Source organism: Saccopteryx bilineata, chromosome 1, assembly GCF_036850765.1.
Source record: "Saccopteryx bilineata isolate mSacBil1 chromosome 1, mSacBil1_pri_phased_curated, whole genome shotgun sequence".
In the NCBI taxonomy this organism is placed as follows: Eukaryota; Metazoa; Chordata; class Mammalia; order Chiroptera; family Emballonuridae; genus Saccopteryx; species Saccopteryx bilineata.
The window spans coordinates 128,871,597-129,159,954 of NC_089490.1; the positions used below are offsets into that span (position 1 = coordinate 128,871,597).

At 41.5% G+C, this 288,358-nt stretch overlaps 4 protein-coding genes and 1 pseudogene across 11 annotated transcripts in view; 1 reads left to right on the plus strand and 4 right to left on the minus strand.

Moving 5' to 3' along the window:
* KRT4 (keratin 4) overlaps nt 1-5,790 on the minus strand; it is a 6,736-nt gene extending 946 nt beyond the window's left edge. The window contains exons 1-7 of the mRNA XM_066265810.1: nt 5,236-5,790; nt 3,200-3,414; nt 2,315-2,375; nt 1,864-1,959; nt 1,142-1,306; nt 764-889; nt 121-341 (exon numbers count right to left, since the gene is read on the minus strand). Coding sequence (XP_066121907.1) covers nt 121-341; nt 764-889; nt 1,142-1,306; nt 1,864-1,959; nt 2,315-2,375; nt 3,200-3,414; nt 5,236-5,718 — 1,367 coding nt within the window. The 5' untranslated portion in view covers nt 5,719-5,790. The remainder of the gene's footprint in view (nt 1-120; nt 342-763; nt 890-1,141; nt 1,307-1,863; nt 1,960-2,314; nt 2,376-3,199; nt 3,415-5,235) is intronic.
* A 6,376-nt stretch (nt 5,791-12,166) lies between these two features.
* Nucleotides 12,167-24,390, minus strand: KRT79 (keratin 79). Its single transcript, XM_066253232.1, has 9 exons — nt 23,914-24,390; nt 21,897-22,117; nt 20,632-20,692; nt 20,422-20,517; nt 14,904-15,068; nt 14,574-14,699; nt 13,706-13,926; nt 13,015-13,049; nt 12,167-12,754 (listed from the first exon to the last, which is right to left on the minus strand). The coding sequence occupies exons 1-9, from the start codon at nt 24,388-24,390 to the stop codon at nt 12,549-12,551; spliced, it is 1,608 nt and encodes a 535-aa protein (XP_066109329.1). The 3' UTR covers nt 12,167-12,548.
* A 4,721-nt stretch (nt 24,391-29,111) lies between these two features.
* Nucleotides 29,112-37,131, minus strand: KRT78 (keratin 78). 2 transcript variants are annotated; one of them, XM_066265823.1, is made up of 9 exons: nt 36,608-37,131; nt 35,799-36,013; nt 34,702-34,762; nt 34,154-34,249; nt 33,149-33,325; nt 32,678-32,803; nt 29,917-30,137; nt 29,591-29,625; nt 29,112-29,508 (listed from the first exon to the last, which is right to left on the minus strand). In XM_066265823.1, the coding sequence occupies exons 1-9, from the start codon at nt 36,965-36,967 to the stop codon at nt 29,258-29,260; spliced, it is 1,542 nt and encodes a 513-aa protein (XP_066121920.1). In that variant the 5' UTR covers nt 36,968-37,131; the 3' UTR covers nt 29,112-29,257. The 2 variants fall into 2 exon arrangements, with proteins under 2 accessions (XP_066121920.1, XP_066121931.1); XM_066265834.1 differs by having other exon boundaries at nt 33,149-33,313; nt 36,608-37,118.
* An 86,423-nt stretch (nt 37,132-123,554) lies between these two features.
* Nucleotides 123,555-236,673, minus strand: STK38L (serine/threonine kinase 38 like). 7 transcript variants are annotated; one of them, XM_066265846.1, is made up of 18 exons: nt 236,581-236,673; nt 231,008-231,082; nt 179,802-179,872; nt 178,782-178,922; nt 178,269-178,423; nt 158,544-158,688; nt 154,585-154,636; nt 148,958-149,080; nt 148,647-148,730; nt 142,061-142,184; nt 140,316-140,470; nt 139,930-140,032; nt 139,702-139,763; nt 136,250-136,367; nt 135,693-135,816; nt 134,610-134,705; nt 125,225-125,316; nt 123,555-125,122 (listed from the first exon to the last, which is right to left on the minus strand). In XM_066265846.1, the coding sequence occupies exons 3-18, from the start codon at nt 179,816-179,818 to the stop codon at nt 124,995-124,997; spliced, it is 1,719 nt and encodes a 572-aa protein (XP_066121943.1). In that variant the 5' UTR covers nt 179,819-179,872; nt 231,008-231,082; nt 236,581-236,673; the 3' UTR covers nt 123,555-124,994. The 7 variants fall into 7 exon arrangements, with proteins under 7 accessions (XP_066121943.1, XP_066121954.1, XP_066121965.1 ...); XM_066265857.1 differs by lacking the exon at nt 179,802-179,872 and having other exon boundaries at nt 178,782-178,956; XM_066265868.1 differs by lacking the exons at nt 178,782-178,922; nt 179,802-179,872.
* On the plus strand, nt 167,234-167,314 carry LOC136321509 (small nucleolar RNA U3; annotated as a pseudogene).
* Nucleotides 236,674-288,358: the final 51,685 nt, after the last annotated feature.

Sequence of the window (288,358 nt, forward strand, 5' to 3'; positions counted from 1 at the left end):
TGCCTGTCTGTAATGCACCAGAGCAGCATTGAAGCAAGTGGGCCCGCAGCAGTGCCCTGGACTGGCTTGGCCCCGGACCTCTACATTCCTCATGTTCCCTCCTTGCTTCCCCCTCCTCACCGGCACTCCTCGCCCTCCAGCAGCTTGCGGTAGGTGGCGATCTCGATGTCCAGGGCCAGCTTCACGCTCATGAGCTCCTGGTAGTCCTTCAGCATCCGGGTGAGCTCCTCTTTGGCCTTCTTCAGAGCAGCCTCCATTTCTGTGCGCTTGCTATAGGCATCTTTCAGGGCCACCTCCCCACGCTGCTCAGCATCAGTCACGGAGGCCTCTAGAGTCTGGCACTGTAGACAAAGGCAGGAGACAGACAGTCTTCAGTATGCTGCTGTCAGCAACTCTACAGCTGTCCCTTAGCCTGTTTGCTTGGGCTGAGATGTAAAGGTTCTGTCTGTCCTTCTCCCCACCTTCCCTGTTTCTTCTGCATTTCACCCATTCCAGCCAGGGAGGGCTCACCAATGCCCCCACCAGAATGATTAGAAGAAGAGCAAACACCAATGAAAAAGAGCCAAGAAATTTTATTTACTGGGGTGGCACGTCATGTTAACTAGGGTATTGCTGAAAAGATCTGGGTGTGGCTTATGTAAAGAGCTACAAATCCTCCGCAGACGGCTCCAGATCTGCCAGCCTGATGCCTTTTCTGTTCATCTACTGTGGAGATGTCTGCCTTAAGCCCCTAGCCACTGAGGCTGGAAGGAGTGACATTTACCTGCTTCTTGACGTTCTCGATCTCAGCTCGCAGCCTCTGGATCATCCTGTTGAGCTCTGCAATCTCACTCTTGGTGTTCTTCAGGTTGTCACCATATTGGTCAGCTGAGGTCTGGAGCTGCTGGAACTGAGACCCAAGAGACACAGGGAACTAGGGGTCAGGGGTGTATGGGTAGAGGGTCTATTCTCAAAACAAATCAGCAAGAATAGATACAGGTGGCAGGGATAACGCAAAATGTCATATAATCTCAAATCAGACCTCAAAGAATCAGTTCATCTCTAACTTCTCTTGGGCTTGAGCTGACAATTGCCTGCTCACAGACATCAAAAACAGAGGCGCAGAAGCCACTCCCAACTCCTGAGAAATCCCAGAACCCACCTTGATCTGGTACAGGGCCTCGGCCTCAGCCTTGCTCTTCAGGGCGATCTCCTCGTACTGGGTTCGGACCTCAGCAATGATGCTGTCCAGGTCCAGGCAGCGGTTGTTGTCCATGGACAGGATGACAGATGTGTCACTGACGTGGCTCTGCATCTGGGACAGCTCCTATGGGAAAATGTCTCACATCAGGCCTCCTGGAGAGTTTTCTCTAATCTCTGACACCAAACATCTCCTATTATCGTGAAAATTGCCAAGCCACAGGCTCAGATAGAAGCAGAGTTGGCATTCCCAACTCTGTGGAGAGTGGGGGAAAGGGGAAAATTTCTATGTAGAAACCAAGTAGTTGGTGACATCTCAAGACAGGAAAGTAATGTTTGTCATCTTTACTGCTCCCTGGGAATTGTCAGCCATTCCATGTCAGTAGGCATCCAGTTCATTGGATGAGAGGAAATGGAATAGATCCATTTCACTAGAGAAATGCTAAATGGCAATAAATTCTATCCCATGCAATCTTTTGGACCAAATCACCCCTTGTAAGACACCATCTGGTTTTCAGAACCTCTCACATCAACCCTTTCTATCCATGACCTTGCTGAGAGCCCACTGCCCTGAAGTAAAGGAGTTGGAGACCTTTCAAAGAACTGTGAACTCCAACCAGCAACCCCATAGATGGAGGATTCCCTTCCCTGAATGGCAGGGTGGGAGGACAATGGAATCCTCACCGCAGCATAGAGGACTCTCAGGAAGTTGATCTCGTCATTAAGGGCTTCCACCTTGGCCTCCAACTCCACCTTGTTCATGTAGGCAGCGTCCACATCCTACAGAGGAAGAGAGGGTACAAGAGACAAGCTACAGTAATTACAATAAGAGGAAGCTGTGTGAAGTGACACACAAAGATATTCTCAGCAGCATTTAGAAAAGGCTTCTCAGGTGAGGTGATGAGGGACTAATCATTTGATATATTCTGCTCCTAAAGCCACCTGCAGACAGGGGCATTAATTATACAAATAGAATTTTTTTCCCCAGCCTTAATTCCTTCAGATCTGGTTCAGCTAGATCTGGATAGTATCAAATGGGATGGAGATGATGGACCAACCCCATGATTCCAGGCAAAGGCCACTCCCAAGGGAAAGGTGTCCCGACTGCACTTCCTCAGCCTCTCGTGTCTTTTACCTTCTTGAGCACCACAAAGTCATTCTCAGCAGCTGTGCGTTTGTTGATCTCATCTTCATACCTGGGAGTGGAGACAGAAAAGACAAAAGCCCCGCAGTGAGCTAGTGTCTCTCAAACATCTATTTGGAAGTATCCATCTAATTGACTACATTTTCCCATGTTCACATAAATATTTGTTCAACCTACATCTCTTGAGTAATGACCGTGTATGAGGCACCAGTCTAGATCCTGGTTTATTCAGAGAAATAAATACCAAACTTTAAAAAGACAATTTTCAAGAAGTAAATATGAGAAAAGAAACCAGCACTGATTTGGTTGATTTCATTTCCATAGAAAGTTTCTCCTTTCCTTTTGATGGATTAAATTCTCTTTGTTTCACATGAGAGTGAATTGAGAGAGAGGTATCCTCTCAGCTCTACTCCATAATGAGTGAGCATAATAGTAAGAGCTACTATGGATTGACTGTTCATTATATGGCCAGCATTTAAATATGAGGAAAACTGAGGTTCAGAGAGGTTGAGCAGCTTATCCAAGATCAGACGGCAAGTAAGTGGAAGAATCAGTATTCAACCCAGGTTCGTTCTACAACCTGTGTTCTTCTGACCATAGTCTAGTACTTTTCACCTGATTGACTTTTAACCTTGTTTGCATATGGTAAGCACAGCTCCCTGAATGTTTGATTCATTTTATGTTTGGGGAAATTTAGGATTACTAGACCTCATCCCATTAAATCATAATCATGGCGATACAGGAAAACAGACTAGAGGACCCTCCTGACCCCTTTGGGATATCTTCAGAGCCTGGGATTCTAAATGCCTGGAGAGGAGCCCAGGGCATGGCCTGGCAGATCCATGAGATGATATCCGCTCTTTCTTCCCCACATACTTGGTCTTGAAGTCTTCTACACTGTCCTGCATGGCCTTCAGCTCAGACTGCAGGCGTCCCTTGTCATTGCCCAAGGTATCCAGCTGCTTCCTCAGGGCACTGAGGTAGGCCTCAAAGAATGGCTCCAGGTTTTTGCTAGATGTGGTGGTTGTCTGCTGCTGGAGGAGGTTCCACTTGGTCTCCAGAACCTTATTCTGTTGCTCTAAGAACCGCACCTGTGTTTTTAAAAGATACAGGCCAACTGATGAACTGCTTCATACATGTAAGTGGAGTAAGACTTCAATACCCATAAAGTCTTGAGCCTTGACCGAACGTGCTATACTTATCCGTTCAGTCATTAAGCATGGAGTGCCACAGCTCTCTGAGGCTAATCTGCTTGCTATCATTCATCATACTAGGCTATAACTGAGTTTGAGAACTGAAGCTTTAAGAGGAGAGTTGGCCAACACCAACCCCATCAATGCAAGTCAAACAGGGGCCAAGAGCCGTCCAAGTAGAAACATAATGTTGCAACCCCAAGAACCATCCACCAAAGTCAACATGGCGGCCCCACTTGTGAGCTCGTCACAGCAAAGGGGCAATGTGGGTTGTCAAGGACAGAGCTCAGTCATAGCAGCAGGTCCTGACCATGCAGCAGGGTCAACTTCCCCTACAGGGTTCAAAGGCCCTGGGAGGGGTTACTAAAACACTGAACTTCTGTGAAATAATAAATAGAACAAGATTAAAGGATATAACCATAGTCTGAGTGCTTGCATTTGGAGTGATTTAGACCCATGGCAAAGGAATAATAAGTTCACTGCAGAGTTTGCAGAGTTTTTAAATCACATTTACTCATAAATGGATGTGGTATGTTCCTTTAAACCTGTTCACAACTGAGTATAATTAATTAAGATCAAGGCCCTAGACATATTCTGAGTCTCAGCTAGACTAAGTTCTGCAAGAGGACTTCCCAGAACTTTCCCTTTTTCTTTGAAAAGATCTAGCCAGATAAGTCAAGGTAGCAGTTTAGCATAACATTTCCATTTCAGTGACTTAGAATTGAAACAAAAGCAGTTAAAAGCAACTGATCACAATTGAACACAAAAGGTGAAATGAAACAAGAAAGCACCAAACTTCTGGTCTAGTTTTTATGTGTGTGTGTGTGTGTGTGTGTGTGTGTGTGTGTGTCCTAGAATTGCAATAGAACTTCTGCAAGCTACCGTCAGTCTATTCAAACTAGCAAGAAGAGCAAACAATCCCACTCAGTCTACTCCAACATTATTCATTCTTGCTTCATACATGTAAGTGGAGTAAGACTTCAATACCCACAAAGTCTTGAGCCTTGACCAAGTGTGCTACACTTTCCTGTTCAGTCATTAAGCATGAGTGCCACAGCTCTCTGCTTGCTACTATCCATCATACTAGGCTATTATAATTGAGCTTGAGCACTTGAATCTCTAACTTTGCATGGAAAAGGAAGTTGGATTACAAAAATAAAGGGAAGGACCCATGCTCTTATCTCTTCAAATAGACCCAGATAAACAATTTTTCCCAGAGTCGGGAGGATGAAAGCAATGACTTTCCTAGTGCTGTTGAGACCGAGATTCTGCCACTGGAGTCAGTCCCATTCTCATTGGAGAAACCAGCCTGGTTTTCTTCTGCTCCAACACCAGAAGTGTGAATAGTTAAATTATTATATTAACTACAATTAATTAATAGTTAATTATTAAGTTATTAACTGTATTATTTTAAAATCAAAATCTGAGAAAAGGCAGGGAAACAATGAACCTGCTTTCTAGCTAAGATGATTGAACTTAGAAAAGTTGAGTGATGTGCTGAGTATCACACAGCACATCTAGAAAACTCCAAATACCGAACTACTTTGACAGCCTACCACTGATGGACAAAAGAGACTCAGAACACTGACTCCCCCGGAATAGTTGCAAACGGGAGGCCAGAGCAGTTAAGTGGCTTTCCCATGGCAGGCTCAGGTCTGAGACGCCGGGACTCAGGAGCCCTGGCTTCTGCCACCTGGCCTGGCCAAGGAGACGGCTCACCTTGTCGATGAAGGAGGCGAACTTGTTGTTGAGGGTCTTGATCTGCTCCCGCTCCTCAGTCCTGACCTTCTGGATTTCAGGGTCGATCTCCACATGGAGTGGGGTCAGCAGGCTCTGGTTGATGGTGACCTCCTGAATCCCCCCAGCAGGGCAGACAGGGAAACCACCCTGTCCACCGAAGGAGCCTCCAAATCCACCACCAAAGCTGCCAGCACCAAATCCACCACCAAAGCCTCCAACCCCAAAACCTCCAGCAGCCCCAAAGCCGGCACCTTGCCGGCATCCGGCCATGCTGATGGAGATGCTCTTGTTCCCTCCGAGGTTGTAGAGGCTCCTACTGCCAAAGCCCCCAGAGGAGCTGCGGCCTGCACTCCCAGACATGGAGACCGAGCTGAAAGCAACCTTCTTGCCCCCACCTACAACAGCTGAGCTACCACTAAAGCCTTGGGACTTGCCCCGGACACTCTGCTGTCTGGCAATCATGGCTGGAGAGAGGAGAGTGAGCTCAAAGCTGTCAGAGAGAAGCAAGAGGGGACAGGCCAGTGAATGCCACAGCCCTAGTCTGGGTCTCTTATATGTACTGGAGCAGCAGGGCTTGGTTGCAGGGGTATAAAGAGAAAAATCTGAAACATCTGTGGGCTTGGCCTTTGGCACCAGCCCATCCTTCTCACACTTGCTGAGCATGTCACTAAACACACCTACAGAAGTCATTTGGAGGGCACAGGTAACTGGATCCCAACACACTCCCCTCTGGGAGAACCTGAACTGGTGCCCAGGGCTTCCTACCTCAGAGGCCCCACCTGGCCCCACCTCCCGGCCCGCACCCACCATCCTTCCATCTCACCAGCCTGCTAGTAGCCTCCATGCTCCGGACAAGACAGCCCATCACCTGTTCCTCACTCCACAGAATTTCGAACCTGAGGGCCTGTGTTCAAGTGCACAACCTGTCCTTACCAGCTTGGCAAACCTGGAGCAAGTCACGCTCTGAAGCTCAGTTGCTTCACCCACAACTTGGAAACATTGCTTTGTAAGTTGTCAGAAGCTGCACATGTGTTCGTTTTTGTCATTATTATTCCTCCATGTGCACTTGGCCCTATGTACACATACCAAAGGGGAAATCCACATTGCGGCCCACAGCCTTCAACCCCTGGATCAGGACTCACCTCTGCTCCATTTGCTGCCCAGTCATGTGCTTGACTCCACCAGGACATAGCTGTCCTGTTTTCTCATAATTGGTCCTAGCATTCAACAAAGTTTGTACTTTTTGGGTGCTGGGGACCTCTTTGACAGAATGGTAAAATCTATGAGGCCCTTCTTAGAGCAATGTTTGCAAATACAAAACCCTAGTTTTAAGTTCCTAACTTACATTTTTCTCCACTAAGTAAAACAGATCTGTGTTCATGTCCCACCTCTTGTCACTAACTAGCTGTGCAGTATTAGGTGGATCAACTAAGCCTTCTGAACTCATTCAACCTGTCCTCTCATCCATAAAATGGGATGCCTGCCTCATAACGAGAAAGTGGACCTCCAGTGCCTGGCACTTAGTAGATCAGTAAGCGTTCATTTTTCCCAGCCCAGGCTTTGTCATTGCCACTCAGGAGGAGACATTAGATAACTCGGTACCCCTCTTCCCCATTCCTCATGGGACTGTTGGTCCAAACCTGGAGAACAGCATTGACCAGGGCCTGGATAATCCCCACAGGCTTGAGCTGACCCCGACTGAATGAAAGGTGGCCACAGCAAAAATGAATAGCTCCCACCATGCAAAAAGAGAAGGCAAGGCCCAAGGGGAGAGAAGAGGGTGGTCAGTGGATCTGGGCCTTGAGGACATGGCTGCAAGGAAGGTCTGCCCTCCACTTGCCTCAACCTCTGACCTGAACCCTCTCTGTCCCATCTACCTTGGCTTTTGCTGAGCTCCCCCTGCCTTGCCCAGGTGGCCTCTAAGTAAATAGATAGTGGGTGGAAGAGCTGTGGCAGTAAGGACAGGAGGCGCTGGGCTCCATCTGAGGTCTATGGGAGAAAGCCCAAAGTATGAACTGTCCACCTGTAGTAAGTGAGTATTCGAGAGGCAGGACCATTTCCTTTAAGGGATGAGGTTAGACAGAGCCTGGCTTGTGGTGGCGCAGTGGGTAAAGCATCGACTGGAATGCTGAGGTCACCAGTTCGAAACCCTGGGCTTCCCTGGTCAAGGCACATATGGGAGTTGATGCTTCTTGCTCCTCCTTCCTTCTCTCTGTCTTTCTCTCTCCCTCTCTCTCTTCTCTCTAAAATAAACAAATAAAATCTTTTTTAAAAAGGAGATGAGGTTAAACATTTACTTATCCTTTCGATGAGTATTTAGAGAGTATCAACTTTGTGTCAGGTACTGTGTGGGATGCTTTATATACACATGTGATTATTTCATCTTCCTCAAGCTCTATGTAATCGATATGGTCAGCCCTATCTTCAAATGATGACCTGCAAGCCAGAGGTATTAAAGGAGCCCAGGGTCACACAAGAGCAGGAGGTTGAGCCAGAACTTGGACCCACATCATTCTGATTCCAAAGGCTCTACATTCCCTGACTTTTCACCCATAACATCCTGTCTAGTATGAAGTCAATTTTTCTAGTTTGTGCAGTGGCTAATCCAAAATTAGGAACCTGAACAAACCTGATTGCACCTATGGATCAGGGCAAGGACCCACTGGGGGCCTCAGAATCAAAGGGTCTACCAATTTCCACCCTGACTCCAAGGGTGGGCCTGCTGGTAAGGAGGGTGGAGCTACTTCAAGTCTTGGGGGCTGCTGCAGCACGAACAGAGGAGACCAGGAGCTTCCCCTTGAGGAACTGAGAACTGATTGTCTAGTTTCCTGCCCCAAAAGGAGGTAGGAAATCTGCCAGGATTATAGCTTGGGTGAGGGCCCAGGAGCTCAGACCCCTGGCTACCTCACCTGGACCTCTGCCCCTCCCACTCATGGCCCCATTCTCCTGGCTGGCCTTGGGGGATTGATGAGGACATTCACAGGCTAGGAGGAGAGACTGCATCTGCAGAGGTAAAACCCCAAGACATGTCCTTGTGTCTTGTAGTCTGTGGCTTTGACACTCCACTCCTAGAAGAAAATGATGTGATATGTTGTACCTAGAGTTGTGCCCAAAACGAAAAGCAGTCTGGAAGGAGTTTTGGGGGAAATATTGAATAATACACAATATACAATCAATCTTATTTTGTGCATGTGGTGCACCCAAACCATGGAGCAAAAATTGAGGTACTTCCCATGAAGGTAACTCCAAATTGAGGTATACACCATCACTGAGACAAAAAGTGAGATGAGGGAAAAGCCACCATGGTTTTCAGGTAAAAGGGACTCTGATTTAGAACTACCATTATGTGCTGGACACTGGGTGCTTTTCTTATAACATGTCCATTCCTCACAACCCTGCTAAAGAGATGTCATTATGCTCAGTTTAGAGCTGCAGGTATGGAGGCTCAGAGAGGTTATATAACCTGCCTGAGATCACACAGCTAGGAAGTGGTGGAGGTGGGAGGCCAGTCCTGTCTGACTTTAAGTTTGTGACCTTAACCTCCACACCACAGTGCTCTATATCGGTGATTCTGTCTCACACAGAACCTGCAGGAAAAAATGTATATGGCAATTAATACAGACTGTGGTTTATGGTCCAGCAGAACAGCAGCGGCGTCTTGGGCAGCACAGTGTCTCTGTTCCTTCTGTCCTTGCTCTCGTCACATGGTTGCTTGTTTGGTTTGTGTGGCCTTGACCTCACAAGTACCCAGTAAGGTATGACACTGTCTCAAAGGGCCAGTTTTGTGTCCTCCAATTAACTAAATCCAAATTAACTTAATGACAAATCCTATAATTAACCAAAACCAAAATAAGAAGGAAGTTCTAGTCTAGAGCCATGTTCTGTGGCCTTATTAAGTCAGAATTGCCAGAAGTTCCTCAAATCCTCACACTATAGTGTGAGAAACTGAAGAGAGATATAAGGAAGAGCTTCTTAGGCAAGAGAGCTTTTACCCTAGGGTGAAAGAGGTAAAGAGCTTCTCTCTCTGAAAAGGGGAAAGATGCTTCCTGCCTCCCTGGGCCAAAGGTGAGGGATTGGGCAAACAGTAGCTAAAAGCTGGTCTCCCCTCCCCCGTCACACACACACACACACACACACACACACACACACACACACACACACACACACACAGCTTCTTCTATTGTTCTCCATGACCCTTCCTCATCTGGCAACTGCTCCTTGTCACCTTGTCAAGGGGATGAGCAGCTGACACGGTGTGGAGCAGGGCCAAGTGGGTATGTTTGCTCAGGACTTTCTGGGTGAGGAGGCAAACCTCGCATTCAGCCCTGGGATTACTGGAATCCCTCTCTCTTTCACCCGCAGCCCCAAATTTGGTGTGTGGTGTGGCAAAGCACCCTGCCCTCCCTGGCCAGGCCTGGGACCTCACTGGTTCTGTCTCAGTCATTTGGGTTTGGCAGCCCCACTGTACCTGAGTCACTCTGTGGGGAGCCAGGGCCAACTTAGGGATTAGAGGCTGCAGAGAAGACCTAGTCAGCATTTGGGGAAGGAACCAGTGAGGGCAATGAGAGGTTAGGGACTCCTCAGAACCAGGGAATGGGAGTATGGGGGTCTGTGCACAGGGCAGGGTCCCCTACCCCTTCCCAGAAATAGAGAGCAGCCTCTCCTGGTCATCCACCCTGGGCATGTGCAAGCAGTAGTTACCCGACAGGTTTTGCAGCAAAACCATTCTTGTCCTCAAAAACACATGTCCAACTCCATTTGTAAAACAGAGTAGTAGACAGATACTCTGACTGGTACACAGGAGGGATCCATGAGCCTTCTCACCAGCTGGCCTCACCACAACCCCTAAAAGCACCTTCTGGGTTTTTTTTTATTATGTTGAGATATAGTTCCTTCTATATCTAGTTTGTTGATAGCTTTTATCATAATTGGATGTTGAATTTCATCAAATGCTTTTCTGCATCTACTGAGATGATCATGTGACTTTTATCTTTCATTTTATTAATGTGATGTATCACATTTATTGTTTCATGCTTGTTAAATTAACTGTGCATCCCAGGGGTAAGTCTCACTTGATCATGATGTATGATCCGTTTAGTGTGTTGCCATATTTGGTTTGCTAGTATTTGGTTGAGAATTTTCACATCTATATTCATCAGGAATTCTGGCCTATAGTTTTGTGTATTTTTTCTTATATTGTCCTTATCTGGATTTGATATCAGGGTAATGCTAGCCTCATAAAATAAGTTTGAGAGTTCCACTCCCCCTCTGATTTTTCTGAAAGATTATCAGAAGACTTAGTGTTAATTCTTCTTTGAATGTTCAGTAAAATTTACCAGTGAAACCATCTGGGTCTGGGCTTTTCTTTGTTGGAGGTTTTGATTATTGATTCAAACTTCTTCTTAGTAATAGTTCTGTCCAGATTTTCAAGTTATTCCTGATTCAGTCATTGTAGGTTGTGTGTTTATACAATTATTAGGTGTCCAGTTGTTGACACATACACGTAATTGTTCAGAGTAGCCTCTTATGATCCTTTGTATTTCTGTGGTATCAATGGTAAGGTCTTCTCTTTTCCTCATAATATTGTTGATTTGAGTCTTCTTTATTTTGTTTTTCTTGGTTAGTCTAGCTAAAGATTGTCAATTTTGTTTATCTTTTCAAAGAACCAACTCTTAGTTTGTTAAACTTTTCTATTGTTTTTCTATTCTATATTCATTTCAGCTCTACTCTTCATTATCTCTTTCCTTCTGCTAAGTTTGGGCTTAGTTTGTTCTTCTTTTCATTGTTCCCTGAGATATAAAGTTAGGTTGTTTATTTGAGATCTTTCTATTTTCTTGATGTATGTATTTATAGCTATAAACTTCCCTCTTAGAATTGCCTTTTCTGTACCTCATAATTTTTGGTGTGTGTGTTTATTTTTGTTTGTCTCAAGAAACTCATTTATTTTCCTTTTAATTTTTTTTTCTGATACATTTGTTGTTCAAGAGAGTGCTGATTAGTTTCCATATGTCCATAAATTTTTTAGTTTATTTCTAGTATTAATTTCTAATTTTGTACTATTGTGGTCAGCAAAAATAGATGGTATGATTTCAATCTTCTTAAATTTGCTAACGCTTGTCTTGTGGCTCAACATATGATCTATCCTAGAAAATGTTTTGTATACCCTTAAGAAGAATGTGTATTTTGCTGTTGATGGGAAAATGTGAATTTCTATGAATGACTGGATGAGAAGGTTGAGAGAGAAATCATCTTACTCCAGGATAACAAGCTGAAAAACCAGAATCCAGGGAGAATAAAAGCAAAGGGAAGCAATTCTTGTTAAGGTCATCATAAGCCAAATGCTTTACACATGTTCTCATCACATCCTGCTTTTACAAAAGGAGAAAAATGGCATCCAAAGAGGTTAAGTAACTTGCCCAAGGTCACACTGCAAGCAAGTGTCAGAGCTGAGATTTAAACTCAAGTCTGCTTAGTTCTGAAGCCCAAGATTTCTCCACTGAATAATTATGGTGCCTGCCCCACAGAGTTAGCAGAGGGTTCAATAGCAGCAGGGATGGGCTGGGTGATAGACAACTGCTCGGTACCTGGGTCCTGCTTTGAGCAACTTACGTATTCCCTCCAGCCTTCTATGAGCTCTGCAAGGGAGAGAGTATGAGCCAAGGCCAAGAGTAGTGATAATACTGAGCTAATGTGCATTTAGCATGGTGACTGGGGCATAGCAAGCTTGTGGTTATTGCCGCCTTAACCATCAGGAAGTTAATCAGTCGACAATTTCCATTCCCTAGGCAGGACAGACTAGAGCCACAGACAGATGGCTAGCTGCAGTTGCCATTTATTGAGACACATCACAGGTACAGACAGCAGAGGGGGCTGTGGGTAGATTCAAGAAGTGGGTGGGTGCGGTGGGGACTGGGGAAGTTGAAGGACATTTGTGGACCACTCCTAGCTTCTCTTCCTTCTCCCCTCCCCTACCCTGAGGTCAGACCAGATGAGCAGAGGTGTAAGAAGCCAAGATGAAATGAGAAATCCATTCTCCTCTCAGTAGTTAAATGATCACCCCAAATCACATCACTCAAACTGGGGGCCTTACTTCTTCTCCCATCCCATTGCAGAACCAAGGAGAAACTTGGGTAGACTTGAGCCCTTCCCAAACTACAGATCCTATGAAAATACACTGGATCTGTGGTCCTGGGGCTGTTCCTACTCCTAAGGAGGTTGGTAGGGAGGGCAACAGAGGTGGCTGAGTGGGTGGAGAGAGGACAACAGGGGCCCCAGTTGGCGAGGATCAGCAGCTAATACCTCCGGCTGGACGTCTTGACTGTGGTGGTCTTCCGTAGGATGGAGGTTCCCCCAGAAACAGGTCCTCCCTTGACAGTGCTATAGCCCACATTGGTGCTGAAGCCCCCCTTGGCAGCACCCCCACTCCCGCCCAGGGAGATTCCACCCCCAAAACCAGCTGCACTGCCTCCGCTCACAGTGGTCGAGTTTCCAGTCACCGCTGCAAAACAAAGGGTCTGGTTGTGGCAGGGAAGCCATGATGAGAGAGGGCTGGGCACTTACAGAAATCAAGGAGAGGCAGGAGCAAAATCAGGCAGTGGAGCCATGGGAAACATGGAGAGGCCGGGGCAGGCAACTCATTCTCTGGGGACCCCCTGAACCTATCTCCAGGGGCTCAAATGGAGATTGGGCCAAGGACAGATTGAGTGGACTGAGCAGAAGACAGGGGCCCGGCCTGGGGTGGGGCAGCAAAATACTCACAAATGCTGACAGCACTGGGACACTCTCCAGACATCCTGGGGAAAAGAGAAAGGCCAAGAGAAGGGTCAGCAGTTCCAGGAGTCTGGGGAAAGCCCTCTCCCTCCCTCTCTCTGCCTTTACAGTGAATCAGTTCAGTCAGTCAGCTCTCAGAGAACCAAGACCAGGAGACATGAGAAGAATGTGTACGTGATCACACTGTGTCTCAGGCCCTTCCAGCCGGTCTTAAAGCCAGTGCAGCAGAGAAGCAGGGCCTCAGCAGGCCAGGCCTGCCCTCCCTTCCCTCCCCATGTGGGTCATGGACAGCACCACTGCTCTGAGGGATGGGAAACAAATCCCATGCCGAAACAGAGCTGCCCAGTTTCTGGCTAAGGTGATTTTCTCTATGTCTCATGACTTCTCCAAAGACAGAGATGATGAATCTTTTTCAAAGTTTCCACTGGTAGTAGAATCTGGTGCTAGAAGAAAAAGCCTCGCTCCTCTTGGCCTGCCAACCACCATAGGGATTACTGAGGGTTGTGCCAACCAATAAGGGGCAGTAAACACAAGTGAGAGTCTCCCTCAGGTGATGAGTTAGGAGCCCAGTCCCATGGTTCCTTCCTTACCCCTCTAGCCCCAGACACCAGAGCTAACTACAGGGTCTCCCACAGGGCAGGGCTGGGAAGGCCTCAGAATCAAGCAGGAGGGTAACCACCTGCTCTCCTCGCTTTCCAGCAGCTTGCGGTAGGTGGCGATCTCCACGTCCAGGGCCAGCTTGACATTCATGAGGGCCTGGTAGTCACGCAGCAGCCGGGCCAGCTCCTCTTTGGCTTGGAGAAGGGCTGTGTCCAGGTCCCCAAACTTCTTCTGAGCATCCTTTAACGCCAAATTCCCACGCTGCTCTGCGTCTGCGATGGCAGTCTGTAGCTGCTGACACTGTCCAGGGGGATGAGAGGTGTTGAGAATACCCTCTAAGGTCATTGCACCCATCTCTCTGCCATTAAGCCAGGCATCACCATCCCCCATCTGCCCCAACCACAACGAACTGGGAAAGAAGGAAATCAGAAATATTTATCTGAAAGAGAAGAGGCTATTACACAAACAGGATCATGTGCCATCATTAGGGAAGTCCTTACTGAAGTCTAATATTAGTCCCTCTTGCTGCAGCTCAGCCTAGTGCCTCGAAAGAGATAAAATAAATCATACAATCTCACCAATGACCAAATACTTCATTCAGATCTGGGGATGAGTTCACACTTTTCAGTGACACCCTAGATGTAGTCAGCAGCTATGACCTGGACCCTTGAACCCTTAGCCTCTGCTCTGATGTCCTAAAGATGAGATCAGTCTTGGTCATGCCATCTGCTCTACCACTAATATGTGATCCTAGACAATCCCTTCCTTTCTCTGGGCCTCAGTTTCCTCTCTTGTAAAAAGAGTATGTTGATGTTGATGGTCCAGCACTTGAGTGTGTCCTGTCCACCAGGAAGAGAGCAATCTCACCCCCAGAATAACAATAAATAGCACCCTCCAAATGCACCAACACCGGGGCCAGTCCCTCCGGCCCCCAGTCAGAGGCTCACCTGCTTCTTGGCTGCATCTGCTTCACCCTGCAGCCTCTGGACAGTGCGGGTGAGTTCAGCAATCTCATTCTTGGTGTCCCGCAGATTGTCCCCATGTTTCCCAGCTGTCACCTGTAGCTCCTCATACTAGAAGCCAAAGGGGTGTCAGATAGTTCCAGGCCCACATGAGTAACCACTGATCCCCACGCCCACCCTCACAGTCAGAGGTTCCCATGTAAGACGGCTGATGTGTCTGGGCCCGGGCCTACAAGGAACTCAGTGGCCCAGACCTCTCACAGTGGTGGACGGTCCAGTCCCAGCTCACATACCTAAGCCAGCCATCCTTCTCACCTGAGTCTGGTACCAGGACTCAGCTTCAGCCCTGCTCCTCTGAGCAATCAGTTCGTACTGGGCCTTGACCTCGGCAATGATGCTGTCCAGGTCAAGGTTGCGGTTATTGTCCATGGACAGGATGACATTGGTGTCAGAAACATGGGTCTGCACTTGGCTCAGCTCCTAAAGAAACAGAAACAGCTGCCACTAGATCCCCAGGAAGCAGCCAAAGGATGAAGGACAGGGGTCCAGGTGGCATCAAGAAGCCTGTGCTCTTCCCCAAACTACACCCTAGAAGGAGCTACAACTGCAAAAAAGGCCTAAGTCTCTCTAGCTGCGAAATGGGGCTCTCATTCTGATAAACGGCACATCTTTCTGTGAACTTGCAGACTCCCAAGAGATTAAAGCAGAGGAAAGGGAATGTGTACTTACTGCACTCAAACTGGTGCTGGCCTCAAGCCAACACACTCACTGGTCCCTTTAACGGCAGAACACCATGTGAGGCGAGCAGGGCCACAACTGGCTCATGGGGTGCATTTGTGCAAATTGGGAAAAGGTTCCTCTCTGGGCAACTTCTCCCAGACTAGGGCCTGGCAAGCCAAGCATAAGCCTGATTCAAAGCCCACTATCCACTCATCCAGTTAACAACCTGAACCACCATTCCTAGTGGTCCATGGTGGGCAGGTAAGGAAAAGACCTGGAGAAAAGAAGTGATACATCCAAGTTCACCATATCCAAGGGCGTCCAGTCTGACTAAAGCCCAGATGGAAACCAGTCAGTTGAATGACAAAGACCAAGTGGTTTTATAAACCAGAGTGATGTTCTTGGACCCTCCCTGTGTTTTTAGGACCAACAGCTTTCACACATAAACAGGCATTTAAAGATGACATGAAGCGCAGGTTGGGTTTCTGTGTTCCGACTTTGAGACCAACTCTATCACTTAGGTCATGACTGCACTGGCTCCCAGTTGGGCTGTGCCTCTATCTGTCCTGCAGTCCTCCCTGCCTAAACTCCAGTTCCAATTAAATCACTCACCCACTCAGTGTTCTTGAGTGGCTCCCAAAGGGGGGAGAATCTTCCCTCTAAAAGTCAACACCTTCCAAAATATTCTAGTCTTGTCTCCAGCTTTTCTCATATTGACGCTTCATTGCAGCCAATGGGATTATAGTAGATACAGATGGAATAACAGCAACAGCTCTTGTTTAGTAAGCATTAACTGCCATTGGGCCTCTGTTAGATACTTGACAGGCACTCACTCATTACCCACATTTTTCCAATAGCACAAAAAGCAACTTGCCCCAAATCACAAACTAATGAGTGAGGGGCCAGTCTCAAAACTAGGGAGTCTGTCACCAGAACTTGAGATGACATCTGCTAAAATAAAGATAGACGGAAATAAAGAGAGAACTACCCAAGCTAAAACTGATATCTATGTTGACTTAGATTTAGATTGTAAAAACTATCTTTTAGAAGGTGGAATGGGTTGAGGGGATGGGGACAGAAATCCAATCACTAAAATATTTATGGTTTGGTGAAAAGACATACATTCTGGAGATATCAAAGCCAAGTCAAGTCCCCAACTTAACATTCACTAGCTATGTGACCAGAGTCATCATTGAGCCTCATGTAGCCTCAGTCCCTACTTCTGTAAAATGAGCATGACATGACATCTTGTTTGTGCAGTTGCTGTGAAGATTCAGACCCATTCATGGCTCATGGTGGGTGCTCAGGAAAATGCATTATTTACCCAGACTTCTTTGAAAGTCAGTCAAGATGCCTGCAAGGCATCTGTTTATTACAGATGATATCAGTTCCTCCCCATGATGACAACACTGCTGGTGTCAACTTTCAGGATCACCCCCTCAGCCTCCCCATCTCAGTCCCATGACAGAATGTGGTCCTGAGGAAAATCACTTGGAATTTTTAAGACAACAGCCAAAACCTAGCTACTGGATACCACCAAGATTGAATAAGGGTAGTCTTGTTACAGTCAGGGAACAGAAAAGTCAGTTTTTCCAAAGAAACAGAGCCAATGCAGGTGAAAGAGCTTTGTGGATTAAAAGGTATGTGCCTCCTTTGACAGCAGGGACCCTGAAGGGAAGAGCGGGTAGAGAGCATCTGAGCAAGATGAGGCCGGAGCGATGGCACTGGAGCAGGGCCGGACCCCACAGGGACCTCCGCGTCAGAGGGAGGCCATAAGGCTCCTTTCTTTCCCTGTAAGACATGCCAGAAACTAGTGGTTGGACCTCCAGATTTCCTTAATATATGGCTTAACCGAAACTGGACTGTGAAATCCATTATCAAATGCCACAGTGGAAATCACAGTTGATTCGCCCACAAGGCAAAAAGGAAATGACTGCTCTGGCCTTCATTCTTAGCTCCCAAGGAGGTACAGATAGGCAAGGAGGAACTTTGACAGGAAGTGACCCTGGCTTGGTCCTTAGCTCACCTTCCCTGTCCACTTTTTTACTTTATTCTCCAATACACTCAATGCCCGGCCCACCTGCTGCTCCCCAAACAATACCCATGTGTCACTGTGCAGGCTGGGGCCCTGGTTGGCAGCTCTTCTTGCTCCTTTAGAAGTCCCACCCTTTCTTCAAAATCCAATTCAAATGCCACCCTCTGAAGCTCCCCTTGGCCCCCCAGGAAGGGTCAGCCACAGCTTATTCCATGCACCTTGTCCCTGTTGTTGTCATGGCTCTCATCACATGGTAACCCAGGCCCCTCAAAAGTAGGGACTTTGTCCTTCTGTTGTCCTACGAAAAGTAGTCAGTAAATATGTGTCAGGTGGACAAGGAATAGCAAAAGAAGGAACTCTGTGTATGCCAGACATGTGCCTTAGAGTAGGAAAGCCAATTGCTTTTTTACTTTGAGAAGAGAGGGCTCGGAACCATTGACCTGAAAGAGATAAGAACCTAAGAAAGGAAATGAGAAAGCCCCGAACAATGAATGACCATCAATGATCCCAGGAAGGAAGAAACTGGGAAGGCATCTGAGAAATCAGCATGAGGGCACAGGATACTCACCAACAAGCTCCATCCAGACTTGTTATGTAGAGATATTGAACAAAGAACAACACGGCCAAAGATGAGCCAGGGGAATGCTAAGCCTGTGGACAGGGGCTACTAGATAAGCTCTAGGTGAGAGCACGGGAGGCAAAAGACCCAGACAGAGCCAACAACTCGAAAACTATGTCATTTGCTCTTTTCCATCAAGGAAAACTGGAAAAGGCAGAATGCTTTAGAGGAAATGAAAACCCAGGACAGATACAGAGAATATGAAACACCTTGGCCTTGTTGGGGATCTCAGGGGTCCAGGCCAGAGGACCATATGCTAGGAGGCCATGAGGATTGCCAAGAAGATAAAGAACTGCGTGATCCTTGAGAACTACAGAGAGTAGGAGAGGCTCCAGCATCCAGAACCCCAGACTCAGCACATGTCCTCATTTTCAAAGGGGAGAAATTTTGACTTCTTCAAGTTAAACTTGATGTCCATCTCTTATGAACCTCTGGTATGAATTATAAAATGTGTGTGAGGTTTGGAGCCAGCAATACTTCCCTAAGGAAAAGTTCAGGCAAATGGATTTGTTTCCACGGTTGTATTACTGAGCTGCCGAAGGGTTGCCATGGACATTGTTTGACCAAGCTTTTTATTTTTTTAATGTTTTTTTGAGAAGGCAAATTTTTTTTCCTCTCTTTGGAAATGCTTTATTTCCCACTGGCTTTTTAAAAAAATAAGACAGAAAAATGTGGGCCAAATGATAACATGGTTAACTGGATTTACAAGTAGTTGTGTCATTTAAACCACAAATTACCGATCAGTGCTGTGAGGTCAGCCTGGTGGGAAGGCACTGGGGAAGACCTAGTCCTCGGATGGCAACCCTGTCCTCACTTTGTCGGCTTTAATGTGTTTATCAATAACTTACACTGAAATAATAGCAAATAACCAAACAGAAAAGTTATCAAGTCTGCAGATAACCCAAAGCCAATTCATCATTAATGTATCCAACTATCCAATCGGGCATCTCTAATACATGGAGAAGAGAGTCTGTTTCAAAGTGCGCACCACGACCTACAACGATGGGATGGAACCTCAAAAACATTGCACAAGGAAAAGGGGAATCATTAGTTATTGCATCCAATTTCAAAAATTCAACGTCCCAAACACAGGAAGTTGGAAGATTGTTGATGCTTATCTCACTTGAAAGCATTCATGTTAAAAAAAATTCCAGGGGGATTGTAAGGAACATGGTGAAATGGTTCCTAAAAATAACACATAAAGTAGAACAATATTAAGCTGCATAAATAAAAGTCCGTATCTGTAACTTGCCTCCCTGCCCCTCTGTTTGCTGAATTCTGGACTTAGAATTCTGTTTCCTAAACTCTTCAGATACCACAGATTTCAATCCCTTAATCATCCTGACCGCTAAAGCAGTGGTCCCCAACTTTTTTTGGGCCATGGACCTGTTTAATGTCAGAAAATATTTTCACGGACCGGCCTTTAGGGTGGGACGAATAAATGTATCATGTGACCGAGACAAGTGTCAAGAGTGAGTCTTAGACAGATGTAACAGAGGGAATCTGGTCATTTTTTAAAAATAAAACATCGTTCAGACTTAAATATAAATAAAACGGAAATAATGTAAGTTATTTATTCTTTCTCTGCGGACCGGTACCAAATGGCCCACAGACCAGTACCAGTCCGTGGCCCGGGGGTTGGGGACCACTGCTCTAAAGGGCTGTTCTACGAAAGACATGTCACATGGAAGATAACTGGATAATAGGTACAGCCCAGAGGGCAGAATCAGGGTCAATCAAAAGCAGAAGTCGTGGGAAAAAGATTCAAGTCAGCTTTCTAATAAAAGTGTTCAACAATGGAAATTTTTGCCCCCCCCCAAATAGAAGTATTCAAGAAGAGTCTACATGATTCCCATCGGGAGATTAGTGAAAGGTTTTTAAACTGAGTGGAAAGCTTACCCTAATGTCCATACCTACTCATAGAATCTATGATTCTAAGATTAACTCCTGTTAAGTTCAAACTTCTCACCCAAGTCTTCAAAGCCCCCCTTTTCCCCAGGACCCCTCCTGGATTCTTTGATCTGTTCACTACCCACATCTCACTTCCTGCTCCAACCTGGAATCTCAGTCCCCATCTCATCTCAGCTCTGCTCAGCTCTGCGCCTCCATCCCTTTCTCCATTACAAACTAAGCAAGAAGGGGAACATAGTGTAACACAGTAGCAAGAGTCAGGAGTTTCAAGTTTAAGAACTAGATTTTAACTCCAGCACTGTCTCTAACTAGCTATGTAACCATGAGCAAGTTGCTCTGAGTCTCAGTATTCCTGACTCTATATTATGGAGTTGTTGAGAGCTTAGCACAGTATCTGGCCCATTTAAACACTTAATAAATGGAAGCTAGTATTAATTAAAGGTCCAGGTTTACCTTTTCTTAACTAAATTTCACTGGTGAATTCAGATCAAACCTCTGTGGAAATCCCAATGTTGTATGTAATGATCCCTATCCATTAGCTGTCTCACCATTTCATAGAGATGATTCAGGAAGTCGAGCTCCTCTGTCAAGGTGCTCACTCTGCCATGCAGATCCATTCGGCCCATGTACGCAGCATCCACATCCTGGGGGTGAAGGAAACGGCTGGCTCAGCCCCCAAGGCTCTTGCCTCTCTGAGTCTGCCAAGGACTTCGGCAGCCAAAGGACCACTTGCCCCCCCTCCCTGTCACCCTGCTCACCTTCTTGAGAACCACAAACTCATTCTCAGCAGCCGTACGTTTGTTGATTTCATCCTCATATCTGTTATACAGAAAAAATTCAGGTCAGGCTTAGCCAAGTTCTGCTTTTTAAGGCATTCAACCCTCTGGGCTTTAAGGAAGCCCTGATGGGTTCTATCTTGGCTGAGAACACCTTTGGGAAACAGTTCTGTAATGCAGCCAAGCAGTGAAATCTTGAGGTGCAGTCTTTAAATATCCCTCCCTTTCCCCAGGCACTGAGGATGGTTCTGTGGCTTCCATCTCAGGTGCTAAAAAAAAAGCTCGGTTGTTGAGCAATGAAGGGGCTCAACAGGGTGGATCCCAGTCGGACAGTAGTGGGAGTCTGTCTCTGCCTCCCCATCTCTCACTTCATAAATATATATGTATTATATATTCCTGCCTTTTTTTAAGAAATGTGGACAGAATTTGTACAATATTATGGGAGTCGAAGTAGCCATCTCTTTGGATGGCTCTTAGGAGGCTTTATAGGAAAAGGTGGAGATGCGTCGATAGTGGTTGACCTTTGCCTTCACTTGCAACAAGATGGCATTTCAAACAATTAATTTCTCACAAGTACTTTTGTTGAGACTTTAAGGTTTAGAAATTGCTCATGTCAAGTTGTTGGAAAAGTTATGAAAAACTTGTGCCTTAAAATTATAAATATACATATCAACCAATCATAATATGTTAACCTTATTTGGATCTTGATTCAAACACACCGTATTTTTAAAATGTATTATATTAATGGGATAATTGGACACTCAAAATTGACTGGCTATTTGATAATATTGAGGAATTACTGTTTTAAAAAGTTTAAGCGTGACTATGGCATTATGTTTATGTTGACTAAGTCTAGTAATGTAGTTAACTATATGAACATAGACAGTAAAATTTTTGTGAATTAAATTATATGATGGCTGGGATTTGTTTCAAGACAATAAGGGAGGAAGGAAAGTGAGTAGGGATACAAATGAAACAAGATTGGCTACGTTGAAAATTATTACAGCTGGGTAATAGAACATATAAGTTCCTTACACTATTCTCCCCACCTTATAATAAAGAATTTTCAAAATGATTGACAAATGTGACAATTCTCCAGAGGCTACAGGTCCAGTGCCTGAGCACCGGAGGGATGCAGCCCTCTTTGGGTTCTAGGACCCTGCAAAGGAGATGGCCCTCTCTGGGCAGATTTCCACAATGCCCCCTCCCTGTCCCCACACAGCCCCAGCCTGCTCAGAGGTCCTCACTTGTTCTTGAAGTCCTCGACAAGATCCTGTACATTCCTCAGCTCGGAGTCCAGCCTCCCCTGCTCACCCTGAAGGTTGTCCAGCTGCCTGCGCAGGCTGCTTGTGTAGGTCTCGAACAGGGGCTCCACATTGTTCCTGGTGACGCCCGAGCTCTGACCTTGCTCCTGCAGCAGCATCCACTTGGTCTCCAGCACCTTATTCTGCTGCTCCAGGAAGCGCACCTGAGCCAGAGCAAGAAGGGTGGTGGGCTGGCACCATCCGCCCTCTCAGGAGGCCTGAGAACAGGGCTCATCGCCACCATCTGTACATGACCAGGACATCACAAGGCAGTACAGGCCTATGCCTTGATGAAGGGAAGAGTTCCTGAGGGAACAATCTTTGCTAGAAAAGAGAGTCCAATCTGATGACAAGGACTCTAAAGAATTAATAAACATAAAAGCTTCAGCTCAGTCATTTACTAGTTAGTGACAGTCAAGTCACTTCTTTCTGGATTTCTCTTTTTCATTTGTTCTGGGTAAACTGAACTAGATCAGTAAATCTGACTTTTTAAGACTCATGAGAGCTAGACCTGCTCCTCCCTCCCTGCTTCCTCTCTCTCTCTGAGTCTCTCTCTTTCTCCCCTCTCTAATAATAATAATAATAATAATAATAATAATAATTTTTTAAATCTTTTTTAAAAAGACTCATGGGAAGGCTCATGGCAAAGGTTGAACAGTCCCCTTGAGGTTCTTTGTCTAACTGGGTTTCCCAGACACGACAACTTTTCAGGCCCCAGCCCCAGGCCAGGATTCTGAGAGCCTGAGAGAGGTTTCTGCTTGTTTAACCTCTGGGACAGTCCTACAGAAGAACCAGAAGTCACTAGGGGAGAAGGTGAGGAGGGTGGGCGGAATGGCTTGCTTCAACCTTTGCCATCTGGTCTTTCCAGGTCCCACCCCCACAACACTCCAGGCCCACAGTCACGTGGCCCAGCAGCGCCACGCAGCAGATGCACCTGTTATGAGCAGCAATGAACCCTTGTAGCACCAATGACCATGAGGTCCATGACCTTGGATCTGGGCACACCTCTGCCTCCAAGTACCTGTATGATTCCGGGAAAGTCACACAACCTCTCTAAACCTCTATTTTCTTTTCTTAACAATGGATTCAATGTTACCTATTGTGATTCCTCATGGGACACTGTGGGTATCACAAGAGGAAGGGAGCATAAATGTTCTTTAGAAACCCACAAATCACTGAACCAAGGCAGAGTCATCCACCAGGATTTTTTCCCTATCACGGTCCTGGAGGCTCAGGGTAGAAATAGACAAACCAGCAAAACAGACCTAGAAATGTCAGAGAAAAGTTCAAGAGCTTCCCAGTCTGCCTAGATGCCAGGGAAGGAATCAGGACACTCCCAACCTGAGGCAGATCAAACTCCATACCCAAGCTCATGGTGACTGATGACCACCCTCCTCATTCTCCACCCCAAACTGAGCTTCTTGGCTAGAACGGCAAGGAGGAATGAGAGAAGCAAAAATGAGGCTTTCCCTAGGACACCCCCCCAATCATTGTATCTGATCATCTCTTTGTCCTTAGGCCTCCACCAAGACTGAAAGAATCGAAAACAGATGGGACTCGGTGGGTACTTTACCAGCTGTCAAATGACAAAAGGCAATAAGGGCCACTCTGATAAGATGAGCAAAGAGGACAATCCATTACCTAATTATGAGCTGAGGCTGCTGTGTGGTGATATTAATGATGACCACAGGAAAGGATGCAGCACGGTCATGTGGGCTTGACCAACAGGTCTCATGAGTAGACCTGAGATATACCCCAGCAATTACAGTAATAACCTGAAGATTGTGTCCAGCCACCCACATCTAAACATCCCAGGTTCAGGCCAGAAGAGCTTCAAAAGTCACCTCACCGACCTCCACCAGTGTACATGTGCTACAACAGCCTCCACCCAGCCCACCACCTCTGAGAGTCCTTGCTTCTTCTTCTCCACGCCTCCCTGCCTCCTTTCACCTCGGCCCACCTTGTCAATGAAGGAGGCAAACTTGTTGTTGAGGGTCTTGATCTGCTCCCGCTCCTGGGTGCGCACTCGCTGGATCTCAGGGTCGATCTCCACATGGAGGGGAGTCAGTAAGCTCTGGTTGACAGTAACCTCCTGGATGCTCCCAGGAGGACAGACAGCCCCAAATGTCTGCCTTCCAGCCCCCAGGCCCATGTAGGCCCCACTGACATGGCCAAAGCCTCCTACAACCCGCCCTGCGGAGGCCCCACCAGCCACACTGACGGAGATGCTCTTGCTGCCCCCCAAGTTATAGAGGCTCCGGCTGCCGAAGCCCCCCATGCTAGGGCCACAGCGGGCCCCTCCACCACTGCCACTGCTCCGGGACACCGTCACAGAGTTGAAGCTGGTGTGGGCCCTGGGCCCACCCCCTCCAAGGGCAGAGTTGGAGCTGAAGCCCCCTTTGGTGGAGTATGTCCGCCGCGACACAGAGGGTCTCATGGCTGTCAGAGGGGCGAGAGCACGGGTTGAGAGAGCTGGGAGGGAGCACAGGGAGCTTCTGGGCCACAGATGGGCTTTTTATCTTTTCCCAACTGGGCTGGCTCTTCACCGCCACAGACACTCCTGCCCCATTGCCTAAGGAGGAGTGGGAGGGGCCCTGTGGGCTGGGGGTGTGGAGAGTCCCTTCTCCCCCAGCAGGAGGGAGGGGCTGCTCCCGCATCACCCGTGCTCCGGAGTTGGTGCTCAGTGGAGACTGTTTGGGGCAGGATGCCGCCCTCTCCCCCCTTAGGCTCTCCTGACCTGGAACAGGATAATACGGGCTCCCACAGCCACCTCCACCACTCAGTGGCTGGTTTGGTCTCCTCCCACCCAGCCCTGGTGACCTCTGTCAATGGGGCTCTGTTCTGTGTGTTTGTCCCAGGCCCCTGTTGTAAGACAAGGCCCCAGGGCCCAGGCTGTGCAGGTGTTGAGGGAGGGAGCATTGGGCAATGGGTCACGGAGAGAGTGCCCAGGCCTGCTGCAGTCCCACCTGCCGACCCACAGCACACTCTCTGAGCGCTGAAAAGAAACAGGGGCTTTGCCCATTGCCTGAGACCCCCAACCATTTATCTCATAGCAGAGCCTCCCCAGATGGGCCCAGCCACTTTGGAGGGACCTCAGGTGGGTGGAGGACACATCCCATCCCAGCTGTTCACAGATACAGATCCAAGAAGTATGTATTCAACAAACCTTGCACGAGGCCCATGGGGCATCCCAGCATTTCCACCTTCCCAGTCCTAGGGAGCCAGCCAGGCTGGATTCAGAAGGAGCCAATAGGGTCCACAAATCACTACACACGGTTCCCTGCTTGCCCTACCCACCTGAGGTTCCTGGGACCGAACAGCCGCAGGGAAAACTTGGAGATGTTAACCAAATGTTATGACAGAGCAAGTGCTGAGGGGGTGACTTTAGAGCTTGTCTCCCCTCACCCACTTCAGCTTTCAGCAGAAAGAAAAGGGAGGGCAGAGAGGAAAGAGACTTGCCTGAGGGAAGGGAGAAGACAGCACTGGCTGTGCTCCTCACACAGGTGCCAGGGCCGGAGCGGGACTCTCTCCAGCCGGTGGCCCATGATCCCAAAGGAGAGGACACGGGACCACCCCCACCGTTCACGGGAGGCATGTGGAAGACAGGCCCACTTCAGGCCCAGAGGAGGCTGTGGGCCTCCTTCCTCAGGCCACTGGGAGGCTGTGAGTAGCTCTCAGTTTCAAAAACTTGAGCATACTCCCATGAGACATGGGGGAAGAACAGTCACAGGACTCATCCCTTCATGCTCAAGAGGAGATTCTCCTCCCTGTTTGGAGCTAAGATACCGGGCATTTGGGGAGGGCTGGGGGGTGCTGAATCCCCACTGAACTGTGTATCTTTTGGCAACGCTCAAGCTCTCTGGACCTCCCCGCCTGCTTCTGGCTGTAAGCAGGCTGTTTGTTGCAGAAGCCAGGGAAGTCCTTTCAAAGAGCACCTGCCTGTGATGCAGGACTGAGCTGTGGCTCCCCGAACCTTTGTCCCCTGCCCCCAGGCTGCCAGCACTTTCTCAGCCTCCCTTATCTCTCCCCAATGGGAGTGTAGGAGGGAAAGACAGTTGTGAGTGGGGCCCCCCTCCCTAGAGATAGGAGTGATGTCAGCCCTCTGAGTCAAAAGCAGCCAAGATGGTGGGAGTAGAGTGGGCTGCAAGCACGCATCTCGCCCCTCCCCAGAGTCTGACATCCACACATGTTTATTTACCTGATGCCAGTGTTTGTGCCGGGAGCGAATGACAGACATGCAGGCAACCCAGGGCCTGCTCTCACAGTTACTTCCTAGAGATGGCCTCCTCCTACTCAGGAAGGACATCTCACCAGTCCCAGCACAGACAATGTGGGAGCCACTGTGCCTCCTCCTGACCTGACTCTCCACTCAAATTTCATGCAAGACACGCAAACTCAGACCTCTCTCTGCAGCCCAAGAAGGAACGGCTTCCTCCCCCTGCTGCTGTTCTAGCCAAGGGCCTCCATCTCTGGAGACTGTCACCTACCCAGAGCCCCTCCCTTCAACAAAACAAGAAGCAATGAAATGATGAATGAAGTGAGACAATTGAGCACCCAGCATGGGCCAGATTGGGTGCCGAGCAGTAGAAAAGAAAGAGGGGTGAAGAAAAGACAGTTGCTGGCCTTGAGGAGCCCCCATACATGATTATTACAGCCAGCATTTACTTAGGGCAGACAGGAGCCTATACAGTTCCCATGCAATTACACCGTTAGCCTCCATTCTGCCATGCGCCCTTCGTCTCCTTCCATTCACCACCTTGACCCTAGCAGGCTGCTCCCTTGTTGTCTGGCTTCCAGCTGGGGTGGCCAGAAGGAGACCCCAGCAGGATATCCGGGAGGTACAATGGGCAGGTACTTCTTCCCACTCCCTCCCTGCTTTAGCGCTGGCTGCATCAATAGGCGATCCCCTCCATAGTTCCTCAACTCTGTCGCCTGGTCAGTCCACTTCCTCCTGTGTCTCCAGCTCTACACAGGGTGTCCACCTGATTCTGATTTTCCCAGGACTCTCCTGGCTTAGCACTGAAAATCCCATATCCCAGAAACCCCTTCACCGGGAACCAGATAGTAACCCCCCAACTCTGGTGGCAGGGGCTTAACCTCTGGCCTCTGCATCCTGTTTGTTCCTTTAGCCACATCTACACTTCTGTTCTGTTCATTTAAATGAACTGCCTTGGGTGGATTTTTTCCTTTGGGGATCCTGAATGATATCATCTGCACATGGTTCTTTTAGTATCATTATTAATGTCTTTTCAGAGATGAAGAAAATGAAGCAAAGAGAGAAGTTAAGTAACTTGGTCAAAGCCACACTGGTAGTAAATGACAGAGCTTGGATTCAAGCCCAGGAATTCTAGCTCTAGAGCCTTGTGCTCACCCCCTCATGCCTCCCTCACAGAGGGCTGGCAAGCCTCCTTCTGGGAAACTTTTGATGGAGAGATCCATGGACCTGAGGAAAGGTCATATCACTCCCTCCCCTAAAATGGGGAACGATTTGACCTTCTACAACCCAGACTATGGAGTCTGGAGATAGCCTAGCTGGAGAGGTAAAAGATGGGAGGAGCAGCACAAGAGCCAATGTAACTGCTAGGGTAGCACCTGGTCCTCATGCCCATTCTCCTCACTTCCTGCAAAAGAGGAAAGGAGGAGAAGCTTCCAGTCTCATGTTCAGATAGGCCTATGGATGGGATAGAGTCAAGGGGTAAGTGTGACTATAGTTCCAGTCCCAAGTGCCCGTCAGAGCCCCCAGCACAAGCTCAGCTGCTGATCCCTATCCTTGGAGCAGGAGAAGAACCTGCCCAGAGGTTCCAGGTTAATAGAAAAGCAGGCCGAGTCCTAGACTAGAACAGACAGCATCAGAGCCCAGGACAGCAATGGGTAGTGCCAGGCCATGCTAGGGACAGGAAGAGTCTGGCAGGTTCAGACATGGGGAATTGGGAAGGTTTCCAGGAGGAGGAAAATCTGGTCCAGACTTGGGAAGAAGGAGGAGCAAAGATGGAGAGGACTGTCCTGAGTCAGAAATAGAGCCTATTCTGGGGGATTAACCAGGGAACAAGCTACGAGAGATGCTAAAACATCAGTGGAAAGAAAGGAAATGAAGGGCACCCCAGGCTGCATTCTGGGGGGCTGGAAGGAAGCCCCTACTAAGCTGACTGGGGTGAGGAGTGAGATGTCCATAGGAGATGACACAAACAACCCTAAATATTTCACTGGTTGCTTTCTGTGGAGAATGGGTTAGGCAGTGATACACTTTCTGTTTTGCTGGGTGAAGTATGCAAGTCTGGGGGCTGAGCTGAATTGCTGGAAGGAATGGCAGCAATGCTGCATGTTGCCACAAAGAACCTTTGTCCCTTCAGCATCTCCTTGAAATGCCCTTAGAACACATATTTAAAGCTGTTGTTGCTCAGCATCAGTACTGAATGATTAACCTGACTGGGGCACCCAGGAGAAGGGCCAGGTTAAAGCTCAGAGATAAAGGTAGGGATGAGGTAACAAGATCCAGCTTTGCCCCCTTGGATAGATCCAGGATCAGGGCATCAGAAGAAGGGGACTAGAAGAAGGGAAAAATACAAAAGGACTTCAGCACACTTCCCTAACTCTCAACCCAGGGCACCTGAATTAGCCGTAAGAGGCTGCCCTCTGTCCCTGGAGGCAAAGGGCTCTGAGAAGGTTCTCATGGGTCTCATGGGTGAAAGTGGTTATTCTGGAGACACCAGAAGCAGAGACATTAAACCCATTAGGAGGGCAGGATGGGTTTGGTATTGTTTGCCAGAGTAGCCCCAATCCTGGAACCGTGCTTCAAGTGTGGTTTGCAATCAATACAATTTGTGGGAGGAGGTTGGGGGAGGAAAGGAGAGGAAGTAAGACATCCCCAGGAAGAAGTGAGGGCTGCTCCACTTCACAGGAGAGCTAGAAAAATAGAGGCCCAAACACAAGTTCATAAAACAAGGGCCAGTGCCCATTGGTGTCAGCCTCCAGGTTCTGGTCAGTGTGCCTCACCCCTCCCCTCAAAAGACAATCCTTGGGCCCAACCCAGAGTGTTCCTAGATCAGCCTGTAGGGCGTGGGGAAAGGAAGGATGAGGCCGGCTAGCTGGAGAACGGGCCACTGTGCAACCTGGCTTGGTGCAGGAAACAAGGTGGACAAATCACTGTGCAGCACTCAGAACAGCAGACAGGCCTGACTTTATTAATTTTGCAGCATGCTCTATGGGCAGAGGACAGAACTGGCCATGCAGGGAGGGGTGGGGAATGATAGGGGGGGCAGGGCCGAGAACGTCCAGGAAGGAGGGGAACAGTGGCTGCCACACATTCAGTATGTGATGGACGTCTTGAGACTTGACTCAACCGTTCTCTTCAGGATGGTGCGGCAGCTGGAGCCAGCGCCAGAGCCGGACACAGAGCAGGAACCCATAACTGGGCCCTGCTCAGAGCCCAGGATGACGTTGAAGCCTCCAGTCACAATGCTGGAGCAGCTGGGCCCAAATGTGCCTTTCCCGTCTGTGAGTCCACAAGTGCTATCACCAGCTCCTCCACACAGGATGGTGCTGCCTCCCCCCATGGCTGCCAAGAAATGCACGAGGGTCAGAGCCAGGTCCTTGGCTCCCCTGCAAGGACCCTTCTCCCAAAGTCCCCTGATACTCACAGGCAGTGACCTGGCTGGTGCATCCTCCAGACATCCTGGGGAGAAAGGACAAGAGGGGGCACTTCTGAGAAAGGCTGCAGGAATGCATCCAGGCTGCCTCTTGGAGCAGCTCACCTATCATCTCACCGGATAGAATCCATAGTCCACAGTTGAAAACCCCTCCCGGCAGAATGAGCTGCCCTCAGTGGCTTAGAATGTCAGGAAACCTCTCAGAATTCCCTCAGCAAGGAAAGCATTCTGTTCTCCACCCCCATCCCCACCTTCCGCCCGCTCCCCTCCCCCACCCCGCAATAGACGCATTTCCCGGGTCCTCTGACTGGCCTCACCAGCTCTCCTCGCCCTCCAGCAGCCTGCGGTAGGTGGCGATCTCCACGTCCAGGGCCAGCTTGGTGCCCATCAGCTCCTGGTACTCGCGCAGCATCCGGGCCATATCCTGCTTGGCAGTCCTCAGAGATGCCTCCAGCTCGGCCAGCTTGGTCTGCGCATTCTTGAGAGCCAGCTTCCCATGCTGTTCAGTGTCTGCGAGTGTGGCCTCCAAGTTGGCATTCTTGGAAGGGTATAAAAATTAGGGAGAAAGTGCCTATAAGCACCACATAGTCTCCCAAACCCCCTAGTTTGGATAAAACTTGAAGGCTGGGATGTGTCATAATTGCATGAGCTTAAAATTATCCTTGGCCACTCCTGTCAGCTCTCATACTTCCTTAAATCCCATAATGGATTGAGTAATGTCCCCAAGAATTTCATGTCTAACTAAAACTTCAGAATATGCTCTTATTTGAAAATAGGGTTTTCTTTGCAGATATAGTTAGCTAAAGATTGCAAGATGATATCATATTATATTTAAGGTGAGCCCTAAACCTAATGAGCAGTGTCCCTAGAAAAAGATGAGAGGACACAGAGACAGACACAGAGAAAAGATACCACTAAAGACAGAGGGTGAGACTGGGGAGATGCAGCCACAAAACAAGGAATGCCAAGGAATTATTAGAGCCACAGAAGCCAGGAAGAGGCTGGGAAGGATTCCCTGCTAGCTCTTTTGGAAGAAGTACAGCCCTGCTAACTCCTGATTTCAGACATCTAGCCTCCAGACTGAAATAATAAATTTTTTTTTAACTTTTATTTTTTTAACTTTTTTTTTTTTTTTGTATTTTTCTGAAGCTGGAAACGGGGAGAGACAGTCAGACAGACTCCCGCATGCGCCCGACCGGGATCCACCCTGCACGCCCACCAGGGGCGACGCTCTGCCCACCAGGGGGCGATGCTCTGCCCCTCCGGGGCATCGCTTTGCCGCGACCAGAGCCACTCTAGCGCCTGGGGCAGAGGCCAAGGAGCCATCCCCAGTGCTCGGGCCATCTTTGCTCCAATGGAGCCTTGGCTGCGAGAGGGGAGAAATAATAAATTTTTGTTGGTTCAGCCACCAAGTTGGTGGCACATTGTAACAGCAGCCTAAGAAACCAATCCATCCCTTTGCTAACTCAAGTAACTGCTGCTATTTCTCCCCACCCCGACACCAACCTCAGCGTTTCACCAGAGTCACTTAAAGCTCTTCCTGTCCTTTTCAGTTCATTATCTGCGAGGCTCATCCTGAGGACCACCATGGTCTTTGATATTTTTTAGAACCGCCCATTTTCAGAGTCTATCAAACCATGTGCCTCAAACCATTTTTGGTTTGAAAAATACACTCTCTGTAATTACCTATCCAATCCCACAGAAAACTCATAGATGAACGACAAGGTCCCCATCCATCCAGCTGGTTGACCCTCACATTTGGTTCAGGAAGAAAGGAATTCCCTAAGGGTTCTCCTTACTCTGCTCCCACGTGAGCACCCTGCAGATGGGGAACATCCTCTCCTCTCTGCACACGAGGGAACTGAAGCTCAGAAAGGAGGGCAGTGGCGGAGTTGGGACCCCACCTGATCCATGACAGCTGGTGCCAGTCCACCAGGCTCGCGCATGAGGAGGAGTGACGGGGCATCATATCCCCAAAGAGGGGTTCTCACAGGAAGCCTTTGGGGAGAAGCTGTGGCTTCCAGACATGAGGATGTGCAGCTCCTAAACTCTGACAGCTGGGCTTTGAGACTCCACATACTCACATCACCTGGTGAATTTAGTTTAGAAAGCAGGTTTCTGGGCTCCACCTTTAGAGATCCTGATTTCCTCGTTCTGGCAGGAGGCCCAGGAATCTATCTTAACAGACAACCCAGGGAATTCCAAAGCAAGGAGTCAAACTTATAGGCAAAACACAGTGGCAAATAATTAACAGGTCCTGCATCACACTCCATAGAAGGGCATGTAAGTATGGTTGGAATCTGAGTCTGGGCTTTGGACGGTTTGTGGTTAAGAACTTTCCCAGGAGGGTCCTGCTGGCAGTGGCTGGGTCATGTGTGACTTGCGAGTCAAGGTAAAGTGCTTGAGGAAACCACCGGACTCTGGTCTCAGCTCTCAATGCTCTGTTGACCCCAAAACGGATTCTTCAGATATGGGGGAAATGAGTACAAAGACACTTGAACACTTAAGAACTGGAAGGCCTTCACATCTAGAATTGAAGTCTCCAGGAGGGGCAGGAAACCACCTCCCTGCCCTTGCCATCCTCTCCCTCCGCCGTTCCCACTCATCCTCACACAAGGCCACCTGCAGCTTCACCTCCTAAGGAGGGCTCAGCCCCCCCACTCTACTGCCCAAGTCACCTGCTCCCTGTGGTCCTGGCCTTTATCCTCCCCAACAGGGAACCAGGACATTCAGTATGTGGTCTTAGAGTTCCTGCTGGGCTTGAGGAATCAAAGTCAAAAGAAGAAATTATAAAAGAGGCAAATTAACCCTCTCTCCAAGGAGCCAAAAGCGAAGTGTAGAGCTGACATGGAATGCAGCATGAGCAGAGCCCCCCCCCCCCACCGAGTTGTTCGCTAAGGAGCCCTTGCACCTAGAACTCACAGGACGAAGCCCAAAGTCCTCTTAAATGGGGCTTGAGGTTCTCTCTACCCCAAATTATCCAAAGTCCAGCCAGTTATCAAGGTTCACACAAACCCAGCAGTGACCCTGGCACCAAGGCATTAAGAGGCAGGGCTTGGGGAGTTCTGGGACCCTCACCTGCTTCTTAAGGGCCTCAGTCTGACTCTGCAGCCTCCCAATTGCCTGCTGCAGCTGAGACATCTGGGCTTTGGTTTCCTTCACGCTGTCCGCATGGAGCTGGACAGACGCTTGAAGCTCCTGGTACTGAGGGGGGACAGAAGTGACACCGTTAGTTGAGAGGACCCTCACATTTAATGCCAAGACCCATGTCCCCCATTCTTTTCCTCTTCACATCCTCATTTGGAATGTAGGTTACACACTGAGACCAGGATGTGGTGGGATGTGCTTGCAGAAGTCCAGGCTCGCCTCCACGGTTTTCCTGCGTTACCTCCCTCCCTCCTGGAGCAGGGAAATGGTAGTGCCCACCCAGCTGGAGCTTCAGGAAGGTCATCAGAACTGCCCAATGGAACTGAGGTGAACCACCACCTTGGAGTGTGGGCGTGAAGGCCCAGCCTTTTCCAGCAAGGCGCTTCCCCCTGACCCTGGCACCTTGGTCTGGTACAGCATCTCAGCCTCCACTTTGCTGCTCCGGGTGATCTCCTCATACTGGGCACGGACCTCAGCAACGATGTCACTGAAGTCCAGGCAGCGGTTGTTATCCATGGACAGCACCACAGACATGTCACTCGCCTGGGTCTGGAGCTGGCCCAGCTCCTGTGGAGAAGACTGACTCGGTGTCCACCCAACTCCCTTGGAGCCCAAGGCAGGCGGGTAGGAGTCCCGCTTCGCTGCCTGCACTCCATCAGGGGGCAGCCCTCACTCCCTCTGGGTGGCATTGAGCACTCCCTGCCTTCTAGGAGGCGGTCTCCTCATCTGCAATGAAGGCTGTAGGAAGCACTCTCCAATGACGCTTGCAGCTTGGAATTTAAAGGAAAATGCAAGGTCCCCTGCTCTCCATCACTCTTCCGACCCCTTATCGCCTTCCCTCCCTCTCGCTCCTGCTGCTCAAACCACACACCCTCCTTGCTCCTTGCACTTCCTCAGCCACCAGCACACAGAACTGTGGCCACTCTCTCGCCGGGGACCCTCAATTCCAGCCTACCTGACTAACCTTCACCTCCTTCAAATCTTTGCTCAAATTTTATCTTTTAAATAAGGCCACCCTGACCACCCTGTTTGAAATTGCCATCTGCTGTGCCCCCTCCATTTCTAATCCTCCTTTCTCTGTTCTAATTTTCCTTTTTTCATAGCATTTATCACCTTCTAACATACTATATAATTTACTTATTGACTAAGTCTCTCATTTATTGTTCATCTCCCAATAGAAAGCAAGCTTTGTGGTTGTTATTGGGCTATTCACTGGTGTGTCCTCAGAACCTAGCAATCCACACAGTAAATTCATAGTAATTGTTTGTCAAATGACTTAACAACCAGAATCTAAGTCACCCTAACCAGACTTCATCTCCTGGCCATCCCCACTGTAGCCACAGGGAACCTGCCCACCCTCACCACCACCTGCTCTTGGAGACACTTCTGCCCTTGGCAGATTCTCACTTCTTTATACAGATGATTCAAGAAGCAGATGTGCTCTCTCAGAGCCTCCAGCTTGCCTTCCAACTTCATCTTGCTCAGGAAAACCCCATCCACATCCTGGAGACAAGGAGACAGAAACCATGGATTCCCTACTTCCTCTCTGTGGTCCCCAGTCTGGCTCAGGAGTTCTGTTCACACACTGCCCAACACCCACCCATGGCCATCCTCAGAGACTCGCTTCTTCCTCCTCTAGCTTCATCCTGCCTGTTCTCTCTTCTGTCTAACATTGACCCACAATGCCTTCAGGAAGCCTTCCCTGATTAATCCCAACCAATTCTGCTTCTTCTACTTCCTCCCCACCTTCTTCCACAGTGACACCCAAAACTCATCACATGGTCCTCAGTCAAATCTTCTCCTGGGTTCCTGTGTCAAGGTAGATGTCACATTTCCCTGGGGGACCCCTGAAAGCAGCATGCGATCTCCTACCCCTTGCTCTCCCAGCCCAGGACTGGGCTCTGTGCACTGTGGATGCTCAGGATCTGAGTGAAGCAACTGACCTCCACCCTTACCTTTTTGAGAACTACAAAGTCATTCTCGACCGTGGCCCGTGTGTGAGCCTCCTGCTCATACCTGCCAAGTAAAAACGGAGACACTGTCTGCGGTGTTGACATCAGAGTCAACGTCCTTCCTCCAAGCACGACCTCCCTGAAAAGGCTGCTCTTACCTTCAGACACTCCAAAGCAGGACACACAACCAGCCTGTGTCTCTGCCTGTCCAATCAGGAAGTTTTGTCACATCTTAGCTCTGTCCCTCTCTACTCTTTCAGCCCATGTTCCCTTAATGACATAAGGCCACTTTGCTTCATATTTACAAAACACATTCAAACACTTTTCTCACTTATGATTCACAACCATCACCTGAAGCAGGCAGTTGAATCTTATCAAAAAGATTACACCCGAGTTGATGATTGGGTGGCCAAGCAGACTAAAAACGGGGGGCTTCCTGGTTCCAATCCTGGGCTCCTTCAGGCCACTGCACCTCACAACTCATCCTCCCACCAGACCTGGGAGGTCAGGAGGGTGGATGACAAATCTTCCCAGTTTTCAGATATAGACACTGAGGCTGGGTGAGGTAAAATGCCTTGCTTAAGGCCACACAGGTACCCTTTGCTCACAGTCACTGAACCCAAGCTCCTGTTAGGCCAAGGCTTTCTCCACACCAACAGGTGACTTAGGTGGAGAACCCAGAACCACAGCCCAGCTTTGAATCACATCATGGGCCTGGGGATGGTCCCACGAAATAAATTTCCTTTCACCCCTGAGACCAGAGAACATCTGAGTCATATTAGCTCAAAGCTTGTTCAACAGGAATTTCTCGAGAAAAACCCACTGAAGCATTGTTTAAATAAGCCCCTCCCAGCGCTGACCAGAAACATGGGCCTGGGAGCTGGGGCTTCGCTGGCTCTCCAGAAGCTAGGCATAAAGGCAGTGGGGCCTCCTTACCTGTAGCAGGTGGGGCACCCTGAGACTCAGACGGAATGAGATGCAGAGGGACTAGAGGGAAGCCCATTCGTGTTGTGGGTGAAGGGAAGAATCTCAGCTGACTTGCCTCAATCCGACCCTCCTGGACCCCACCCAGGCCCCATGGGGAACTCTGGTCTACCTACTTGACCTTATACTCCTCCTCCTGGTCACGGCAGGACTTCAGCTCAGCATCCAGAGCCCCCTGTTGTGTCTGGAGTCCCTCGAGCTGCTTCCTGAGCTGGGCCAGGTAGTCCTCGAAGAGAGACTCCAGGTCCCGAGGGCTGTCACTCACCCCCAGCTGCTGCAGCAAGTGCCACTTGGTTTCTAGGACCTTGTTCTGCTGCTCTAGGAACTGCACCTGCAGCAGAAGCAGAGCGTCCCTGAGGCCCCTGCGGGACTCCCTGGGTGTAGCCTCTGGAAAGGGAAGCCTCAGAGACACTCTCATCAGCCCACCTTCTGCCTTCCAACCCAGCCTGGGCAGGGACAGCCTCGTGCCCTTCCAAAAGACTCTGAGCACGTCAAAATGATCAGAAGGACCAACTGGGAAGGGTCCCCCTGCTGATGGCTGGCAGTTCCCTGCTGCCGAGCCCAACCATGGAACCACAGGGCCTTGGCATAACCAAGAGACTCCACTCAGACTAAAGAGGGACTTCTTTGCTGCAGAGTGAGTTAGAAAAGTAGTTGACCAGACTTCCTATTTCCAAGTCCATCTAGTGAATCATATCATCCCAATAAATTAAAAAAAAAAAGAAAAGAAAGAAAGAAAGAAAGAAAAAGGCCTAAGTTCTAAGCCACCATGGGGAGCTACTCATTTTTTCCCTGGTTATTTCCCATGTGTACATGAGGTATGCCTGCTAATAAACTTCTGTTTATTTAAAAAAAAAAGAAAAAAAAAGAACAGCTCCTCCAAGAGGATGCACTGAGACAGGGGCTTCGCTGAGTGGACCCTCACCTTGTCAATGAAAGAAGCAAACTGGTTGTTGAGGGTTCTGATCTCTTGGGTCTCCTGAGTCCTCACCACCTGGAACTGGGGGTCAATTTCAATCTTCAATGGCATCAGCAGATCCTGGTTGATGGTAATTTCCTGGATGCCCCCTGGAGGGCACAAGGAAAGCCCAGGCCCACCACTTCCAAACCTCACTCTTAGCCTTCCCTCTGACCCCCAGGCCATTCTACGAGAGCCTCCTCGACATCTCCCGAATGAATTGCAGCTCCTGCTACTGAAGCGCCCCCTTCCTTGGCCCCTGGAACTAGCAGAAGAGGCTGAGCAAACACTGAAGCCCCTCTGGGCCCGGCCAGGTGAGAGAGACATGGCAGAGATCACAGCCACAAACTGCAGACACAGGAGAACCAGGGTGTGTGAGTTCCTGCCCTGGGGCTCCGGCACAAGACTTTTATCCCCTCCTGTGCCTGGGCTGGGCCTTGGAGAGCAAGATGTTCTTGGCCTGACTGTGTCTGTCACTGGCTCCAGCTGACACACCTGGAGAATAAGTGCCCAGCACGTGCAGAGTTCAAGGGAGAAGGAGACCCAGACCCTGCCCTCAGAGCTCCCAGGCCATGTGAGAGCTGGGTATGTCCCCAAGACAAAGGAGTAGCCAGAGGCCTGGACTTCAGTGCTGGGGATGGAAAGCGATGGCCCTGAACAACATCACTAAGTGTCATTCAAGGAAGGCTTCCTGGAAGAGCAGATGGAGAAGAATGAAGGCACATTTAAGGGGAAAGAGGATACAGGGAGTTAAGACAGAGCCTCTGAGTGCCTTGGAGATGCTAAACAGAGGTGAATGAAGCTTCTCAAGGAAAAATCTACCTACAGGAGTTGGAGAAGAAGGCACTTTGCAGTACTGAGAAGCCAGGAGGTGATTACAGGTGTTACTGTCAGGGCTGGCTAAAAGAGACTCCAGAATTTGAAAATGAAACAGAAAAACAGGATGGCCAAGTCCCTCCTCTTGCCCAACCCAGCAGTCATTTATGAGACACCACTCCTACTAAAACCAGGCATCTTCATCCAGGGTTATGGCCAATAGAGTATTTCCCAGCCCAGCCTATGTCCCTTCCATAAACACCCAGTGCCAGGCCCATCCACCCAAGTCAAGCACTGCATTGTCAGGTTACAAACCAGCGGCACCTAGGCTATAAAATAAAATGTGCATTTAGAAACATACTCCCTTGGGGAACTGGAGCAGAAACCGGAGCTTTTGGGTTCCCCAGAACAGTGTTTTTCAACCAGTGTGCCACGGCATGGGGGAATTAAACATGGGTCCCCAAACTACAGCCCGCATGCCGGATACGGTCCGCAGTGGCTATTTATTCGGCCCGCCGCCATCCGCCTCCATCCGAACATAAACATTCCCCTCACAATCCCTCCAGCTATCAGTGACAGGAAGAGTGGAGGCACAGGGAATGCTCACTGACCAATCACTTTCTAGGATTCATCCTGACCACTAGTGATGAACCAATAGTAGGCCGCCTCTCATCCATACCCAGGAAGGTCCCGCTCAGACTGCCATGCACTTGTCATTGTGTGGCCACAGCGAGTAGTTGAAGCTGCTACTCCTCCCCATGGTCCCGATTTCTAATCCTGGTCAGGAAAATGTTGCCACCACTAGATGAGGCCTCAGCCTCAGCTGCTTATGTCTATTCTGATGGTTTATATAGATATTTGACCTTTTTCTTTTTAAAAGAGGCCCCCGCAGAGGGTGATATACAATGCATCACAATGTTATCTATATTGCATATGGCCTCCTGAAGGGTCATCTTCTTAAAGAGCTCAAATCTCTATATACACCATCAAAACAGACAGAACCAAGGCCCCTGCACCCAGCTGACCATGGGATTTGAACCCACAACCTCAGGGAGATCTCTTATATTTATCAGAATCCTTACCTAGAAAGCAAACTTCTCAATCTGACAGTAGAGATGCTCTGAGGACTTATGATGTTACACAAGTACCCAACATTTTCTAAAATTGATTTTGTCCAGTCTCTATATAGAGAGAGTATTTGCCAAATTGATTTGAACCCACAACCTTGATGAAAGCTCCAGTATCTATTAGTGGGACTGTATATATGAGGGGATACATGGGACTGTATATATGAGGGGTTACATGGGACTGTATATATGAGGTTACATGGGACTGTATATATGAGGGGTTACATGGGACTGTATATATGAGGTTACATGGAACTGTATATATGAGGGGTTACATGGGACTGTATATATGAGGTTACATGGGACTGTATTTATAAGGGGATGTTACGTGGGACTGTATATGAGGGGATGTTATGTGGGACTGTATTTATAAGGGGATGTTACGTGGGACTGTATATATGAGGTTACATGGGACTGTATATATGAGGGGATGTTACATGGGACTGTATTTATAAGGGGATGTTACATGGGACTGTATATGAGGGGATGTTATGTGGGACTGTATTTATAAGGGGATGTTACGTGGGACTGTATATATGAGGGATGTTACATGGGACTGTATATATGAGGGGGTTATCCTTTTTTATTTAACTTTTTTTAATAAATGTAATTTATTTAAACTTTAAATAAATTCAAACAGTTAGAGTGTCATTTTGTGTCATTTTGGTAGGTGGTGTGCCCCAGGATTTTGTAAATGTAAAAAATGTGCCGCGGCTCAAAAAAGGTTGAAAATCACTGCCCCAGAGGATAGATACTGTCTCTTCCCTGAGAATCTGCTGAGCGGAGGAGCCCCAGGTGCATATGGTATTGAGTGAGCCTCCCCTCCTCGTCCCCCCCCGCAGGCCCCCTGGAAGGAGGTATCCAGCCACCCCCACTGAGGCGCCTCCACTGCTGACGAGCAATATTGGGAAGCTCTGATTTTTAGAAATTTCTAAAATTTCTTCTTTACATGGCTAGAGAGTTATTTCTCTCGGCCCCTACCTTTCCTAGAGCCTGGTGCACCCTCAAGCTAGGACACTGGGGCCTATGATAATGCAACTCAAAACAAGAACAAACAAAAATTCAGTGTATTAACATCCAAGACATGAGGAAGTCAGTTCTAGCAGTGCAAACCACCCTAGCGATACTCCACCCCTCCCCGACCCAGACAAGGGAGCAAGTCTCCCCGCCCTGCAGAGGATTATAAGCCCCTTCCTCTTCCCCTAATGAAACTGAACAACAGATGATGTCAAGGGAAATAAGAGGCCAAGCCTTCAGGGGGGGAACAGAGGAGCTCAGGGGGCTGCGTGCTCAGCTGAAGAAGAAGAGAGGAGAGGAAAGACCCAAGCAGAGGACACAGATGCACCAAGGAGAGAGAAGCAGGGAGCACTGGGAGGCAGCCTAGAAAGAAACTCTGGGAAATGTGTGGAACTGTATTGAGGATCCACCTCCAAACCTAACCCCTGGGACCACTTTGCAGAGACAAAGACCAGGTGCCTTTCTTCTGGGTCGCATGAATACGCCTGAGAAAGATCTCTGTGGAAAGGACTCTCCCATCCCCCTCTCCCCTATTAAACTGTGGAAGACAGAGTTCACATGTGGGTTAGAGCCAGATCCACCTCTTGGGACTTCCTCATATTTGTAATATATTGAATATTAGAGCCCAAGCAAACTTCAAGGCCCAGTGCTCTCATTTTACACTTAAAGATTCTGGGTCCCACAAGGTGTAGGGTGGGGTGCAGAGACTTAGTACCCTTGAGTAACCTAAGAGATTGCACCAGATGACCTCTAAGCTGCCTTTGACCCAACATTCCATGGTCTGAGTAACTTGCTGAAGGCCACCCACACTGCTGATCAGGCTGGAGCCAGGACCCCCAGCCAGCTTAAACCACTGCTCCAGGGAGCAGCCAGCCCACTAAACCTTTGACCAGTACTCCACCCCATCTGTCTTGTCCGCCACTCTGTCCAGCTCAGGGTCTGGCATAAATTCGGCATCAATAAGCACCTGTTTTAAGAGATGAATTCTTATTCATGGCAGGGACCTTCTTGAATCTCCAGGTTTTCAAGTGCTGCTGTAACATATGCTTTCCTTTAGTAGGAAAAAACCATGCAGTGATGGAGAGAATGACAAAATTGTTTGGAGAGTTGAATGTTCAGCCCCTCGCAGATGTAGTAATTTGTTCCTGCATACCAAAATACACAAAGGGAGCCCAATTTATGCAGTAGCGAAGGTGCAAATGACTCAAACACTGGGCCTAACATTAAACCTGGCAATGCAAAGGCTCTAATGGGTTATATCTATTGGGTTATACTCTGTGGTGGGATTCAAATAATTTAACAACCGGTTCTCTGCCCTAATAACCATTTTAAGTATGAAAAAAGATACACCAAAAGGTAGTAGTTTATTATTTCATGCATTTAATACTTAAATAAAAATAAAAGAGGTACACAAAACTAGATTATTAGTGTTTTAAAATATTAATGAAAAAATATTAACTAATACCTGACAAAAAACAATAAAACTGTCATTTAAGATATTTCCATATTGCTTCTTGATTGGCATCCTCACTTGCAATTTTTTCACCTATCGACAGAATGAACATTACTACAGGCGCTTAGAATACAGTGTTGCTCAGATGAACATTAAAAAAGAGTAAGGAATATAAATTTGTGATTTCCACACTGGGCAGCTGCCCAGGCGCCCACCTTAGAGAGAACCCTGATTACAAGTGCCATTTTAACAACCAGTTCGCCAAACTCAACAAAAAATTAGATCTCAGTTCTGCTGAACCAGTGTGACCCAGCTGAATCCCACCGCTGGTTATACTCCTGCACCAGGTTAACCATTCTGACCCACACCTCGTGTTCTGCAGCCTCTACCCGCCTGGTCCTGCCTTTGAGAGAGCCCCTAACCAGCCCAGCCCTTCGGAGGTCCCCAGAGCCCCTTCTCCCACTGCGTCTCCCCAGCCCCCCCCCCGCCACAGCTGCAATCCCCAGTCTCTTTGCCTCTAATTGCTCCCAAGCCTGTTCTGTATGTACAATGGATTTTTAGACCCAAAAGGCATTTATTCATTTACTCAACAAAATATGGTTGAGCACCTACTATGTGCCTTGGCCTGTGTTGAAAGTTAGGAATTTAGGAAAGAACAAGGCCCAGCCCCAGCACCAAGAAAGCTTATAGTACAGAAACAGACACTGAAAAGGTAGTTAGACAAGTATTTAATTGCAATTATGATAAAAGGGAAAATAGTATAGGCCCTGCAGTGATCAGCAAATTCATTAGTCAACAGAGCCAAATATCAACAGTACAACGATTGAAATTTCTTTTGAGAGCCAAGTTTTTTAAACTTAAACTATATAGGTAGGTACATTCCTTATCGAGGTAGCGCCCGCACATGATATTTTGTGGAAGAGCCACACTCAAGGGGTCAAAGAGCTGCATGTGGCTCGTTTGCCAACCAGGAGTTTAGGGCATGAAATAGGCCTAACCTAGTTAATCCCCTAATTTATTCTCAAACATGCCAGGAGCACACTTGCCTCAAGGCCTTTGTACTGGTCGTTCTCTTTTCCAGGAATGCTCCTCCCTGGATAATAACATAGCTAATAATCACCCTCCGTGGCTGCCCTAAACCAAAATTGAAACACTGAGGCCGTCCACCCTCTGACACTTCTCCCCTTCCCTGCTTGCTTGCATTCCTCTTAGCACCTATCACTTCCTAGCATACCATGTGTTTTACTTCCACACTTCCTTTGTCAGTCTCCCTGCACTAGAACGTGAGCTCCATGACAGAGGGGTTTCTCTCTCTTTCCTCACTGCTGTGTCCTCTGCACCTAGAGCAGTGCCTGGCAAGTAGGTGCTCAGTAAGTATTCCTTAAATCAGTGGTTCTCAAACTTTTTGAAGTCGGGCGCATTTAAAATCCTACAAATAATTGTAGGCGCACTATATACAAATTTTTCTGAGAAATATGTTATAATAATTAAGTCAAATATTAAAGAAAAAATATAAAGTCCAAGCATGCTTTTATGGTAAACAAAATAAATATGACAAAATTAAATTTATTCTGACATTAAAAAACATTTTTATGTTACATTTTCTGAGTTATGCTTTTTAGAATTCATAAAAAAGAGGGTTAAAAATTAAAAAAGACAAAAAAGTCATATATATATATATACACATTCTTAGTAAGATTTAGTAAATTTGGCAGGTCTTGGTGCAAATGTGTTAAGTTTTTTTATTCTTGTGTTTTTGAGAAACATAAATAATATAATGATGTTAATAATAAATATAATAATGATGTGTTAATGAAAAGAGTGGTATTTTCATAATGAAATGGTATAATAGAGTAACTATATTTATTTTTATATCTGGGCACATGTCATGAACCAGTGCAGCTAGTAATTCCAGATCCCAAGTGGGAAAGGTGTGGAATTAAGAAAATACTGGGTCGGGGTCGGGAGGGCCCTATAATTGCTGCTGGCAAGAACAAAGTGCGCCCCAAAAACCTCATCTTGCTTTATTTACAGGGCAAAGTGAGGTCATTAGCAAATCAATGGTCTCTGATCACATTTCCAAAGCAACCCAAGTATTTCACCAAGTGCAGAAAACGCCCACCATATATATCATCTTAACTCGACACCAAACAAAGGATAGAAGAAACTTGCCTCCAGTCTTTCCGGGGAACATGAGGGTAGTGTAAACAATCCAGCACCACAGCTTAACAGCCTTTTGCAACCTAATCAGACAAGTGAGGTGGGGGGTTGGGCAGACTGTCAGCTTACAGCCAATTCCCACACCTCTTTCCCCAAAAAATCTAAACTCCAAAAACCCTGTTGGTTTTTTGGTCCCCAATAGCCACATATTTCTCTGGAATACCATAGGGCACACCTGGAAATCTTCTAGGGCACATCAGTGCGCCCTGGCACACACTTTGAGAACCACTGCCTTAAATGAATAAATTCCCATTCAATTTCATCTTGTTTTCCTCCCATCTTTCAACCTCTGGAGGTCTTTGTGACTCTTAATTTTGTTTTCCAAAGCAATAATTACTCCCCAGCTCCCCACCCACCATCCAAGGTTGAAAGACAAATACATTTAAGAAATATGATCATGTGTGCATCTGTATGTGCTGTCTGCCTGTAGCCAGCCTCCCCTTTCCAATCATAGATAGCCTGATGACAGTCCCTGATCTAGGCACCATGAAACCTTCCCTCAGTTTGGCTTTTTGCATCTGAGAACTACATGCCAAATTCTAACCCAAAATATTCCAAATATCCCAAACATCAGTGATTCTCATTCAACCTTCACCATCATGGCATATATTATTCCGTAAGAACTGCTATGTACTTAATATTTTTCTTTAAATTCAATCATATCCTGATCCTCAGCAATAATATTCTTGAAATCATAAAATTTGTGTGCTAGTTCTAATTCATATTTGAATAAAACATAACTATTAAAATGTAAACTGTTCATCCATGTGCCGATGGCTTACACAGCACCCTCTAGGAGACAGAGCAATCCAACCCTGTTTTTGCTGCACCAAAGCTGGAAGGCTCAAAGCTGTGCCAAAGCCAGTGGGGGCAAGAATAGAGCAGCATAGTTATACTTCTCTTGGCCTGTAGGAGCAGGAGAATTAGGGGAGGAGATAAAAGAACTGCCTTATTCTGCTCCAGGTCAGGAGAGCACATTCACGCCACCATCCTCTGCCTTGACACACCACTGCTGGCAGGCAGCCCCTTCCCTACTCACTGCACTGACAATGGAGTGTGGTGACACCATCCAGAGAATGGGCTTACTGCCACAGGAGAGGGATGTCCACAGGCGAGCCAAGCTGCTGCCTCCACAATCCCTCCACACCCAGATAATGAGAGCCCAAAACTCACAGGGAGCACATTCACAAGACAGAGGCCTTGGAGAAAAGGAAGTTTCAAAGTTTCACCTAGAAGGTTTGAAACCCTGAGGTCATCAGCTTGAGCGTGGGGTCGCTGGCTTGAGCGTGGGATCACAGACTTGACCCCATGATCGCTGGCTTGAGCCAGCGATCATTTACTCTGCTGCAGCCTCCCCCCACCCACCCCCAGTCAAGACACAAATAAGAAAGCAATCAATAAACAACTAAGGTGCTGCAATAAAGAATTGATACTTCTCATCTCTCTCCCTTCCTGTCTGTCTGTCCCTGTCTGTCTGTCTGTCTGTCTCTCTCTCTCTCTCACTGAAAAAGAAAAAGTTTCACCTGGGAGTTCAGAATTTAAATGTATGTCTCCAAGTTCCAGGCTGAGCGCAGAAGAGAGGGACAATGCCAAACTCTAACTTTGGAATATAGTTACACCTGCTTAACAATAGAGATTCGGGCCCTGGCCGGTTGGCTCAGCGGTAGAGCGTCGGCCTGGCATGCGGGGGACCCGGGTTCGATTCCCGGCCAGGGCGCATAGGAGAAGCGCCCATTTGCTTCTCCACCCCCACCCCCTCCTTCCTCTCTGTCTCTCTCTTCCCCTCCCGCAGCCAAAGCTCCATTGGAGCAAAGATGGCCCGGGCGCTGGGTATGGGTCCTTGGCCTCTGCCCCAGGCGCTAGAGTGGCTCTGGTCGCGACAGAGCGATGCCCCGGAGGAGCAGAGCCTCGCCCCTGGTGGGCGTGCCGGGTGGATCCCGGTCGGGCGCATGCGGGAGTCTGTCTGACTGTCTCTCCCCGTTTCCAGCTTCAGAAAAATACAAAAAAAAAAACCAATAGAGATTCGTTCCAAAAAATGCATCATTTGGTGATTTTGTCATTGTGCAAACATCAGAGTGTACTTACACAAACATCAGAGTGTACTTACACAAACCTAGAGGGCACTACACATCTAGTCTACTACACTCACAGGCTATATGATGTAACCTACTGCTCCTAGGCTACAAGCCCGGACAGCATGTTACTGTATTGAATACTGTAGACAACTGTGGCACAATGGTATTTGGTATCTACATATATCTAAACATAGAAAAGATACAATAAAAATATGGTATAAAAGATACAAATGGTACACCCATATAGGGCACTTACCACAAATGGAGCTTACAGGACTGGGAGTTGCTCTGGGTGAGTCTGTGAGCGAGTGTGAGTGACTGTGAAGGCCTAGGACACCAGTGTATTTAGACTTTATAAACACTGTACACTCAGGCCACACAACATTTATTTTTTAAATGGCAGAGCACTGCACTACAACATTATGAAAGCTACATCACAAGGCTATAGAACTTTTTTAGCTCCATTATCTTATGGTACTAACTGGTGTATGCAGTCTGTCTCTGACTAAAATAACATTATGTGGCACATGACTGTAATGACCCATTTACATGCATAACATGATTGTGTTTTACAATGCACTTTTGGAAATTCAGTATATTGAGGACTCTCTCAATGCCATCATTAAGCTAGGCTTCTGTAGATCTTTTATCATCTTTAATCCTAACCACAATCTGAAAAGTGGGTATTACTGCTCTCACTCCCCAGACACAGAAATCCAAGCAATTCCCCAAGATCTTGAATAGGGAAAGGATTCAAGTCAGGGTGAGACTCTGGATCTTCTAACTCATTCTGTCGTGTTGGGGGAACACCACAACATCCCCCGAGACTTTGTGCAATGTGTGTATGTCCGTGTGTCCTTATCCAACAGAGATCCGAAGCTTTCCCCATGCTGGGTGCTGGGGAAGGTTTTTATTTCTTCTTTTGTTGCAGAAAATAAATAATGGTTACATATTTCATATGCCTGTCTACAAAAGCATTTCTAAAGCTGTCAGTTACTGTACTCAACAGTATAGTGTTTTTGGCTTTTCAATTGCAGGTATCATACAGTAGACCTTTTTTCTTTTCTTTTCTTTTCTCTTCTTTTCTTTTCTTTTTTTAGGAAGAGGGCACTCACTGGGCTCCAGGCTGGGCAGGATATGGTGTTGTGTAATAACTGGCTCTCTGCAGGGGCTGATAGAACACATCTCTGTTTTATAGTGTTTGCCATTTTCCAGGATATAAACACTCCAATCAAGGCAAATTTCAAGTTACCAATGTGATATCACTAACTACAGTGACTATCATTGACTACAGCAATACCACTGACTGCAGAGTAGGGAAGAGGTGAACACAGCAATCCTGAGTTTGTCAGAGCTGGCTCCAGCCCACTGGAGCGGGGGTTTGCAGTGGAGGGAAGCCTGCCCCAGACTGGGAGTCAGGAACACACATCTGGGAGCAGACTAATGGTGTCTGGGAGAGGGGAGAGCGAAGTCTTCAGACCAGAAAACCTGAGTTGAGAGTCCAGGCTTGTCCATCCAGGTCTCAGCACACAGCCACTGCCACTGACCCAATCAGGTTCAGCGAGTTGGGTGCCCTGCTTCTAGCAACTGCTCTTGGTTTGGCAAATATTTATGAGGCATGTTACTAAGGGCAACCTCCCAACACCCCAGAGGGTGAAGGCCCATGGGGCAAGTCCCAAGGATCCCTACAACCCCAGATAAGTAAGGTCAAGGCCACAAATGGAACTCCTGGACTGGATGGTGGGGTAAGGGATTCCTGGGCCAGTTCCTCACTCCTCAGCATCCCTCCCATGGCCTTCTGAAGAGCTATTCCCTGGCGTGGGGGTGGGTTAGAGATTTGTCTTCCACCCCCACCCCAAGGAACTTTAGTAAAAGAGAACAGTATTTTCAAAATTGCAAGTTACAACCCAGTAGTAATAGGTTGTGAAGTCAATTTGATGAGTCATGACCAGCATATCCAACTGTATCACAGGCAGTAAGGGTAACATTGCACCATGAATTTTGTTTTATACGAGTGTGCATATCTGCTAAGTGTATATGGAACTGGATATAAAGTGAAATTCTTAGTAGAGATCATTGTCTGAAAAAATTTGACATACTCTCTGATAGAGGAGGTCGTCCCACACCTCAACACACACAAACTCAAGACAATAAGACCAGAATCAGGAACATTATTTCAGGGCTGGGGTGGAAAGCTTTTCCAGAAAAGAGAAGGTATGAAAGCAAGGTTGTGAAAGGGTAAAAGCAGAGAATGAGGACCTCTCCCAACCTATCCCGAGAGTTAGGAAATTCTCCAGGTATCTGCCCACTCTCCCGTCCTCCACATAACCACTGAGTCAGAGTCATGACAACGACAGGGTAGAAACCACTGGTTGGGTCCAGGCAGGGTGAAGGTCAGCTGGGCCAGGGAAAGCAGACAGCCTCAGGCTGAGCTCAGACAAGGCAGCAGGTCCTGGCTGAGGGCCTGCTGTGGGCCAGACTGTGGGTGCCATGGCAACACAGACCAGGTCAGACTGCGAGCCCGCCATTGGGCAGTGACTCTAGTTAGGAAGACCACAAAAACATAAATAGAGAGCAACTCAATAGCAGAAATACTCCATACATGCATAGCCTGGCAGTTGTTGTAGAATGAATGTCAGGGCAGAGAGACCTAAGAGGTCATCTTACCCAACACGCTTGTTTTACAGTACAAGGCACTGAGGCCCAGAGAGGGAAAGCAGCCTGCTCAGGGCACACAGCAAGGATGGGGTAAGAATCCTCCAAGTCAGAATTCTTTTCTTCCTGCACTACAGAAAGCCAAGAGACTAAGACAGACACCCATAGACAAGGACCCCAGACCCCCACCTACCCACTCCCACCACCTGTGCAAGTGCATGAATGCTATCCTCCACCCATAACATGTACTAGACACTTCTCAGAGCCAAGCACTGTGCTGGGTGCTTCAGAAACAACGAGTGACCCCCTCCAGGTAGGAATGGAGTACACAGGCACCTGCTGCCCCCAGGAGAGGAGACCGGCTCTGTAACCCTCCCTGACCTGCTCCAGACACAGGAAGTTCTTGGATCTAAGCTCACTCCTTCCTGCTGCATCATCAGCCCAATTCCTATTGGCCCCCAAAGCACCTACTTGTCGGCCTGGACTGGCAGGTGGAGAGGGTGCCCGGGCTGCCCAGGGTCCTCTCCTGGCTCCTGAGTCAGCCTGCCCATTGTTCTAACAACTCCCTGCTCAGGTGGCACGAAAGCCTGAGGCGCTGTGCCAGCAGAAGCTTGTGGCGGCAAAGGGCAGGGAGGGAAGAGGATCCCCAGGAAGGTGTTAGGTAGGCAGTGGAGTGGAACGGAAACCAAGATGTGGAGGAACTTCCTAAGGTTTATGACATTTCCTTTCCTTTATACAAATAATACAAATTCATTGTTGAAAATTTTAAAACAGGAAAGAAAAAAAAAAAAAACTCTTCCAAAATACTACCACCTAGAAATGGTCACTATCAACATTTTGGTGCATAATCTTCCAGACTATGTAAATATATTTCATTATTCAACCCTGGCTGGTTAGCTCAGTCGGTTAGAAGATCCTTCTGAAACACCAAGGTTGTGGGTTTGATTCCTGGTCAGGGTACATACAGTAAGCAACCAATGATGCATAAATAAGTGGAACAACAAATGAATACTTCTATCCCCCCTTTCTCTGTTTCTCTAAAATCAGTCAATAAATAAAAATATCTTTCATTATTCATTCAACTCATATTTATTGGACACTTTCAATGTGCCAGATACTGTTCTAACTCTAGGAACAAAGTACTAAACAAAACAGATAAAAATTGGTCCTGGCAGGTTGGTGCAGTGGTAGAACGTTGGCCTGGCATATGGATTCCAGGTTCGATTCCTGGTTAGAGCTCACAGGAAGAGCAACCATCTGCTTTTCCACTCCTCCTCCTCCTCCTTCTCTTTCTCCTCCTCTCTTTTTCTCCCACATCCATGGCTCAGTTGGTTGGAGCAAGTTGGCCCCAGGCACAGAGGATGGTTCTGTGGAGCCTCTGGCCTCAGGCACTAAAAATAGCTCCATTGCTGAGAAACAGCTCAAGATGGGGAGTACATCACCCTGTAGAAGGCTTGTTGGGTGGATCCTGGTGGGGGTGCATGCGGGAGTCTGTCTCTCTGTCTCCCTTCCTCTTACTTAAAAAATGAAAAGATAAAAATCCATGTCCTTGTGAAGTTTGCATTTCATGATTATATGTATGTGTAGTCAACCCTCCATACTCACAGTTCCACATTCATAAATTCATCCAACCTCTGGTTAAAAAAATTTGGGCAGGGATATTAAGTTGTTGCTGACATGTACTATGAAATTAGGCCTAGTATGGTTGTTTCTGTACTGAACATGTAAGACATTTTTTCTTGTCATTGTTCCCAAAACAATACAGTGTAACACTATTTACATACCATTTACATTGTAGTAGGTATTATAAGTAATCTAGAGATGATTTAAAGTGTATGGAAGGATGTGCATAGACTACATATAAATACTATGCTATTTTATACTAGGGGCTTGAGCACCCATGTATTTTGGTATCTGGGGATGGGGGTCCTGGAATCAATTCCCTACAGATACCAAGAGACAACCATATATTCATATGTCTAGTATATTCTATAGTAGTGTAAGCACCATTCATTGACATAATTAATATGTATTTCCCAGAAGTTGGATCGTATTACACACATGGATTTATAGCCAGTTTTTCCCAGTCTCTGTCAATAAATAAACCTTTATATTATTGTAAATGGTTCAGAATATTCCCTTGTGTGGATTCTCAGGGCTTTTCACCAACTCCAGTGTCTGATTTCTTTCCCAAAGGAGATATAAACTTTGCTCCACAAGCCCCCTCTGAACACACATGAACACACATGAACACACATGAACACACATGAACACACACACACACACACACACACACACACACACACACACGAGCATGCATGCACACACTGTAGCCCATGGGAGCCAGTCTAATCCAGTCCTGGTCCCAGATATCTTCCTGGGATTTTCCAGTGCCGGCTTCTCCCACTCTTGACTCCCCCTGCAGGCGACTGGGGCTCTCACAGCTGGAATGGGGCCTGTGAGCCACAGCACAGGAGCCAGCCCTGCAGCAATACATGCAACGGAAGCAGGGGCTGATCATGGTCTCCCTGCAGTCCCTTCTTTGCCACTACCTCCCTGGTGCCTGATAGGGGGATAAGACCACCAAATGGGAGCTTAAAGCACCAGTGATTCCTGGACATTTTTCTGGACTTTAAGAAGTCCCAGCTGGCCCTAGGCCTAGCTGGGAAATCCACAGACTCCCTGGAAACTAGCTCCCGGGATCCTGGAGGTGCCTTGGGCAGAGCTCAAGAGTGAGGCTGAAATCGAGCAGGTAGTTGAGAGTGTGGAGCAGACTGCCCAGCGTTCAGAGGCTGTCTCCACCACTGACTAGCTGTGCGGCCTCCAGTGCCACCAGCCTCTCTGTGCCTCCACATTCCTGTCTATAGGAAGAGAATAATAATTCCTACTTCATAGCATTGCTGTGAATGTCAAACAAAATGATAAATGTACAGGGCTCAGACAGTACTCAGCACAGGGCAGTGTCCACCAACTAATAGCTTCTATTATTATTATCTTCTGAAGCCACCCTCACCAACCAGCCCTGGCTGACAAAAGAGGACTTTCCTGGGACTCCTCTTGCTGTCACTGTCACCAGAGGACAGGTTCCCTTATGACCTTCTGGGACAAGAAAGTAGGGACAATAGAGAGTATGAATATATGTGTGAATACTCATGGGGAGTGTGCTGAATGAAACTGGGGAGTGTGCAAGGCAGGATAAACAGGTGCTCACGCAGGGCCTCATTGGGAGTGTGTATCAAAGAAGACACTGATATACGCAGTGTGGAAGGGCCTACATGAGAGAGAGGACATAGGATGAGTGTGTGTAAGGGTACAGGTGTCTGAAGGTTGTGTGTGAATGTCACATTCCCCAGCCCCACCTCAGGCACACATCTCTTAGAGAGGGAGATCATCAGAAACAAAAATTCCTCCCTTTGAGGGACAGTGCTCCTGACTTGATGGAAGAGCCCTGATGTTTTTCTCTTCAAAGCTTTCGAGTTTCCTGGAGAAAAGTCTCAACAGAGCCCAGCCACAAACCCGCCCCACTGGCTGTCGAAACTCAGGGAAGGAAACAAGGGCCAGACGTTCCCGCCCTGCACCTCCCCCTCCCAGGAATGCACCCACATCTCTCCCCCCACCGCCCACTCTCTGCTCTGCTGAAGCTCACACCCTCTCCCTGCTCTTCCCAGCCCCTCAGAGAGTACCTGGGGCAGCTTCCAGGCCCCAGAAGAAAGCTGAAGCCCCTCTTCAGGCCTTGAAAGCACTTTGTTTACCTGCTCAGGCAGGCCCTGCCAGAGGGGAGCTGGGGCAGAGAGGGGCAGCTCAGAGCCCACAGCCAGCCCCTCCCAGGGGACAGGCACTCCGCCCCACCCTGCATCTCCCGAGAAGACACAATCAGGAGAGGGACTGGGTGGGAACTATGTTTTGAAGAAAAGGGCCACTAGGAAGCAGGAATTGGACTGAAGAGGAGTCCCTCCTTTCATTTAGGGGTTCTAGAGAAGACCTATCTTCCAGGAACTTGACTCAATTAGTCAATACTATTACATGGAGTAAGAATAATTATCACTTAATGCGCAACTATTACATGACAGGTGTTTGACCATATTGTACCTCTAATTAACCCATTTATAGATGGGAAAACTGAGGCTCATTAAGGTTAAATAGCCTTTCTTAGATCACAGAATCAGTGATGGCAAAGCCAGGATTTAACCTCGGGTCTGTCTGTAGAGCCTGGACCGTTCCTCAGGTCTGTGCCTGCATCTGCCTGTCTGTTCTCAGTTGGAATGGGCACTATGCTCTTCCCCCTCCACCAGGCGACGGGGAAATCCAAAGAAAGGCAGAGACATGCTTAGGGCAACCAAGGACATCGTGGGTGGGGGTCAATCCAGAGGAGGGTAGCATGGAGAGGCCTCAGGAAAAAGGGGGAGAGATGGTTGAGGGGAAGGGACTGAAACTGACGAGGAAGGGGGCCCATGCCTCTGTGACACCTGGCTAGGACCGGTAGGCACCTGGTGCACACAGCGTGGCAGAGAGTGGGGAGCACTGATGGTAGAAATTGAGGTCTGGCGGCTGAGTTTCTGAAACATCTGTCACTACTCTAAGGAGGCCTGAACTATCTTCCTCACAGCCCTTGCCTTGCCGGGCGTCTCAGACCCCAGAGGAGCCCAGGTGCTGGGTAACTGAGCACCTCCAAATTCTGGAATGTGCCAGAACCTCATTCCTCCAGCCAATTCATTCCCAGCTCCAGAGAAGAGCACTTGAGTTTCTGGGCTTATAGGAAAGAGAAACTCGGCCCTGGTTGGGTAGCTCAGTTTAGAGAGTAGTCCCAATATGCCAAGGTTGCAAGTTCAATCCCCAATCAGGGCACATATAAAAGAATCAACCAATGAATGTAAAAATAAGTAAAATAACGATTGATCTCCCTCTCTCTCCATTCCCCTCTCTCTCTAAAATCAATACATTTTTAAAGAATTTTTAAAAAAAGAAAGCAATTCAGTGGGACTCCAGAGTGACCAGCCAAGGTTCCCCAAGGAAAGGCAGAGAGACGGCACCCAGCTGAGGACCCAGAAGAGAGGGACTGGGAAGAGGCAGGAAGAGTGGAAGGTGGGGGAGAGAGCAGGGCAGCGTGGGTGAGGGAGAACACAGGGGCAAGAATTAGGGTTCAGGGCACCATGCAGAGGACCCTTGCTGAAGCTGGGCAGAGCACTTGGAGGAGGGTATTGTGGCAACCGTAGCTGCCTCCCCCAGCCCTCCCAGCTGAGTGCCAAGGGGAACCTGTGCCGAAAGCCCAAGGGAAGCTGAGCGTCACTTCCACGAGGCCCCTCTCCCTGAGACTTGACTTCAGGAAAGTGACAGGTGTCACCTGCAGCCCCAAGGCCTCATAAAGCCTTTTGCAAGAGGAAAGTGCAGAAACTACATCAAAACCCCCTTAAAAGTTCCTTGGAGAGCCTGGCCCACCATCAGGGTGATGGGGTGCTGCTGTGCGAAGGGGACTGGGGGGTGATCCCGATCCTACCGAGGAGGAGCGAGGTGAACAAGCAGAGAGCCTGGGCGGAGGACAACCAGTCAGCAGAGAGGCACTGCCTGCACAGAGGCCAAGACGCCCCAGAGACCTATCTAAAGTCCTCCCCGACGCCTGACCCCCGGGAGAGCCAAAGGGAAGACCAGAGTCCCCACCTCCAGGTCCTCTCAAGAGGACTCGGTCCTCCAGGGGTGGAGTGGGAGGCCCTGTCCCATTCTGTTGAAGCCCATTTGTTACCTGATCTGTGAGGGGAAAGAGGGCACTAGGAAAATGAAGCAACCCCATGGGACTGTATGTAACGGAGGGGGTCCTGCCAGTGGGTCATGGGACAGTTAAGTGTGGTGTCCACCCAAAGCATTTGGCACATGCCTTGGAGGGAAGAAGCAGCAAAGATGGGATCCTAACACCCACAGATAGGTAGGAGACAGGCAGACAAGGACTCCCAGGGCCACCAAGAGGGGCCTGGGCCCAAACACCCTCTGGCTCTGGCCAGGGTGGGATAGCTGGGCTCTTTTGCATGTAATTTATATATGCTTTGTGTTGACACTTGTCACTCCTGTCACTTCAGAGCCTCTGGGCCCCTCATTGTCTCTGTCCCTTCCTTGTGGCCCCTCCTGGACTCCTGAGGGCTGGAGGACTCTGAGGGAGAAGAGAGTGTGGGTTGAGGCAAAGGTTCTAAGATAGGAGCCAGTATTACAGAGTCTGAACTGCAACTGTCGGCAGAAAACCTAGCTTAGGGCGACGCCTACAGGACATTCCCAGAATGGAATAGAGACAAGGAGAGACGGGACAGCCCGGCTCCTCCTCATCCACATGGGACACAACTGCCCAGCCCCTTTGTCTCCAATGCCCTATGCTGCTCCCAGCACAGAGGAGTCTGGGAGCAGCCCCCTACCAGATCCTGACAGAATCCAGAAACCCACACCCCTTCCCTAATTAGCCACTGCCAAAGAGGTCACCGTGGGTTGTAGCTGCACCAGAGCTGCGTGTCCGGGAGCTCCACGCTGTCAGCAACACCCCTGCAGGTACCGTGAGGTCTGCACCACATCTCCACCCTGCAGCCCCGCAACAGAAGAGGTCGGAGTTTTACTTTTGGAAGAATTTAGGGAACAGAATAGTGAAGAAGTGGGGAGAACCTCACACAATCTGTCGTGACAATGGGCCAATGAATGTCTCTCCAGCTGGGGCCTCACCCCACAGGGTTGGGTTGAGGTTAGGTTAGGGGAGGATTTCCCCATAGCAGTGGGGCTATTTGGGGCCCCCCGAGAAATACAAGCTCCCTTCCTATCCATTAGTTCTGCCTGTTCAGTTCCACTGGGGGGAAACAGCAGGTGAAACACAGCAATGGTGACATTTGACTGGTGGGGGGGGGGGGTGTCAAAAATGCTCTGACCCTGCAGCTTGCTTGTTGACATCCAGAGAAGCTCACAAGCCAATCTTTCTGGTTGGGCTCCCTCCCCCCGCTGCCCCTGCCTTGGCTGGGCATGTGAATGGGGGCAGAGGAGAGGGCAGGGCAGAAGGGTGTGTGTGTGAACAAGTGAAGTCATCCTCTCTGGGTGGCTCCTTTTAATTAACACCCTAAAAAACTCCCAGCCAGCAAGATTGGGTCTTGTCAACTGGGAGCCCCACCCTTCTGGCTCATGCAGGCCCTGGGGCTGACAGGGCAGGAAACAGAGAGCAACGAAGGAAGGGGTCTTTAGAAGGCCTGGGCATTGAAGGAGCTTCTCTAGTCCTCAGAGGACCCCTTGGCAGGGTCCGCTGACCTCTGGGGGGGCCTAGGTTTACTTTTTCTGGGGCAAGAGAGTGAAGGTGGGCAAGGCATTGGTGAAACCATCCTGCAGTTCCCCCAGTGAGACCAGCCCCTGAAAGTGTCCAGTGTCCCAGGACTGGAGGTTACCCTACTGGATATTACACCTAGATCCAGGCCAGGGTAAGACATTTAGGCCTCTCTCTGACCATTCCAGTTGTACCCAACATTCAAAGCAAAGAGTCAGCAGGTCCCTCATGGACTCTAGTCCCCACAGTGGGAAGCAATGAGCTTACTCCATGAAGGGGACAGAGCAAGCCTCATCCATCTCCCTGAAGACCTCTAAACCCCACAGTCCAGAGGTCACTTCTTGGACTTGTCTAATTCCTTCCTGTTCCTCAAAATCCTTCTCCAGACAACTTCCTGGTGAACCTCCCAGGAAGGCCCTTCCGGTCTGGTGTGTTCCGGTCCCATCTAAGGCATGTGCGTCTGTGTTCCATAGATCTGATCCTCCCCTCTCATATCAGGCTGGAGTTCCAGAGGATGGGGTCTGAGTCGCCTGCTTGCTCTAGCTTCCAACCCCAGCTCCTAGGACCAGAAAGCCATGGGAGGGGCACAGAACTGCTCGCTGTGAAAATAGCCATGGGGGCAGGGTGGATGGGAACACAGAGACTCGGGCCTTCCCTGATGAGGAAGCAGGAGCCCCAGGCTCCATTCCACTGCTGCTTCTACAAAATCACTATGTGACCGCAGAAGGGGCCTCCATCTCAGGTCTTGACTCAGTAACCTTGGTCCCTTCCAGTTCTGACAGCCTCCACTACTAGGATGATCCAGGACCCAAGGCAATGGGAGACTGTTAAGTGGAAGACGAGGCTGGCATGACCGTGGCTTCACAGGAAATGACTCTCATTCCCAGAGCTGGGGAATGGAATTTCTTCTAGCTTTCCTGAGTCTAGAGAGCTACTTTCAAATGTCCCAGCTCAGGGTAGGGGTGGGGATCAGGCAAGAACTAGAGATAGGGGCTGTGAAACATAAGGCAAAGTGGAGGGTGGCTTAGTTATGCCAGCCAAGTTCTGGAGAGCCACTTCACAACACCGCCTAGCTAAGTGTACACATAATCTGTTAGGAGGGTAGATCTCATATTAGGTGTTCTTACCACAACAAAAATAAAATTAAAACTAGAGAGAAGCTATCTGAAACCTGTCCGGAGCCCAGGAATTGGAGTCAAGTGTGGGGAGCTCTTCAGCTGCTCACGGCTCCCCAATAGCTGTTCCCAGCGCCCAGCAACCAAATCCCCACAATCTCTACCCTCCAGAATCCAACAGCCCAGAGAAGTGGGGACAACGTCACCCCTGCTGGCCCGCAAACCCTGCTCAGAAAGCCAGAACCTAATGCCCCTTGCCACCAGTCACAAGGGACCCAAATTTTCTGAGACTCGGTTTGTTGAGAGAGGTGGGGCCTGATTTCAGGGGACAGTAGAGAAAGGATGGGGTGACTGCTCTCGGGGAACAGAGTGGGGCGTGGTGGGAGAACGAAAGCGTCCTCTCCCTGGGGCCGAGTGGGAGCCGGAGCAGAGCGACACGCCCCGACGCGGAGGCCTCCGCCTCCCACCCAGCTGGGCCAGCTGTTCCCATCACACCCTGGGCAGTAAAACTTGCTTTTATGGTGTTGCGGGGGTTGCTGTTTTCCTTGGGGGTGTTGTTTGTGTCTGTGTATCTATATGCAAACATACCTGGTCCTTGCATATGTATTGATGTCTGAAGTTTGGGGTGTGTGTGTGTGTGTATCCATGAGTGTTTTTGTGTGGGTATAGCCATGTGGGTCTGGGAGCTAGATCATCATAGCCACTGTTTATTGAGTTATTACAATGTGCTAGGCACTTTCCAGTTGTTACTTCCTTTAATCCTCACAACAGCCCTATAAGGAAGGTAGTCTAGCTATCCCTGTTTATTTGAGACACAGAGAGATTTAATAATTCACCCAAAATCAGATAACTAGTAAGGGACAGAGCTGGGACACTTGCCTCTCCTGCTGAAAATGTGTGTGTGTGTCTTTTCCTAGACACATGAATTCGGACAGAATATCTGCACACCTGTCTGTGTGTCTGGGGTTGCGTGGTCTCCACCCGCTTGGTGAGTCTGTGCACATCTGCGTGTGTCTGGGTCCAGGTCCGGGCCCAGGCCAGTCTAGGCTCAGTAGCCGGGGTCACCAGAGCCTTAGAAACTCCCTAGAATAGTGACTATTTGCTAAAGCAGAAAACAGAGCATGAAGTGTGTGGCAAACTTGCAACAGAACTTTGCCATCCAGACTGGCAGGCAGTGCCTGAGTGAAGCCTGCACAGTCCCTTAGCCGGGGAACAAGAGTAGCCCGTCCCTTGGAGGAGGCGCCGAAGAAGAGAGGCCATCGAGGAAGAGCTCAGAGGGCAGCAAGAAGGAGGCAATGGCGTCCTGTCCCTGGCAGGGCCACCCCTGCTCCTAAACAGCTGGAGGGAGGGCAGGAATGGAAACCCTGGGAGAAGAGCTGATTGATTCCTTGGCTAGGAATTCTGTTCCCTGAGAGCCCTGTGTCCCGTCTGTCTCGGACAGCCTCCCTCCGGAGGCACTAACCATGGGATCCGGCTGGGCGCTGGGTCTGGGTCAGAAGTTGCCCCAGCTGCCAGGGGTCCTGGGAACTGGGAGCCTGGCAGCCGGAGGCAAGGGCGGGGCTGGATGGTGAGGGTGGCAGTCGCCGATTGGCTAGGCCCCCGCGCTCCCACGGAGGCCTCCAGGGCCCAGGGCGGGCAACCCAGCTGGGTGACTCACTTTCTTCCCCACCCTGGAGCTGGACGGGCGCCCAGCTGCTTCCACCTAAGACCCGCCCGCGAATACGGACGGCCTGACTCAGCAAGGGGAGCGGGCCTGCCTGCCGCCCTGTTCACGTCCTCGGGACTGGGTGGGGGTGCAGGGGGGCGGAACCGTGGAGAATGGGTTCATCCCTCTAAGAGCGTTGAGCGTTCTGTAGAGGGGGCCAGTCTGGTGTCTGTCCTTGGGGCGGTGGGGACATCTGTCCCTCTGAAATGGGAAGCTGTGTGTCTGTCCTTTAGGGGTGTCTCTAGGGCCCCCTCTTGGATCTCTGTGGGTCCAGCTGATAGACTCTGAGCTTTTGGAGTCTGCACGTTGGTCCATTTGGGGTGTCACTTTGTGACCACCATTTCAAGATCATTTCTGTACCCACAATCCACACACCCTAGAAGCCTTCTCCATGCCTCTGAGATGGATGCCAAGCCTATCAGGGGCTACATTTGAGGAGTTCTCCAGTCCGGCTCTGCGCACCTCCACGCTGCAGGGACCCAACAGTCAGAAACCAGATGCTGCTACTGCAGGAAGCTCAAGGCGCCCTGCCAACCCCTGTAGTCCGTTCCTGCAAGATCTCACGTGGTTTCAAAGTGATCCCTCAAAAAGAAAAAGACCCACATTTGTCCAGAGACTGCTGCGCACCAAGCCCTATGCCAGGAGCTTTATGTTCAATTCATCTATATTGCTTGTCAGAATAACTCAAAAAGAAAAGGAGAAACTGAGGCAAGGAGGGGTGACATAGAGGCAGTATGTGAGAGTCAGGATTTGAACTCAGGCCTGTTTGGTTCTAAAAAATATGCTTTTTCTGCTGGCTTTGGTTGCTCCCTGACCCCCTATCTGGCGTGGCTTCCACTTGGCCCCATTACTCTAAAGCCAGCTTGGGGAAACCAACTCCACAGGGAGGCCCCGTTCCCAGCTTCGCCCAGGGTTTCCCATGCCAGGAAGGGTCCCTGATGACTATGAGCAGGAGTGGGGTGGGGACCAGGGAGGGGAGCAGGAAAAAGCTGAGCATCAGCACATGTCAGCTTTAGAGGAGACAATTGAGATATGGGCCAGGTCCTCAGTGGGGAGAGAGCTGGGGAGGGCCACTGCCAGCTCAACACACACGTTATAGGACACACACACACACACACAAAGACATGCACAGTCATCATGAGACCCCCACTCCCAGATACACATACCCAGTAGTTGTGGGGTTGTTGCACACAGACACACACACAGAAGTGTGTGTCACACTTGTACACACATGTTTCACATGGCTTTTAAGATTGCTACAAGCATGTGCTTAAGGCATCAGTGTAGTGGTTACACACAGATTCACAATGGTTATGGGTCATTATATACACACACTGTCAACCACCAGAAAGGGGTCGTGGGAACAACATGTGAACAAATTGGTCCCAGTGCCTGACCAAGCCCCAGCCCAGGAAGCCCAGACCCCTCTCCCCCACACTCATTCACCCTAGACAGGCCATTGCCAACCATTGCCCCACAGCTCTCTGGGCCCAACATCTGAACTACTCACATACACACAGAGACATGTACACATACACATACAGGCCTTAAAGAAAGCTTGCACTGACTCAATAGATGCCTTCCACGAACATGATATACAGAAGCCACACAGGCCTTTCCAACGAGGGCACACACACAGCAGTCATGCGGGCACATAGCCTTCCCACAAGCACAGCCATGTAAGACCCTCACATGATCACACCTGGCTGACAGTCACCTACACACAAAACCACACGGGTCTCACACAGACCCATGTACACATGCACATGACAAGGGAAGAATAGAATGTATATGCCAATCAGCGCACGTACAATAATGGGAGTGAGTATGCACAAACGAACTCCCCCATCCCAAAGAAATCCCCCCAACACAGACCATGGCCCCTCAATCTTCCATCCTGGAAAAACAAGGCCCAGGCTTGCTCCATCAGCTCAATCCCTTGCCTGGCCCAAGACAGGCCCTGCCCTGCCTGCCCCAGCCTGCTTGGGTGGGGCCCCGCCTGCTCTCAGAGCCAGCTGCCAGCTCAGCACAGGGCACGGTGCCCCAGCTGCTCACTGCCGCTCCTGCACATTGCCAGCCCCACCCTCTCTTCCTAGGCCTGCCACCTCAGCATCTGGGACCCAGCCTGGGTTCCACCTAGCCCATTTCTGCAGGCGATGGCAAGGTGCCTGATCCTCAGAGCTGGGGTCTAGGAGAAGGGGCCTGCTGGCAAGACCCTAGAGGGAAGGGACAGCCCAGCAGAGCCTCCCACCCACCCCCCAGTCCCTTCTTCTTCAGACTGAGCTCTCCTCACCGATGCTGGGTCCCCACAGTAACAGGTAAACTTCCTGACTGCAGTAAACAAACAACACCGAGAGCTACAACTCCATCTACACTGTCTCCTAACCCTCAGACATCTGTCCGTGCACATGAGCCTTCAATTACACACACACACACACACTCTCTCTCTCTCTCACACATACACACAGCAAAACCAGCACTCCTCATGCTCCCATGACATACAGCCCTGCACACACGGCCACTCAGCTCTCACTCGCAGCTCACATCACGAGTCACACAACACCCCCTCACATATACATGGTTTCCTGCAGTCTCTGTTAAATAGACACAGTTGAAAACAGTGCCCCTGTGTGTGTCCAGTCACACAGACACACACAGCATCATTAGGAGTTTATAACTGACCCAGTCATGCCAGAGCTGGTCTCTGCACACCCCTTTGTGTCTGCAGTTCGGGACATTGGGGTGAGATTCATTTTATCTCTGCTCTGTCCTTACTTTGGAGCTATGGTCATTTTGGCTGGGGCACAGGGCTGGGAGATGTCACCCAGAAACCATGCCTCTCACAGACTAGTCCCCCACCCTGGGCATGGGGAAGAAAAGAAAACCTGGCCAATGTGAGCACAGAGCCCCAGGGGCCCCAGGGCATCTGAGGTGGACTGGAGAGGAGGAGGAAGCCCTGGCCTCTGCCCAGGAGGGGCTTGTGCAAGGCTGGTGCCGAGCTGGCACTGGAGGAGGCGGGCAATGACAAAATGGTGACAGAGGCATTAGGGATAGGGCCTCTGCTCAAAAAGCAGTATGGCTCTTAAAGCAAGCTGGGAGGGCCAGACTCTGGGGAAAGACAAGCAGAAGTCTGAAGACCCCCTAACTCTCTCCTGCTCTGCTCCCTCTTCTGGCTTGAGAGTCAAGCAACTGCCATTTAAAAGCACCCACTGACTAGTGGTGGTGCAGTAAATAGAGTGTCAGCCTGGAATGCTGAGGTCCCTAGTTTGAAATCCTGAGGTTACTTGTGTCAGTATGGGATCATCAACATGACCCCAAGATCACTGGCTTGAACCCCAAGGTCACTGGCTTGAGTAAGGGGTCACTGGATCAGCTTGAGCTCCCTGGTCAAGGCAAATATGAAAAGCAATCAATTAACAACTAAAGTAAATTCAAGTTGATGCTTCTCACTCTCTCCTCCCACTGTCTCTCCCTTCCTGTCTCCCTCTCTCTCTTTCTCATCAATTTAAAAATAAAAAAATAAAAGTACCCTTTCTGAGCTTTAGGAACTGGCCCTGCTCTTTGTTGATCTGGGCCCTGGCAGCATGATGTGTTCTGTTCGTGAAAACTTATCAAACTGTACACTTGTGACATGAGTACTTTTCTGTATGTATGTTATACTTCAAGGAAAGTATTTTTTATAGAGTAAATTCCCCTCTGCATAAGGAGCTCTGTGTCTTTGCTGATGTGAACAGTCTGTGCCTGTCTGTGCCTGTCTAGGCTGTGCATATACAACATCCCATGTGAATTATTCTTTGTCTCTAATGCCTGAGGCCCTCCATGTGTGTGGACTTACTGCACATAGATGTGCACACACACACAAACATGAACACACGTGCACACCTTCACCCAGCTCCCTGCCTGTCTTTCCTCTGTGACGGTGAGGCTGCATCTGGGGGGTGGGGAGATGTAGTCAGGGCTTTCTTTCATTTAAACAACAGAAATGTATGATTACCAGCTCTGTGCCAAGCACGGGGATACATGACGCGTGCCAGGCAGATTTGGCTTCACCAAGCTCACCATCTGATGGGGAGACTGCAACACAGTGACAAAAGGCTGTGTTGGGGAGAATAGGGAAGGGAGCCCTGCCTCTCAGATGTCAGGGATGACTTCCTGATGGGTCACACAGTAGACTCGCATTGCAGGGGGGGGGGGCGTTGGGGGGGCATACACAAAGAATCAGAGGTGTGAGCGTGTGTGGCTTCCTCAGGATCCTGCCAGGAGCTCAGCTGCTAGCGTATAGTCAAGGAGGTGCAGGGGTGGGGAGGGGGGGTTGTCACTGCAGAGGCCATTTTTAGCCAGGTCAGCCAAAGCCTCACGTGTCAAGCTCAGGGTGAAAGGAATTTGGGCCAGGTATGACATGATCTGAATCAAACCAAGAGTTCTATGGAGGCAGGAGCAACTGGGAGTTCTCACCCTGGTTCTACCCGGACGCTCAGTCACTTCCCTCTCTGAGCCTCCAAAACAACAGAGGACTGGGCCTCTGTGCAGTTGACTCATGGTGCCAACTGTGTCCCCTCCTGGGTTCTGCCCACCTCTATGCCCTTCCCCAGCTTCATCCGCCCGTCCTTTGTCAGCATTTCCCTCCAACCCGGGGCTCAGACATAAGAATGGAGCCAGCAACTGACACCTGGCAGAATGGCGCCCTCTAGTGGAGCACCTGCCGCGTCTTGCCTGGAATTCAAATCTCCAGTGCAGTATAGCCAAGGACACACACCTGCAGGAACAGGGCAGCCCCACTCTGCTCTTCAGCGCCCTCAGCCCCCAGTTCCTCACCACAACAGTGGCCTCTGGGTTACCAGTGATGAGCACTGGCGGATGGAGACTAAAATCCACCCTAAGCTCCACTCACGGAACCACGCTGGCCAAGGGCTGCCTTCCCCAGGAGGAAGGAACTTTCTCTGATTTGCGGAAAGGCACCTGTGGGCCCCTGCAACCTAGGGGCCTCCCAGTTCTCCTAGAAAGGGGCCAAACCAGTCAGCTCTGCTCCAAGGAGCATGTAGAGCCACTTCTTGCTGCGTCTCTGCTGCCCCCTAGTGGACACCTAAGTGTACCTCCTGTTTGCTCAAATCCACACTCCTTCCTTGGGGCTACCGCCGTCTCAGTGCCCACTGCTCAGAGATCTAGACTGCCTGAGCAGCAAGTCACAGGGAAAGATGGAAGCCTAGGTATCTCTGTGTCCCTCGAGACCCTACCACTGCCCGCCCCCTATTACCAATACCCGGCTCCTGAAGTCTGACTAATGGAGACGGGAGCTGCTGCTGCTGTAGATTCTGCAGCCCCTTTCATCCTATGCTGCCTCTCTGACCTCAGTCTCCCTAGTTTGAACCAGAGTCCAAAGATTTATTTTCTGTGGTTTGTGTGGTCTTGGCAAGTGTGTGTTTGTTTGTTTTTCTATCTTTTTTTTTTTAATCCAGATTTTCAATTTTTGTTGTTGCAAAGTTTAAGGTTCTGGACACTCTAGGACCACATCCCTGCAAGTCTACAGCGGGCGGAGGCTGAGCACAGAGGCTGCCCCGGGCCTGGTCCCCACGTGCGGGGAGCCAGGAACGGTGCAAAAAAAGGTCCCCAGCCACCTGCTCTTCTTCTAATCCAAGTCCCTTCAGCACCTCGTCCCATGCTTGGAGGGGCCTCATGGACCCCCCGACAACTCTCTTAGGGGTGTCTGTACCAGCCAAATAAAAATATAAGGTGAGCTACAAATACAAACCACATATGGAATTTTAAATTTTCTAGTAGCCACATTCATAAAGTAAAAAGAAATAGGTGGAACTATAATAGTATATCTACCACATTTCCCCATGTATAAGATGCACCCTTTTTCGAAAAATTTGGGGTCTAAAAACTGGATGCATCTTACACAGTGGTTGTGGCATTTCAAATGTCATAGATGGAACTGAGGACGAGGCAATATATGAAGATACAGATGAGGACAAGTTAATGGATGGCAGTTTTGACAGTGATGAGGAGTTGTATGAATTTTCAGATGAATAAAACTTGAACTCAATAACTTTATTTATGTAACACTTTTTTTCCAAATTTCAGGCCCCAAAATAAAGGTGCATCTTATACATGGGGAAATATGGTATTTAACTCAATGTATCCAAAATATTAGTTCAGCATATAATTAATATTTTACATTAATATTTCATATTTTTCATACTGTCTTAAAGATCTGATATGTATTTTGTACTTCCTAATTCAGACTACCCGAATGTCACATCCTCAATAACCACATGTGGCTAGCAGCTGCCTAGTTGGGACAGAGCAGCTCTAGACACCCCCCACCTCCAAATTGGTCAACCGTTTTTATAAGATTCCATTCTTAGGAGATTCCATTTTTATGACATAGTGGAAAGATCAAACTACTCTACAGGAACAGAAAGTTCCTCAGTGACTGCCTGGGGCTGGGTGGGGTGCGAATGAAGGAACAGCAGTAGGGAACACCTCCAAGAGGTGCAGTGAACTTGCTGGGTTGAAGGCCATGTTCTGTATCTTGGTCATGGTGGTGGTAGGGAGAATATGAGTGTTTACATCTGTCAAAGCTCATTGCAATTGCAGGCTTCAAATGGGTACATTTTATTAAATGTCAATTATCCTCAATAAAGTTGATTTTTAAAAGGGAGGGGCAAAGGGAAATCCTAGGGCAATAACTGTGAAGTAGGTCTAAGGAGCAACAAACATAAGGAAGACTTTAATGAAGTCGCCAGGATTAAATGGAATTGAGTATTGATATGGGCTGAACTGTGTGTTCCCCCCTTCCCAAATTCATATGGTGAAGCCCTAACCCCCTTATGACCATATTGGAGAAACAGCTTTTAAGGAGGTGATTAAGGATAAATGAGGTCATAAAGGCAGAGCCCTGACCTGAGACACCTGGTGGTGTCCACATAAATAGGGAAGAGACACCAAAGAGCTCTCTCTGCCATGTGAGGACACAGCGAGAAGGTGACAGTCTCAAAGCCAGGAAGAGAGTCCTCACCAGAAACCAAAGCTTGCTGCAACCATATTCTCAAATGTTCCAGTCTCCAGAACTGTGAGGAAATAAATTTCTGTCATTTTAAGCCACTCAGTCCATAGTAATTATTGTCTTAGCAGACTAAGACAATAATTTTATTTACGGAATACAGGTATTCTCTGCTTTCCCAAAGTTCACATTAAGCAAACTTAGGTCTTTTGTAAAAGCAAAGTGGTGTAACGTGAACTTGGATAAAGTGAATTTTTGGAAAGTGGAAGACCCTCTTCACTTTATACCGTTTTGGCTTACAAAAGGTTTCACAGGATTGCTCTACAGTGGTCCCTCAGTACCCATGGGCCATCAGGTCCAAGAACCCCAAGGATGCAGAAATCTTCAGATGTTCACGTTCCCATATAAAATTCCCAGTATTTCCATATAACCTATGTACTTCCTCCGTACACCCTAAATCATGTCTAGATTACTTATAATACTTACTATAATGTAAATGTAATATAAAAAGTTGCCATAACATATTGTTTAGGAAATAATAACAAGAAAAAAGTCTGTGCATGTTCAGCAACCATCACAGGCCGAACTTCACAGGACATGTGAGCAACAAGGTAGATTTCATTCCCCGTGCTTTTGATCCAAGTTTGGTTGCGTCTGTGGGTGCAGAACGCATGGATAACAGCCAACTGTTCTGGGGGATTGCACAGGAACTAGCATCATACTGAGAGACCACTGGATGATTTTTGAGGAATTGACGTTAGTATTTTGAAAACTAACTTTTAGAACAAACTTTTAAAACACAATGATTAAATCTAGAAAAATAAAATTACTCAAGGAAAAAACCAATCATAGTATAGTGACTTAGCAGAGACTAAAAACAGATAACTACATCAGGAGAGAGAGGGAGGGGGAAAAAGACTGTAAGAAAGCTATATCTTATCCACCACAAGAGGGCGGTACCAAATACTAAAATCAATAAATCAAGAAATAGTAGCATGTAGTTTATTTATTTATTTATTAAGTGAGAGGCAGGGAGGCCGAGAGATAGACTCCTGCATGCGCCCCGACCAGGATCCACTCAGCATGCTCCCTACCAGGTGATGCTCTGCCTGTCTGGGGCCGCTGCTTTGTTGCTCTGCAACTGAGCTATTTTAGCACCTAAAGCAAGGCCATGAAGATATCCTCAGCGCCCAGGGCCAACTTCCTCAAACCATTCAAGCCATGGCTGTAGGAAGGGAAGAGAGAGAGAGAGAGAGAAGGGGGAGAGGTGGAGAAGCAGATGGTCACTTCTCTTGGGTGCCCTGACCAGGAATCAAACCTGGGACATCCACACGCCAGGCAGACACTCTACCACTGAGCCAACTGGCCAGGACCTAGCAGCATGTAGTTTATAATTTCAAAATATGCTATGCAAATATGTTTCTTAAGAAACAGACAAAAGTATTAAAAGATCTGCCCAGGAACAAAATTTGATAAATTTGAATTTTTAAATAATATGTATTATTCTTTGATTAAAATGTTTATATTGCTTTAAACAAAGGAGGAGAATAGATTCAATGTGATCAAAAGTTGCGGAGTAGTCAAACCAATATACACGGGGAAATATGGTATTTAACTTGAGATATCCAGATCTATTAACCAGGAAGTCACTACTCATCCTAAAAAATATTCAGTGACAAACCAAAAAAGCAGCTAACCAAATGAGTCATTTTATATGGAGTTGATATTCACAAAAAATAGCTCTGACAAGGGATTAATATTCAAAATACATAAAGAACTCAGAAAGCTCACAACAACAAACAGAACAACCCAATTAAAAAATGAGGAAAAGACCTAAATAGACACTTTTCTCATGAAGACATTAAAAACAATAAATAGATATATAAAAAGATGTTCATCTTTGTTAGCCATTAAAAAAATACAAATCAAAACAACCCTGTGTGGCCAGTATTTTTATTAGCTCTATTTTATACATAAAAAAACTGACACTTAGAAAGGTTAAGACTTGGCCACAATCACTCAACAAGTGCCTGAATCCAGTGGTGAGATTCAAATAATTTAACAACCAGTTCTCTATCCTAATGACCGTTTTAAGTATAAAAAGAACAATATACCAAAAGGTAGTTTATTATTTCATGCATTTAATACTTAAATAAGAGCAATAAAAGAGGTACACAAAACTAGATTATAAGAGTTTTAAAAAATTAATGAAAAATGTTAAATAATACCTGACAACAATAAAACTATTATTTAAGATATTTCTATATTGCTTCTTGATTTGTGTCCTCACTTGCAATTTTCTTCGCTTTTATCTGAGCATCATAGGCTGTGTGATTTGTCCTTAACCATCTTTCCACTGTAGGAGTAGCATCCCATTCCTTTAAAAGTAGGCCAATTAGACTAATAGTCATTGTGTTTGATATATTAGAAACAAGCGCCTTCTCTTCTCTGAACATATTATGTTCATCTTTGAAAAACCCCACCTTAAGCCCTGGCCGGTTGGCTCAGTGGTAGAGCATCGGCCTAGCATGCAGGAGTCCCGGGTTCAATTCCTGGCCAGGGCACACAGGAGAGGCGCCCATCTGCTTCTCCACCCCTCCCCCTCTCCTTCCTCTCTGTCTCTCTCTTCCCCTCCTGCAGCCGAGGCTCCATTGGAGCAAAGATGGCCTTGGCGCTGAGGATGGCTCTGTGGCCTCTGCCTCAGGCACTAGAATGGCTCTGGATACAACAGAGTGACGCCCCAGAGGGGCAGAGCATCGCCCCCTGGTGGGCATGCCGGGTGGATCCCGGTCAGGCGCATGCGGGAGTCTGTCTGATTGCCTCCCCATTTCCAGCTTCAGAAAAATTAAAAAAAATAAAAACCCACCTTAGAGAGAACCCTGATTTCAAGTGCCATTTTAACAACTGCTCTGCTGACCTCAACAAAAAATTAGGTATCAATTCTGCCAGAGTGCAAACCTGCTGGATCCCACCACTGTCTGAATCCAAGATTGGAATGCACACCAACCAGACCTTCGAGCCCTGAGCTGTGGATTTCCTCACTCTTCCTTGCACCAGGGTAAGTAGAGTGAAAGGGGATTTGTTTACCAAACTTTAGAACAACAAGAGGAAACAATACAGAAAAAAGTAATATGGATCTCATTATTCCAGAAGCGGCACAAGCTAAATCAGAAGTTAAAGGGTTTAAATACACGAAGTGCACTATTAAGAATGCTCAGTATAGCTTTTTCTGATCTCTTCAGGTTGGTTGCCTGGAGGATGACCATGACCTCCCACACAATTTCTCCCTAGATTTCCCCACCAGTGCTAAGGCCACACCAGCACAGAAAACCTTACACTCATTAAAGAAGCTCGGGTATACACTGGTTCTGAAAGTGTTCATCTTCTTCCATCTTCAGTTGTTACTCATTATTTAGTTGGGTATAAACAATTGCTACACACTGAATTATGTCCCACCCTACCCCCAATTCATGTGTTAAAGCCCTTACCCCCAACAGGAGACTCTAGTTGAAGACAGGGCTTTTAGGAGGTAATGAACATTAAATGAAAAAGGTAATCAAGACTAAATTTAGTCGTAACAGTTGGATCCTAATCCTTATTAGAATTGGTGGCATTATAGGAGGAAGAGAGAGAGCTCTCTCTTCACCAGCCATGTGAGGACGAGTAAGAAGAGGCCTTTTGCAAGAGAGAAAAAGGTCTCGCATAAGACAGAATACCCCGGGACCTTGATCTTCAACTTCCCGGCCTCTAGAACTTTGAGGGGAAACTTCTGTTGTTTTAGCCACCCAGTGTATGGCATTTTGTTATGGTATCTAGAGAAGCAACTATGTTCCAGGCACTATCCTGCTTTTAAGCTCCTAAAATGCTTTAACTTCATACACCTGGGAGACAACACAGTTCCAGAAGAAAACGTTTTCTGTACCTACTGTTAACCCAGAGCCACAGCTGGGGACATGGCCTGGCCCACAACCTTGCTCTGGCCTTCTGTGTCCCTCCCAGCTCCGTCCCCAGAGCACTCACACTGTGGACGGAAAACCTGCTACTAGTTAGTATTTTTTTTAATTCACTCTATCTAAATTTATTTCACTGAATTATCACATTTTTTTCCATGCTGCCATCATCCGTTTATTTAATTGCATTTATTGGGGTGACACTGGTTAACAAAACTATGCAGGTTTACTTATTAGTGTTTATTTCCACTTTTCACGGCACATCCTCCAACAATCTGGTCAATGCCATTCATCTGAATCCTCTTGACTGGACCCCACTCCACCTTGATTTTCTGAAGGGCAAGGAGTAAGACAAGGCCAGTAACAGTATGGGCTCTGGGGTCAGACTGCCAAATTTGGGATCTCAGCTGCGTCCTTGCCTAAATTAATAGCACTAATTCTCAGTTTCCTCATGTGTAAAACAGAGATAGGTAAATGCGCGTACTCATAAGGTTGCAGTGACCACTAAATAACCTAATTTTTTTGTTTTTTTGTATTTTTCTGAAGTGAGAAGTGGGGAGGCAATCAGACAGACTCCCGCATGCACCAGACCCGGATCCACCTGGCATGTCCACCAGGGGGCGTTGTTCTATTGCAACCTGAGCCATTAGCGCCTGAGGCAGAGGCCATGGAGCCATCCTCAGCTCCCGGGCCAACTTTGCTCCAGTGGAGCCTCGGCTGCGGGAGAGGAAAAGAGAGACAGAGAGGAAGGAGAGGGGGAGGGGTGGAGAAGCAGATGGGCGCTTCTCCTGTGTGCCCTGGCCGGGAATCGAACCCGGGACTCCTGCACGCCTAATTTATAAAAAGCGTTTAACACAGGTGGGTTATTGGTAAGCCGGGTGCGTGTTAGTAGTTATTACTCCAAAGCACCGCTCTAGTTCAACCGCAGATCCCACCCTCACTGGCTGCATTTGTTTCTCGCCTGTCAATTACACATCAGCCCCGCCCCTCCAGATCCCGAAAGTTTTCCCCTGCGGGGGGGGGGGGGGGGGCCTCTCAAGCGCTTCTCTAACAGCACCTGGTTTGGCTTACTTGGGATTTTGTCCTTTCTCATTTCCTCTCTCCTCCTCCTTATTTTTGTTACCACCCAGCACCATGCTCATCCTGTTTCCAGCTAGGACAGCTTCACTTCAAGCGAGGTTGGTGAGGAATCAAAGCGAATGTCACCGAATTCAAAATCCGGGTTTCCCAGGACAATAGCAACCCCAAGGGAAGCATGCAGCTGACCCTGCACCACTGTGTGTTCACACGGGACGTGGGCGTGTTCTCTCTGCACCACTGCGCTTGCGCGGCTGGAACGGGTGGAGAACTGCTGCCTTGCAGTAGGAAGGCTGGATGGGACAGACCCTAGGCCTCTTCTTCCCTTCCTTTCCTTTCCCTTTCCCTTTCCCTTCCCTTTTCCCTTTCCTTCTTCTCTCTTTCCCTATACCATAATTTTTAATATTGTATGGCAGTTTATTTTATGGTGATGCCAACATTTATTTATAAAATTACTACTGATAAATAGATAATGTCCAATTATTTGTTTTCTAGAGCATAGTCAGGAGAAAACCTTGTATATTAATCCTTTCTTAAATTTCTTTTTTAATATATTGGGTTGACATGGTTTGCCAAACCGTACAGGTTTCATGTGTACAATTTAATATAACACCATCTACAAACCCCATCATGCCCTACCGTCCTCTACCCCATGCCAAGTAAAGCCTCTTTCTGCCCACATTCTCCCCCTTTGCCCTCCTCCTTGTTCCTCCAACCCTCCCTCTCCCTCTAGCTATGGCCGCCCTGTTGTCTGTATCTATGTTTTATGTATATATGTAGATTTTTTTTTATTTTTTGCTAATGCTTTCACCTTCTCTGATCCAGTCCCCTCTTCCCCCTTTTCTCTGGCAGCTGTCCATGTGTTCTGTGTCCCTGCCTCTGTTTCTATTCTGTTCCTCAGTTCATTATGTTCATCAGATTCCACATATAAGTGAGATTATATGACATTTGTCTTTATCTGCTTGTCTTCTTTTACTTAGGGTTATAACCTCCAGGTACATCCATACTCTCACAAAAGGTAAGATTTTCCTTTTTTTTTTCTTTTTTTTTTTTTTCTTTTTTTGCTATTTTCTGAAGCTGGAAACAGGGAGAGACAGTCAGACAGACTCCCGCATGCGCCCGACCGGAATCCACCTGGCACGCCCACCAGGGGCGATGCTCTGCCCACCAGGGGGCGATGCTCTGCCCATCCTGGGCGTCGCCATGTTGCGACCAGAGCCACTCTAGCGCCTGGGGCAGAGGCCAAGGAGCCATCCCCAGCGCCCGGGCCATCTTTGCTCCAATGGAGCCTTGGCTGCGGGAGGGGAAGAGAGAGACAGAGAGGAAGGCGTGGCGGAGGGGTGGAGAAGCAAATGGGCGCTTCTCCTGTGTGCCCTGGCCGGGAATCGAACCCGGGTCCTCCGCACGCTAGGCCGACGCTCTACCGCTGAGCCAACCGGCCAGGGCAGATTTTCCTCTTTTTTTATGGCTGTGTAATATTAAATTGTGTATATGTACCACAGCTTTTTTACACAATCATCCACTGATGGACACTTGGGCTGTTTCCAGATCTTGGCTTTTGTAAACTTGGGGGTGCCTATCTTCTTTCAAATTAGTGTTTGGGGATTCTTAAGCTATATTCCTAGAAGTGGGATTGCTGGGTCAAACTCCAAATTTAACCTAACTCTCCCAGAAGGAGGGTCAGGGGAGGAGAACAAAACTCAATAGTAGGAAGAAAGTAGGGTTGCCAGGTTTAGCCAATAAAAATAGTATATGCCGGCCCTGGCCGGTTGGCTCAGTGGTAGAGCGTCGGCCTGGCGTGCAGGGGACCCGTGTTCGATTCCTGGCCAGGGCACATAGAAGACGTGCCCATTTGCTTCTCCACCCCCCCCTCCTTCCTCTCTATCTCTCTCTTCCCCTCCTGTAGCCAAGGCTCCATTGGAGCAAAGATGGCCCGGGCGCTGGGGATGGCTCCTTGGCCTCTGTCCCAGGCACTAGAGTGGCTCTGGTCGCGACAGAGCGACGCCCCGAAGGGGCAGAGCATCGCCCCCTGGTGGGCAGAGCATCGCCACTGGTGGGCGTGCCGGGTGGATCCTGGTCGGGCGCATGCAGGAGTCTGTCTGACTGTCTCTCCCCGTTTCCAGCTTCAGAAAAATACAAAAAAAAAAAAATAGTATATGCCTATGTGATTTTTAATTTCAAATAAGTAAAAAACAATTTTTCAGTATGAGTATATCTCATGTTTAGTTTGGGACATACTTTCATATAAATGCATATATATGTGTGTTAGTGTAAGTATGTATATAAAATTATATACAGGGGGTCCTCGGGTTACAACAGTCTCAACATATGACATTTCGAGTTTACAACACTCCCATAAAAACTTTTTAAAAAGTGAGACGCAAGTGTTTGGGCTTACACCATTAGCAACATACTTATGGACTATGTGAACAAGCTAGTTTAGTTGCACACGGAGGAAGAATACACAGGAACGCAGTTTATGAGTGAGGGAGTTGTCATCCCCTCGTACACTTACCCACGCCATTTTGGACTGTTAAACGCACAAGTGTTCCATTTGTGTTGCTTTGTTCAGTGACTTTTTGGTCCTTATCGTGGCTCCTAATTGAAAGTCAGAGTCTTCAGATGGTAGTGCTTCGAAGAAGAGGTAGGAAAGCCATCACAATGGATGTCACAGAGCTACTGGCATCACATGGAGAGGAGCTGTCTGCTGAGGACCTCATGCAGCTGGAGAAGCAGCTGATTGAAGAGGAAGAGATAGAAACCCCAGAACCCAAAAGATGTAACACCAAGAGTTTGGCAGACAGTTTTCTATGGTAGAAGATGGGTTGGCAAAATTTCAGGCTAAAGACCCCAGTGATGACAGATTCAGTAAGGTCTACAGAGCTGTTATGGATGCCTTGCAATGCTATAGGCAGATTTTGGAAGAAGTCATCAACCTTCCAGACTAGCCTGGAACAATTCTTTAAGAAGGTAGGGAGGCCTGCAGCAGATCCTATACTCTCTACGTCAGCTGCTTCTCAAGATGAAACACCTGAAGTACAGGTAGAATCATCTCCAGCGTCTCCTGCATGTTCCTTAGACAATCCTGATTCACCTGACCCAGTATCTCCAGCACCTTCTGCAGGTTCTCCTGCCTCTCCAGCTTCCTCCTCCCAATAGGTCACTCTCTCCCACCTTGCAATGCCCCTTCCAGTGTGCCAGCCAACCACAGGAATAAGGGTAAGGAATTGTTTTTTATACTAATTTTTTTGTCATTTTTTCTGTTGTTATAGTACAGTGTTCAGTACAATATATTTATGTCCTTTTCCTTTTTATGGGGCTTAGTTGTGTGTTTTATGTTCTAGATTATGATTTTACAACTGTGTTAGAATAGGTAAGTGACTTATGCTAGGGTGTGTTTCAACTTACACCAAAATTCGGGTTATGTCACTGTTGTAGGAACGAAACTATGTCTTAACTGGAGGACCCCCAGTGTGTGTGTGTGTGTGTGTGTGTGTAATTTTAGCTGAAATTTAAATTAACTCGGCCACGGACTCTAAGACAAGCCAATGAACTCCAGAAGGGACTACTGCAGGATCTCTGGAGTAATGCATCATTTATATATTTAACTTTTTAAAAATCCTGTTTTTTAAAACTAGTTAGCTTTTTTTGGTGGTAACATATACATAAAATTTACTATTTTAGCCACTTTTAAGTGTACAGTTCAGTGGCATTAAGCACATTTAAGTTGTGCAACCATCACCATCATCATCCCAAACTGACATATCAGAGAAAACCAAAGAGGAAAAAAGAAAAAAAAAAACAAAACAAAAGCAGAGCTGTACAGCAGTTAAAACTGTGAAAACAGACTTTTCTGTCAGGACTTTGAAAACAGGGGAAAAGAGACCTCAGTATAGAACTGGGGTCAATTTTAAATGATATAGTGTGGACATATGGGGATTTATAGCCAAAAAATGGGTAGTGGTCCTGGATAGAAAATGACTAAGAGTATGGGTTGATTTCTGGCTAAGCTGGCCTGACCAGATTCTGGCTGAAGACAAGCCAGGGCAGCCAGACACCACCTGGGGGGTCCCTTTAGGATGAGGACTTTGTTCAGATCTGGAAGGTGGACTGATATAGAGGGTGGGGGGATTCTTGCTAAAATTTGGTGGTGCAAACAGAGGCCTTTCTCTGGAGGAGGATTCAGAGGAGCCGGACTAAAGTTTAGTCAAACAGAGACTGTCAGAAACTGTAGCCACTAAACAATTAGATGAAGGGATTGGCCAAATTATATGTACATAACACATATATACAGACAACAGGGTAGCAGTTCACAGAGGGAAAGGGGGGACTGAGGAGGGAGGGAGAGATGAAATGGGAATGGAAAGAGACTTTGCATGGACCATGGGGGGCATCATGGGGAGGGGGGCGCGGGGGGCGTTATAGTGAGTGGGACTCTTGAAACCAATAAATCAAAAAGAAAAAATTAAAAAAAAAAGACATATTAAATCAGTCCAATGCGTCTCCAGAGGAAAAGGGCTGTCCCACGCTAGCGCTGGGGCGGGCCGGGAAACACACAGGGTGGGAGCGGGCGTGTGGAGCGTGGGGCAGCAGACGCCCAGGTCTGTAGGAGGAGAAGGCGGCAGCGGCCAGAGGCAGGCCCCGTGGGAGGGCAGCTCCGAGCGAGGGTTCCACATGGCTGGGGAGACCAGCGAGTGCCCCCCGAGCAGCGGCGCCAGCAGCTGGCAGCGCAGGCGGAGAGACCCACCCGGGCTCAGCGCTCCCAGCGCGGCGGGAGAAGGGGCGAGCGAGCCGCGGGGGAGGCAGGTGAGACAGCAGACGCTGCGCCCGAGGGGACCCGGGACTGAGCCCCGCGGTCAGGCTGGTCCCCACCCCGCTGGCCCGGGCTCTGCGCCCCCAGCGCTGGAGCCGCCGCAGCCCACCCTTCCCCTGAGTGCTGAGTAAGAAGCCAGTTTGTGCAAAGTTTGTGCAGAGAGAAGGAAAAAGATGGAAAATAGAGGTGAATAAGTCTGGTGAGCTAGAAACCTTTGATTCTAGGAATCTCAGATAAGTCAGTAGCTTTGTGAGCACTGGATGAGTGGGTTTTGGAGCCCAGTGTGTGTTTTTACTTGCCTGCCAGGTGCAAGCTAGGATTAAAGCTAATGGCCCACCAATTCTTGGCACCATTGTTTCATTACCGTCTGTTCAAATCTAATGCGAACCTGCATGGGCCAGGTGGCTGTGATGGTGTGATGGTGACCGTGGATACTGGCTTTACATTTGGCGTAGTCTGTGGCAGGATTTGATACAGATGAGTATGGAGCCGCCACCACCTTTGAGTGGTGAAGTAGAGGACTGGCTACTGTTATGGTTCCCCATGGCTGTTCTTTTGAGGACCATAGGCTGGCTGACTTTTACAGCCATGCATGAGGAAACCAAGAGTTCTGTGGAAGAGGCTGCCTGGGACCTGCAAACTGAGCAGTGGAAGGAGCTGGAGCAAACGTGGGAGAAACAGATGCTGACCCTGGAGCTGGAGTAAGCACTGGAGGAGGAGGTTGATGAGGTTTGCGAGATTTGCTTGGAAATGGAGCAGCCACTCAAGAAGGAATCACAGGTTCGTGAGTTGTAGCTTGCCCTGGATGTTGTGGAGAGCCAGCAGCAGCAGGACACGGGGGCTGAGGCTGAAGCTGGGGCTGCAAGGCCTGCTGAACAGAAGCAGCGGCACCCCGGGGCTCAGGCCTGGCAGCTGGAGCCAATGTTTTCAGTTCATCTTTGGAGGATGAGGAAAATTGGGCCAGAGCTGCGATTCACAGACTCTAGAACAGGGGTCTCAAACTCGCAGCCCGCGAGCCGCATGCGGCCCGCCGAACAATTTTGTGCAGCCTGCAGACTAATCCACGAAGTTCAAAATATTTTGGATAAAATTAAGTAAGCCTAGGGGCCTACTTGTATTTTTCATTTCTCTAGCATCCTAGCTAGATATTAGCTTAGTTAACAGCAGTTGTGATGCGAACTACAGTTTCTGGTCGTTTTGTGACACTGAGTAAACTGCATGTACGATTGTGCTTGTTGTACTGATTTTTTTTGTTTGTTTTCAACTGCACTGAGAAAAGTGTTGTGTAACAGTTGCCTTTTGTAGACCTAGTGCGGCCCGCCTAACGGTTGTGATCTTGCTCTGTGGCCCACATGCTGAGTTGAGTTTGAGACCCCTGCTCTAGAAGGTAAATGGCGGCAGCTGCAGCGGGAGGATGAATGGATGTCCCAGAAGCCAGGCTTGCATTGCCGAGTGGCCGCTGGAATGGCCGGGAGTGCCTGCTAAGCCACTGGTGGGTTAAATGACATTTTGGGACATGGGGGTGAATGCCATCATGCTCTCTGGAGCAGAGCTGGAAATGCAGACTGCCATTGCCACATGCTCCTCCTTGGGACAGTGTAAGACCTGCCAGGATGGCAAGAATGAGGGGGGTGGCTGACACTCCATGTGTGTGGACTGATTTCCTGGACTACGACTAAAGTGGGCACTGGCTCCTTTGTTGGATGGACTTACGGATTTTGGACAATGTGAAATACCCTGATGGGGGTGGGGAGAGGCTTTGCTGGAGGACCTTCCCCTGCCCTGAGAAACTTTTCCCATGGCTAGAAATAAGGCCAAGGACATTTTGCGTTTTTGGGAAAGTGCTCAAAGACTGGTGAAATGTACTCTTTTAATTGTTGACATTGTATGATTTGTCATGTTGTTGTAATTTGTGTAATGTGCCTAACATCCTTGTACAGGGATGCCGGTGGTGTAGATTGTGGGTAGTAAGTGAGCATAGGGGTGGATTGTTGGCCAGATAAAATATATTATGCTCACTTTGTTAAAGATGGCACTGCCCACGTGGAAGCCCATCACCCAAGTGATTGCTTGGGATGGGCATGATTATATTAATGTGTGTTGGGGGCAGGCTGTGGGCAGGCAGGATTCTTGCAGCCTGGGGCTTGGTTTTAGGACTAAGCCTTTCCTATCCCACCCTTTTTGATGTGGGGTGGTACAATCCCATCATGTCTCAGATAAGTGACTTTGTATTAGAGATTTCTCTATTTTATATATTGGATTAAAGTTTTTTATTTCTGCACTATAAAGTGGGGCAGATCGGGAGCTTGCTCTCTCAGGTCCTGAGATTAGCATTAGAGAGGAGAGCAGAGAAAAGCCACATGGAGGAGGCCAGGAGAAGCAGCCAAGATGGTAGAGTGCTGAGTGAGAAGCCAGTTTGTGCAGAGTTTGTGCAGGGAGAAGGAAGGAGATAGGGAACAGAGATGAATAAGTCTGGTGAGCTAGAAACCTTTGATTCTAGGAAACTCAGATAAGTCAGTAGCTTTGTGAGCACTGAATGAGTGGGTTTTAGAGCCCTGGTGTGTTTTTACTTGCCCGCCAGGTGCAAGCTAGGATTAAAGCTAATGGCCCACCAGTTCTTGGCACAATTGTTTCATTACTGTCTGTCCGAATCTAATGCAAACCTGTATGGGCCAGGTGGCTGTGATGGTGACCGTGGATACTGGCTTTACAATTGGGAAAATGAGTTTGTAAAATTTGTGGGTGTTTTAGTTTGCTACTTTTATTGTTAAAATAGCACTGGGCCACTCAGAGCAGGGCAGTTGATTGCAAGTGGCAGATTGGATTACACTCCTGCTTGGAAGAAGCCATTGTTTTGCTGATGTCTGCTTTAGAAGAGGCAGAGGAAGAAAATAATAAAGATAAGAGTGGAAATAAATTACATAGAGGCTAAAGAAACAATACAGAGGATCAATGAAACCAGGAGCTGGTTCTTTGAAAAGGTAAACAAGATCGATGAACCTTTAACCAGACTCACCAAGAAAAAAAAGAGAGAGGACTTAAATCAATAAAATTAGAAATGAGAGTGGAGAAATAACAACGGACACAACAGAAATACAAAGGAAGTAAGAAAATACTATGAGGAACTGTATGCCAAAAAGTAGACAACCTAGATGACATGGACAAATTCCTTGAAACATATAATATTTTAAAAATCAATCGAGAAGAATCAGAAAAACTAAACAGACCAATTACAACAAATGAGATCAAAACAGTTATCAAAAAAATCTCAACAGAGACAAGATGGTAATGGAGTAGGTGGGCGTACCAACTTCCACCTCCCAGAACCAAAGTGGATTATACCCTAATTTTAGAAACCATCATCTGGAAAAACCAACTTTGGACTAAACTAAGAGGACTCTTCAACTAAGGAACACTGAAGAAGCCAAACTGAGACTGATAGGAAAAGCAGAAGTGCGGAGAGGGCTTCCCAGCTCCCCAGAGCAAACAGCAGCTGAGAGAGACTCGCTTGGTGGGAAGTGAGTTTAGCAGAGAAGGGAGGGTCCTGAGTCCCAGGAACAAAGCCCCAGCCTGCAGCCCCTGGCCTAGAAGAGGCATATGGACAGTATTTAGCTGGAAACTAGTCAGGATACAGTTTGTGAGAAAGAGACTGATATCTCAGACACAGGATTCTTCTAAAAGAGACCGCACAGAAAACCTCTCTCACAACCACTCACCTGTGGCTCCGGGGGATGGGGAGAGAGGAGAGTACTGGAACAGCAGGAAGAGAGTGTAATCTAGGAGGCACAGGGAGAAACACTTTGAGAGACAGCCACCCTAACCCCTGGGATGAGTCACTCCCCAAATCTGAAATAAATATTTCCCCTGGAAACAGCAATACCAGCAAAGGGAAGCAGGACACCAGCCAAACAAGCTCTCCCACAGTCCTTAAAGCAGAGTCGCTTAGAAGGAGGGAGCTTTCGGGACTATAGTAGTGAGCCATAGGGTCTAAACTGTAGCACCTCCACCCACACATGGCTGAGGGCTCACCCGAGGGTGGGCAGCGGCGGGATGTGGAAGCACAGTTCTGTTGGCAAGGGCAGAAGCCGGCTGGCCACAACTAAGGCCCAGGTGTGAGCTTGGTCTTGCCTGGCTGGGGAGGAGGGGATGCACGAAAGAGGTCAAGCCCAGCTGTGGGCCGCCTGCAATACAGTCTGCGGGAGAAGAGCAGGAGCCCCGGAAGGGGCGGAGACCTGCCCTTAACCAAGGGCACAGGAGCGCAGCCTTGCCCTGCCCACAGAAATGAGGCTTGTGGCCTGACATGGGAGCCAGCTCCTCCCACAGGGGTGGAGTGAAAGCCTAGAATAGGCGGAGTCCCACAACTGAGCATGGGCATACAGCCCTGCCCAGCCCGTGGAGCCAAGACTTTCAGCCATCCCATGAGCAGGCTCATCCTGAAGGGGTGGGGCAAAACCCCAGAATCAGGCAGAGACCCGCAGCTGAGAAAAATTCACACCCTTGCACTCAGGGCCAAGCATAACCCCAGGCAGGGCAAAGACTTGTACACCCGAGCACATGATCACAGCCAGTCCTGTGAAGGATATGTGGAAACCACAGCAACAGCCTAGTGGGCTGGCACTGGTAACGCCCATACTTGAACACGCTAGGCAGCAGCATCAGAGGGGGTGGTGGGCCTGCAGACAGACCACACCTAGGGAAAACAGAGGCCACAACTAGTGGACTCCAGTGGCTAAAACCTTCTTTTACCCAGACAAAATGAGAAGGCAGAGAAATGCATAACAACTGAAACAAGAGAAATCCCCAGAAAAGACCTGAATGAGCCACATATAACCAAATTACCAGGTGCAGAGTTTAAAATAATGATTGTTAGGATGCTCAAAGATTGCAGAACAACAATAGATGGTCATTACGAACACCTAAATGAAGAGATAGCAAATATAAAAAAGGACATTGAAATAATAAAAAAGAATCAGTCAGAAATGACAAATACAAGATCAGATATGAAAACCACAATGGAAGGAATTAAAAGCAAGATGGATGAAGCTGAGAATCAAATCAGTGAGTTAGAGGACAAGATAAATGAAGGCACAGAAGGAGAACAGAAAAAAGAAAAGAGACTCAAAAAGTCTAAGCAAACTCTAAGAGAGCACTGTGACAACATGAAGAGAAATAACATCCACATCGTAGGGGTTTCTGAAGAAGAAGAGAAAGAACAAGGGATAGAGAATTTGTTCAAACATATCATAGCAGAAAACTTCCCTAAATTAAGGTAGGAAAATGTCTCAAAAGTTCAAGAAGCACAGAGAACTCCATTAAAGAGAAGCCCAAAGAAATCTATACCAAGACACATCATAATTAAAATACCAAAGCTAAGTGATAAAGAGAAAATATTAAAAGCTGCAAGAGAAAAAATAGCTATCACCTACAAAGGAGCCCCCATAAGGATGACTTCAAATTTCTCAACAGAAACACTTGAGGCCAGAAGGGAATGGCAAGAAATACTCAAAGTTATGCAGAACAAGAGCCTACAACCAAGACTACCTTATCCAGCAAGGCTATCATTTAAAATTGAAGGAGAAATAAAAAGCTTTCCAGACAAAAAAAAAAAAAACTCAAGGAATTCACTACAACCAAACCAATGCTGCAAGAAATGCTAAGGGGCCTGTTGTAAACAGATCAAAGGGGAAAAAGAATATAGCAAAAGAGGAATACAGTTTTAAAGAATAAAATGACAATAAACAAATACATCTCAATAATAACCTTAAATGTAAATGGCTTAAATGATCCAATCAAAAGACATAAGGTAGCTGCATGGATAAGAAAACAGGACCCATACATATGCTGTCTACAAAAGACACACCCTAAAACAAAAGATGCACATCGACAAAAGATAAAAGGATGGAAAAAATATTTCACGCAAATGGAAATGAAAGAAAAACTGGGGTAGCAATACTTATATCAGACAAAATGGACTTTAAAACAAAGGCTATAGTAAAAGATAAAGAAGGTCACTACATAATAATAAAGGGAGCAATCCAACAGGAAGATATAACCATTATAAATATCTATACACCTAATGTAAGAGTACCTAAATATATAAAGTAGACTTCGATGGATTTAAAGGGCGAGACAAACAGCAATACTGTAATAGTAGGGGATTTCAATACCCCAATAACATCACTAGTTAGATCCTCAAGAAAGAAAATTAACAAAGAAACAGCAGACTTAAAGGACATACTAGATCAACTCAATTTAATAGATATGTTCAGAACCTTTCACCCTAAAGCAGCAAAATATACATTCTTTTCAAGTGTTCATGGTATATTCTCTAGGATATACCACATGTTAAGGCACAAAAGTGGTCTCAACAAATTTAAGAAGATTGAAATCATATCAAGCACTTTCTCTGATCACTATGGCATAAAACTAGAAATGAACCACTACAGAAAAACTGAAAAATACTTGGAAACTAAATAGCATGTTATTAAATAATGAATGGGTTAACAATGAGATCAAAGAAGAAATTTAAAAATTCCTAGAAATGAACAATAATGAGCATACATCAACTCAAAATTTATGGAACACAGCAAAAGCAGTCCAGAGAGGGAAGTTGATAGCATTACAGGAATACCTTAAGAAGCTAGAAAATAAAAAACTTGACCATGCATCTAAAATAACTAGAAAAAGAACAGGAAGTAAAGCCCAGATGTAGTAGAAGGAAGGAAATAATAAAGACAAGAGCATAAATAAATGACATAGAAGCTAAAGAAACAATACAGAGGTTCAATGAAACCAGGAGCTGGTTCTTTAAAAAGGTAAACAAGATCAATGAACCTTTAATCAGACTCACCAAGAAAAATAGAGAGAGGACTCAAATAAATAAAATTAGAAATGAGAGTGGAAAAATAAAAATGGACACACAGAAATACAAAGGAAGTAAGAAAATACTATGAAGAACTGTATGCCAAAAAACTAGACAACCTAGAAGAAATGGACAAATTCCTTGAAACATATAATCTTCCAAAAATTAATCTGGAAGGATCAGAAAACCTAAACAGACCAATTACAACAAATGAAATTGAAAGAGTTATCGAAAAACTTTCAAAAAAGAAAAGTCCTGGGCCTGATGGCTTCACAAGTGAAGTCTACCAACTATTCAAAGAAGAACTAACTGCTATCCTTCTCAAGCTATTTCAAAAAATTCAAGAGGAAGGAAGACTTCCAAGCTCCTTTTATGTGGCAAGCACAATTCTGATTCCAAAACCAGGGAAAGACAACACAAAAAAAGAAAATTATAGGCCAATATCCCTGATGAATTTAGATGCTAAAATCCTCAACAAAATATTAGTCACAGAATCCATCAATATATGAAAAAAATCATCCACTATGATCAATGGGATTTATTCTTGGGAGGCAAGGCTGGTACAATATTTGAAAATCAATCAATGTAATTCATCACATAAACAAAAGGAAGGAGAAAAACTACATGATAATTTCAACAGATGCAGAAAAAGCATTTAATAAAATCCAGCACCCATTCATGATCAAAACTCAGCAAAGTGGGAATACAGGGAACATACCTCAACATTGTAAAGGCCATCTATGACAAACCCACAGCCAACATCATACTCAATAGGCAAAAATTAAAAGCAATCCCATTAAAATCAGGAACAAGGCAGACGTGCCCCCTGCCTTATTCAACCAGTCTTATTCAACATAGTACTAGAAGTCCTAGCTACAACAATCAGAAAAGAAAAAAAAAAAGGCATCCAAATTGGAAAAGAAGACATAAAACTATCATTATTTGCAGATGATATGATATTGTATATAGAAAACCCTAAAGTCTCAGTCAAAAAACTACTGGACCTCATAAATAAATTCAGCAAGTTGTCAGGATATAAAATTAATACTCAGAAATCAGAGGCATTTTTTTTAATTTTTTATTTATTTATTCATTTTAGAGAGGAGAGGGAGAGACAGGAGAGACAGAGAGAGAGAGAGAAGGGGGAGGAGCTGGAAGCATCAATTCCCATATGTGCCTTGACCAGGCAAGCCCAGGGTTTTGAACCGGCAACCTCAGCATTTCCAGGTTGACGCTTTATCCACTGCGCCACCACAGGTCAGGCCATCAGAGGCATTTTTATACACTAACAATGAACTGTCAGAAAGAGAAATTAAGAAAGCAATCCCCTTCACCATTGCAACCAAGAAAATAAAGTACTTAGAAATAAATTTAACCAGGGAGATTAAAGACTTGTACTTGGAAAATTATAAAACATTGATGAAAGAAATCAGAAAAGATACAAACAAGTGGAAGCATATACCGCACTCATGGTTAGAAAGGATAAACATCATTAAAATATCTATATTACCCAAAGTAATTATAAATTCAATGCAATACCAATTAAAATACCAATGATATAGAACACATATTCCAAAATTTATATGGAACCAAAAAAGAACACGAATAGCCTCAGCAATCTTGAAAAGGAAGAATAAAGTGGGAGGTATCACACTTCCGGATATCAAGTTATACTACAAGGCCATTTACTCAAAACAGCCTGGAACTGGCATAAGAACAGGCATATAGATCAATGGAACAGAACAGAGAAATCAGAAATAAACCCACACCTTTATGGAACTGATATTTGACAAAGGAGGTAAGAGCATACAAGGGAGTAAAGACAGCCTCTTCAACAAATGGTGTTGGGAAAATTGGACAGCTACGTGCAAAAAAAAATGAAACTAGACCACCAACTTACACCATTCACAAAAATAAACTAAAAATGGATAAAAGACTTAAATGTAAGCCATAAAACCATAAGCACCTTAAAGAAAACATAGGCAGTAAGCTCTCTGACATCTATCACAGCAATATATTTGCTGATTTATCTCCATGGGCAAGTGAAATAGAAGACAGGATAAACAAATAAAAGACAGGGACTAAAACTAAAAAGCTTTTGTACAGCTAAAGACAATAAGAACAAAATAAAAAGACAAACCACACAATGGGAGAACATATTTGACAATACATCTGATAAGGGGTTAGTAACCAAAATTTATAATGAACTTGTAAAACTCAATACCAGGAAGACAAACAATCCAATTAAAATGGGCAAAGAAATGAATAGACATTTCTCCAAAGAGGACATACAGATGGCCAATAGGCATATGAAAAAATGCTCAACATCACTAATCATTAGAGAAAAATCAAATTAAAACCATAATGAGATATCACTTCACACCAGTCAGAATGGGGCTCATCAACAAAACAACACAGAATAAGTGCTAGTGAGGATGTGGAGAAAATGGAACCCTCCTGCACTGCTGGTGGGAATGCAGACTGGTGTAGCCACTGTGGAAAACAGTATGGAGATTCCTCAAAAAGTTAAAAATCAAACTGCCTTTTGACCTAGCTATCCCACTTTTAGGAATATATACAAAGAACACCATAGCACTGTTTCAAAAAAAGAAATGCACCCCCGTGTTTATGGCCGCATTGTTCACAATAGTGAAGATCTGGAAACAGCCCAAGTGTCCGTCAGTGGACGAGTGGATTAAAAAGCTTTAGTACATATATACTATGGAATACTACTCAGCCATAAGAAATGATGACATTGGATCATTTACAACATGGATGGACCTTGATAACATTATACTGAGCAAAATGAGTAAATAAAAAAACTAAGAATTATATAATGCCATACATAGGTGGGACTTAGAAATGAGACTCAGAGACATGGACAAGAGTGTGGGGGTTACAGGGGGGGAGGAGAGGGAGGGTATTGGGGGAGGGGAGGGGCACAAAGAAAACCAGTTAGAAGGTGACGGAAGACAATTGGACTTTGGGTGATAGGAATGCAGCATAATCAAATGTCAAAATAACCTGGAGATGTTTTCTCTGAACATATGTACCCTGATTTATCAATGTCACCCCATTAAAATTAACTAAAAAATTTTGTTTCAAAAAAGATATCCCAACAAACAAAACTCGAAATCTGATGGCTTCACAAGTGAATTCTACCAAATATTCAAAGAAGAACTAACTCCTGTCCTTCTCAAGCTATTTCAAAAAAATTCAAGAGGCAGGAAGACTTCCAAGCTCTTTTTATGAAGCGAGCACAATTCTGATTCCAAAACCAGGCAAAAATAACACACAAAAAAATTATAGGCCAGTATCCCTGATGAATCTAGATGCTAAAATCCTCAACAAAATATTAGCCAACCAGATCCAGCAATATATTAAAAAGATCATACACCATGATCAAGTGGGATTAATTATGGAAAGGCAAGGCTAGTATAATATTTGCAAATCAATCAATGTCATCACATAAACAAAAGGAAGGAGAAAAACCACATGATAATTTTAATAGATGCAGAAAAAGCATTTGATAAAATCCAGCACCCATTCATGATCAAAACTTTCAGCAAAGTGGGAATACAGGGAACATACCTCAACATGATAAAGGCCATCTATGACAAACCCACAGCCAACATCATACTCAATGGGCAAAAATTAAAAGAAGTCCCCTTAAGATCAGGAACAAGGCAAGGGTGCCCCCTTTTACCACTCTTATTAAACAGAGTCCTGGAAGTCCTAGCCATAATAATCAGTCAAGAAGAAAAAATAAAAGGCATCCAAATTTGAAAAGAAGAAGTAAAACTGTCATTATTTGCAGATGATATGATATTGTATATAGAAAACCCTAAAGTCTCAGTCAAAAAACTACTGGACCTGATAAAAGAGTTCAGCAAAGTGGCAGGATATAAAATCAATACTCAGAAATCAGAAACATTTTTATACACCAACAATGAACTGTCAGATTCACTGGAAGTGGACATAGAGGCTACATACAACTGCATCAAGAAAGAATAAAACCAGAGCAGGAAGCATATATCAGGGGAAATGCTCCACTGCTTAGTGAGGGTCCAGGTTCCACATGGAGGGGCTCAACTTCTGGTCGGGGTACCCAAGAAGTTCCATGTAGAAGGGCTTTTATTGAAACAGGAGTTCATAAAGAGAGACACATATATGAAGAAACTTCCAAAAAAAAAGGAGAAATCAAAACTTTCTTATGTAAACAAAGGCTGAGAGATTGTTTCTAGTAGACCTTTCCCTACAAGAAATGCTAAAGGGAGTCTTCAGGCTGAAATTAAAGGACACTAGACAGTAACTCAAATCTATACAGAGAAATAAATAACACTGGTAAACATAACTACATAGCTAAATATAAAAGTCAGTTTTAAAGATTTTTGGACCTGAAGATAGCAGCAGAATAGGCAGATGCACAGACACGCAGCTCACACCACCAAACTGAATTACAAATTAATTTAGTAACACTCAGTGTGAAAAACATACTCTGGACTACAAGACCAGTTCTCAAAAATCAAGGAGCAAAGAAGAAGCCACACTGAGCCTGGTAGGGAGCACCAAGAAGCGGTGAGTCTCCTCTGCTTACAGGAACAAAGGGGATGTGAGGCTGAGAGCCCAGATAGGCTCTCATTCCAAGGAAAAAAGTAGTAAATATCACTCACAGCCACTTGCCTGGGAACCTGGGAATGAGGTGTGTTGAAAGGGCTGGCTTATCTTCCAAAAGGAAACAGGGGAGAGAGAGACAGACAGTGTCTGGCAGAGGAATGCATGGGAAGACCTGAGAAGCTGACTCATCCAGTGCTGGAGGCAGCCATAGCTGAAGGAGGGGTTGATCCCTCCACATAACATAAGACTAAAGTGCTTCCAGATCAGACATCTCCAGACATCTCTCCAGCTCCAATCAGCACAACAAGACACAGCTGAAAACAAGTGGAGAGAAGGGCCAGTAACTCAGGTCTCCATGGAGATCTGAGATACACCTCCCCCTACTGAAGCAGAGAAAGCACCCTGCCCCCAGAGAGAGTAACTGGCAGATAAGACCTTCAGAGTCTCAGGGTACACCCACCGCATTCCTGGATACAGTTCCAAATAAACCCCCTGCTGAGACCAGTAAACAAGTCTACAAGTGAGAAGAAAACAAACAAATCAAGACTTCAAAGCAGCCTAAATCTGAAAGTGGATTACAAATAACAGCTGATGCCAACCCAAGAAGACCTAGAAATAACACTGAAAATTGGAGGCAGACAACACCAAACCTAGACTCAACCAGCCCTACAAAAAACACACCCAAACACACAGACATAATGAGAAGACAGAGAAGTACAATCCAAATGAAACCACAAGAGAAATCTCCAGAAAAGGAACTGAGTGATATGAAAATAATCAAACTGCCAGATGCAGAGTTTAGAATAATGATTGTTAAGATGCTTAGGGATCTTAGAACAACAATGGATGGTCATTATGAACACCTAAATAAATAGATAGCAAGTATAAAAAAGGACATTGAAATATTAAAAAAGAATCAGTCGGAGGTGACAAATACAATATCAGAAATGAAGACCACAATGGAAGGAATTAAAAGCAAGACAGATGAAGCTGAGGATCAAATCAGCAAGTTGGAGGACAAGACGAACAAAGGCACAAAAGCAGACCAGAAAAAAGAAAAGAGACTCAAAAAGTCTGAAGAAACTCTGAGAGAGCTCTGTGACAACATGAAGAGAAATAACATCTGCATCATAGGGGTTTCTGAAGAAGAAGAGAAAGAACAAGGGATAGAAACTTTATTCAATCAAATCATAGCTGAAATCTTCCCTAAATTGATGCAAGGAAGGATCTCAGAGTTCAAGAAGCACAGAGAACTCCATAAAAGAGAAACCCAAAGAAATCTACACCAAGACACATCATAATTAAAATACCAAAGCTAAGCTATAAAGAGAAAATATTAAAAGCTGCTAGAGAAAAGAAGGCTATCATCTACAAAGGAGCCCCCATAAGGATGACATCCCATTTCTCAACAGAAACACTTGAGGCCGGAAGGGAATAGCAAGAATATTCAAAGTAATGCAGAACAAGAGCCTACAACCAAGACTACTTTATCCAGCAAGGCTATCATTTAAAATTAAGGAGAAATAAAAAGCTTCTCAGACCAAAAAAAAACAACTCAAGGAATTCATTACAACCAAACCAATGCTGCAGGAAATGTTAAGGAGCCTGTTGTAAACAGAATAAAGGGGGAAAAGAATATACCAAAAGAGGAATACAGCTTTAAAGAATAAAATGGCAACAAACAACTACATATCAATAATAACCTTAAATGTAAATGGATTTAATGATCCAATCAAAAGACATATCATAGCTTCCTGGATAAGAAAACAGGACCTGTACATATGCTGTCTACAAGAGACACACCTTAAAACAAAAGATGCACATAGACTGAAGGTAAAAGGATGGAAAAAAATATTTCATGAAAATAGAAATTAAAAAAGGCTGAGGTAGCAATACTTATATCAGACAAAATGGACTTTAAAACAAAGACTATAGTAAGAGATAAAGAAAGTCACTACAGAATGATAAAGGGAGCAATCCAACAGGAAGATATAAGCATCATAAATATCTACGCACCTAATATAGGAGTAGCTAAATATATAAAGCAGACATTGATGAATATAAAGGGTGAGATCAACAATACTATAATAGTAGGAGATTTCAATACCCCACTAACATCACTATATAGATCCTCAAGAAAGAAAAGTAACAAAGAAACAGCAGACTTAAAGTACATACTAGACCAACTTGATTTAATAGATATCCTTAGAACCTTTCACCCTAAGGCAGCAGAATATACATTCTTTTTAAGTGCTCATGGTACATTCTCTAAGATAGACCATATGTTAGGACACAAAATTGGTCTCAACGAATTTAAGAAGATTGAAATCATATCAAACATTTTCTTCGATCACAATGGTATAAAAGTAGAAATCAACCACAACAGAAAAACTGAAAAATACTCAAACACATGGAAACTAAATAGCATGTGATTAAATAATGAATGGGTTAACAATGAAATTAAAGAAGAAATAAAAAAATTCCTATAAACAAATGATAATGAGCATACATCAACTCAAAATTTATGGGACACAGCAAAAGCAGTTTTTAGAGGGAAGTTCATAGCAATACAGGCATTCCTAAAGAAGCTTGAAAAAGCTCAAAAAAAACAACCTAACCTTTCATCTAAAAGAACTAGAAAAAGGATAGCAAGTAAGGCCCAGAAGTAGTAGAAGGAAGGAAATAATAAAGATCAGAGTGGAAATAAATAACATAGAAGCTAAAGAAATAATACAGGGATCAATAAAACTAAGAGCTGGTTCTTTGAAAGGGTAAACAAGATCGATGAACCTTTAACAAGACTTACCAAGAAAAGAAGAGAGAGGATTCAAATAAATAAAATTAGAAATGAGAGTGGAGAAATAACAACCAACACAACAGAAATACAAAATATTGTAAGAAAATACTACGAAGAACTGTATGCCAAAAAATTAAACAACCTAGGTGAAATGGACAAATTCCTTGAAACATATCATCTTCCAAAAATCAATCTAGAAGAATCAGAAAACCTAAACAAACCAATTACAACAAAAGAGATGAAAACAGTTATCAAAAAGCTCTCAAAAAACAAAACTCTTGGGCCCAATGGCTTCACAAGTGAATTCTACCAAACATTCAAAGAAAAACTAACTTTTATCCTTCTCAAGCTATTTCAAAAAATTCAGGAGGAAGAAACACTTCCAAGTTCCTTTTATGAGGCGAGCATAATTCTGATTCCAAAACCAGGCAAAGACAACACAAAAAAAGAAAATTTATAGGCCAATATCCCTGATGAATTTAGATGCTAAAATCCTCAACAATATATTAGCAAACCGGATCCAACAATACATGAAAAAAATCATACATCATAATCAAGTGGGATTTATTCTGGGGAGGCAAGGATGGTACAACATTCGTAAATCAATTAATGTGATTCACCACATAAACAAAAAGGAGAAAAACCACATGATAATTTCAATAGATGCAGAAAAACATTTGATAAAATCCAGCACCCATTCATGATCAAAACTCTTAGCCAAGTGGGAATACAGGAAACATACCTCAACATAATAAAGGCCATCTTTGACAAATTCACAGCCAACATTATAATTAATGAACTAAAATTAAAAGCAATTCCCTTGAAATCAGGAACAAGGCAGGGGTGCCCCCTTTCACCACTCTTATTTGTCATAGTACTAGAAGTCCTAGCTACAGCAATCAGACAAGAAAAAGAAATAAAATGCATCCAAATTGGAAAAGAAGACGTAAAACTATCATTATTTGCAGATGATATGATATTGTATATAGAAAACCCTAAAGTCTCAGTCAAAAAAACTACTGGACCTAATAAACAAATTTAGCAAGGTGGCAGGATATAAAATGAATACACAGAAATCAAAGAAATTTTTATACATGAACAATGAACTGTCAGAAAGAGAAATTAAGGAATCAATCCCTTTCTCTATTTCAATAAAAAAAATAAAGTACCTAGGAGTAAATTTAACCTAGGAGGTTAAAGACTTGCACTCAGAAAATTATAAAACATTGATAAAAGAAATCAGGGAAGATACAAACAAGTGAAGGCATATACCATGCTCATGGTTAGGAAGAATAAACATAATTAAAATGTCTATATTACCCAAAGCAATTTATAAACTTAATACAATACCAATTAAAATACCAATGACATACTTTAAAGATATAGAACACATATTCAAAAAATCTATATAGAACAAAAAAAAAAAAACACGAATAGCCTCAGCAATCTTGAAAAAGAAGAGTAAAGTGGGAGGTATCACACTTCCTGATATTGTTAGATTCAGGGAGTACTGACATGCTGGGGCTGCCAAGAGTGTACAAGGTCCCTGTGACACTGAGAACAAAGAGTTCAGCAACATCCTGCATTGAGTCAGAGACCCTTATCAATAGTTTATGTTTGAAATTCTCCACTGAGCAATACCACCCCCCCTGTAACTGCACACAACCTCCCTAGCCAATAGTTGACAGCCATATCAGCTTCTGTGTAATGCTTGCTCATCCTAGATAGCCATCCTATAAAAAGGAGCCATTTTAGAAGCTCGTGGCTGCAGTGCTCCAGTCTCTTCGGAGGCGTGGGTTGCCTGCAGTCCCTGCGCAGGTTTGGGGGGCTGCAGTGTTCCCCTGTGTGGGTTACCTGCATCCCTGTGCAGGTTTGGGGGGCTGCAGTGTTCCCCTGTGTGGGTTACCTGCAGTCCCTGCACAGGTTTGGGGGGCTGCAGTGCTCCCTTGCATGGGTTGCCTGCAGTCCCTGTGCAGGTCTGCAATAAAACTTATAAAATTCACTTTGGGTCTGCTGTGGCCTATCTCGCTGGGATGTAACAATATCAAGTTATATTACAAGGTCACTGTACTCAAAACAGCTTGGTACTGGCATAAGAACAGACATATAGATCAATGGGACAGAACAGAGAGCCCAGATATAAACCCACATCTTTATGGACAACTGATATTTGACAAAGGAGGTAAGAGCATACAATGGAGTAAAGACAGCCTCTTCAACAAACCTAAAACTTCTCTAAAAAGTCTTAAGACTGACTAGTGGTGGCGCAGTGCATAGAGCATTGACCTGCGATGCTGAGGTCCTTGGTTTGAAACTCTGAGGTCGCCAGCTTGAGTGTGGATTTGTTAGCTTGAGAGCAAGGTTGCTGGCTTGATCGCAGGATCATCAACATGATCCCAAAGGTCACTGGCTTGCGCCCAAGGTTGCTGGCTTGAGCAAGAGGTCACTGGCTTAACTTGAGGCACATATGAGAAGCAATCAATGAACAACTAAAGTGAAACAACTTCAAGCTGATGCTTCTCTTCTCTCTCCTGCCCCACCTCTGTCTCTCTCTCATCAATAAAAAAAAGTCTTTTTTTTTTACATTTCATTTTTTTTTTTTCCCTTTCTCGATGTTTTTTTTTTAATAAATTTTTATTAATGGTAATGGGATGACATTAATAAATCAGGGTACATATATTCAAAGAAAACATGTCTAGGTTATTTTGTCATTAAATTATGTTGCATACCCCTCACCCAAAGTCAGATTGTCCTCCGCCACCCTCTATCTAGTTCTCTGTGCCCCTCCCCCTCCCCCTAACTCTCTCCCTCCCTCCCTCCCATGTCCTCTCTCTGGTAACCACCACACTCTTGTCCATGTCTCTTAGTCTTGTTTTTATGTTCCACCAATGTATGGAATCATATAGTTCTTGTTTTTTTCTGATTTACTTATTTCACTCCGTATAATGTTATCAAGATCCCACCATTTTGCTGTAAATGATCTGATGCCATCATTTCTTATGGCTGAGTAGTATTCCATAGTGTATATGTGCCACATCTTCTTTATCCAGTCTTCTATTGAAGGGCTTTTTGGTTGTTTCCATGTCTTGGCCACTGTGAACAGTGCTGCAATGAACATGGGGCTACATGTGTCTTCACGTATCAATGTTTCTGAGGTTTTGGGGTATATACCCAGTAGAGGGATTGCTGGGTCATAAGGTAGTTCTATTTGCAGTTTTTCGAGGAACCACCATACTTTCCTCCATAATGGTTGTACTACTTTACAGTCCCACCAACAGTGAATGAGGGTTCCTTTTTCTCCACAGCCTCTCCAACATTTGCTATTACCCGTCTTGTTGATAATAGCTAATCTAACAGGGGTGAGGTGGTATCTCATTGTAGTTTTGATTTGCATTTCTCTAATAACTAATGAAGCTGAGCATCTTTTCATATATCTGTTGGCCATTTGTATCTCTTCCTGGGAGAAGTGTCTATTCATGTCCTCTTCCCATTTTTTTATTGGATTGTTTGTTTGTTTGTTTGTTGTTGAGTTTTATGAGTTCTTTGTAAATTTTGGATATTAGGCCCTTATCTGAGCTGTTGTTTGAAAATATCATTTCCCATTTAGTTGGCTGTCTGTTTATTTTGATATCAGTTTCTCTTGCTGAGCAAAAACTTTTTATTCTGATGTAGTCCCATTCATTTATCTTTGCCTTCACTTCTCTTGCCATTGGAGTCAAGTTCATAAAATGTTCTTTAAAACCCAGGTTCATGATTTTAGTACCTATGTCTTCTTCTATGTCCTTTATTGTTTCAGGTCTTATATTTAGGTCTTTGATCCATTTTGAATTAATTTTAGTACACGGGGACAGGCTGTAGTCGAGTTTCATTCTTTTGCATGTGGCTTTCCAGTTTTCCCAACACCATTTATTGAAGAGGCTTTCTTTTCTCCATTGTGTGTTGTTGGCCCCTTTATCAAAGATTATTTGACCATATATATGTGGTTTTATTTCTGGGCTTTCTATTCTGTTCCATTGGTCTGAGTGTCTATTTTTCTGCCAATACCATGCTGTTTTGATTATTGTGGCCCTATAATATAGTTTAAAGTCAGGTATTGTAATGCCCCCAGCTTCATTCTTTTTCCTTAGGATTGTTTTGGCTATTCGGGGTTTTTTATAGTTCCATATAAATCTGATGATTTTTTGTTCCATTTCTTTAAAAAATCTCATAGGAATTTTGATGGGAATTGCATTAAATTTGTATATTGCTTTGGGTAATATGGCCATTTTGATTATATTTATTCTTCCTATCCAAGAACAAGGAATATTTTTCCATCTCATTGTATCTTTTTCGATTTCCCTTAACAATGCTTTGTAATTTTCATTATATAGGTCCTTTACATTCTTTGTTATGTTTATTCCTAGGTATTTTATTTTTTTTGTTGCAATCGTGAAGGGGATTATTTTTTTGAGTTCGTTTTCTAATATTTCATTGTTGGCATATAGAAAGGCTATGGACTTTTGTATGTTAATTTTGTATCCTGCGACCTTACTGTATTGGTTTATTGTTTCTAATAATCCTTTTGTGGAGTCCTTCGGGTTTTCGATGTATAGGATCATATCATCAGCAAAAAGTGATACCTTTACTTCTTCTTTTCCGATATGGATGCCTTTTATTTCTTTGTCTTGTCTGATTGCTTTGGCCAGAACTTCTAGCACCACGTTAAATAAGAGTGGAGAGAGTGGACAACCCTGTCTTGTTCCTGATTTAAGGTAGAAAGTCCTCAGTTTTATGCCGTTTAATATGATGTTGGCTGATGGTTTATCATATATGGCCTTTATCATGTTGAGATATTTTCCTTCTATACCCATTTTGTTGAGAGTCTTAAACATAAAATTGTGTTGTATTTTATCAAAAGCCTTTTCTGCATCTATTGATAAAATCATGTGGTTTTTGTTCTTTGTTTTGTTGATATGGTGTATTACGTTAACCGTTTTTGCGTATGTTGAACCATCCTTGAGATTCTGGGATGAATCCCACTTGATCATGATGTATTATTTTTTTAATATGTTGTTATATTCGGTTTGCCAGTATTTTGTTTAGTATTTTAGCATCTGTATTCATTAGAGATATTGGTCTGTAGTTTTCTTTCTTTGTGCCATCCTTGCCAGGTTTTGGTATGAGGGTTATGTTGGCCTCATAAAATGTGTTTGGAAGTATTGCTTCTTCTTCAATTTTTTGGAAGACTTTGAGTAGAATAGGAACCAAGTCTTCTTTGAATGTTTGATAGAATTCACTAATATAACCGTCTGGGCCTGGACTTTTATTTTTGGGGAGGTTTTTAATAGTTTTTTCTATTTCCTCCCTGCTGATTGGTCTGTTTAGGCTTTCTGCTTCTTCATGACTCAGTCTAGGAAGGTTGTATTGTTCTAGGAATTTATCCATTTCTTCTAGATTGTTGTATTTGGTGGCATATAATTTTTCATAGTATTCTACAATAATTCTTTGTATATCTATGATGTCTGTGGTGATCTCTCCTCTTTCATTTTGGATTTTATTTATTTGAGTCCTGTGCCTTTTTTCCTTGGTGAGTCTTGCCAAGGGTTTGTCAATTTTGTTGATCTTTTCAAAGAACCAGCTCCTTGTTTTATTGATTTTTTCTATAGTTTTTCTGTTCTCTATTTCATTTATTTCTGCTCTGATTTTTATTATCTCCTTTATTCGGCTGGTTTTGGGTTGTCTTTGTTCTTCTTTTTCTAGTTCCTTAAGGTGTGAAGTTAAGTGGTTTACTTCGGCTCTCTCTTGTTTGTTCATATAGGCCTGAAGTGATATGAACTTTCCTCTTATTACTGCTTTTGCTGCATCCCAGAGATTCTGATATGTCGTATTTTCATTTTCATTTGTCTGTATATATCTTTTGATCTCTGCGCTTATTTCTTCTTTGACCCATTCATTTTTTAGAAGTATGTTGTTTAGTTTCCACATTTTTGTGGGTTTTTCCCCCTCTTAAAAAAAGTCTTAAAAATAAAAACTTTTAATGTAATATGTCATGGTAAAAGGGAAGAAAAACACCTTTATTAATTTTCATCATTAATAGGGAGCAGTCTTCAAACAGTCAATTACAATGGCCAATTACTATTGTAAAGAATTTAGTAGCAATTATATGCAAAATATCATTATTTCACTTGACAGACATCCTTCTTAGTTAAAGCACAATACAGAATGATCTCATGTGTGGGAAGTCATCCATGTGGCATCTCAGGGTTTCATTCTACAGTTATCTTATCCTGGTCCAGGCATCTGTCTACATCTGTTCACAGCCAGTTCTCAAACAGCAGGCACTGTGGGGAAGGGCCTTCCTGATTGTCAGCACATGCCTTTGCTTTTCCTTACATGACTTTGGCACAGAGCTCTGGAGTGTGAAATGAATACTTGGTTCAAGTGCTTGAGCAGATTAAAGTGCCCTTTTTTTGAGAAGATATTGACTTTCATTGCAGGCATCTGGTGGCCCAGCTTGATGTGGGCATGAGCCTGTGTGTGTGGACAGGAATACATTCCTACAAAAGCAGCCAACCCCTTGCTGGGTTTCTGCTGCAGAAATGATCTGGAATGGGTGGATCTCTTTCATTCAAAACCTTTGGCATCTAGGAAACTACTCTCGTAGGTAGTGTGGCAGAATGGAAAGAATACAGATGTTGGCCCTGAACCGTGGTGGTGCAGTGAATAAAGTATCAATCTGGAACGCTGAGGTGACCGGTTTGAAACCCTGGGCTTGCCTGGTCAAGGCACATATGGGAGTTGATGCTTCCTGCTCCACCCTCTCTCTAAAATGAATAAATAAAAATTTTTAAAAATACAGATGTTGATGCCAGCCAGATTCCTGATTCTGCCACTTTCTAAGTCACTTTAGACAAATTACATAACCTTTTTAGGTTTCACTTTCCTCATCTGCAAGATGGGGGGCCATTTGCATAGTATTGTTATGTAGATTAAATAAGATACTTCTGCAAAGTGCTTGGCATATAGATTTTGAATAATTACTACTTGTCTTCTTGCTTTTTTATTTCCCTTCTCTTTTTCTTTTTTTTAATTTTATTTTTATTTATTTATTCATTTTTTTAGAGGAGAGAAAGAGAGAGAGAGAGAGAGAGCGCATGCGTGCGAAGTGGGGGAGGAGCAGGAAGCTTCAACTCCCATATGTGCCTTGACCGGGCAAGCCCAGGGTTTTGAACCGGCGACCTCAGCATTCCAGGTCGAGGCTTTATCCACTGCACCACCACAGGTCAGGCTCTTCTCTTTTTCTGATTCACACACAAAAAAATGGCTTTTATTTATTGATTGCTTACCAGGAGCAAAGCACTGCCTTAGTCAGATAATCCTAACCATACTCCCATGAGCTATAGTATATCAATTTCACCAGTCTGCTAGGGCTGCCATAACAAAATACCACAGACTGGGTGACTTAACCAATAGAAATATATTTTTCTCATAGTCTGGAGGTGAGAAGTCCAAGATCAAGGTGTTGGCAGTTTGGTTTCTCCTGAGGCCTCTGAGTTTGATTTGTAGACAAGTAACTTGTCATCATGTCCTCACCTGGCCTCTTCCCTGTGCCTGTACCTCCCAGGTGTCTCTCCCTCTTCCTATAAGACAACAGTCATACCTTACTGAATTAGGGCCCCACTCTTATCACCTATTTAACCTTAAGTACCTCCTGAAAGGCCCTATCTCCAAGTACTGTCCCATGGGGGGCTAGGGCTTCCACATGTGAACTGTGGGGGATGATTCAGTCCATAACCCCATCTTCCATATATGGAGAGGAACTTGCCTAAGGTCGCGCAGACCTGACATTAAAACCCTAATGAACTCAGAGCCCAGTCCTGCTACTCAGTTCTAAAACCTGACCACTGGCATGACTGTAGTGAAGCAGAGCTTAGATGAGAACCTGGAACATTGGAGGGACTTAAAATTAATATCAGTTCCTTTAGCTCATCACAGAATTCAACTATGAATTGGCTTTAACTGATCATTTGCCAGATATTCTTAAAATACCTATATTCCTCCAGTAAGAATAAATATTTATCGATATTTATGTCAAAGGATAGAATTTTTTCCTACCTCTCCTATAAATCTCAAATTTATAATAATTAAAAAGTCCTTTTAGAAACCACATGGAAGAAATAAAGTTTCATTATTACATTCTTGAAGAGTGATGTTCAGGTTTTTTTAACCTATGACTATACACATGTGTTTTTGCTTAAGATTTAATATTTATAAGATGGCTTCAAAATGCTACAATGAAACCATGCTCTTTTCTTTTTGTAGCTTTGCAAAGGATTGAAAGACCACACATAGAAAGTATTATACTTTTAATGTCATCATCAGTGACTGACGTGGGCTCCCATATCTAAGAAAAATCCTCCAAGACACATCTATTGAGTCATGTGCTGCCCTAGAATTTCACAAAACCTGAAATGGAATCTCCAAGGTGACAGAAAGAGGACAGAGCCCAGACAAGGTAGAGTCCTACCATCACTTTTATGACTTGTGGCCCCACATTTCAAGCCAAGCTGTAAGATACTCATTTAATAAACACACATTTATTTTCAGTAAGGCCCTGATTCCTTTGGTTCCCGCTATAGAGACTTTTCAGATTTACTTCCAAGCTTTATGGTAGAGAAAGTGACCCAAGTTGTTTGCTGTCTCAGCTACAGTTCCCATAACAAAGCATCACAGACTGGGTGGCCTTAAACAACAGCTATTTAGTTCCTCACAATTGCAGAGGCTGGAATTCTGAGATCAGGATGGCAGCACAGCTGAGTTCTTATGAGGGCTCTCATCCTGGCTCACAGACACCTGCCATCTCGCTTAGTGATCACAGACAGCAAACTCTCTGGTGACCTTTCTTCTAAGGGCACTAATCACACCATGCGGACCCCACTCTCATGACTTCACCTAAACCTAATTATCTCCCAATGATCGCATCTTCAAATACCATCACATTAGGGGTTGGAGGTTCAATTTGGTCCACAGCATTTTCTAAAAACATCTTGGGATAGAATCTTTTAAAATATCTTCAAATAGCTTCTTGGGTGAAACAGAAACTTTATAATGTAGAAGAACTCACTGGATTCTTAACAGTTCTTTTGGATCTGAGATGAATTCTGTGGCCCATCAATCAGGAACAAAGGACAAAAGGATGGTCACTTATGCCATCACTAAATGTGGGTGTCAACTATGCGCCAGACACCCTGGAAAGAGCAGTAAATCCCTCATTCTAGTGTGAGAGGCAAATATAAACAATAAAATTTCAATATAGTGTGAAAAGGGCAGCAAATATGAGAGAGATGCTCAGGATTATTAGAGTACCAAAACAGGGTACCTGGGACTCAAGCCAACCAGAAGAGAGGGCAGGGAAGATCTCCTAGGGAAAGATGTGGCCTGGGTTTTAATGGTCCTGGATCTTGCATTCTCCATTCCTTCCAGCAGGATGGCCTGCTGCCTCGCTGGCATGTGGTTTTGGAGATCTGGTAACCCCCAACGGGCATCTGGGCAGGTGCAACACAAAACTTCTCTTTCTTACTATCAGGCCAGGGGTCTACTAAAGTGCTGAGATTTCCTAGGGGCATCTCTGAGATGCAGCTGTTATTTTTCTTAATTTCTAAAGCAGCAGCCTTCAAATATATTTTGCATGCTATAAAGTAATTTAAGCACCCTTCACATGTATAAATTATAGACATACACTTATGTACTAATGTGTGTTTCTAAAACAAAACTGAAATTAAAAATATAAGAGAAAAGGATAAAAACAATTTTTAAAAAAATGTATTGATCTTAAAGAGGAAGGGAGAGAAAGACAGAAACATTGACCTGTTCCTGTATGTGCCCTGACTGGGGATCAAACTGGCAACATCTTTGTATCGGGATGATACTCTAATCAACTACTAAGCTATTTGGCCAGGGAAAAACAATATTTTAAGAAACACATTTTATTAAAATTTATAAAGTGTTTTTCTTTAAAATTTATAATACATATTACTTAATAAAGCTTATACATATTAATTAGGTACAAATTATAATACAAATTACTTAATTATGCTTTTAAAATTTTCTTAAGTATAGGTGTCATACAATATTTATTACATTATTTTCAGGTGTACAACATAGTGAATGCACTGTATAAAGTTATGATGATATTGTTGACTGTGTTCCCTATTCTGTACATTGCACTCTGTGGCTTATTTTATAAGTGGAAGTGGGTACCTCTTATTCCCCTTCACCTTTTAAACTTATCCCCCTCTCATCTAACAACCATCGGTTTGTTTTTGGTGTCTATGCGTTTGTTTCTGTTTTGTTTTTGTTTTTAGAGTTCACATGTAAGTGAAATCATACTGTATTTGTCTTTCTCTGTCTGAGCATAATACCCTCTAGGTCCATCTATGTTGTCACAAATAGCAAGATTTCATTCTGTTTTACTGCTGAGTACTATTTTATTGTATATACTATATACCACCTTCTTCATCCAATTTTGACAGACCCCTATGCTGTTTCCATATTGTGGCTATTGTAAATAATGCTGCAATAAACATAGGAGCGCATGTATCTTTTTGTGTGTTTTTTTTTAAAGGAAGCATTTTTTTCCTTTTAATTTTTTATTTTATTTATTCTTTTTAGAGAAGAGAGAGAGAGATAGAGAGAGGAGAGAGAGACAGGGGAGAGGAGCTGGAAGCATCAACTCCCATATGTGCCTTGACCAGGCAAGTCCAGGGTTTCGAACCGGCGACCTCAGCATTTCCAGGTCGACGCTTTATCCACTGCGCCACCACAGGTCAGGCGCATGTATCTTTTTGAATTAGCGTTTTGTTTTATTTGGATAAATACTCAGAAGTGGAAATGCTGTATTGTATGGTAGTTCTATTTTTAATTTTTAAAAGAACCTCCACACCATTTTCCATACTGCCTGCACTGATTACAGTGGTTCACAAGGATTCCCCTTTCTCCGTATCTTCACCAAGACTTGCTGTTTGTTGACTTACTGGTATAGCCTTTCTGACAGTTATGTGGTGGATTCTCACTGTTCTTTTGATTTGCATTTTCCTGATGATTAAAGATAGAATCTTTTCATATGCCTGTTAGTCATCTGTACATCTCCATGGGAGAACTATTTATTCAGGTCCTCTACCAATTGTGTAATGGAATTTTTTTATTTTTTTTTTTTGGCTATTGAGCTGTATGAGTTCCTTATAGTTTATACATTGATCCCTTATCAGATATACATAATTTGCAAATATCTTCTCTCATCAGTTGTCTCCCATTCAGGTTGTTTTTATTTTGTTGATGGTATGTTTTATTATTTTTTAAGACCACATTTAACATATTTTGAAATAGGGATTTGAAGATCTGGTTCTAACCTTCTTATTCTATTTTCTTTTTCTTCATATTTATCACCATCAGCAAAGATTTTGTTTTGTTTACTGTCCTGGACCCAGAATATAGAATACTTATTTAATAATAAAAAATAATAATACTTATTTTTTAAATTGACTACTTTTGAAGACAATACTATATAATGTTGTGTTGTTGTTACACATCCCTTCCATATTCCGTGTTCAATGACCTCATAGGTATCTTGAAATTAGCCAGCATGTGACTATTTACACCATAGAAATTGGCAGTGCTATAAATAAGAGCTGGATTTTTTGTTTTTCTCCTCATTTTCCAGATTTATGCAAGTGACAGACAAAATGTTAATAGATTAAATTTAAAAGTGTGTTGTGTCTGTAGCTGTTATATAGTGACTAGCACAAGACTACTGAATAAATAATTTTCCAGTATTAGAAAAAACTATTATCATTTTCAGCAAAGTCATTCATATCACTGAAAAATGAGTGAAGTTTCAACAACATGTCTCATGATTTCACTTTCATCTCACTTATTACTGTAAAGGAAACTATCAACCAACATTCCTATGAGAACTACACTCAGAAAGCCTGTTACTAAACAGTAACCAGCATACCACTGCCCCTAGCCCATGTCAGCTACAAAGCTGGTCCCAGTTGCCTCCCTCCCTAACACACTATCTTTGACATCTAGGATCTAGTCACACTGATCTTTGATGGGTCCCTCAAAATACCAAGTTTTCCTACCTCAAGATCTTTACATTTGCCTTTCTATCAGGAATATCTCCCCATAGCTTTTTGCATAGCTGACTTATTGTCATCACCCAGGTCTCAGATAAAATGTTTTGTGAGAGACATTCCGAGTATTCCAAAGTATTTCTTCCTAGTCCCTGTCCTCATTGTCCCATTTTATTGACTTCATTGTACTTTCTACTTCATAAAGTATTTATTAATTCACTTTTAGTGTTTATTAATTTACTTGTCGAATGGCTGCCTCCTGTCCTATGAGGTTTACTAGTGCAGTGACTTGTCTGCTTATTTCCAATGTATCCTTTGCACTAGGTATGGTGGCTGGCACATCGTAGGGACTAAATAATTGCTGACTGACCAAAATCTATTTAATTAGAGACTACTATGTCAGGTAACAATCTCAAGCTTATTGTTACCACTTTTCCTTAAAGTATAGCCAATATATAGGGACCCTTTTTAGAAATAAGATTCTGATAGAAGCTTGAGAAAATGCAAGTGGGAAAGAAATCTCCACCAATAGAACCTTGGCCACAGTCTTGGGAACTGCTGCCCAGGGCATCTCTTCCTCCTCTGCTCTTTCCTTCTCTTGTGCTTCCAGATAATCCCATGCTGGAGAGAAGAGTCTCAAGCAATGCTTCTCCAAACGAATAGAGGTTGAGGTCAAACCTATGAGGTTGCAAGGTTTAGGAAGCAAAGAGTAAAAGGGTAGGGCATGGGTGGAAAATGAAATCTGGTTTTACAAAAGTAAAATCGCTACAGTGGGCACTAGCCATGCACCAAGACAAAGATGACTAAAATCCTAGTACTAAACAAGTCCACGTGGAAACTCTTCTCTTCCAGAAGGAAAGACAAATTAATCTGGCAATCTGTAAAACACTTACAAAACTTGATAATTTTAGCTTCTATTCAATTTTTAACTTGCACCAAACACCACAGGGATTTCAGCCATGTTAAGATAGCTGCACTGGCTGCCATGTTTCTCCCTCATATGGACCACTGTGTGAGTCAACTGTGGTTGTGTCTACTCAACATGATGTTAGTTCATCTGTAGTTAAATCCCGAGTCCCTCCTCCTTGATTCTAAAACTATAGTCCAGGGTCTACATGGAGTATGTCTCCATGGACCATCCACATAGAAGGAAAATTCCTGCCCTTATAGAGTATTTCCATATATGGCCATGTCCCAATATAAGATTAATCTAAGGAAGGCAGAGCAGGAGCCCTGAAGTAATGAAAATAATAGTACTTAACATCTTTTCTGCACTGTCCTAAGTTTAGGTGCATTATTTATAATAGTATTCATAATGGCTTACACAACACTTATCAAGCGAGGAACCATGTTAAGCACATAACACATATTAATTTACTCATTACTGGTAACAACCTGTGTGGGTGGCTCTATTATTATTTTCATTGTACAGTTAAGGAGAGTAGACCCAGAAAGATTTAGTCATTTATCTTAAGTCACACAGTTAATCACAAATCAGGATTCAAATCTGAACAGTTTGGCTCCAGAATCTATGCATTTAGCCACTCCACCAAACCATACAGCCCTGTGAATATCCTTGTTTTACCGATAAGAAAACTAAGGCCTTCTAAAAATCCAATGTGTGAATCTGATCATCCCTCTAAGCTGCTTTGCTTATGACCACATGTCCCAAACTAGGTAGCTATAATTATTACCATAAAAAATTGATAAGCCAAAAGTGCTAGTTGAACTCACGTTCAAAACTAAAAAAGAGGAGAGTTTTTCTCAAGATCATAGCACCAGAATGCATGGAAAACTTGGTTCAGTCTCTCTTTTCTAGGTCAGTGCTGTTTCCTGGGAGACGCATCATGTAAGCACAGCCGAACTCTGGGTACCACATAAACTGGAGAGGAAATCTAATTCTCCAACCAGGCAGCTGATAAAAGAAATAAAAATAGAGCTGGAGATTGTGTTCAATATTTCAATCAAACTCTTCTCTAGATTTTTGACAAAACAATCATTAATCTTCACAATCTTTTATTCATTTGAACATCCATTGCTATCTACCCTTTAAAGTGTTTGATTTCAATTCTATTGTATACTGATCTATCCTTTAAAATTTGTATTTCAGTAAAATGTACTATCTTGACTCAACTATAATCTAATCTTCTTATAGTCTCCTCTCCCAAGAAAAAAAGATGAAGAAGTATTTTGATGTATGCAGAACTTCTGCTTTTAGGTAACTTCTAAGCCAGAGATCTTCTGCATCATAATCAAAATCAGGACATTGTCTGATGTTATCACATAGAGTTGTTCCTAGGAATGCTCTTTTCACACTGGGGCACCAAATTCCATTTGCTTTATGCACCTTCACCAGGTCTTTGAAGTGAGAGGGTATGGGGAAGCTGTGTTAGGCTTGCTCGTGGGTTTACCTGCTGCAAGCACTTTGCTTGATTAGTGCATGGGCACGTGGCAGAGGCACGTGTGCACAGCTATATAAGGCTAGGGGTGCATCCCCTAGGTGATTCTCCCAGATTGCTCTCCCGCCACCATGAGATGCGGTTTTCCTTGCTCCCTTGCCCTTACTGTGAATAGCAGATTTTCCTTTATTAGCTCTTTCACTTTTGTTGTTTATTTGCTTGCCTGTCTTTGTGAGCCTCCAATAAACTGGTATGGCCTGATGCTTTTTGGCTCTGCAGTTCCTCTACTGTCTTCTCGAATTCAATGGGAACCTGCCTGGCCTTGGCCACCAGCATTACATCTGGCATAGTGGCCAGGGTTCAGAGCAGATGGGTATGAACTCAGCAACACCCTTGAAGGGTGGGGTAGAAGAGTGGTTGCTGTTCTCCAGCATATGGTTCCTCAAGGCTGTCTCTTTGGGGACCATTGGCTGGGTGTTTTTTACAGCCCTGTGGGAGGAAACTGAGAGCTGCATGTGAGAGGCGACTCGAGGTTGAAAGCTCCAGGATGAGCTGTGGACTGAATAGCAACAACAGCAGGAGTTAAAATGGTCACTGGAGAAAGAGCTGCAGATCTGAGAACAGCAAGTCAGACCACAGGCTGGGAAGCAGCGATGGTGTGAACTGGAGTCAGCACTGGAGAGGGAGGCCGACCAGGGTTGAGTGTTGCATTGTGAAGTGCAGGCTGAGCACCAATGGCACCTGGAACTGGAATGATCTCTGGAGAAGGAATTGCAGGTTCATGAGTTGCAGTTTGCCTTGGAAGCTGAATGTTGGCAGTAATAGCTGTCAGAGAAACAGCTATTATGGGTTCAGGAGCTCAAGAGTCAGCTTCAGGCTGAGAGCCAGCAGCTGCAGGAGCCAAAGCAGGCGTGGAAGATGGAGCTGCATTCTTTCTGGCGGAGTGGCCCTGAGTTTGCAGGAGCAGGTGTTTCCAACTCCTCCTCTCCTGAGGGGGAGGCTTGGGCTGCAACTGCCGTCCACAGACTCAGGGCCCAGCCAGCCAGTGGTCAATAAAAAAGTAAAATCCCACCGGCAACGAGTCCCTCAGGGGCAACCACACCTTCCCCCACAGTTAGTAGAGCACTCTGTGGTCCAGCCCTACACCCAGGCAGAGCTGATGGAGTTGGGGGCACAATTCTGGCAGAAACCCATGGAGCCACTGGCAGCCTGGTTAGTGAGGTTGTGGGACATAGGGGTGAATGACATCATGCTCTCTGAAACAGAGATGGAGAAGTTGGCTGCCATTACCACACACTCCTCCTTGAGGCAACATCTTCAGAACCACCATGGCAACCCAGAAAACCATACCCTATTAGAATGGGTGATGGCCACCATTTGTACGGTCTGGCAGAATGCTGAGGACTTGCTGGGGGCAGTGAGTCAGTGGCAGTGCTATAATGAGTTACTAAAGGTCCTTTGAGAACCAGGTATGAAGAATGTTGCTTTCCACCTGGGGTCCCATGGACCAGATGAGGAAGTGTTTACACCAGGGATGCAGGACTCATCCTCTGCAGTGCCCCATCCGTCCTTTTTGGGTCACTAGTAGCTCTCCTGGGCTCCTATGTGGAAGAGCCTACCATTGCAGTTACCCAGATGGTAGCAGACTTGGGGGAGCTGGGGTAGCATGGAATCACAAAGCTGTGAGGGCTACTGCCCTGCTGCCCCTCCGACTAGCAAGAGGAGTGGGCCTGTGAAAGTTACCTGAACACAGATATGGGTAGGTTTAGTTGTGGCTGGGACAGATAGGGAGAAATTGGATGGCAAGTCTAATAAGGTTCTTTTGGAGCTTTGGCAGCAGCTTAAACCAGAACAGAGATTTCAGCTGCTGAGACAAACAGCCCCAGCAGCTACCAATAAAATGGTTGGTGTGTGGGCAGCACAGTTACAAGATTATATGATGGAGACCACTGAAGGAGAAGAGGACCCCCAAGACCTGCTGTTCTTGTTTAAGTAGGGGGGAGGCTGAGGGACCCATTTAACAGGGACGGATGGGGACTGGAGGCCACACATGGAACTGGCTATCCACTGGTCCCCTTCTAATGTACAATGAATATTGGCCTTGGTGGATGCAGGTGCAGAATGTTCCCTTTTTTGCAGGAACCCAGAACAGTTTGCTGGGACCCCAGTGACCACTGACAGGCATGGGGGCCAAACTGTTCAAATGAAGCCAATAATATTGCATTGGGGATAGGAAGACTGTCTCCTAAGCCATATACGATATATGTATCCCCTATTCCTAAATATATATTTTTGGGGGGTAGACGTCTTATAAGTGTAAGGTATTCTCTGCCGAGGAAGAAAGAAGGGCATAGGCACCAAGTGTGGATTAGCAAAAGCTTTATTAAGAGCGTATTCCAGGTGAAGTTCTCTGGTCTGCAAGACAGAGGCCAGAAAAGTGGCACAGCCTGCCCCACCCGGGGTGGGGGGGGGTAATTTATAGCGTCAGTATGGTGGTGGTGGGTTGATATGACATAGCGAAATTTCATTGGCTGACAAGACAGTCATTCTTTTTCAACGTACTCCTGAGCCGTTTCTTTTGGCGGGCATGGATGTGGGTGTTTCCAGCCAAAGTCCCCAGACCTTGTTCCTCACATGACCTTCTCCCATTGCCAACTGACTTCACAATAAGGACTGTGGTTGGAAACTACAGCTGGGGAGTTCCGCCTGCGAGTCCGGGTGGTGAAAGTAGGGTTGTGGGGACATGCAGCACATTCTCCTTTGCAATTACCTATTCCCTGGCATGTGACTAGCACAAAGCAGTACCACCTGCCAGGTGGCTATGAAGAAATCACTGGGATAGTCCTCAAACTAGAAAAGGTGGGGATCATCCGGCCAGCACACAGCTCTTAAAATTCCCTGGTATGGCCTGTGTGCAAGCCAGATGGAACCTAGAGAATGACAGTGGATTACAGAGAACTTAATAAAGTTGTCCCCCTTTGAACGCTGTTGTATCCTCAATAGCTAACCTGATGGGTTCGGTAAACCATGACTTGGTGACATACCACTTTGTGGCAGATTTGGCTAATGCCTTTTTCTCCATTGATATAGCTACAGAGAGTCAAGACCAATTTGCCTTCAGTTGGGAAGGGAGACAATGGACCTTTACAGTATTATCACAGAGTATTTGCATAGCCCCACCTTCTGACATGGGATGGTGGCTGCTGTCCTGGCTAAATGGAAACAACCAGAGGCAGTTTGTATGTATCATTATATCGATGACATTATGCTAACTGGTGACACTCTTCCAGAATTGGAGCAAGCAGTCCCTACCCTGCTATTCCATATGAAAGTGTGTGGCTGGGCAATCAACGAGGGCAAATTACAAAGACCTGGGTTATCTGTTAAGTTTTGGGAGTTGTCTGGTTGGTAAGACAAAGGTTATCCCTGATGCAGTTATAGATAAGGTCCAAGCATTCCCTGTGCCCACTACGGTAAAGCAGTTACAGGAATTCTTAGGTCTGTTGGGGTGTTGGCAAGCATTCATACCCCATTTAGCTCAGTTACTGTGTCCCTTATATCACCTTTTTAGAAGGGGTTTCACTGGGATTGGATTGAGCAGGCACAAGGTGCATTTGCAGCAGCTAAAAGAGCTATCAAGGTGACACAGTTCTTGAATGTGTTTGATCCTGCCAGGGCCTGTGAGCTGGATGCCCGTGTGATCCTGAGGGGTTTGGATGGGGCTTGTGGCAACAGAGCACCTGTGGCCACCTGTTGGGTTTTGGTCCCAGTTGTGGAAAGGCACTGAAGTCCATTACTCATTAGTGGAGAAATGACTGGCAGCTGTGTATACTGTCCTCCTGGCCACTGAGATATTACCTCCTTGTAGGTAACCCAGACCAAAAGGCAGTCAAACAGGCTCTGGACCGCTGGAGTATTGCATACAGGTGGCCGCTGGTCCTTGAAAGTGACAATGGTACCCATTTCATGGGTTCTATGGTGAGGCAATGGGCTCAAGACCTACAGGTGGACTGGAAGTACCATGTCCCCTACCACCCACAAGCTGCTGGTATCACTGAGCGGTACATTGAACTCTTAAAGCAGGGATTGCAACAGGAGGTGGGCACTGTCTCCCTTACTGGACGGACACGCTGCTTGTAAACAGTGCTCTGGATTTTAAATGAGAGACCTTGCTGGGGGGGGGGACCAGCTCTGGCGGAAGCCCTTCTGTACCAGGCAGCTGCTCCCATCCAGCTGCAGATACACACCAAGCACACTTTGCTCAAGCTGGGCTTTGGACGGTAGGGCAATGTGCTTTTGCCTGCTCCAATAGCCCTCCTTAAAGGCCAATGGCTTCAATGGACTTGGCCCTGGACTGTACAGGCCCCCCATCTGAGATGGGTGGCCTTGTTGGCACCATGGGGTAGGGGGCTAGAGGTGGACCTCCAGTTAACTCCCTGGGCAACCAGCACCTGGCCGCCTAAGGTAGAAGTGTGTTATCCCTTGAGTGCTCAGGGGGACAGCATTATGAAGGGCACCTTGTAATTTCTTTATGGCCCATAATGAGTTCTCCCATTTTGCTGTGCATAGAACCAGCAGATCCTGGTGTGCAGACCAGTAAGATTTGGTATGCCTGCCCAGGGCAGCCTCTGGTACCTGCTACTGTGCTGTCTACAGACAGAACTCTGGCCTGGATTCTGCCAGAAGGGAAAGATTTGCCTCTCTGGGTGCCGCTGACCACTCTATCATTTCACTCACAGCTGTGTTTGTAATCCTGTTGCTGTAGACTGTACCATTTGGTTTTTGTAATGTAACTCACTCCTCACACAAGGACCACTATGAAAGAAATCTGTTGTGTAGATTGTGAGATGAGCAAACCTAAAGGGGTGGAATGTGGGGTAGCTGTGTTAGGCTTGCTCACGGGTTTACCAGCTGCGAGCACTTTGCTTGATTAGTGCGTGATCACATAGCACATGTGCCTAGTCTATAAAAGGCTAGGGATGCTTCCCCTGAGCAGTGATTCTCCCAGATCACTCCCCTGTCACCGTGAGGTGCGGTTTTCATGGCTCCCTTGCCCTTACTGCAAATAGCAGATTTTCCTTTGTTTATTAGCTCTTTCCTTTTTATTGTTTATTTGCTCACCTGTCCTTTGTGAGCCTTCAATAAACAGGGATGGCCCAACACTTTCCAGCTCCACAATTCCTCTGCTGTCTGCCCAAATCCAACGTGAACCTGCCCAGCCCTGGCCACCAGCATTACAGAAACCTACTTAAATAACTGTGGCAAGCAGGCATAAGTATTATACATAATAGGCACATGTACACACACAGAAACACACATGTGTGAAAACAGGATGAGAGACCCATTTCCGTGGCCAGCAGGAGCAGTGGGTTCTGTGAGGATTTCATAGACAGGAGGAAAAATCATTTGTTGAAAAGATCAGATTTCACTAAATAGCTTGTAATCATCTAATTCCTGCTTAAACCTCCAAGTTAGGTATTTTTACCCCCATTTTCTAGATGAAGAAATTGGGGCTCCGAGAAAGTAAATAATTTGGCCAAGGCCTTATAGCTAGTAAATAATCAAACTGGCTCTCACACTCCCAGTGACCTGATTCCAGTGCTCAGGCAGATGCTGCTATACGGGACCTCCTCCTCCTCCACAGGCCAATAGAAACACAGTGACATTGAGCTCAGCCAATGAGCTGTTGCCTTTGAGACAACAGACTTCTACAGACATGTCTGGAGAGAGAGCAGGGACATTCCAGTGTAGTGTCCAGCCTGGAGATGGGAAAGTTGAAACCATATGGGGAAAGACAGGTTTCCTTACATCACTGAGTATAGGCCATATAAAGTGGAGAGGTTTGGAAAAGAAAGTGATTGGATGATTGTGGGGCAGCTGTGTTAGGCTTGCTTGCTGGTGTACCAGCTACAAGCACTTTGCCTGATTAGTGCGTAAGCACCTGGCAGAGGCACACGTGGAAGGGACTGTGGAGGGCACGTTGCGTGCCTGCCACTGTGAGGGGCCATTCTTGCTATTTCTTTCCCTGTCTGTGTGCTTGTTCGTCATTGTGAGACTCTATTAAATGGAATGGCTGACATTGAAACAGGTCGTTTACTACACTTTGAAAAACTGGGAGAGTTTAAAGATGCATGCACAGCAAGTGACCCTGTTCAATATCTTGATCTCCAGCAGCTAGCGGGCTTCACATCTAATCTCCTGCAGTCATTCAAAGCGTGCTTTAGAGGATTTCGTGAGCGCACTCGTCTTTTTAAGTTCATCACCCATCCACGCGAGTGTGCAGTGGACAACGGCAACCTGAGCTACATCCCCGGTGTCTCCGTCAGACATTTTGAGCTACAAGCTACTGACCTGAAGGCCTCAGACATGTGGGTGAATAAGTTCAAGTCACTGAATGAAGATTTGGAAAGACTTGCACGACAGCGAGCAGAGTTGGCGAGCAAACACAAGTGGGGAAAAATGAAGAAACTTCAACCCGTGGACCAGCTGATTGTCAAAACTTGGAATGTGCTTTCTGTCACATACCACACACTGAAGCGTGTGAGTATTGCTGTACTGACAATGTTTGGCTCTATGTATGCATGTGAGCAGTCTTTCTCACATCAAAAGAACGTTAAGACCAACCTATGATCACGTTTAATGGATGGAAGTCTCAGCGCCTGCATGAAGCTTAACCTCACCACGTATCAACCAGACTACAAAGCCATCAGCAAAACCATGCAGCACCAGAAGTCGCATTAATGGTAAGAAGTACTTTATTCATCATTGGTTAGCAACAGCATAACAACGTTATTAAAAAGAATTCAGAGACTTATTGTACTTTAAAAGTGTTGGTCTTACATAAAATGCACACATTTAATTGTATTTAGTGTTAAACATATTGTATGGCTCTCACAGAATTACATTTCAAAATATGTGGCATTCATGGCTCTCTCATGACCCCTGCTGTAGATAAAGGGTGTCTGGAAGTGAACACATGGCTCATTAGCAACCCCCAGTGAGACAAGAAAGAAAGGAAAGCAGTATAGGCAGTAGACACAGACTTGAACTCCAGTTTTGACACTTTCTGGCCATGTAACTGAGCCAGCCTCAGCTGTCTCATCTCATCTACAAAATGGAGACAATGCCACCTACATTGCAGGCTGCCAGGTGACTAAGAGAGGTATCCCTTATGAAATACCTGGTAAATGCCCCAATAAATGCTGGCCCTCCCAGCCCCCGCTGAAACTTTGCTTTTACTAAGAAGGATTTATTTTAATCATTCCCAAGTTCGTATTTGGTATTCAGATAAATGGCAACCAATTACTTGTCCAAAAAATTGCCTGAATCCATCAACTTATCTAGTAAAAGCTGCTTTTTGAATTAGTAGGAGCATTTTTATTTTTTGCTTTTTTTTTTTCAGTAAAGCACAAATATTATTTCAATATGGCTAATTTTAACTTGTGTGGGACAATACTTTCTGATAGATGTGTATTCCAAACTGCCCTCTTGATGTTCTGCTTATCTGTCACCCTTACTGGACTATCGCCCCTGAGACTGAGGAATTCCAAAAAGCTGACAAGCCGCCCCAAGGAGGGGCTCTGGATATACCAGGACTTTTGATTCAACACCCACATGCTCAAAGCCCCCCAAGGAGGAGCATTCCGGACATACCAGGACTTTTGCCTCAGTATCCCCTCAGGCTCTATATAACTCGCTGTAAGGTATTTTTCCCCGCCGAGAAGGAAGAAACAGGTCTCCGAGCCACCAAGTGTGGTAAGTTCCAAAGGCTTTATTCGGTACAAAGCATTCCCCGGACGAGACTCACTGGTGTGCAAGATGGAGGTCAGGAAAAATCGCACATGGAGAAACTGCGCGGGTATATTTAAAAAGGGGTCCCTCTTGGGAAGTCGAGCTAATATGACATAGAGAAATCTTATTGGCTGACAGTCAGTCACTTTTTTTCCAAGGAGTCCTAGGAAGTTTCTTTTGGTGCACTTGACTGTGGGTGGTCCTAGCCAAAGTTCGGGGGCCTGGGTTCCCCACATGACCATCCCTCTATCCACCGACCTTAACACTCGCCCCTAGTCTGTAACCTGGTGCACTTCTCCTGGAGGAGTGCCTCGGCAGGTCTTTCTCCTCTAATAAAGGCTGCACATCTGGTGATGGAGTGCCGTCTCATTCTTACACTTTCTTAATGAACTAGATAAGATTCATTGATTTCACAAAGCAAACTGGAGCTGTAAATACATATTAAGCTAATTATATTAAGCTAATGTTTATGGAACACTTACTATTTTCCAACTATTGGGCTAAGCACCTTTTGCATTTATAATGCATATATATCCTTTAAACCCAACAACTCTATAAGACAGATAATATAAGTATCGCCATTTTATAGATGAAGAAGCTAAGGGGAAGGTAAATAACCAGGGTGACCTAGTAAAAGGGCAGAACTCAGTTATAGACAATAGCAGAGAGAGTGTCCCCACTGAACACTATACAAACTTCATTCTTTTTTCAAAATAATGCTTACATCTTTATATCATCCAGAAAGACTTAAAACATTCAAATAAAAGAATTCTGGCAAACTCTTCATGATCAAAATTCTCACAACTGAATTAAAATATCAAAAACATCTTTTCTCATTGCTGTATTTCAGAGAAGAATCTAAATGCGTCACCATATTCCAAAACGAAAGTGGATTTAATCAATTGCTTCCCTGAACTTCTCTCTGCCAGTATTGAGTTATTTCTGTGTTTTTGTTTTTTCCCCCTGCCTCACAGTTGTCGTAACAGCTATTTTATATTATCATCATTCCATAATTGAGAGTTGTCCCACGGAAGACAGGACAAGGTTGCCAGTGAATACTAGAGCGCGGAAAAAGATACAGCAACGCTTCCAACTCAGTTCACAAAAACGCCACAAAAGTATGAAGCAAAACAAATTCCACTGATGACTTGCCTAAAGCTGTAATAGTAAAAGCCAAGAGCCGCCTCCCGCTCACTTAGAGCTGTGTCAGAAACGTGGTGCATCGCTTCCACGTGCTCACCTGTCCGCCTGCCCGCCCCAAAGAAGGGACCCTTTTTGAAGCGAGGAATGACAGTATTTCCAGGTTAGAGCTGATGGGCTCGCAGAACCCATATTCCTTCAATGGCTAAAGACAACTGGTTTATACAAAAGATAAAATCAAACAAGTCCAATCAGCAGCCCCTGCAGACGGTGAGGTGGGCGCCTAGGGGTTGGTGGGGAGGGCTGCTAGCCACCTCAGGGTGGATGATGCCTCGCCAATTCACCTTCGACAAAACGTCCATAAGGAGCCCTGAGGAGCCACTGCGCCACCTCACCCACAGGTGTTGTAAAGTACCAAAAGCTACAGAATCAATATTAATATTTTAAGAGGCTTAAAAAAACATTTTATTCATTTGGATTAAAGTGTGCAGAGAAATTTTGTGAATGATCTCTGTACTGTGTGATTGGCATAAAACCAGGATGGCCCTTGGCATTCTATTGTAAATGCGAAGGGAAGGAAAACATGGATTCCCAGACATTCCACCACACCTGTGGGGAAAGGGGTGAATGGCTAGCCAGGTGCAGGGAGAGAAAAGCCAAAATAAACCTTTTCTTATAGTAATGAGCCATTTGCGGGCATTTGTCCCCACGGAAACTACCTCTCCCATGTGAATGCATGGAGTTAATGGGTGTGACTCTGGACAGAGAGATGGTGGATGAACATTAGAAAATATAGGAATGCCTTTTAATATGTAAAGAGACATCTTTCTATCATTGTGTTGACTTGTAAATTTTGTTTTCTCCAAAATGATGTATGGCTTGCAAATTGAACATGGTCCTATCATGTTAAAGACATATGACTATAACCAATAGTGGTAAGGGGCTCCTAATTACAATTTTTGCTTCTGTACTTCCCGCTTGCAAAACTATAAAAACTAGGTAAAACAAACGGCTGGCATGCTCTCCCTCAGATTTCTGTCGGAGTTTCCCCCCGCTTGGCCAAGCTAGACAATAAAGCTTCAAGTGTGGAATCGACGGATTTTGTTCCTGTCTTCAATATTTTGAGTCCCTCGGGATTAGGTTTAACAGTCCAGCCTAGGGCAAAGAAACCCAGCTGCGGGCAGACCAAAAGCTGCAACGATGGCGGGCATCACTCCCCACCTCCCACTCCCCGGGGGAACACGTGGGGCGAACCTGTGCCCCAAGGGAAGGCCTTGGCTCCGGAGCCAACAGGAGGCGGTGCCTGGCCGGAGGAGAGCACCTAGCAAGGCGTGCCCACCTGTGGCTCCCCCAGGCCCGGATGTCAGCGCCCAGAGTCCCGCTCAAGCATCCACCGCGCTACCGGCACTGAGCCCCCACTTGGGGATGCCGGCCCCACAACCTCACCTCTTGCCGAAGCCTCCTCTTCCGCTGCCATCGCAGGAGATGCTGGCCCCGCTCCGCAGCCTCAGCGCCGGCAGCATGGAGACCCGGGAGCCCGCCGGGCACAGGCCCAGGTGGCGACGCGGAGCGGGGGCTCGGTCACCCGCGGGGCTCTGCCAGGCGCCGCGACGGCCACCACTGCAGCCTGTGGGCGCGCAGCCAGCGCCGAGTCGCCGGCTGGGGCCGCAGAACACTAGGCTTGGAGCTCACTTCCGCGGGTCTGGGCACCCGGGTCTTGGGCTGGAGAGGGACCCGGTGAGGAGCGAAGTCAACGGGGCGCCCCCAGCCAACAGCGGTTGGAGGCGAAGTGCGCCTTGCGCTTTTTTCGAAACCGGCCTCTTAATACAGGTTTCCCCGATCACTGTAAGAGTTGTCGTCTGAGTATTCCTAAGGTTGGAGTGGTTTCCCTTGGGGAAAAGGCAGAGTGTGAATGGAGAGCTTCGCGTGAGGAGGAGGTGGGGGTAGACGACCGAGGTGGGGTGCCTGAGTGGTAGGGAGCTGTACTCTGCTCTTTTCTGTTCAGGGAGAAAGGGTTTGGCTGCAGAAGCGAGAGTATAGAGACTGAGGCAGCCCTTTGAGATCTTGAAACTGGTTTACATTCAGAAGCAAGATCCTTTGGTGATCCTTTTAACAGCCTTCATCCTATGAAGAAAACGCTGGTTTACTCCCCTCCCTCTGGTCCCTAAACGGGCTCCTAGGTTACAGTTTGTCTAGTAGAGGTAATGGAGGAAAGGAACGGCAGAGAAACCATGAAGCTTTGTGTCAAACAGCCTCAATCTGTTGTTTTGCCGAGATTCTTCATTGTAGCGTCTTAACTGGCTGCTTATGCGTCCTGAGGGCTACTTGGTAGGTGAACCTGGGCAAGGGGGTTGGAAGCGTGTTCCTGGGCAGAAGTAGGCCGGACCAGAGAACACTGTTGCAAGTCTTAAATGGGAACTGGGATTATATGTTGCTGGAGGTGGAAGAAAGTGCTAAAAACTGTGCGGTCTTTAATAAAACACACTGACACATCCTAATCAAAACTACTTTTGAAACATCTCCATTCTAGCTGTGACTTGGAACTCGACCTCAAATCCACAGATACCATTCTCTGCTGGCAGCTCAGAAAGGGAAAAAAAATTCCACAGAGAGCCTGGCAGATAGTCTTAAAATCTGGTCTAGGGTTCCCTGCACATATGAAAACCCTGGCTTTCCAGACAAGTATACACTCTTTTGAGATGCTTTTTCCAAGTTTGGTGGGGGAAGGGGGGTACTTTCAGACCTGGGTCTATATTATTTATTTATTTTTAATTTTTTTTTTTTCAGGGACAGAGAGACAGGAACGGAGAGAGATGAGAAGCATCAATCATCAGTTTTTTGTTGCAACGCCTTAGTTGTTCATTGATTGCTTTCTCATATGTGCCTTGACTGCGAGCTTTCAGCAGACCAAGTAACCCCTTGCTCAAGCCAGGGACCTTGGGTCCAAGCTGGTGAGCTTTTTGCTCAAGCCAGATGAGCCCGCGCTCAAGCTGGTGACCTCAAGGTCTTTTTTTTTTTTTTTTTTTGTATTTTTCTGAAGCTGGAAACGGGGAGAGACAGTCAGACAGACTCCTGCATGCGCCCGACCAGGATCCACCCAGCACGCCCACCAGGGGCGATGCTCTGCCCCTCTGGGGCGTCGCTCTGCCGCAACCAGAGCCACTCTAGCACCTGGGGCAGAGGCCAAGGAGCCATCCCCAGCACCCGGGCCATCTTTGCTCCAATGGAGCCTTGGCTGCAGGAGGGGAAGAGAGAGACAAAGAGGAAGGGGGGGGTAGAGAAGCAAATGGGTGCTTCTCCTATGTGCCCTGGCCGGGAATCAAACCCGGGTCCCCCTGCACACCAGACCGACGCTCTACCGCTGAGCCAACCGGCCAGGGCGACCTCAAGGTCTTGAACCTGGGTCCTCCACATCCCAGTCCGATGCTCTATCCACTGTGCCGTCACCTGGTCCTATTTTAAATGGTATCTTGTTGGTGAAGCAGAATTGTTAGGAACCTCATTGCTGGTTAAGATGTACAGTACAGCCATGGCCGGTTGGCTCAGCGGTAGAGAGTTGGCCTGGCGTGCGGGGGACCCGGGTTCGATTCCCGGCCAGGGCACATAGGAGAAGCGCCCATTTGCTTCTCCACCCCCCCCCCTCCTTCCTCTCTGTCTCTCTCTTCCCCTCCCGTAGCCAAGGCTCCATTGGAGCAAAGATGGCCCGGGCGCTGGGGATGGCTCCTTGGCCTCTACCCCAGGCACTAGAGTGGCTCTGGTCACAGCAGGGCGACGCCCCGGAGGGGCAGAGCATCGCCCCCTGGTGGGCAGAGCGTCGCCCCTGGTGGGCGTGCCGGGTGGATCCCGGTCGGGTGCATGTGGGAGTCTGTCTGGCTGTCACTCCCCGTTCCCAGCTTCGGAAAAATACAAAAAAAAAAAAAAGTAAAAAAAAAAAAAGATGTACAGTACAATGTGTACATTGAACACCTGTAATTCTTGTCGTATTAGTAGGCATACATAGTGTAATGCTGTAATGCAGGTTCACACTGGACTCTGGCACAGTAGAAAAACTGCAGAGCCAGAAAGGTTGGGCCATTCCATCTAATAAAGTCTCACTAAAGCAGACAAGCACAGACAGGGAAAACTTCTTCTCCAGCAAACAAATGGCAAAATGGCCCCTCACAATCCGTGCATCCGCAATCCCCAATCTCTCTCCAGGTCAAGCACCTGTAGCTTTTTGTAGGCCATGCACATGTGCCACTGCCAGGTGCTTAATGTTAATCAAGCAAAGGGCTTGCAGCTGGTACACCAGCAAGCAAGCCTAACACAGTTGTCCCACACAGAGGTACAGAGACAATGAGTATTTTGGCCAGTATCCCTCAGTAGCTTCTAGAAGCCAGGCAGTAAAAGTCAGATCTTAGGGGTTCATACCATGGTGTCCAAGAAACTTGCTCATGAATCACTGCAGTCCTTATTTCTAATAAATGATTCATTTTCACCAAAAAGCTTGAAAGCCAGAAAGAAGGAATCTAGAACTTAAATATGATGGAAGGAAGTATAATGCACAAGAATAGAGCATCTGGATTGAGCAGGGCAAGTCACTCTCATAGGGTTCCCCACATTGTTCAAATTTAAATCCTACTTGCTACTTTTTCTTTATGCTTTGGAGCCTCATTTTCTTACATGATTTCTTTTTAAAGAGTAGCTTTATTATATCACATAGGTTAGAACAGAGAGCCACACAGTATCTTTACAGAGGAATCTTGCATTTCCAGCCACTGTTTTTTTTTTTTATATTTTCTCCTTGGACAAAATGTAACAAGTGATTGGAAACATAAGCAGAATGCATGTGTATATAGTTCTTCTGGTCAATGTAGTTTCCTTGCCCAGAACAGCTTTGCTCTTTAGGAATCCTCCCCAATCCTAGTGTGGACCTACTTGGTTCATTAGATTTGCTTCACTGCCAAGTACTCTGGCAAGAACAGAACTGGAATTAGAAACCACTGCCTTGCAAACTAGAAATTGTTAGACTTGTCAACTTTCTGCTAGGACCGTAATTTAGTCTGGGGGTTCCCTTAAGGCCACTTCTACATTTTTAATCCAGGGCCAAAAAATCCACCTGTTTCAGAGTGTAGTTAAATTGAAGGAATATATTCTGTATTTCCAATGATGCATACAAATAACAACTACCCACTGATGGAAATTAATTAAATCCCTAATATTTAAACTACCCTTTCTTTTCCACTCCCCCCAACTCACCCCCAGCATTCTATGAAGGGTGAATACTGAGGAGGATTCCTGGATTTGCTGAACAGGTTGATGAGAGGGAGTGCAACTGGAAAAATAAGGAGGCCAAATGTGTTGAGAGGGACCAGCTTGAGCTTGGCTCGGGGGAAGAAGCAGAGAAGATAACTGCAGATGGGTCTACTCATAAGACAGAGGGAAGGTGGCCCTGGCTTGAGAAGTGACCATACGCTTCTCTTCCCCTCCCTTTCCCCCTTCTCTCTCTGCCAATGAATGGCTCCTTTCCCTCCCTTTCCCCCTTCTCTCTCTGCCAATGAATGGCTCCTTCACCCCTGGTGCTGAGGATAGCTCAGATAGCTCGGTTGTTTCCAATGTCGGCCTCAGGCACTGAGGATAACTCAGTTGATTTGAGCGTAGAGACGGGTTGCAGGGTGGATACTGGTCAGGCGCGTGCAGAAATCTGTCTGTCTCCTCTCCTCTCAAAAGGTGGGGGGGGGGGAGGAAAGCTTCTGGTGGCAGTTCCACAGGGAATGGAAATTTAAGAAAGATCTTTTAGAAGGGTACTTAGGGAGCTTCACTGTGTAATTCAAACCCTCTCACATTATTTTTCTGGAAAAGAACAACTTTAGCAAAAGCTACATTCCTTTTCAATGCTTTCAGAATTGATTTGTTTTTATTAAAAGTGAAAATACTTTGTTTGGCCTTAGATGGAAAGTAGAACCACTCACAAAATGCAGTGATTTAATTCATTCACAAGTATTTATAGTACACCCACAATGTGCCAGGCACTGCTGTAAGCACTTTTGTACCTCACCCATGTGCATCCCTTACTTCCTATAGATGTGCTCACAACAATCGATGAGGCAGTATAATTTTGTTCTGGAAAAGTGCAACCAGTGCCTTTTTCCCTTCAGTTCAGGGGTTCCCACTGGTGCATGTGCATGAGGATGTGCAGAATTTCAGACCCACACCTGAAGTCCCAGTTCAGTAGGTCTGGGTAAGACACACTGAATCCTCATTTCAAATAAGCACTTCAGTTGATTTTGAAACAGTTGCTCCGAGTACTCTACTTTAGGAAATATTGCCTCAATTTGTCAAAAATGAATTTTCTTAAGCCTAGGTTGTTGCAGTGGATAAGTCATGTATGTGTGTGTTAAATTTTAACTTTTTTTCTTACTACCCAGAGGACAGGAGTAGCAATAAACTAAAATTCTGAGAAAAATACAGGGAGGGCCAAAAACTTAGAATGAGGGAATGGTAGTGCCAACATCTCTTTTATATAGAGTTATTGCTTATTTTTCCCATAGAGATTGTTTGTATGTGTTTATGTGTTAAGAGCTGAACTAATTTTTACTTTTGCAGGTTTCAGACACTCTTAAGCAAATATGCTGCCCTCGGTCCTCACCAGTCCTCCCTGAATTGTACAGAGTTCTACAGGAGGGTTCTTTCAGTTCCGTTCATGATTATCTTACCCAAGAGGACAAGGAAGACAAAGGAGCTTTTTATGGGTTTCTCCCCTTGAAAGACACTTAAAAGTCATCCTGGTTTGAGTTTGGTAAGAAATGCTTTAATATGAGCAGTAAATGAACTCAGAGGTAACTTTGTGGTAGCACAAACTCACCTAAGAAATGTTCTGTTGATTTCTATTAGTTAGAGCCTAATTTGTCCAGTTAGACAAAGCAGGTGAGTCAATGGTGATTAGGCCACCCCACCCGACTGGGTCTTGGGGGAAGTAGATGAGAGTCCCTATTAGCAATTTGACAGCTTTAGACCAATGAAGAGATGAATAGGAACTAGAAGGGATGGCAAAAGATCGATTTCCAAAAAAAAAAACAAAAAAAACAAAAAAAAAACACAAAAAACAAAAAAAAAAAAAAAAAAAAAAAGACCGATTTCCATTCTGTATGATGTCCAGAGACCCACTGCTACTCCTGGTTCTCTGAAGGACAGCAAACCCAGGATCAGCCATGGTCCATCACAGTACCATGCAGTACTCCTGTTTTAGATGAGTCAGAACAGACCTTAGGAGACCAGCCCTTCGGTTCTTACACAGGTAACGGCAAAACCAGCAATAAAATCCAGGTCTAGTGGCTTCGGTAAAAACCAGTGATATAAACTTTGGAGGTCATTAAAAGATCTCCCATTTTATCCTGGTATCAGGTGGCCATCTGCTTTGGGTGAGCCTCACCCAAGTACCAAGGATGTGAATCCTCATTAGTTTTGGTCACTATCCAGGCCAGGTCCTGTTGTAGGAATGGACGAATGACATAATCATGGCTATTAAAATCGGGGTTATTTTGCTTAGAATGCTTCTGAAAAATATTTTACTTGCTCTTTTAAAAAAGGTGTACAAGTACTTTTCTTTGAGAACATACATGTTGCATGAGGATTTGAGGCTTAGTCCCTGTAGCCATCTAGCCTCTGAGAAAACAAACTAAGGATGACAAAGTAGAAAAAAATAGAAAGAACCATAGAAAAAACTGGAAAAGCTTGCATCCTTGATGAGTATGAGATAATCATTAGACTACCCTGGAAGGTCCCTATCTTGTGTCTTAGTGTTACATAAGACATTCATTTTCCTTGCTGTTAAATTTATTTCTACTTGCATTTTCTGACAAGTACCGTCAAAAGTACCCAAAGTGACCACTGTCACTAGCTCCCCATGTATTTTTCCAGAGTCTAGAAGCATAGGAGGTAATTTGTCAAGCAACCAAACAGCGCCACGATTGGCCCACCATGAAAGCTGGGACGCTCATTAGTGGGCAGGAGGAAACAGGTTGACCAGCACTGCAAAAGTGAGCAGTTTTTATAAAAAGGTTGACTTCGGGGGAGAGGAGGAACCCTGGACTTGGGTTCAAGAGCAATATATTACCTGCGTTTGGGTAAGTCACACTCAGCCTCATGCTCATCTGTAAAATGATGGTAATTCTGTTTATTCCAGAGTAAAAACTAAAATGAATAAGTGAAAGAATTCTGCATACAAATGTAAGTTTTTATTATCACAAGATGCTTTTGAAAGATGAAGAATTTAGAGTCTCCAAGTTACTCCAATGTCCAAACATTGACATCCAGTGTTTTCACAATAGTGTCTTTGCCATGGCACTATTGGCATAATGTAAGTCAGGAACAGCTGGGAGCACAGGGACAGTGAGCAGGATGCTGACTGGCTCCTTTGAAGCTCGGCAGAAAGAATATCATAAGGAATTATCAGTGTCCTTCACAGGACAGAATGGAGTGGGACCTGGGTACTTACTGGTTTCCAAGCCATTATGAGGCATTTTCCATTTCAATTTCAAATCTGCTTGCTAACTGGTTTTGGCCTAGTGAGGTAGTCATATATAAACCTGTATAACTATCTTAGAGTATTTAAACATAGCACAATTGAAACTTCAAATATTTTGTTCTTGATGTGATCTTAGTGTAAAAGTTGAATACACTTATAAAGTAGTCTTTCCTGAGTTTTGAGCAATACCTATCTCAAAACTCGAAAATGGAAAAAAAGCAAAAAAAAAAACCCTCTCACCAAGAGGTATTATAAACATAGTTTTTATTCTTTTCTCATCTTCAATGAAAAAGCCCTCATGCTACCAAAACATTTTTTGAAACTCAGTAACTAAACACAGAACTCAAGAGCCTGATGATTATTTTTCTAGACAACTGCTGAATAATTTATATTGCTTTTTAAAAATAACTAAGATGTATTTGTATTACTTCATTCCCTTTTTAAAGTAGCAATATCCCCTCACATTTTTCATAAAAATCTAAAATATCTCTAGTTCCAAGCGTCTTATATTTAATTTGTTCTAAGCATTTTTTTCATTAAAATTTCTCAGAAATAAGTGCACTTCTAAAGAAAAAATAAAACTAAAGACAAGAGAAAATAATAATGGTGTAGCAAACAGTTACTTTGAGCATTCTACATCTCAGCAATTCCGAGAGAGAATGTGCTTAGTGGCCAGGGTCCTCCCTGCTGACTAACATTTCAATTCATTCATCTGTAGGTCACCAAAAGATGGAGAGCTGTTTCTCCTGCAAGTAGATATTGCTTGGTTGTCTAAAGGTTTTCTACACAGTAAGACACCAAAAATAAATGTATTTAAAAATAGTTTTAAATTTACAGATTTACACAGAGAGATACAGGTGTTTAAAAACAGGAAAAGTATGCTTTTATAGATATAAATGAAACCCTATTTTAAGACTTAGCAACCAAAGAAAGTTTTAAATATCCCACATTTGTTATTTACCATTCAACTAATAGCTTATTAAATCAGCTATATATTTAATTCAGAAAAGGTTGATTTATAAGAAATTCCTTATATTCAGATAGCACTAAATTTTAATAAATTTAAATATTTAAAGCTATGTTAATAAAAAAGCATAAAAGAAAAATAACATAACTTGCTTTTATACAAAGTTTTTTAATAAAAAAGTCAAAGTCTACATTAAATCAGGAAATCAATAAATCTGAATTATACAAGCTTTCTATATACTTAGAAAAACCAAAAACACACAGTTTATAATAAAACTCTTTAATTCAAAATAGAGTCTAATTTAAAGAAAATGTCATTATGCCCAGTTGAGTAGATAGGGTTCTGTCATTTAAATTAAATAGTTCACCTGAAATATGGGAAATGTACAAGAGACAAAATTCAATCTCAAGGGTACTTCACAAATTATCTAGCTAACTTACACCATTAATCAAATTCTTAGCTTCCAAAGGGCAGACACAGTCTTTAATTGCTTTTAGATAGGCACTTAAATGCTTTTGATGAGGAGGAAACCCCAAAGATTGTGACTTACTTTGTGAACTCCAGGGAAAATGAGACTAAACAAAGTCAACTTCCAGAACTGCCTTTTCACTGCCAGGAAATTAGAACTATTGCCAAGTTCTACCTGTGAACAAGAATGTGAGAGAAGGAAACGAAAATGCTCTATTCTTCTTCAGTCAAGAAGTAAACTTGGGTAATTCAGCTCCTTTATCTCTCTGTCAATTTGAATTAAAGATAATTTTCTGTATACTAGAATAGTTACCTTTTTAGAACTAGAGAACTATGCAATTTCCTCATATATTTCCCATTCACTATCACATTAGCAAAATACTCCTTTAACAAGGAAGAGGAGTGAGGTGGGGTAAGAAAAATCATAAAACTGAGCAGAAGTTAAAAGATTTTTTTTCAAATTAGAAGTGGTTATAATTAGAAAAACTAAGTTAACAAAAGTGATAACCCCAGTATTTTAATAGCTTTCTCTCCTACTCAGCCACATGATCCAAATAAGAAAATGGATATGAACTATTAAAAGAACCCATGACAAGTATCAAACAAATACCAGAATGAAAGAATGAAAGGGGGGAGAGGAAGGAAGGAGGGGAGGGGGGAGGGGAAGAGAGGGAGGAGGGAAAGAGAGGAGGGGAGGGAGGGAGGAGGGGGAGGGGAAGGAGAAGGGGAAGGGAGGGAGAGAATTTGGTGGGGAGAGTCCCCAGAATGGCCTTACTGAAACATATTGGAACTACCTAACAGCAACATTTATAAAAGAAAATTTTAATTTGCATAATAATCCTATGCAATTCTTCTGAATTAAGAAGAATATCCCTAAAAATAAATCATCATTTTAGATTTGATCACAGATCACTTGTAATGGTCATAATTGTTACATTTTTAAAAAAAAATTCTATCAAGAACATTAGGCCATTCTTTGATAAAGTATTCCTTAACTAAAACTTAAGAAACCAAAACTGTAGAGTCATCTTAGAATTAAAATGTTGAATTACAAATATTATTAGGGAAATACCCAAAGAATTTGATGCTGACATTGTCTCCCTTATCCTCTAATCACAACCCCTCTGGCCTGCATTTATCTCCTTAATTCCATTTATAGTATCCACGTGTAGCTAAATATGAACAATACTGCCCTTCAATAAGCTGATTTCTATGAAAGACCTTCATGTCTGAATACAGCAGTCCCACAGGAAAGTAAAATTCTACTTAGTTGTGAACATCCACTCTCTTCAGGATCTTTGGTACATTTGGAATATAAGAAAATAATGGCACAATAATACAAGTACTATTAAAGGAAAAATTTTCAATTAAAAAAAAGTTAACCAGCCATGACATGTAACAACTTTCTAGAAAATCAAAGTAAATAGCTCTTTGTACTCAACAAGTTCATTTACATGATCAGAAGTTTGACATTTAAAAAAATAGTTTAATAAAAATACACTAGTTCTACAAGCAGCCTTCATGGTCATTTCTTATATTCAACTCACCATAATCAAATTAAAATAATGCCATGTCCTCTTGTTAAAAAAGAAGTCCTCTTGTCACAAGAAAAGCAACTTTACATTTTATATAATATAGTGCATCTCCCCTGTGAGTACACAGACACGTATATAAAGGTCATCGGTATTTCTGAATGCAAAATAAATGTTATTAGTGGAGTGCTTGAGTGAAGGTGTTCAAGTTCTTCCTTGTTATACACTTGTCACTCCCTACTGTGGAATTTGTGTTACAACATGATGATAAATTCTATTTTTTAAATAACCAGTGTATTTCCTTTTTTAAAATGTCTTAAAACCATTATAGAAATTGTCTTCCTAGGTATTCTATGGGTGTCCAAACAATAGGGCACGTGTTCTAACACCAACTATGGAAGATGGCTTTTATTGATTATCTAGACCCATAAGATTTGCAGTAAAACAGCAATACTGCAGTGTTACCTACAGGTTAGCCTATGTTGCTTTAAATGATATGTGTTTCTCCTGAATTGATTAAAGTTGTTACAGTACAAAGCCACAGCATACACAGGCAGAATGGACCTTAAATGCATGTAGGCAGTGCAGTTAGAAAGGAGTGTACATTTCTTTTATTCCAGTACCTTCGTATAATAAAGTTAACACAAATAATAAAATATTTAAAAAAAAATAAGACAGCTGGCACTGCCAACCAATTCCTATAGTAGTCCTAGAAATCCTAATCCTGTAGAATTTCCTCTTGTAGTCATAAGCACCACCGTCTTCGGGAGTATTTCAGTGTACTGTTACCAATGCCAAGCAAGCCTGGTGATGCAGCTACCTGAGTTCTCTTGGTTGTGGGTGAATGTGATCTTCATTCATAATTTCCCAGCTTTCATGTAGGTGGGGATAGAGCCACGCTGAGTCAACCCTTCAAACCTTTTATATGTATAATTGAGGAAAACCCAGTCTTTGGATTTGTAGTCTGGTTCTGTGGTGTTTGGCACTAGAAAAATAGAAAGATTAACCAAAACCAAAAGAATTTCATTAGTGAAAATGTCATCATTTCATAGCTTTTTAAATAATGTTGTGATGTTGACTGTCTTACCTGGTTGTAAAATATCAGATTCTGGAAAGTCATCAAAATTTGAAGTATCGTCAATGCTTTTGATTTCTATAGGGATTGCTGCTGGCCTTTCCCTATAAAAAGGTATTGAATGACCATGGTAAACTTTCTTGAACTATGATTTTTCCAAACAAAATAATTCTATGTGAAAATTCTTCAAATTGTTCTATAGATATTAGAAGAACCAAAGAAAGTTACTGTGGATTTGAAAAACTAAGTGGATTTCACAGTTGAGTTTAATTTTTTATTAAAATACTATCATATACTTGGAATTTTTATTTTTGTACCAAGAATTCCTCATGTTGCTGTTATTTTTTTAATGAAAGAAATAGAGTTTAAAAAATCGAGTATTAACTCGAAAAGGAAAACAAAATGGGAGATTTATTTTAAAGGTTTCTAATTATATAAAATATACTGGGGGAGGGGGCTGGAGCCTCCCTAACTAGTTTAGAATAGAATCCTAGGGGAGGATCCATATATCAAAAGTCATTTGGGAAAATAAGGACTCAAAGGGTGAAGCAACTACACATCTGTGATGAAACCTGAAACAAAACACTGTTCAGTCATATTCATTTTAAGGGAATCAGGGATATTTGGTTAAAAATTGTCATGAAAATGCCTTCTTTCCATGCCAAAGTTTTTGAGTATAGAAACAGTTGAAATTTTTATTGCTTCTATATTTTCAAAAAATATTTACTGGATCTATTCAATGACAAGTTTACAAAATTATGTAAAACCGTATGTATTTTTTCCCCAGAATTATTCTAAGTATTTCTACATAACACATTTATATTAGTTTAGTGGAAAGAACCATAGACCATAGTGACCTCACATCTAATCTCTTTTAATTAACTAGCAGTATAACTTTAGGGAAACAAGTCTTAAAACCCAGAGACTGGACTAGTAGGCTCTAAGCACACTTCTAGCTATAAAAAGTTCTGTTCAGTGTGATGATGTATGAACAGTATAACACAACAAGCAGTTAAAGAGTTAGGATTCCAGAATGAAATTGCCTGGGTCCAATCCTAGTTAGTATTTCTAGCTAGATCATTCACTAGCTGTGGCATGTAAGCAAATCACTTCTCTATGCCTCAGTTTCCTCATTTGTAATATAAGAAAAATAACAGTACCTACTCATAAAGTTAATTATAAAGATAACAAATTTACATAAAATACTTAGAAAAATGCTGGACATATAAGTGATCGGAAATTTAGCTATTATTATAACAGAGTGCCTAACCCACAGTAGAAGCTCCAGTGAAGATCTCCATTGAAGAAGTGACACATAAGCTGTCTCAGAATGAAAAGGAGCTGGCTGAGCCGGGGCAGGAATGAGGGCAGAGAAGACAGCATTTCAGCCAGAATGAATAGCAAATGACAAAACTGTGAAGCCGAGGAATGGAAAAGATCACACAAGATCAAACTGTAGCATGAGGTAAGAACAATACCCCACAGTCCTGAAATGCAGTTAAGGATCCTTAATTTTATTTTAAGTGCAAAGGGAAGGAAGAAAATGACACAATCAGATTTGTTTCTAAAACACTGATTTGTGGAGAACAGATCAAAACTATTGAAGGCAGTCTGGCCATAAACTGAATAAAAGCCAATGCTTACAACAATGCTAAGCAAATTTCTGTAAGTTATTTGCATTCCTTAACTTTCCCCACAATATTTTTAAAAGGGGCTGTATCTTATAAATTAAAGGAGACAAATTATGGTATTTTAACAAGCGAACAAAAAATGAAAAGTTATAGTGTGAAATATAAATATATCTTGGCTGTGCTAACAGCCCTCATCATGTACTGTATTTCCCCGTGTACAAGACTCTCCCATGTATAAGACACACCTTACATTTGGGGCCTGAAATTTGAAAAAAGAAATTACATAAAGTTGTTGAACTCAAGTTTTGTTCATCATAAAATTCATACAACTCCTCATCACTGTCAAAACTCCCATCCAGAAAAACTCTCACAAATCCAAGAAGCACAGAGGACTCCATTAAAGAGAAACCCAAAGAAACCTACACCAAGACACATCATAATTAAAATACCAAAGCTAAGCGATAAAGAGAAAATATTAAAAGCTGCAAGAGAAAAAAAAAGTTATCACCTACAAAGGAGCCCCCATAAGGATGACATCCCACTTCTCAACAGAAACACTTGAGGCCAGAAGGGAATGGCAAGAAATATTCAAAGTAATGCAGAACAAGAACCTACAACCAAGACTATTTTATCCAGCAAGGCTATTGTTTAAAATCGAAGGAGAAATAAAAACTTCCCAGACAAAAAACAACTCAAGGAATTCATTACAACCAAACCAATGCTGCAGGAAATGTTAAGGGGCCTGTTGTAAACAGATCAAAGTGGGAAAAGAATATAGCAAAAAAGGAATACACCTTTAAAGAAGAAAATGGCAATAAACAACTACATATCAATAATAACCTTAAATGTAAATGGATTAAATGATCCAATCAAAAGACATAGGGTAGCTGCGTGGATAAGAAAACAGGACCCATACATATGCTGTCTACAAGAGACACACCTTAGAACAAACGATACACATAGATTGAAGGTAAAAGGATGAAAAAAAACATTTCATGCAAATGGAAATGAAAAAAAAGCTGGGGTAGCAATACTTATATCAGACAAATTGGACTTTAAAACAAAGGATATAGTAAGAGATAAAGAAGGCCACTACATAATGATAAAGGGAGTAATCCAACAGGAAGATATAACTATTATAAATATCTATGCACCTAATAATATAGGAGCACCCAAATATATAAAGCAGACTTTGATGGATTTAAAGGGCGAGATCAACAGCAATACTATAATAGTAGGGGATTTCAATACCCCACTAACATCACTAGATAGATCCTCAAGAAAGAAAATTAACAAAGAAACAGCAGACTTATTGGACACACTAGATCAACTCGATTTAATAGATATCTTCAGAACCTTTCACCCTAAAGCAGCAGAATATACATTCTTTTCAAGTGCTCATGGTACATTCTCTAGGATAGACCACATGTTAGGGCACAAAAGTGCTCTCAACAAATTTAAGAAGACTGGAATCATATCAAACACTTTCTCTGATCACAACGGCATGAAACTAGAAATGAACCACAACAGAAAAATTCAAAAATTCTCAAACACATGGAAACTAAATAGCAGGTTGTTAAATAATGAGTGGATTAAAAATGAAATCAAAGAAGAAATAAAAAAAATTCCTAGAAACGAATGACAATGAGCATACAACAACTCAAAATTTATGGGACACAGCAAAAGCAGTACTGAGAGGGAAGTTCATAGCACTACAGGCACACTTTCAGAAGCTAGAAAAAGCTCAAATAAACAACCCTGCATCTAAAAGAACTAGAAAAAGAATAGCAAGTAAAGCCCAAATGTAGTAGAAGGAAGGAAATAATAAAGGTCAGAGCAGAAATAAATGACATAGAGGCTAAAGAAACAATACAGAGGATCAATGAAACTAGGAGCTGGTTCTTTGAAAAGGTAAACAAGATTGATGAACCTTTAACTAGACTCACCAAGAAAAAGAGAGAGAGGACTCAAATAAATAAAATTAGAAATGAGAGAGGAGAAATAACTGACAGAACAGAAATACAAAATATTATAAGAAAATACTATGAAGAACTGTATGCCAAAAAACTAGACAACCTAGATGAAATGGACAAATTCCTTGAAACATACAATCTTCCAAAAATCAATCTGGAAGAATCAGAAAACCTAAAAAGACCGATTACACCAAATGAGATTGATACAGTTATCAAAAAACTCCCAGCAAACAAAAGTCCTGGACCAGATGGCTTCACAGGCGAATTTTACCAAATATTCAAAGAAGAATTAACACCTATTTTTCAAGCTATTTCAAAAAATTCAAGAGGAGGGAAGACTTCCATGCTCCTTTAATGAGACAAGCATAATCCTCATTCCAAAACCAGGTAAAAACACTACAAAGAAAGAAAACTATAGGCCAATATCCCTCGTGAACTTAGATGCTAAAGTTCTCAACAAAATATTAGCAAACCAGATCCAGCAATACATGAAAAAAATCATACATCATGATGAAGTGGGATTTATTCTGAGAGGCAAGGATGGTACAATATTCACAAATCAATCAATGTGATTCATCACATAAACAAAAGGAAGGAGAAAAATTACATGATTATATCAATAGATGCAGAAAAAGCATTTGATAAAATCCAGCACCCATTCATGATCAAAACTCTCAGCAAAGTGGGAATACAGAGAACATACCTCAACATGATAAAAGCCATCTATGAGAAACCCACAGCCAACATCATACTCAATGGGCAAAAATTAAAAGCAATACCCTTAAGATCAGGAACAAGGCCTGACCTGTGGTGGCGCAGTGGGATAAAGCGTTGACCTGGAACACTGAGGTCGCCGGTTCGAATCCTTGGGCGTGCCTGGTCAAGGCACATATGGGAGTTGATGCTTCCTGCTCCTCCCCCTTCTCTCTCTCTCTGTCTCTCTCACTCCTCTCTCTCTAAAAAAATCAATAAATAAAAAAATAAAAAAATAAAAAAGATCAGGAACAAGACAGGGGTGCCCCCTTTCACCACTCTTACTTAACATAGTCCTGGAAGTCCTAGCCACAGCAATCAGACAAGAAGAAGAAATAAAAGGCATTCAAGTTGGAAAAGAAGAAGTAAAACTATCATTATTTGCAGATGATATATTGTATATAGAAAACCCTAAAGTCTCAGTCAAAAAACTACTGGACCTGATAAATGAATTCAGCAAAGTGGCAGGATATAAAATCAATACTCAGAAATCAGAGGCATTTTTATACACCAACAATGAACAGTCAGAAAGAGAAATTAAGGAAACAATCCCTTTCACAATTACAACCAAAAAAATAAAGTACCTAGGAGTAAACTTAACCAAGGAGACTAAAGACTTGTACTCGGAAAATTACAAAGCATTGATAAAAGAAATCAAGGAAGATACAAACAAGTGGAAGCATATACCGTGCTCATGGTTAGGGAGAATAAACATCATTAAAATGTCTATTTTACCCAAAGAAATCTATAAATTCAATGCAATACCAATTAAAATACCAATGACATACTTCAAAGATATAGACCACATATTCCAAAAATTTGTATGGAACCAAAAAAGAACATGAATAGCCTCAGCAATCTTAAAAAAGAAGAAGAAAGTGGGAGGTATCACACTTCCTGATATCAAGTTATACTACAAGGCCATTGTACTCAAAACAGCCTGGAACTGGCATAAGAACAGGCATATACATCAATGGAACAGAACAGAGAACCCAGAAATAAACCCACAGTTCTATGGACAACTGATATTTGACAAAGGAGGTAAGGAAATACAATGGAGTAAAGACAGCTTCTTTAACAAATGGTGTTGGGAAAATTGGACAGCTACCTGCAAAAAAATGCAACTAGATCACCAGCTTACACCACTCACAAAAATAAACTCAAAATAGATAAAAGACTTAAATGTAGGCCGTGAAACCATAAGCATCTTAGAAGAAAACAGGCAATAAGCTCTCGGACATCTCTCGGAGCAATATATTTGCTGATTTATCTCCACGGGGAAGTGAAATAAAAGACAGGATAAACAAATGGGATTATATTAAACTAAAAAGCTTTTGCACAGCTAAAGACAACAAGAACAGAATAAAAAGACAAACTACACAATGGGAGAACATATTTGACAGTATGTCTGATAAGGGGTTAATAACCAAAATTTATAAAGAACTTGTAAATCTCAACACCAGGAAGACAATCCAATCCAAAAATGGGCAAAAAAGATGAATAGACACTTCTCCAAAGAGGACATACAGATGGCCAATAGGCATATGAAAAAATGCTCATCACCACTAATCATTAGAGAAATGCAAATTAAAACCACAATGAGATATCACCTCACACCAGCCAGAATGGCGCTTATCAACAAAACAACACAGAATAACTGCTGGCGAGGATGTGGAGAAAAGGGAACCCTCCTGCACTGCTGGTGGGAATGCAGACTGGTGCAGCCACTGTGGAAAACAGTATGGAGATTCCTCAAAAAACTGAAAATCGAACTGCCTTTTGACTCAGCTATCCCACTTTTAGGAATATACCCCAAGGACACCATAGAACGGCTCCAAAAGGAGAAATGCACCCCCATTTTTGTGGCAGCATTGTTCACAATAGCGAAGATCTGGAAAACAGCCCAAGTGTCCGTCAGAGGACAGTGGATTAAAAAGCTTTGGTACAGGCCCTGGCTGGTTGGCTCAGCGGTAGAGCGTCGGCCTGGCGTGCGGGGGACCCGGGTTCGATTCCCGGCCAGGGCACATAGGAGAGGCGCCCATTTGCTTCTCCACCCCCCCCCCTCCTTCCTCTCTGTCTCTCTCTTCCCCTCCCGCAGCCAAGGCTCCATTGGAGCAAAGATGGCCCAGGCGCTGGGGATGGCTCCTTGGCCTCTGCCCCAGGCGCTAGAGTGGCTCTGGTCGTGGAGCGACGCCCCGGAGGGGCAGAGAGTCACCCCTGGTGGGTGTGCCGGGTGGATCCCGGTCGGGCACATGCGGGAGTCTGTCTGACGTCTCTCCCCATTTCCAGCTTCAGAAAAATACAAAAAAAAAAAAAAAAAAGCTTTGGTACATATATACTATGGAATACTACTCAGCCATAAGAAATGATGACATCGGATCATTTACAATAACATGGATGAACCTTGATAACATTATACAGAGTGAAATAAGTAAATCAGAAAAAAAACTAAGAACTATATGAATCTATACATAGAAGGGACATAAAAATGAGACTCAGAGACATGAACAAGAATGTGATGGCAACAGGGGTGGGGGGTTGGGGGGAGGGGGCGAAGAAGGAGTGAGGGGTTGGGGGAGGGGAGGGGCACAAAGAAAACCAGATAGAAGGTGACAGAAGACAATTTAACTTTGGGGGAGGGGTATACAGCACAATCAAATGTCAAAATAATCTAGAGATGTTTTCTCTCAACATATGTACCCTGATTTATCAATGTCACTGCATTAAATTTGATAAATAAATTAAAAAAAAACAAAACAAAAAAAACCCTCCCCCATCCATTAGCTTCTCCTCATCTGTGTCTGATGACGAATCACTGTCTTCATATATTGCCTCATCCTCAGTTCTATCTATGGCATTTGAAATGCCACACTTCTTAAATGACTTGACAATGATCTCAATCTTGATATTATCCCAGGATCTTTTCACCCAGGTACAAACTTTTCCGATAGTTGGTTTCTTCACTCTTCCTGCTCGTGTCAAATTGTCCCCAGAAGACTTCCTCCATTGGTTTTATTTGTCTTTCATGGCAGCTTTGAAGGGTTTGTTAATGCTGACATCAAGTGGTTGGACCTGGGATGTCAAGCCTCCAGGTATGATGGCAAGTTTTATTTTTTGCTCGGCAGCAATCTTCTTTGTGTTTTTTGTTACATGTGCCCTGAACTGATCAAGCACCAATAGGGAAGGTTTGTGTAAGAGCCCACCTGGTCTCCTTCTCCAAACTTTCTCAAACCAGATCTTCATCTCATCGTAATCCATTCAACTCTTGTCATGAACATGGACAATTACTCCTCAGAAAATGACTTCTTTTGGCATTGTTTTGTGTTTGAAAATCAGCATAGGAGGCAGCTTGGTTCCGTCGGCACAACAAGCTAGAATAACTGTATAGTGGCTCTTTTCATGTCCACTCGTCTTCACAGTTACAGTTTTCACCCCTTCTTATCAACAGTTCTGTTACCTGGGACATCAGATTGAAGGGAGACTTCGTCCATATTTGCAATCTGTCCCACTCAAACTGATGTGTCTTCCTTCCAACATTAAATGACAAAACGATGAAATTCAGGGACCTTCTGATCATAGCTTTCAGGCATCTTTTGGGCAAGTCTGGTGAGTATACACATGCTTAGTCCATTCTTTTCATGAACCTGAAGCACCAATTGTGTCCTCCTTTGAAATCAGTAACTTCTTTTTCATCAGCAATTCTTCCTGCCTCATGCTGAACCAGCTTTGTGGACACAGGAATTCCAATTGCCCTTTGCTCTTCAAGCCATATCTTCAATTCCTTCTCTAAATCAGGCCGTTTTACTGACTTGCCTCTCATGGCCTTCTTCTGCTGTGGCGTTCTCAGTAGGGTTTCTTCTTCCCGTAGCCAGTCTCGGATTGATTTCTCAGTTGGAGGAGGACCAAACTTTACCATTCAACAGCACAATTTCCATTCACTTTTGCAAACTGGATCACTTTCAACCTGAATTCAGCACTGTAAGAAAATCTTTTCTGAGCCATTTCTGGACAGAACGTGGCAAAACGTAACTGTTGGGCAGATAAAGTTATTTTTTCTCATCCTTATTGTTAAAGATGACGCTGCCCACATGGATGGCCCTTGCCTAGGAAATAACAGTAACTGATTGCCCTTCTTGCTTGGAAGAGGCATGGTTATGCTAATGTGTGTTGGAGGAGGGCTTTCACACCAAAAGTTTTTAAAAGGAGGAGCTAGGAGGCCATTTGGAGGGAGATCACGTTGTTCTGGGGGAGAGTGATTACGTTCTAGGAAGAGCCCATGGAGGCAGGGCAGGGAAGCCACATGGAGGCAGTCAAAATGGCAGAATGGGGAAGGAGAAGCTAGTTTGTGGAGGAGAAGGAGATGGGGAACAGAGGTGAATAAGACTGGTGAGGTAGAAGCCTTTGATTGTAGGAAACCTCAGATGAGTAAGTAGCTTTGTGAGCACTGAGTGGGGTTTGGAGCCCAGTGTGTGTTTTTACTCGCTTGCCGGGTGCAAGCTGGAATAAAGGAAAATGGACGGCCAGTTTTTGGCTCTGTTGCCTCTTTACCATCTATCCAAATCAAATGCGAACTGCGTTGGCCAGGCGGCTTTGATGGCAGCTGCAAATACTGGCTTTACAGTAACCTACCATAATATACCGGTAACAAGTGCAAAACAATGAGCGCAAAGGTAACAAGTGCGAAAAAGCAGGAAATGCAAGTAAAAAAATCTACAACTGCTGTATAGCATGCACCCAGTTTTTAGACCCCAAATTTTTTGGAAAAGGGTGCATCTTATACATGGGAAAATACAGTAACTCTGGACACAAAGATCTAAGCAGGTGTACAATATGTGATTTTCCCCTTAAAGTGAGTATGTGTTAAAACCAGTCATTTAGCTATAGCTATTATAGTCTCACTCACTTATATTAATATAATCTGGAAAAAGTTGACTTAGTAAAATTATAACAGTTACTTCTTATATTACATCAAGCAGAGTAAGAGACAAATTAATCACTAAGTCTACTCAGCCCTCTCCCATTCAAAGCCTATGAACGTACCTGATGTGCCCCCAATCTACACCTTCAAAAAAAGGATGACCTTTTATTTCTTCTACTCCACCATTTCCAATTCTATTTTCAGAATCAATACAAAATCTAGAAAAAGGACACAGAGAAATGAATATACACATATCACACCTAAAGTATTCTATTTGCATTACTTCAACCATTTCACTATTTTTGCTTATTGAACTTAACTCTGTTTATTGTGAGAAATGTGGGAAAAAATATAAATCATCTGTAATTGCATCATTCAGAGATAACTACTGTAAACAGTTTTGATCAGCTTCCTTCTAGTCTTTTATTTTAATTACAAAAACATTATGTTGATACTGTAAGTTACTATTTTAGGGCTTTTTTTCACTTAATATATTGAGAAAATTTCCCAAAGTCATTAAATTTTTTCCCACAATTTCTTTTTCTAAAATTTGTATATGGAAATATTATAATTTATTTAGCTAATCCACTACTGTTGAACATTTAGAGGATTTTCATTTTTTCATTACTAAAAACAGTATTGCAATAAACATTGTGCCTAAATCTCTATACTCATCTGATTATCAGCATAAGCAGAACTGCTGGGTCAAAAGTCACATACAGCTTAGAGATTTTTCATAATGTGCTGCCAATGGCCATTCCCATAGGTTGTCCCAATTTATATTTCTTCCAGTCTCCACAACAGAATCAACACTTCATCTTAATTGAGAAACAGAATGGACTCTTTTGCTTAGATAACATTTCATATAAAAAGTTTTATGACATGAGCTGCCACTAACAATTTATTTTCCTTTCCTCTTTAATGGGATGGGGTCATTGCATTCTAACAGGAGTGACCTCTGAAACAATACCAGACCCTCCCTCTTCTTAACTCCTAGTTGTTTTTTTTCCTGCATACTTCCTTTTAAGACTTGGCATTAAAAAAACAAAACGTAACAAAAAACACCTTTTCTTTATTCATTTCTTTGATTGTATACTTCAGTGGTAGTCCTTTCCCTCACACAAAAGTGAAATGGTCAATTTAGTGTTTTAGGCACCTGTTAAGTTTTAAGATACACAAACTCCTCTCAGGACTTATCCACTAACCTAAGAATTAAATCCTTGGCTTTCTCAGATATCGGCACTTCTGGGGGAAATACCAGAGTTTCTTTCCAGTTCATTACTTTTCTATATGTCTCTTGAGGTGTTTCAGAGCAGAAAGGCGGGTATCCTACATATCAGAGAAAACAAAAGTTTTATCAGCTTTTATAATCAAATATGCTATACCTACTATATGTGTCACAAGAAACAAAGTAGCCCTTAGTGTTTTATTTAACAATAAAAAAGGCCACCAGTTAAGTTATAAAATTCCTAATGAAGTCAATAAAATAAAGGATTTGAAACATTCCCCTCCCCCCTTTTATCTGAAAGGCCATGCCAGTGCAATTTTGATGCATGGAAGTTCAATTAAATACCTGCTTCCTGAAACCCAGTCTCTAGGGAGCTCATTGGTGTCTATCATGGTGTATTTAACATTGGGGGAGGGGGGTCAGAAATTGGTTTAAAAGAGTTCTGAAAATTAGCCCATGGTATCTGCGTAAGTTTAATCAGTAGCATCCAGGGAAATATATTTAGTATGTACATAAATGAATCATAAAATATACCTATTAGCATTTCATACATAATCACTCCCAAAGACCACCAGTCACACAATTTGTTGTAACCAGTCTGCATGAATACCTCCGGTGCAATGTAATCTGGTGTTCCAACTGTGGAATATGCCTGCAAAGGAACAGCTTGTCAAACCAGCATTCTTAATATATTTTTTGGAAGATATGAGTATGACTCACTACTATAAAAAAGCAATATATACAGAAATATATACAGAAGTTAATTTTTCTTTTTATTTGGTTTGCATGTTTATCATGTATAAGGCTTAAGTGATAGGTATTGAATAAGATAATATGTTATTTAAGACATGATTTCTGCCCCCAAGAAGCTCAACTAAGTTATTTATATATACTTAGTCTTTAATCCATTTCAAAAAAATAATAAAAAGGTTGAGCCCAGTAGGCCTGGCTTCCCCACTCAGTACTAATGTGTTCTTAGGCAGGTCATTCAACCTCTCTGAGCACAGACTTCTGCTTACATAAAATTGGAGTCACAATACCTGTCTGAACAGTTCATGAGGATAAAACAATAAAAGGAATGTGCTTTGTAAACTGCTACAACCTACAATATATATAAACATCAGGTATTTTCATTATAAACCTAATTCCAGACCACTACTCATTCATTAGGAAGCAATTCTTAAATCATATATAAAGTCTTACAAAAAGTATTTATTTAAGGAAATATTTCTTACCTAAGGGTAGTACTCTAGGGCAGTGGTCCCCAACCCCCGGACCAGTACCAGTCCGTGGGCCATTTGGTACCGGTCCGCAAAGAAAGAATAAATAACTTACATTATTTCTGTTTTATTTATATTTAAGTCTGAACGATGTTTTATTTTTAAAAAATGACCAGATTCCCTCTGTTAATCCATCTAAGACTCACTCTTGACACTTGTCTCGTAAGTTCGACAATTATAATTTAAAATACCACAGTTTTTATGCCAGTCGCATAATTTTATTTTGTGTATTTATCCATCCCACCCTAAAGGCCAGTCCGTGAATATATTTTCTGACATTAAACCAGTCCATGGCCCAAAAAGGGTTGGGGATCACTGCTCTAGGGGCCATTTAAAAATGTGTGACAGCGGGTTTCTGTCATTTCAATGAGATAGGGGAGGACATGACTGACATTTAGTGGGCAGAGGATACAGGTCCTGAAGGAATTTCCTGCCCAAAATACAAAAGAGTCCCCTCTACTTCTCCCTTGGGAAACACTATACATATACCATATTTCCCCATGTATAAGACACTCCCATGTATAAGATGCATCTTAATTTTGGGGTCCAAAATTTGAAAGAAAAAAATAAAAGTATTACATAAAGTTATTGAACTCATCGTAAAATTCATACGACTCCTTATCACTTTCAAAACTCCCATCAATTAGCTTGTTCTCATCTGTGTTTGATGACAAATCACTGTCTTCAACAATGAGCGCAAAACAAGCACGAAAAAGCGGGAAATGGAAGTAAAAAAAATCTACAACCACTGCATAAGATGCACCCAGTTTTTAGACCCTAAATTTTTCAGGGAAAGGGTGAGTCTTACACATGGGGAAATAGTTAGTTATAATGATTGCCACAGAATAGTAAAACATTGCACATAAGTAATCATCTGTAAATATTGTGTAAATAGGGAGTTACAGAATATCCACATTTTTAAGCAATATTCATTTTTCCCTTTTAAAGTAGAAAATACTGCAATTATTTTCTCAATTGTAAAATCTAATCTAAAAGTGACACATTTAAAAGTAGAAGAAAGTTTTTGTTAATGCATAGCTCAAAACATTTTTAACATTTAAAATAAATTTTTAAAGGCCCTGGCCAGTTGGCTCAGTGGTAGAGCATTAGCTGGCGTGTGGAAGTCCTAGGTTTGATTCCCGGTCAGGGCACAAAGAAGTGCCCATCTGCTTCTCCACCCCTCCCCCTCACTTCTCTCTCTCTCTCTCTCTCTCTCTCTCTCTCTCTCTCTCTCCCTCCCTCTCTCTCTTCCCCTCCTGCAGCCATGGCTCAACTGGAGCAAGTTGGCCCCAGGCTCTAAGGATGGCTCAATGGCCTCCGCCTCAGGCACTAAGAAGAGCTCGATTGCTGAGCAACAGAGCAACACCCCAGATGGGCAGAGAATTGCCCTCTAGTGGGCTTGCTGGTTGGATTCCTGTAAGGGCATATGTGGGAGACTGTCTCTCATTGAATAAAAAATAAAAAAAAAACTTTGAAAACCACTAAAATATTTTACAAGCTCAGGAAGCTTGCAATTTTGGTGGCTAATGAAAGAAGCTCAATAATGCAAAGGCCATTTTATTTGGTTTGAGAGTATAAACTATTAACTTCCTATCTCTTTACCTTCTTGAGGGAATGTTGACTTAATTTCACTTTCATCACTTTGTTGAATTTAATATATTTACAGAGTGGCTATAGTGCTAGGCATTATATAGAAATTAGAAAACAAAATCAAGAGGCACATTCCTAACCATAAGAATGTTCAAAGACCTAGTTAACAGGATAGAGGAAAGGAGGAAAATTGGCAGAGATTCTTTATTTGCTAATAAAGGAAAAATATCAAATAAAGAATAGTGTGGGATTAAAAATAGTGTTACTGCACATTAAAGCTGTAATTTATCCGTGGTAAAATCTGCTTTCCAATTGTATTCATTGTGAGACTATTAACATGCCAAGCTTCCTGTTTATTCTGTCTATAAAAAAGTTCTTAGAGGCCCTGGCCGGCTGGCTCAGTGGTAGAGAATTGGCATGGTGTGTGGAAGTCCTGGGTTTGATTCCCAGCCAGGGCACACAGGAGAGGCGCCCATCCGCTTCTCCACCCTTCTCCCTCTCTTTTCTATTTCTCTCTTTCCCTCCCACAGCCAAAGCTCCACTGGAGCACCGCCTCAGGCACTGGAATGGCTCCGGTTGCAAAGGACGAAGGGCCCCAGATGGGCAGAGCATCGCCCCCTAGTGGCTTGCCCGGTGGATCCTGGTCAGGTGCATGTGGGAGGTCTGTCTCTCTGCCTCCCCACTTCTCACTTCAGAAAAATACAAAGAAAAAAAAAGTTCTTAGAAACACACAACAACCTTTCAGGTGCTGACTGATATCTGTTGTATTGGGACAAGTATGGAAAAGGGAAAAATGGAAATCACAAGGCAATTCACTAGAATTACACTTAACACACTTATCACAGTGAGTTTTATATAAAGTGCTAATTACTAGTAAGCAGAAATTTCTTAATTACAGATATGCTTTATAAAGTTAAATCATAAAGTAAAAATCAGCATTTCACTTTACAGGCAAGGCAACATTACAGAGAAACTAAGAAAACTGGTGATCCCAGCACAAGCTCTATCACTGCTACAAAGTACTAATCATTGTGAAAGACATAAAATCAAGTAGAAACCAAAGGAAATGTTAGAACCAGGGCATGAAACTGTTCCTTAAAAACGTGGCTAACTCACCAGCTGTCTCCTGTTCTTCTTCCATGTTTCTGCTTTCCTCTTTGAGTTCATGTTCTGAAATGCTAATTTCAACATGACAAAATAATAATCATGAGAAGAAAACTCTCACCACAAAATACACATTTAAACACTTTATTTTAAAGAGAGAACCTTTAGTTCTCAACAATACTGAATTAAAATAGCTATACTACTTTAACTAACCCCCCCCCCAAAAAAAATCAAACTTACAGAAGTCACTTGGTGGGTTGTGTGTAAGGTTTCTGTAGAATTCAGTCCTGTGAGCTTTCTTTAATCCCGTGCATAAACCAAAATCAGATAATTTTACATGACCCTAAAAATAAATAAATAAATAACCCTAGTAAAATCAGTGGATTATATTAACTTTGAAACAAAAGCTTTATTATAAACTTTTTAAAATTCAATTATAAAAATCTTACTTAGAATTCATACAAATGAAATGTAATATAAATATTTGATGAGGATTGCATCATTCTAGGAAAAAATGTAATTTAGCAATAATATGAGTTGCAGTTGTCCATTTCCAATCACAAAATCAGCACTATTCCTCCATCAAATAATTAACAACCTAATAATTCACCAGTTTATTCACATGCCTTGGCATCCAACAAAAGGTTGTCTGGTTTAATATCCCGATGGATGAAACCCAACTGGTGAATTGCATCTATTGCCAGAACAGTCTCTGAAATATAGAACTGTGTTTCCTCTTCTGTCAAGGTATCTTTCTTCATTAGCAATGTCATCATGTCACCTATAAAGGAGAAATAAAGGAAAGTAAGTATCATGTAGTGGAAATGCCTCAAAAGGGGAATACCTGTAAAAGCTTTCTTTGTATCTACACAACATATGCCTGGCTTTTGCATCTTATGATCCACCCAGTATACCTCCAACCATCTCTAGGGCCAAATAAGAAAGTGTCATTGCATAAGCAAAAGTTTTATGATATTTAATAGGTTTAAGACAGAAAGTATGTGAAATCAAATCAAAGCAGAGATAACAATGAAGTAATATCTACCACTCAACATCCAATATAAATTGTTGAGAAAAACATGTCAAACTGGAAAATGATTCAGTAAGCACACCTGGAAACTAGATACATTCTTTCAAATTCAAGTTTCAAAAACACGCAGAGCTCATTGGGCTAGCAAAAATAGGACATCATTCCACTAAAAGACTCACCTCTAGACATTCTTTTATTTTCAAGGAAATTTTTTCTTTAAAAGGAGGCAAAAGAACAAACACTGGTGAACTTACAGCTTGAAATTGATAATTGTTAATATATGATATTTTCATGATGCTTCAAGACTCTTTTTTAAAAAAAAACAAGGTAGAAGTATTCTTTGTCCTCCATTCCCATTCTATTCTCTTCTCTTTTTGTTGAGTCACAGCTATCATGCATTTGTTTGCTGTGTATTCTTCTGGCTTATTTTTAAATGTCTTCATATACTTATATACTAATCTGTGAACTTATAGGCTTCTGTAGGTTTTTAGAAAATTACATAAATGGCATCAATTGTATATGTAACTGCACAGCTTGCTTTATTACTCCACTGTTTCTGAGATCTTACTCTTGAAACAGATACAGCTCCTGACTTTTAACTACTATAAAACATTTCATCACAATAATTATGCTGCATTTTATCTATCCATTCTTCCATGGGTGGCATTTATTTTGCATCCAGTTTTTCACTATCATGGCAATGCTGAAGTGAGCACCCTTTTACAGGTCTCCTGTACATGGGTGTGGGGAGACTCCTCGGGAACACAGCCAGTTGTGGAATTCTGGGATTGCAGGACACCATCATTGGCCACTTTCCTGCTATGTATGAATCACTCTCCATAAGAGTTACAGGTTAGTTTACATACATGAGGCCAGCTTCTCCACAGCTTCACCTGCTTTTAATGTTTTTATTAACCAGATGAGTGCAAAATGGTATCTCATTCTTATTCAATTTGCATTTTTCTGAATAAAGGTGAGGTTGAAGATTTTCCTATATATTTATAGACTAGCCAGAGTTATCTTTCGGAGGTTGTCTGTAATTTGCCCACTGGGTTGCCTTTCTTTAGTAACTTATTGTTCTTAATTCTAGACTTAAAACATTCTAACTAATTATATACAGTAAACCTAGAATGGCAGCATTAAAACTGTGCCAACTTTATTATTCCTTCAAAATAATCTGATTTGTGATCAAAATTAGCATTATTACAGGAGGGACTATTGGAACACTATGACTGACTGAAATCTCAGAGCTAGGACTATGAAAGTACCCTAATCAGTATAATTATAATCACACAGTGACTGCTTGTGTCAGTCTGTCATTGCTGTTATATTTGCTTTTACCTCCAGGGAGAAATTCCATGATAAGATAAAGGTTCCTCTTATCTTGAAAACTGTAAAACATCTTCACCACCCAGGCACCATCTGCTTCTACCAAAATATCTCTTTCTGCTCGAATATGAGCCACCTAGATGAATGTATTTTGAGAAAATAATTGTAACACATTACACATTTTTCAAGCTTACCTCTTACAATTATCCATCCAGTTCCTTGAAGTCACGAAGGAAAGCTGGAGTTTTAGAAAAGATTTGAAACATTTGTATGTTCATATTCTCATTAAATATGGAGAACCTCAGGACATAGTTTACTTTAGCTTATACTTTAGCCCTGAAAAGGTAGGATCCATGGGTAGAACAGGGGAAGCTGAGACCTTTGAGGTAAAAAAATGACTAGTCTAAAACCTTTTCAACCATATTCTCCACCTATACAAGGATCCAGGCTTTGTCTTATAAATTTAGGGCCCTAGTCTGATGTTTAGAAGTTTAAAGTATTAAGCAATGCTTTATAAATTGGTATGACAAAGTCAGAGTCCTTAGCAAACTATTTTTAACTGTTATTAGTCAAAGGACTTGACTTGGTCTTTAACCATTTGGTTCTTTTAAGAAGTAAAAATGTTCATAATAAATTTATATTATTTTGTTATAACACCTCTATAATATCTATACACATAATCTATAGCAAATTAATGTAATCTGGGGAAGGTTTGCTACTGATTTGTCAGGTACACAATTACTAGGATTCATTTAATAGGCTAGAATATATATATATATTTTTTTTTTTTTTTAAGATTTTATTTATTCATTTGGGGGGGGGGCAGCAGGAAACTCCCATATGTGCCTTGACCAGGCAAGCCCAGGGTTTTGAACCGGTGACCTCAGTGTTCCAGGTCAACGCTTTCTTCACTGCACCACCACAGGTCAGGCCTAGGCTATTTTATATAGTGAGTCATTTGTGCAATTCATATAATCAATTTTCAGATGTTTTTACATTAATATATTTGTACATTCTTTCTTGATAGACTAATTAAAATATAATTTGATTTTATGCTTTTGCTATTTTCATTGTGCACCACTATGTATTCTGGCCCAAAATACATGAGCACTCAGATTTTGTCAAGTTTTTCATGATAATAAAATATGATCTGCTTAAAATATCACATTTGAGATTACTGTATTATTATCTAGAATGGTAATTGCTCTGAGATCAAAGCAGAAGAATTAAAGTTGAAAATTAAGATATTGTTTTCTGGTATCAAAAAACTTTACACTCTCTCTGGGTCTGTTTCAACATTCTTACCTACTGTCTTTTACAAAGCCTTCTAAGTGATTAAGGAAAAACCTTAAACCTTTGGTGTTACATCTGGTATTATCAGGAAAAACAACTATATCATAAACTTGGCTTGATTATTTTTAAATATCTTAAAGCCAGATTAGAAAATATATTTTCAAAATGGACCTATATGTCCAAAGGATTGAAAGTGCCACGTGTAGTAATCTGGTACCACAATAGTAAAGACAGAAGTTGCCACTTAATTTTGTGGAGTAATTAGCATCAAAGTAAATGTGATAAAATCTTAAAATAATGATGTATTAGAATTGAGTGGGAAAGGTTTTCTAAACAAATTCAGTGGTGACAAATGCAGACTAATTTTCATAGGAGAAAAACAACCCCAAAGTGCAAAAACAGACTTAATGTTGGGTTCCGGTGAGACAGCTCCTGCATGGTAACGAGTGGTCAGAAGCTCTGCAACCTGGCAAAGTATTCTGGACAAGATCTATCCAATAGAAATTTAATGTAAGTCACATACGTAACATTAAATTTCATAGCAATCATATAATAAGTAAAAAGAAACAAGTGAAAAAATTTTAATAATATAGTTTAATAACCTCATTTATCCCAAATGGTTTCATTTCAGTGTAATCAATATAAAATTATTGAAATATTTTACTTTTTTTTTTCACAGCAAGTGTCTAAAAGCTGGTGTGTATTTTCCATTTACAACATACCTTAATTCAGAAAAGCTACATTAAGTCCAGCAGCCACAGGTGGCTAGTAACTACAGACTGCAGCTGGACCTAACTCTGCCTTTTGTCTTTAAAACCCTATCCAGGACTAACCCCATTACGGCTTTGTTAGAGTCTTGTTTATCTCCCTGTCTCAAACACTTATACCCATCATTACCTATAATTCTCTAATATACCTCAGTATCTCGACCTTCCTTGCCCTCCAAACCCTCTGTAATTAGTCTGTCTTCAACAAAATCCCCTATCACCTGATCTCTGAATGGCTTCAACCACCTCGTCCCAACTGAAACCAGCTGTCTGTCTGCCCAGGGTTCTATCTTCCTGCAGAGTAAATGCTCAAGATGACCTGCTTTTCTTTTAGCTGCGGCTGGGTGAAGGGGTAGGTTTTCTGCTCATTGTCATAGCTGCTTCTGAGCCACTGTGACACTGTCCTTCTTTCCAGCTCTGTGAAGCACATGCTGTGAGATGACATCAGCCATCATCCTTCCTCACAGCTATCCTTTATGGAATTCCTGGTCAATCCCTCTCACTCAGTCATGACTTTAGCTCATGGCTTGCTAACTCCCACAAAGATAAACCATCAAATACCCTATCTGCAAAGTGCACTGACTTCCTCCTCACCTCCAGGGGTCTTTTCCACTACTACACCTCAGACACACATGGTACTCTTTTTGTCCTTCTCACCAACCATTGTGCACCCTCTAAAATCTCAACTCTAAGGAACTCTGTTTCTGATCTCCACCTTTAACTTTCTAGGTATCTCATCCTTGTATTTTAATCTGCATTCCATAGACCCTACCACTTTTACTTTATTACTCGCCTCATAACCTCATTTCTTTCACTACCCAGGCTAGATTCCATCATTCTTATGATCGCTCTTTTGTATATGCCTTGAACTCCCCTGTCCTTCATTCCCTCCGTTGTATTTGCCTGGCCAAACCCCAACCCTAGTTAATCCCAATTTTCTGTCTATTGTGTCTACTCTGCCCCAGAGCAACTAAGTATTATTGGAGAAAAATCACCTAATTAATGACTGTTTTCACTACATTCATGACTGAAAATCTCAGCTGGTGTTCAACTGTATTTCCCTAGCATGTCTGCTTTCCCACACTTCTGGTCAATAGTTGAGACTATTTCACAAGTTCTCTCTCCTTACACCTCCAACAATCTATCTTCTTCCTTTGCGCTGGGCTGATGACCTCACTTGTTTGCACTCAGGCAGAAACTTGGCACTTTATATGCTCAGATCAACCACCCTGTTTGTTCTAATTTTCTCTGCTTTTCCTTCCTCTTTCAATGAATAGGTCCCCACTCCTATCAAAGATCAACTCCTGTCTTCCAGTGTAATCCTATAGTTATCTTCCCTCCTTCTCCTGCATGGTCAACTTTTCTCTTCTTAATGGGTTCTCCCAATCAGCATGAAACACTTCCTGTCAAAAAAGCCAACATAAGACCCCTAACCCACCTTTTGACCCTAAATCTCACTTTGCTAATCCATTTGTTCTGCTTTATATGAAAGATTTTTCTATACTTGCTATCTCCACTTCTCGCTTCCTATTTTTTTCCCCTCCAATCCAGTTAGGCTTCTGCCCTCCAGTACATTGGAGTTGTCCTTGCCAAGTTATTCAAAGTCCCCACACTGTGACATCCAGTGACCTGTCTTCCTCTTGCTCTTTCTAAGTAGCAGTCAACACAGCTGACCTGTCATGTCCTCCTTTAAACACTCCCTTCTCTTGGCTCCCAGACCATGTTCTCCTAGGTTGTCCTGTCTGATTAGATGTTCTCTCTCAGACTCCCGTACTAGTTTCTCCTCTGCTTAGTGTTCCCTAGGGCTTAGATCCAGACCCTCTTTTCTTGTCAATCTACATTTGTTCCCTTGGCAATTTCATCTTGTCTTATAACTTTAAATATTATCAATATGTTGGTGACTTCCAAGTTACAGTATATTTCTAGTCAGTTTTCTCCCCATAACTTAGTCAATGTCAGCTTAATATTTCTACTTGGATATCTAACAGGGCAGCTCAAACCTCACATGCTACAAAAAGAATTCTTGATCCCCACTGTCTCCAAACCTGTTCCTTCCTCAGTCATTTCCTCAATCAGAAAATAACTCTATTATGCACTCCATTCCTAAGTAAAACTCCAGGTATTCTGCCGGAGTCTTCCCTTTTTCCTCACTATCCTCGTCCTTCTGCTCACCCCCCAACAAAGAGCACATTGCAAGGTATCAGGCTGGCTCCTTTCCTGAAACACATACTTCATCTGTCTGACTTTTCTTCAGTTCCACTGCTATACCCATAGTATACAGTCATACATCCTGGCTGGAAATGCTATGGTATGGTCTCTCAACTGGTTTCCCTGCTTCAATTCTTTTTTTTTTTTTCTGGAGTTGGAAACGGGGAGGCAGTAAGACAGACTCCCGCATGCGCCTGACCAGGATCCACCCGGCATGCCCACCAGGGGGCAATGCTCTGCCCATCTGGGGCATCACTTTGTTGCAACCAGAGCCATTCTAGTGCCTGAGGCAGAGGCCACAGAGCCATCCTCAGCGCCCGGGCCAACTTTGCTCCAATGGAGCCTTGGCTGCGGGAGGGGAAGAGAGAGACAAAGAGGAAGGAGAGGGGGAGGGGTGGAGAAGCAGATGGGTGCTTCTCCTGTGTGCCCTGGCCGGGAATCTAACCCGGGACTCCTGCACGCCAGGCCAATGCTCTACCACTGAGCCAGCCAGCCAGGGCCTCCTGCTTCAATTCTTGTTTCTCCTATCAACAAGCAAAGGAAGTGATTCATCTTTGTAGAGCATCAATCAGACATGCCACTCCCCTGGCTAAATATAAACAGTGTCTTCCTAGTGCATTTAGAATAAAACCCAAACTATCTTGGTCTTCAAAGCCCCACATAGCCTGGTCCTGCCTGCCTCTCTCACTACATCCTGGACCACTCTCCACTCAATGAATTCTAGCCACAATGGCTTCTTTCTCTTCTTTGCACAGGGCCTCTGCATTCGCCACGTGGTTATTTGTTCTGCTAGGTCTCTGTATGTCATTCTTCCCCATTATTCAGTCTCTCATTAATTGTTCTCGCCTCAGAGAAACCTTCCCTGCGCTGATGCTTCCCCTTCTAAACTCAGAGCATGTGCACCACTTTATCCTTTGCTAAAACGTTCTTCACAGGACTAATCAATCATGACTGTCTGTAGTAGCTGTCTACCCCACTGCTACAGAAGAACAAGGATCAGGTTTGTCCTGTCAATTACTATGTTCCCAGAACCTAGAACAAACAAATACTTGGATGAATAAAATAAAAATTAAGTAAAAAAATGCAATGAAAATTCAATTGGGCCATACTTAAATAAAAATTAATATTATGTTGCTGTAATAAAGTGAGCTTCAGGCAGGCACTAAAAGACTAAACTAAATCATTAGGTTCAGAAAGGTACCATCTCCCTCTCCACCCCACTGTGGAGGCCCTCACTAGCATATGTACTCAATTTAGGGCTATACAGAGTGTCTATCCAGACGGGACACACAGGTGAATACATGAAATACTACTGATGTTTGCAGATTTATGGCCACCACTTAAGCCACATTAAGTCACAGGAAACATAAAAAGAGCCCAGAAGTATGAAATTGGAGTGGTTACAGAGTTTGGAAATATATAAATATATATACAATCAGCAAATTGTCAGGAAACTGGTCTGGTTTTTTTGATATGTGGCAAAAGATTGAGGGTAGTGAGAATTATCCTTCATTTTCACTGAAGTAAAAAAAAAGGTATTTTGTCATGGATTGAATGTTTGTGTTCTCCCCAGATTCCCATAACAAAGCCCTAAATCCCAAATATCACTGGCTTTGGAAATGGAGCCTCTAAGGAGGTAATTAAGGTTAAGTAAGTCACAGTGGGGGGGGGGGGTGTCCTTATAGGAGAAACCAGAGAGCTCCCACTCTCTCTCTCTGTGCACACACCAAGGAAAGGCTATGTGGGTGCTTACTGAGATGCAGCTGCCTGCAAACCAGGAAGGGAGCCCTCACCCTAAACCAAACCCCGCCAGAATCCTGACTGCAGACTCCCACCCTCTAGAACTATAAGAAAATTAATTTCTGTTGGTCAAGTCACTAATCTGTGGTGTTTTGTTAGGGCAGCCTGAACAGAGCAATACATATTTAGAGTATAAATTTAAAAGAAATTTTAACTATAAGAATTAAGAAACAATGAAACAAGCTATCAAAAAAGTTAACAGGTTATATAGTAAGATGTGTGGATTTATTTTTAAAAAGTCCAACATCGACACTTACTCTAACCCAGGGGTCTCAAACTCAACTCAGCATGTGGGCCGCAGAGCAAGATCACAGCCGTTCGGCGGGCCGCACTAGGTCTACAAAAGGCAACTGTTACGCAACACTTTTCAGTGTCACAAAATAACCAGAAACTGTAGTTCGTGGATTAGTCTGCGGGCCGCACAAAATTGTTCCGCGGGCCGCATGCGGCCCATGGGCCGCGAGTTTGAGACCCCTGCTTAACCCCTAGTTAGAGGATGTTCCCTTGGTGATGTGTGTGAGAGAACATACCTGCTCTTTTTCAAGCATGTCAGCTTTTCTCAGTATCTTCATTGCATAGATATGGCCTGTATCTTTCTTCTGGACTAGCCGCACCTGGAACGTAAAAACTGATCACATTACAAATGTTTAACAGTCACTACTAAACTATTTAGTTAGGAGCAAAAGGTAGATACCTTTAGAGAAAACAGTGTTGCAATTTGCCATTCATGGTACTGTAGGAGTTCTATTCAAATTACACTATTTTTATATATATTTAACTATTTTAATCTATCTTAAGACACATATTTTTAATAGCAATGACTTTAAAAAAAGAGCCACACCTCTCCAAATGCTCCTCTCCCTATAACTTTCAGAGACTCAAAGTCGTCCAAGCCCAGTCTGGTCCTCTTGAGCCGTAAGAACTCTGTTTCCTTGCGAGCATGTTGTGATCGGCGCAACTTTTTCTATTTAAAAAAGACAATTTAAAAATATGACTTTAAAATCATGTTTCAAAGAAATGTTTCAAAGGAAGCCTAACACATTAAAAGATGAGAAACATAAAAATGGGAGTGAAGTATTCTATATTTTTATATACTGTTGCTATAACTTATTTACCGAAGTCAAATATTGATTAAGCATGGAAAGTACAAAACAATCAAAGGAAAACTTTTTTTTTAATGAATGATAAATCTTATTTTTGAGGTACACTCCATTAAATATTTTGTCTTTACTAGTTCACCATATTCTTTCATCTATATGCTAACTTATTTCAAAAATAAAAATTAAACTTCAGGAAATGCAAATAGTATTCTGATACTGATTCTGACAAGAAATCTACTTGGCTTCAATTCCTTAAATTCCAACGTTGCTCTGTCACAACTACTAAGATTTATGAGACCAAAATAACAAGACAGCATTTCCACAGAGATTTACTTATGGTAGAATTTATCCTTGGACAAATTTTAATAAACAGCTTGAGACTCGGCACACAAATTCCTGAGAATACAAAATTGCAACAAAAATAATTACATGAAGAAGTCATTCAAATATTCAAGTCAGGAATTTCATAATTCATTCTCCAGAGATCACAATAAAATAACTAGCATTAAGAAACATTACAAAATACCTGAAGGTTACATTTGGAATTAGATATCTGTTTCACTGTTCAATATTTCATTATTCCCCTCACCAAACAAAATTTTTTTTTAATTTTTTTTTTTTTATTCATTTTAGAGAGGAGAGGGAGAGACAGAGGAGAGACAGAAGGGGGGGAGGAGCTGGAAGCATCAACTCCCATTTGTGCCTTGACCAGGCAAGCCCAGGGTTTCAAACCGGCGACCTCAGCATTTTTAGGTCAACTCTTTATCCATTGCGCCACCACAAGTCAGGCAATTCTGGTTTTTTTTGACATAGCTCCTGGTAACATAGAGTGGGAAATAAACAAAATCGTGAAAAAATTAAAACCCTGTTCATCTTCAACTGAACTCTATCAAGTTTTCAGTGGTTCAGTTCTAAGAAGAAGATAAGTCAAAATGACTGTAACACAGCTCCAAAACATTGCTGCTAAACATAGCTCAAGATACAATTACTAAATAGTCCTTCCTACCCTTGCATATATATTTTCAAAAGGGTCAAGTATTAATTGAAAATATGTAAATATGCCCCACCAGTGGTGGCACAGTGGACAGAGCGACAACCTGCAATGCTGAGATACTAGGTTTGAAAACCCCAACGTTGCCGGCTGTAGTGTGGGGTCACCAGCTTGAAGCCCAAGGTCACTGGCTTGAGCAAGGGGTCACTAGCTTGTCTTGAGCCCCCTGGTCAAGGCATATATGAGAAGTGATAAAGTGATGCAACGATGAATTAATACTTCTCATCTTTCTCCCTTCCCCTCTTTCTGTCTTTCTCTCAAAAAAATGTAAATATATATCATCAATGCAATGGAATTCTGATACTTCCAACAAAGTTAAATCTAACAGGATAAAATTAAGAAACCGTATCTTCAATTTAAACATCTTTAAACAGCTAAATAAAATTATACACTCAGGCACATCAGTAATAGAAACAGTGAAGATAATTTTTTTGTTCAAAAATGGCTTTTGAATAACAGTTTGAAAAAATCACTAACAGAACAAAAAGATCAAAAAAAGTTTTAGACTGTAGGACTATAATTTAAAAGGCCACATGGTGGCTCTGTAGTACTGTCTTTCAAAGCAGTGAAGATACCTCCTCTTTTAATTACATAAATGAATAAATATGAGAATTTTGAAAGATATTCTAGATTTCTGACTTTGTAGATTATAAAACAGTATAGTTGGAGTAGTTTCAGAAATGTCTCATCTGAATGAAGAGAACCTTATTGCAGTTTCATAAATTATGCTCAAAATTGACAGATGAGAGGCAGATAAAGAGAATAAGAGTTTATTAATATTTGATAGCTTGTGTAATGCAGCAAGTAAACAATGTTTATATGTTGGAGACAGCTATTTGATGGCAAAAAAGGAGAATCCCTAATGTATGGAATATATAATCTTACAAAAATGGGAAAATGCCTATAACATTGTTACATTATTTTTAAAAAATCTAATCCATGATATCAGTCTTAAATTTCAAAGTCCATGTTATATAGTCCAGAGGTAGCTGAAGAAAGTTCTCATTAAAAAGAAGACATGATGAAAAAAAGCAGGTTGACATAACTGCCCACAACTTTTGTAGATTAAGTTGCCTTCAAAAACAAGTAACATTTTTGTGGTGATCACATCTTTCCTCTACAAAGAGGACATCAAAAATCTGTGGACAGAGGTTAACATCTCATGGCTCTCTTCTATGGCTCGAACTTGCCTATTTTGATTTTCCATTAGATTAAATAATATTCCATGTTTAATGGGATTTTCTTAAGCAGTATGAAGCTAGAAATACATTGCTTTCTTCCCTCATTCCTTTTTAAATGGGTGTGTGCCTCCACCTCACGCTCTGAAGGGCACTCAGTCCGTGTACAAGACAGTGTACACAGGAGTCCTGGGAGAGGAAAGGGTTCAGCAGGCAGCTTGACCTCAAGATACATGCTTTTGTGACTACATTACACAATTTAGTTTTCACACGTAACTTTCACAAATAATTTTCTATTACAGAATGCATTAGGATGAATATTAGTTTTCATTAAAAGCTAGATTCTTATTTTAATAAAACAATTTCTTGGAAAAATCCACATAAAGATAGTTCTAAGATAGTTTATATTAGGTTGAAAATGTATGTCTATTTTATAGAATTTTGGATCATCTAGGACAGGCATGGCTGGATCCGGCCTGCATAATGAATTTACGAGGCCCAGGATTAAATTTTTAATATTCTCCGCTACTTAAAAATCTCAGCTACTCAGAAGCGGAAGCGTCTTTGATTATTGGAAATCGAGATATTTAAGAAGATAGTGATATGAGGAAAAGAATTCCGCGTGTGGCTAATCTAGGGTTAACTTCCAATAATTGGTCGAATGGATTCGCGATACTTCTTTATTTTTTTTAAAAATTACATTATAAAGATTTACAACTTTTGTACTTGTCTGTACTCGATATGAACTGTTTGACATTTAGCGGCGATGTGAAAACCACATTCTTTTAGGAGGAGTTTGCCAGTGCGTACCCAAGGTCAAACAATTCATTACTTTTGTTGGTCAAGTGTGCTGAATCAAGTGGCATTGTAGCACAGACAATAGCTGTAGTTGATAACTGAAAACATGTCCAGGCTGTTTGTAAAATGAAATAATTGTTTTATTTGCAGTATAACCCCTTCAAGCTCATTCTATTAATTGAATATTGTTTTGATTGATTGCAATACAGTTTGGATATTTATACGATATGCAATTATATTTTTATTAAAATAATATTGTATATTAAAATTTTTTCACTCACATTTATTCATAAACAAATTACATAATAAAATTTTGTTTACTTAAACAAATCATTTTTGTATTTAACATTTTTTAATTTTAATATTTCATCCGGCCCTTGAAAAAAGTTTCTTTCTAATCTGGCCCGGGGGCAAAAACTGTTGGCCACACCTGATCTAGGACCTTGCCTGGGGTCTAACAATAATCATTTGTGGAATTAAAATATCTTTAAAATTTTTAATTTTATAAATGGTCATTAGGGGCCACTTACTATTTTTTAGGGGGAAAATCATCTCACATTTTCTACAAGTCATTTAGAAGAACTAACAAAAAGAGTTCTAATGTACTTAGTACTTACTAGTAAAGACAGCTTATAAACTGGAAGCTACAAACTGTATTCAACTTACAAATATATATGACGTGGCCTGCAAGTTATTTTAATACATTTGAATTACTTGTCAGTATTTTTAAAAGGAGGTGATTTCACATAAAAGTCCAGTATTCCAGTTTCTCTTGAAAAACACCAGGCCAACAGTAACAGCTCCCTTTTGATGGGCATAGGTTCTCTCGTTTGTCAGTCTCCACTGCTGATGCCAGTTGCTGGGTGACATGTGTAAGTGGCTGCTACTCCTTTTTTTTTTAAGTGAAATGTTGTGTGACTTTATCAAAAGATAAACTGTGAGAATCAAATATTTTAGAAAAAGGAAAAGATCTATTTCTTTTGGAAGAGAAAAAGTATTCTTATGAATTGACTATGCAAACAAAGGATGTTGGATCAAAATAATATAACCTAAAATGATATTATAAAACCAACCCAGCCGACTTCTCTCGTTTATGTTGCTCGCTTGGCTTTGGGTATCTGCTTTTGTAATTTCTCTTCCAGATTTCAAATTGAGAGCTTAGGCACAAGAGTTCTCTAACAATATAATGATGTATACTATATATTAACATAATTATAAGGTTATTAATAAGAAAGTTATTCATACTAGTGAATAAAAATGAGGAATGATGTGCTTAGTCTTATTTCTCTATAGACTGAAATATAGACCTAAACCAGGAACAGTGTTGTGGCAGAATGCAGAAGGAGTACCTCAAGAGATTAGCACAGCTTTCTGGTGAAAGTGATGCTTAAAGGGAGACCTACAGCCCCTGAAGAATAATGGGAGTCAGGCAGGAGTAAGGAAGTTCCAAGCAGCAATGGTCTATAGGCAAGAGCATGAGAACTAAAGTAATTCAATACTGTTGGTCAATGTGAGCATGTGGTGACAGGATGAGGCTAGAAAGAGGTAAGCAGAGGTGAAGAGGGGTCTTGTATGTACACCAATGTTCAAGAGAACGCTTTTATCCCGGGAGCACTCAGGAGCCAATGAAGGATAATAAGCTAAAAAAGAGTGATGTGATCCAGTCTGATTTTAGACAAATAACTCTGGCTGCAGTGTGCAGAATAACTACAGGGGGGAGCAGGGCCAGGACTAGAGGAAGATGAGCTGAGGCAGTTGTTCTTCAGGTGAAATACACAGGAGTTTAAACTAGGATGGTGGCCCTGGGCTGCAGAACTGGACGGGACGTAGAAACATGCTTGAGAAGACTTGGCGATTGATTCATTCTTCTTGGGAACCTCTTATTCCACAAACCTCAAATACTGCAAATATCTATTATCACTAAATCTACGTTCTTGGAATTTTTTAAAAAGCTGCTTTCTTTTAAAGACCTCCATTGTAGCAACAAAGAAAGAAGCCCATGTTCAAACAATAAAATCCACATCATCTAAGTTGTAAAATCATGGTATCAATACATGCAAAAATCACTTGGGTGCTTTTGCACAGTAATTATTGTATTTCTCCCCAGCTTTATTCAGAAATGGCATAGAACATTTTGTAAGTTTAAGGTATACAACGTGATGATTTGATCCACATTTCTATTGCAAAGTATTACCACAGTAAGGTTAGTTAATGTATCCATTACCTCAAAGAACTACTATTTTTTTGTAGTGAGAACATTTAAGATCCATTCGCTTAGCAACTTCCAAGTATATAATACAGTATTGTTAACTACAATCATAGTGATCACAGCTGACCTTACCTCTTCATCTGCTAATCCTTCTTCTTCCATGGCCACTTCTAATTTCTTCTGCCTTAACAAAAAAAAAAAATAATTTAAATTTTAAATACATTCCTAACTATTCCCATTTTAAAATGTCTATTGTTTATTCAAATTTTGTGTGTGTGTGTGTGTGTGTGGTGGAAGGACAGGATGCATGAACTAGTAACTAGAGAAATGGTGGTGGTACAAATTTTGCAATTCATTTCCAAGTGAATAGTATTTTATTTCTATTATATTGATTTTTCCTAAACTCTTCCTAATTAGTTTTGGAGTATGCTAGAACAAAACTAACTTTCCAGAATTTATCTGCATGGGGAGAGGGGTTGAGGATTGAAACTATCATCCACATTGTTGGGTATTTGTTATATATAAGCATTATGTCCAAAGGTAAGCAACCTCTCTCTTAATCCATTAAGATCACTTCTTTTTCTTTCCTAAAGAAAATTCCTAGCAAAAATATCTAGAGCTTATTCATAAATCAGCACCCAAGTGGAGAAGATGAGATCTCAGAACATATTCTTCACCCGACTCCTCAGCATTTGTAGTAGGCACCTTGGTGTTTACCACACTGCTTTTTATCTTTTGTCCACATATTACTCCCATACGCCCAACCTTAGAACAAAATAAGCCGAATATCGGATTCTGTGCCTGCTACCCTGCACCTCTGGGCACTGCAGAGCTGCTTGTTTTCTCCTCTGCAGAAAGAATCCCAAGAGTAAGAGGACCATTAATCTAGGAGGGACAGCAACATACAAGCAACTTCATTGTTCTGTCAGATCTCTAACCCCCTTTTTGCCAAGACGTCATTTGGAAATCCTCCCTCAGGAGAGAGAGGCAGTGACTTTCATTTGTTTGTGCCATAACTAGAGGGACACCTATGACATCTTTTATACCTTTTAAAAAATAGTTTTCCTCTAAAATGCTCTAACATTTTGTTCTTTGATTGTTACTTTATTTGGCTTATGTATTTATCCAGTTAAGCCTTAAAAATTCACATTTTTTAAAACTTTTTTTTACAATATATTTAATATTGTAATACTTCTTTATTTTATTTTTTCGATTACAATTTTCATTCAGTATTATTCTGTATTAGTTTCAGGTGTACAGCATAGTGGTTAGATAATCATATACTTAACAAAGTGTAGTATTAGCTGTTTAATATGACTTCCGTGGCACCATCAAGATGACACTTTTATTTTTTTTAGTAACAGCAGATACTTTTTTTTTTTTTTACAGAGACAGAGAGAGAGTCAGAGAGAGGGATAGACAGGGACAGACAGGCAGGAACGGAGAGATGAGAAGCATCAATCATTAGTTTTTCGCTGCACATTGCAACACCTTAACTGTTCATTGATTGCTTTCTCATACGTGCCTTGACCGCAGGCCTTCAGCAGATGGAGTAACCCCTTGCTGGAGCCAGCGACCTTGGGCTCAAGCTGGTGAGCTTTTGCTCAAACCAGATGAGCCCTCAACAGCAGATACTTTTATTCTTACTCTCCTTTGTTTGGAAATAAAGGAGAAAGCTGAATTACTTAACAGGTTTCAGCAAGAAGAGACAATGAACCTTTAAAATTCTGATGAATGACTTGGGCATCTACCTCCTGAGAAAAACAGGTCTTTCCCTGGTTCTCCTCCGCTGTGTGATCTCCCTTGATGGTGTGGACCCTTCCAGGAACTTTCATCACATTTACAACTAGTGTAACTGCTGATATATTTGGATTTATTTCTAATTTATTTTGTGGTTTCTATTTGTGCCCACTATTTGGTGTTTTGGTTTTTTGTTTTCTCTTGCCTTCTTTGAACTGATTTTCCCCCTCTCCTCCATTCCATTTTTTCCTTCTACAATTTGGAAGTTACAAATTTTATTTGTATTCTTTTAGTGGCTACCCTAGAAATTACATGTACACTTACTCTATCAAAGCCTGAAATTAAACTTCATCCTATGTTCTATCTCTATTCTTAGAGATGCAAAGATAGCCAAGAACACTTTAACTCCACTTCCCTCAACTGACAGTCAACTGTTACTGTTATTTTAATTCTATTTTTTTTAAATGCCTATGATATTATCATTATTATTGTTGTTTTTATACAGTGGATTTTTGTTGGGATTTATCTACCTATTTATACTTAAAGCTTGTTTGTGAACAGAAATTTGGAATTTATCTACCCATTATACACTTAAAGCTTCTGTTTCCTCCTGCCTAAAGTGAGCCTTTTGGAGTTTTTATGAGGACAAATTCTTAGTTTGACTTGCCTCTATGTCAGTCTCTTCCCTCTCTTCCTTTAGGAACTTTAATTAAAGGTATGTTAGCTTTTCTTACAAGTCTCTGTTTAACTCTCCTTCATATTTTCTTGCTCTGTCTCTCATGGACTTCTGAACGATTGTTTAATCTTCTAGTTCTAACCTCTACTCGGCTATGTCTAATCTGCAGTGAGACCTGGCCAAAATTAAGTTCCAACCCTGCTTCTTCTTCTCGAGTCCTGTTTCACTGAAGCTGCACCACAGTTTGTCCACGCACAACATTTCAAAGCCAGTATTAACGTGTCTCTCACATTTCACATCTGGCTAGTTTCCACGTTTTTTCAATCTATCTCCCCAGTCAGTTCTTCATTGTTGCTGTCACAATCCTAACGCAAGCCTCCTTTATATTTGCCTGGACTACATCACTAGCCTTTCCTGTTTCTAATCCCTCCTCCCACAGTCCATTCAATACAACACAATTAAAGCACTCTTCTGAAGAAACACCTGCACTCATTTGATCCTCCTGTGGAAAACCCATGGAGGCCCTCTACCATGAGAAAAGTGACACCAGCAGAGCGTCCACAGCTTCCAGGAAATGCTGACACCCAGCTAAACTGCACAGTGCCTGACCTAGCACTGAAGGTGGTCTCTTCTGTCTCTGACATCCTTGCTCCTGTATCTTTACGTCCTTCTTCTCCCATTCATGTGTGTACGAATAGGGTTCTTTCTTAAAGCCCCATTTAACTGCCACCACCATTTCTGAAGCCCTCCCAGCTGCCTTAGGCAAAAGCAATAGCTCTCTGCCCTTCTCTTAGGGATACTTCTCACTCTTTCATGTAGTATTTATGTGCAGTACCCCCCCTTACTATAAGTTTCCTGAAGGCAAAACAACATGTCTTTCATTTTTTATTCTTCCATTCCCACTTATATATACACACAACACTATGCATGTTTCTAGATAAACATCAATTATTCATAATGCATTCCTCTAAAAAAAGTAAAAAGCTTTATTATAATTTCATGGTTAGAAACATTTTGTTTAAAACATCAACGGAGCCTGACAAGGTGGTGGTACAGTGGATAGAGCATTGAACTGGGATGTGGAGGACCCAGGTTCGAGACCCTGAGATCGCCAGCTTGAGCATGGGCTCATCTGGTTTGAGCATGGGCTCACCAGCTTGAGTGAGGGGTTGCTGGGTTGAGCATGGGATCATAGACATGACCCCATGGTTGCTGGCTTGAGCCCAAAGGTCGCTGGCTTGAACCCAAGGTCGCTGGCTTTAGCCCAAGGTTATTGGCTTAAGCAAGAGGTCACTTGCTCCACTGTAGTCCCTGGGTCAAGGCACATATAAGAAAACAATCAATAAACAACTAAGGAGACTAAGGAGCCGCAATGAAGAATTGATGCTTCTCATCTCTCTCCCTTCCTGTCTGTCCCTATTTGTCCCTCTCTGTGTCTCTGTCACAAACAAAAAAATACCCATCAACTGACATTTGAAATTAGTATATGGGTACATAGGACAAGAAACTATTCTACAAAATTAAATAACTAGGCCCACTGTCAGGATAGGAAACTTAAAAACAACACACAGGGATCTGCAATACTTATCTTATTAATGGGCAACACATTTATACTACATGTGCAGCACATCAGCTTACTTAATTAAACAGAAATGCTGTTTAGCTGTTACTATACCTGGTTTCTCTCTCTTCATGCTGTAAAATGAGGTTGCTGTAAAAATTCTCCAGTGTAAGCTTGGCCACAGTCACTCTTTCTCGGGTATGGTTGCTCATAGGAAAGGTGTTTGTAGTCCCTGCCGTCATTGCCATAGTAATGGAAACTGAAATAACATATAAACACAAATTATTCAATAGAAAAATAACTTTTATCCCTTATAACGAACTCTAGAAATGGTTTGATTTCTAATAAGAAAAATTCTACCCTAACAGTTAAGATCTCCAAATCTTAATAATATTAATGCTAGTAAAGAAAAATGCACTATTCCCAAAGCATTAAAAATTAATTTTGTGCTGGCAAAACCAGGGGTGAACAGCAATAAAGAAGCACCAGTGGCAATCCCCACACAATATAAATACATTTATATACAAAAGGTTGTATTCAACAGCATTCAAAACAAGAAAGGTTCAATCTATTTTGTTGTTTTACTGACAAATAAAATCCATAAAGATTTTGCTAATACTTATGTCCCCAACAAATGTAAGTCTCCTAAAAGTTAATGTAGTTTAGTTAAATATAAGAAATAGCTCCTGCTATATGAATTTTATGAAACATGAAGTGTTGCATCAATTAAGCAAACAAACATAAGTCTAAAGCAATTCTTGTGGGTATATGTTTTAGGGGAAATAGAAGGAAGTCCCTTTGGATGAAGTCCATAGTTGCCCTATCTCATTCTGAATTCGGTCATTTCAGATAGTACTATAACAAGGTCTATATGTTTCCCCAAACTATGAGACCCGTTTCATTTTCAAATGCCTATAGGAACCAGGCAGGAAACATAACTGTCCAAATCAAGCCAGCTGACAACAGAGAAGTTTTGTATGTCTACTTAAAGCCATTGAAGTGTCAACTCTGAGAAACCACTGGGACAGCCAAACAATGTACTGGTTTGACAAAGATAATCTGGACAATTAGGAAAGATAAGGAATGTAACAAAAAGGCTACTTCATGGGGGACAGACTGAACTCTAGTGGCTGCTTTGGTGACCCTAAGAAATTTGCCTACCACAACAGTCTACATCTGAACCAAAAAAAAAACCAAACCCAAAAAACAGAATGGTTCTGTATGTTAAAGAGATTTTTGCTTATTTGGATGGGGATCATAGCAGGCCAACCCAGAGAAGATCCAGATTGCCAGGAGTGAGCATACGACATTGCATTCTTAGCTGAAAAGTATTCCCACATACCTGCCACCTACTCCCCAACACCCACCTCTCCTTAATTATACAAAGATACAGACCCTTGTACATGGACCTGAACTTGACTAGAACCCAGGGATAAGGGAATGAACTAAAAGGCCTTTCCTGAGCCTCAATGTCAAGTATAGATTGAAAATAAACAACTTTCAGTTCCACTGTCATCTTACTGGGTTTACTCCTCCATGTACTACTGCAGGAGCCTCAAATCCTTATGTCTAAAACAGTCTATTACTTTAGCATTGTCAACTTGTTCCCCGGCCGACTACCTTCAATTCTTTTATAATAAGAAGCCGATCACATTACTTGTCTAAAATTATTCATGTCTCTTTACTGTCTACAGCAAATCAAATTATCAATAGCTCAGCATGATGAAGACAACTCACAGATACTGAATGCTGGTATTATCAGGAATTTTATGATATTTCATTCACTGAATTTCCCTTTTTTCTCCTAAGGACTTAAGAGAGTGGCACTTCCTATGTATGACTGCATTTCACCCTCCCAACTGCCCTGTAGAGTAAGAAACTGAAACTTAGAAAACTCACATAGCTGGTGAGCCATGCAGTCAGGACTCCATCTCCAAGTGCTGTCTCTAACTTGCTGTTCTAGCCTTGTCTGCTACCTTACTCACTACCCACTCTTCTCTTTCAACCCTCCAAGCCACCCCCGCCATGACCTATCCCTGAATCAGTTATGTCCTGAACTCTTCTTTGTAGAAATCCTGCTGATCTTTAAGGCACAGTCTTAAAGATGAGGATGTTAGGCATCTCTAACATCCTCTATCAGAAGAGACTTAATATTTGGCATTCTTTCATGTGTGTTCTCTAGTATTTGTACTGATATACTGTATCTCACTCCACTTCTCTATCCTACCAAACTAGGGGCACCTCTGGGCAAGAACTTCTCCTGATTCATTTTTTAGTATTAACTGGATCCTACACACAGTAGGCATTAATGAATGAATGACTCAATCTATTAAGTGGGGGGTAAGGGAAGAGTTGAAAGAATTGGCTAAAAATAATAAAGATTGGTTAATAAGCAACTGTGGAAAAAGAAATTACTGAACCTAGTGGTCAGAAATTTAGAGATCCAATCCAGGCCCTGCTGCTGAGTGATCATATGGTCTTATTCAAATCACCAGAACACTCTGAACTCGTCACTTTGTCCAGATAGGTATCATAGTATTTGCTCTGCCTAGTTCACAGGCGTAGTCTAAGGTCATCTGAGCTTATATACAGCAAAGTCACAATGGCTTATACAGAGGTAAGACATTATTTTAGGCACTAAGTTTAAATTTTTAGAATGTGTTAAGTCAGAGGTCGGGAACCTTTTTGGCCGAGAGAGCCATGAACGCCACGTATTTTAAAATGTAATTCCTGAGAGCCATACAACGACCTGTGTATGTTACGCATTATCCAATAAAAATTTGGTGTTGTCCCAGAGGACAGCTGTGATTGGCTCCAGCCACCCACAACCATGAACATGAGAAGTAGAAAATGAATGGATTGTAATACATGAGAATGTTTTATATTTTTAATATTATTATTTTTTATTAAAGATTTGTCTGCGAGCCAGATGCAGCCATCAAAAGAGCCACATCTGGCTCGTGAGCCATAGGTTCCTGACCCCTGTGTTACGTGCTTTAATAATAATGAGTATTACTTTTAAAAACAATAAATAAGCCTGACCAGGCGGTGGTGCAGTGGATAGAGCGTCGGACTGGGATGCGAAGGATCCAGGTTCGAGACCCCGAGGTCGCCAGCTTGAGCACGAGCTCATCTGGGTTGAGCAAAAAAAGCTCACCAGCTCGGACCTAAGGTCACTGAGCAAGGGGTCACTCGGTCTGTTGAAGGCCCACGGTCAAGGCACATATGAGAAAGCAATCAATGAACAACTAAGGTGTCGCAACGAAAAACTGATGATTTATGCTTCTCATCTCTCTCCGTTCCTGTCTGTCTGTCCCTATTTATCCCTCTCTCTGATTCTATCAGTCCCTGTAAAAATAATAATAATAATAATAATAATTTTTAAAAAAAAAACAATAAATAATAATAGTGAAACTCAAGAATTATCACAGACAAATGATTTTTAAGCACTAAGCTGTTCTTCTTAGAATGCCATCTATGGCGATGCTAACAAACCATTTTTGGAAATACCTAAATCACTGAGTTCATGTTCTGTGTTTCAGGATAAGATGCAGAAAAGTCAAAAAAGGAAAACAGAATAGGGAAGGTATTTAGCAGAGATCCCAAAGCATGTGTGCTAATTGGGATGTGGGGGTTGGGTGGGCAGGGAAGGAAGCTGGGGAGGATGGGCTAGAAGTTGAGGGATTCAAATAATTTGAGAAAAATCCAGATTGTACAAAATTAAACAACTTTTTTATTGCAAGACTTCTCAGAATCTTCAGTACGTTAATATGTACCCTACGTCTTCAAAAAGGTGGTACGGTGTACAATATGCAGTAGTTTTCCAGGGAGCCTTCTTCGGGTATGTAAAATTTGAGTTCACAGATAATTTTCTTAAGCACTGGTAAAAAGGTACCTGTTGCTTATTTTTCTTAAGCAAACATTTGGTGGATGGAGGTACAGAAGCTCCAACAAAGAGCATACCTAAGAATTTTAGAAAGCTTTCTAATTTATCCAGATCTGTAGGTGATAGAGAATTTAAGTTGGTCTGCCTGTTCTTAAGAGGAAAAAAAGTTGACTCAACTCTAGTTGTCCAAAGTCTATATTTTCCTTTCAAAAGTTTATGATGAAAAAATAAAACATTATATAATGCCTTTTGGGGGAAAGAAAAGCACAAAGAAATAACACATAACTATTTCAGAAGTCAAAAAGAAAGATGTATTATGAACTCAGGGTGTGGCCTTGGAAGGCCTTGGCTGCCAAGGGTTCTATTAGAACAGGCTGCTCTGCTCAGTCTGCCAAGGAGCAAGGGCTGGCCTTCAGCTGCCAGTGTTCCAAGGCAATCAAATTCTGGAAGCTACTTTATCCTAAGAGAGTTCATAAGAGGCTTACAGAGAAGGCACAATGGCAATTTATTGATTTACACAATAAGAAACTGAGTAACAAGAAACAGATCCCTGGATTCACTCCACAGGCCTCAAGGTGAGAAGAGCCAGGGATCGTCATGAATGCCTGGGACACTGCAGCTCCTGAAATGCTCTTCCTGACAGAAAAAGAGGGTCGCCCAGCCAAGTTAAGGGATCGAGGAAAAGAAAGATGGTGTTGGAGTAGGCGGACGTTCCAACTGTCACCTTCCAGGACCAAATTGGATTACAACTTAATTTAAGAACAATCATCTTGAAAAACCAACTTTGGACTAAACTAAGAGGAATCTATAATCAAGCATCACTGAAGAAGCCACACCGAGACTGGTAGAAGGGCGGAGACACGGAAAGGGCTGCCCCACTCCCAGGAGCAAGCAGCGGCACAGAGGAACTCTCACAACGGGGTGGTTGCCCTGAGAGGTGTGGATCCTCAACCCCAGGCCTGGCCCCAGCCTAGAGCCCCAGAGCCTAGAAAAGGCACCCAGACAGCATTTAGCTGTGAAAAGAGCCAGGTTTCTGTCCACAAGAAGGAGACACACCTCTTGGACGCAGATTCCGTTTTAAAGGGGCGGTGCAGAAAACCTCGTTCTCAGCCACTAACCCAGGGCTCTGGCTGGGCAGAGCTGAGAGGACTGGAGTGGCAGGAGGAGAGTGTAAACTTCGAGGCCCAGGGAGAGACACTGTGGGACACGGCCACCAGAACACCTGTGCCGAGTCACGCTCCAGTACTGCAGTCGCCATCTTTCTTGGGTGGAGCAATCCCCTCTGAGTGGCATCAGCCTGAGGAAAAGCATCTGCTCCGCTCTCGGGAGTCTCTCCTACCCCAGACATGTTGACAGGTCGTTCTGAGAGGCCAGGAGGCAGGGGGCATGTCAGTAACTCAGTTTTTTGGTGTTGAGACTGAAGCCCCCCCCCCCCCCCCCCGCCACTCTCCTGAGTCTATGACTGGTGCTTCCACCTCACGGGAGACTCAATTGAAACAGTGGGTGGGCAGACCACACCTCTGGGTCTCAGAGGCCACAGCCACCAGACTAGGGTCTCATCCTACTGAGGTCTGTGAAAAAAGTCTGGACAGACTGACACCTGGGGCCTAAGGACAGAGCCACATCCACCACCCTTACTAATCCCTGGATTGCTGCATGCACTAAACCAGGGGTAGTCAACCCTCTTATACCTACCACCCACTTTTGTATCTCTGTTAGTAGTAAAATTTTCTAACTGCCCACCAGTTCCACAGTAATGGCGATTTATAAAGTAGGAAAGTAACTTTACTTTATAAAATTTATAAAGCAGAGTTATAGCAAGTTAAAGCATATAATACTAATTACTTACCGAGTACTTTATGTCAGATTTTCACTAAGTTTGGTGGAATAAATCTTTATAAAACAACTTACTATAGTTAAATCTATATTTTTATTTATACTATGGTTGCTCCACTACCACCCACCATGAAAGCTGGAACGCCCACTTGTGCAGTGGTCCCCAACCTTTTTTGGGCCACGGACCGGTTTAATGTCAGAAAATATTTTCACGGACCGGCCTTTAGGGTGGGACAGATAAATGTATCACGTGACCGAGACAAGCGTCAAGAGTGAGTCTTAGATGGATGGAACAGAGGGAATCTGGTCATTTTTTAAAAATAAAACATTGTTCAGACTTAAATATAAATAAAACGGAAATAATGTAAGTTACTTATTCTTTCTCTGCGGATCGGTACCAAATGGCCCACAGACCAGTACTGGTCCGTGGCCCGGGGCTTGGGGACCACTGCACTAGTGGGCAGTAGGGACCAGGTTGATTACCACTGCCTAGACTCTAGCAGAAGTTTTTTGAGTGGCTGAACCCAACAACCAACCAGCAGACAGGGTGCAAGAGGCGAGACTCAGGGAAACTTGGCCATTTGAGCTGACTTTCCCCCAGGACCAGAGTGGGTAAAAGCCAGCCTAGGAGTGCAGCTTGGTATTTCCATGTACACCTGGGCCCAGCAAAGGCAGCCACAAACTCTGAGTTCCTTGTAGCTCCAAGAAGGTTGCTGAGGGCCAGTCAAAGGCAGTATCTCCCAACTGGTCTGCACTGGGTTCCTGCTAGGGAGGCCCAGAGCTGGCACATCCAGGGGCCAGCTGCAGAATGCATCGGTTCAGGACCTAACAGCCCTTGCTAGAGTAGTATCCTAAGGAAAAGCTCCTCACACTTGGCCCAGCTGAGGCAAGTTCCACTCTCTGTGATCAGCACCGGCACAGCAGCTCATTGGATAGGGTGGAACTTCACAGTCAGCCAGCCTGGGTGCTGGATATTCTGTCCTGCTGGGCTATATTCCACAGGGGAAAGGGAGAGAGGCTTGGAGCATGAACATTTAAAGTGTGGGTCCCTGTGAGTCTATTGTAGGATCTGGTCGAAGGGCTTAGCCACCTTCGGGAGGGGCACAGTCAGCCCCAGGAGAAGACTCTCTTAGTCTTCCTCCCTGAGACCGGGGTCTCACCTGCTGAAAGAGCTTCTACAGAGAGGACTGTAGGCAACACTTGGTCTGAACCTGCTGTTCACCTTGTTGGGAAAAATAAAATTTGAATATCCAGCAGTGGCTGATAAATTAGGCTCTGGAGTAGGGGCCACATTCCCTGTACTGAGCTCCTGACCAAGAGACCCCTGAAGTAGGGGGTCCCACAAACATTGTATTCACAACCTCAGCTGCCCTATCCTACCAAGCATGCAACCTGTGGAGGGGTTGGTTGAGTGAGGCCAATTTGAGCCCACACTACAGTCTTACTACAGAAGATTCTGCAAAGACCAGGCAGCTGCAAGAGGAGGAAGAGAAGCTGAAAAGTGGAGACAAATCTTACACAGTTCAGTTTTACAGAACTGTGGTCATCTCTAACCAGGAGGAATTGATCCTTATACAAAGGTTGGCCCCTGCCTTACTTTGCAGACACAGAAAACGCAGGTACAAACAGTGAAAAGTGCAGTAGCTGCAGACCGGTAGCCCACAGCAGGTTATAAACAACAGCTGAGCCAACCCAAGAAGATCCAGAGCCAACACTACTGGTAGTGGATAACAGACAGCATGAACCCTAGACTCAACTACCTACACAAGCAGCACACCCAAAGGTGGTTTCTAGGAGGTACCAGACATTGTGGAGAATAAATATGCCCAAGAGGACAGACATTGTACAGTGTGTAATACACATAATCAAGGTTGACCCTTAGAGCCAGCCAGCCTAAAGGGATAAATGTACCCATGAAAAGACCAACTGCATCTAATACTCACATACAACAAGAGGGAAAATAGTACCTTCAAGAAACATTCCTAGAACAAGAAAAACACATGGCCTGGAGGACAGCACCACCGAGCCCATCTTCTTCATAAAGACCACACAAAAATTACAGTCAGACACTGCTACCTAATACACAGACAAAATGGGCAGACAGAGAAATGTGACCCAAATGAATCAATAGAAATGCCCAGTAAAAGAACTGAATGAGATGGAAGTAACCAAAATACCAGATGCAGAGTGTAGAATAATGATTGTTAGGTTGCTCAAAAATCTTAGAGCAACAATGTATGGACAAAATGAGCACCTACATAAAGAAATAGCAAGCATCAAAAAGGACATTGAAATCATAAAAAAGAACCAGTCAGAAATGGAAAATACAATATCAGAAATGAAGACTGCACTAGAAGGAATTAACAGCAGGCTGGATGAAGCAGAGGATCGAATCAGCAACCTAGAGAACAAGATAAATGAAAGCACTGAAGCAGAGCAGCAAAAAGAAAACGGCTCAAAAAGTCTGAGGAAACTCTAAGAGCACTCTGTGACAACATGAAGAGAAACTACATCTGCATCATAGGGATTACTGAAGGGGAAGAGAGCAAACAAGGAATAGAGAACCTGACTGAAGACATCATAGCTGAAAATTTCCCTAAATTGGTGAAGGAAAAACTCACACAAGTGCAAGCACAGAGAGTTCCATTAAAGAGGAACCCAAGGAGGCCTACAGCAAGACACATCATAATTAAAGTGCCAAAGTTAAGAGACAAAGAAAGAATACTAAAAGCTACAAGTGAAAAGCAGTTAATTACCTGGACAGGAGCCCCCATAAGATGATATCCGACTTCTCAACAGAAACACTTGAGGCCAGAAGGAATTGGCAAGAAATATTCAAAGTGATGCAAAGCAAGAACCTACAACCAAGACTCCTTTATCCAGCAAGGCTATCTTTAAAATTGAAAGAGTAATAAAATCCTTCCCAGACAAAAAAAAAAAACAACTCAAGGAATTCATTACAACCAAACTAGTACTGCAAGAAATGTTAAGGGGCATGCTGTAAAAAAAAGCAAAAGGAAAAAAAAGAGCAAGAGAGAGAGAGAGAGAGAAAGAAGAGTGTAGATTTAAAGAATAAGATGGCAAGACTATACTTTCAGGGATCATTTCTATAGTTTGTTACTAGAGAAGTTTCTCTGCATCAGATCATTTACAGCAAAATGGTGGGATCTTGATAACATTATAAGGAGTGAAATAAGTAAATCAGAAAAAAACAAGAACTACATGATTCCATACATTGGTGGAACATAAAAATGAGACTAAGAGACATGGACAAGAGTGTGGTGGTTACCAAGGGTGGGGGGGGGGAGGGAGGACATGGGAGGGAGGGAGGGAGAGAGTTAGGGGGAGGGGGAGGGGCACAGAGAACTAGATAGAGGGTGACGGAGGACAATCTGACTTTGGGCGAGGGGTTTGCAAAATAATTTGATGACAAAATAACCTAGACATGTTTTCTTTGAATATATGTACCCTGATTTATTAATGTCATCCCATTACCATTAATAAAAATTTATTAAAAAAAAAAAAAAAAAAAAAGAATAAGATGGCAATAAACAGCCTGACCAGGCGGTGGCACAGTGGATAGAGCATTGGACTGGGATAAGGAAGGACCCAGGTTTGAGACCCCAGGGTTGCCAGCTTGAGCACGGGCTCATCTGGCTTGAGCAAAAAGCTCACTAGCATGGACCCAAGGTTGCTGGCTCGAGCAGGGGGGTTACTCAGTCTGCTGAAGGCCCACAGTCATGGCACATATGAGAAAGCAATCAGTGAACAGCTATGGTGTCGCAATGAAAAACTGATGATTGATGCTTCTCATCTCTCTCTGTTCCTGCCTGTCTGTCCCTATCTATCCCTCTGACTCTCTCTGTCCCTGTAAAAAAATTAAAAAGAAAAAAAAAAAAGATGGCAATAAACAACTACATATCAATAATGACCTTAAATGTAAATGGATTAAATGCTCCAATCAAAAGACATAGGGTAGCTGTGTGGATAAGAAAATAGGACCTGTACATATTCTGTCTACAAGAGACCCACGTCAAAACAAAAGATACACATAGACTGAGAGTAAAGAGATGGAAAAAAGTATTTCACTCAAATGGAATTGAAAAAAAAGCTAGGGTAGCAATACTTATATCTGACAAAATAGACTTTAAAACAAAGGCTATAGTAAGGGATAAAGAAGGTCACTATATAATGATAAATGGAGCAATCCAACAGGAATATATAACCATTGTAAATATCTATGCACCTCATATAAGAGCACCTAAATATATAAAGCAGATTTTGATGGACATAAAGGGTGAGATCAACAGCAATATTATAATAGTAGGGGATGTTAATACCCCACTAATATCAATGGATAGCTCCTCCAAACACAAAATTAACAAAGAAATAGCGGCCTGCATTTAACAGATATCTTCAGAACCTTTCACCATAAACCAGCAGAATATACATTCTTTTCAAGTGCTCATGGTACATTCTCTAGGATACATCACATGTTAGGACACAAAACAAGTCTCAATAAATTTAAGAAGACTGAAATCATATCAAGCATCTTCTCTGATCACAATGACATGAAACTAGAAATCAATTACAATAGAAAAACTGAAAAACATTCAAACACTTGGAGGCTAAATACCATGTTATTAAATAATGAATGGGTTAACAACGAGATCAAAGAAGAAATGAAAATTTTTCTTGAAACAAATGAAAATGAACATACAACAACTCAAAACTTATGGGACACAGCAAAAGCAGTCCTGAGAGGAAATTTCACAGCCTTACAGGCATACCTTGAGAAACAAGAAAAAGCTCAAATAAACAATTTAACCCTGCATCTAAAAGAACTAGATAAAGACCAACAAATAAAGCCCAGAGGAAGTAGAAGGAAGCAAATAATAAAGATCAGAGTGGAAATAAATGACATAGAAGCTAAAGAAACAATACGGAGGATCAATGAAACCAAGAGCTGGTTTTTTGAGAAGGTAAACAAGATTGATGAACCTTTAACCAGACTCATCAAGAAAAAGAGAGAACTCAAATAAATAAAATTATAAATCAAAGTGGAGAAGTAACAACAGACACCACAGAAATAGAAAGGATTGTAAGAAAATACTATAAAGATCTGTATGCCAAAAAATTGGACAACCTAGGCAAAACGGAGAAATTCCTAGAAACATACAATCTTCCAAAACTTAATCTGGAAGAATCAGATAACCTAAAAAGACCGATTACAAAAACTGAAATTGAAACAGTTATCAAAAAACTCCCAGCAAACAAAAGTCCTGGACCAGATGGCTTCACAGGCGAATTTTACCAAATATTCAAAGAAGAATTAACACCTATTTTTCAAGCTATTTCAAAAAATTCAAGAGGAGGGAAGATTTCCATGCTCCTTTTATGAGACAAGCATAATCCTCATTCCAAAACCAGGTAAAAACACTACAAAGAAAGAAAACTATAGGCCAATATCCCTCGTGAACTTAGATGCTAAAGTTCTCAACAAAATATTAGCAAACCAGATCCAGCAATACATGAAAAAAATCATACATCATGATGAAGTGAGATTTATTCTGAGAGGCAAGGATGGTACAATATTCACAAATCAATCAATGTGATTCATCACATAAACAAAAGGAAGGAGAAAAATTACATGATTATATCAATAGATGCAGAAAAAGCATTTGATAAAATCCATCACCCGTTTATGATCAAAACTCTCAGCAAAGTAGCAATACAGGGAACATACCTCAACATGATAAAAGCCATCTATGAGAAACCCACGGTCAACATCATACTCAATGGGAAAAATTAAAAGCAATCCCCTTAAGATCAGGAACAAGGCAGGGGTGCCCCCTTTTACCACTCTTATTCAACAAAATAGTTCTAGAAGTCCTAGCCACAGCAAAAAGACAAGAAGGAGAAATAAAAGACATCCAAATTGGAAAAGAAGTAAAACTATCATTATTTGCTGATGACATGATACTGTACACAGAAAACCCTAAAGTCTCAGACAAAAAACTACAAGACCTGATAAATGAATTCGGCAAGGTGGCAGAATATAAAATTAATATTCAAAATCAGTAGCATTTTTATACACCAACAATATACTGTCTGAAAGAAAAAATTAAGGAAACAATTCCCTTCACTACTGCAACAAATAAAATAAAGTACCTAGGAGTAAATTTAACTAAGGAGGTAAAGGACTTATACTTGGAAAATTATAAAACATTGATAAAAGAAATCAAGGAAGATACAAACAAGTAGAAACAAATACTGCATTCATGGATAGGAAGAATAAACATCAAAGATATGGAACACATATTCCAAAAATTTATATGGAACCAAAAAAGAACACGAATAGCTTCCACAATCTTGAAAAAGAAGAATGAACTGGGAGGTATCACACTTCCGGACATCAAGTTATACTACAAGGCCATTGTACTCAAAACAGCCTGGTACTGGCATAAGAACAGGCATACAGATCAAAAGAACAGAACAGAGAACCCAAAAAGAAACCCATGCCTTTACGGTCAATTGATATTTTACAAAGGAGGTAAGAGCATATACAGTGGAGTAAAGACAGTCTCTTTAAGATGTGGCACATATACACTATGGAATACTACTCAGCCATTAGAAATGGTGACATCGGATCATTTACAGCAAAATGGTGGGATCTTGATAACATTATACGAAGTGAAATAAATCAGTAAAAACAGGAACTGCATTATTCCATACGTAAGTGGGGCATAAAAGTGAGACTAAGAGACATTGATAAGAGTGTGGTGGTTACAGGAGGAGGGGGGATAGGGAGAGGGAAAGGGGGAGGAGGAGGGGCACAAAGAAAACTAGATAGAAGGTGACAGAGGATAATCTGACTTTGGGTGATAGGTATGCAACATAATTGAACAACAAGATAACCTGGACATGTTATCTTTGAATATATGTATCCTGATTTATTGATGTCGCTCCATTAAAAAAATAAAATTATTTAAAAAAAAAAGACAGTCTCTTTGCCCTGGCCAGTTGGCTCAGCGGTAGAGCATCAGCCTGGCGTGCGGGGGACCCGGGTTCGATTCCCGTCCAGGGCACATAGGAGAAGCGCCCATTTGCTTCTCCACCCCTCCCCTCCTTCCTCTCTGTCTCTCTCTTCCCCTCCCGCAGCCAAGGCTCCATTGGAGCAAAGATGGCCCGGGCGCTGGGGATGGCTCCTTGGCCTCTGCCCCAGGCGCTAGAGTGGCTCTGGTCGCGGCAGAGTGACGCCCCGGAGGGGCAGAGCATCGCCCCCTGGTGGGCAGAGCTTCGCCCCTGGTGGGCGTGCCGGGTGGATCCCGGTCGGGCGCATGCAGGAGTCTGACTATCTCTCCCCAGCTTCGGAAAAATACAAAAAAAAAAAAAAAAAGACAGTCTCTTTAATAAATGGTGTTGGGAGAATTAAACAGGTAAATGCAAAAAAATGAAACTAGACCACCATCTTACACCATTCACAAAAATAAATTCAAAATGGATAAAATACTTTAATGTAAGTCCCGAAACCATAAACATCTTGGAAGAAAACATAGGCAGTGAACTCTCCGATATCTCTCATAGCAATATTTTTGCTGATTTATCTCCATAGGCAGGTGAAATAAAGGATAGGATAAATAAATGGGACTATATCAAACTAAAAAGCTTTTGCATAGCAAAAGACACCATGAGCAAAATAAAAAGACAACCCACACAATGGGAGAACATATTAGCCAATATGTCTGATAAGGGATTAATTAACCAAAATTTATAAAGAACTTCTAAAACTCAACACCAGGAAGGTAAACAATCCAATTAAAAAATGGGCAAAAGAACTGAACAGATGCTTCTCCAAAGAGGACATACTAATGGCCAATAGGCATATGAAAAATTGTTCAACGTCACTAATCAACAGAGAAATGCAAATAAAAACCACAATGAGATACCACCTAACACTTGTCAGAACAGCACTCATTAACAAAACAGCACACAAAAAGTGCTGACGGGGGTGTGGAGAAAAGGGAACCCTTCTGCACTGCTTGTGGGAATGCAGACTGGTAACGCCACTGTGGAAAACAGGATGGAGTTTCCTCAAAAAATTAAAAATTAAAAATTTCACCTGCCTTTTGACCCAGTCATCCTATTTTTAGGAATATATCCCAAGAACACCAAAACACTGATTGAAAAGAAAATATGCACCCCCATGTTTATTGCAGCATTGTTTACAATAGCCAAGATCTGGAAACATCCCAAGTATCCATCAGTGGACAAGTGGATTAAAAAGCTGTGGTACATATACACAACAGAATACTACACGGCTGTGAAAAAGAAGAAAATCTCACCTTTTGTGACAGCATGGATAAACCTGGAGATTATTATGCTCAGTGAAATAAGCCAGGCAGAGAAAGAAAAATATCATATGATCTCACATATATGTGGAATCTAACGAACAAAGTGAACTGAGGAACGGAATAGAGGCAGAGGTGGGGTCACAGGGACCAGAGGGACAGCAGTCAGAGGGAAGGGGGATGAGGGGATGGGATCAGAAAAGGTAAAGAGATTAGTGAAACTATATATACATAACACAGAGATACAGACAACAGGACAGCAAATCCTAGAGGGAAAGGGTGATGGAATTAGGGGGAGGAGGCAAAGGGGGTATAAATAGGGACACGGGGGTAGGGGTGAGGGAGGTATATTCAGTGAGACACTTGAATCCACATAAACACAATAAATAAAAATTAAAAAAAAAGAAAAAGAAACAGATCCCTGCATCTTCATGCTAATGCACTCTATCCGGTAGGCAAGTTAGATGTAAACCACAAATGAGGATCAGAGGATTGCTTGGTGAGCATGGTATCAGGACAAAGAGAACTACTATTCAATCTCAATGTTTAATGGCATCAAGCTAAGGTGAAATCTTACTTTAAAAAAAAAAAAAAAAGGCAGGACTAATTGTTATCTTGCCCAGGGCAATTTTGCCCACTTTAAAGTGGCTGGGGATGGCCAATATTAAGCTCTGCTGCTGACTGGACTTAACCAAAATGAAACAATACTGGCGGGCTAGGGTTGGGCAGAAATATTATTACTGAGAAAAACTTTTGGAGAAATTTTTATAAAACATGAAAAAATGTTAGGGAATTCCGAACAATTACAAACAACTAGGAATTATTTGCATCAACAAATACAGAAATAAATATGAAGTTGTTTTAGATTAAAATTCATAAACCTGAGGTCTTTTTGAAAGAGGGGTTAACAGAAGATCATGTATCTCCCATTATAAGAAGATATAGCAAGTTCAACTCCAAAATCCAGAAGTGGATATCAAATAATTAAAAACAACTTCCATATACTATCACTATATTCTTTCCATTCTAACTTTTATTAGTTGTAGTATTTTCAACTAACATTTATTATAGATATACATACATGAAAGTGTGTATGCCTTGTTTCAAAACCAAACCAGACCAAATCCTATGTCTAATCATCTTTGTAATGAAAGTATAACAGCATCTGGCAAAGTACAACACACAGTAGGCATTTAGTAAATGAATGATAGTAACTGAACTTTAATGGATTTTCAATAATATGTTTCACATATAATAACTTCCTTTAGATGATAAACTATGGAATCATTTAGTGTGATTTTTTAAATTAATTTCAGCAAGAGGAAGGATGAGAGATAGACAGACAGGAATATCAATTTGTTCCAGTATGTGCCCTGACACAAGATCAAACCAACAACCTTTATACTTCTGGATGATGCTCCAACCAATTAAGTTATTTGGCCAGGGCAGTGTGATATTAACCTTCAGAAACAAATTCTACTTGAATGATACATTGCAGAGGAGGCCAAAAGATTTATATGAGATATATATATATTTGTTTGTTTTTTAGTGAGAGATTGGAAGGGAAGGAGAGGGGAGAGAGAGAAAAGAGCAAGAAAGCAATTTTTTATATGTGCCCTGACCAGGAATCGAACCTGCAACCTTGGCATATCAGGACGATGTTCTAACCAATTGAGCTACCCAGCCAGGGTTTACCCTTAGTCTTGATTAAATAATATCTTTTAGAGATTAGCTTAATATTAAGTAAATATGTTTCCTTCTAACAAGATATGAAGAGACTTTAAAAAATTCAAATTAAACAAAACTAAGAACAGAAGTGACCAAAGTATTACCAAGAATGATCTAGATAACTAGCACTTATTATACTGCAAATTTATTCCTTTAATGGATTTAACACTGTTCTTTTGTCTTTTACTAAAGCCTTTTATTTGGCTAGAAAAAGAACAGCATACAATTTGCAAGTCTAGAATTCCTGGACTGATAAAAACAACACTAAGTATCCTTGAATTTCCCTTTCAGATGTTTTCTCTAGACTCCCCTATTCATTAATGGAGACACTACCAATAGTTAATTAAGTTCAACATTCTTTTGTTTATCAAGCCTGGGGGAAAAAGATAACAAATTTGGAACCCAGGCCATCTATAAATAGATGTGGTATCTCTAACCATTTACCATCAAACTTCTGAAGTAGGAAAACAGAACTGCTTTACCTGGCTGGTAAAATATACTATATAACTGGTGGTTTCACCTTAGTTTTCATGTTCTACAATTCAGAGGAAAGAGTAACTTTAATACTATCGTATTACCTTCAAGTATAAAATTTTCCTAAATTCAACATTAGTTGCAACCATTATGCCCTAAGGCCCTTAGGTTAGCTATTATGTATGCTGGTCCTTAATGACAGGGCAGCCACATCTTCCTTTCTCTAAGAGGGACACTCCAAAGAGAAAGAAATTCAGTCAGGTGAGGGTTCGAGTCCCAGCCCTAACTTTTACTAGTTGTATTCTTTTCAACTGACATTACTGTAGATATACACTACATGCTAACACTGCATGAAGTACATTACTGAGAACATGAAGATGGTAAAATACAGTCCCTGCCCTTAAGGAGTTTCACAATCTTACGAGAACACAAAGGTAGGGGTTGGCTTTAAGGGAAAGTGTAGTCAAAGGCTTAGTAGAGGAGGAGATGCTTGAACTGAACTCTGAGGGTACAGGGGAGATAAGAGTTCACAAGTCAGATGGACAGGGCAGAGGAGAGAACAGTGTAAGGGCACAAGGCAGACGGACACACCTGAGTGTAAAGAATGGCTTGAGTACATTGAGTGAAATAGCAGAAGATGAACTTGGAAAGACACATAAGAATCATGATAAAATATTTTGCCATGTTAAAAATTATCCTGAGCATAAATGGAAGTCAGCCAAGGCTTTTCATTAAATGAAGAACAGCAAATAAAGAACATGTATTGAGTGCTTACTAAGTACCAAGATCTCTTCTAAGAATGTTCCATGTTTTAATGCATTTAATCCTCCTAGCCACCCCTATCTGATTGCCACTTTGGACAGACTATGCTAGTATGGGGCAGGTGGCAAACGGGCTAGTTGTAGATTAGACTACATCAGGATAGGGGGACTCAATAATAAATAGTCAGGGGTTACAAACTGGTGCCCTGCCACCATATTTTGTTTGGCTTGCACTATGATTTAAAAATTAGAAGAGTTCACATAAAAATCCAGATTTCTGGTTCCTCTTAAAAAAATCAGACCTGTCAAATATAAGCCCACATTTCTGCCTGGAAATAGAGTGCTGGAACAGAGAAGAAGCAGCCTCTTAGCAACACCACATCCTGACAGAGTCCACCAACTTTCTACTCTCTGATGCCCAGCTTCCTTCACTCATTTTATTTAGCTGTAAGCTTTATTACCTGCTTCCTTTAAGCATTTGAGATTACAATCCTTTTTAAGATAGTAGCAGAAGGGCTGAACTATTCAGCTGGAAAGATTGAAATCTATAATTACCTCTGGATTTCAGATTTGGATGAACAGAGTAAATGGTCCTATCATTCATTAGTAAGCACAGGAAGTACAAGAAGAGCTAACTTGGTGAGGAAAGAAAAGAACTTCAAGGCTCATCCTGCCTGAGTGACTTAACCAGACTAGGGACGCACATCTCTAAGATGGAGATAACACATGTCAATTGCACAGCATTGATGTGACCCTTCAATGGTGGTGGCAGAGCACAGAGTGAAGAGCTAGGCTGCTTGAATCTGAATTCTAGCCCAGACACTCACTTGGCTATGTGACTATAAGCAACTACTTAAACTTTCTGTGCTACATTTGCCTGTTGAAAAAAATAAACAAAACAATGTCCAACTTGTGTACATGCTGATTATGTTAACACAAGACTTATAAAAGTTAGGAGAGTTAATACTTCTGAAGGACTTAGAATAGTGCCTGGCACAGAGAAATGTCAGGTGTTAGATAAATTAAATGAGAAACCATTTTAATACCTCTCTTGACTCATATTAAATGTGCACAAATTATTTTCTTCCCTTCCCTGACTAATAATCTTCATAATCACTCCTCCTGCCTTGGGCTGCTATCCTAAATTAGTTTGTAAATTTAGTCTCTAATGCACATTCCCTATTTATCCTAGTCTTAAAATCTGCTTGATCTGACAAATTAGATTGCTTTTAATGGAGAGAAGAGAGAAATGTACCAAAAAATACGCAATAGTTTCTTAAACAGAAAGACTTGAAGTAAAAAAAAATACTCTTCATATAAGTCGTGCTAGAACTCAGTAGTGATTTGAGGATATAAAACTAGTGCAGAAAGAAGTGTTCCAGGAAAGAACTATTTGCTTCTCTCACAGGATGCAGTAATTCTTATGAGGCAACAGACCTTTTATTTATAATCTGATTACCATTTAGTGTCAAGAGCTTTCGTTTTGTTTTTAATTAGTTAATGTGCTTCTCTGCATTTGGTGTGTGCCCTATTCACTAGTCCAGAGGAGCAAATTTATAGATACTTTTTTTTTTTGGTGAGTCATAAGCCTGGTGGTGATAGCACAATGGTGCTATCATTACCATTTTTATTTTCAGTACTGTTTTAGAGACTTTTTTTCCTGCTAACAAAAATATACAAGAACTGAGTTCCCAAAAATTTTTCTGGCTATAGTAATGCTATTATGGCAGACTACTTGAGTATGTTTTTCCAACTAAAAATTCCTCTGAACTTTTTTTTTTAATTTTTACCTGAAAGCTTTATTACCTGCTTATAGGTAAATTATTTGCAAAGAGAAGAAAAAGTGTTTATGAACCAAATATAAACAATTAAACTAGGAGATAAATTTGCCAAATGAAGTAACAATTTTATCTAAAAACTGGCCAGTTTATAGATCTTTTTGTTTATGTAAGGTAGCATTTTTCTAAAAAATATTCCCAAAAAAGCCATTTTTCTTATAATATTAACATAACTGAATTCTCTATTGCTATATCCCTATCTAATAATACATTAAATTTCCTCTGCAAAAGACAGTCAACTGAATCTCCCAAGTTATAGTTAACTTAAAAAAATTAACTACCTCAGATATTTATATATATATAATTAAACAACACAATGGGAAAACAATATCAATTTTTAGATAGTATAAGTATCCCTAAAAGAATTTTAAATCTACTTCTATTACCATATTTACCCATGTATAACACATTTTTCAAAATATTTGGGGTCTAAAAACTGGGTGCATCTTATACAGTAGTTGTATTTCTTTTACTTGCAATTCCCGCTTTTTTGCACTTGTTGTCTTTGTGCTCATTTTCACACTTGTTACAGGTATATTACAGTAGGTTACATTTTGCCACGTTCTGCCCAGAAATGGCTCAGAAAAGCGTTTCGTACAGTGCTGAATTCAGGTTGAAAGTGATCCAGTTTGCAAAAGTGAATGGAAATCGTGCTGCTGAACATAAGTTTGGCCCTCCTCCAACTGAGAAATCAATCCAAGACTGGGTATGGGAAGAAGAAACCCTACTGAAAATGCCACAGCAGAAGAAGGCCATGAGAGACAAGTCAGCTAAACGGTCTGATTTAGAGAGGGAATTGAAGATATGGCTTGAAGAGCAAAGGGCAATTGGAATTCCTGTGTCCACAAAGATGGTTCAGCATGAAGAAAAATTGATGATGAAAAAAAAGTTACTGATTTCAAAGGAGGACACAATTGGTGCTTCAGATTCAAGAAATGGAATAGACTAAGCATGTGTATACTCACCAGACTTGCCCAAAAGATGCCTGAAAGCTATGAGCAGAAGGTCCCTGAATTTCATCGTTTTGTCATTCAATGTCGGAAGACACATCAGTTTGAATTGGGACAGATTGCAAATATGGATGAAGTCCGCCTTCAATCTGATGTCCCAAGTAACATAACTGTTGATAAGAAGGAAGCAAAAACTGTAACTGTGAAGACAAGTGGACATGAAAAGAGCCATTATACTGTTGTTCTAGTTTGTTGTGCTGAAGGAACCAAGCTGCCTCCTATGCTGATTTTCAAATGCAAAACTATGCCAAAAAGAAGACATTCCTTGAGGAGTGATTGTCCATGTTCATGACAAGGGTTGGACGGATCAGGATGAGATGAAGATCTGGTTTGAGAAAGTTTGGAGAAGGAGACCAGGTGGGCTCTTACACAAACCTGCCCTATTGGTGCTTGATCAGTTCAGGGCACATGTAACAAAAAACACAAAGAAGATTGCTGTAGGGCAAAAAACAAAACTTGTTGTCATACCTGGAGGCTTGACATCCCAGCTCCAACCACTTGATGTCAGCATTAACAAACCCATCAAAGCTGCCCTGAGAGACAAATGGAACCAGTGGATGAAGTCTTCTGGGAACAATTTGACACGAGCAGGAAGAGTGAAGAAACCAACTATCGGAAAAGTTTGTACCTGGGTGAAAATATCCTGGGATAATATCAAATTTCAGATCACTGTCAAGTCATTTAAGAAGTGTGGCATTTCAAATGCCATAGATAGAACTGAGTATGAGGCAATATATGAAGACAGTGATTTCTCATCAGACACAGATGAGGACAAACTAATGGATGAATAAAATTTGAATTCAACAAGTTTATGTAATACCTTTTTTTTCAAATTTCAGGCCCCAAAATTAAGGTGTGTCTTATACATGGGAATGGCTTATACATGGGGAAATACGGTAACTGATAAACACACAAGCACACACAAAACCACACTGACTTCGATTAGGCTAAAAGAGGGAGAAAAAAATCACAATTTGCAAGGCAAGAAGTGGAAGACACAGAGAGGGGAGGAAAACAGAAAGTGAGGGGGCCCCAAGTGAGGACTTCGAAGTTACTGATTTCAAAGGAGGACACAATTGGTGCTTCAGTGTTCAAGAAACGGAATAGACTAAGCATGTGTATACTCACCAGACTTGCCCAAAAGATGGGGCAAAGGACTTCAAAGTTTGTAAAGGAGAAACTTCCAGAGGTAAAACAAAATTAAAAATAACATGCTAAACAAAAATTAATAGACTATATATGTAAAAATTGTATCTTTTATTCATACATAGAATCCACATATTTAGAAATTTATAGATATGAATCTAGTAGCCTTGAGACGTTCTTGGAGAGAACAAAGTGAGAACGAGAAAGAGAAAGAAAGAAACAAACAAACAATGATCTAGGGGATTCTGGCCTACCAGATTTAACCTATGACTCTGAATTAGCAGTCTGAAGGAATAAACAAAGATATCTAATGCACCCAAAAGGAACTATCCTTCCATTTACCTTGTCAGTTGAACCATGCTTCATCTATTTCCCACAACCCAACATCATGTTTTCTTCTGTATTTTCTAATTCTGTTATGAAAAATATGAGTCAGGGAACATACAAAATTATTATTATTTTTAAGCAAGAGACATACATAGACAGGAAAGGAGAGGATAAGAAGCATTAATTTGTAGTTGCAGCACATTTGTTCTTCATTGATTGCTTCTCATATGTGCCTTGATGGGGGAGGGGCGGCTTCAGCCAAGTCAATGATCCCTTCCTCAAGCCAGTGACCTTGGGTTCAAGCCAGTGAGCTTGGGCTTCAAGCCACCAACCTTGGAGCTTAAGCCAGTGACCATGGGATCAAGTCAACATCCCATACTCAAGCTAGTGAGCTTGCCCTCAAGCCAGTGACCTCAGGGTTTTGAAACTGGGACCTCAGCGTCCCAAGTTGATGCTCTATCCATTGCACCACCACTATTCAGGTCATACAAAATTATTATTTTTATTTTTTTTAATTTTATTTATTCATTTTTAGAGAGGAGAGAGACAGACAGAGAGAGAGAGAGGAGAGAGAGACAGAGAGAGAAAAGGGGGGAGGAGCCAGAAGCATCAACTCCCATATGTGCCTTGACCAGGCAAGCCCAGGGTTTCGAACCGGCAACCTAAGAATTTCCAGGTCGACGCTTTATCCACTGCACCACCACAGGTCAGGCCCAAAATTATTTTTTAAATAAAGAGTTCAACTTAAAGTTTTAAAATTGTTAAAAATGTTAATTTTAAAGACAGACATTTAAAAATGAGAAAATAATCCTGTTCACAAAAGTAGCGAGGAGGAGGAGATGGAGAACATTTATAAAATACCTAAGAATAGCTTGATCAAAAAAACATTGGCCTTTTTAATGAGGAACTCTAATGATAGATTATGGAAAGAAGAGAAGAATTATTTAATTATGATGCTAGAACAACTGGTTATCTATTTGGAAAAAAATGTAAGTCAGATATATGTGTCAATCCAAAGGGCAAAATAAATTTCAAATGGTTCAAAAGGGTAAACATAAAAACTAAAGACATAGTTTTGGGAAAACTGCAAAATAACAGTGTATATTACAAGTATATATTAAAGGTATATATTAAAAATAATAAATCACATTTCTTAAAATACATATATAAAGCTCAAAACAGCTACTTTTAATATTAAAGTTGAAAAGGGCCAATAAAGAACCTGATAAAAGATAAATAATACTGAAACACTATATAAATAAAAATAGCTAACAAACATGAAAAATGTTCAATTTCACCAGTAAATCAAAGTCATGAGAACTTTATAGTAGTGCATTATGTTTCCTATATAAAAGTAGCAACAGTTTAGAGGAAAACCCTTGAGCTCCAATCTACCAAAAGACTTTCTCATACCCCATTTGAACTTACACGTTTTTTCCCTAGTTTTATTGAGATATAATCGATATATAAAATTATGTAACATTAAGGTGTACAATGTAATGATCTGACATGTGTATACTGTAAAATGTTACTACAAAAAGGTGAGTTAACACATCCATTTCCTTACAAATTTCTTTGTGTTTGGTGAGAACTTTTAAGATCTACTATTTGAGCAACTCTGAGTATAGTACTGTTAACTACAGTCATCATGCTGTACACTACATCCCCAGTACTTACAACTGGAAGTTTGTACACTTTGACCATCTTTACCCATTCCCATTTACCCGTCCACCCATGGCAACAATTATCTGCTCTGTTTCCATTTTTTTAAGAATCCACACGCACGTACAAGGGGTCCTTGGGTTACGACAGTCTTGACACACGACATTTCAAGTTTACCACACTCACTCCCATAAAAACTTCAAAAAATTGAGACGAGAGTATTTTGGCTTATGCCATTAGCATCATACTTATGGACTACGTGGGTGAACTAGTTTGGTTGTGCATGGTGGAAGAATATGCAGTAACATGGCATATGAATGAGGGCATTGCCATCCCCCAGCACGCTTACCTACCTACACCATTTTGGACTGTTAATAGTGGAAGTGTTCTATCTCTGTTAGGCTAAAGTGTGTTTCGAGTTACACCAAAATTCAGGTTATGTCATTGTCGTAGGAACGAAACTATGTCGTAACACAAGGACCCTCTGTATTGCTCTTTTTAGGTTCAACCTATTTGAAGTCTGTTGGGCCTTTGTAATCTGGATGCCCATTTCTCTTTCCAATTTTGTAGAGTTTTCAGACACTATTGCTTTACATAGACATTCTGTCCCTTACTCTTTCTCTTCTCCTTTTGAGATTCTCATAATGCATACTTTTATCTCTTGGCTTTCTTTACTTTTTTTCATTCTTTTTTCTTTTTGCTCCTCTGACTAAATAACTTCAAATGACCTTCTTCTAGTTCACCAATTCTTCCTTCTCCTTGGCCAAGTCTGTTGTTGAAGCTCTTAACTGACATCTTCAGTTTAATAATATTCCTCAGGTCTAAAATTTGTTTGATTTTTTGTTTGTTTCTATTTCTTTGTTGAACTTTTCATTTTGTTTGTGCATCATTTTTCTTATTTCATTTAGTTGTCTGAGCATTCTTTAAGTTCACTGAACTTCTTTAAGAGGATTATTCTGAATTCTTTAACAGAGAGTATACAAATCTCCATTTCTTTAGGGTTATTGGAGTTTCCTTTATTGGTGTCAAGTTTACCTGATTCATTGTGTTCTTGATTCCCTATGTTGGTATCTACTCATTTAGGTAAGTGGTCTCCTGCTCCAGACTTTATAGGTTCATTTGGGCAGAGAAAGAGCTTCACCAATCAGTTCAGCTTAGAATGCTGGTAGTGCCTGTGAGAAAACAGGGTTTTCTATCAGGGTCTCTTAGTCAAACAAGGTCACTGGGAGGGGTCCCTGGTCATATGGGGCTGCTGACTATATTCCCAGGCAGGCTGGGGCCACTGGTTGGACTCTGTGATTGGACACAGCTAAGGCCTGGTCTCTGTAATCTCTCCTGGTTGGGTGGGATCCCAGGCTGTGCTTCCTGACCAAATGGTGCTGTTAACTGGACTCCATACTGAGGCAGGGTCACAGGAAGAGTTCTGAGGTCAGATGGGGCCTCTGATTATGCTCTGTAATCGAACAGGGCTACAGGCTGTGTCCTGAAGTTGGACAGGACCTCAGGCTGGGCTTATGATAAGGTAGTAGCTATGCTCCACTATTAGACTAGCCAGCTTCTCTTGTTTAGAGGAGCCTCCAGCTATATCCTGCTTTTAAATGGGCTAGAGCCTGACCAGGAGGTGGCGCAGTGGATAAAGCATCGGACTGGGATGCAGAGGACCCAGGTTCGAGACCCCATGCTCGCCAGCTTGAGTGCAGGCACATCTGGTTTGAGCAAAGAGCCCACCAGCTTGAACCCAAGGTCACTGGCTCCAGAAAGGGGTTGCTCGGTCTGCTGAAGGCCCGAGGTCAAGGCAAGTATGAGAGGGCAATCAATGAACAACTAAGGTGTTGCAACGCGCAATGAAAACTAATGATTAATGATTCTCAACACTCTCTGTTCCTGTCTGTCTGTCCCTGTCTATCCCTCTCTCTGACTCACTCTGTCTCTGTAAAAATAAATAAATAAATAAATAAGTAAGTAAGTAAGTAAGTAAGTAAATGGGCAGGTTGCTGTCCAAACTCCCACATCAAGTGTGGTGTCAGGGTATACTCTGCAAATGGATGGGGTCATTGGCTGGCTCCCTCTCTGGATGAGGCCCCAGGCTGTGTTCAAAAACTGGGCAAGGCCATAGATTGGGTTCTGCTGAATGGCAGTGCTGGAGGGCAGGTTCCACAGCTGGGCAGTATCACAGACTAGACTTCAAGGCTGCTCAGGATCACTGTCAGGCTCCCTGCTTATGTGCAGTAAGAAACTATACTTAAAAAGGTTGCTTAGCCCTCACCAGTTGGCTCAGTGGTAGAGCATCGGCCTGGCGTGCAGGAGTCCCGGGTTCGATTCCCGGCCAGGGCACACAGGAGAAGCGCCCATCTGCTTCTCCACCCCTCCCCCTCTCCTTCCTCTCTGTCTCTCTCTTCCCCTCCTGCAGCCGAGGCTCCACTGGAGCAAAGTTTGCCCGGGCGCTGAGGATGGCTCTGTGGCCTCTGCCTCAGGCACTAGAATGGCTCTGATTGCGGCAGAGTGATGCCCTGGATGGGCAGAGCATCGCCTCCTGGTGGGCATGCGGGGTGGATCCTGGTCGGGCGCATGCGGGAGTCTATCTGACTACCTCCCCATTTCCAACTTAAGAAAAATACAAAAATTCTTAAAAAAAAAAAAAAGTTGCTTAACAGTATTCAAGCAGGTCTATAGGAGGTCTGGGGTAGGTGGTGCTTCAACCTCAGCCCTGGATTTTGGAATTTTCACAATGGTGTCTTGCCACAGATAGTTAGTTACTAGCTGGTCTTCTGTGAGGAGGACCGAAGTTGGGAATGACCTATGTCACCACTTTGACAGTATTACTCCCTCTGCTAATGTTAACTGTTAGAGCTATATAACCCTTTCCAATAGGGACTAGGACAATTGTATCAAGAACCTTTCAGATTTTTATATCTTTTGACATAATAATTCCACCTTTAGGAATCTATCATAAAAAAAATAATCAAAATTGCACCAAAGATTTGTAGATTTTAATTAAATCAAAGCATTGTTTAAAATAGCATACAAGGGAGATGACGTCAGAGTAATGGCGGAGTAGGAAGCGATACCGATAAATCTCCCCCAAAACTCAACAAGATCTTCAACCAGAAACAGAAAAACCTATACTTGGAGCCTCCAGATGCTTCACAATACACCCGAAGGTATGGTCGAGTGAAAAATTGGCTAAATATATAACCAAATCCTGAAGGAAATAGGGAGTAAGAAATGCTCCGCCTTCCTCACTAACCTAAACAGGGTGGCTTTCTCTGGTAACTGTGAATATAGAAACTGAGGCGGGCAAAGGGGCTGAATACATCCAGGCCGCGCACAAAAGGCCAAACCAGGCTGTGGCACGGAGATCCTAGCGGAGGAAAAACTGGTCCCGTGGCAAGCCGGCAATACAAGCTAACACTCGCGCCAAACCCAAACAAAGAAAGACAAGCGGGGCAGCCATTTTACCCGTTCTCCTGGTTGGTGCGCAGTTAGTGGGCGAGAGATCTCTTCCTAAGCCCCAGAAGTGGGTGTCCGTGTTGCCCCACAGAGAGGCAGGGTCAGAGGCCTTTCTGTGGGCCGAAAGCAGAATCTCTGGGCAGCCCCAGCGCCCTGGGAAAGCCGCGCACGGGAGGGAGCGAGAACTAATTCCAACGGTGGAAATTTTCTGTGCTGGTGAGGGTTTCACTCAGGGAAACGCGGCCAGCCTCATATCCTGGTGTGCGCGCGCAGATAGGTAGTGAGCGATTCCTCCGAGTGCCTCGGCAGTGCGCGCCCGTGTTATCGCACAGAGGGGCAGAGTCAGGGGCCTTTGTGTGGGCAAAAGCGGAATCTCGGGCCGCCCCAGCGCCTTGCAAAAGCCGCCCACGGGGACGGAGCGAGAGCGAATTCCAGCGCTGCAAATTTCCATGCGGTTGGGGGTTTCACTCAGAGCGTGAGACTACTGGCCGGATATCCTGGTCTGCGCGCACAGATAGTGAATGAGAGTTTCCTCCAAGCACCCCGGAAGTGGGTGCCCGCCTGTGTTACCGGACAGAGTGGCAGAGCCAGAGGTCTTTGAGTGGGCGGAAAGCCCGCCTGATTATGCTAGCAGCTCTGACTGACAGAGCCTTACCCAGAGCCCTGTGCTGAGTGGGAATAGAGTGGGGAGTTGCCAGCTCTTTGAACCTCTTACTATCCAGGCAGAGGCAGCAACAACCCCATAGCTGGATTATCAGGCTACTAATTGAGGAAGGAAAGACTAGGAGAAAGGCTCCAGGAACACGGACTCTCTCACTGTCGGAGCCTATGAATGCTAATGAGCCTTGACTCCCAACGAGACTAAAGCACAATACACGACATTGCCATAGAGACTTATCAACTGCAAACCTCTACCTGAGCGTGCCAAAGGGGCAGAACCTGGGGTACAGAGTCACCAACCAGGAAGAGGGAGAGAAAAGAAAAAACAAGAAGATAACCTCTCAAAATCAAGAATAATCTGCAGGCTTTATAACCTATCCCATTTTATTATATTTGTTCGTTTGTTTCTCTTATCTTCATTCTTGATACTTTTTTTCCTCCTCCAATTTGGCCGATTAACTCTCTACTGGTCTTACTCTCTCCTCTCCTTGAACTACACTACCCATAAGTGTTACATCTCCCATTATCTTTTTTCTCCTCTTCCTTTCTCTCTATGAGGGTTGCACTCCAAAACCCTTAACTCTCTCTCTCTCCTTTCTTTTTTCTTCTTTTACTGGTTCCCTCTTTTTTTCTCTCTCTCTCTTTCTTTTCTCCCTCTATATTAGTTTCTTCCTTTCTCCTTTACATCTCCTCTCATTCAAACATCAATAACAAACAAATTATCTTATCTGGGACTCAAACTTATGTTTGTGGCATTTTGGGGGTTTTTACTTCACCTTTTTAACTCACTAGCAGTGCTCCCATCCCTGGCTCTCCATTTTATCTAGTTCTTGTTCCACTAAATACAATAGTATTTTTTTAATTTGTCCCCCCATTTTTCTGTTCTCCTCTTATTCCTCTCATCATAACTCTTAGACAACCAACACCTAAAAGCAAATCATTTTATTCTTGACCCAAATTTTTTCCTTATTTGCTTTTTGTGGGTCCATACCGCCCCCCTTTTTCTTTCTTTTATTTTCTTTTTTTTTTTTTGCCCCTTTATTACTTTTCCCCAATTCAGGACCTCCATCACAGGCATTATTTGTTATAATTCACAGTTCACCACAAGATTTTCTCAAGAAAAAGGGGAGAGGAGAGGAAAAAAGGAGGGGGGGAATAATTTCCTTTTTTTAAAAATTATTATTTTATTTTTCTTTATTTCATTATTAATTTTTTTTAAAAAAAACAACTCTTTTGATTTTTTATTTTTTTTAACTTTTTATTCTTTATTAAATCTCATTAATACTATCAACAAAACCACCCTCAGATGCCATTAAGGAAGAGAAAATCGAATATCATGGATACAAAAGAAAGAGAGGTAACACAGCTAGATGAGGAAAAATCTATGGAGAAAAAATTTAATATATTGGAAACCTTGGAGGTAAATGACAGAGAATTCAAGATAAAAATCCTAAAAATCCTCCGAGATATACAAGAAAACACAGAAAGGCAATTTAGGGAGCTCAGAAAACAACTCAATGAACACAAAGAATATATGTCCAAAGAAATTGAAACTATAAAAACAAATCAAACAGAGATGAAAAACTCAATTCACGAGCTGAAAAACGAAGTAACAAGCTTAGCTAATAGAACAGGTCAGATAGAAGAGAGGATTAGTGAAATAGAAGACAAGCAACTTGAGGCACAACAGAGAGAAGAAGAAAGAGACTCAAAAATTAAAAAAAATGAGATAGCCCTACAAGAATTATCTGACTCCATCAAAAAGAATAACATAAGAATAATAGGTATATCAGAGGGAGAAGAGAGAGAAAATGGAATGGAGAACATACTCAAACAAATAACAGATGAGAACTTCCCAAGCCTGTGGAAAGAACTAAAGCCTCAAATTCAAGAAGCAAACAGAACACCGAGTTTTCTTAACCCCAACAAACCTACTCCAAGGCATATCATAATGAAATTGACACAAACCAACAGCAAAGAAAAAATTCTCAAGGCAGCCAGGGAAAAGAAGAATACAACATATAAAGGAAGGCCCATTAGATTATCATCAGATTTCTCAGCAGAAACTCTACAAGCTAGAAGAGAGTGGACCCCAATATTTAAAGTCCTGAAAGAGAGAAACTTTCAGCCACGAATACTATACCCATCAAAGCTATCCTTCAAATATGAAGGAGAAATAAAAACATTCACAGATACAGAAAAGATGAGGGAATTTATCATCAGAAAACCCCCACTCCAGGAATTACTAAAGGGGGTTCTCCAATCAGATACAAAGAACAAAAAAAAAACAGAGCCACAAGTAAAAGCTCCAAGAAGAACACAATAAAACCAAATTTAAACTGTGACAACAACAAAAAGAAAGAGGGGGAGAAGATGGAGATTAACAGTAGCAAAGGACGATGGAGTGCAAAAGTACTCACAAAATAGTTTGCTACAATGAACAGGGTAGGGACCCTTTTCATTACTCAAAGGTAACCACCATTGAAAAACCACCACAGAAGCACATGAGATAAAAAAGATAGCAACAGAGGAAAGATGTATGGAATACAACCAAATAAAAACAAAAGATAGAAAAACGAAAGAGAAGGATCAAACAAGACACAAAACTAACAGAAAGCAAGATATAAAATGGCAATAGGGAACTCACAAGTATCAATAATTACACTAAATGTAAACGGATTAAACTCACCAATAAAAAGGCACAGAGTAGCAGAATGGATTAAAAAAGAAAATCCAACTATATGCTGCCTACAGGAAACTCATCTAAGTAACAAGGATAAAAACAAATTCAAAGTGAAAGGCTGGAAAACAATACTCCAAGCAAATAACATCCAAAAAAAAGCAGGTGTAGCAATACTCATATCGGATAATGCTGACTACAAGACAGGAAAAGTACTCAGAGATAAAAATGGCCATTTCATAATGGCTAAGGGGACACTGAATCAAGAAGACATAACAATTCTTAATATATATGCACCAAACCAAGGAGCACCAAAATATATAAGACAGCTACTTATTGACCTTAAAACAAAAACTGACAAAAATACAATCATACTTGGAGACCTCAATACACCGCTGATGGCTCTAGATCGGTCATCCAAACAGAGAATCAACAAAGACATAGTGGCCTTAAACAAAACACTAGAGCACCTGGATATGATAGACATCTACAGGACACTTCATCCCAAAGTGACTGAGTATACATTTTTCTCCAGTGTACATGGATCATTCTCAAGAATTGACCATATGTTGGGCCACAAAAACAACATCAGCAAATTCAGAAAAATTGAAGTTGTACCAAGCATATTTTCTGATCATAAAGCCTTGAAACTAAAATTCAACTGCAAAAAAGAGGAAAAAAATCCCACAAAAATGTGGAAACTAAACAACATACTTTTAAAAAATGAATGGGTCAAAAAAGAAATAAGTGCAGAGATCAAAAGATTTATACAGACTAATGAAAATGACAATACGACATATCAGAATCTATGGGATGCAGCAAAAGCAGTGATAAGAGGGAAGTTCATATCACTTCAGGCATATATGAACAAACAAGAGAGAGCCCAAGTGAACCACTTAACTTCCCACCTTAAGGAACTAGAAAAAGAACAAAGACAACCCAAAAGCAGCCGAAGAAAGGAGATAATAAAAATCAGAGCAGAAATAAATGAATTAGAGAACAGAAAAACTATAGAAAAAATTAATAGAACAAGGAGCTGGTTCTTTGAAAAGATCAATAAAATTGACAAACCCTTGGCAAGACTTACCAAGGAAAAAAGAGAAAGAACTCATATAAACAAAATCCAAAATGAAAGAGGAGAAATCACCACGGACACCGTAGATATACAAAGAATTATTGTAGAATACTATGAAAAACTTTATGCCACTAAATTCAACAACCTAGAAGAAATGGATAAATTCCTAGAAAAATACAACCTTTCTAGACTGAGTCAAGAAGAAGCAGAAAGCCTAAACAGACCTATCAGTAGAGAAGAAATAGAAAAAACCATTAAAAACCTCCCCAAAAATAAAAGTCCAGGCCCTGACGGCTATACCAGAGAATTTTATCAAACATTCAAAGAAGACTTGGTTCCTATTCTACTCAAAGTCTTCCAAAAAATTGAAGAAGAAGCAATACTTCCAAACACATTTTATGAGGCCAACATAACCCTCATACCAAAACCAGGCAAGGATGGCACAAAAAAGAAAACTACAGACCAATATCTCTAATGAATACAGATGCTAAAATACTAAACAAAATACTAGCAAATTGAATACAACAACATATTAAAAAAATAATACATCATGATCAAGTGGGATTCATCCCAGAATCTCAAGGATGGTTCAACATACGTAAAACGGTTAACGTAATACACCATATCAACAAAACAAAGAACAAAAACCACATGATCTTATCAATAGATGCAGAAAAGGCTTTCGATAAAATACAACACAATTTTATGTTTAAGACTCTCAACAAAATGGATATAGAAGGAAAATATCTCAACATGATAAAGGCCATATATGATAAACCATCAGCTAACATCATGTTAAATGGCACTAAACTGAAGGCTTTCCCCCTTAAATCAGGAACAAGACAGGGTTGTCCACTCTCTCCACTCTTATTTAATGTGGTACTAGAGGTTCTCGCCACAGCAATCAGACAAGACAAAGAAATAAAAGGCATCCATATCGGAAAAGAAGAAGTAAAGGTATCACTTTTTGCTGATGATATGATCCTATACATCGAAAACCCCAAAGAATCCACAAAAAGACTACTAGAAACAATAAGCCAATACAGTAAGGTCGCAGGATACAAAATTAACATTCAGAAGTCAATAGCCTTTCTATATGCCAACAATGAAACAACTGAGAAGGAACTCAAAAGAATAATCCCCTTCACGATTGCAACAACAACAAAAAAATACTTAGGAATAAACATAACAAAGAATGTAAAGGACTTATATAATGAAAACTATAAACCATTGTTAAGGGAAATTGAAAAAGATATAATGAGATGGAAGAATATACCTTGTTCTTGGCTAGGAAGAATAAATATAATCAAGTTGGCTATATTACCCAAAGCAATATACAAATTCAATGCAATTCCCATCAAACTTCCAATGACGTTTTTTAAAGAAATAGAACAAAAAATCATCAGATTTATATGGAACTATAAAAAACCCCGAATAGCCAAAGCAATCCTAAAGAAAAAGAATGAAGCTGGGGGCATTACAATACCTGACTTCAAACTCTATTATAGGGCCACGACAATCAAAACAGCATGGTATTGGCAGAAAAATAGACACTCAGACCAATGGAACAGAATAGAAAGTCCAGAAATAAAACCACATATATATAGTCAAATAATTTTTGATAAAGGGGCCAACAACACACAATGGAGAAAAGAAAGCCTCTTCAATAAATGGTGCTGGGAAAACTGGAAAGCCACATGCAAAAGAATGAAACTGGACTACAGTCTCTCCCCCTGTACAAAAATTAACTCAAAATGGATCAAAGATCTAAACATAAGACCTGAAACAATTAAGTACATAGAAGAAGACATAGGTACTCAACTCATGGACCTGGGTTTTAAAGAGCATTTTATGAATTTGACTCCAATGGCAAGAGAAGTGAAGGCAAAAATTAATGAATGGGACTACATCAGACTAAGAAGTTTTTGCTCCGCAAGAGAAACTGATAACAAAATAAACAGAAAGCCAACTAAATGGGAAATGATATTTTCAAACAACAGCTCAGATAAGGGCCTAATATCCAAAATATACAAAGAACTCATAAAACTCAACAACAAACAAACAAACAATCCCATAAAAAAATGGGAAGAGGATATGAACAGACACTTCTCCCAGGAAGAAATACAAATGACCAACAGATATATGAAAAGATGCTCATCTTCTTTAGCTATTAGAGAAATGCAAATCAAAACAGCAATGAGATACCACCTCACACCTGTTCGATTAGCTATTATTAGCAAGACAGGTAATAGCAAATGTTGGAGAGGCTGTGGAGAAAAAGGAACCCTCATACACTGTTGGTGGGAATGTAAAGTAGTACAACCATTATGGAAGAAAGTATGGTGGTTCCTCAAAAAACTGAAAATAGAACTACCTTATGACCCAGCAATCCCTCTACTGGGTATATACCCCCAAAACTCAGAAACATTGATACGTAAAGACACATGCAGCCCCATGTTTATTGCAGCATTGTTCACAGTGGCCAGGACATGGAAACAACCAAAAAGCCCGTCAATAGATGACTGGATAAAGATGATGTGGCACATATACACTATGGAATACTACTCAGCCATAAGAAATGATGACATCGGAACATTTACAGCAAAATGGTGGGATCTTGATAACATGATACGAAGTGAAATAAGTAAATCAGAAAAAACCAGGAACTGCATTATTCCATACGTAGGTGGGACATAAAAGTGAAACTAAGAGACATTGATAAGAGTGTGGTGGTTATGGGGGGGAGGGGGGAATGGGGGAGGGAAAGGGGGAGGGAAAGGGGGAGGGGGAGGGGCACAAAGAAAACAAGATAGAAGGTGACAGAGGACAATCTGACTTTGGGTGACGGGTATGCATCATAATTGAACGACAAGATACCCTGGACTTGTTATCTTTGAATATATGTATCCTGATTTATTGATGTCACCCCATTAAAAAAATAAAATTATTTAAAAAAAAAAAATAGCATACAAAACAAATGTTTAAAATTAGGTAAAATGATTAGTGGAATTATGATAATATGATATGAAATGCCTTAGAAATAACAGTGAAGAAAATTCCCCCAAAAAACTTAACAGCCTGAGAAATAATATTAAGTTACAAAGTTCTATTTTTTTTTTTTTTGTATTTTTCCGAAGCTGGAAACGGGAAGAGACAGTCAGACAGACTCCCGCATGCACCCCACCAGGATCCACCCTGTGTGCCCACCAGGGGGCGACGCTCTGCCCACCAGGGGGCGATGCTCTGCCCCTCCGGGGCGTCGCTCTGTTGCAACCAGAGCCACTCTAGCGCCTGGGGCAGAGGCCAAGGAGCCATCCCCAGCGCCCGGGCCATCTTTGCTCCAATGGAGCCTCGCTGCAGGAGGGGAAGAGAGAGACAGAGAGGAAGGAGAGGGGGAGGGGTGGAGAAGCAGATGGGCGCTTCTCCTGTGTGCCCTGGCCGGAAATCGAACCCAGGACCCCTTGCATGCCAGGCCGATGCTCTACCACTGAGCCAACCGGCCAGGGCTAAAGTTCTATTTTTATATAAAATATGAACTCTACTCTATGGAAAAAAAGGGTAAGTTATGGATCACTTAAATTTTGTCCTTTATCATTGTTTTGAATTTCCCAATATTTCCATAAGGGAAACAATCATTTTTATAATAAGAAGAAAGCAATTAAGAGTAATTGTGTGCGAGCAGACATGGGAGCAGTAAAACAAAATCAACCTGCACTTTTCAGCCCAGAGAGATAGTTTTTTTCTAGGGGCCACGGAATGTGGATTTTTTTCCTATGAACCAAATTCTTAGTTCTGGCTTAGTGGAGGATTATAAAGAACAGCAGAAAGAGTCTGAAGTCATGAACTAAAACTAAAGACCAACTGTAAGACTAATGGAAATTTTGAAAATTTTTTCAGTCATCTCTTAAACCTCTCTTTAGGGAGAGTTTTTTGTTGGCTTACACTTGTGCATATTTACAAAGGCTCAAGCTGTCAATTTCTTCTCAAAGAGCTTTTCTACTAGTGACTCAAAAAGCCCTTATCAAAATCAAAAAAGGAGGAAACACAAATCTTAGCCAAGTTAACTTCAAGTCTTATTTTAGGTAAGAAAACTACTCATCCAAAATTATAAGACAAAATAAATGTTCTAGCTTTAAAGAAAATCCCCACTTTTCTTTACTCCTACTTAATCTGTTTTAAAGGAGATAATGCCTGACTTAAAACACCAGTACAACCAAAAATGTCTATTTCGTACTAAAAGGTGAAAGCTTTGTGTGACCGGTAACCAATAAAAATGGACATGACAGAAAAACAATGAGTGGTGAGAGATGGTGTGACATGCTGGTAAAGGAAAGGGGAGGAGCAAGCTTTGGGATGCACCTGAACACATACATAATCAACTCAGCAGCCCAACTATAAAAATGCGGTAATCTTTGTGTTCTTGTCTTTCACTTTTTTTTTTCTTTACAGGGACAGAGAGAGGGAGTCAGAGAGAGGGACAGATAGGGACAGACAGGAATGGAGAGAGAGATGAGAAGCATCAATCATCAGTTTTTCGTTGTGACACCTTAGTTGTTCATTGATTGCTTTCTCACATGTGCCTTGACCGCAGGCCTTCAGCAGACCGAGTAATCCCTTGCTTGAGCCAGCAACCTTGGGTCTAAGCTGGTAAGCATTTTTTTTTTATTTTGCTCAAGCCAGATGAGCCCGCACTCAAGCTGGCAACCTCAGGGTCTCGAATCTGGGTCCTCAGCATCCCAGTCCAACGCTCTATCCACTGTGCCACTGCCTGGTCAGGCGTCTTTTTCACTTTTTTAAAAGTAAAATTCTATAATAATAGAAATGAAAGAGAGACAGAGAGATACAGACAAACAGACTGAAAATCACACACAAATTGAAATTTGAAAATAGACCTGAGTTTGAGTGAGGATGTAAAATATAAATTTCTAGGCCCTGGCTGGTGGCTCTGTGGATAAGAGCATCATCCTGGTATGCCGAGATCACAGGTTCAATTCCCAGTCAGGGCACATACAAGAAGCAACCACAACTAAGTGGAACAATGAGTTGATGCTTCTCTCTCTCAATCTCTCTCTCCCCCTTTCCCTCTCTCTCAAATAAAAAAAAAAAAATTAAATATATATATAAATTTCTAAATCATGACTTTAAATGAAAATTTAAACTCATTTTAATTTTCCCATTCATTTGAAACATTAAAAGTTTCATCACTGCGTAGCTTTAAGAGACACTTAAGTGGATTCATTCACTGTATTAATTTCTTTTATATTTCTTCATTTTAATTTGAAAATTACTGGGTTATTTTGTTTACATTTCCTTTTCAAATTAAAACAACTTGCTGAAAAAGATCAGACTAATTTAGCAACATACAAGCCAGAAGCAGCAGTCTTTTTGAGGGCAAAAACTGGATTAGACTAAAGTGAAAATATATCATCAAGCTTATAATTTTAAGATATAAGTAGCTATGAGTTACTTTTAGTTATTTTGAGTCAGCTCTCCCAAGAGACCTTTTGACCATCAAGTGACCAACAAAATCTGTTCCCAGCTAAAAGCAGACATACCTTGTGACTCATCAGATTCAGCTATTGTGTTAAACACACAGACTTGACTTCTAGATGGTGAGAAAATCCCGAAGGTATCCACCTCATGGATACACCAAAGTATAAAAGTATTTTAGACCAAAAAAATTTTTTTGGTGCTGGTGATCTTTGTAATTAATACCAGAACAGTGTATTATCTAAACATCAAACAGGATCTTACCATTTTATTGACTTTAGGATCTTTAGAATACAATTCTGGTTTATTTGTTTAAAAAAAAGTATAGAAGAGAAAAAAATATCTAAAATGGAACAAAAAGTAAATTTAATAGTTTGTTATTATCAAGGATACCCTGTAATTCAAGTGAGTATACTGGCAAACCCTCTCATAAATCCTCTTATAAGTTTAATTCTGTTCAGCATTTTTTTAGAATCCATTATAAGTCTAAGATTGCAAATTCAGTTCACAAACAGGTAAGACTATTAGAATCACCGAACCTGAAAACAGTAACTATATTATCTAGTCTATCTTCCTGCATTTTACAGAAGTGAGGCCTGCAGTCATTTGGCTATCTGGTGGCAAAGCCTGGACTAGGACACCCAACCTCCATGTAGAATTCCCTCCCTAACTGGAGAGTTCACAGGGTAGGGGCAGGTCCAGGACATGGTACTGCCCCTGGAAAGTAACTGACTATAGAACATTGACAGCCAGGGCTGCATTCTGGGTCATGTGGTATCGATTAGTAATTCTAACACTGATGTCTGACACCAGCCCACTGCCTCCTATCTTATGATTATGGAGCTATGGATCAAATAACTTTATCTGCTTTTTTCAGAAGACCAAAGAATGACATTTTACTCCTAACTTTCTGGAAACCAAAATATTATGACTAAAGGCTTCTTGAAAGCTATTAGGATTTGTTACATTTTATTTTTAATGTATTGGGACAACCTGGTTCACCAAACCATACAGGTTTCAAGTGTACAACTCAATAGAACACCATCTGCACCCCGCTTCATGTACCTCTGCCCCCATTTTCCTTCCCTTTGCCTTCTTCCCCCACTTCTGGAATTTGCTAGAGGTATTCTACAGATAAAATAAGGTTTCTAAAATATAACAATGCACTTTCTTTCTTTCCAAACTGGAAATATTCTTTTTTATATTTATAAAAGTAAAGTACATAAAATACAAAGTGAGAATGGCCTCGCAATCCTACCTCACATAATACTCGGGATGATTGTTTGTTTGTTCTTCTTTTCCAAGTGAGAGGAGAAGAGACAGACAGACTCCTTCATGTGCCCCAGCCAGGATACACCCGGCAACCCCCATCTGGGGCCAATGCTCTGGCCATCTGAGCACTGGCCCCAGTGAGCAATGCTAATGCTCACAACTGAGCTACTTTTAGCACTTGAGGCAGAGACTCAGCATCCAGGACTAATGCGCTTGAACCAATCGAGCCTAGGCTGTGGGAGGGAAAATAGAGAGAGAAAGGAAGAAGGGGGAGGCAGAGGGGTGGAGAAGTAGATGGTCACTTCTCCTGTGTGCCCTGACCAGGAAACTGAATCTGGGCCATCCACACGCCAGGCCAACACTCTACCACTAAGCCAACCAACCAGGACCAATATTCAGTTTTAACTGTTGGGTGATAGACTGGAGTTAGACTGTCTGGGTTTCTGGCTCTGACACAAACTGTAAGACCTCTTAGTGTATCAGTACTCTTATCTATAAAAGAAAGATAATAACAGCATGTGAAAATAACTAGGGTTTTATTAAGTACTTTACAAAGTATAAGTATTGTTCCAAACAGTTTAAACATATTTACTAATTTTAATAAAGTGGTTGACTGATATGTGTTAAAGCACTTGAAATAGTGCCTTAGACTTAGTCGAGTGCTCATTAAGTGTTAACTGTTGTTATGTCATTCCAAAACTTTACTTCATAAACACAGATAGTTTTATTATAAATGGCTTATAGAAAGTGTTCTGTAAGTTGCTTTATTCTCTTATCATCTTGCAGACATCCTTCAGTGATAACACAAATAGATCCTTTATCCTTTTTAAGAAACATACAGTAATATTTTCTAACATGAACTGTTTTGTGCTAGACACTGAGCTTTATGTGCACTGTCTTACTTAATCCTATACCAACCCTAAAAAGCATGTGCCACTATTATTCCCATTTAGAGAAAAGGAAAGTGAAACTTAACTGGATTATGTAACTTGCCTAAGATCATACAGCTAACCATGGTAGAGCCTGGATTTGAATTTAGACTCCTCTGAAACTCCATCTTCTACAGTGCTGCAGCTTCAAACCAATGCCCACCAGCAGATATTAAGATGGTTTCCATTTAGGGGTGGGGGTATTTTTAGCAATGCCATAGCAAATGCACATTCTTTCTCTTATTTCTTTATTATATACTTCTAGACATGCAACTGCTGAGTCATAGAATATTCACCCTGAAAATTCTGATATCACTGCCACCTTGTTTTCCAGAGAGACAGCACCAATTGGCTATCAAGTCACTGAGCGCCAACAGGGCACCGTCTATCTTTTTAACCTCTGCCAGCCTGACTGGTTAAAAAGAACCTACTATGTCTTAGTTTTCCCTATGCATTTCTTTGACTAAAATGAGTCATATATATTTTTTCATATACTTTAAATAATTATTTTTTCTTTTATAAACTGTCTGACTTAAGTCTTTTGCCCATTTTTATACTGAAAAAAATGTTTTTAAGAGATTCAGATTACATTTGTACAATGTAATTATCACAGCCAACTTTTAGGTATTTTAAATAGCTGAAATCATACCATAATGCCAATATTTAAATAATCTCAATTTATTAAACTTAAGGGGAAAAGTCAGAGTATCCTTTAGTTCATGCAGGAATTATAATTATTATATTAGAAGAAGGCAATTACCCATAAATCAGTAGGATAAAATAAAAATTGTCACACAATTCAAAGGTCAAGAATGTAAGTAGAAACATAATTTTCCAAACTACGTACAATTTTCTGTTATTCAGCTATGACATTAAAGAGCCTATAGTTTGCCCTATTTATTTGGACTAGCATATGTAGTTTCATTTTTAAAAGCAACTAATCAGTGTCCTTGTTGTTGTCATGATCATTACTGTCATTATCATGTCTGCGTTCATTAAGTACCTGCTCTGTGCCAGACAGTGCTGTGTGCATTGTCACACTTAATCATCGCAACAACCATACAAGGTAGGTATGTTCATTTACTTGCCAGAGACTTCTCAACTAGAAAGTAGCACAGCTGGGATTTGAACCATGTCTGACTTCAGGGCTTTGGTTCTATTGTTCTAACTCTAACATCATGCCTACTCTTTATGAACCAGACTCAATTACCTAAACAAAGTTAAAGCCAAAACTAAACCTGAACCTTCCTAAAGGTAAGTCAAGAAAATTACTGGTCTTTTCTTACATGATCAATTTATTATTCCTGATAAATCCTAAATTGTTGCATAACTCCTGTTTTAAAGGAACTTAAAAGGATCAGCTCACCCATCCTTCTACCAGAAACAAGGCTGTGTTAACCTTCCTCCCACTTAACCTGCTCTCTTGTCCAAAACAGCTCTATAAACTGCTGAAAAAGTTTTATAATCTCTATTAAAAACTCTGCAATTATTTCACAGATCAGTTAAAATACATATCATCTATCTATGCTGTCCTTAGTTACTTGTAAATAGGAAAAAAAGGATCAGAATTCTTTATTGTATGTGCAGGATATTAACTAACACTGTGTGGCAGCCAGAATCCAGGCATCTAAAGATGCTTCATTAGGGTTGAGATCCAGATTTAATGCGCATCTACATGGATTCCCAGGAGCCCTGAAATAACCTCAGGAGGTCATAAAGTTCTCCTCGTGGTAACAAAGGAGTCCCTCTTATCTGCTTGGAAGCCTGACAATCAGAAAGTTCTTCTTACATCTAACCTAAATCTCTCCCACTGAAATTAGAACCCACTTCTTTTTCTCATATTGCTCTATAAAAATCAAAAACTCCACTATAGCAATTAACTTGCTCAAATTCTAACTGAAAATAAGAAAAAAGGTAGATGTAATCAGTACTGATTTTCTTTGATTCTCATTATTGCAAAATCAAAAGTTCTTAAATTTTTAGTCCATCTTGCAAAGAGAAGGATTGCTGTCTTCCAAGAACATTGTGAAACTGATTTGAAAATAAAGTAGCTTTTCTGAAATCTTCATGACTTGGACCTATTGAGAGTTTAAAAAACAAAAACCCTTCCTAGTGCTTTTAAAGATCTGTTAATAATAAAACCATAGGCAACTCTTATCAAACACTTCTGTGTCAGGTACAGTGCTAAACTTTACACAGGCATGACATTCTTTGACTTTCACAACTCTACGAAGTATGTTTCCCACACTGACAAAAAGAGGTAACTGAGGCTTAGCTGCTGTCCCAAAGACATATAACTAGTAAATGGAACCTAGTCTGCTTTATACCACAGCCTAAGCTCATGACCCATTCAGCTACACCATCTCTCTTCTGATCTTTATTAAGAGAGTAAGCCTCCCTTTACAGAGAACATTGTTCCTCAAAGCACCACGTTCCTTATAATAAAATTTATTTTCCTTATCTCTTTCCATTATAAAATTTGTTGAATTATAACAACTCCAAGGGTTCTCAAAACTAGAGAGTCACAATTAAGAAAGCAGTGAAATTTTAAACCTAAGAAAAATATATGTACACTGTGACTTAAGATATGAATATTAGCAACTACAGAACTTTTGCACTAACTAACCATTTAGTAACAGTCCATTTTAAGGCTATTCTATTCCATCCATCCATCCATCCTCTATCTATTCTCACACCTAAACAAAAGTATTTTATTTTCAGAACTTTAAAATATATTTGGCATCTGTTTAGGCAAGTTTCTCCTCTTTTCCTTTGCCCCCCCCCCCCAAATTCTTACATGCTCATGGAATCTAGAATGTGATTGTAAAGTTCAATTAAACATAATGTTGGCCCTGACCAGGCAGTGGTACAGTGAATAGAGCAATGGCCCGGGACACTGAGGACCCAGGTTCTAAACCCCGAGGCCACCAGCTTGAGCACGGGCTCATCCAGCTTCAGCACAGGTTGCTGACTTGAGCGTGGGATCACAGACATGACCCCCATGGTCGCTGACTTGAACTCAAAGGTCTCTGGCTTGAGCAAGGGGTCACTGGCTAAGATGGAGCCCCTTGGTCAAGGCACATACGAGAAAGCAATCAATGAACAACTAAAGTGCTGCAACTACAAGTTGATGCTTCTCATCTCTTTCCTTTCCTGTCTGTCTTTTTCTCACTAAAAAAAAATGATGATGATGATGATGGAATTTTGACTGGGTATCATCTTTTTGAGAAGAGGAGAAAGCATGATTTAAATTAACCCAGCCTCAAACTTGGACTTAGTATCACCATTTTGATTCTGGTTCCTTTGCCTAGGTATTTCTGCCACCTGGGATACAAGTATCCAAATTCAAGGTTAAGGTTTTTTAAAGTGCCTTTTAAAAAGCTGCATCCAAATTTACAGTGTCTGTTATTGATTATAGAAAATAGGGTACACAATAAACCTATCAGGGAGTGTCTGCAAGACAGTTAGGGCTTCGTTCTGACCAAAGAAAAACAGAAGAAATGCACCAGCTAAGAGTTCCACTGGTTTTAGGTAAGGCTGATAAAATAATTGACATCATTAGCACTGTCATATACTGGACAGTATGCTAGGAGAAAGAGACTCAAATAGTAAGAGATAACATAGGCACTCAACTGTCCTGTAATATTGTTGAAAAAAAGCAAGACAAGCCCACAAAAATAATTAGTACATGTAACAAATAAGCCTGACTGGGCCTTTCTGACATAAGCAAGGCAACAGGTAAGGATCACTGTGGGCCGCAGTGCCCAGTGAAAACTAGTAAGCTGGGAAGCTCAGCTCTAGCTTAACTGAATGCCTGGCAGTAATAAAAAAAAATTTTATTATTTTTTTTTTTGGTGACAGGACAGAGAGAGAGAGGGACAGACAGACAGGAAGGGAGAGAGATGAGAAGTATCAATTCTTCGTTGTGGCACCTTAGTTGTTCATTGATTTCTTTCTCATATGTGCCTTGATGGGCGGGCTACAGCAGAGCCAGTGACCCCTTGCTCAAGCCAGTGACCTTGGGTTCAAGCTGGTGAGCTGTGCTTAAACCAAATGAGCCCGTGCTCAAGCCGGCAACCCTGGGGTTTCAAACCTGGGTCCTCCACGTCCCAGTCCAACACTCTATCCACTGTGCCACTGCCTGGTCAGGCAGCAGTAATCAAAATTTAATGACAACTATTGAGAAGCCCATGTGCAGAAAAATAAATGATGATCTCAACTTGTCTTTTAAATCAAGATGAACCACACTATGGCACCCTAATGAAGAGAGTCTTCAAGCAAGCACCTCTCATTATTCTTACAGCAGCTACTCCAGGTGATGGGTTATCCAAACGAGAAATCCCTAAATGCTTTGTGGCTCAAGGGGCAATTCAGTACCAGAAACTGATCCTGCTCCCCCTATACTTGGCCTGAAAAGTCCCTACTTCATTGGAATTGCATCTAGAATTGCATCTAGAAAAACTCTACCCAGACTCCCGATGTCATGGAAATTTATCAGTTCACTCAGAAGACCTAGTATGTAGACTCATCTATTTGTGGAAAGAAATAGTTCTCCAAAATAACTGAATCAGAAATTTTTAACAGCATTAGATTGTATTTTGTTTTTCTAAAGAACTTTTTTTGGTCATTGTTGAATAAACAGGATGAACTCTGTATATCCTTACAAGGAGCAAAAAATTATGCTAAATGTAGCTGGGAATGCTGGTTAGGAGGAAATGGGATAAAAACCTTTTTAAAAATTTGAATCACATGCAAAATCTACAATTGTTTAATTTTTTAATTTTTTTTTTTACAGAGACAGAGTCAGAGAGAGGGATAAATAGGGACAGACAGACAGGAACGGAGAGAGATGAGAAGCATCAATCATCAGTTTTTCGTAGCAACACCTTAGTTGTTCATTGATTGCTCTCTCACATGTGCCTTGACCGTGGGCCTTCAGCAGACCAAGTAACCCCTTGCTCGAGCCAGTGACCCTGGGTCCAAGCTGGTGAGCCTTGCTCAAACCAGATGAGCCTGCGCTCAAGCCAGCGACCTCGGGGTCTCAAACCTGGGTCCTCCGCATCCCAGTCCAACGCTCTATCCACTGTGCCACCGCCTGGTCAGGCCAGTTGTTTAGTTTTTAAAGCATTATAAAATAATGCAAAGCAAGACAATTTTAGTGATTTCTTTACCAATCTGTAATGCCAGTAAACATTATTTAGGAAGGGTATTTCTGAAAATGAGCAGAAAACTTACCTGAGTTGGTTTTTAGACATTTTCACTAAAATCAAAAAGTTAAGACTATTAAACCCTCTGAAGTTCCTGCCAGTCCTATTTCGCTGTCTATATTAACTACTGGTACTTTGAGCAGAGAACACAGTAGGGTAAGAAGAGTTTTCACACACATGTCTGAGAACTCTTATTTGTAATGAGATAACACTATCAATGATAAAACAGTATTTCACATCCTATATCTTTTTTTTAATTTATTGATTTTCAGAGACAGAGGGAAATAGAAATTTCAATTTGTTGTTCCACTCATTTATGTGTTCATTGGTGTATTCCTGCAGGTGCCCTTGCCAGATCGAAGCCACAACCCTGGCACATCAGGATGGCACTCTAACCAACTATGCTGCCTGGCCAAGGGCCTATAGCTTGTATTAAGTCAAACCGGGGTAATTTAGTGGACCATACATTTTTAGAAATGAAATGAAATTTTATATATATATATATATATATATATATATATAGTTACCTACATACTAAAGATTGATGAGGATCAAATGAAAAGGTAAAACTGCTTTATAAAAGGCAACATACAGTTATACATACACTGAAACAATAAACATTCTAAATCCAAGATAATGGTTATTCCCGGGAGGGACAGAGGGGAAGGACTAGAAAAGCATCTCAAACTCCAACTGTCATGCTTTGTTACTAAAATAAAATCTGAGGTGAACACTGCAAAATATTAAGATTTGTGCAGCAGACATGTCAATGCTCCTTATATTTTTCTATATAACGTGTATATTTATTATCATTCATAATAAAAAGTGCAAAAATGAGTTTTATAATATAATCTTGAGAAAGTAAAATGACAAAGATTCCAAGAAACTTTAAAAGTTTCTTGTGGATACTTTTTATAAAGCTACTTAACTTTACACATATAGTATCTTTCTACTAACTATTTTCCTTATTAATATTGCCACATCTCTTTTTATTCTCTTACACCTCCATGTAACAGTTTAAATTAAAAAGCACAACTGTCCCCAGAGCTGAAGGACAGAGGCAGCTCAGTGGAGGCGATGATCTGAGGGCAGCTGGTGGAGGGGAGCATGCACTGGGCCGAAGGCCACCGCCTGGGCAGCAGCCGGATTCTGCAGCTGGGTCTTCACCAGGCTTCACTATTCTGCTTGAAGTGTCATAACTTCCCAGAATACCAGAGACAAAAATATATACTAAAATATCTCTGGATGAAATAACACCAAAGATGTGCTACAGGATAACAGAGATGAAACAAAACTGGTCAGGGATGGATAGCTACTTAAGTTGGTGATGGTACATGGGAATACATTATGGTTTTGTATTTACTTCTATGTATGTGTAAATCCTTTTATATTAAGTTATTTTTAATCCCTAACTAAAATAACTGATTTCACCATCATCATGTTAAATGTCTTGCTCCATTTCAATCTCTTAGGCCTATTCATGACAAAGGGACCAGGCAGCCAGGCCTGGAATGATGTGATCCAATTTACATTTTAAATGAATTCGCTGGACCAAGAATTTAGATTTGGTGTTGGCTGGCAGCGTTTGGAGGACAGAGGGAAGAAACAAGAAGGAAAGTAGTTTAGTTAGGAGATAACGAAAATGACCCAGCATAATAGGATGAGGGCTTGGTTCTGGAGTAGGGGAAAAAAGTATACTGAGTTATATTGAGTAAATGGTGGTTAATGTCCAATAAAGATAATCAGTCCCTTCTTCAAAGTACAAATGAAGCGAAGATTTTAGAAATGCGTATTTTAGGTACTCTGCTATAATATTTCTTCCCCCCCATTTTTCAAGATAATATAGGAACTATACATAAAACTCTAGTATTTATTCATCACTGGTGGGTTACAGCTTCAAGCACAGTGACTAGCACACAGTAGGTGCTTAATAAATGTGGGTTACATGTTGAAAGCAATAAGTTAATAAACAAATGAAATGAAATAGTGCTGCATGGTGCAGAAGGTTAACTCCCTGCTCATTGGCCATATAAAAAGCACAAGGAAAGATGAGAATTCTTTATCAGGTTATTTTATGTCCCTCTGTGTAATTTTCCCTTAAATCCCCCAGATTTATAAACTGCATCAGTAATAATCCTCGGTTATTTCTTAAAATAGTGAAGTTAAATTCTCATTATTAAAGAGTTAAGACTACTCCCCGTTACAGTCTACATTAGATTTTTTTTCTTATAAATTACACAGTACCCTTTATCTGAGCCCCAAAAAGGGCACTTCTAAGTGCTCAGTCAGTCCCAGTGCCACAAACCATATGGACTTTTGTCTCAATTTTTACGGAACAACAGCAATATTGTTTCCCTTCAAAACCATTATCTTTATCTGAGTAAAGATGAAAAGTAAAGCACATAAAGTTAGATCACCTGACAATGTCCTGATGTTAATGACTATTAGTCTGAAATTAGAAAATTCTGCTTATCCTAATTACTACCTCCTTACACTTTCAGATTCTGTCAACAGTAAGCCTGTGGTACTAAGCATCAAAACCTCAAAATCAGATCATTCTATTCCCTACCCATAACTTTATAAAATGTTAATACCTCCACAAATGTTACTAACAATAACAAAAAAGAGTGGGGCAAAAGAAGATTTACAGCTGAGAGTACATGAAACAGATTTTATTCTTTTTTTTTTTTTTTTACAGAGACAGGTAGAGAGTCAGAGAGAGGGATAGACAGGGACAGACAGACAGGAAGGGAGAGAGATGAGAAGAAGCATCAATTCTTTGCTACGGCTCCTTAGTCTCCTTAGTTGTTCATTGATTGCTTTTTCATATGTTATGGCAGAGTGAGTGATCCCTTGCTCAGGGCCAGGGACCCTGGACTCAAGCCAGTGACCTTGGGCTTCAAGCCAGCGACCATGGGGTTATGTCAATGATCCCATGCTCAAGCCAGTGACACCACGCTCAAGCTGGATGAGCCCGCGCTCAAGCAGGCGACCTCGGGGTTTTGAATCTGGGTCCTCCGCACCCCCAGTCTGACGCTTTATCCACTGCGCCACCACCTGATCACGCCAGGTTTTATTCTTGTATTATTATTGCTATTTTCCATACAAAAAACATATACCTACTTTTACCCCATCCTGTAGTGTATATAATTCATAATAATAAACAAAACATTAATCATGTGCCAGGTAATATGCTTAACACCAAATATATATATACATATTAACTCATTTGATTTTGATCACAGTTAACCCTAAGTAGTGGTACATAAAGTTCCTGCCATTTTGCAGTACAAAAAATGGGGCTTAGAGAAAATCTGTATCTTATCCAATGACATACAACCAAAACAAGTCCGTAATACTCAGTAGCCCAGGACTCTTCACAACTATGCAGTAGTGCCTCTCTTACACAATGTAAGGTATGTGGGCAGGTATTATTATCTCTATTTTAAAAATCCAAGCCTCAGAAAACTGACGAGATTTGCATAAGGTCACACATTCAGAAATAGAACCAGCATTTGACTCTTAGTTCAGAGCTTCTACCATTCCATCTCTAACTTTGGACCTCATCTATGGAACAAACCATAATCACTCCATGGGAATTAACAAAGTATACGATCTCCACCCTTGTTTAAAAAAGAAAAATCAAACACAAAATGACTTTGTCAACACAGCATAAAAGGTCATGAGATTCTAAATAAATAAAACAATAAAGTTTCCTTTTCAACACATCAAGGCCACTTTTAACTCAAATCATAAAAGGAGCTAATTTAGAAAATAATGATTTTCGGATTTCTGATGTGTGCATTTGTTTTCCCAATATTTATGTGTTTCTTTTACCGCCCCCCTGTAACTGGCAAAGTTTTCAGTACTTATCTGACAATTGGGAAAGGGTTAAAGAGCATTTCTGTGTTCCCAACCCACAGAGAAAACAATGTCTACAATTAATCCTCACAGACTCTACTGCCAAATAGCAAACAGGTTCAATATTTCTTGGTTGTGTTGCATGTGTGGCGAGGCAGGAGGCAGGGAGAAAGCGCATAGATGGAAACATTAAAAACAAACCACATTTGGGGGACTCATTTCTTCTGAGTTACGTCTTGTAAGGCATGTGGCTGTTGACAAGATGATCCTGCCCTTGAATACAAGGAAGTTGCACCCAATCTCATAAACCCAGATTCAATCACCCCAAACAGAAGTCTGGACTTCCCTCCAAGACAAATATGGAATTCAATCTGTGTGATGCCTTGAATGCAGTGAATTAATTTGCAATCCTTCATTATGACCATACAAGGAAGAGAAAAGTGCTACCTTGCTAGTCCCTCCTTGAGGGGGAAGCAACAGAGGAAAAAGCATATTATTTAAGTCCCACAGCAAAGTTTTCAAACTTTTCCATTAAGATACACACCCTAGCTGAGTCATCAGCATAATACCCTACAAATATTATCACCTTAATACTAACTACCTTTCCTATACAGGATTGTTCAGGCTCTGCTAATTCTACTCAGAATGGTTAAGAAATTATAATTTGTTTCATTATTTTCGTTCATTTAACCCTATAATTTTTAGAGAAAATACACTGAATTCACCTAAGTACTTAATCTATAACTAAAAGAATAAAGAAACCACAGCTGAGTGAAAATTATATCTAAAAATAGCCAAAGCACTAACAGTGACCTAAAGAAAACTGTTTCATGAACCAATGAGAATGGTTTAAATGTATAATCAAGATTATGAAGAGAAAATTTCTTCTCTTAACCTGAAGTTATTATGTGGATATATTTCAAATACATTTAGATATATTACCCTGGCCAGACAGCTTGGTTGCTTAGGGCATTGTCCTAGACTGCACAGGTTACCGGTTCAATCCCCAGTCAGGGCACATACAGGAACAGATCGATGTTCCTGTCTCTCTCTCTCCCCCTTCTCTCTTGCTAAAATCAAATAGTTGTATTAAGAGTTCCTATACTGCAGTCATTTAGGAGGGGTCTATCTCAACTGAATAGTTACTATCCAAGCTTGAAAATCAGCTGGAACCCTCTATGGTATTTTAAAGAGCATTCTCCATTGACTCCTCTCCAAATATGAACATGGCACATAGGGGACTGGATTAAAGGCAATGAACTTCCTGAAATCTTTCACAGGCCAGAATATGCCCACAAAAACCTAAAGCTGTTCATTATGGAAGCTTGAGACATCAGGCAACTCCAGCTCCAAGCTTTGCTCCTACCTTAAAAGTAGTACTTATTTTTACTTATTATTTTTATTTTTTCTTCTTTATTATTCTTTGTTGGTCCTTTTTTCTGATTCCCTCTTATCCCTCTCATTATATCTCTTAGTTGACCATCACTTACAAGCAAATCATCTTATGCTTGTCTAAGATTTTCTTCTTTTTTTTTTTTTTTTTTTTTTTGCATTTAGTAGGTCCCTACTCCCTTTTTTTGCCCCTTGAACTCTTCACCCCAAATCAGGCCCTCCATTATAGGCACGATATTTCCCTGAGGAGGGGAGAGGAGGGGAGAGGAGGGAAAGAGAAGAGAGAAAAAAAGGGGGAAATAATAAATTATTACTGTTTTTTTTGTGGGGTGTTTTACCCTTTTTTTTTTTTTTTTTTTTCTCTTTATTAATTCTAATTAGTGCTATCAATAAGACCACCCTCAGATGCCGATAAGAAAGAGGAAATCGAATATTATGGATACAAAAGAAAGAGAGGTAACACAAATAGATGTGGAAAAATCTATGGAGAAAAGACTTAACATATTGGAAGCCTTGGAGCTAAATGACAGAGAATTTAAATTAGAAATCTTAAAAATACTCAGAGATATACAAGAAAACACAGAAAGGCAATATAGGGAGATCAGAAAACAACTCAATGAACACAAAGAATATATTACCAAGGAAATTGAAACTATAAAAACAAATCAAACAGAAATGAAAAACTCAATTCACGAGCTGAAAAACGAGGTAACAAGTTTAGCTAACAGAACAGGCCAGATTGAAGATAGGATTAGTGAAATAGAAGACAAACAACTTGAGGCACAACAGAGAGAAGAAGAAAGAGACTCAAAAATAATAAAAAACGAGAAAGCCCTACAGGAATTGTCTGACTCCATCAGAAAGAATAACATAAGAATAATAGGTATATCAGAGGGAGAAGAGAAAGAAAATGGAATGGAGAATATACTCAAACAAATAATAGACGAGAACTTCCCAAGCCTGTGGAAGGAACTAAAGCCTCAAATTCAAGAAGCAAACAGAACACCAAGTTTTCTTAACCCCAACAAACCCACTCCAAGGCACATCATAATAAAGATGACACAAACCAATGACAAAGAAAAAATTCTCAAGGCAGCCAGGGAAAAGAAGAGTACAACATATAAAGGAAGGCCCATTAGATTATCATCAGATTTCTCAGCAGAAACTCTACAAGCTAGAAGAGAGTGGACCCCAATATTTAAAGCCCTGAAAGAGAGGAACTTTCAGCCAAGAATACTATACCCATCAAAGCTATCCTTCAAGTATGAAGGAGATATAAAAACATTCACAAATACAGAAAAGATGAGAGAATTTATCAACAGAAAGCCCCCACTCCAGGAAATACTAAAGGGGGTTTTCCAACCAGATTCAAAGAACAAAAGAAAACAACACCACAAGTAACAGCTCCACCAAGAACACAATAAAACCAAACTTAAACTGTGACAACAAAGGAAAAAAAGGGGGGAGAGGATGGAGATTAACAGTAGCAAAGGATGATGAAGTGCAGAAATACTTATAAGATAGGGTACTACAATGAATATGGTAGGTACCCTTTTCATTACTTAATGGTAACCACCCTTAAAAAAACCACCACAAAAACACTTGACTTAAAAAAGGTAGCAACAGAGGAAAGAAGTATGGAACACAAACAAACAAAAACAAATGATAGAAAAACAAAAGAGAAGAATCAAACTAGATACAAAACTAACAGAAAGCAATTTATAAAATGGCAGTAGGGAACCCACAAGTGTCAATAATTACACTAAATGTAAATGGATTAAACTTACCAATAAAAAGACACAGAGTAGCAGAATGGATTAAAAAAGAAAATCCAACTATATGCTGCCTACAAGAAACACATCTAAGCAACAAGGATAAAAACAAATTCAAAGTGAAAGGCTGGAAAACAATACTCCAAGCAAACAACACCCAAAAAAAAGCAGGTGTAGCAATACTCATATCTAATAATGCTGACTACAAGACAGAAAAAGTACTCAGAGACAAAAATGGTCATTTCATAATGATTAAGGGGAAGTTGAATCAAGAAGACATAACAATCCTTAATATATATGCACCAAACCAAGGAGCACCAAAATATATAAGACAGCTACTTATTGACCTTAAAACAAAAACTAACAAAAATACAATCATACTTGGAGACCTCAATACACCGCTGACGGCTCTAGATCGGTCATCCAAACAGAGAATCAATAAAGATATAGTGGCCTTAAACGAAATACTAGAACACCTGGATATGATAGACATCTACAGGACACTTCATCCCAAAGCGACAGAGTATACATTTTTCTCTAGTGTACATGGAACATTCTCAAGAATTGACCATATGTTGGGCCACAAAGACAATATCAGCAAATTTAGAAAAATTGAAATTGTACCAAGCATATTTTCTGATCATAAAGCCCTGAAACTAGAATTCAACTGCAAAAAAGAGGGGGAAAAACCCACAAAAATGTGAAAACTAAACAACATACTTCTAAAAAATGAATGGGTCAAAGAAGAAATAAGTGCAGAGATCAAAAGATATATACAGACAAATGAAAATGAAAATACGACATATCAGAATCTCTGGGATGCAGCAAAAGCAGTAATAAGAGGAAAGTTCATATCACTTCAGGCCTATATGAACAAACAAGAGAGAGCCGAAGTAAACCACTTAACTTCACACCTTAAGGAACTAGAAAAAGAAGAACAAAGACAACCCAAAACCAGCCGAAGAAAGGAGATAATAAAAATCAGAGCAGAAATAAATGAAATAGAGAACAGAAAAACTATAGAAAAAATCAATAAAACAAGGAGCTGGTTCTTTGAAAAGATCAACAAAATTGACAAACCCTTGGCAAGACTCACCAAGGAAAAAAGACACAGGACTCAAATAAATAAAATCCAAAATGAAAGAGGAGAGATCACCACAGACATCATAGAAATACAAAGAATTATTGTAGAATACTATGAAAAATTATATGCCACCAAATACAACAACCTAGAAGAAATGGATAAATTCCTAGAACAATACAACCTTCCTAGACTGAGTCATGAAGAAGCAGAAAGCCTAAACAGACCAATCAGCAAGGAGGAAATAGAAAAAACTATTAAAAATCTCCCCAAAAATAAAAGTCCAGGCCCAGACGGTTATACTAGTGAATTCTATCAAACATTCAAAGAAGACTTGGTTCCTATTCTACTCAAAGTCTTCCAAAAAATTGAAGAAGAAGCAATACTTCCAAACACATTTTATGAGGCCAACATAACCCTCATACCAAAACCTGGCAAGGATGGCACAAAGAAAGAAAACTACAGACCAATATCTCTAATGAATACAGATGCTAAAATACTAAACAAAATACTGGCAAACCGAATACAACAACATATTAAAAAAATAATACATCATGATCAAGTGGGATTCATCCCAGAATCTCAAGGATGGTTCAACATACGCAAAACGGTTAACGTAATACACCATATCAACAAAACAAAGAACAAAAACCACATGATCTTATCAATAGATGCAGAAAAGGCTTTTGATAAAATACAACACAATTTTATGTTTAAGACTCTCAACAAAATGGGTATAGAAGGAAAATATCTCAACATGATAAAGGCCATATATGATAAACCATCAGCCAACATCCTATTAAACGGCATAAAACTGAGGACTTTCTACCTTAAATCAGGAACAAGACAGGGTTGTCCACTCTCTCCACTCTTATTCAACGTGGTGCTAGAAGTTCTGGCCAGAGCAATCAGACAAGACAAAGAAATAAAAGGCATCCATATCGGAAAAGAAGAAGTAAAGGTATCACTTTTTGCTGATGATATGATCCTATACATCGAAAACCCGAAGGACTCCACAAAAAGATTATTAGAAACAATAAACCAATACAGTAAGGTCGCAGGATACAAAATTAACATACAAAAGTCCATAGCCTTTCTATATGCCAACAATGAAATATTAGAAAACGAACTCAAAAAAATAATCCCCTTCACGATTGCAACAAAAAAAATAAAATACCTAGGAATAAACATAACAAAGAACGTAAAGGACCTATATAATGAAAATTACAAAGCATTGTTAAGGGAAATCGAAAAAGATACAATGAGATGGAAAAATATTCCTTGTTCTTGGATAGGAAGAATAAATATAATCAAAATGGCCATATTACCCAAAGCAATATACAAATTTAATGCAATTCCCATCAAAATCCCTATGAGATTTTTTAAAGAAATGGAACAAAAAATCATCAGATTTATATGGAACTATAAAAAACCCCGAATAGCCAAAACAATCCTAAGGAAAAAGAATGAAGCTGGGGGCATTACAATACCTGACTTTAAACTATATTATAGGGCCACGATAATTAAAACAGCATGGTATTGGCGGAAAAATAGACACTCAGACCAATGGAACAGAATAGAAAGCCCAGAAATAAAACCACATATATATGGTCAAATAATCTTTGATAAAGGGGCCAACAACACACAATGGAGAAAAGAAAGCCTCTTCAACAAATGGTGTTGGGAAAACTGGAAAGCCACATGCAAAAGAATGAAACTCGACTACAGCCTGTCCCCGTGTACTAAAATTAATTCAAAATGGATCAAAGACCTAAATATAAGACCTGAAACAATAAAGTACATAGAAGAAGACATAGGTACTAAAATCATGGACCTGGGTTTTAAAGAACATTTTATGAACTTGACTCCAATGGCAAGAGAAGTGAAGGCAAAGATAAATGAATGGGACTACATCAGAATTAAAAGTTTTTGCTCAGCAAGAGAAACTGATATCAAAATAAACAGACAACCAACTATATGGGAACTGATATTTTCAAACGACAGCTCAGATAAGGGCCTAATATCCAAAATTTACAAAGAACTCATAAAACTCAACAACAAACAAACAAGCAATCCAATAAAAAAATGGGAAGAGGACATGAACAGACACTTCTCCCAGGAAGAGATACAAATGGCCAACAGATATATGAAAAGATGCTCAGCTTCATTAGTTATTAGGGAAATGCAAATCAAAACTACAATGAGATACCACCTCACCCCTGTTAGATTAGCTATTATCAACAAGACGGGTAATAGCAAATGTTGGAGAGGCTGTGGAGAAAAAGGAACCCTCATTCACTGTTGGTGGGACTGTAAAGTAGTACAACCATTATGGAGGAAAGTATGGTGGTTCCTCAAAAAACTGCAAATAGAACTACCTTATGACCCAGCAATCCCTCTACTGGGTATATACCCCAAAACCTCAGAAACATTGATACGTGAAGACACATGTAGCCCCATGTTCATTGCAGCACTGTTCACAGTGGCCAAGACATGGAAACAACCAAAAAGCCCTTCAATAGAAGACTGGATAAAGAAGATGTGGCACATATACACTATGGAATACTACTCAGCCATAAGAAATGATGACATCAGATCATTTACAGCAAAATGGTGGGATCTTGATAACATTATAAGGAGTGAAATAAGCAAAGCAGAAAAAAACAAGAACTACATGATTCCATACATTGGTGGAACATAAAATTGAGACTAAGAGACATGGACAAGAGTGTGGTGGTTACCAAGGGTGGGGGGGGAGGGAGGACATGGGAGGGAGGGAGGGAGAGTTAGGGGGAGGGGGAGGGGCACAGAGAACTAGATAGAGGGTGACGGAGGACAATCTGACTTTGGGCGAGGGGTTTGCAACATAATTTGATGACAAAATAACCTAGACATGTTTTCTTTGAATATATGTACCCTGATTTATTAATGTCATCCCATTACCATTAATAAAAATTTATTAAAAAAAAAAAAAAAAAAAAAAAAAAGTAGTACTTGACCCCATCTACCACACTGAAAATGTGTTTCCCATTCTTTCCCCATTACATTAAAAAATAAAACAAAACACAACAGGGTTTTGGGTGAATTCTTCTCTTAAAGCTAAAAATGAATTAATACTTCTTTAAATACCAAGTTTATAAATATCTTATGAATCTACTTCTAAGACTGCAACTGAACTGCCTGAGTTGGAATTACTGATTCCAGTCTTGCTAGCTGTGTGATCTTAGGGAAGCTAATTAATCTGTCTGAGCCTGGGAATTCTCATTGATCAAAGGGAGTCTTCTGAGTTAATAAAAACAGTACCTGACACACAATAAGTAGTCATTTTAAAGAAATGATTATTATCATTGTCATTACTATCATCACTGTTGCTAACTTGAAAATTATACTGTTAACATGTCCCTTCTGCCATTCCTCCAGTATGTGGACAAATTAGTCAAAAGATAATTAGGTCTCTGAACTACTATTAAGCTAAAGAAAATAATACATTGACAGTTTAGTCAGCAAGTTACATATTTTATTAAGTCTGTAATTAATGTAAGAGCTCAACTAAAACAGTAGTTTATGATATTTTTGGATCTCTTATGGGCAACTGTTATAGATTCTAGTCTCTAAGTTACGAGTATTAAACTGGAAATCATGAAGCTAAAAATAATCACAATACAGTTGAAGAGACAGATGCATCTACAACTAGGCTACAAGACAGAAAATAAAATTAATTTGAATAGGGGATTAAATGGGTTAATTTTTTCTGGTGTAAAAAAAAGGAAAAATCAACAGCAACAACAACCAAAAATGGTAATAAAGATAGAAAAGTTACAGGTTGTGAAATATAACATATCCAAAATGAATATGGCATGGTTATTAGTATGTTTTCAAGATTTTATATAAAACCAAATTTATATATATTAAAATACTAAGGTAAAATAAAACATAGAAGGAAAAATAAGCCACAAAAGGCCCTGGCCGGCTGGCTCAGTGGTAGAGTGTCGGCCCAGCATGTGAAGTTCTGGGTTCAATTCCCGACCAGGGCACACAGGAGAAGTAACCATCTGCTTCTCCACCTCTCCCCCTTATCTTTCTCTTTCTCTTTCTCTCTCTCTCTCTCCCCCCCCCCCACCTCCTGCAGCCATAGCTTGATTGGTTCGAGCAAGTTGACCCTAGGCACTAAGGATGATTCCATGGCCTCGCCTCAGGCACTAAAATAGCTTGACTGCCAAGCAACAGAGCAATGGCCCCAGATCCGCAGAGCATCACCTGGTAGGTGTCTTGCCAGGTGGATCCCGATTAGGGCACATGCAGGAGTCTGTCTCTCTGCCTCCCCTTCTTTCACTTAATAATTTTTAAAAAAACAAACAGAAAAATAAGCCACAAAATAGAGTATTTGCAATATCTAAAAACATAAAACTAAATACAACAACAGTAATATAGTATTAACAGCTATTCTTATTTAGTTTTTACTATATATCAGGCACTGTTCTAAATATAAAAGTCTTAATTTCATAAAGAATTCCTATAAATCAATACAAACAAAACAAAAACAACAAAAGGAAAAATGAGCAAAAATATAGAAATTTCACAGAAAACCCAAATGACCCATAAACAAAATTAAAGATGCTCAACTGTAATTCTAATCAGAAATGAAAATTAAAACCCTGACAAGGTATAATTTCACACACCTAGATGGGCAAAAACTTAAAAAGCTGTCAATATCGGCCCTGGCCGGTTGGCTCAGCGGTAGAGCGACGGGTTCGATTCCCGGCCAGGGCACATAGGAAAAGCGCCCATTTGCTTCTCCACCACCCCCCTCCTTCCTCTCTGTCTCTCTCTTCCCCTCCCGCAGCGAGGCTCCATTGGAGCAAAGATGGCCCGGGCGCTGGAGATGGCTCTTTGGCCTCTGCCCCAGGCGCTAGAGTGGCTCTGGTCACGGCAGAGTGACGCCCCGGAGGGGCAGAGCATCGCCCCCTGGTGGGCAGAGCGTCGCCCCTGGTGGGCGTGCCGGGTGGATCCCAGTCGGGCACATGCGGGAGTCTTGTCTGACTGTCTCTCCCCGTTTCCAGCTTCAGAAAAATAAAAATAAAAATAAAAAAGCTGTCAATATCTAGTTTTGCTGAGGAACAATGGGAACCTTTATTCACTGCTAGTGAAGGTACAAATTGGTACAACTGCTTTGGAGAACAGTTTGATACCACTCAGTAAATTCGAACATGTGCATCCTCAATGCCCAAGCAATCCCACTCCTAGCTCTATAGCAGTGGTAGTCAACCTGGTCCCTACTGCCCACTAGTGGCGTTCCAGCTTTCACGGTGGATGGTAGTGGAGCAACCAAAGTATAAATAAAAAGATAGATTTAACTATAGTAAGTTGTTTTATAAAGATTTATTCTGCTAAACTTGGCAAAAATCCGACATAAAGTACTTGGTAAGTAATTATTATTATATGCTTTAACTTGCTGTAACTCTGCTTTATAAATTTTATAAAGTAAAGTTACTTCCCTACTTTATAAATCACCATTCCTGTGGAACTGGTGGGCGGTTAGAAAATTTTACTACTAACAGAGATACAAAAGTGGGAGGTAGGTATGAAAAGGTTGACTACTCCTGCTCTACACCATAAAGGTACTCCTGCACATGTGGAACAGGGGGCAGTGCTTAACAAAGTCACTGGAGCATTGTTCCTACAGACAAAGCAAACAAACAAAAAATAAACAAACATACAAACAAAAAAACCCTCCCCAAACCAGGAGCAACACAAATGACCAACAACAGAAGTGGAATGTTCATATAACTGAAAACTACACAGCATGGATATACTCAGAAACATCAAGTTAAAAACAAAAAGCAAGTCATAGAATATAATACAACTGTATGTTTCCACTTTTATAAAGTTCAAAACAAGCAAACCTAAATAAATAACATTGAATCAATGGGACGTATTCCTAGGTGATAAGTAAGTATAAATAAAGGAAGGGAATGCTTACTATAAAATTAAGACAGTTGTTACCACTGGGAGGAGGAAGGGCATACAGGGAGCCTTTGGGATGTTGGTCAAGTTCTATTTCTCAAACTCCAATGGAAGATATTTTGGTGTCTGTTTCATTATTTTTTCCTTACACTGTACAGATATACTTTATATTCTCATATGTAACACACTTCAAAATTTAAAGAAACAATTTAACATTTTCCTTTTAGATGAATTGTGGGCAAGTCTACATAATGAATTCATCATCAAAAAATGAAGACATTTCAGACTAAGAAAGTAACTATTTTAGAATAAAGAATATATAAGAAAAACTTAAAACCTGCAACAGAAACAAAATCCTGAAACTTTAAAATTGAGCCAAACTAATTAACAGGTAGAAAAACAACATAAGTAATGATATAAAGCCTCAATTGTCCAAGTGTGTTCTACAAAACATTTTTTCTTAGATATCTGAGGGGGCAAAAAAAAAAAAAAAAAAAATACATGTTCCAAGAGTAAAATAAATTTGGAGAATAATGGGTTAAACAAGTAAATCTCCTAAAGAAGGAACAGAATTTTCCAAACTCTTTGATTCTGGAATCTTTCAACATACAACATGGTGAATTACAAAGTGATTCCTTTAGGACTTGTGTTTCATATAACAAAAATTGGGAAACATTTTATAACAAAGAGGCCACACTCAATGAAATACTGAGGTGAGAGCAGAGAGATACTCCAGTAAAAGATACTCAGATGTTTAAGTCTACAGTCGCTGACTTGTCCAGGCCAAACCTGAACAGTTGAGATCAAGACCCCTAACCAAAAAGACCCCTTCATGAAATAAGTGAATATATGTGTTGTATAAATATGGACACAGCTTTCCTATGATTCCTTTGGAGGCAAAACATGATGTAGGCATAAAGTACAACAGAAAAGAGCTAAATGGAATATAAAGAAATATTTCTACAGCTTTAAGGGTCACAGTACTATTCAATAATTAACAGATGGTCTTATTTGATTTCAGTAGAGCAACAGAGAAACTCCCAGCACAAAAATCTGTTTCAAATTAGACCTCTCAGAAGGTTTTCCACTAGTCTTCTCATAATAAAATTAGAAATTCTCTAATTTTCTTCTAAGTTTCTCTAGGTACAAATTTATGAACCTGATCTGCAAATTGTTCATAATATGCTTTTATTACCATAGGAAAATAAGATGATAATGCTTTTTGACAGAACACATAAACATTGCACATTTATTTTAAAAACTTCTTTATGATTAGACCAATATAAAAAACTTTTGCACACACATATTCCTCTTGGAAACTAATTTCTGGGTGGCAATGAAATATACTTTTAAGGAAAAAGTTGTCAGACACAATGTGTTTGTATCTTAAATACATTAAAATATTATTTGGAAAGAATCAGCTGTCTTTCTAGGATACCACAGGGATCCAAATTGGAAAGCGCGGTACTGCCACGGAGAAGGCTAGCAGACTGACTTCTCTGGAGGGTTCTTGACACAGTGGTATTCATTACCTTGCTGATTAACCCTAACCCAGGCCCAATCTGCAGCCTTATGGGAATTTGATTTTATCAGTATTAATAAAGTAGCTCCACCTTTTCAAAGCAAACAAAAATTAATCAAACTTCAACAGAAATCAGAATATAAATTTATTAATACAGAATGACAAATATAACTGTGAAAGAAGCAAGAATGTCTACCCATGGATATACACGGCCAATACTTGAATTACAGGCAGATTTATATGGATAGTCAGGTTATAATCAGAAGGTTCCTGAGTATGCATGGAATCAAAATTAAGGAAGAATTTAATATTTAATGGTCTTGTTTCATTCTGTCAATATATATATTTTTTAAGTTAAGCAACTATTATGTTGGGCACTTTTCTAGGTGCCAGGGCTACAGCGGCCTCTGCCTTCAGGGAGCTCATATCTAAGCAGCAGCTGCAGAGTACATATTCACAGAAGTTTACCGTCATAATAAGAGCAAAATATTTTGGAAGCAATCTCACAACAGAGCTGTGATTAAATAATGATAAATTCAAATGATGAAAAAACGCAGCTCTTTCAGAACAATACTCCTAGCAGTAATTCATGATAGAAAAATTATCATGATGCAATGTTAAATGAAAAAAGTAGGCTATAAAAGTGTATAGAGTACACTTTTCCTATCCCTTTATGTGCATATAAAAAGTCATCAAGCCCTGGCCGGTTGGCTCAGCGGTAGAGCGCCGGCCTGGCGTGCGGGGGACCCGGGTTCGATTCCTGGCCAGGGCACATAGGAGAAGCGCCCATTTGCTTCTCCACCACCCCCCCTCTTTCCTCTCTGTCTCTCTCTTCCCCTCCCGCAGCCAAGGCTCCGTTGGAGCAAAGATGGCCTGGGCGCTGGGGATGGCTCCTTGGCCTCTGCCCCAGGCGCTAGAGTGGCTCTGGTAGCGGCAGAGCGACGCCCCGGAGGGGCAGAGCATCGCCCCCTGGTGGGCAGAGCGTCGCCCCTGGTGGGTGTGCCGGGTGGATCCCAGTCAGGCGCATGCGGGAGTCTGTCTGACTGTCTCTCCCCGTTTCCAGCTTCAGAAAAATACAAAAAAAAAAAGAAAAAAAAAAAAAAGAAAATGAAAAGTCATCAAATTACTATAAATTATCTTTAATGTTTTTGAATTTTCTAATTCCTAAAATAGCATTACCTGCCTTTTATCATCAAGGAAAAAAATAACAAAGTAATTTCAATCAACACAATACTAGAAACTCTTCAGATTTGTGTATTAGAAGCTATCTACTATTGCTAGTCCTTGAACTTCTGCCTTTGAACTCTCAGAGAGATCTTATCCTTTCCCAGGTCTTTACAGGATACTCAACAAGGACGAGTAATACACCTGAGACAGCACATCCTATGTTTCATCCAACCTGTAGTCTCATATTTCTAGCTGTCTGCTGAACATTCCAACTTAAACACCATACAGATAACTCATATTTAATTATGTCCAAAAATAAATGTGTAACTTTCCTCACAGTCAACCTTCTAGCAACCACACTACTCATCCATGGCAATAACCTTTCTCCCAATCAGAAAGCTTGGAAAGCAGCCTTAATTCATCTTTCCCTTTCCTGTTTTAAGTTCATAATAATTGCTGTCAAATTCTCTCTCCCAGTGGACCGTACTCTTCATCCTCCCTTCCACCACCTTATTAGTCCAGGCCCTGGTCACACTGTCAGTGACGTTACTGTGCCAGCATTCGGGTGGGTCTTCCTGAGCCATGCTCTCCCATCTCTAAATCACTGTTCCTCAAACAAAATGTAGATGATGTCATTTGTTGGCTCATAAACTATTAAAGCCTTCTTTCTACCACTCCACTCTATTCCTGGCTTTTATTAAACCCCATAATTTGGATCCACCCTAACTACTTAACTTGATTTTCCGTTATCCACCAGTCTCCTCCCTCTTCAACCAGCAGACATGCCATAATCAATCTTATCACCAAGCCTTGGAATATCTAAACTTAAAAAAAAAAAACCAGTTCTTCCTTTCCCCTCTACTTATAGTTAGAGAAGCTAATGAATTTTCCTCTTTTAAAGTTTTTCTTGATTACCCCAACCTCATTTGTTTTACTTTTCTGAATTTGTTTAGCACTTATCACAGATCTCACAATTAGAAATTTACTTCCACACTCTCACATAAATGGATGTACTGCACTGTCATAAAGGTTAGTCATATATCAAATTCCATACTCCTTGAGAAGAACCATGAATTATTCTGTCCCTCACAGTATTTAACACAATGCAGAGCTCATAGAAATTGCTCAATGTTTGTTGACTGATCTAACAAGGAATGATCAATGTTAGCCCCCGCTTCTCTTTAACATGCATGTAACGGTTTGGGCAGGTCAAGCACCATCTTAAGGGATATCCCAGGAGACCCATAAGCACATTCTTAGGCATAATACAGTAATGGTGACAGGGCTCTCTATACTCCAGACTAGGGACAACAAAGACTAGGACAACTCTAGGGAATACCTGGGTTCTCTAAGTATAAACACCTTCCAACCTCCACAAGAACAGGCACTAGGTATTTTGAAAGAGTGCTTTTGAAATGAATGTCAAAGAGAACTGCATAATAAAGCAAAAGACCTAAGTAAAGTCCTGCTTATTTATAAGATGATACTACAAAAATCACCAAATCTCATTGAGAATCAGGTTAACTCAGAGGTGCCACTGCTATTGGTTAAGAGATGATGGCTGCTAACCCAGTAGTCAGCAAACTCATTAGTCAACAGAGCCAAATATCAACAGTACAATGACTGAAATTTCTTTTGAGAGCCAAATTTTTAAAATTAAACTATATAGGTAGGTACATTCCTTATCGAGGTAGCGCCCGCACGTGGTATTTTATGAAAGAGCCACACTCAAGGGGCCACACCAAAGAGCCACATGTGGCTAGCGAGTCGCAGTCTGCCGACCAGGGTGCTAACCTGTAAGAAATATTTTCATATGCATGGTTGTAGTGCCCATATTTAGGAAGTTCTTTGGAATCTTCAAAGGGCTTTCTACATACATCTCTTATTATCTGACCTTTTCTAAATACAGGATAAAATTGACACAAAGTGGCATTTAAAACAGAGTTCATATGTAACAAATACTTTGTTTTATTCTGGATCTCAAACACACTTACCTTATCATTCTAAAATTAAGAGCTACCTCAGAAACTTACTAAACAATTTTATGCGTTTTCTTCCATAGTAAGTGTATTAGAATGTTTAACCTATCAATACCTAGCAAAATTTCTATAATGCTTTCTTCCTTTTAAGGAGTTATTTTAATTTACATATTTTGCACTGATCAATTAAACTATATATAAAATTCACCAAATACAAACTGTAAAAACAATTTTCAAAAATGTTTATTTTTTTAAAGTTGAAATTGAAATTTAAAGACATAATTTGCATTCAATTTCAATGTGTAATAGCTGGGTTCTCAATAAAGGTATTATTATTGTCTGAGCTCTAACCCCAAAATACAAATTTTTTGAGACAACGCACTATTTTGAGGCATCTTGTGGTTGCTTCTTGCAATGGATAGTGTTTAAAGAATGGTATAAATAGTGCAGGGAAGTCCGGTTCAACCTTAGCATACAGGTATCTGAAAAAGACTGTTGGCTGATGAGAAAGTGTACCTTGCAAAAACTAAGAAATGGGTATGTTTACAAAAAGATTTGCTGCTGCTGCTGCTCATAAGAAGTGCCAGAATGTGTAAGACTTGCACGGGCTATAAGGTCTTTGGGTTAGTCCTGAATTATAGCTATCAGAATTCACTATCATACCACACTGTTAGAGTAAATGTCTGTTGTGAGATACCTATACTTTAACAGATGCTGTGAGGAAAATACAAAGGTAGAAAACATAATTGTTGCCCTGGAGACAGTGTCCATTTTAAACTCTGATGAAAATAAATTATAAAGTGAAAATGAAGTTAAAAGAATAACAAGGGAAATGTTTTATATCTATGCTGGACTTGATAAAATACCAGGCTTACACTTCTCAGGGTTAAAGAACTCCTAATGCTACATTACTAGGAGTATCCAGGAAAGAAGGATGAGAGAGAATTAAGGAAAGGGGAATGAGTCAGGGGAAAAAAACCCTATTCACTCTAGTCACACAGAAAAGGGTAAAACTTGAAATACAGTAATTTGGTATAAAAAATAGAATTCTGGTTATATACTGCAAAGAATGTTACCAACAGAGAAAGGGGAAGATTCTTAAAAGACTGGCGGCACAAAGAACTCTCCAATGACATTAGATTTTAAAAGACACCATAAAAGAGAGAAGGCACAGATAACATGGATGCCTACAAGAGACACAGGAGGACATCAGGAAGTAAAATGCCCACAATGAGCTCAAGTTAAGAAAATCATTAAAGGCTACAAAGGGAGCTTTTGAATATGTCTGGAAAATTTATAAAAAGGCCTGGGTAAGTCGGTTAAGGTAAATGGTCTTTTAAGATATGACAGGGGGGAAAAACCCTCTGCTTCTATTTTGCTATTTAAAAATCTTTTAACTATTTTGTTTTATTCCAGATCTGTTTTAAATACACTTAGCCATATCGTTCTAAAGTTAAGAGCTACTTCAGAAACTGACTATTCAATGGCTTTTTGAGGTTTCTTCCATGAAGTGTAATGTTTTAGAATTCTTAACCTATGGATACCTAGCAAAATTTGAATACCATATTTTTTTTTAATTTTTCTTAAGTGAAAAACAGGAAGGCAGAGAGACAGACTCCCACATGCACCCGGACTAGGATCCCCCCCCCCCCCCCGCAAGCCTCCTATGGGGCGATGCTCTGCTCTGCCCATCTTGGGCCGCTATTCAGCAACCGAGCTATTTTAGCACCTGACACAAGGCCATGGAGCCATCTTCAGCGTCCAGAGCCTACTTGCTCCAACCAAGCCATGGTGCAGGAGGGGAAGAGAGAGACAGAGAGAGAGAAGGGAGAGAGGGAGGGGTGGAGGAGCAGATGGTCGCTTCTCCTGTAAGCCCTGGCCAGGAATCGAACCCGGGACATCCACACGCCAGACCAACACTCTACTATGTTACGGTTTACATATTTCTGTAACCCCCTTGAGAGGTAGGTACTACCCCTGCACTAGAGAGGAGGGCTCTCAATCCAGTGTGTATCTCCCAACTTGAACTCGGCCTATTTTCTCAGCCTCAGAGAATGAAGAAAACAAAAACGGAGTGCTGCAATGTAAGAAGTGAAGCACAATCTACCGAGGCCAAAGAGAGCAGAACCCAAAGCAATGCAAATCTTCAGACTAGGTCACGTGTTCACACATCACGACCCTGCATACTGCAGAATGCTACAAGTACTATTTGATGAATTATGAAGACTAGAGAGCTTTGCTGAAAGGCAGGAGACAAACTACACAAGCTTTCAAAATAAGGAAAGAGCACAAACATTACAAAAGGACATGGACATAACAAAATTTTAACTGTTGTACTTACCAACCAGCCTGAGGAAAGTTCTAGACTAGATAATAAAGTAGATGGTTTTTGAATAGGCAAAGATGGGTGATTATTAAAAATCAGTAGGGACTCAAAAAGAACAAGTCTTGCCAAGGAACTTTATTTCTTCTTTTTTTTTTTCTTGGAAAATCTACAGGAAAAATAATCCATGTGACACTTTGAAAGGTTATTTAATAAGCTCCACTCTCCAATTATTTTGGGGGGAGGGGGAAAGAGGAAGGAAAATGAAGAAAAATGGGCTAATAGATGTGTTTATAACTAATAAAGCTTTTGACAACATCCTTATCAAAATGTGAGAATGGCCAGATCTGGTGAGAATAATCAAAAGCAGGACAGCACAGTAAGAACTGAAAACAATTTTAACAGATTAATTTTATCAAATGAAACTTAATAGAGAAAAGGTAAAGAATTATATTTGGATAAAAAAATCAAATGCAAAGTATAAATTACAATAGACTATTTATACATTTTTTTAAAATGTATAAATACTTTTGTTCAATAAAACTTGACACAAATTAAAAGTATAAAATGGCTGTCCCCAAATTTAACACAATCTTAATCTTAAACTGAGTTAATAGACAAGTAACAGTAGGAACAAGGAAGGTAAATGCCATGCTCTACACTGTACTGGTTGGCTCACACCTGGAGAAGTTTTCAATACTTGGCAATGCCTTAGAGTCAAAAGGACAAAGTAAAGTGCCCTCATAATTTGAAAACTAGTCACCCTCTGAGAGTATTATTAGCATGAATCAAAAGGAGTGGTATAAATTAGTTAGTAACATAAGTAATTCCAAGAAAAATGTGTGAGACACAAGACCAATCAACATGAGCTGGATATAGCTTCTGAAAGGCAGGATTAAAATGTGAATTGAGAAAAATGAAACCCTGTCAGTTTTCTTCTGGCTAAATAAAACTGTGTTAACAGAAGAGTGTTGCATTAATCTGAGGGGGAGAGGGAAGGCAGGAGTTTAACAAGCATGATTTTGCCTGTACTCCCCTAACACTGTCCAAGGTGAAAATGGGCTGATCATATTGGCTCTAACCAGCTATCATGGGTAGTGACACTCCCAATTGAGATTACCCATTCTGATTAGAGTAACTGGTTTCCTATGTAGGTTGTCCTGTTGGGGTGACAGTGTGCCTGCCAAATGATGCAAGTTTCCATCCTACTCAGTTATATTAATAAACTCATTAACTAGCATTCCTGTTTTTATGTCAGTCTCTTGGTCACTTGTTAAACATAAGTCAATTCTCATAATCTTGATTTATTTCTGGACATACACATACAAAACTCACATTTATGAATCTGGAAAAGGGAGGCCTATACCTTTTATATGACTATCCATATCCAGATACTAACCCATCTGTGAAGTCCTGTCTCTCGTTATATCAGCAGTAAATTTATCTAAAACTGAACCACACATTTTAAAAGAGAAAATTAACAAAATGTAACACAAAGAAAGTGGTCAGAAAAGTAAAAGGTCTGAAATCCATATTTGAATAAATTAAATAAACATGCTTAGTCTGAAACAGAGACCGTATAACATAGCTGTCTTCAAATATCACTCTGTGGTGATAAGAAATTATCTCTAATTCTGGGATGAGAACCAGCTGAAAGCTACATAGGGAAGAACTTTCTAATTACCACTGTTCCATGCCTGGCACACAGCAAATGCTCAGTGAGTCTTGGTAAATGTTAAATGCTCAGAATGTGTTTTATGACGTAAAACATGTCATGGAAGAGACACACATAGATGCTCTGGGAAAGGAAAGAAGGGTACCTAAGCCAGACAAGAGGTGGGAGCCGAGGAAGGCATCCCTAAAAGTGAAGATGGCTAAGCAGAGTGCCTAAGAAAACACAGGAATTACTCAAAAAAAATATGGAAAAGGCATTCCAGGAAGTAATATGTAAGACCTAAAGTCAGAGACAGCTAGTGGTTCATTAACTAGAGTGAGAAATGAAAAATCAGGCTAGTAAAACCAGTGAAGACACACCACTTCTTAAAGGGACTCAGACTTGTATGGTTTGCTGAGGAATCTGGAGGAGGCTATGGGGAATCTCTGGACATTTTAAGCATGGGGGTTCTATGGTCAGACTTATGTTTTAGGAGAATCCTTTGGCAGCCACATGGAAGATGGGCAATACTGGTTGAAGGGAGGTGGCTATTTCAGAAATTTGGAGCCTGAATGAAAATACTAACACTGGAGAAAGAGCAAAGATAGAATTCAAAAGGTATTAAAGAGGCCTTAATAAAAACTGGATTTGAGTGACAAATAAGAGGGAGAAGTCAAAAAAGACTTGGGCAATAAAAAAGAATAATATCAGTCATCGAGAGAGGTAAGTTACATAAGAAAGATCCTGGGAAGGGAGAAGATAAAAGTCAGCCTGGGCAAGTTACCTGTGGAACAGACTAAGGTGGTGATCTATAGTATTAGAAAGAGATGGACAATGAACTCTCAAGCTTGGAAGGGAGAAAAGGAAAATATACAGATCTGGAAGTGATCATCGCAGAGTGGTCACTGAAGATAACAGAGCACATGGGACGATCCAGACTCCAAAGTGTATGAGTGTGAAAAAGAGAGGACTGGGGACAGAAGGCAGAATAGCAACCATTCAAGGGAATGAAAGACTGCTATCTTGTGATCTGTTAAGTTTCTTGTCTTTAGGCAAGGAACTAAAACATATAAGCAATACTAAACGAACTAGATGACTTCTACAGCATCTTTCCACTCTGAAAGGGAGTCATAGTTGTTCATTCATCCAGTATTTCTTACAATCTGAGAAATAACTTTTTGTTACCATTCAGAAAAACTAATATCATACCTATTTTTACTCTGTGGCTTTGTTAGTCCAGTGATAAAAAAAATTTTTTTTTGAAAAATTAAAGTTTCTTAGTGTTTGATAATGCTATTCTCTGAAAGGGAAGGGGTGCTTGGATTACCTGGACAGGAGAGCTCAGGCTCTACACCTAATTTCTTATCCTATTTTCTCCTCTGAGGGCCAGTTATATGGTAGGTATGAGAATGCACTTTTATCCAAAAACAAGTTCCTACTTATTCTTTCCTTCCCTTTCTGCCACCTTCTGCCTAACTAAGACTGTACATAATTTATGGGTGTAAGTTTTAAATGTTTTACTACATTTCAGAAATGTACCTATAATTCTCACTAATATTTACAGTGTGCTGGGTTTCTGTTCCTCTTTTGGCTCAATTCTAAAAACAGTGAAACACAGGTACATATACTTTTTTTTTCATTAAGCCCCAAAATATTTTATTAAAACAAACTGTCATTTTTGGCATAACAACACACCCAGTGTATTTCTAGAAAGGATTATTGGCAGTTTGACTTAATCTTAAAAATGGCACTGGTCCCACCAAGTGGCACCTGGAACAGATGTTAGAGGAACTTGATCTCTTCTGACTGTACACACCCACCCTTCCTCTCCCGCCACTCTGCAAGCCTTCTTTTTCCTTTCCTGTTCTTGTCTTTCACTTTTCTTTCCTGCAGTGCCTATGAACTTTTATTATTACCACTAATGACACTAAAGTTAACACAACTGCTAACCAACCCCTAACCTAGAAATCCAATGGATATAATTCTAATTGGAGTCGACAATCAACTTTTTGGTTGACCTAAGAAAACAACTTAACTGTATTCTGCTTCAGTGGTCCAGTCTATAGGACAGAAAAAAATAAATGGCTCTAGAAAGTAAACCTATGTGAAGACAAACCTGGACAAAGCTCAGAGTCATGATCTGCAGATACAGGCTCTGAATAACCAAAAAATGTGGGGAGGGGGGCAAACCAGAGACAACATTTGACACTATTTGAAGTTTAGAGTCATGCCAAGTTATTAAATATAGGAAGGGTTTAAGTAGAGAAGATGAAAAGAAATCAAGGCTAGAAATAAAAAACTTCAGCAAGATATTATAGTTCTGGGAAATTTTTATGGGTTCCATAAAACTTTATGGGAAAGGTAAATAATTATGTTCCTTCCACAATCCCTTCCCTCAAATCAGTGCTCCTGAAGCTATGTTTGGATGTTGCATGCTTTTTCTACAAACACAGCTGCTCTATGCATTCATCAAAGAGAAGGCTGGCCGTGGGTTTCTTTCTTTCTCTCTCTGGCTAATCGTATCCTTACCTTCTCTGTTTGAGACAATTTATCACTGACAGTGTGCTTGCAGGCTGGGGCCCTTGGCAAGCACAGCACAGCTGCTTCCACTAGGCCACAAGGGGCAACAGACACACAAAAGCTTAGAGTGCTAAAACTGGGTAAAAGAATTTTTTTAAATTGCAAGTGAAAAGTTAAAGACAAGTTTACTTGTCCTATACAACCTCGTGTCCCAACACCAAAATAATCTAGGTCCTCATGGCTACCTTAACAGCTTTACAGCTCTGGGCTATAATGTCCTCCTGCTGCTTGTTGGCCTGAAAAGCTCCAACACACCCTTCAAGTCTAAGCTCAAGTACTACCGCCTCCAGGGAGAGCTGCTTCGCTGCTCCCAAACCGTGTTCCTTGCCTTTAAGCTCTTCTCACTGCTCCTTCATTAGAACAGCAATGTACAAGTACTTTCACACCTGAGTGTAGCTCTGTGGTCATTCAGGTGTGGTGACCTGCCTGCTTTCGGAGGGAGCACCGTGTCTTCCTATCACCGCCTCTCCCAGTACTCAGGACGTACCCCATAGGTCATCCATAGAAGGAAAGAATTCCCTACATCTCAACACCCATCCATCCAAGAACTTCATTATCTATCACCTAGATTAAATTAGTCTCTTCATTGGGTCTTCCAATTTCTGGGCCCTCTTCCCTCAAATTCATCCCATATACTCTACTGTCACTGTAATCTTACTAAAGTACAACTTTAATTAAATGTATCAGGCTGAGCAGTTGATGATGCAGAGAATGAAAAGCTAAAGACACCTGTTCTCTAAACTCAGTGGGCTCAAATCCAAGAAGGCAGAGAGAGAAGTAAATAATTAAGCAAATAGTAAATAATTTATCAGGTGTTAAAGAGATATATCCAACTCATGCTAATCCCTTGACCTGGCATGTCCTTCACTCTTAAATGGTAAATCCATGTGTCATTTTATATACTAAGAAGACTTCCTAATCTCTTCAGCAGGAAGCAATCTCTACTTTCTCTGCTCCCACAGTCCCTGACATCACTTCCTGTTTGAACTTGGACCTAAATTTCTGTTTGAATGTGTCTCTAAATGGAAGGGCAACGTATTTTACTCGTCTCTATTTTGCCATGATACCTAGTTCAGTGTCATGTAAATAGTTGATAAATGTTGAATTATGATGGTTAACCTCACTTAAATTCCTTTAGGATTTGCCAGTATTAAGAATACCAATGGGTCAAATATATGCAATTAAAGACTGAAATATTTTCACTCTGGCCACTAAAATAGAAAAAGTCTATTTAGTTTGGCTAGATAATAGTGGACATATGAAGAATATCCTAAACCAGATTTGAAAAATGTGTCCAAATGAACTGGATCTCTACGGTAAAAACACAACAAAAGGCAACTCCCTAGTGCTGTTAGCCAGGCAGCCAGCCTCTGCTGACAAATACAGAAAAATTATGATGGGCAAACATGGTGTGGTGCTTCCATAATGGGGGCAAGCCAGCGGGCAAATACTTAAGTAAAAATGTCCACAGCTTAGTAAACATTAAATTCACTTAAACAATATACTGGCAGAAGAAAATATTTCAAAAACAGTCATTAAATAAGCTCTTTCAGCTCTCAAATAATACAACTTTCCAGAGGGGAATACTTACAGCTTTTATTCATTCTTTAAAGTCTACACTCGTTTTTCTGCAACAGTGCTAATATAAGATACCTTTCAAGTCCTTATTAGGATGCCCAATTCTTTAATTTCATATTTGAAATTATGTCTGTCCTCCCTCTACCTCATTCCTTCAGCATAATTTCTTTAGTTAAATGCAACAGTTGTGTGCAGAATAAGGTAGATAGTAATTTAACCATCATTCACTGAATCACAAGAATGAAAGACTTTTAACATTGCATGATTTTAAAAGCATCACTAAAATTCCAACTTCTCAATGTTGGCCAAAAACAAAGCTCAAAACTCAAACTTTAACACCTTTTAAAAAAATACTATGCTACAATGATGTTTTTCTGCTCCTAATTGGCTTGAATGATGTCAGAACATCTAATTATATCATTTATTTCATCATTAAAATTGATGAAGGCAAACACTGTGTCTCATCAACAGATTTTGTTGAGTCCTTAGCAAACTACCTGTGGGAACTTTTAATCTAAAGATTTGAGTTTAAGTTTGCTATTAAGTCTGACCAGGCGGTGGCACAGTGGATAGAGCATCAGACTGGGATGCAGAAGGACCCAGGTTCGAGACGCCGGGGTTGCCAGCTTGAGCGCGGGCTCATCTGGCTTGAGCAAAAAGCTCACTGGCATGGACCCAAGGTCACTGGCTCGAGCAGGGGGTTACTCAGTCTGTTGAAGGCCCGTGGTCATGGCACATATGAGAAAGCAATCAATGAACAACTACGGTGTCCCAACGAAAAACTGATAATTGATGCTTCTCATCTCTGTTCCTGTCTGTCTGTCCCTATCTATCCCTCTGACTCTCTCTCTATATACCTGTAAAAAAAAAATTAAAAATAAAAAAATAAATTTGCTATTAGAATTAAGTAAGACAGTCTACGGCCATAACACCCTGAACGCACCCAATCTCGTCTGATCTCGGAAGCTAAGCGGGTCGGGCCTGGTTAGTACTTGTATGGGAGAATTAAGTAAGATGGGCCCTGACGAGAGGCTCAGTGGATAGAGCATCGGCCTGGCGTATAGATGTCCTGGGTTGATTCCTGGTTAGGACACACAGGAGAGGCGACCCCCCCCCCCCCTTCTCTCTCTCTTCCCCTTCTGCAGCTTGTAAATCAAGTGGTCCAAGTGTGGCCCCGGGTGCTGAGGATAGCTCCATCAGAGCCCATCAGCCTCAGATACTAAAAATAGCTTGATACTTGAGCATTGGTTCCAGATGGGGTTGCTGGGTCAGGGTTCATGCGGGAGTCTGCCTCACTATCTCTCCTCCTCTCACCTAAAAAAATTTTAAAATAAAGAATTAAGTAAGATGAATAGAGCTGAATTATTTCTGTGTTTTTTTCCCCAAGAGAATTTATGTTTGACATGCAAAACTGTAAAAACTCCTAAAAACAGGAGGAAGAAAAGATAACTCGGGTGGGACTAAAAGGAGGAGGTAAATTAAACAAAGGAGAAGTTTTTGTACTAAAATAAAGCAATATAAGAGAAAGCAAACCTGGATATTAGGGGTCAAGTGCTAACCTTTCCACGTCCTACCTACCTATATGACCCTGATAATTGTCATCTCACTAGGCTCCAGTTTCCTCATCTAAAGCAGACATAATAGCACACAGGGTCATTGTGGTGATTAAATGAGATAATATTTATATAAAGTATTAGCACAGTGTCTGGTACATAGAAAAGGCAAGAAAATGGTTAATATTATCGATTAAATCTCTATTACACTATACCCTAACTGGTGACATTCAGAAAGAAAAAGAAACCAAAAATATGTCAGAGAGGAAGATGATATATCATACAAAGAACTAAGTTTATCTATTACTATCTATTATGAGAAATATAGATTACACAAAGCATTTTCACATTAAATGTCCAAATTACTTACTGTGTCTCCAGGATTGCAGAATAATCTAGAGAACTGAAGCCAATGTCTCCAAGTCATAAAGCAGAATGTCAATGACTGTATGGAAGGAGAACAGGATCAAAAAATCAAAATAAAAATTTTTAAATGTGCTTATTGATGTATACAGAAGCTACTCTATTTCCAAACTTTCAACTTTTAAATTTTCATGTGTGCCAGGCCCCAAAGCAAAGGCATAATGACTCTGCTCATCAAAAATAGATGGTATTAGCAATTATGCATAGCCATTTAAGTCTCTGCCATCTTGTTCTTTTTTGGGGGGAAGTTATTGCATTTGTGTTGATTTTAAGGTGTTAAACATTATTAACTCCATCATATTAAGTAATTGCAAAAGCAGTGAAAGTATTCCAAAATTAGGAAGAACAGAATCTTATCCTGAATCAGACAAAGAGAGAGCAAATAATTGTAAAAGGTAAGAAAACAATGGATGTGGCCGTGCACATGAGAGCAGACACACACACTTAACGTGAAAACTCCATACCTGTGGAATCAGCAAGAATCAGCAAAAGACAGGAAAAACAGGAAAGCTTCGGTATGTGTAGCCAGAGAATCAACATCATTTTGGGTTGTCAACTATTCTACTGTTAATTCAGGGGACAGCAAAGAGTTTATTTAAGAGTTTAAAAGTTGAGCATTGTACTAGTGCTACTATTGTAAGCTACAGACAAACTGCCAAAGTTTAAGGCCTCTTTGAATTTATACAACAGCAATGGAGTGGTCAGTCCACTATATAATGTAACTTCTAAGGTCTTCCCTAGGACTCATGCAGAGACCATCTAAAAAGGCAGGGTCTACCTATCTCAGTGGATTTTCAATGTAGACAAAACTAGTCTATTATGGGAAAAGTCACCCCCAATGCTTAAAGGAACACATAACTTTCTTAAACAAACCATAGTTAACTTACAAACAACTCCATTAAATTCCAGGCTTAGATTTTGTCAATTGGGGGGTGATAAATGCAAGAGTATTCCATCACCTATTAATTTAAACTGCATATAAGAAATCTTTTTTAAAAACGTTTTGCCACTTTTATCTTGTTATAATAACATAAATAAATGGGTTTTACATCCTGACTGTAGTTCTACTACTTTTCCCATTAGGTTTTAAACTCAGCAACCACAAATTATTTTACTGTGGGAGTTTTCTAGAATTTACCCAACTCACACAAGGAAAAAGCACTTATTATATTCATTCACAGAGATTGTACCTTTGAAGTTCTACTTAAAACTGAAGTCAATCAGGGTACTAGGAAAGAAACTGAATGGTCCCACCTTGCTAGACAGTTATGGATAGGCAATACCCTTATCACTGCCTACATATACCATTTTTCCCTAATCTTTAAATCCACTTGAGTTCATTGGGATCCCAATACGTAGATAACCAATAACAGATGTGAACTATTCCTGAAACTTAATAAATAAAATAAACTGGTTCTTTCATTCAACAAAGCAGCATTTATTAAGTAGGCTGATGCTACTGTGTATTTTTATTTAATGTACTGATTTTAATGTAATCATGGGGATGCTGGATGATAATATGCTTCCTTGATTCACCCTACATTATATGTAAAATAAAATCAGTTTAACTTCAGACCAATATGTGCACGGTGCATTTCTATAGCACTTTTTATTTGACAATCCCAAAAAAGCTTTCAAAGTTGCCCTAACATAAAGTATCAGTGACTGAATGTCTCTCATTTTATACACATACACTTTATTCAAAACCCTGTTTCAAGCACTATAAATTTAGCTGTTTGTGGTAATAAAAACTAAAAGGGCTTAGACTGGCATCCGATCATTACATAAAGTCCAACTTTACAATTCAATCCAAAAAATACACAGTGCTAAATGATTTTTTAAAATTACAAGCCAAAATATACAACTCAAAAATTCCATCAGACAAAGAAGTTAATGTAAGTAAAACTTCTTATTTCTAAATCCTTAAGTGTATCCTACTAGATACTAAGTCAAATTTATCAAAAGTCCCACCCAATGGTTACCTTTAATTTGCACAGCCACTTCCAAAAATTAGTCAAATATCTAACATGCAAAAAAAAAAAAACCAAACAAACACCTTATTTACCTGGGGTTTTGTTATTTTGGAGCTCGTTTTAGAAAACTGATCCCTAAATTAAGGTGCCAGAAAAATGTTCTCCCAAATCAATTCTTTGAAAATACAGGTTCAAAACCCTGGGCTTGCCTGGTCAAGGCACATATGGGAGTTGATGCTTCCAGCTCCTCTCTCTCTCTCTCTCTCTCTCTGTCTCTCTCTCTCCCTCTCTCTCTCCTCTCTAAAAAAATGAATAAATAAAATAAAAATTAAAAAAACTCCACAAATTAATAACTTAAAAAATAAAATAAAATAAAATAAATGAAAATACAGAGAGATTGTCAAGAATGGGAGAGAAAATAAAGAAAGTGGTTAAGCACAGGGATACATGTATAAGCCAGAATTCCTGGGTTGCAATCCCTGTTCTACTATTTTCTAGTTATCTGACATTGGTAACTCAGTTACCCTATCTGCAAAATGGGAATTAAAAACATACTCCATATGGTTGTTGTAAGGCTTAAACCCAGGTAAATTACTACACAGAAGGGTTTATCAGCAAGTAGCATTATATAAAGTGTTTGCTTATTAAGATTATTACATGATTTGTTCATCTAAATCATCTACACAAATGCCTTTCCCTACTCAGAGCCTTCCTTGTCTTGACTTCATGGAATTTAATCCCTCCCTCCTTGACTTCTTCAAAAATGCATTGTGTATTAATTACAGTTATTTGAGTGATATTCCCTCCCATTAGATTATATCTCATTAAAGACAGAGACCACATCTGAGTGTAATGGTTAGCAAATATTGTTGGATTTTACCCTTTATTTCTCTCTCTCTCTCTCTAAAGGTTCTGAATAATACCCTGTTAATTAGCAAACCTTTACTTGGACACAGGAGTTTCAGGTAACCAGTGCACTTAAATATTGATCATACTTTGATAACTATTCTCTTAAGGCTTAAAAAAATTTTTGAGGGGGAGAAAAGGAGTCACTTAATATTTTTAAACTACTAATCAAGAATATCTTTTAAAGTTTGTTTTTTTTTAATTTCTTATGCTTTTTAAAAAAAATGTCTTATGCTTCAAAAGCTTATTTCTCTCAAAAAGCCCATGGTGCTCTTAATATAAAAAAACAGTAGCATAATTTCTGCATATGTCAAGTCTAACTTAGTCATAACTTGCCCATCTACTGATTTTAATGTAATCATGGGGATGCTGGATGATAATATGCTTCCTTGATTCACCCTACATTATATGTAAAATAAAATCATTTTAACTTCAGACCAATATGTAAATCTTTCTGGCTTTGATTTGTGCCCCCTTTTCTGTCTTAGCAAAGTGCCACTCACTCACACTCAACACACACATACATAAGCCTCCAATATATCCAGGATTACCTAAGAAAGCATGTTCTGAAGTATTATCCAACTTCAGTAAACACAATGATGTTGCTCTTACTTGAAGGGAACGAACTTTTTTGAAAACAAATGACGGAGCTGAGTCCATTGCCTTGTTACCATTTTCTACCAAGTACAATCTTTCCTTTGTTTTATAATGAAATTAATTTTTCAGCCTAAAAACTGCAGAGTACATACTTAGGTGCAGAAATAGTCCTAGTCTCAATTCTTTGACTAGGATTCTTTGAAATTGATTCTCAACTTTAAAACAAATGCAAAAACAAAAGGCTAAAGAATAATTGCACCTGTTTTACATGGTTCTTCTAATTTTTTTTTTTTTCATTCCCAGTGGCAGGGCTTTTCAAAGGAGTACAAAAAATACTCCCTGTTTGTTTCTCATTTTAAATACATTCCAACCAATGGGAAACACTATTAGCCATCTTAGCAAGGAGTAGAATGCCAAGTGCAAAGCTGAGACAGATCAAACCAAAACACTGTACTTCTTTTCAGATTACAATTTTTCACATAAAAGTACTTTGATGAACCTATGCAAAGAACAAATGCCACCATAATTTAGTAACATATTTTAGATTAATTTCTCTCCCCTCATATAGTCACAGAGTGGCTAACTCACATACAGGTTGAGGCAAAGGTAGGTTTATAGTTGTCTGTATGGAAAATAATACAATAATTAATAAATAATAATACAAGAATGAACTCTGTTTTGCATACTCACACTGTGAACCTACTTTTGTCACCACACTGCACAATACCTCTCAGCTACTGGGTAGAGAGTATAATAAACTTAATTGTTTTATATATCCTGAGATATACAAAGAAAAGCAAATCAAACACAAAGAGGTTTCCAGTGGTTTATATATATGTATATGACTGAGACAATGCATTTCAAAAAAACCTTCAGTGGATAAATAAAATGGCTTTAAATAGACCTTGCCTTTAAGCAGGGAAACCTGACAAGTTTAATCCCCCACTACATCTCTAACAGCCAAAAGACAAGGTCTCCCTCGTTGATCACCTCCCTACAACCAGGAGGCATAAATTAAAACACAAGTTGTTTTCTCAGATTTGAGCCATAATAAAGCTAAAACCAAGGGCTTTTCGGGAAATTGGCTTCTATCAAAACTTATCAGAAGTTAGGTGAAATAGACAAGAGCATTGGTTCAGAATTTATCAAGAGAACAGTCACACTTTTGGACAAGCCACTGCTACTTCCAGCACCATCAGCTCACTCCCCACCCCCAACTTCTTTTTATATCTTTTCTCTAAACTTACAACCCGAAAAGCGATCCACAAAAGTAGTATCAGCACACGGGAGGCCACTGGTTTTGAAAATAAAGTTTGTTCTTTTGCTATCAACGACAACTTTCTAAAGGTGAAATGTCTCCTACTCAATCGGGGATAACCTTTCTTATTCGCATACCAATCACTCGTTTGTCTGCAATAGTAAAGATGGGAAGGCAGAAAAAGGAGTGGGAGAAAATTCTGTCGAAAAGCAGGGTGTACGCTTCCAGGGGTAGGGACAGATTTTGAGACCGGCTTTGAGCACTCCGCGGCTTCTGGGAGCTGGTGGCTTTCCTGTGTCTGAGAAATGTTCAGCGACCTGACGCATCAGTTTTTAGGAATGATACACAAACAGCTCACACAATTGAAGAGCCATGCCCCGAGTCTCTCCTCCCGGGACCTCGGCCTGAGGGCACGGGACAGCGGGGCAGGGGGACACCAGGTCAGGGTCCACGACGTTTGCTATTGTTCACCGAGCCCAGGCAGGGACCTGAGCCGCGCGCTCGAGGGACGAGGGAAAGGCTGAACGGAGCAAGGAAGAACAGGTTCCTCCCCAGGCTCGAGGTTATCTCTCCGGACACACGGGTCCAGTGTCACCCCGGGAACAGGAGGGCCCAGGCCGTCGCCAGAGCTTCAACGGAGACATGACCAGCCCTGAGATGAGCCCAGCTCTTCCCGGACACCCAGAGGCACCCTGACCTCTCCCTTCCGCTCGCAGAGTCGGGGCAGGTGCGGCGACCCCGGCCCCTCCCAGCTTCGGCCGCGGAGCACCGCACTCGCGGACTCACCTGCCTCCGGTCGCGCCTGCGGCCGGCTCAGCCTCCGCACGGACCGCAGCCGGCCGGCGCCCGTCCGCTCCCAGCCGCCAGCTCCGCCCTCGCTCCGCCCCTGAGAGGCGGGACCCACGGCCGCGCCGGGATCTCGGGCAGCCTCCCTGAACTCTCGCGAGTCCTCCTTCCTGCGCTTCCCGGCAGCTGGGCCGGTCCGACTCGGCACTGACGTCATACGCAGCACAGCCGGGGGCAGGCTTCTTTCGTCAACGTGGCCTTCTGCCGGCTCACACTCACCTGGTGAATAGCTAACGGGCCCTGGAGGAGCTGACTGGAGAGCCCCTTCGCCTCCATCGTAAACCTCACATCCTTTCTCTCTGCTGCTCGGTGTTGGTTCAGAGCTCCCTTGGGAGAGGCTCAGTGTGTTGTCATGTTAGTTACTTGTCCTGAAAGTGCTCAGAATTTTTTCCAAGACTAAACAATGAAATGCAAAGAGTGTTAGAGCTAGGGGCTAAGAGATACATCTCCATAAACCCACACATTTTTCAGATTAAGAAAATATGGTCAATGAAAATGGATTGGCTGACCAAGTTATTTTTAGTCAGTAGCCAGGAGATCCAGAAGCCACCTAGGTTCCCTGACCCTTTTCCATTTCATTACGGCTCAATTCTAGAGACTTGAGAGGGGCTCAAATTTGGAAAAGCCATAAAAAACTTAGGTGGCAAACATGAAAATTTTGACAGCATTACCTTGGAAAATCTAAAATAATTGACAATACTGAGCTACTTTGTCATTAAGATCAGAAAAATGTGAGCAAAATCACTTCCCTGTAGCATGATGCAGAAGTAGTGGCTTTAGAAAGATGATGCATTTGAGTTTTAGGAGAAAACTTATTGGACAAAGCAAATAAAAGAGAATTACTCCCAATTATCATTGACAAGTGTATCTTTAATCTGAGTACTGGTGGTTTCATAAAATAGCCTTAACTGTTAGACTACAAAAATAATATACGAAGCTGGTACTGTGCTTGCAAAAAATGTAAGTTAGAGATGCCAATGATTATCTTTAGTTTCACCAAGAGCAGGTGACTCATGCAAAAGACTTAGGGAAGAATCATGATATCACTTCCCTCTCTTCTTTTACACTGGGTGCTTTCTCATACATATTTAGGTAGAGGAAAAGCACTAGTCTAGTAATTAATGTATTCTTGGGGAAATCAGTTCCACCTACAGTATATCATCTGATCATTTGGAAGCTCAAAGGGCAATTGGCATAGACAACCACAAGGAGGTTTAATTGTGATCAAACATGCTTGACAGAGGCCTATACACCTCTCTCCCCGTGTGTGTGTGTGTGTGTGTGTGTGTGTGTGTGTGTGTGTGTATCCTAATTAACATGGGTAAAATTGAGAACAGTTTATGAAGAGTTTAATAGCAAAGTTATGTTTTTATGCTTTTATCATAGAACTAGAGTAATATTGACTAGCTCAGGTAATCAGATTAGGATAATATAGGGTAGGCTAAAACTTTGACCTCCAGTTTCTAAATTGAAGCCATTCTAAACGTATTCCCCCAACAGGTTGTTGAAGGAGCCTGAACTGAAATGGAAGCTGTTTGTCTAAATTTGGAAGTTTGGTGAAATCTATGCACCTCCTTTTTCAAAATAGTGTTCTTAAATGCATAAAATAAACTACCTAGGGCTGCAAAGGTAATTGATTACATTAATATATAGTTATCAAAATACTAAAAAGTAATTTTGTGATATAGTTCTGTGGTAGGCAGCTTCTAAAATGACTCCCCAATAATTCTTACCTTCTGATAGTCCTGTCTTGTACTGAGTGTGGGCTGACCTAGTGACTTGGTTCTGAAAAAGAGAAAATAGCAAAAATGATGAGGTATCACTTCCATTATTAAGTTACGAAAAGATTGGCTTTCATCTTGTTCTCCTTTCTTGCTCTCTCACTGTGGTGGAAGCCAGCTGCCATGCTGTGACCTGTCTTATGGAGAGAGGTCGATGTGGCAGAGAACTGAGAATGGTCTCCAGTCAACAGTCACCAAAAATGGAGGCACTCAATCCAACAACCCATGAGGAATTGAATCCTGCCAACAAACACATAAGTGAACTTGGAAGCAGATTTTTTCCCCATTCAGACAACTGCAGCCCCAGTTGACACCTTAATTACAGCCTGGTAAAAGACCATGAGCCAACAGACCAGCCATGCTATGCCAGATTCCTGGGCCACAGAGACTGTGAGATAAATATTTGTTGTTTTAAGGCACTAATTGTGGGTATAATTTGTTATATAGCCTTAGATAACTAGTAGTTATATTGATTCTTTACTAATGCATTTTCTAACAAGAGCAAGACCTACAGAAATTTTACAGTAGTAATGCACATAAATAATATTTTGAGATTATTTTGAGATATCTGCAACAACTTTTATGTGGTAGTAATTATGTGTGATTTCTACTGGGGGCAAAGACACAGATTGTTAATAGTAGCTATATTTATAATGAAAGAAATGCTCATTTTCTATTAGGTTTTAGTGAAAAACTATAAAAATATACATATACATTAAAATGTAAGTCTATGTAATATATATATGTATGTATGTATGTACGTGTTTTCATCAAAGTTCACAAACCCAGATTAAGAAAATTTGTCTTAAATAATAGATTATTTGTAAGGTCTACCAAAATTCTTATCAGTATTTTCTTCAGATATTAGAATTAAAGTTCAAGTAATAAGCCCAGGTAACAAATCTATTCCATGGCCACTGGTAAATTTTATTAACCTATAGTTCAATGTGAATGTTTATCCCCTGTCTTTCACTTATTCCCTCTTTTTCAAATTTATGCTAAATATAGGTTGACAAGCTAAAATTTTAGACCAGAGAGAAGGATGAAAATTATGGTGAAAACTTTTGCCTCGCTCAGAATGCATCAGTAAAACTGTAAGCTCCTGGACCATAGAGATTTTTAGTATTACTTTCACTCTTCCAGGCCTATTAGTAAATAGGCAACAACAATGTCAATGACAAATCAGAGCAGTAAATAGTAATAGAAGGAAACTACTATTAATAAAACCTTTCCACCAAATGAGTAAAGTTGCTTTTCTCTTTTTTTTTTTTTTTTTTTTTCTGAAGCTGGAAACGGGGAGGCAGTCAGACAGACTCCCGCATGCACCAGACCGGGATCCGGGCGCTGCTCTGCTGAAACCAGAGCCATTCTAGCGCCTGAGGCAGAGGCCACAGAGCCATCCTCAGCACCCGGGCAAACTTGGCTCCAATGGAGCCCTGGCTGCAGGAGGAGAAGAGAGAGACAGAGAGGAAGGAGAGGGGGAGGGGTGGAGAAGCAGATGGGCGCTTCTCCTGTGTGCCCCGGCCGGGAATTGAACCCGGGACCCCTGCATGCCAGGTCGATGCTCTACCACTGAGCCAACCGGCCAGGGCTAAGTTGCTTTTCTATATACATAACTTTGCAACTATAGGATATGGTCAAAATAGTATTTAGAGGATAATTTATTGCTTTAAATTTACTTAACGGAGTATACAAAAATGTAAAAACAAATGAACCAAGCTCTCAAATCAGAAAACCTGAAAAAGAAAACAAAATAAATCCAAAGAAAGTAAAAGGCTGTAAAGATTAGAGCAGAAGCCCTTCTGTGCACCAAGTATTATAGATAGTATATGCAATCTCTCCTATTTCGCTCTATTTTTCAGATGTATGTGAATTCCTTTATAATTAACAAATTAAAATACAATTCTAAAAGATAAAGGCAGAAATTAATGCAATAGGGAATTTATTTTTAAAAGACAAAACTTGACCAATAACAACCAAAAGCTGATTCTTTGAGAAGTCAAAAAAATTGTGTCCTGGCTGGATAGCTCAGTTGGTGAGAGCATCATCCCAAAGTGCAGAGCTGGACTTTGATCCCAGGACAGGGTACATACAGGAACAGCTTGATGTCCCTGTCTCTCGATCTCTACTTTTCTCTCTCACTACAATCAATAAAAAAAATTTTAAAAAAAAGAAAAAGGAAAAGTCAAAGAAGTTAGAATAACTTTGGCAAGACTAGTCCAGAAAAAAAAGACAAAATTGTAAGAATGATAATGGAGATGTGGATATTTTTAAAGAAAAAAAAATGTTGTTTAAAAAAAATAGAAACAGACTATTGAAACAAGATGGTTCAGCACTCCTTTATGTGTGAATAAGAGAGTCATGTTAATTCCTGATTTGCTCCATGGATAGACTCGTAAGAGTAACTAACATTTACTGAGTTCTTTCCATGTGCCAAGCATTGGGCTGTTTGCTTGTACCATCTCATTTAATCTTTATAATAAGACTGTGAGTTAGGTATTATTATCCCTAGTTTACTGATGATGAAACTGAGTCTCAGAGAGCTGTAGTGACTCTCCTAAGATCAATCCAATAACAATTAATAAAGTCAATCCAGATTCCAAATAGTAGGCAAAAGAACCACTGAGCAAGAACAAAAACTTGGAATCTAGAGACGGAGAAACTAGTTTGAAGTCACTTGCCTATTTACAACATGCTCAATGAATGTTAGCTATTACTATCAGTGTGATAATCCCCATACATTAAATGATCTTAAGAAGACCACCACCTCAAACATGTAGCAATATAGGCAGACGACACTAAGTTAATAAGTTCTGATAACCCACTACCATCGGACCAGCCACAATATAGGCAGAAATGCACCTTTGAAGATGTTTATCCCAGCATTAATTATTAACTGGAAAAGTTGGAACTAATCTAGATATATAAAGCTGGGATTAGTATAAGAAATTATGGTGGATCCATACAGTGTAAAAGCATATATGTGCTAAAAATAGTATGTAGATGAATGGTTAATATGGAAAGATATTCAGAATATATTGTTAGGGTTGGGAGTTCTTTTAAAGCAGGCTACCAATAGAATGAGATCTTTTGTATAAAAATTAATTGAAGATAATATATGTGTGTATGTATATATTCATAATTATCAATACATATTTAAATGTATATTTGAAGACTGTAAAGTAATACACAAAAAGAAAAGTTTTTTCTCAACGTAATTATGAAAACAAATAGATTATGGTGTACATTGTTTTACCAATAGATTTTTTTTAAAAGGTGGAGAGAGAGAGAAAAAAAAATAAGTGCTTTTCAGGTCTCCTGGAAGACTCTCCTAATAGAAAACCATTAACTTTTTACTATGGAAAAAAAAAGGAAAGTTGATGGAATTTTTAAAAAATTGAATGGGCCTATTCAGTTTGACACTAAGCATGCTTGACTCCTGGCTCCTCTTTTACTAGCCATGATTTACGAAGTTCTAGCCCACCCGGGATAAATGCAATTGAATTTGTTTGAAAACAAAGCTCCTTTCTGCAAGCTTCAGGAGACTTTCGTTAGACCATTTAATCAAACACATGACAATCCATTCAGAATTCTCACCAGATTACCTTCTGCAAAGCAGTTTATAATCCTGGAAACAATGACTTCTAATTAATCTCTGCTTTAATTTTTAACTGGCTTGACTAAACTGCTAACCATTTATCACCTTTAAAGCATTCCTAGAGTTAGGCTACTTCTCTCCAAAAGTGAAAAATCACCTATGTAAATCAGAAGCCTGAAGAGCCTGACCAGGAGGTGGCACAGTGGGTAGAGCATTGGACTGGGATGCGAAGGACCCAGGTTCAAGACCTCAAGGTTGCCGGCTTGAGCGCAGGCTCATCTGGTTTAAGAAAAGCTCACCAGCTGGGACCCAAGGTCGCTGGTTTGAGCAGGGGTTGCTCAGTCTGTTGAAGGCCCATGGTTAGGGCACATATGAGAGAGCAATCAATGAACAACTAAGGTATTGCAACGAAAAACTGATGATTGATGCTTCTCATCTCTCTCCGTTCCTGTCTGTCCCTATTTGTCCCTTGCTCTGACTCTCTCTCTCTCTCTCTCTCTGTCTCTGAAAAAAAAGAAAAAGAAAAAAAGAAGCCTGAAGAAAAGCATTAAATAAAGGCGAAAAATATATTATGTCTATACTTTTGCATTATGTTTATTACTCTGCAAAGTGTAACAAAGAACCATACAGGATTTTTATTCCAGGGTCTGATTCTGTTACTGTCTGTATGACCTCACAAAGATCAGAAAGAGTTCTCTGAAGTCCTATTTCCTCTTCTGTAAAATGGGAGACTATCAACTCAATAGTTGCTGCAAAGATGATGTATGATTTTGTATGGTGAAAGCATTTTGCAAACCATAACACACAATTGCCATAATGGAAAGAATACTGGTTTGCCTGTCCAGGCGGTGGTGCAGTGGATAAAGCGTTGGACTGGGAAGCGGGAGGACCCAGATTCGAGACCCCAAGGTCGCCAGCTTGAGCGCGAGCTCATCTGGTTTGAGCAAAAGCTCACCAGCTTGGACCCAGGGTTGCTGGCTCAAGCAAGGGGTTATTCGGTCTGCTGAAGGCCTGCGGTCAAGGCACATATGAGAAAGCAATCAATGAACAACTAAGAAGTCACAACGCGCAACGAAAAACTAATGATTGATGCTTCTCATCTCTCCGTTCCTGTCTGTCTGTCCCTGTCTATCCTTCTCTCTGACTCTCTCTCTATCTCTGTAAAAAATAATAATAATAATAATAATAAAATAAATAAAAAAGAAAGAATACTGGTTTGAAGATAGATCTGTTTGAATAATAGCTACCTGTTAGGATCACTGTGAGGGTTAAGCATAATTAAATGTAATAATATAAATTAAACATCTAGTATGAGGCCCAGAAAATATTCACACTGTATTCAAGGTAGCTATTATTATTACCACTAATATTAATATTAAGTGATATAACAGAAACACATGTTTCACAATTAAACCCTTTTCTTTTGTTAAATATATAGTGAATGGATTCTCCACATTTAAGGAACATTTTTTTGTAACATTTACACTCATAAGGAGAGAAGAAGTCCCTGTCAGACTGTTCTTGCTTTGATTCTTCTCGACTCTCCATTAATTTCTACAAATTTCTAATACCAACTAGAGATACAGATAGAGTGGATTTTCTGTCTTTGAAATAGGAAATAGAGTTCATAGTGCATAAGTAAGATGAGGTTAACTGATGCCACAGTAAAAAAAATCAGAATTTTAGTGACTTAAAATAGTGAGGGTTTATTTATTTATGCTTTCTGTCCTTTGCAGGTCAGCAATAAGGCTCTGCTCATCAGAATCACTCAGTGTTCTAGGCCAGTGGAGTGGTCATCATCTTGAACATTGCTAATCTTCATGTCAGAAGGAAAAACCAAGATTGGAGGGTCTCAAGTAAAAACTTTTGGCTCACAACCCATTGGCCAGAAGTATTTGCCTGGCTCCATACAAATAAAAGGGAGCCAGGTGGTACCATTTTTTGGCCTTCCAGGAAAAAGAGAAAACCAGAACTATCTGGCAGTAGTAATGATAACTACATATTGCACATGTGTAAAACATTATCCAAATGCTAGATATTACATGATTCCCTTTCTCCACCTTTTAAGAAAAAAAGGATAGATAACTGTTACCAGAAAACAAAATTAAATATCTGAAACAGGGCCAGTATTTTACAGTAACTGTAGAAAAAAAATGATTTGGATTACAATTGCTGCCATGCAAGATTTAGACTGGGCAAAGGCTAAATCCCATTAGAGATTTTTTTAGCCTAATTTTTCTGACACAGTTAATTGTATGTATGATATGGATTGGCATCTTTCTGTTTACATATGACATCACAATCAAATTGAATGTTGGTTTTAAAAAAATGTTTTCTAAGATCTTTTAATGTTTATATTTTTCTATTTTAAACCATTACTTGCAACCGTTTCCACAATGTTTAAAAAGTTTAAACAATTGAACTTCCTTCTCAGTTATCTCTTCCCACTAAAGCAGGGGTCGAGAACCTTTTTAGCTGAGAGAGCCATGAACACCACATATTTTAAAATGTAATTCCGTGAGAGCCATACAGTATATTTAACACTAAATACAAATAAATGTGTGCAGTTTATGTAAGACCAACACTTTTAAAGTACAATAAGTCTCTGAATTCTTTTTAATAACTTTGTTATTCTGTTGCTAACCAATGATGAATAAAGTACTTCTTACCATTAATGCGCCTTCTGGTGCTGCATGGTTTTACTGATGGCTTTGTAGTCTGGTTGATACATGGTGAGGTTAAGCTTCATGCAGGCGTTGAGACTTCCATCCATTAAACGTGATCACAGGTTGGTCTTAACGTTCCTTAGATGTGAGAAAGACTGCTCACATGCATATGTAGAGCCAAACATTGTCAGTACAGCAATACTCACACACTGCAGTGTGTGGTATGTGACGGGAAGTGTGTTCCAAGTTTTGACAATCAGCTGGTTCGCGGGTTGAAGTTTTTTCATTTCTCCCCACTTGTATTTGCTTGCCAACTCTGCTTGCTGTCGTGCAAGGTTTTCCAAATCTTCATTCAGTGACTTGAACTTATTCATCCACATGTCTAAGGCCTTCAGGTCAGCAGCTTGTAGCTCAAAATCTCTGACGAAGACAACAATATTGTAACTCAGGTCGGCGCTGTCCACCGCACACTCGTGTGGATGGGTGATGAACTTAAAAAGACGAGTGTGCTCACGAAATTCTCCAAAGCGCGCTTTGAATGACTGCAGGAGATTAGATGTGAAGCCTGCTAGCTGCTGGAGATCAAGATGTTGAGCAGGGTTACTTGCTGTGCATGCATCTTTAAACTCTCCCAGTTTTTCAAAGTGTAGTAAACGACCTGTTTCAATGTCGGTGATGAAGAGTTCTAGCTTGTTTTCAAATGCAAACACTGCTTGTTGAAGAGATAAGACTGTATTTCCAATGCCTTGCATTTTCACATTGAGCTGGTTCAGATGTTCAGTCATGTCCACAAGATAGTAGAACTTCAGGAGCCACTCAGTGTTAGCTAACTCAGGATGCTTGATGTTTTTCATTTCAAGAAAAGTCCTGATTTCACTCAGAGAAGCCGCGAAGTGGCTGAGCATCTTCGCTCTTGACAGCCAACGCACATTTCTGTGCAGAAGCAGACCAGGATAATTATTCCCAACTTCATCCAGCAGTGTTTTAAACTGGCTATCCTTTAAAGCTCGAGCAACAATAAGATTGACCACCCTAATGACCAGTGACATCACCTCACCAAGCTGCTCGCCACACATCTGAGCACAAAGCACCTCCTGATGTAGGATGCAGTGACAACTTAGGATGGGTCTCTTTTCATGTTCATGAAGAAGCACTACTAATTCTCTGTTTTTCCCCACCATGCACGGAGCACCATCAGTACATACCGAAATAAGTTTATTCATGGGTAGATTTTTTCTTTAGCCAACTCAGTGAAACATCCTCCCCTCTTGTCTCTTTCATAGGCAAAACAGCAAGACTTTCCTCACGTAGTGTGTCACCAACAGCATACCATGCAATCACGCTGAACTGAGAAAAATGGCTTACATCTGTTGACTCATCCAAAGCGAGAGAAAAGAATGGTGCTGCATTTATGTCCTTCACTTGTGTTACCTCAACTTGATTTGCCATCATGATGGTACGATCGTGAACAGTTCTTGCCGACAGAGGCATGTCTTTTATTCATTTGATTATCTTGTCCTTATCCGAAAAGTCATCAAAAAGTTCATTGGCAATATCAAGCATGAATGTTTTGGCATACTCCCCATCTGTGAGTGGCTTTCCGTTTCTCACAATTGCTAAAGCACCAGAAAAGCTAGCTGGTGAATTCCAGTCACCTTATTGGGTCCAAACACGAAGTTGCTGCTGACTAGCTTGCACTCTGCACAGTAGCTCTTGACATACTTTCTTCCTGCTGTCCCCCACTGGATATTTCGATGCAAATGTAGTATGGTGTGTGTCAAAGGGCCGCTTTATATTTGACCATTTCATCGATGCAATTTTATCATTGCATATTAGACACACTGCAGAACCTGCTCTCTCCACAAAGGCGAATGATCTGTCCATTCCTGCTGATAAATATGATACTCCTCATCTTTTTTTCTTTTAGCCATCTTCTTTGTCAAAAGGGTTCCTGCAATTAGCTAGCTGACTACTTGATTAAAAGGAGAGAAGTTTACTTCCTGACCTCACAACGACCTGTGTACTTTATGCATTATCCAATAAAAATTTGGTGTTGTCCCGGAGGACAGCTATGATTGGCTCCAGCCACCCGCAACCATGAACATGAGCAGTAGGAAATGAATGGATTGTAATGCATGAGAATGTTCTATATTTTTAATGTTATTTTTTTTATTAAAGATTTGTCTGCGAGCAGATGCAGCCATCAAAAGAGCCACATCTGGCTCACGAGCCATAGGTTCCCGACCCCTGCACTAAAGAATGTCAACTCTAGGACAACGTCCTAGAAGTGGGTCAAAGGTAATGACTATTTCACATTTCCAAACCTGTTGCCAAACTACTATCCAGAGGCTCGCTAAATTTCCACTGTTACAAACAAGTAGTATGAGAAAATTCCCATTTCCCCACCAGCTTGTTTAGACTAGGCTTTATGTTTTTAATCTTGCCAAAGAAAGAGAGACTGAGACATTGGTGTGATGAACACTCCTGTTCAGCAGAATGGGAAGTTTGTATAGAGACTCATTTTGTAGTAGATCAATTGGTTAGTAATTATTTTCATATTTTGATGACTTCTGCTTCCTTGAATGATTTTACAACAATGGGGTTTCAGGGAATGAATACCTAAATAAGGAGAACCCTCTCCCTTCATCTGATAGAGTTGTAAAAACCTAGTTAGGTAAGGTGTATAAAATGACAGCTACTTCATAGGCACACAGTTTAAGTTCCTCTTCCTTTCAGCTTTGGGGCTAAGGTGGAGGACAAGACTGTAGAGAAGTCACAAAACCTGTGGCTTATTTGAACATAGTGAATTTAATCAGGACTTGGTGCAAGCAAGACAACTTTCTTTTTGCCAGATGGTTTTATAAATCTAGAGATAGAAATTGTGAGTTTCACAACTTACATTTAAGTCCTTTATTAATTTTGAGTTTATTTTTGTGCATGGTGTAAGTTGGTAGTCTAGTTTCATTTTTTTGCAGGTAGATGTTCAGTTTTCCCAACACCATTTATTAAAGAGACTGTCTTTACTCCATTGTATGCTCTTACCTCCTTTGTCAAATATCAATTGTCCATAAAGATGTGGGTTTATTTCTGGGTTCTCTGTTCTGTTTCATTGATCTATATGCCTGTTCTTATGCCAATACCAAACTGTTCAACATCACTGATCATTAGAGAAATGCAAATTAAAACCACAATGAGATTATCACCTTACACCAGTCAGAATGGTGCTCATTAACAAAACAACACACAATAGGTGTTGGCAAGGATGTGGAGAAAGGGGAACCCTCCTGCACTGCTGGTGAGAATGCAGACTGGTGCAGCCACTGTGGAAAACAGTATGGAGATTCCTCAAAAAATTAGAAGTGGAACTGCCCTTTGACCCAGCCATCCCTCTTATAGGAATATATCCCGAGGACACCATAAAACCGACTGAAAAAAAGAAATGCACCCCCAAGTTTATGGCAGCATTGTTTACAATAGCGAAGATCTGGAAACAGCCCAAGTGTCCATCAGAGGACGAGTGGATTAAAAAGCTTTGGTACATATATACAATGGAATACTATGGGGCTATGAAAAAGAAGGAAATCTTACCTCTTGCAACAACATGGATGGACCTGGAAACTATTATGTTGAATGAAATAAGCCAGGCAGAGAAAGAAAAATATCATATGACCTCACTCATTTGAGGAATCCAAGGAATAATGAGAACTGAGGAATGGAATTGAGACAGAGGAGAGATCAAAGGGACCAGAAGAAAAGAGGACAGAGGGAAGGGGGATGATAGGATGGGATAAACCTGAAGGAAATGGGGGAGGACACTCTAGGGAGGGGGGCAAGGGAGATGTTGAGGGGAATATGGGGGAGGGGGATGCATTCGGGGTGACCCTAGAATCTATGTAAACACAATTAATTAAATTTAAAAAATTGTGGGAAAGAAGTTACTAGATCTGCCTCTCAGTCTGCTGCGCTTTTCAACCTCCCTGAGAGTCAGGTTGTTATTTTCAGAGGTTAGCCTCATGCATTTTATGCTAACTCAGTTTCCTGGAGGAAGTAACACAAAGAGGGCTTTTGAAGAATTGGGTTTTGTTTTTTTTCTAATTAGGCCACACAGGGCCTTGTGGACAAGGTTAAGGAGATTTATCTTACTTAACAGAAGTAAAAAGCTATTGAAGGGTTTTAGGCAGAGGGGTGATACCAAATTTGCATTAAAAAAATACTCTACCTCTAATATGGAGAACTGGTCTGTAGGGAACCAGAATGAATATTAGTGAACCATTAGGAGGCTGTTTTATACTTTTAGGTATTAAGTTGTATATCGTAAACTATCTGGGAGTACAGTACCTTGGTAAGCAGAAATGAGTGTCTGATCTACTTATTGGTATGTCTCACTAGGACTGACTAGTGCAAAGATTATCTGATCATGATAAACTAGGTAAATTAAAATTGTATAAATCATCTTATGCATCAAGTACATTTCTAATTTGGCTTCCCATGTCGATTTTCTTATGGAATAAGAAAGAGTATGCCAATTAGCCAATAAAATTTTGGTTTGCCTGACAATTACATCCCTCATTATAAATTGCTATATGTTCCTTTCTGAGTTAGATTACCTTTACTCTGTGTTAGCTTCTCTGAATTTGATCACACCTGACAAAGTTAAATTTCTGGACATCAAAGCTAAGAACCAAGCTCTCACTATCCTAAGCAATCTAGACAGTCTCTTATTAACATCTTTGTGTTGTTCTTTGACTACACAGTTCTTATGGTAGACTCATGCTGGATTAAAATTTGTATAAAGATTAATTTGCATACTACTTTAATGATGTTAATATGTTTTAAATTTATCAATTTTCATTCTTGAAGTGATTATTAAAAGACTCCCTCACATATGTAAAATGGCCCAGTTGAGGGTCAGATTTTCTGGGAAAAGGATCTTGAAGCTCCCAGATTAATGCACAGGAGATTTATTGCAGAGTGACCTCTGGAACAACTCAGGTGAGAGAGAGAAGGCAGCAGGATCAGGTAGAGGGAGAAGTTGAACTCAGATGCAGGTGCAACAGAGGCCTCAGCCTATTCCACAGGGCTCTCTGGAGTTGAGATGACCCTTCAGAGTTGCGCCAACTGAGGCAAGAAGCCAAGTCTTTGCACCCCAACCTCAACCTGTTGAATGTGGGAGAGACAGCTCACCACGCTGAGGGAATAAGTGGGGAGGAACTTGGCTATGGACTGTCAGAAGCCATGCCCCCAGCAGCCACATACTTGACTGGCGCTCCACAGCATCCACTGCCAGCCCACTGCAGGCTTGTCCTCAGCCTGGGCTTGGTATATTGCATGCATCAAAGGCACACAGCTCTTTAAACATATTCCATTTTGCCTCTTGATGTAATACATTTAGGTCATGTCACTTCTAAAGTACCCCAGTCTTTCCCCAGTCTAATCATGAAGAAACAGCAGACAAACACAAAGTGAGAGATAGTATACAAAATAACTGGCCTATCCTCTTTAAAATGTAAATATCATGAAGAACAGCCTGACCAGGCAGTGGCGCAGTAGATACAGCTTTGGACTGGGATGTGGAGGACCCAATTTAAAACACTGAGGTTGCCAGCTTGAGCGCAGGCTCATCTGGTTTGAGCAAAGCTCACCAGCTTGAGCCCAAGGTCGCTGGCTCGAGCAAGGAGTCACTCGGTCTGCTAAGCCCCCGGGTCAACGCACATGTGAGAAAACAATCAATGAACAACTAAGGTGCCGCAAACGAAGAACTGATGCTTCTCATCTCTCTCCCTTCCTGTCTGACTGTTCCTCTGTCTGACTCTGTCACAAAAAAATAAAAATAAATAAATAAATAAATATCATGAAGAACAGACTGAGAAATTGTTTCAGATTTTAAAAGACTAAAGAGATAAGCAGCTAAATGCAACATTTAATCTCCAATTAGATCTTTAACCAGAATTTTAAAATTCTAATTTTCCATATAGGACATTACTAGGACAATTGGCAAAAAATATACTAAAGTCTGTATATTAGAAAATGTTAATGGAAAGTTTCCGATTTTGATATCTGTTCTGTGGTTATGTAAGAGAATCTCCTTGTTCCTAAGAAATACACACAGGACTATGCAAGCGAAAAAGGATAAAATGTTCCATTTGAATGGTACCATTTATTTTTATCTCAAGTATTCCCAAATTAGCCCCAGGACAAACTCCAGGATCTGTAATGGAACACATGACATTTTCAGTAACTAGGACTAATTACATCTCACAGAAATTTGTTTACCTAGAATATATATAAGAAGAATAGAGCCTATTTTTTTTTACAGGAGCCCCTTCACACAGTTTTTTACAAAAGCCATGACAAAATGGCTTAATTTATTTCAGACTTGTGCAACTACCTTCTTCCTGCCTCTGTATTTTGTTCTTTAGGTCCAAAGGCCTGGCATCATTTATCTTCCCTTTGATATTTTTTTAAAGAACAATTTGTTGTGAACTACTTTCATATTATGTAAATATCATTAGTGAACCTCCATGGGAATTACAGTATCTAAATAATGGTAAAGTAATCCCTTTATGTTCAATCAGTATTTTAATCCTGCTCAGTCCCTCTAAATAAAATAAGAATAATATTGTTATAAACTTTTTACAGTTATTTAGGACTTTCATCAAAGGATTCCAAAGCAATTTACAGGCATTAATTAAGCAATTGAACACTCCTGTGAATCCACTGTATATTATTCTCCTCATTTTGAAGATGACTCAACTAAAGAAAAATGAAAAGGAGATAGATAAATATATATGTGCATACATCTACATATACACATATATTAAGTTAAAATTAAAAGGAGATAGGGCTAGGTGGAGATGGGCAAGGTGGAGGGTATTGGGAACAGAAAGAGACTTTGCTTGGAGCAGAGAGAGCACAATGCGGTCTATAGATGATGTTTTATTGAGTTGAACACTTAAAACCTGTATGGTTTTGTGAACCAATGTCACCCCAATAAATACAATTAATAAAAAAATTAATTAAATTAAAATGAGATAAATGGATAGGTATGCTCATACATACATATACATATATACTGCATATATTTAAGTTATTACATGGGATATAAAATTAAATAGAAAACAATGTCTACCACATAGACCTAATCTCCCTTATACACACTCACTCACACACACACAAACACACATTAAAGGCATAAACCTCATCCCAATTTGCTCAGGACTTTCTTGGATTTGGCACTGAAAATCCTGTGTCCTAGAAACTTCATCATTAGTAGAAAAACCAGAACAATTGGTCATGCTAAGTGCACTTTCTGCTTTTTTTTCAAGGTAAACAAATGAAAATTGATCATTAAAGTGAGAGATCCCACTAGTTAAGCAATAAATTATAGGTTGGCCTGTGGAGCTGTGCACTTAAATTCTTTGTTCTGTAATAAGAGAGATACCTGGGTCAAACATGGGCTTTCTCGTTCTCCATCAAATATTTTAACTTGACATTTTTTTTTTTCATTTTTCTGAAGCTGGAAACTGGGAGAGACAGTCAGACTCCCGCATGCGCCCAACCGGGATCCACCCGGCACGCCCACCAGGGGCAAAGCTCTGCCCACCAGGGGGCGATGCTCTGCCCATCCTTGTTGCGACCAGAGCCACTCTAGTGCTTGAGGCAGAGGCCACAGAGCCATCCCCAGCGCCCGGGCCATCTTTGCTCCAATGGAGCCTTGGCTGCGGGAGGGGAAGAGAGAAACAGAGAGGAAAGCGCTGCAGAGGGATGGAGAAGCAAATGGGCGCTTCTCCTGTGTGCCCTGGCCGGGAATCGAGCCCGGGTCCTCCGCACGCTAGGCCGACGCTCTACCGCTGAGCCAACCGGCCAGGGCCTAACTTGACATTTTTTGAAGACATGAATATGTAAATAGTGGTAAAAACAGAATTACATTTTGTTTCTAGGCTTTTGTGAGATCAATCTTAAAATGTATAACACTGAGAAACAGAAGTTTATTGAAGTTCTAAGGGGCTTGAAGTTTCATATAAGAAGGTTCACTATGAAAAATGTAAAATGTAAAAAAATGCATCAATACAATTTTCAGAGACGTTGTGATGAAAAACAGACTTTAGCAATACAGCAGCAAGAAGTAAATGAATGGCTTTCTACAGTAATATTTGACCTTGACCCTAGTATCATCATCATCACCACCACCACCACCATCATCATCAATTATCATCTCACCATAAATTAGTACTCTATAGATTTTCAAAATATTCATATTTTATATATAAAGATGAGATTAAAGGTGACCAAAATGAATGAAACAACCATTATGTATTGCCTTGATTATATATACACACACAGGTCATCAACAAAGAAATGAAAGGCAGGCATGACTCAGACTTCTCATCAGTGGTGGTGCTGTTGAAATCCTCAGAAAAAAATGAGTTTCAACCTAGAATTCCATGTCCAGCCTAATTATCAATTAGATTGAAGGCAGAATACAGATATTTTCAGATATGTAGAAATTTTGAAATTTTAATCCCAGTGCATCATTTCCTAGGAAGTTACTTGAATATAGTTTCTAATGAAATAGAAATAAAAATAGAAATCAATAAACCCAGAGAAGGAGAGTGAGGAAAGGCAGTACCAAGATGGTATTTACTTAGCAAGTTTAAGAGAAGAATGCCTTCATTGATTCAGCAAAATTTTATTGTGCACCTATTGTGTGTATGTTGTGTGTGAGCTTTATGATTTTAATTTGTGTTTACATAAATTGAAATGTCCCACCAAATATATCTCCCCCATCCCCTTATTCCTCTCAGTCCCCCATGCCCCCTCCCCCACAAAGACTTTCCCCCTTCCTTCCACGATTTGTTGTCCTGTTCTCTATAATGCTGTGTTATGTATATATAATTTCATTAATGTCTTTCCCTTCTCTGATCACATCTTCTCTTCTACTTTCCCTCTGTCTGCTTTCCCTCTGGTCCATTTGATCCCACCTCTGCCTCTGTTTCATTACTCAGTACACATTGTTCATTGGTTTCCTGAAATGAGTGAGGTCATATGGTATTTTTCTTTCTCTGCCTGGCTTATTTCACTTAGCATAATAGTTTCCAGGTCCATCCATATTGTTGCAAAAGGTAAGATTTCCTTCTTTTTCGTGGCCATGTAGTATTCCACTGTGTATATGTACCACTGCTTTTTAATCCACTCATCCACTGATGGACACTTGGGCTCTTTCCAGATTCTTGGCTATTGTAAACAATGCTGCCATAAACATGGGGGTGCATTTCTTCTTTTGAATCAGTGATTTGGAGTTCATAAGATATATTCCTAAAAGTGGGATAGCCTGGTCAAAGGGCAGTGCATTTTTAATTTTTTGAGGAATCTTCATACTGTTTTCCACAATGGCTACACCAGTCTGCATTACCATCAGCAGTGCAGGAAGGTTCCCTTTTCTCTACATTCTCAGCAGCACTTATTATGTGTTGTTTTGTTAATAAGCGCCATTCTGCCAGGTGTAAGGTGGTATCTCATTTTGTTTTTAATTTGCATTTCTCTAATGATTAATGATGTTGAACATTTTTTCATATGCCCATTGACCATTTGTATGTCCTCTTCGAAGATGTGTCTATTCATTTCTTTTGCCCATTTTTTGATTGGATTGTTTATCTTCCTGGTGTTGAGTTTTACAAGTTCTTTATAAATTTTGGTTATTAACCCCTTAACAGATGTATTGGCAAACATATTCTCCCATTGTGTGGGTTGTCTTTTTATTTTGTTCATGGTGTCTTTTGCTGTGCAAAAGCTTTTTAGTTTCATATAGTCCCATTTGTTTATCCTGTCTTTTATTTCACTTGCCTGTGGAGATAAATCAGCAAAAATATTGCTACAAGAGATATCAGAGAGTTTATTGCCTGTTTTCTTCCAAGGTGTTTATGGTTTCATGATTTACATTTAAGTCTTTTATTCATTTTGAGTTTACTTCTGTGAATGGTGTAAGTTGGTGATCCAGTTTTATTTTTTTGCAAGTACCTGTCCAATTTTCCCAACACCATTTGTTAAATAAAGAGACTGTCTTTACTCCATTGTATGCTCTTAACTTTTTTCTCAAATATCAATTGTCCATATTGGTGTGGGTTTATTTCTGGGTTCTCTGTTCTGTTCCATTTATCTGTATGCCTGTTCTTATGCCAGTACCAGGCTGTTTTGAGTATAATGGCCTTGTAGTATAACATGATATCAGGAAGTGTGATACCCCCCACTTTATTCTTCTTTTCCAGGATTGCTGACAGTATTCGTGTTCTTTTTTGGTTCCATATAAATTTTTGGAATATTTGTTCTATATTTTTGAAGTATGTCATTGGTATTTTAATAGGACCTGCATTGAATTTATAGATTGCTTTGGGTAATATAGACATTTTAATGATGTTTATTCTTTCTATCCATGAACATGGTATATGCTTCCACTTGTTTATATTATCCTTCATTTCCTTTATCAATGTTTTATAATTTTCTGAGTACAAGTCTTTAACCTCTTTGGTTAAATTTACTCCTAGGTACTTTATTTTTTTGTTGCAATAGTGAAGGGGATTCTTTTCTTAATTTCTCTTTCAGACAGTTAATTGTTGGTGTATAAAAATGCCACTGATTTCTGAATATTGATTTTATATCCTGCCACCTTGCTGAATTCATTTATCAGGTCCAGTAGTTTTTTGACTGAGACTTTAGGGTTTTCTATGTACAGTATCATGTCATCAGCAAATAATGATAGTTTTATTTCTTCTTTTCCAATGTGGATGCCTTTTATCTCTTCTTCTTGTCTGATTGCTGTGGCTAGGACTTCCAGAATTATGTTGAATAAGAGTGGTGAAAGGGGGCACCCCTGACTTATTCCTGACCTTAAGGGGAATTCTTTTAATTCTTGCCCATTAATTATGATGTTGGCCATGGGTTTGTCATAGAAGGCCTTTATCATGTTGAAGTATGATCCCTGTATCCCCACATTGCTGAGAGTTTTGATCATAAATGGGTGCTGAATTTTATCAATGCTTTTTCTTCATCTGTTGATATTATATGATTTTTATCCTTTCTTTTGTTTATGTGTCGAATTACATAAATTGATTTGCGGGTATTGTACCTGCCTTGTCTCACTAGAATAAATCCCACCTGATCATGATGTATGATTTTTTTTTCATGTATTGCTGGATCCAGTTTTCTAATATTCTGTTGAGAATTTTAGCATCTAAGTTTGTCAGGGAAATTGGTCTATAGTTTTTTTTTCTTTGTATTGTCTTTGCCTGGTTTTGGAATCAGTATTATGCTCACCTCATAAAAGGAGTTTGGAAGTCTTCCTTCCTCTTGAATTCTTTGAAATAGCTTGAGAAGAATAGGAGTTGAATTCTTTGAATATTTGGTAAAATTTGCCAGTGAAGCCATCTGGCCCAGGACTTTTGTTTGTTGGGAGTTTTTTGATAACTGTTTCGATCTCATTTGATGAAATTGGTCTGTTTAGGTTTTCTGATTCTTCTATATTGATTTTTGAAAGATTATATGTTTTGAGGAATTTGTCCATTTTGCCTAGGTTGTCTAATTTTATAGCATACTTCTTCATAGTATCTTTTTAAAATTCTTTATATTTCTGCTGTGTCAGTTGTTACTTCTCTCTCATTTCTAATTTTATTTAGTTGCATCCTCTCTCTTTTATTCTTTGTGAGTCTGATTAATGGTTCATCTATCTTGTTTACCTTTTCAAAGAACTAGCTCTTGGTTTCATTGATCCTCTGTATTTTTTTTTTAGCCTTTATGTCATTTATATCCACTCTGATCTTTATTATTTCCTCCCTTCTACTTCCTCTGAGTTTTACTTGCTATTTTTTTCTAGTTCTTTTAGATGCAGGGTTAAGTTGTTTATTTGAGCTTTTTCTAGCTTCTTAAGGTATGCCTGTAGTGCTATGAACTTCCCTCTGAGGACTGCTTTGACTGTGTCCCATAAATTTTGAGTGGTTGCATGTTTGTTTTCATTTGTTTCAAGGAAATTTTTTATTTCTTTCTTGATCTCATTGTTAATCCATTTGTTATTTAATAACATGCTACTTAGTTTCCAAGTGTTTGAGTGTTTTTCAGTTTTTTTATTGTAGTTGACTTCTAGTTTCATGCAATTGTGGTCAGAGAAATGCTTGATATGATTTCAATCCTCTTAAATTTGTTGAGACTTGTTTTATGCCCTAATACAAGGGTCAGGAACCTTTTTGGCTGAGAGTCATGAATGCCACATATTTTAAAATGTAATTCTGTGAGAGCCATACAATATATTTAACACTAAATACAAGTAAATGTGTGCATTTTATGTAAGACCAACACTTTTAAAGTACAATAAGTCTTGCCTGACCAGGCGGTGGCGCAGTGGATAGAGCGTCGGACTGGGATGCAGAGGACCCAGGTTCGAGACCCCGAGGTCGCCAGCTTGAGCGTGGGCTCATCTGGTTTGAGCAAAAGTCTACCAGCTTGAACCCAAGGTCACTGGGTCCAACAAGGGGTTACTCCATCTGCTGAAGGCCCGCGGTCAAGGCACATATGAGAAAGCAATCAATGAAAGGTGTTGCAAGCGCAATGAAAAACCAATGATTGATGCTTCTCATCTCTCTCTGTTCCTGTCTGTCTGTCCCTGTCTATCCCTCGCTCTGACTCACTCTCTGTCTCTGTAATAAATAAATAAATAAATAAATAAATAAATACTTAAAAAATACTTTAATAAAGTACAATAAGTCTCTGAATTCTTTAATAATGTTGTTATGCTGTTGCTAACCAATGATGAATAAAGTACTTCTTACCATTAATGCGACTTCTGGTGCTGCATGGTTTTGCTGATGGCTTTGTAGTCTGGTTGATATGTGGTGAGGTTAAGCTTCATGCAGGTGTTGAGACTTCCATCCCCTAAACATGATCGTAGGTTGGTCTTAACATTCTTTAGATGTGAGAAAGACTGTTCACATGCATATGTAGAGCCAAACACTGTCAGTACAACAATACTCACATGCTGCAGTGTGTGGTATGTGATGGGAAGCACATTCCAAGTTTTGACAATCAGCTCGTTCACGGGTTGAAAGACTTAAATAAATCCTCCCCTCTTGTTGTCTCTTTCATAGGCAAAACAGCAAGACTTTCCTCATGTAGTGTGTCACCAACAGCATACCTTGCAATCACGCTGAACTGGGAAAAATGACTTACATCTGTTGACTCATCCAAAGCAAGAGAAAAGAATGCTGCATTTATGTCCTTCACTTGTGGTACCTCAACTTGATTTGCCATCATGATGGTACGATCGTGAACAGTTCTTGCCGACAGAGGCATGTCTTTTATTCATTTGATTATCTTGTCTTTATCTGAAAAGTCGTCAAAAAGTTCATTGGTAACATCAAGCATGAATGTTTTGGCATACTCCCCATCTGTGAATGGCTTTCCATTTCTCACAACTGCTAAAGTACCAGCAAAGCTAGCTGGTGAATTCCAGTCACCTTGTTGAGTAGTCCAAACACGAAGTTGTTGCTGACTAGCTTGCACTCTGCACAGTAGCTCTTGACATGCTTTCTTCCTGCTATCTCCCACTGGATATTTTGATGCAAATGTAGTATGGCGTGTGTCGAAGTGCCGCTTTATATTTGACCGTTTCATCGATGCAATTTTATCATTGCATATTAGACACACTGCAGAACCTGCTCTCTCCACAAAGGCGAATTCCTCTTTCCATTCCTGCTGAAAAGTACGATACTCCTTGTCTTTTTTTCTTTTAACCATCTTCTTTGTCAAAAGGGTTTCTGCAATTAGCTAGCTGATCACTTGATTAAAAGGAGGGAGGTTTACTTCCTGACCTTACAAAGACCTGTGTACATTATGCATTATCCAATAATAATTTGGTGTTGTCCCAGAGGACAGCTTTGATTGGCTCTGGCTACCCGCAATCATGAACATAAGTGGTAGGAAATGAATGGATTGTAATACATGAGAATGTTTTATATTTTAATGTTATTATTTTTTTATTAAAGATTTGTCTGTGAGCCAGATGCAGCCATCAAAAGAGCCACATATGGCTCGCAAGCCATAGTTTCCCAAGCCCTGCCCTAATATGTAGTCTATCCTAGAGAATGTACCATGAGCACTTGAAAAGAATGTATATTCTGCTGCTTTGGGGTGAAAGGTTCTGAAGATATTTATTAAATCTAGTGTCTTCTTTAAGCCTGCTGTTTCTTTGTTAATTTTCTTCCTTGAGGATCTATCCAGTAATGTTAGTGGGATATTAACATCCCCTACTATTATAGTATTGCTGTTGATCTCACCCTTTATGCCCATCAAAATCTGCTTTATATATTTAGGTGCTCCTATATTAGATGCATAGATATTTATAATGGTTATATCTTCCTGTTGGATTGCTCCCTTTATCATTATGTAGTGACCTTCTTTATCCCTTACTATAGCTTTTGTTTTAAAATCTATTTTGTCAGATATAAATATTGCTTCCCCAGCTTTTTTTTTCCATTTCCAGTTGCACGAAAGAATTTTTTCCATCTTTTTACCTTCAGTCTATGTGCATCTTTTGTTTTGAGGTGGGTCCCTTATAGATAGCATATGTATGAGTCCTGTTTTCTTATCCATGCAGCTACCCTATTTCTTTTGATTGGAGCACTTAATCCATTTACATTTAAGGTTATTATTAGTATGTAGTTGTTTATTGCCATTTTGTTCTTTAAATCTACATTCCTCTTTTACTAGATTTTCCCCCCTTTGTTAGAGCAGTCTCCTTAACATTTCTTGTAGCATTGGTTTGGTTGTAATGAATTCCTTAATTTTTTTTTGTCTGGTAAGCTTTTTATTTCTCCTTCAATTTTAAATAATAGCCTTGCTGGATAGAGAAGTCTTGGTTATAGTCTCATGTTTTGCATTACTTTGAATATTTCTTGCCATTCCATTCTGGCCTCTAATGTTTCTGTTGAGAAGTCAGATGTCATCCTTATGTGGGCTCCTTTGTAGGTAATAGACTGCTTTTCTCTTACAGCTTTTAGTATTCTTTCTTTATCTCTTAATTTTTGTATTTTAATTATGATGTGTCTTGGTGTTAGCTTTTTGGGGTTCATCCTTAATGGAACTCTATGCTTCTCGACCTTGTGTGACTTTTTCCCTCATCAATTTGGGGAAATTTTCCATTATGATTTTGTCAATCAGATTTTCTATCCCTTGTTCTTTCTCTTCTCCCTCAGGAACTTCTATCATGTGGATGTTATTTCTCTTCATTTTGTCACAGAGCTCTCTTAGAGTTTCGTCAGACTTTTTGAGCCTTTTTTCTTTTTGCTGCTCTGCTTCCATACTTTTGTTTATCTTGTCCTCTAACTCACTGATTCAATCCTCAGCTTCATTCTTCCTGCTTTTAATTCATTCCAGTGTGGTCTTCATTTCTGATATTGCATTTGGCATTTCTGACTGATTTTTTCTTATTATTTCAATGTCCTTTTTTATATTTGCTACCTCTTTATTTAGGTACTCATTATGTCCATCCATTGTTGCTCTAAGATCTTTGAGCATCCTAACAATCATTATTTTAAGCTCCGCGTCAGTAATTTGGTTATTTCCATCTCATTCAAATCATTTTCTGGCTATTTCTCCATGATTCATTTGGGTAGCATTTCTCTGCCTTCCCATTTGGTCTGTGTATAAGAAACATGTGGCTACAGGAGTCCAATGGGTATGGCCTCTGTATTCCCAGGTGTGGTCTGTCTGCAGGCCCAACACCCCCTCTGCCACCACCTCCAGCATTCGGGCACGGTCATTGTCAGTGTCGGCCCACTGTGGTGGTCCCTGCAGCTTCCGCTTCACCTCCACAGGTGGGACTCTGTTTACCTGCCTGGGCTGCAAGCCTTGGTTAGTCCACGGCCTTTGCCCTCCATCATGGGCATGATGCACTCACGCTGGGCCTAAATTGTGGTCAGCCCTAGCTTCCACCCCTGCTTACATGCTTTTATGTCTTGTCACCGCCTACCCTCTGACAAGCACTCAGCAGTGTGGGGGTGGGGGATGATGCAGCTCAGACCTTAGCACTCAATACTGTATCTCTGATGGCTCCTTGCTTCTAAGCGATTCTTTGCTCTGACTGCAGCTGGAGAGCTTCTGTTTGGCTGGTGACCTGCTTCCTTTTGCTGGTATTGCTGGTTCCAAGAAAAATATTCACTTTAGATTTGGGGAGTGAATCAGCTCACAGGTTAGGGTAGCTGTCCCTCAAAGTGTTTCTCTCTGTGCCTTCTAGATTACACTCTCTTCCTGCTACTCCAGTCCTCTCATCTCTCCCCATCCCCTGGAGCCCCAGGTGAGTGGTCGTGAAAGAGGTTTTCTTCACGGACCCTTTAAGACAAATCCTGAGTCTGAGAAATCTGTCTCTTTCTCGCAAACAGTATCCTGCCTGGTTTTGCAGCTAAATACTGTCCATATACTCTTTGAGGCTCTGGGGATGCAGGCTGGGGCTTTGTTCCTGGGGCCAAGAACCCTCCCCTCTCCGCTAAACTCACTTCCCTCCACGCAACTCCCTCTGGGCTGCTGCTCACTCCTGGGAGCTGGGCAGCCTTCTCCACATTTCCACATTTCCTATCAGTCTCAGTGTGGCTTTTTCAGTGATCCTTGGTTAAAGAGTCCTCTTAATTTAATCCAAAGTTGGTTTTTCCAGATGATGGTTCTTAAAATTCAGTTGTAATCAAATTTGGTTCTGGGAGGTGGAAGTTGTTACGTCTGCCTACTCCATCACCATCTTTGCTGCCTCCGTGTGTGTGAGCTTTCATTCCAGAAGCTTTTAGTATTTTATCTTTATACATTCCCAGTGACCTAGCTGGATTTTCCCCTCACTTGTCCTGTTCTGCAATCAAAGGGCTTTGTGTGATAAAGATAGTTTATTTCTCCATTTAGCTTTTCTATCCTGTTATAGTTCTTTCTTTCTGGAAATGCTTTTGAGCCAGTTTGGACTTTATGAAATGATTTCTTATTTCTTACCTTTACCTCCTATTATCTTAACCTTCATATCTTTTTATTCTATATTTCACCAAATTTCCTTGTTTTACCTTCCAAGAGTTATAATTTTTGTGTGTATGCTAAGTACTCTTCTGCTAGGAATTCAGCCATAAATAAGAAAGTCATAATACTGGTTACATTTCACTGGGGGAGATAAAAAGAAAATAATAAACATGTACATAACCTAATTATAGGAAGGTATAAAGCTACAAAGGAAAATATAGCAAGGAAAAGAGCAATGTGATAGTTCAGACAGGGTGGACAGGGAAAAATTCTTAGGGGTGACAAGAGGTGGAATGAGGAACTAGTTCTTAAAAAACCCTGGGGGAAGAATTTTTAAGAAGAAGAAAGAGCAAATGCAAGTGCCCAGAGGTAGAAATGAGCTTGGTGTGTTTCAAGAATAGGAATGAAACAAGAGTGGTAGGAGATGATGTCAGAGAAACAAGTGAGAGCCAGGTTACAAGGCCTTTCTCTGAACTGTAAACTAAACTGATAAGTCATTGGGAGGTTTTGTAAAAGTGAATGAAGTGAGTAGAACAAGGGAGTCATGCAGCAATAGGAAGATTTCATGGGCTAGAAGGAGGGATTGCAATAACGGAAAATATTAAGGATCGAGGCAAAGAACGAAAGAAATAAATGGAAGTCAATTTGCAACTACAAGGAAAATAGATGGCACAAGAAAATAAATGTAATCGTAGCACATTATGTGGCTCTCCATTGAAAAATATTTAACAACACAATAATATATTAGAGTAATTTTATTGACTTTTAGAATGGCATTGGAGGAAGCATTAAACAGAGAAAGCAGAATAGCACAGTAGTTATTAAGCATGGCTTCTACAAGGAAACTGACTGAATTTGATTCCCAGCTTTGCCTTTTACTAACTGTATAACCTTTGAGAAAGTTATTTAACCTCTCTGTTCTTCAGTTTCCTTGCCAGTGAATGGTGATAATAAAAGCACCTACCTCATATGGCTTTAAGAAGTAAATGAGTTAACATTAGTAATCAGTTTTTCAACTATCAGTCTGCAGACTGATCCGCCAGAAAATTTATGCTGGGCTGAGAAAGTGTTAACTAACCTGATGTTGAGTAAAGATTAGAGACCCAATGATCTTAGTCAAATTCACTTGTGCTCAGGTTGATTTCTGCCTTTGCAGTTCCTGAAATAATTCTCTTATTTTCACCAGTCCCCAAGTATAAAAAGGTTGAAAACCACTGGATAAAGCAATGTTTGAACATAGTTGGCATTAAACAAGTGTTTCTTTGTATATATTACCAAGCATGGTGTGATTAGAAGATATTGAAAAGCACACCATCCTCTTTCTTCTACAGGTATGAAATTACATTATGAGAGAGTGTGTTGAAGACTATAATCTTTTAGAGTCCCCTACAAAGTACAAACTGTTTTGAGAGGAATGACATTTTTTGTATGTATTTTTCTGAAGTGAGAAGTGGGAAGGCAGAGAGACAGACTCCCACATGCTCCCGACCGGGACCTATGCAGCAAGCCCACTAGGGGGCAATGCTCTGTCCATCTGGGGAATTGCTCCATTGCAACTGGAGCCATTCTAGTGCCTGAGGCAGAAGCCATGGAGCCATCCCCAGCACCCTGGCCAAGTTTTGCTCCAACTTTTGCTCCAATGGAGCCTTGGCTGTAGGAGGGGAAGAGGGAGATAGAAGGGAGAGGGGGAGAGGTGGAGAAGCAGATGGGCACCTCTCCTGTGTGCCCTGGCTAGGAATTAAACCCAGAACTTCCACACACCGGGTCAATACTCCACCACTGAGCCAACCAGCCAGGGCCAGGAATGACATCTTAAATTCTCATTTTCTCCAAACCTGCTTGAATTAATCAAATCCTTTTTGACCTTGATCCTTGTGTGAGTGCAGAATATCACAGTAGGCCACTGAGATAGGGAGTGGTGCCGGTTTGCTAGGAGAGTAAAAAGCTTTGAAAAGAGAGTTAAGAGAATGGTTGAAAAGGGAACTGACTAGGAGAAGAGCAAAGAGACTCCCAATTTGGCCAAGAACCAGACTTCAACCCATAGAGTCTTGGCTCCCACATGCCCGTGGCCAGTCCTGTCTGTGTCTCATTGATATAAACCAGGAAAGACCAACAAGTAAATTTCAGGTTCAGCACAGGCTCATATGATTTGTTAACGAGACTGAACACTATTTTGTTTCTGGGGCTGCCATCATGTCAAATTCCACTTTCTTTGCATTTATTTCTGTCCAAGGGTCACTGGCCACTACAGTGGACCTGATCGCAAAGGTGGTCCCTTAACAAGTTCAGCCTCAAAAGTGTGGGAGGGGCTGTTTGTTCAGGCTGGAAACAGCTCATAGAAACTGGACCCACCTTTGGGAGTGGAGCTTCTGGCTGGCTCAACTCTTCACTATTTCCACAAAAGCAGTGTCTGCATTTGAGCAGAAAGAACATCTATACAAGTTAGTACTTTCCCATGTACAAGATGAAAATTTTGGATCCTTGGACAGTCTTTTTGGGGGATTTAATGAAATCTGAGCTGTACCCTTTAAAGTAAGCTTGTTTAGGTTTTTAGGTTTCACTCTGAGAGAAACATGACACAGGAGGAAACTGCATTGGCTTAGTCATCGTCTGCATTTGTATCTAAAGTATAGAAATTATAATATTTTAAATCTGGCAGAGACTTGACATCATCAAGTCTCTTTATATATATGAGAAAACTAAGTTAAGTATCTGAGATTAAACAGATGTATTGACTTCCAGGCTAGTAGTAACTCAATTCATCAGACAACATTTGTAACCTGGAATCTTCTCAAAAACACTATATTTTCTTTGTATGATATAACTATCTACAAAAATGCAAAAATAACTTCAAATGCTGCAAAATCTTTAGTAGTTTTAAATAGTTTAATTTTTAAAAATGTGACGACTTAAAGCCATCTTTTTCTCATAGGCCACTATGCTGCATCCACTGAGAAACTCTGCAAATCAACTCGCATTAAGTACTTAGTAAAGCCCCCTGAAGTGCCTTGTAATTAATGGGGGAAAACGCAGCATTAGATAGTTCTCTTTGGCAGACTCACTCCCACTCAAATGGCCAGGCTTAGACATCTGGTTGTCTGTGGGGGCAAAAGACACTCAAAAGTGTAGGGTTGGCAATGACCAGGCCAGGCTAGGCCAGTCTAGCCCAGTATGTCTACTATACTATTAGCCAAGGAGTTCTGGATCCAGAGTAACCAGGAACTGGTGATAGAAATGAAGGATGAAAAGGGACTAGAAAGTTTGGGAGCACATAGGTAGGAATCAGACATATTCAATTAGGGATGAGTCCATCACTCTAGAACTGTTTCAGCATGGTCCATCCATGGCCTAAGGTATAAAGTGTTTGCACCCTGAAATACAAAGATACTAGTATGAGATAAGACTAATAAAATAAATGTATAGAGAAAAACTACGTGATTGAATGCCTAAAAGAGTGGAAGTAGGGATGGAATGGGAAATGCAGAATATCAGAGAAGAAAGCAAATTTTCCTCAGGGTAGTATTGGTGAAAACTAGCATCTGCTACTCAACACTTTTATCCCTCTCTCACCCACTCATCACTTGTACTCTTTTTATAACAAAATTAATATTTTTAGAACAGTTTTAGGTTTACAGAAAAATTGAGTGGAAAGTACAGAGAGTTCCCACATACCCCGTGTCTCACACAAGCATGGCCTCCCCCTCTATCCACATCCCAAACTGAGTGGTATGCTTTTAACAATCAATAATCTTACATGGGCCCTGGCCGGTTGGCTCAGCGGTAGAGCGTCGGCCTAGCGTGCGGAGGACCCGGGTTCGATTCCCGGCCAGGGCACACAGGAGAAGCGCCCATTTGCTTCTCCACCCCTCCGCCACGCTTTCCTCTCTGTCTCTCTCTTCCCCTCCCGCAGCCGAGGCTCCACTGGAGCAAAGATGGCCCGGGCGCTGGGGATGGCTCTGTGGCCTCTGCCTCAGGCGCTAGAGTGGCTCTGGTCGCAATATGGCGACGCCCAGGATGGGCAGAGCATCGCCCCCTGGTGGGCAGAGCGTCGCCCCCTGGTGGGCGTGCCGGGTGGATCCCGGTCGGGCGCATGCGGGAGTCTGTCTGACTGTCTCTCCCCGTTTCCAGCTTCAGAAATATGAAAAAATAATAATAATAATAATAATCTTACATGGATACAGCATTATTACCTATATCACAATGTATTCCTATAGTTTATATGGGGATTCAGTCTTGGTGTACATTCTATGGGTTTTGAAAAATGTATGATGAATGTTACCCATCATTATAGTATTATACAAAATAGTTTCACTGCCCTCAAAATTCTCTGTGTTCTACCTATTCGGGCTTCTTTACTTAGCATTTAACATTCCTCCATATCTTTTTTTGGCTTGGTAGATTTTTTTTTTTTTAGCAACAAATAATATTCCGTTGTCTGAATGTACCACAGTTTATCCATTCACCTACTAAAGGACATCTTGGTTTCTTTCAAATTTTGGTAATTATAAATAAAGTTGTTATAAATATCCATGAGCAGGTTTTTGTGTGAACATAAGTTTTTTTTTTTTTTCTGAAGTTGGAAACGGGGAGGCAGTCAGACAGACTCCTGAATGCGCCCTACCGGGATCCACCTGGCACGCCCACCAGGGAGCGATGCTCTGCCCATCTGGGGCGTCGCTTTGTTGCAACCAGAGCCATTCTAGCACCTGAAGCAGAGGCCACAGAGCCGTCCTCAGTGCCTCGGCAAACTTTGCTCCAGTGGAGCCTTGGCTGTGGGAGGGGAAGAGGGAGACAGAGAGGAAGGAGAGGGGGAGGGGTGGAGAAGCAGATGGGCGCTTCTCCTGTGTGCCCTGGCCGGGAATCAAACCTGGGATTCCTGCACACCAGGCCGATGCTCTACCACTGAGCCAACCGGCCAGGGCCGTGAACATAAGTTTTCAACTCCTTTGAGTAAATACCAAAGAACATGATTGCTGGATCATATGGTATGAAAATGTTTAGTATTGTAAGAAATAGCCAACCTGGCCTGACCAGGCAGTGGCGCAGTGGATAGAGCATTGGACTGGGATGCGGAGGACCCAGGTTCGAGACCCCGAGATTGCCAGCTTGAGCGCAGGCTCATCTGGTTTGAGCAAAGCTCACCAGCTTGAGCCCGAAGTCACTGGCTTGAGCAAGGAGTTAGTCTGCTGTAGCCCCTGGTCAAGGCACATATGAAAAAGCAATCAATGAACAACTAAGGTGTCACAACGAAAAACTGATGATTAATGCTTCTCATCTCTCTCTGTCCCTGTCTGTCTGTCCCTACTTATCCCTCTCTCTGACTCTCTCTCTGTCTCTGAAAAAAGAAAAAGAGAAAAATAAATAAAAAGGAAATAGCCAATCTATCTTTCAAATTAGCTGTACCATTTTGCATTCCCACTAGCCATGAATGAGTTTCTGTTATATGGATAAACTTATTTTTTTAATCAATAAAATGTATTGAAATGTGTAATTCACCCCCACTAGCTGAAGGACAGGAAATGTTCTTTTTTAAAAAAATTTAACAATTGGTTCCCATTTTCTAAAGCTCTCTTCTCTCTTCAGTTTTGTTTGTTGGTAACTTTATGAACTAGAACACATTTTGAGAGGTACAAATGAAAGAGTGAGCAAAACAAATGACTCTCAAGGAATAGCCACGGCCACACAATTGACTCATGAATTTCAGCTGATCACTAGTGTATATGTTTATTCTAAAAATATTTACGGCCCTGGCCAATTGCCTCAGCAGTAAAGCATTGGCCCAGAATGTGGAAGTCCCAGGTTTGATTTCTAATCAGGGCACACAGAAGAAGCGCCCATCTGCTTCTCCACCCTTCCCTTTCTCCTTTCTCTCTATCTCTCTCTTCCACTCCCACAGCCAAGGTTCCATGGGAGCAGGGTTGGCCTGGGCACTGAGGTCCATGGCCTCTACCTCAGGCACTAGAATGGCTCCAGTTGCAATGGAGCAACGCTCCAGATGGGCAAAACATCGCCCCCTGGTAGGCATGCTGGGTGGATCCCGGTTGGGCACATACGGGAGTCTGTATGCCACCCCCCCACACACACGCTTCTCACTTCCAGGGGGGAAAAATTCAAATTAGGTGGGCTGATGCTAGTAAAGAGTGTTGTCTGCATTTCTTTTTGAAGGCAGTGAGACAGGAAACAATTTTCATTTCCTTCGTTACATAAGGAGTTGATAGAAAAACTAGAGTTAAAGGACACGGGTTTCCAGTTTATTCCAGTGAAAGGTGAGAGCTGCTTTGTTTCTGCCAGTGTTCTCTTAGCATCCTTTCAAAATCACCCCATCCTGTCCACCTCCTCCCACAGCTGCCCACTGGCCTGCCCAAAACTGACTCCACACCTTTGGTTTCACCTCGTCCAGTCATATAGTTTCTTTCCAAAATACTCTTTCTTGGCTTACTCACTTGAAGTTGACAACTTACTCCTTAATAATTTAACTCCTTTCTTGGAACTGCCTCCTCTTAAGACTTCTCTTAACTTTCACTTCTTTTTTTTTTTTTTTTTTTTTTTTTGACAGAGACAGAGAGAGAGAGACAGAGAGAGGGACAGATAAGGACAAACAGACAGGAAGGGAGAGAGATGAGAAACATCAATTCATAATTGCAGCATCTTAGTTGTTCATTGATTGCTTTCTCATATGTGCCTTGATGGGGGGCTACAGCAGAGCGAGTGACCCCTTGCTCAAGCCAGTGACCTTAGGTTTTAATTCAGCAAATTTTGGGCTCAAGCCAGAGACCATGGGGTCATGTCTATAGTCCCAGGCTCAAGCCAGCGACCCTGCACTCAAGCTGGTGAGCCTGCACTTAAGCCTGGCCATCTCAGGGTTTTGAACATGAATCCTCTGCGTCTCAGTCCAACACTCTATCCACTGCACTACTTTCAGCTCTAAGAGTGAAAGAAAGTAAGGGTGTTAGATATTCACAGTCTAATTGGCTGAGGAGTACACTGACCTATTTCCTCTTCCTTGACAGCAAGGCCTTTTACTCACCCTGACATATAGACATGCCATAACCCTTGCTTGATCTATATTCATCACAATTTTCATCTTTACCCACAGTAAAGTGTGATGATTTGACTGGGAGGCTCTCCTTTAGTCAGCAGGGGACGGGGTATGGAATGAAGTGGTATGATTGAGTCATACTGTAATTCTACACCAATCAATTACAGCAATACCAACTATAATTTAATTTAAAATTCCACATTTCACAAATATATTGGGCAATATATTATTCTGGAAGGTAATTTGGAAATATACACCAAAACCTTAAAATATCAATATTAGTCAAGAGTTTAGGTGACCTAGAGACAGAAAGCCAGTTTAAATTATTTTAAGCAAAAAGGGGAAATTATTAGGTCAAGTCACTGGAAAAGTCTAGGGGACAAATAGCTCTGGCATTGCTGAAACCAGGAACTCAAATGGTGTCATCAGAAATCCCCCTTGTCTCTCCACCTCTCAGCTCTGCTTTCTTCTGTGTTGGCATCTTTGTGGCTAAGATAGCCCTGTCAGTGCTAATTTTAAATGGTCCTTGGCACCCATTATTTCAGAAGGAAAGTGATGTTTTATTCCAAGTGTCATTTCAGCCTTAGAAAAATTCCCTCTTATTGGCCCCATGTGGATCACATGCCCCTCCTGGACAAGTCATTGTGTTCATCCTGATTGGTTCTCAGCCACGTGATAAAAAGTTCCACCAGGTGGGGAAGAAGTAATTCCTGAAAGGAAACAGATACATGGCATCAGAGGTCAATCCTATCCCCTGAAAAAGGAAAGGAATTCTGGACAGGCATAAACAAGGGATATCTACATTTAATGTTTATCCTTTGCTATATATACATATTTACCCTAATAATCAGGGGTATGAGAGAGTTACAGGGTTATTCACCAAAGAATTATTTTTAATATATATTTTTAAGTTTTTATTTATTAATTTTAGAGAGGAAAGAGAAAAGAGAGCAAGAAGGGGGGAGGAGCAGGAAGCATCAACTTGTAGTAGTTGCTTCTCGTATATGCCATGACCAGGCAAGCACAGGGTTTCAAACTAGTGACCTCAGCATTCCAGGTTGATGCTTTATCCACTGCACTACTACAGGTCAGACAAGAATTATTATAATAACACAAAACCAGAAGAAATTGAAATGTTGAATAATAAGGATTAAATTATGGTTCATGTATTCAATGCAACACTGTGCAGCCTCTGAGAGTGTGTTGTAGAAGAAAACTTAATGATTTAGAAAAATGTCCATGGTATGTTGTTGAGTATAACAACAGTGTGCAGAGCATGCTCCCCATTTATACACATTTTTATGCATATACACATTTTATCTATATTAAACAATGTGTTAATATGAAAGGTTGGTATATATATATATAATGTTGATTACTTCTAGTTGGCAAAAATTAGGAGTAATTTTAATCATTCTGGTACTTTTCCTTATTTTCTGCAGTAAATATATATTTTTTAAATTTAAAAACATTATTGAAAACCTTTTAATTCCTGTCTACCAACTTAAAACTCATTGTGCTATTCCTCTCTTTGAAAGAAGGAGCTGAAATGGAGACCCTAATTACTGGTAAATAGCCATCTTTGGTTAGACTGTAAGGAAACTAATTAGGAGAATAAATTATTCACCAGTTTCCTAAGATTAGCTAAGACCTCAAAGACTCTCTATTATGTCACATTTTCATATTTGGAGCCCTTATTTGTATGCACACCACTACATTTTTTCAGAATTAATCAACCACCCTGATCCATGCTTAAAGCACAGGCCCAGATATCTGCACAGAGAGAGACTCAGGGTATACTTTCTATTTTTTTTTTTTCTTCTTTTCCAAGTGAGAGGAGATGAGATAAAGAGACTGATTCTCACTTGTGCCTTGACCGGGATCCACCTGGCAACCCCCATCTGGGGCCAATGCTCTGCCTATCTGGGGTCGTGTTAGCAACCCAGCTATTTTTAGTACCTGAGGTGGAGGCTCTACAAAGCCATCCTCAGTGCCTGGGGCCAATGTGCCCTAATCAATTGAGCCATGGCTGCAGGAGGTAGAGAGAGAGAAAGAGAGAGCGAGAGAAGGGAGAAGAAAAGGGGTGGAGAAGCAGATGGTTGCTTCTCCTGTGTGCCCTGACCAGGAATTGAACCCAGGACATTAAAATGCCAGGCCGACACTCTACCACTGAGCCAATTGACCAGGGCCAGGGTGTCTTTTCTAAACTTTATAATGACCCTTGAACATATCGGGAGAAAACAAAATGTATTGCCTGCTGCTACAGACAGGGAATTTTTCTTGATAGCATGTGAAATATTCAGATTAGTGGAAACTATGTCAGCAAAACAGAGAACAATAAATATCCTAAACGAACAAATTATGACTCTGAAATCACTTACTCTACTTGTTTTAGTTTTCCCTGGAGAATTTTCTTTTTGAATGATTCTTTGCATCATCCAAAGAACCTCTGTCTGCATTGCCTGACCTCAAGAAAGAGAAATGAATCTCCTCCAAGTTTATGAACCAAAAATATCAATAAGCCAAATCTTTATAAGCCCAATGGGAAAAGCATAATTATGCCTGTGTCTTTTAGAGGAGTACAAAATTAGAAGGGAAGACAAAAAGCAACACTCATGTTCACTTATTTCTACTGTTACCTGTGTTCATCATTCACCCGCAAGCTAACCCCACCCCACATCTCATTTCTTTTTGAATTACCCAACAGGAGAGGCAGCTTGATGCCATGGAAGATGTACTACAGGGCACTTTCCAATGAAGATGATATTTCTGTTTCTTGAGACCCTTCCACCGCAGGACACTGATTGAAAATCAAATGGGACAATTACTGTAATATGACAATTACACAAATATAAATTAATAATAATAACAGTAATAACAACCAACACCAGGCTTTCTGCATGCCGGGAACTGTTCTATACACATTCAATCCTTGCCACAACTCCACAATTTTATGTGATATGATTATGGGACTCAGAACACTGGGCCCCAAAGTTTCCTGAGGAAAATTCTTCCTGATGTTTGCATTTTATGTGTGGCCGTATGTATTTTCACATGTAAATGAATCACAGGAAATGTGTTTAATTATGATCTAGATGAACACTGAGCTATTCCTATATCTGTGTGCTTCTAATTACTTTTAAGGAAAGAGAAAAAAAGACACAAGAGTAAGAGACACGGTTGGAGAGGAAAGGACCTTCTTTCATTGTTTTCTCATTTGTTTGCCGTAGCCCAAAGAAGAGGGAAACTCTACCACACTTCTGTCCTCTCTCACTTCGCCTATTTTTTTGTTCCTCCTCATTGCAGTGACTGAGGTGGTTTGTCAGAGTTGGGAACATTTGTTGGACTAGTTTTACTGGTGGGCTAGACGTGTGTTGAAGGCTAATGATCACTGCTCATGGCTATCTTGTCTTCTCATTCACTTCAGAGGTAGGTTCAGCAGACTATATCACTTCCTCTCTGAGTGACAAGCAGACACTGGCAGAGCCTGGAGTCCACGTTTTAAAAAGGGGCTTGAGGTCCTTGCTGATTGTCTGCTGTTTGGGTATGTAAACAGAGGGTCTGTACAGAAGGTTCCACCTGTGACTTCACAGCAGCATGCCTGAATATATAGGTACCAAGATTTACTAACAAGTGTGCAAAGTAGGAAACCTTACTGTAGCTAGACTCAAAATTCAGTCTCTAACATTGCAGGTTATAGATGTGAAGCTTCGCATTTTGGGGGATGGGCTACTGTCTGGATTAAGAAAGTGGTACGTATATATCATTCACATTTTCCTATTGATTTTTTTTTTTAATTTAGTGAGAGGAGGGGAGGCAGAGACAGACCCTGGCATTCGCCAGGACTGGGATCCACCTAGAAAGCCCACTAGGGGGCGATGCTCTGCCCATCTGGGGCCGTTGCTCCATTGCAACCAGAGCCTGAGGCAGAGGCCATGGAGCCATCACCTGAGGCCAACTTGCATTAATGGGGCCTTGGCTGCAAGAGGGGGAAGAGAAAGAGAAGGGAGAGGGAGAGGGGTGGAGAAGCAGATGGGTACTTCTCCTGTGTGCCCTGACTGGGAATTGAACCCAGGACTTCCACACGCCAGGCTGACACTCTACCGTTTAGCCACCCAGCCTGGGCTGCCCATTGATCTTTCATGTGTGTTCCCGGAATAGAAGAGGGCTGGTGGTGCTCCAGTCCTCTAAAAGAAACCCAGGCTGTAACTTGAGAAGTTCTACACCCTCTGCTAGATGGGACCGAACACTCTTCCACGTCCCCAGGTTGTGGCGCAGGATTTGACCGAGGGCAGTGATTTATAAACACTTGTTGGATGAATTAATAAAGCATATATAAAAAGAAAAAGTACAGTTTGAAAGAAAATTTGGAAAGGAAAACAGGTTTCCAGTTTAACTTAGCTTAAACTGAGCAAGGAAGGATATAGACTTCATAATATCAAGTCAAAATACCCAGAACTGCAAAAATATTGGACTTTGGAGCTTTCAAAAGTATCCACATTGAAGGGCCAGAGCCAGAACAGAAGTGTAAAAGTCCTCAGGTAGAAGCAGGAATAAAAATTAGCTGTTGACAGGTGGGCTGCTCTGCTACACAGCTCCCCACAGAGAGATTGTGAAATATCCACTAACAGATGCCCAATGGTTAAACGTCTTCAGAAGTTTGATCAAGATACTTGTCAGTATCATGTATTTTATATGTCAAAGGGAAGAAACCAGCAAATGGTAGTTTAAACTTCTTAAAAATAGATGAAAGGTATGAAAGAGATGATTTGGGCAATACGTAAGTTTTTTTTTTAAAGTATTGTTTAATAAGTTACCTAAATCTTTATAAAAAAAAAACCAGGTGGTTAAACCATCAAATAGTTTTTTAAAAGCTTATAATAAAAACAGCAGCTCCTGTTTCACCATTTACCAATCCAATGCATGTCACAACAGACAACACTTCATTTTTATCTATTTATTTCTATATCTATTTTTTATTTATTTCTAAATAATATGCCTATATGGCTATTTCTTGACTTAACTAATTTTAGAAATGTATCTACTTCTTTTTATGAAGGATACAGCTCTGACATTCTTTCCTTATTCTCATTCACTTAACATGGGAGTAAATCAACCGTATTATTATAACTATGTAATTGCTGTTACTACTGAGATAAGCAATGTATTATTATCATTATTGGTTTTACATCTTCTTATTTTACCTGAAGTTAACCACTGCTTTTATTTGCTTAATTTCCAATGTGTGTAATCCTTAATTTTTTTCTCTCAACCTATTGCATTTATAGCAATCATTCTTTTCCCAATGCCAAACACATGAATGATATAATCAAATTTGTTTTTCTCTGTAGTCTTTTACTCTGAGCCCCCATCCTCCTGCCCCAATCCTGGCTGTCTTTAGGAACAGACTGGCATCCAGAGACTTTATTTTGTCATTTTCTTATGTTGAATCCTCTATTTCCCAGATCTCATTTATCAATTATATTAAGTTGATAGCTATATACTTTTTACAAGTATTAGCAATTTTATTTTTCTGTTTTCTACTCATTTTATCAAATGATAAGGACAAGGTGCAAATAAAATATTCTAATAGTTACACTAACTACTGTTCAACAGAAATAACAGCGTCATCAAATCAGCAGGCAGATCCTTCATTCCTCAAATGTATTTAGCATCTGAAAGGGAAAGTGTTACCGAGTAATGTGCAAAAAGTTCTGTCCAGGTTGTACTAAGGTATCTGTGGGCTCTGGGTAAGCTACTCATTTGGTGCCTCTTCAAACCAGTATCTTAGAAATATTTCCAGGTTTCTTTTGCCAATTGAAGGAATAAACTGATTTCCTGCAGATTGAAATTGCAAACTTTTTTCTTTGTGTCTCTAAACCTTATGCTAGGACTATACTCATTCTCTTAAGTTTCCCCAAAACAAAACTCCATTTAACAATAATGTTAGTGATTTATATAGATTATGTCTTCTTTCAAATCTCTAGATTTGGCCTTAAAAGCACTCTTTCTCCCTCCAACATTAAGCCTTCCTAACAAACACATCTGCCTTCTCATTTCTCTCCCTTCCAACCTCCCAAACTCTGTACGCCAAACCCTTTAGCTCTGCCCCTTTTTCCAGACTTACACAACCACTTATTATTCTTCCTCCTGTCTTCCAGGGTGCCAAAGGCTCTTATTTTCTAGTTAAGTGGGATCCATTTTCCTTAGAAGTCAATGAAAGAGTATTAATAATAAATAAATTTTCCTCTTATATGTCCAAATTCAAGCTCATAGATTTATTACAGCACTAAAGTAAGAGTTGAACCAATTTTAATTTCTTCAGTTCAATAAGGATTTGTGTTTTAAAAGCTAGGTTTACCAGCATCAAATTTCTATTTTTTTTTTCAAGTATATTTTCTGCCACTTACGGATCCATGCCTTGGTAGTAGGCTGACTAATCCAACATTGAGACTGGGTGGTTTAAAGTGGAACAAGTAAAATCAAGAACCACCATGAAGTCTTCTAGTCAAAAAGAACACTGGGGATGGGATTTGGGGTAGAAGACAGAGAGCACAGTAGCCAGTGTTTGGTTTTCTGGATTGCGAAGGAGAATTGTTGGAACTTCAGGCAAGAGCAATGGGCAGAGATTAGATTTTGGAGGGTCTTGGGGCCAAACTTGAGGAGCTTTCAGCTTTCATCAGTAAAGCAGTGGCAATGGATTTCAGGCTTATTTTGGTATAGAGAAAACATAAAGAAATGTGAAGAAAAAAAGACGAAAAAAGAGGGAGAGAATAACAAAAATAAATCCAGTACTCAAGTTTCCATATCCTGGAGTTACCTAAATTATTTTTATTTTGAGGTCATTGTAGATTCATCTGCAGTTGTAAGAAATAATATAGAGTGATCCTGTATATTCTTCATCTAGTTTACCCTGGTAGTAACATCTTGCATAACTACAGTACAATATTACAGGCAGAAGATTGACATTGATACAATCCATTGACCTTATTCAGATATCACCAGTTTTACATTTACTTGTGTGTTTGTGTGTGTGTCTGTCTGTCTGTTCTTTGCAATTTTATCACATGTATAGACTTGTATAACCACTATCACAGTTAAGACACAGAGCAGTTCCATTACAAGGGTCCCCCATGCCTCTCTATTATAACCACAGACACTTTCATCCCTAACCCTGCCTAACCCTTCCTAACTCTGCCCTAACCCCTAGAAACTATTCATTTGTTTCTCCATTACCTTTTAGTAATGTTATATAAATGAAATTGTACAGTACATAACCTTTTAAGTTTGGTCTTTATCACTCAACAAAATTCTTGATGATCCATCCAAATTGTTGCATGTATCAATATTTCCTTTCTTTTTTACAGCTTAGTAGTTTTCCACAGTGTGGATATACCATGGTTCATTACAAATAAAGCTATTGTGAATATTTGTGTACAGATTTTATATTAATATAACTTTTCATTTCTCTGGGGTAAATGCTCAGAAGTGCTGGGTCGTACGGCAGTTGCATGTTTTATTTTTCAAGGAACCGGCACAGTTTCCCAGAGTGGCTATACAATGTTACATTGCCACCACCAATGTGTGAGTGACTGATTTTGATGCATAGGTTTTAAAAAATAAAACATATAATTAAAAATATATAATTTAAAAAGTAAAACAAAAAAGCATAGTGGCCAATTTTGAACTGTGTTGTCAACATCATTGCCTTGCTCTTCTATAATGGAGAGGAGAAATCAGGACTCACACTTCTAGAATCTGCCCCACAAAGTTCCAGGCTACCATCTACAAATCAAAGGCTCTAAGATCAGCTGTGCATTGTGGAAGAGGAAGTAGAGCAATCACTCTCTCTAGAGGCCACTTTAGGCAGAGATATGAGCTCACTGTTGAATGTATTTCTCCATAGTCTCTGATAAACCTATGGAGCCAGGCAGTGATGGCCTGTGGCAGCTTTCCACAGATTCTTGACTTTAAAAACAGCTTTTAGGTGAGACCAAGAACTGCCCACTTGTGCTACAGGTTGCTATCATGGGCAATAGATTCATTTACTGCTGTGCTGGCCCTTTCAAGTCTGTGTGGCTCCAATTCCATGCATTAGAATTCCTCCACACTTGACATACATAGATGGTATCAATTTTCCAAATGTTCCAAAGGGTTACAGTATTTCCTTTCTATTTGCCAAGTGAGAGTTTTTAAAACTTTAAAAAATTAACAATAACTTCATGCTATCACCATCATTTCAGGAAGATGGATATATTCTCAAAATAAATGATGGCTTTTTATGTTAAATACATCTAACTTTGTTTTTTAAAATTTACTATGTTACCATTCTTTATCTCATTTCACTGTGCACTACTGAAAACTTTGTCACCATTCAGCACAAGGCCATGGGTTGGCAGTTAGCTGTATGCCTCAATGGTTAAAAACAAAGGCCTTGGAAGAAAGTGGTCTGACTTCAAATCTCATCTCTTATAGCTCTGTGCTTTATTTACCCATTTATGAAATCAAGATATTGGCCCTGGCCGGTTTGTTCAGTGGTAGAGCATCAGCCTGGCGTGTAAATGTCCTGGGTTTGATTCCTAGTTAGGGCAGGTGAAGTGACCATTTGCTTCTCCAACCTTTCCCCTCCCCCTTCTCTCTCTTTTTCTCTCTCTCTCTTCCCCTCCCATAGCAATGGCTCGATTAGTTCCAGTGCACTAGCCCCAGGCACTGAGAATGGCTTCATTAGGAGGATAGTTCTACCTCAGGTGCTAAAAATAGCTCAGTTTCTAGCATTAGACCCAGATGGGGGTTGCCAGCATGTGGGAGTCTGTCTATCTCTCCTCCTCACTTGGAAAAAAAGAAATCAAGATAATTACAGTTCTGTCCTGATAGTAATATATAGTTTATAATTCTGTATAGTATATTTGAAAGTTGCTAAAAATTAATTTTAAAAGTTCTCAACTGACCAGGCGGTGGTGCAGTGGATAGAGCGTTAGACTGGGATGCGGAGGACCCAGGTTCAAGACCCCTAGGTCGCCAGCTTGAGCCAGGGTTCATTGGGTGGGTTTGAACAAAGCTCACCAGCTTAGGCCCAAGGTCACCGGCTTGAGCAAGGGGTTTCTCTGTCTACTGTAGTGCCCTGCTCAAGGCACATATGAGAAAGCAATCAGTGAACAACTAAAGTGCCACAATGAAAAAAAAAAAAAAGTTCTCAACAAACAAAGAAAAATGTAACTATGTGAGGTGATTGAAGTGTTACCTTATTACAGTAGTCATTTTGCAATATATACTCATATAATGCAAAATGGCCTCTCCTTGGTTTTTGCTCTCTCTGGACATGTAATTTTGGAGCTGCTGAAAGGCCATTTAAGAAATCCAGCCACCTTGAAGCTGCCACCCTGGGGAGACCATCGAGAAAAACCACCAAGGGACAGAGAGAGAGATTCCTAAAAGCTCCAGCTATTCAAGCCTTTCCAGCCCGGATGTATGAATGAACAAGCCTTCAAGGTGGCCCCAACCCCCACCATGGCCTAACTGTACTGTAATCTGAATATAATAGAGTCACTCAGCTGAAAAATTCCCAAATTCTTCCTGATCTACATAAAATGAATATTGTTGTTTCAAGCTACCAAACTTTAAGGTGAATTATTATGCAGCATTAGATACAGAATAGTCCCTTATTTTCTCTATCCAAGATGTGACTGAACTTACTAGTTGAGAGTATACTTTTAAAGCCTTTTTGTTAAGTTTTTAACCAACTTAAATACAAATGAGCTCATAATATGCATAATATTATGTAATCTTTTTTTCACTTTAGATTTAGAATATATCATGAACATCTTTGCCCATCATCAACCTCATCCTTCAATAGCCACATGTCCCACAATTTATTTTCCAATTCCTTAGCGGTATATATATATATATATATATATATATATATATATATATATATCTTTAGTCCATCTTTTAAAAATGAATACTCACATAAATATAGATATTCTATAATAAAGTTATACTCATACTATCACATTATATTTGTAAACTATTTTTACATTCAGAACATCATACTTCCATTATAGTCTTTAAAATATTATTTTTATTGTTTGAATAATACACATCTGAATGTATCCTAATTTATTTAAATGAGTCTATTGCTAGGCATTTATATTGTTCTTGATAAAAAATGCTGCAGTTAACATCATCATATATTCATTCCTACACACTTGTCCAATTATTTCCTTAGAAAAATTTCTAAAAATAAAAAGGCATGAACATTTAAAATTTCATACAAACTGCAAAATACACCTGAAAAAGTTGTTTTAGTTAATGTTCCCAACAACAGGAAATGAAGATGTACATTTTTCTATAACTTTAATTATGATCACTTCAAAAATTTTAAATCTTTGTTCATCTCAGTGGTTGAAATTATTCTACATCTGTTTAAATATACATGTCTCTGATTATTTTACGTTATAAGAGAAAGCCAACCCTGGTTTGGTGGGTATGGTCCCCTGAGAAGAGTGTTGGGGAAAGCGCTCAGCACTGCAAGGAGCCCTGCCTAGAGAACTCAGAGCTTCCCTGCTCCTGGCCATCCTGCCGACTACAGCCTCACCCAGCGATGAAGCTTCTTCTCATTGCGCCCTTTGCTTTCATATTTTTGACATATCAGGTTACTTATTTGAAGCAAGAATCCTTATGAGATGGAGGTGACATTGGGAGATTATCAATGTACAGTCTTTTCGCTCTGGTTATGTGAGGCTACAGAATGCCTTTAAGCCCACTTGGAATAAAAGGACTAAGAGGGGAAGATTAATCTTGTTATTTGAATCAATCTTGCTAAACTATATTTCAAGATGATGTTAACTGATAATTCCAGTGACCTTCTGCAGGCTCTCCGTCAGGAAATGCTCTTATGGTAGTGGGTGAGATGCCCATGATTCAACAAAGGTCCTGAGACCCTCCAAGGATAGTGCTGTTGCTCCTGGGGGTCCTGCTGTAGCATCTCAGCCCCCACCCAACATACACAACTCAGGACACACACAACTCTTGGTCTAGAGCAGGGGTGGCAAATACGTGCTACGATTCTCTGCACCCTTCCTCCCAGCCATGGCAGACACTGCTAATCCATCATGGTGGCCTTTCCTGATAAGTCAACATGTGGTATCCACATGTTCCAAAACACAGTACTCCAAATGTCCACCATCTATCAAAGATTTATCAGAGTAGACAGATGGTGGATATTTGGAACTGGCAAGAGCATGAAAATGGATAGGATCCAAGCAAGCAGAGTGGGGTATTTTCCTATCCATCTATAGCATCTCCTCAAGCTTCCACACCTGTTGCCATCTTTCCACAAGATCTGGTGACAAAGGTCTCAAAGCAAAGGCTCATAGTTCTGAGGTCTCTAGCCAAGGAGATGGGGGCTGGATCTTAGGCAGTGATGGGATTCAAATAATTTAACAACTGGTTCTCTACCTTAATGACCATTTCAAGTATGAAAAAAATTATATACCGAAAGGTAGTTTATTATTTCATGCATTCAATACTTAAATAAGAACAATAAAAGAGTTACACAAAACTAGATTATGTTAGAAGAGTTTTAAAATATTAAAGAAAAATATTAAATAATACCTGACAAAAAACAATTAAACCATCATTTAAAGTATTTCCATACTACTTCGTGATTGGCATCCTCACTTGCAATTTTTTTTACCTATCAATAAAATGAACATTACTACGGGCGCTTAGAATACACTGTTGCTCAGATGAACATTAAAAAAGAGTAAGGAAAGTTTGTGATTTCCACATTGGGCAGCTGCCCAGGTGCCCACATTAGAGAGAACCCTGATTACAAGTGCCATTTTAACAACCAGTTTGCCAAACTCTACCAAACCGGTACAAACCAGCCGAATCTCACCACTGATCTTAGTGAGGTAAACTGGACTTATTGCTAATTAAGTGTGTTACTTCTCATCAAGCCCAGACATACCACACAAACCTTCGCAAAACAGCTCCAGATGGCGTTTACTGATAATTATAGATAAAAGCTGATTGTGTTCCATCAACGGAGGCTTTTTACCTTTTTCAACTTGACAAGTGGGAAGCTTGACTATAGACTGGCAACAAGGAGTCAGAGGATGGCCCAGAAGTCTGGCCCATTTCAGGTTGGTGGGCACAAGGTATGTGACACTGCACTAACTCAGGTGGGCTCAGACACAAGGATGTAAAGTTTCTGCAACAGGGGCCCAGTAGGAAGAGAGGAGGCCAGGACGGGTGGAGAAGCGCTTCCTTGGTTGAACAGTGGTCGTGGAAGGCTTGTCTAAAGAAAAAGGGCAGTCAGGTGGTACAAAGGTCATACTCCACTTAAATATGATGACCTCATGAGCAGAGACTGGGCCAATGTGATCAGGTAGTCAGGTGGGACATCAGTCAATTATCTGGATAGTTCTCCTAATGCAGTAGACTTACATCTGTGAGCAGAGAGGTTTGGAAGCAAGATCTAGCTCCAGGGAGGAAAGGCTGGGAGGTGGCACTTTGGGTTTTCCTTCTAAAGAGGCACTTGGGTATATCAGTCGGGGCACTTTAGGAGGAGAAACTAGACAAAGCTAAAAGTCTATCAAAGAAAAAGCATGGAAACACCAGGCATGGAAAATTCTGTAGTGAAACAATCTCAGGGGTCACAAACTTCGGGAGACCAGTGCTGGTACCACCAGAGTCTGGGCCCCAAGAACAGACTTGGTGAAGCTACGGCTGCTGAGACAGGTCCTGGGAGTGAGACTAACCCTAGAGTGGGCACCCAGCTGTGAGACTCTGGGAAAGGCAAAGACAGAAAACACGGTGTAGCTCATAACTGTGCATCAGACTTTCCTTCTAAAGGTCCCTTGTTTCCTCCTAGTCTCTGTTCCCTCTTATCCTTGTTCATTTTCATACATGGCTCCTCCTACCTAAAATCCATTTCCCTCTCTCCAGGTGAGCACCTCCTATACCCTCTTACTTTTCTAAGCCAGAAGTATTTGGGCCTCACTCACACCCCCATTTTCCATCAGATTCAGGTTATTTGCTTACACATAGCCTCCACATTACTGCACTTTGGACTCTGTGTTTTGCATTTTTATAATCTCTCCACAATGTACAACATAGTGCTAGTATGTTCTTTTCATTAAATGCTCATAACCTTCCCCCTCCCTTTTTTTTTAGTTAGAGTGTCATCAAATTACAGCCTGTGGGCTAAATCTAGCCTTCTACCTGTTTTTGCAAATAAAGTTTTATTGGAATACAGCCATGTTCACTGGTTAGTTATTGCCTGTAGCTGTTCTTGCTCTAAAATGGCAGTGGTGAGTCCTGCCACAGAGGTTTTACAGCCTGAAAAGCTGGAAATATTTACTATCTGGCCCTTTACAAAAAAGGTTTGCCAACCCCTTGCTTATTTTTAGTAATAAAAGAGATTTGACCCTTGGACTTCACCCATTAGACCACTCACTGACTTACCTTTTATCTTATAAACTTTGCAAGCATTAGAGTTGTGAAGTATTTTGAGAAATAGTCATCGTAAAATGGAATCTCAGTTTGGGATGTATCTGGTGTCAGTTAAGGGCCCTGTAGTAAGCTCATGTACAACCAAAGAAGCATCTGAAAATTTGTCCTAAATAGTTATCGTCAAAAAATTGTAAGCTAACATTTTAGATTTATAGATCATTTGTTCCGCACTTGGACAGTATAAACCTGCTATTGTGTTCACCCCAGCTGGGGTTAGTCTCTCCTCCCTCATGCTTTCAGAATACTTCATTCTCTATGTGAATGCACCTATGTCAATTAGCCTTGCATTAATTTCTTTTCATGAGCGTACTTCCAGAGTAGGGTATGAACACCCTGTGGTAAGAAGCGCTTTTGTCCAACGCTGGACAAACTGTATGAAAGACTCCATAGAGTTTTCCCAAAGTAGGTATTAATGAATGAATGTCATTAATGCAAACGTGAAAAACTTTGACCTTTTGAAACCATGGTAGAGGGCCTAGATACTGCGCTTCATGCATACACACTTTCCATCCTGAGTATTCAGATTTATCCCTGTTTAATTTGCTCATATATGTGTGCAGAAAGTAAGTCATCTCAAGAATTTCTACTACTCAATAGTGCTCTGTTGTGTAAAAAAAAAAAAAGAAAGAAAGAAACAACACAGTTCTCTTAAATGCCTTGTCTGGGGTCAAGCAATTTTCTCAGGAAATTAGCATTGTTGTAAACCGGAAAACCCTTCTAGACTTTGTTTCCTTAACTATTCATTCCAATTTGCTGCTACGCTTCAATGACAAATGAATCGTATTTAGCAATCCAAGAGACACATGATCCAACAGACTTCTGGGTTTCATCTATGTGAAATAATATTTATAATCCAGACCCAGTGAAGTCTAACTGGAAAAGCAAAGCATTCTTAAAGTATCTTATTTGCCTTTGTTGGTTGCAAGGTGATAGAAACAGAGCTTGAATTAACCCAAGAGAAGAGGATAGGAATGGGGTTGCTGTTTCACAGAATGCAAGAAGGTGACTAACTAAATGAAGAGAAAATTGGGGTGCAGCTGAGCCTCTGGAATACTGGAACCAGGGCCTGGAGAGCTTCCAGACCTTTCTCCTTCTGCATTCTGAATCTGTTTCTCTACGTGCCATCCTTGTAGAGTACAGCTCAACCTTCTCTACCAGGAGGATACCTAATCATACACAATGCCTTAATTTTTTTTTTAATCTTACAGCTTTATTCCTAGAGAGGAACAATCCCTCTCAATTTTAATTTTAAAAATTCCAGGGACAACCTTTGGGCCTAGGTTAGATTAAACCTAACAGGAAATGCCTGACCAGGCGGTGGTGCAGTGGATAGGGCGTCAGACTGCCGAGGACCCAGGTTCGAGAACTTGAGGTCCCCAGCTTGAGCACAGGCTCATCTGGTTTGAGCAAAAAAAAGCTCACCAGCTCGGACCCAAGGTCGCTGGCTCGAGCAAGGGGTTACTCGGTCTGCTGAAGGCCCCACAGTCAAGGCACATATGAGAAAGCAATCAATGAACAACTAAGGTGTCTCAATGCGCAATGAGAAACTGATGATTGACTGCTTCTCATCTCTCCATTCCTGTCTGTCTGTCCCTGTCTATCCTTCTCTCTGACTCTCTCTCTGTCTCTGAAAAAAAAAAAAACCAAAAAACCTCACCTAACAGGAAGTGTGTTGTATAAGAAAAAGACACTCCTGACACAACCATGGTGATAAAGAGGGAGGATGGAGGAAAGACAGTTCCTAGGAGAAGAGAACTAGCAGGGTATTGAGGTGACAATTCCACAGATGTTCTTTGCTCTTTTTGGCACAGGCTGTCCTTTGTACCAACGAAGTTCCAGGCCTCTAGAAAGAAGGAAAAGGGCTAGCAAGAGCCCTGCCCTGGGACACTTCTCTTCAGAGCATAGGCTTTTATCGAAGTAGCAATAGTAACCCTCAGCTAGAAGGAAGAAGAGATGAAATGTTTACATTCATTTGAGGCTTCCCATCAGACGGCGTTGAGAAAAACTGACAAGAAACACCGAAAACATGTGTATCACCTGAAATGGACCCTTCCAGTATACACTTTGGGGGAATCTGGTCTGTCTTCCTAATGCAAAAGGCATAACTCAGGACTGATTCATGGTTTCTCCAAGTCCTGCCCCAGCCAAGATTTCTGCCAGCCTCTACAGGGCCTTGTGCAAATTAGAAAGGCAATCCTTCCTCGAACCAGACCAGCACCCACCTCCCCAGCACCATGCCAAGACTCCTGTGGTGAGTGTTGAATTTCATCTGGGAGTCAACCCTCAGCCAGGCAGGGTCCAGTCTGCACTGGTAGCTATGGGTGGTCAGGCTATCTCTTCTCCGAAAGCAAGAACTTTCAACATCAGTAAAAGTGAGACTTGGATAATAGCATAGGCTTGGTGATAGAAGATAATAGCAAGAATAGCAACAACAATGGCTGAATTAAAAAGACTCTAGGGATGAACAATCCACCTCCAGGTATTAGAGCCATATGGGCATCTCTGCAAGTAGAAAGCCAATGGCAAACTTGAGGGCTAAGCAGCAGCAGAAGCAGCACTAGCTTCCAAGGTTCCTAGAATGATTCAAGGAGCAAGAGTGATGAGAATCCATGCCTTCTCTCAATTAAAAGCAGGGCTGTTTTTTCTTTTAAATCAAGAATCTATGTAGCAGAATGCCTTGAGATAGATGAAAATATTTTTGTCTTCTTTCTTTTTGTTTTTGAAACACTAAAAATAACTCCCTTTTGAAGGGAATGCTTGTAGAAGGGTTTAAGGAAGCTATCCTCAGAAACAAGTAACAAGAGGATACAGGAATGCCATTTTTATAAAGTTGTGTTCAAACTCATAGGATAGCACTCTCAGAAAAGAAGCCTCCCCCCATTGTTTCAAAAGAGGGAGGAATTGGTACGTTTGAGGTGAGTGCCTGAAAGAAAAGTAATGGTACTCTGAGCAGGGTGAGAGGGAGGGAAATGATGGGGGTCTGGGGAAGGGACACCAAGGTCTGGGGAAGGGACACCAGAGTCTGGGTGTGCCTCCTGAACCAGTTGGAGATCAGGATTTATCCTAGAGGTCTAGATCACCCTGAACCCTGGGGGTTAGGTTTAGTTCTCCTGTGAGTGGGCATCATGCCAGCACCCACAATGGCCACAATAGAAGAGCCATCTTTCTGGTGGCAGTCTGGGGATAGTCTGCCACTGTGCTGTTAGATCTCTGTTTATTTTTATGCTTTGAAAGAGCCACTCATGATGTTCCAGTCACTGCATGAGTCAGAGTTTTGTTCCCCAAGAGCTGCTGAAACACTCTCTCCTTACTTCCTGGACTCCATCTGAGACACTGCTCACCAATTCTCCTGGCTGTGTATGAACTAAGGGCTGGGCTGGGTCTCACACTCTGACACCACAACAGAGCTCCAGGTTTGCAGATGACAAGGAAACAGGAAAGAACTGAGTACTAGTTATGTCTGTGAAAAAAGTGACATTCAGATCACTGGAGAAAAGAACAGATTAATCAAACAATGGTGTTGAAATTAACAAACTAGAGGGAAAATATTACATCACTGCCTCACTACATCTAAATAAATTATATACAGGCCAAATATTTAAAGGTAAATATTTTAAAACAGGAAAAAATGATGAAAAATATATAAATAATGTTGAGTAAAAACAATTGAAAACATGTGTGACAAAAAAAATCACATATAAATTTGAAAGACAGAGATAAATTGAGGAAAATATCACCAACAATATACAATATATTATTATTATTATAGGGTTAGAGTCATAATATTCCAAATATTTGTACAAATAAAGAGAAATAGAAACTCCAACAGAAAAAAATGGGCAAAAGTGACACACAGGTAATTATAATGTAAATGGTCAATAAATACATGAAAAAAATGTTCAACAACACTAATATTGAAAGAGGCAAATTAAAACAATGAGATGATTTTCATCTATCAGATTGGCAAAGATTTTTAAACATTGCTCAAACTCCTACATTGACAAGGTTGAGGGAAACCTTTTATTTCTTAGGGACGCTATAAAATAGTACAACTCTTTCAGAGGCTAATCTGACAAAAAGTATCAAAACATAGGTTATACATAGCATTTGTTACAACAATTCTACTTATAGGACTTTACTTCAAGGAGATATTACACAAATTTGAAAAGATGCAGGCACACTGATTTATAATTTTGAAAAATAAGAAAAAATGTTCCTTAGTAGGGAGTGGTTAAGTAAATAGGGTATAGCATCCATGGAATACTATACAGCCCTTAAAAAGAATAATGTATGTCTATATTGATGTAGAAAGATGGCTTCAATTATTAATTCTTTGAATTCCATGTCATTTAATTGGATCTTGCCTCCTCAGCAATATTTGACTCTGCATATCAGTTCACCCTTGGGTTTCCATGGTATCTCTTGGTTTTTCTCTTTCTCTTTAGCTACCACCTCTCAGTGTCTTTATTAATCTCTTAAATGATGCTTTCCTCAGTTCTCAGACATTCTCCATCAGTAGTCTCATCTACTTCCATACTTCTAATTACCGTACTAATATGGATGACTTCTAGATCTACAGAAAAAGCCCAGACTTCTCTGCTGAATTTCAGACATGCTAAACATGCTTTTGCTTAACATGCTTTTGCTTAATGCAGACACTCAATTCTGTGGTTTGGCCAAGTCATTAAACTTCCCTTAACCTTTGCTGAGAAGATGAAATTTTGGCAGATGCAGTAAAAGTCAGAGTGGTGAGGCTTATCTTAGAGTAATTCCAATAAACACAACCACTGTCTGTAGCAAAGAGGAAGTGCTTTCTCAATCCAGTACCTTTTTTGGAAATCTCTCACATCACACCACATGGCCAGTTACCCACTCCACCCATCTGATGTCTGCCCGGCTCTGCCTCACATCATTGGCACACCCTGTGCCTGCTGGAAGACCAGGGAGACCATCTTTACCTCAGCTTATCTGCTACTCAGCTAGAGTGCATGGTGACATTTGTCTCAAGGCTCAAGGGAAGTGATCAGTGCTAGGATAATTTCAAAATTCTACTTAATTGTAATTGCTCTTGATAAATAGGTAATAGTTCTCTTTGCTCCATAATTATGATAGTCAGTAGGAGAACTCTGAAACTGAAAATAAAGGCAAAAACAGCTAAAGAAACTGCATAGAGTGCCATAGACAATTATACATACAGTCATGGCGATATGCACCTCATATAGAATGTATGTGGTGTGGTCTGTGTGTGTGCATGCATGTCTGCTTACCACCGAGTTTCTATTCCTATTAGAGGGAGTAATAAGGGAGTATTCATCCAACAGTGATTCATGTTATTATTATAATAGGTTTTCATCAGAGCAAAAGTCAAATTTATGTTGCCTTAAATAGTATGGTCTCTGAAATGAGAAGCCTTAGCTTGGAATCTTTGTGTCAACAATGAGCAATTTGTGTTGTCTAGCTTGCAAGTCTCAAAGAGTAATTATTTGATTTCCAAGCCTTAAACTCACTTATCAGTTGTAGTTTATAAATTTGGTGATGCAATTTATGAGCTGAGGTCATGCTTCCACAGGGTGGCTTGGGAAAGATCCATCTGGGCATGCATTTTCAATGGAGGAAAAGAGAGGCACAGAATTAAGGCAATACCTGGACTCCTTCAGATGTGGAATCTGGGTGTTTGGAAGTACAGTCTGTTTATACATTGAATGGAAACCCCAAATGATCTCACATCAGAGCGTGTTTGATTTTAAAGATCTATGTTCACAGAGAGCACACACAGAATGGCCACGTTTAGGACTGGGATCTTGTTTAGTTCACTGGTATTATGTCACTGCTCAGAATAGTTTTCTGGTACATGTGAGCCCTCAGAAAATTTTTATTGAATAAATTGTTAATACTTAAACTATGTGCAAAGGAGAAAGAAAAAGTCAATAGGTATTCACTTCTCAACAAATCCAGGGCACTCTGAGTAACAATGTCACAATTCAGACTTAGTGTCAGAACCTACTGGGTCACAGCAAAATAAAGTAGATTCTAAGAGGAACCAGGAATCAAAATAATAAGGACAGAGGGGACCACCAAATCAGCT

Coding starts and splice junctions, on each gene's coding strand:
- KRT79 (XM_066253232.1), bottom strand. CDS start 24,390: ATGAGACCCTCTGTGTCGCGGCGGACATACTCCACCAAAGGGGGCTTC. Junction 14,700..14,903: donor AGTCCTGGTACCAGACTCAG/GTGAGAAGGATG, acceptor TTTGGCTTCTAG/TATGAGGAGCTACAGGTGAC. Junction 13,927..14,573: donor CAGATGCAGCCAAGAAGCAG/GTGAGCCTCTGA, acceptor CCCCCTGGACAG/TGTCAGCAGCTACAGACTGC.
- KRT78 (XM_066265823.1), bottom strand. CDS start 36,967: ATGTCTCTCTCACCTGGCCGGGCCCAGAGGGGCTTCAGTGTTTGCTCA. Junction 30,138..32,677: donor CTGAGGCCCTTAAGAAGCAG/GTGAGGGTCCCA, acceptor TACCCTTCCAAG/AATGCCAACTTGGAGGCCAC. Junction 29,509..29,590: donor CACCAGCCAGGTCACTGCCT/GTGAGTATCAGG, acceptor ATTTCTTGGCAG/CCATGGGGGGAGGCAGCACC.
- STK38L (XM_066265846.1), bottom strand. Junction 154,637..158,543: donor CATGAAGAGAGAGAAACCAG/GTATAGTAACAG, acceptor TTTTTTGTTAAG/GCAGAAGAAATTAGAAGTGG. Junction 139,764..139,929: donor CAACCCACCAAGTGACTTCT/GTAAGTTTGATT, acceptor TGTTGAAATTAG/CATTTCAGAACATGAACTCA.